Source organism: Tenrec ecaudatus, chromosome 16, assembly GCF_050624435.1.
Source record: "Tenrec ecaudatus isolate mTenEca1 chromosome 16, mTenEca1.hap1, whole genome shotgun sequence".
Taxonomy (NCBI): domain Eukaryota; kingdom Metazoa; phylum Chordata; class Mammalia; order Afrosoricida; family Tenrecidae; genus Tenrec; species Tenrec ecaudatus.
The window spans coordinates 9193118-9476628 of NC_134545.1; the positions used below are offsets into that span (position 1 = coordinate 9193118).

A 283511-nucleotide genomic window follows, 5' to 3' on the forward strand; every position below is an offset into this window, starting at 1 on the left:
TTTGCCTCTCCTGGTCGTGGGGTATCCTTGGGCGTGGGTAGTGGGGTATCCTTGCAGCCCCTCTCCTGGTAGTGGGGTATCCTTGGGCATGGGTGGCTGCCCCCTTCTCCTCACTCTTGCCCTGTCACACATGGCCACTCAGTCAAAAGGTGACAGTGAGATGAGGCCCTCCATCTCATCCACTCCTTGCTCCACCCCCAGGGGCCACTTAGTAGGGGCTGGATGACACCCCTGGCCATTTCCTTCCTAAATCCTACCCACTGCCTGCGCACATCCCAACGGAAAGTTTTCTTGCCTCCCAACTCCTCCTGCTCCTTGCCCCCAATGCAAGCCAGTGGTCGGCCCTCTGGGCCGGGATGGCTAGATTCTGGTCGACTTTCTGGACTGGTAATGAGGGGGTTTGGGTTCACTCACTAGACTGGGGTTGATGGTGTCTGGTGGGCAGCTGGGAGACAGGGGGGCAGTGGAGTGAGGCATGTGGGTAGGAGAGGGAGGCATGTGGCTGTGGAGTGAGGCAGGTAGGCAGGAGAGAGAGACTGAGGCACTGGAGGGAGGCAGGCAGGCAGTTGTGAGAGGCAGGCTGACAGTGGAAGGAGGCAGGTGGCAGTGGGAGGAGACAGGCAGGCAGATTAGGGAGGCAGGAGGGCAGTGGTCAGAGGGAGGAAGGAGGGCAGTGGTCAGAGGGAGGGAGGCAGTTGAAGGAGGCGAACATGCAGTAAAAAGGCTTCTGGTGAACTTTCTGGAAGGTGACTGACAGGATTTTCATTGACTTTCTGCACTGGGATTGAACGGGTTCTATTCTAACCTCTGGGCTTGGACTGACCGGGTTCTGGTGAGCTTTCTGGGCTGGCCCTGACTGTATTCTGCATGGCTCTCTGGGCTGGGACTGCTGGGCTTCTTGTGGGCACTCTGGGAGGGGACTGACCGGGATCTGGTAGTCTCTCTAAACTTGGCTTGACCAGATCCGGTCAGCTTTCTGGACTGGGACGGACAAGTTCTGCACAACCCTCTGAGCCAGCCCTTATTGGGATCTAGTTAACTCTCTGCGAGGAGATTGGCCAGATGGATTTCCGTCGACTCTGCACTGGGATTGAATGGGTGTTGTTCTAAACTCTGGGCTGCAACTGACCTTGCTCTGGGTTGGGACGGACACAGTGCTGGTAAGTTTATGGCAGCGGTTCTCAGCCTGTGGGTCGAGACCCCTTTGGGGGTTGAAGGACCCTTTCACAGGGGTCACCTAAGACCATTGGAAAACACATATTTCCGATGGTCTTAGGAACCGAGGCGGGCCTGCCCACATGCAGATGTGCTGATCTGGTGAGAAAGAAGCTATCTCAACCTTCCCACTGACGCTGGCTTTTTATGGATACTGTCGCAAAATGTAGCAATGTCATTTACTGCTGTTATATTAAGACTGCTCCCCATGTTACACCATGCTGCATGACAAAATTTCATTTATCTGTCATTAGAAATATATATTTCATAATATCTAATTACATATTGTTTTTTGTGATTCATCACTATGCTTTAGTTATGTTCAATTTGTAACAAAGAAAACATCCCACATATCAGATATTTATGTTACGATTCATAACAGTAGCAACATTACAGTGATGAAGTAGCAACGAAAATAATTTTATGGTTGGGGGTCCCCACAACATGAGGAACTGTATAAAGGGTCACGGCCTTAGGAAGGTTGAGAACCACTGCTTTGTGGGCTGGCCCTGACTGTGTTCTGGTTGTCTCTGGGCTGGGACTGACTGGGTTCTAGTCTACACTCTAGGCTGGGACTGACCTGATCCTCGTCAGTTCTCTGGGCTGCCTGTGGTGAGGTCCTGGTTAACACTCTGGGCTGGGACTGACCAGTTTCTGGTCGGCTCTCTGGGTTGAGACTCATCGGGCCACCGGAGATCTCCCACTGCAAACTGTACAATTGCTACAAAGATAGTCATCGAAGCTCCCCTTGCCGTGTGCCCCATGCACCTGTTACACCCCACACCCTCACACCACTCTCCGTGGTTTCTATCTGCCTGGCGATCGCACAGTGTGTGTCTGTTTTCTATGTCAGCAAATAGTTCTCTTTTTCAGCAGCACTGGATCGATTGACAGCTTTTTTAAAAATCAAAATCAATATTTATGATCTTTTGTTCTCACCATATATATAATACATGTTGATGGTATGTTGAAATACAAAGACGTAAACAGTATATAAATTGGTTATATTTCCGGTATTAAAGATAAACATGTTTAAACTTTTTAAAAAACAAAATAGAGTGATGATTCCAGGGGCTTAGGTGGAGAGCAAATGTCTTGAGAATGATGAGGACAATGAATGTACAAATGTGCTTTACACAATTGATGTATGTATGGATTATGATAAGAGTTGTATGAGGCCCCAATAAAATGATAAAAAATAGGGATGTTACTGTACAAAATGATTAAGTAAATGTAATTTTTTAAAAATTTAAATACTTTTATTAGGGGCTCTTACATCTCTTATCACAATCCAAACATTCCACGAATGTGTCAAGCACATTTGTACATATGCCGCCATATTATCGTTTCCAAAACATTCTCTTCCCACTTGCACCCCTGATATCAGCTCCCATTTCTTCCCTCTCCCTCCTCTGCCTGCCTCCCTCACGGACCTTTGATAAGTTATAGATTATTTTTTCCATATCTTACATCCTCCTCCTTGCCCCTCGCCCACTGTTCTGTTATTCCTGCCCCTGGGAGGGGGTTCTATGTGATCCTTCTCTTGTCTTCCTTAGGAATACACCTGGCAAGCTCTAACTAATTCCCTGCTGGTGGACCCTCAGGGTGCCCAGCTGGGGTGCATTCTGACGCATGGAAACCCTCCAGGACAGTGTGGAACTGCATGATTCCTAGGGCTTCTGGGACTGTAAACCTTGGTGGGAGCAGCTGGTGGGTATGAACCACAGGCCCTGTGGTTAGCAACCAAGAACCCAACTCCAGTATCACCCAAACTACTTGCACTTTATGAGGGACCCCCAAATGGCACCTCTGAGACGGTACCCGTGCGTTCACCCACGGAGCCACACTTGGGGGCCTGTCAAAACTGTCTAATGCACATGTTCGACCGCACACAGATGAGTCTGCACCCCCATTCCGGAAGGAAGCCTGGTGTCCTCCAGCCCTTGGCAGGCAAAAAGCAGGGAGGAGGGGCCGTTTTGAGGACAGATCATCCCAGTCTCTGAGTCTGAGGATTCTTGCCCATCCCCCACTGGCCCCTCTCCCACTCCCACCATGTGTCCATGTGTGGAATTCCTCCTGGAAGCAACCAGCCCCCAGTGGAGACAGCTCTGCACTGCCCCCCAGGCTTAGCAGGGAAGCCAAGCTGATGCTGGAGACCCATTTGGGGGGGCCCTGGGCCCTCCAAACAATCTGCTCAGTGTCCAAGTCACTGCAGGCTGTCTCAAAGAGCCGCCAGTTTCTCCCGGTTAAAAATACCCCTTGCCTGAGGGGAACCTCAGTCCTGTCTCAGAACAGAGCAGGGCTTACAACTCCTTGCCTCCCCGTTGCTATTGAAAGAATTGAGGCCAACAGCGTTCTTTCTTTCTTGTTTGGTGAAGTCTTGCTGCCCTGCTGGCTGCCCTAGTCATGAAGCTGGGTTGCCTTGGACCACGTTCTTAACCTCTCTGGACCCCAGCTTCCCCGGCTGAGGCTGACTCGAAGTGCTGGTTCTTCAGCCCTTAGCACCACCTTGATAAGTCTTGCTAAGTCTCCTAGCTCCCAGGCACTCTCCAGAGGGCGCTGGTGTCCCCAGAATTGCCCTAAGCAAGTACCACAGCATGGGAGGCTCACGGCTCTGCCACCCCCACCCCTGTTCCCCAGGTCTGTAGGAGAAGGCTCCCCTCCCTTCCAGCAGCCCCCCCATCCCCCAGGGTTCGTTGCTCAGCCTATAGCTGAGTCTTCACCTGGCCTCATCTCTGCAGGTCTCTTCCCTTTGTAAGGAAAGCACACGGGATTGGAGCCACTCCAGCAAAAGGAGCTTTGGTGGTGCTGTGAGATTATCACCTGGCCATGGTTCAAACCCACCGGCTGCTCCAACTCACCCAGGGGCTCCTGAGAGAAAGACCTGGAGGTGTCCTCCCCTGAAGATGACAGAGGCGTTTTTTCTGCCACCTGGGATCCTGGAGCTCAAAGATGATGACTTGGCCCAAGAGCCTCTTTGCAAACAAGATCATGTTCACAGGCACCAGGGTTAGGAATTCAGCACATTGTTTGAGAGACACCATTCAATCCACATCACAGACTAACGAATGTAGAGTGTCTGAGGGTGGTGCTGTGGACCCATCAGGAAAAGGACATCATGACTGGCAGAGGGTCAGTGAGCAGGGTAGACCTTCAAGGAGAGGTGTGGGGTACCAGCCCCCACAATGAAATGGGTCCATGGGGGCGGTTGTGTCATTGAGGGGTAAAATTAAAGAGACATCAGACAAGGCACATCATGCGAGTGTTCACCTCCGGGATTGCCGTCACTTCCGGAGATGTGCAGAGAGAGTGAATATATTTCAAGCCAAGGCTTGTGTACACTCCAGGGGCCTGTTGCTCTCCCTAATTACAGGTAACCACATGTGTAACGGGAAGGGGGTGTACAATGGGCAGACACGTAACAGAAAGGGGGTGAGCTAGGGGTGTGCACATCCGAAACAGGAGGGGAGGCACCAGGAAGGCACACATGTAACAAAACAGGCAGACTTTCAGGCAAGATGGTAGCCTAACCTTGGCTGTCTGAATTGACTTGATCTTAGACAATCCATTATCCTTATTAGAAGGGAGTGGGCTCTACTTAGGGTGGGACAAACTCTAGGGTCTTTTTTTTTTAACTCAAGATGATTTTTTTCTAATCCTTATAACCACCCATGTTCTTCGTGTTCATCCTCACACTCAGTGTATCATTTTCTGAGTCCCAAGACAAGTCAGCTTCCGTGAGGCAGGAGAGAAATACCCAAACTCTAGGGTCTTATTGCTCTAGATGGTTGACCTCCAAGTGTACAGTCAGTGATCATGCGTTTGCAAACAGCATCTTAGAGTTGGCATGATTATGGGGAAGGGGTACCGTGAAGAATAACTTTTATTTAGGAGAACGTGAGTGCGACGGACACATCTCCATCCACGGAAGGTTCCCTCCACGCGAGCCTTGGCCTCCCAGAATCCTTAGCGTGTGAGTGCTGAGAGTTTGTGCGCATGCACTCTCTTCCTGGTTTTCATTTTCCCACAGAGGTGGATTGACACAGCGGCTCCCACGGTGAGCTCCCACATAGCCGTGGCCGTATTTCATTCTGTAGCATCTAGACAGGTTCTCTGTGGCTCAGGCAGGCAGCACCAAGACACTGAACAGTAAGAACAATGCAAAGCAGGTGCTTGGGGCCCACTAGGGGACTGGACAGCTTTCTGAGGACACAGTGAGGTAGGTGTATGGAGTCTCTGGTGGGGACTGCTATGTGTCGATTTAGGTGGTGCTGGTGTAACACTGTCTCTGTTTTGTGATGTGTTGTGAATCCCAGCGTCTCTGCCCTCTCTCTGCTCTGTACTGTAAGGTCACGATGAGTCAGCATGGGCAGGATGCGCGTGGGTTTGGTGTTTTTTCTGTTGCCTGTGGCTGTGGTCCCCTTCCAAAGTGAGCTGTCCATTTGCTAACGAGGCAGGAATAGGGTGAGCTGTATTGTGAGTCACTGCCCTTACCCCAGTCATCACCCTACTTCCAGTTCCCATCTGTGGGACTTACAGAATCATTTGCCATTTTGAGGATTAAGAGTGAAGGGGTGGAGTCTAGCCTGCCAAATCAGGTCATAGCCAATGAGGCCGCTGCGTGGGCACGACCTTCTGAGGATTCTGGGAACTCCTGTCTTCCTCCTTGGAGGCGGGAGACTCTCTCTCTCTCTCTCTCTCTCTCTCTCTCTCTCTCTCTCTCCCCTCACTCCATTGGAGACTCTCTACTGACAAGGCTGACTCCCTGAGAGACATTATGGACAATGAGCCTGAGGAACCATGTGGAGACCCCTTGCCAACGCTGAGATACTCACACCGCCACTGGATCCACAAGACTTCCCACCCACTGGCCTGTGATCTTCCTGCATTCGGCGTCATTTCATGTGTTTCATGAGTCTGAAGAGGACGCTATAGAATTTTTCCCGCATCCCGTGGCATTTTAAAACAGTCCTGATTTTTTGAAAGAAGGCACAAGCTAGGGTATACGGTTTCCGGCTGCCATGTGGCTATTTCGCCAGGATATGAGTTTTATCAATGGTGTCCCGCTTTACCAATGTTAAAATCGGGTCACCTTACATAGATTGGTATCAGACATACAGGCTAATATCCGACCGATGGACTTGATCTGAACTGGGCTCATAATCCAACAATCTCAATAATCCATTGCTCTTGTATATAAAGCACTTTTTTTTATACACACTTGTTTCTCTAGTCTACCCAGACTAACACACCATCGCTCACTGCCTTGCTGAAGCCATACTCTTGCATGAGGGTACTTTGCAAAAGATGAAGGGAAAGAGAAGGGAGCAGAGGAGGGTGACCTGGGGAGCCAGGATCAGGGCACACCTTCTAGACCTGGGGTCCCTGTGCTGAGAACCTCCTACACCCAGGAGAGACAGGGAGAGAGAGCCTTGTACCGTTGGATAGGTAGCTTGCTGGCAAAGTGGAGTGTCTCCAGGCCCTTTATGGATCTAAAGAGCTTTATCACACTTGCCTGAGCAGGGCAGAGGCCAGACAGGCCTATGGACTTCAGAGCCCAGTGAGAGGCCTGCGTTTGGATCTGGATGAGAAGAGGTTGGCCTGATCAAAGAACTGTGTTCTGAGTAGTGACTGCTCCTGAACTGTAACCTGTTACTTCCTTGATACACCATTTAATTGTGAGTCCATCATATGGAGGCTGCAGAAACAGCAAGTCCCCTGGGAGGGAAGGCAATTATGGAAACTGGTAACAAGGTTGGAGGGAGGAGGCACCTCTGACTTCCCCTCCCTCCCCCCACAGGAATCGGGAGGGTTGGTTGTTGGTCTTGATTCTCCCCCTCCCTGCCCACCAGGAAGTTAGAGTAGGTCAGATACTCCCCCTGGGCCATTTTTACTGGCCAGCTGTCTGGGGATTCCTGGGTGGAAGCTGGGGTCAGAAGTTAGGCCCCACCCTCTGAGCCACATGGCTTCTCCCTGAAATAACCCCAGCGGGGTGGCTGGCTGGCACTGGCAGACTCTCTGCCCCTGTCCTGGGGCCCTGGCTGAGCTGGATCCTGCCTGCATACTTCTTTGCATACCAGCCCTCCTTCAGGAATGTTCTACTTTTCTTGGCCAACCTCAGCCTCCTGAGTCCTTGCCTTGCTTGGAGCTGATTCTGACTCACAACAAACCTGTGGAGGCTGAGAAGAACTTCCCAGTGGGGTCTCCAAGGCTGTCAATCTTCATGGAAGCAGACAGCCTCGCCTCGGCTTTCTCCGGAGGAGCAGCTGGTGCATTAGAACTGCTGACCTTTTGGTGAGCGGAGAAGTACTTTCACCACTGCTCCACTAAGGCTTTCACAGCCCCTTAGTCTCCACAGATCAGGTCCAGGTCCGTTCTTTTGCAGGACAAAGTTGCCCCGTCTCATTGGAATCCCTCAGAAGCAGCTGAAGGATTTAAAAAAAATTATTCTATTGGGAGCTTGTATAACTCTATCTTTTTTAATTTTTAAAGTTGCTGCAAATAGATATGTGTAACATTTCCCAGTTCAACATATTTCACGTGTACCATCAATGGCAGAAATCATGTCCATGGTTGTCAGTCTTGGCAGAATTCTACTGCTTTGTCTGTCTCCCACAGAGAACGCTGGGTGGGTTTGAACCACTCACCTTTTGGTTTCCAGCTGAGCTGTTCTAACCCCCAGGCTCCTTCACCCACAGCCCTTGCTAGTTTTCCATCACTAGAAACAGAACTGCTCCCTAAACAGACTCCCCTGTCCCTCTCCTCCGCCGGCCTTGTCCTTGCGTTGATGGAGACCAAACCCCAACAATGTTTTGCTGGGTAAGGTTGAGAACAACACGCAGCAGGAGGGTCACCATCTCCACCTGGAGAGTTCAGTGGCATCAGTGGCATTCCTCAACCACTTTCAGCCCCCTCCACTCCCGGAGGTGCCCCTCCCCCACAAACATGAACTCAATGGCCCCGACTTTTCCGACCGAATCTTGGTGTTTAAAAAAAGTCTCTCTCACTCGATGGGATTGAACCGCTGAATTGACTGTGAGTGTATGTACTGGATCGTGTAAGATAAATCAATACAACTATTATATAATAAAATAATAATTTAAAAATTTAATAATAATTTTTAAAAAGAGTCTCTCACTGCATTTTTTGGCAGAAGTGTACCCAGGAAAACAGGTTCCCATCCAACAGCTTCTAATATACATTTGCATCTGCTGCTCAGTGACTTCCTACAGCAGTGGTCCTCAACCTTCCTAATGCCGCCACCCTTTCATACAGTTCCTCGTGTGGTGGGGACCCCCCCCAACCATACATTATGTTCATTGTTACTTCATCACTGTCATTTTGCTACTGTGATGAATCGGGTGACCCCTGTGAAAGGGTTGTTTGACCCCCAAAGGGGTCGCGCCCCACAGATTGAGAACTGCATCCAGACTCACAGTCTCTGCTCCAGCGGGTGATACCCTAGCCTCCTATCTTGGGGCCCCCCAGGGTCCACTGCCCTTTGGTGCTGGGGGGCTTTTCTGGGTAGTGATCGTTTCAAGGGAAGATCACCAGGCCTTTCTTCTGTGGAGAGGACTGAGAGGCTTCCCACCACCAACCTCTCTGTTCACAGTGGAGCAAGCACTTAAGCATCATGCTACCAGGGCTCAAGACCACTTGGACTGTGACTTAAAAAACAGCAACCGTGATGGCCTTGACTTTTGGTTTATTGATTTATTCTTAAAAAAGATATTTTTCAACAAAACCCACATGGAAGAAGCATAAAGTGTCGAAGGGATCAGATATCAGGCATAAAAGAACAAAAAATCATATCATTGTACATGAGGGGGAGTGCAGAGTGGGGACCCAAAGCCCATCTGTAGGCAACTGGACATCCCCTTACAGAAGGGTCTCGGGAAGGAGAGAGCCAGTCAGGGTGCAGTGTAGCAACAATGAAACATACAACTTTCCTCTGCTTCTTTAATGCTTCCTCCCCGCCTCCCCATCATGATCCCAATTCTACCTTACAAGTCTGGCTAGACCAGAGGATGTACACTGCTACAGATAGGAACTGGAAACACAGGGAATCCAGGGCGAATGATTTCTTCAGGACCAGTGGTGTGAGTGGTGATACTGGGAGGGTGGGTTGGAAAGGGGGAACCGATTACAAGGATTTACATATAACCTCCTCCCTGGGAGACAGACAACAGAAAAGTGGATGAAGGGAGATGTCAGACAGTGTAAGACATGACAAAATAATAATAATTTATAAATTATCAAGGGTTCATGAGGGAGGGGGAGGAGGGAAGGAGGGGTAAAATGAGCTGGTACCAAGGGCTCAAGTAGAAAGCAAATGTTTTGAGAATGATGAAGGCAACAAATGTACAAATGTGCTTGACACAATGGATGGATTGTGATAAGAGTTGTACGAGCCCCCAGTAAAATGATTTTTTAAAGGTATTTTTAATTCAAAAATAAAAAATTTCAAAACGATAGACAACTAGAATGAAGAAAATAAATTAATTCCATTTTGTCTGTCTTGTCTAAGGGTACGTACACATCTATGATACATCGTGTCACATGCAGTCATCTTTTTATTTTTTTATTAAAAGATCATTTTATTGGGGGCTCTTGCAGCTCATAACAATGCATACATCAATTGTATCAAGCATATGTGTACATATGTTGCCATCATTATTCTTTAAACATCCACTTTCTATTGAGCCCTTGGTATCAGCTCCTCTTTTTACCCTCCCTCTGCTACCCTCGTGACTCCTTGATAAATTATAAATAATTATTATTTTCATATCTTAAACCAACCACTGTCTCCCCCCATGGCTTCTGTAGGTTGTCCCCCTGGGGAGTGGGGGGTTATGTATTGATCATTGGGATCAGTTCTCCCTCCCTCCCCTCCTGCCCCACCTTCCTCCTACCCTCCTGGTATTGCTTCTCCCATTCCTGTTCCTGGATTCTGTGTGCCATGAGCTCCCATCTCTTATCTGTCCCTGTGCACCTGCTCCTGTCTACTTTGCAGTGAAAGGCAGGATTGGGGTCGTGCTAGTGGTGGGTGAGGAAGACTCAAGGTGCCCGAGGAACAGTGTGTGCTTCATCGGTGCTATACTGCATCCTGGTTGACTCATCCCTTCCCTGGGATCCTTCTGTGAGGGCATGTCCTGTTGTCTACAGGTGGGTTTTAGGTCTCTGTTCCAAATCTCCACACACCCCCCATTTGTTTTATTTTTTAAAAAATATTCATCCATTTGGGGAAGAGTTAAAACTGCATATGTGATTCCACATTGAAAAGACCATAAAATAAAACCTTTTCTACCCGTAATGAAGCGTTTAGGGCCTTTTTACACAAATAATACACCTGGGCCGACGCCCAGGGGGGTGAGGGTGGGGCTATCTCGAAGGATAGTTCTGGTGGTGCGAACAGGTAAATGTAGGACTACTAACTGAAAGGGCAGCGGTTCGAAGCCACTCCTCTGGAGAAAGGAAAGGCCTTTTGAGGCTGTAAGGATTCACAGTCTGGGAATCCCACAGGGGCGGGTCTACCCCATCCTATAGGACCATCCTGAGCTGGAATCAGCTTGATGGCAGTGAGTTTGGTTTGGGTTGTGGTTTATTCTTCTCAAGCTTTTGTCTCCTCAAGCTCTTGCTTCTTCCTCGTATGGCCTGACCTGTCTTCTGGCTGACGTCCTAGCCCCTGGCACCTGTGAGCAGGGAGCCCTGATCCCATCTGAGAGGCGTCCTCTACAGGAGGAGAACGGACACACACAGAGGTAGTGGTGGAAAGGTACATGCTGGGAGACACAGGGGAGGAGGCGGGGTACTGCCAGCCCCTGGATGCGCCCCCTCCCAGCCTCCAGAAGGAGACAATGACTTTCTGCTCCCACTAGGCCTGGAATCCACCTCAGTCAATGAGTGCAGGGCCAAGTTGAATTCCTTACCGAAAAAACAAACCCACCGGCCTCCAGTCGAGACTCTCTTTATGGAACAACAGCCGCCTCTTTTTCCCGTGGAGCCCCTGGTGGGTTTCGAATCACTGACTTTTCAGTTAGCAGTCCACCCCTCATCTGACAATGCTGCCAAAGGGTAAAAGAAATACTAGCTCCCACTGAGTCATTGCCCACTCAGAGACCCCCTAAGACTGGGTAGCACTGGCCCTGTGAGCTTCCCAGACTGTGTCAGACATTTATAAGAAGAGTAGAAAGCCCTGGTCTTCCTCCTGATATAGGAACCCCGGTGGTGTATGCTTATGTGTTGGGCCGGATCCCTCATGGTCAGCAGTTCGAAACCACCAGCAGAGAGACCGACTCAGCTTTTTACTCCCGTAAGCAGTTACAGTCTCAGAAACTTACAGGGGGTCACTATGAGTCAGCATTGACTTGATGGCAGTGAGTTTTTTTGTTTTTTGTTGGTTCTCCAAAGGAACTGGTGAGGTTTTGAACTACCGACCTTGCAGATTGCAGCCCAAGGCCACACTATGCCACCAGGGGTCTTGACAGGGCTGCCACGGGACCTCAATTGGTTAAGTGGGTGCTGAATAAATATTGCTCACATCACATCACTTCTACTTATTGAGCACCTACTTTGTGCAGGGCCCTGCGTCTGGAATTGGGGTGGAAGCAGTGAGCCAGGCAGACAGACTTGCCGCCTTCCCAAACCCAGGTATGACTGAACCGCAGTGACGGTGTTACCAGGATCCCCAGAACAGATCTCAGTCCATCAGGTCAAGGGACGGTTTTCTGAGGAAATGGTTTTTAGGTTGAAACCCCCAAAAGAATGATGTCAGTTAACATCCCGAGCCAGGCTCTCGATGACATGGTCACCAGGAGCCCCGTGTGGCAAATGTGCACTTGAAATGCAGCTAGTCAGTCTGAGGCGGGTCTCTCAGTACTATTTTTATTTTGATTACATCCCGCAGTGAAGGCACAGGATTAAGGAAAAGGTGTCCTTCAGATTCGTGTCACCTGCATTTTTTGTGACCTTTGTAAAAATTCTGGCTGCTAATGAGTTGCCTTCAAGCCGGTGGAGAGATGGCAGCGTCCTGTGCGTCAGCGTGAAAACGAGCTCCATCAGGTTTTTTCCAGTGGCTACTTTTGTTGGCCAGTAGATTGCCAGGCCTTTCTTCCAAGTCACCTCTGGGGAGACTTGAACCACCAACCTCTAAGTTAGCAGCTGAGGGCATTAGGTGTTTGCACCACCAGGGACTCCTGTGTCACTGAAGTCTTGATGGGAGCAGAAGGTCTCCTTTGTCTTCTGAGGAATGGCTACTGGATTTGAACCTCTGACCTTGTGGTTAGCAGCCCAATGCTTAATCCATTCTGCCATCAGGGCTCCCTAACTCAATTGCTCCAAGCTCACTGGCATCGAGTTGATGGTGATTCAGAGCGACCCCATAAGACAGGGTAGAACTGTTCCCAGGAGTTTCTGAGGTTGTAACTCTGTGGGAGTAGAAGCCGCTTTGTTATCAGGGCTCTGAACTCAAGTACTCGCAGGTTCTCCATTACATAGGCAGTTTGCATCCCATTTCTACGAGACAGTGACACTGCTGAGTTAGAAGGGTTACTGAGGGACAAGGATCTTTAATTTTTCCACTGGTAAAAGGTCCAATAGTTCCATAAAAGTAATAATTTTTTAACAGCTTGCATATTTTATTTTAAAATTTTATAGTATTTATTTATTTATTTCTCTTTGTCAAGAACTTAATTTAATTCCCCCCCCAAACCATTTTATTAGGAGCTAATTGAGACATCGTACCACTACCATTCCATAGTTCAATCAGATCAGTGTTGTACAATCACTATCACAGTCAATTTCAAGACATTTCATTTTTCTTTAACTCCTTATGTACTTTTTTATGGGCTATAGTATTAAAGTTGGTTTTTTAAAAATCATTTTATTAGGGACTCGTACAACTCTTATCACAATCCATACATGCATCCATTCATTGTATGTCAAGCACATTTGAACATTTGTTGCTTTCTTTTTTTAAAAACGTTTTATTAGGGGCTCATAAAACTCTTATCACAATTCATACATACATCAATTGTGTAAAGCACATCTGTACATTCATTGCCCTCATCATTTTCAAAGCATTTGCTCTCCACTTAAGCCCTTGGCATCAGGTCCTCTTTTTTCCACCTCCCTCCCCACTACCCCCTCCCTCATGAGCCCTTGATAATTTATAAAATATTATTTGTCATATCTTGCATTTGTTGCTTTCATCATTCCAGTTTGCATATTTTAATCAGGATCCAGAGAGAATCCATTGATTACGATTCGTTTATTTAAAATTAAAAAAACACTTTTATTGGCCTAGGATTCACACACCCTACATTTATTTCAGTGGTCGAAACACATTTTAAAAAGGTGTGTAAACATCACCACAATATATTTTAGAACATGTTCCTCATTCCTTATTTTTATCGAGCTCCCCATTTCCCTCCAGTCTTCCCTGACAAGGACCGTTCTGTGTACTTCATGTGCAATGTCTTGTTTCATCCTTCCAGGGATAACCATGAACACGGCTATGATGAAACTTCACTCTACAGAAGAGGCGACAGGCACCCGGAGTGAACAGTCAGAGAGTCACCATCCAGAAGCACAGCGAGGATTAGGAGATGAGCGGAGCCAGCCAGCCCAGGGGCTGCACACCGACTCCCTCCCGTGCCCCCCACCCCGCAGAGCAGAGAGGGTTGAGTGATCTGGGGCTGAACAAAGCATCCACTGCAGCCCAAATGAGGAGCCCTGGTGGAGGTATGGGCTAGGCATCGGACTAACCTCAGTGTCAGAGGTTCCAACCCCCTAGCTGCTTTGAGAGAGGTAGATGAGGCTGTCTGTCTCATCCTGTAAAGATTACCTTCTCAGAAGTCCTCTATAAGGTGTGGCGATGAGTTGCAATCGACTTGACGGCAGTGCGTTTTGAGTTTTGAGGTGGAAATGAACGGATGGCAGTGGGCCTTTGTTTTGTTTTGTGTGGGGTACCGGCTCCCACAATCTAATGGTTCCAAGAGGCGGTTAAGTGATTGAGGGGTAAAATTAAAGAGACATCAGACAAGGTACAGCATGCAAGTGCTCACCTCTGGGACTGCCATGACTTCAGGAGCCAGGTTGGCACAGAGAGAGAAAAAAAGATTTCCAATCAAGGCTTATATACACTCTAGGGGTATGCAAGCCCCCTTAATTATAGGTAACCACATACATAACAAAGTGGGCTGTATCCTAACCCTAAAAGGTCCCTGAGTACATTGGAGGAGTAATCCAACATCAGTGCCCAGCGCCCGGGACAGGTAAGGGGGAGTGGCTGCTGTCCTCAGAGCCTAGAGAGCAATAGCACATGTCTGCTCCCACAGTTAAAGCTGCCGGCTAGACAGCAGTCAGCCATGTCCTTGTAAGATGTAACTTTAAGGTAGCCCTATTAGGACATAGTGGGGAATAATATTGACTATGAGAATGTGATTGGGACTTGGGTTTCTTAACAGATGAAAATAAAGGCTTCATCCGTATGTACTCTCTTCCCGCTCTCTGCTTCCCACAGTTTTGTGATGTTTGGTTTTTGCAGCCCAGGGTGAAGGTGAAAGGAAATTTGGAAGACAAGGTAGGTGGTCTGGGTCCATCTGGCCATGGCGTGACCTCGGGAGCATCTGCTTTCTCAGGGGCCACCATTACCTCACCGTGGGGACCCTGGAGTCAGTTTTGGCAGGGCCAGCAGCCTGCCTTGTCCAAGCCAGTTAATCGCCAGTCCTTTCCTCTGAGGGGCCACTGGATGGTGAGTAGCCAAATGCTTAATCATATGCAACACACGGGGATGCCAATCCAGGTAGACCAGAACCACAAAGGGCTGTCGGAGTCCCTGCTTTTGGCTTTTGACTCTTCGCTGAAAGGTTGGCAGTTTGAACTCACCTAAAGCACCTGCCATCCGTCTGCTTCTGAAAGGCCACGCCCTCGAAATCTAGTCTGCACACGTGGGGTCACTCACCCTGAGTCCATCTGAATCCCAATGGCATCTAAGAGCTCTCTGTCTGGAGGACATGGGTGTGGGGGGGGGCAGGGGGGCGGTGAATTCCCAGGAGGTGGTGGACAGACAGGCAGGTGGGCGGGACATCTCCGGCCTTCCAGTGGACAAGTGATGATCGAGTCGTGAGGTTACGAAGACAGGACTGTAGACCGGTCAGGCACGTGGCTTGGAGGGACAGAAAGACTGTCCTGAGGGCTTGAAGGCCCGCTCAGCCGCAAGGGGGCGCCGCCGCCCCGCCCAGCCTCGCCCACCGCTTGCTGGCCGCGCGCTCGCGGGACGGCGCCGGGGGCGGGGCCAGCGTGTGCGCGGGGTGGGGCCAGCCGGGTGGCGGGGCGGAGGGGGCGGGGCCAGCGCGCGCGGGGCGGGGCCAGCCGGGGGGCGGGGGCGGGGCGCGCGCGCCCGCGGCGGCCGGGGGCGGGGCGGCGGCGAGGCGGGTGCGCGCGGCGGCGGCGGCGGCGCGTTCTGTTCCGGGCCGAGGCTCGCGGCGGAAAAGTTGCGGGGTGGAGAGGAACGTCCCCTGGACGCGCGGCGAGGACGACGCCGAGCCGGCTCCCGGCGCCCACGGCCCGGCCATGGACGACCTCGGTGAGTGAGCCGGAGGCTGGGGGAGCAGCCGCGAGGAGCGCGCGGCCCCGGAACGGGCGGGCGCGAGCGGGCGGCGGGGGCCGCGGAGCCCACCCTCTGCAGCTCGGGTCCCCGCGCCTGTCCGGCCGCCCCACGCACCGCGGGGCCAGGAGTCCGTCCTGCTGGGCCTGAGTCCCGAGCCAGGCCGGCCTCACAGCCGCCACCCCTCCGCCTCAGGGACGACCCCCAGCTCCAGACCCTCTTACCTCAGGGACCCACCCCCACTTCCGAGACCGGCTTCAGAGATGGGCCCGACCGCCACCGGGGCGGGACCCCCCACTTCCTGGACCAGACCAGCTTCTCAGCAGTGGGACCTTCACTTCCCTGACTGAACCCCACCCGACAGATTTACCACCCAACTTGGGGAGCAGCTGCCAGTCTTCCTGCCTTGCCCCTAATTTCCAGTCCCCTGAAGGGCCACCCGTGTTTTCCAGACAGCACTCTTGACTTCAGGGATCAATCCTCTACCCCAGCCCACCCTTTGATTTCACAAGTCAGACTCACAAGTTAGGGATGTGCCAACAACCACACCCCCATTTCAGGGACAAGTCTCCCCATCTGCCAGACTAACGCCCAACTTAAGAGCTGGTCACCCCTGTTCATTTCACGGATGAAGCAGTGCAGGATCAGAGCCCTGCAAGGTCCCTGCGCCCCCTCCGCTCCCTCTCCAATCGGCCCCTCCATTCTCAGAAGAGCCCCAACCCAGCCCCTTCATATCACAAACTTGCCCCAGCCTGGAAGGGTTAGTGGGGGAGCTAGGACTCTCCTCATGGCCCCAGACCCTGATGAAATGCCAGGGGAATGAAGTGGAAAGAGGGCCCCAAGGAATGGCCCTGAACTTGTCCTAACTGGCAAGACCCCGGCCCCTCCCGCCCCTTCCAACCAGGGCCTGCTGGAAGCCATACAGGTGAGGAGGGCAGGGTGCCCAGAACACACTTCCTGTTTTCTGGCTGTCAGAGCCCCCTCCCCAGACCTGATCTGGTGTGAGGGCCGGAGGGAGCTTCTCCAAGGGGCTTGGTGCCAGGGTTCTAGGAATGCCTGAAGTGGCAGAGCTCTGAGCTAAGGCTGTGAGGAGGGGAAAAAAGAAGTTGTTTCTTCTCTGTGGGAGCCTTGTCTGCTCTCTTTGGACTGTGGTGGCTTCCTCTGTCCCAGGCTCTGAGGACTGGATTCATCCTGGCCCCAAGCACAGGGCGCTCTAAGTTAAGACTGGATGTTTGTGGGCGTGGAGATTCCAAGAAAGGAGTTCTGGTGGTTATGCCCTCAGCTGCTCACAAGGCTAGCTGTTCGAAACCTGCTCTTGGCCACCCCGCTCAGAGAAAGACAAGGTTGTCTGCTTCTGTAAAGTGCTTCTCTGTCCTGTAGGGTCACTGTGGGGCTCAGGCATGACTGCTCCCCAACAGCTTCCTTTGTGGGTCAGGGGTGCTTTGGGGAGATCTTGGAGGTGGTGGAGGGTCCCTGCCTGCTTTGCAGAGCATCGTGGCTGCCATGCATAGTTCTGCCTTTGGGTCAGGCTTGGCACCCACTTTTCTAATGCACTCAAGGTTGGCATAGCTTCTGGGCAGGTATTTATTTTCCATATAAAATAACAAAGCTGAACAGAGGCTGGGGGGTTTCCTTTTGAGCTTGGATCGGACAGCCCAGTGGGGGCTGGGAGTGGATTGAGGCCTTCTGACCTGCTGGTGTGGTTGTCTCATTTCTAGACAGCCCAGTGCTGTTCAGAGGACTGAGAGAGTCTTTGTACAGTACAGTCGAAGTCCGGAATTCCTGTGTTCTGATAAACCCAGAAAAAAAACAACAACAAAAAAAGAAAACCACTGCCATCGAGTGGATTCTGACTCATGGTCACCCTGTTACAGGGTTTCTGAGACTTTGCAAATGTTTACGGGAGCAGGCTGCTCCCGAGGAGCACCTGACAGGTTTGAACTGCCTTCTGATGGGCTTCTGTCTAGAGCCCGGAAATGGAGTTTAATCTCTGAAAGGAAGGAGAGTAGAGTGGCAGAAGAGATTGTGGAAACTTAAATTTACTGCCTGCCAACTTCTGTTGCCTCTAGATGCCCATCCTCGTAAGAGTCCTTTAATGGAGCCCTGGGGCTGTAGTGGTTACGATGGGCAGCTCACTGCAAATCAGCAGTTCGAAACCACCAGCCACTCTGTGGGAGAAAGATGAGGCTCTGTGCTGAAGAAAAGAGTTGCAGTCTGGGAAACTCACAGGGGGCAGTTCTACCCTGTCCTTTAGGGTCACTAAGAGTTGAAATGGACTTGACTGCAGTGAGTTTGGCTTGGTGTTTGAAGGCTGCTGGGAGACACTTCAGTTGCAACCTTGGGAAGACAAGCGTGGCGAACTGCTTCCAAAGGGTGTCCCCACCCTGGAAACCCTGTGCAGAGGTTCACTTGTCTGAGGCTGTATAGTGTAAAGGGGACAGAGAGCCCAACAGCTATCTCTGAGACCTACAGCTCTTGTGAACCCAGAGGAACACTGGTGGGGGTTGGGGGGAGGGGTGGCTGCCACCTGTAACGAGAGTGTGTGTGTGTGTGTGTGTGTGTGTGTGTGTGTGTGTGTGTGTAGGCAGAGCTCCATTTCTGCCTGGTGGACTGCTGGACCAATTGGGGGGCGGGGGAGGGGAGAGGGGAGGAATTCGCCTCAAGACACGCTCAGCTGTCTGCATGGCTGCCCACATCACCCATCCGTCAGTCAGCTGTTTTTTTTCCTTAGGCTGGACACAAAAGGCCAAGCCTCCTGTTTTTATTTTCCTCCTGAGCTGTGGGCCTCTTGGCCCCTGACAGAGAGGGAGAGGTTACTGGCTGGCCTGTGACAGGGCCAGAGGGGGCAGAGCCTCCTCTGTGACTTTGATTTTGTTTGGATCTTTTCACAAAAATCTGGCGTGGGGACTCTCCCCTGTCTGGAGCTGCCAGTGGCAACGTTGCCATGTGTGGTTTTAATGAGCTACAAATTTATGGCTCTTTGGGCAGAAAATCCCAAGGGCTGCCTGTGTGCCCTCGTGCCCCCGTGGTGCTGTGGGGTGGCCGCTGGTGGCTTTGCTCATGACCGTGCAGAGGCTGGAGCTGTTCAAGTTCTGGCTGGAGTTTCCTGGACAGAGTTTCCACAACACTGAGCGCACCCTCTGTTGACGCCCTCCCCAGAGCAACTTGTCCTGCTCCCAGGGCTTCCTGTGGTTGGGGGGCGGGAGCTCCGACCACAGCTGTGCTCCCTCCTGTCTGGGAGACAGTGCTGTTCTCAGGCGGGCGTCCCCCAGAGCAGCGCCTTGTCGTGGGGGGTGGGGGTGGGTGTGTGTGTCCTCACCCCCTCTCTGAGAGGGAAGTGAGGAAGTCCTGAATGCACCGCCCAACCAGTTGGCGTAGAGACTCCAGGTGGGGTCTGTGCAGCGCGTGTGCGTGTGTGTGTGTATGTGTTGGGGGTGGGGTGGGGGGCCGTGCTTCACAGGGTTTTCAGTGGAGTGGCTGCCTTTTTTTGAGAGCAGATAGATTGGTCAAGCCTTCTGAGATGCCTCTGTGTGGACTGGAACCAGTCAAGCTCCTTAAGCGTCTGCATCGCCCTGGGTGCCTCCAGCCCCTGCAATTCGCTTTGCTGGCGTATATATGAGGGAGCTTCCGAGAGTTTGTGGACGCATTCTGCTATCTTTTCATACCGGTCTCCACCCAGTTTTTGAAACTCTATCCTTTGACAGGAAGTAAAACAGTGTTACTCCTAGTTCCAGTTCACTTTTCAAAATACTCAGACACCCTGCCAAGGAGAACTGCCCCTGAGGGTTTGACTCTTTATGGGAGAGAAAGCCTGGCCTTTCTCCCTCGGAGCAGTTGGTGGCTTCGAACCGCCAACTTCAAGGCTAGTCATCTAATGCATAACCACTGCGCCACCTGGGCTCCTCAGTGCACAGGTTTATTCCAGACGAAACGTGTTGACACAGGCCTCTGAGCGGTGGGTGCTACAGACAGGTTTTCTCTGGCGCAGACTTCCCTTGGTCTCCGTAGGGGGCCTTCAACGAAGATGGTCCGGTTTAACAGTGTCTTCCGAGGGGATCGGCTGGGCCGGTTCCGTTCAAGGCAGAGAAGTCGGAAGGTTGTCGGACTGTTGTTTGGAATCCAGTCAGCTCAGCAGGTTTTCCTGAAAGACACAGGACAATCAGGGAGGCTCTAGTGTGAAGACATTTTTAGAGAGTTGTTCAAGCTTCATTGGTAAAAAGGACAGAAAAGTTGCCCCAGGAATTTTTTTCCCCGTCACGACACTGCACCTGTTCATCCTTTGTCATTGTCAAGGCTGTCCTATGAGGACTTCTCGGAGAAACTACAACCCCACACCTTAGGACTACAGAGTTTTTGTTTCCCAAAGCCATTTAAAAAGAACATAATTTAAGGCCCCGGAGGAAGCCCAACTTGTCTGATAAGTCAAAGAACTGAGACTTCTTTAGGAAAGGGTCACCAGAAGCCACACCCGCTGCCATCGGGTTGATTCATACTCAGAGTGACTCTAGGACAGGGTAGACGGTCCTTGTGGGGTTCTGAGACGGTAACTCCTTATAGGAGCTCAAGAGCCTCATCTTTCTCCTATGGTGCAGATGGCGGTTTTGAACTGCTAACCTTCCCGTTAACAGCCCAATCCGTAACCACTATGCCACCCATGCTCCTTTCAGGGAAAGGTTAGAAGATAAGGGAGCACCGCCTTCAGAAGTGTATGCACTGAGATGGAGAATATGTTGAGAAATAACAGCTTCACGTTTTGATCTTTTTAATAAAGGTACCTGTGATTTCGCAGCAATACTTTAATAAGATACATATATTTTAAATTTTGGGTTAGGTGGAGGGTTGACATTTCAGAGAGTGTGTGGAAAAGCGGAGGTAAAAGATAAAGGCATTCTTCAGAAGCTTTATGAAGCCTCTGGGCCCTGAGCTTTCTGTGTGTGTGTAATCCTGGGTGGCAGGGTCAAGTCCTCAAGGACTAGCTGACAGGTTGATGGGCTGGACTCCCCTGAGGCATGATGGGCGACAAGTCTGCGAAGGGCGCGACCTTGAAGGAGACCCCTCCATGGTGAGCAGCCCCAGCCTTCTGTGTAGAGCAGCAGAGGTTTGAGACCAGGCCCCAGTTCCGGCCAGTGACCTCCTGCGAGGCTGGTGTCTAGCCCAGGGCATGTGTGTATCTGTCCTGCCTGGGCTCTACTGAGTAATTGGCAACTGAGCCCGTTCCTGTGTGTGGCTATACAGAAGTGAGTGTAACCTTTAGCATTTCCATCCTGGGGCTGTCCCCGTCCCCAGGAAATGGACTGTATGGCCACGGGAGGGTCCAGGCAAACCTTGGTGGCTCTGCCTTCCATGGCCCACCAAGGGGGCTGCCAGCTGTTGGCAATGTCCAGTTGCTGCTGGAGTCTGGACATGGCTCCTTTCAGCTTCTCTGCCGGCCTGACCCTTCGGAAAACAGTACCTCATTGTCCCTGGGGGTGATGCCGGGGGAGGGGCAGGGGACTTGCCTGGGGCATTCCAGGCAGTGGAGCCTCCCAGTTTCCATGGAAAGTCTGGATCTGCGCTGGTCCGACTGTGGTGCCTCTGTGTGTTAGGCCAGGGTCAGGGCACCCAGCTGCGGGGCCTGAGGGAGAGGCCGATTTAGTCTGGACGGTCAGTGCCTGCCTAGTTGCCCTACCATCTTGCCAAGTCTCCTCTGGACCATGGGCTCAGACCCGTGCCAGTGGGCCTGACTCTGCAGCAGGTGCAGTGTCTGCTGGGCTGAGCCGTCTGCCTCTGGGGTCCTTCTCCGAGCATCCCCCATGGCCACATTGACGAGTTGAGCAGCCAAGCACCCTCTTTCCTCCTGTGGTCACTGCACATGATCGTGTGGACCCTCCCGAACTTCCCTCGGGCCTCAGCTGTGGAAGAATCTTCCAAGCCCCTCCAGCCCCCTCCGTTGCCCTGCTCCAATCTCTTCATTAATAGTAGCAAACACCTGTCAATCCAAAACTCACTGCCATTAGGTCGATTCCGACTCATAGGGACCCTACATAGCAGCAGTTCTCAACCTGTGGGGTGTGACCCCTGGGGAATCAAACGACCCTTGCACAGGGGTCGCCTGATTCATCACAGTAGCAAAATGACCGTGATGAAGTAGCAATGAAAATAATTTTATGATTAGGGGTCACCACCACATGAGGAACTGTATGAAAGGGTCACGGCATGAGGAAGGTTGCGAATCACTGCTATCAAGCGTCTCTGAGGCTTTAAATGTTGGTTTTTAACCAGTTTAGTTGGCACATAATCCGCACATCATTCAGTAGTCTACTCGTACTCGGCTGTAAAAGTTTCTGGGAGCAGACAGCCTCATCTTTCTCCTGAGGAGCGGCCGGTGGGTTTGAACTGAGTCAAAGTCACCGCCACAGTGACAGAAAGGTGGCCTCATTCAGGAGTCCCAGCGACCTCTCCTTCCGCTTCGGACTGAGATGCTGAAGCTGCTCTGGTCGCCCTGGCTGGGGTGCTGTTCCTTTGTAGGGTGCTCCAGCTCCTCACTGCCCTGCCGAGCCCTCCCGCTCCCCCTCCTGCTCGGCCTCCCGCTTCTCTTCCTGTTCTTCCTTCTTTTTTCTTGCTTGAGAATCCAGGCTCAGGACAGGGTCACCTCGGCAGTGACCACGTGTCCAGCTTACGTCATCAGCTGCAGTGGAGAACCCTGGATGGGTCGTCTGAGGCCCCTTGTCCACCTCGTCTGGCTGCAGACAAGCCCTCCTGCACCCTCTGTCACCTCTCCAGTGTGGCTGTACATGTGCACTGGCGTGGGCGTGCGTGTCCGCATGCACATCCACGCACGCAATCTCTCTCTTTCCCCTCTTCCCTCCTTGTCTCCCCTTCCCTTTGCTCAGAGCTCTGTCCCTTGCCATTTGAAGGATCCCATTTCCAGAGAAGGAAGCTTTGGAAACATTTTAGGGTGGCGAATAGAGAGTTGAGGGTGTCTTATTGTATGGGGTGAAGGGGGAGGAGTCGGAGCTGGAGCTAGAAACAGAGATAGAGAGAAGCAAGAAGTAAATTTCTAAGAAATGGCATCTCAGCAATGAATAATGGCTGGTGCCACCTCCCCTGGGACAACCCAGGGCCTCCAGAACCTCACGGGGTCCACTCTAGGCCTCACTTTAGGCTGGTTCCGAGTCTCACCCCTGGCTTTTCCTGTTCTGTGAGGTCATTCAGCTAACGAATGGATTGCCTGCCCAGGGGGGCTCCCCCGGGCTGGCAGAGCATGGGCATGGTGAGGGCGACCACCTTCCGGCCAGGCCCAGCAACGCGTGGTGACCACCAAGTCTCTGAGGAAGTGTCTTTTGATGGTTGCCTCTTGTGTGGTTGTGGTTTTACGGGAGGATGCCCTTGCTGGGGGGTGTGTGCTAACATCTTTGGGCGTGAAGTGCTACTGGATGCTTGCAAGTTAGTCTTCCATGATACAGTAAAAATTAAACAGTGCGAGTGTATCTAATACCAGGAGCCGCTCTGGCGGCACAGTGGTTCAGCTCCTTGTTGCTAACGGGGAAGCCCACCGGCTACTCGACTTCTGTACAGCTGAGAGCATTAAGGAACCCAAGGGGCTAGATTTCTGTCCTTAGGTTGCTATGAGCTGGAATTGACAGCGACGGTATCAGGTTTACAAATGTAACCAAACCCTTTACCCTCGAGTCATTTCTAACTCCTGAAGACCCCGCATGTGACAGAGAACCACTCCATCGGGGTTCTTGGTGGTGCCCTTTATGGAGACAGATGGCCTGGTCTGTCTCTTTCCTTATTACTATTGTCATTATTATCCTGACATGTTATTATGGTTTGGACGAAAGTTTACAGAGCAGATCAATTTCCTATGCAATAATTCAGATGCTGTTTTTGGGGTTACCTTAGGAGGAATCCACCAAGCTCTTCTTTCCCATTGCCTCTGGGCAGGTTCGAACCGCCAACCTTTAGGTTAGTAGTCAAGTGCAAACCATTTGTGCCTGCTTGTGCATGCACACACAGGTGTGCACTCACATACCGGCTGGTGTGCATGCAAAATGGGAAACCGTTCAACAAGTAGCGAATCTAAGTGGAGGGTAGGTGGGCGTTTATTATTTTAGTCTTTCTCCTTCTCTGCCCTCTAGACATTGGGGGGGGGGGATTAGAAACCAGGAAAACATAAAACCTTCTCAAGGTCGTATCAAGAACCCTGCCCTCAGGGGGTGCTGGGGAGTGTATCAGTCATTGACCTGAGTGACCTCCTGTGGCTCTCTGGGCAGGTGCTGGAGCAGAGACTGGCTGAACCATCAGGAGCTCAGGCCCTGGGACCCACTGTCGGCTGGGGGCAGGGTGCAGAGCCACACATGACCTGTGCCAAAAGAGACCAGGTCAGCTGTCCTCAGCTCACATGTGTGGAGGCAGCGGGGCATTGCTAGTTTGTGGTGACATTAGCTGGACATCGGGGCCAGGCCAGTGAAGGTCTGAGGGCTGTCTGGAGGGGGAAGGGATGGCTGGGGCTGGCCGGGGCAGCTCCAGCTCTGGGGGGGGGGGCGGGGGCGGGGATGCCATTTGCTTCACATCATAAACTTCTTATCTGTGGCCAAAGGAATACCAACCTCCTGTGGGCAGTGTGGGCTGGGGCAACCCAGGCCCTTTGCTTGCCTCTCTAGCTAGCTCCCCAGCCCTCCTGACTTCAGCCTTCCCCTCCTGGAATCCCCACTCCCGGGTCCCCAAGGGCCTTGTTTGTGCTGACTCAAAGCTGGACCGCTGGACCCTCCCATCTGTTTTTGGGAATTCGCTGGAATTGGGCCGTGGCCCCTTTGGCCCCAAGGCAGGGGTGATGGCTCCGGAGCCTCCCTGAAACGCCCTGGGCCGGCAGTAGCACCCCCCCCCACGCCCTCTAAGGGAGGGCGTTCCTCTTCGGGGCTCCTTTCACAGCTTCAGGGTCACAGAGCTGCCCACTGTGTAGGGTCGAGAGCCCTTCCCAGTAAGGTCCCTGAGTGGTATGTCAAGGCCTCACTCTGCCTGTGTGTGAGCAGCATGGTGTGTGTGAGTGTGTGTTTTGCTTGGGGGAGGGGATGGGGGAGGGGGTGGTACTGGGAGGAAGCTGTATGTAATTCTTGGCTGGGACTCAGGTAATTGTTTTAATGAAATGGAATGCAACTTACTCAGAGCCCGGCTTGGCAGAAACAGCCTTGTTCTGTTCTGTTTTCTGTTTTCTCCTTGGGGGGCAGGAGGGGGGAGGGGGCGCACACATCTCCAGCTGTTTGGAATAGAAAACTCTGGGTGAGCTGGACCCCACCAGGTGGGTGGGACCCGCCAAGGAGCTCAGGGTGCTTGAAGGCCCTAGGTCCCATCTGGACATCTATCTCTCCAGTGTGTCTCTACGGAAGAGCCTTGGGGCCTAGCCTCTTCTTGTAACAGAAAACTGTTACTGAAAACAGGTGATAAAATGGGTGATAAAGCACTTCCCCTGCCTCCCTGGGTGGTGGTGGTGGTGGGGTGCTGAGCACTCAGTGGCTCCACCCACCATGTCTTCCTTCCCCCTCAACATCATTTCTCATTTATACCTGGCCTCCACCCCCAGTTCCTGGGTTGACACACAGTCCGAGTCTACCCAGAAGTGCCTCAGAAGAAAGCCCTGGTGAAGTATTGGTCATGGAAATAGCTGTGGAGCCCTGCTCTTCCCGGACATGTGGAGCGCCATGACTTGGGATTAACGTCATAGTGTTATTTTTGTAAAACCCCTGAAGCAGAAGGGTTTCTTTCATGATACTTGGTTCCTCGACCACACCATCAAGAGTTACAGTCTCGGAAAATCACAGGGACAGTTTTACCCTCCCCTGTAGGGTCGCTATCGGGTTGGCATCGACTCGCTGGCAGTGAGTTTGGTCTTCTGGTGCTTTGCCGAGTCATTGGGAAGACCTAGGAGAGATTTTCTAGCCTAAATGTCTAGGGATTACGCTGGAAATGTCTTGCTGGGTTCCTGGGGAACCCTCAGGGACCACACCATTGAGTCCCTGCACCTGTAACTGGAGAAACTTGATTTTTCAGCCCCAGATGTTGGGGCGCCGGGTTTTGCATTCCCCCCCTCCCGTAATCTCCCATGAGGAGAGATGCGGCAGTCAGCTCCTGTGATGACTGACCATCTCAGAAGCTCGAAGGGGCACTTGTATTCTGCCCTAGTGAGTCACTATAAGTCGGGATCCACTGGAGGTGTGGTTTTTGTTTTTTTTTACTTTCCCCCATCAGTGTAGAATCTGTGGCGTCACAGACCTCGGACCCTCCCCACTTCCTTTCCCTGTGGTTTCCTCATTTTACTCCCCTTCCCGCCCGCCCTCCTGCGCTTTGCTCCTTTCTCTGTTTCCAGCCGGCATGAGCCACACTGGCATACCCTTCTCTCCCTGGGCCCTCCACGGCACCCTGGCTGCCATGTTTTCCCTCCCTCCCTCCACAGAACCTCCCATGTCAGGCCTCCTCTCCCACTTCCTTCTCCGAGCCCTTCCTGTGCCTGTGTGTTTTTCCAGAGGCTTCTCTCCGGCCTCCCCGGGTCGGTTCATCTGCTTGTGTGACCTCTTCTGTCACTGAGCTGGTGACTCCTAAATTTATCTTTTCCCCCCTGACGTGGGTCCCATTGTCCCAAGTCTTCCGGTTTGCCCGCCAGCAGTGAGCCCATTCATTTCCTCTGTACTGGCTCCCTCTTGGTGGCCCTATTGTCTGATTTCTCTGTCCTTGTCCCCTCTGCTCTCTTGGCCTGTGTTCACTCATGGACAGTTGAGCAACACTCTTTGGAGGCTTCATCCGTTCTGGGATGGTTCCCACAACAATGAGGGCAGGCAGCGGCTGTCCCTTTGTCCCCGGATGAGGAAGCTGAACTTCGGGAGGCTCCAACGGGTCAGGACACACCCCTGCGTCTCCACTGATCATTCCCGCTCTGGCCCCATTTGCTCTTGGCTGCTTGCTGCTGAAAACCTGCGGGGTCCAAGAAGCAACTCTCAGGTCGATGGGGGCATGGTTACCCCGATGTTGGGTTTTCCTAGTCTTTGAAAATGCTTCAGAATCAGAGGCGAGCATTTAAAGCATCAGGAGACGACACGGAGCAATCGGCATGCCTGGTTTCTCCTGGAAAGTTGGATTGAACTGCTCAGGACCGTCATTCCTACGTGGCACCCAGCGGCTTCCGTCCTCTTGTTTGGCCCTCTGTGTCCCCACGGGATGGAGCCATGAGGGTGCCGCCGCCGCCTGCGGGAAGGTTAGGGGCTCGAGCCCACCAGCTGCCCACCGGAGGAAGATGGTGACAGTCTGCTTCCATAAATAATGGGTGTGTGGATCGCTGTAACAGCTGTGAGAACCCCCATAAAGTGATTTATATGTGTATATATATATATGTATGTATATACATATATATATACACACATATATAAACAAAAAAACAATGCTCAACAGAAAACCAAAACCCAATTCTTAGATCACTTCCTTTGAAACCAGATGGCGGCAGTTCTGCTCTGCACTGGCCGAAGAGAGGCCTAGCGTCCGGTGAAGTCAGTCACAGAAAGCGCTGCAGAATACAGTCCAGCATCCACGCGCAAGCTGCTAGCCACAAGTCGCACTTGGCCGCAGTGGGCTTGCTTTATTCCGCTGTCATCTGCATTGCGTCTCACCTTCTGTCAAGGTGAAACTCAACTCCTGAGCACTCCCGGCACTTAGCTCTGCCTCCAGTCGGATCGCTTTCCAAGTGGCAGAAAGAATCTGCCTCCCCCTCCTGCATCTGCCCACACCCTCTGCCTTTGAGATTCCTGAGAAACCACCTGTCTGAAGAGGCTTTTTTTTTTTTCTTCCATGATTTAAACCAGCCAACCTCTAACTTAATCTGGACCTTGAACCTTCTACTTTAGTGTGATCGTGCAGATGAGGGTAAATTGGGCTCCTTCTGCCTGCCCTACAGACCCCCCGGTGGCACTGTCAGGTAAGTGTTAGACTGCTCACCGCAGGGTCGGTGGTTCAGACCCACCAGCTGCACCACAGGAGACTAATGAGGCTGTCTGTCCCTATAAAGATGGACAGCCTTGGAAACTGCATGTAGAGGGGTTCTGTGAGTCAGAACAGGGCGCAGGGGCAATGGTTCTCCTCCTCTGTGCCCTATAAGCTGTCTGAAGGCAGTGGTGTGTCTGGCTGCCCTGCAAGTCTGACCGTCAGGACTGCTCCCTCCTTGCGGTGGTTGCTTAATACACATTTGATGGTGGTTACTGATTACATGGGGCTGAGCTGCTGACACCCACTCCGGTGCCTCTAGCAAACCACTTCCTCCACAGGCAGCTCCGCGAGTGAAGCCCTCTGGGTTCGGGCCGGGCAGGCAGCAGAGGGCCACAGGCAGAGCACAGGCCACAGCCGTGGGCCAGGTAGCCTCAGCAAGTCCCTCCGGAGCCTCCTCGTTTGTGAAATTCCCATCAAAGGACGGTAGCAGTGGTCCCAGGTCCCTGAAATAGCCAGGCATTGGGCTGGGGCTGGGTGTCCTGTGTCACCTTCTGGTGCCTGCCAGCTACACTCTCTACTCTCGGAAGTGGACACTTAGTTCCCAGGTGCCTGGCTGGCTGACCAGACCCTGCAGCGCCTGGAGGAAAGTGACCTGGGACTGTTTGTGGCCTGAAAGTGAAGTGGCGGTAGCCCGTGCTGATGGGGAAGTTGAGTTTTGACTTTTTGACATCCCATTTCCTCCGGGCCTCTTTGGTGGCTTTGGCTTGATTTGTACCGTGGGATCCTCTTGCACTAACCTTTGCAAGCTGCTTTCCGGGGCCACTCTGGGTGGTGACATCCAGATCAGTGTTGGGCTTCTCTCAGCGTGACAGCATCCCTCCCGCTCCAGGCAGGCCATGAAGGGTGCTGGGCAGCACTGTGCCCCCTCCCCTCCCTTAGGTAGTGCTGCCATAGAGGCTCCTGGAGGTTGTCAGCTCTGACCTTGCAGCCACCTGACCTATAATGGTTCACTCGCTGGGCTGCTAACTCTAGTCCACCCAGAGGTGCCTTGGAAGAAAGATCTAGCGGTCTGCTTTGTGAAAACCTCAGTGGAGCACCATTCCGGTGTCACAGTGTTGACTCAGTCTGTGTCTCTGTCGCCTGAGCCAGGTTGATAACCAGGCTTCTCCAGCTCTGCACTCTTGGCGTCCAGGCGCACTGCAGTGGTGGAGAAGGGGAGATGGGTGTTAGAACAGCAAGCAGAGGAGGCATAGCCATCAGGCAGCAGCAGGCCAGGGACTGGGAGGTCCTGAGCGCCTCTGGTCCTTTTGGGGCCCCTTGAAGGGTTGGGCCTGCCCTGGGCTTGAAGTGCCTGCAAGAATCCTGGGCCAGGCTTCCCTGCTGCCTCAGCCCTACCAGAAATGGTCAGGGCCTTAGGTGTGGATGGGAGCTGCCTGTCCCTGCACTTTGCTTTCTCTGGATTGGCCACATCCCCTGGTCTCTGAGCTGGACCAGCCATGGTGGGCAGGCGGGTGGCTAGGGAATAGGCTTCCATCACGGAATAGCTCAGGCATGTTGAGTGGGGCTGGTCCCTCTAGGGTGGGTAAACAGGCCAGCGACAGCCTTGTGGACACTGCCCTGTGCGTTTGGCTGCCCTCCTGCGCTCACATGGTCACAGCCACACCCCGGGGAGTGTACTTTGGGTCCTCTGTCCCCTTTTAGTGTCACCTTGGCTGCATCTGTGGGGTGAGGTAGCTGTTGGGGTGGCTGGGTGGCCTCCAGTTGCACCATCTCAGGTGGTCTCTTTATCTGCCGTGCCCTCATCTTTCCAAGAATTCCTGACCCCACCTTCTTGGGGAGGGAGCCCTGGTGGCACAGAGGGTTAAGCTCCAGGCTGTTAATGGCAAGTGTCTCCCACCAGCAATTCCGAGAAAGAAAGACGAGGCTGTCGGTCACGGTAAAGATTTATAGTCCTAGAAACCGAAAGGAGCAGTTCTCCTCTATCCTCTGGGGTCGGAATTGATTCATGGGTGGGAAGCTGGATTTCCTTTTGGTCTTTCTTGGGAAATGAACACTTGGCGGCTTGTTGCCTGCTCGGCTGTTCAGAGGCTGCCTAGCCTGAAACAAGCTAGGGAAGAAGAGCCGTGTCACCTGGAGGTGGTGGCTGTGGTTTCCGATGGTCACGAGTGATCATCTGCTTCCAAGCATCCTGTTTGTACTCCGAGATCCTCTGGGACACTGACCTGCAGTCAGCTGTTGCCTGCCTGGCCATGGGGCCAGGGGTGTCACAGTCCATCTGCCCGTAGGTCCCTCCAGGTCCCTGTGTACTGATGACATTGCTGGTAGCATTGCCTTTGGGCTTGGTCCTGCCTCTCCTCTCCTCCTGCCCCTTACAGCCTATGAGGCCCACCCTCCTGACTTTCTGCTTGAGTGTCCTCTGGGCTCTGTGCTGATGGACTGCCACAGAGGCCCACCCTTCCAGGGATGGTGCCCTGGGCATCCTTTCTTCCTGGGGTTAGGGGTCCCCAGCCTTCCCCTTCCCTTGGAGCTGCTTGTTTCTCATCTGTGTCACCCAGTGAGTCTCCGTCCTAGATTGACATCGCAAAGGGCGTTTCCTGGCCTTTTAAAAAAACAAATGCAAAAACCGTTGAAACTCGCCGCCCCCTCTGTGTTTTATAGATGGACAGACACATAGAGGCCCTCAGTGGAGAAAGGACTTGTCCAGGTGACTTAGTCACCAAGCGCGTCCTAGCCCCTTTGTTGGGATTTCTGGTGCCCTCGTCTTCCTCATCTCCAGAATCAAATGTCCTCCAGTAAGGCAACAAGCCCTGTTTCTTAGGCACCAGGTTTACACTCAGCTGCGACCTAAGGGCTGTGAGTTAACCATCCCAGTGGTGCCACAGAAGAAAGGCCTGGTGATCAGTATCCCTAAAAGTTCCCCTGAGACAACCGATTACAAGACTACGTATAGCCTCCTCCCTGGGGGGTGGACAGCAGAGAAGAGGGCGGGGCGGGGGGAGACATTGGACAGTGTAACACGTGACAAAATAATAACAATTTGTGAATTATGAAGGGTTCATGAGGGAGGGGGAGGATGAGGAACCCATATTACGGTCTCAAATAGAAGGCGAATGTTTTGAGAATGATGATGGCAACAAATGTACATATGTGCTTGACACGATGGATGTATGGATTGTGATAAGAATTGTATGAGCCCCCAATAAAATGATTTAAAAAAATAAGTTCCTCTAAGACAACTGTACTGTGTGGAGCAGCTCTGCCCTGTAACACACGGGCCGGCTATGAATTGGAATTGACTTGAAGGCCACCCCTCTGTTTTATCGCTCCCCATTGTCATTTGGTTCCCAGTATTGTTACTTAGTTGCATAAAAGTTTTTATATCAAAGGAGATATATGTTTTCCAAGAAGAAAGGTAGGAAAGGGAAAGTCCCTCCTTCCGCTCTCCCACCAGGATTCATTGTTACCAACCGTCTAGTGCATGTCTTTCCACGCCCTTTCCAAAGCCTACTTAATACTATACCTGCCTTCCATTTGAAAAAAATGCGTATTATGAAGATCAGTTATGTCCCTCGCTCCCTTTAATACATGACTGGTGTGGTTGTTTTTTCTCGATTATCCATCTTATACATATTCTGTGTGGAACATTTCAGTACAACAGAGAGACACAGAATTCCATGAACCATTAAGACAAAACCAAACCTGTTGCCATCCAGCTGATTCTAACAGAGCCTTTTAGGACAGAGACTCCCCTGGAGGGTGCCCAAGGCTGTAGTTTTCACAGGGGCAGTCTGCTACCTCTTTCTCCTCGGGTGCAGCTGGTGGCTTCTAGCCGCCGCCCTTCCAGTGAGCTTTAACCCCTGGGCCATCAGGACTCCTCTCCATCCAGCAACCACCACCATTAATATCCGAATGCGTTTCTGTAAAATGTGTACATGTTCTCGCCGTGGGATAATTGCTAACACGAATGCTCCGTTCATTTTCTGCGCTATGCATGGGTCAGCTGCTTTGCATATCTTGCATTGTTCGGTGTCCTTGAGTCTGTTCCAACTCGTCATGTACAACACAGGCAAACACCGCTGAGCCCCGCCACCTTCTTCATTCAGTGCCCTGCTTTCCCACGCCCAGGAGGCCAGTGACGATACCATTCATGGCTTGGCTCAGGCACACCTTAGTCCTCCAAGTGATCTATTTGCCCTAGTTTAGAGTGTTTGTTGTTGTTTGCTTTTAAGATTTGCCAAACGCAATGCTCGCTTTCTTGACTGCTGCTTCCCTGAGGGTTGATTATGGACCCAGGTAAAATGAAATCCTCGGCATCTGTATTATTTCCTGCATTGATCATGATGTTGCTTATTGGTCCATTTCTGAGGATCTCGGTTTTCTTGTAATCCATGCTCAAGACGGTAGTCTTAGCGCTTCACCCGTAAATCTTAAAAGTCCTCCTCACTTTCCACGAGCGAGGTGTGTCCTCTGCACATCACAGGCTGGTCAGGGGCCTTCCTCCGGCCCTGAGGCTGAGTTCCTCGTGCAGTCCAGCTTCTTGGAGTATTGGCCCAGCATGCAGAGTGAAGACGGATGGTGCACGGGTGCAGCCCTGGCCATTGGTCAATCCAGACAGGCTCATCACTCTTCCATGTAATCTTTTCTGCCTGGAGTGCAGGAGGAGCACCCAACACCACCTTTCCTCATTGAGAACCATTGTACTGGTCTATGCACAGATTTGGCCTGAGCACAGAGAGATATTCTGTACTTCTTACTCTATGCAATCAGATCCATAATTCGTTATGAGCAACGCAGTTGAAGGCCTTTGAATAGTCCCGTGGTTCTCCACCTTCCTCATGCCGTGGCCCTTTCATACAGTTCCTTGTGTGGTGGCGACCCCCCAACCATAACATGATTTTCGTTGCTGGTTCATCACTGTCATGTTGCTGCTGTGAGGAATCTCAATGTAAATATCTGGTATGCAGGATGTATTTTCGTTGTTACAAATTGAACATCATGAAAGCGTAGTGATGAATCACAAAGCAATATGTAATTCTCTATTGTGGAGTATTTATTTCTAATGACAAATAAATGAAATTTTGTCTTGAAGCATGGTATAGCATGCATAACAGTCTTCACGCTGAGTACTTGTAGGTGGGCGTATCTGCGCGTACGTGGATCTGCTTGTGGGCGGATCTGCCTCAGATGGCTAGAGGAGTGGTGCCTTGGTTCTTAAGATCATAAGAAAAATACGTGTTTTCCAATGGTTTTAGGCGACCCCTGTGAAAGGGTCCTTCAACCCTCAAAGGGGTCGCGACCCACAGGTTGAGAACCACTGGCATAGTCTGTGAGCCACAACGAAAGCGCTTTCTGGCAGTCTCTCCGTGTGTTACCCTGTTTTTCTCCTCCCAGCTGAAGTCGGCATCACAGCTGAGCACACGGAGGCACAGAGAGATTAAGTGGCTTTTCTAGTGCGAAGCGCTGGTCGTTGGCAGAGCCGGGTGGGGGACTCAGGATCCAGAGACTGCTTTAGAGCACGCACCCCACAGTCCCTGCAGTCACACTGTCCTCTGCTCCGATTCCTGCTTCTCTACGAGAGCAGAGCCACCGAGGAAGAGCAGGAAAGAGGGAGAAGGCTGGTGTGTGTACATGGGTGTGAGAGCCCCGGTGCATCATGTATAGTGGACTTCGGGGGGACAGATGGTTCTGTGATCCACCAGATTGACGAGGGGGACACAGACTGTTCCCAGATTTGTCAGTGACAAGCGGTTGGGAAATATGTGCTTCAAGAGGAAGGGAGTGTTTTGTGACCCCCCCGTCATCCCTTCACGCCCCCTCTGTTTCAGTGCCCAAAGGCCTGGGGCCCCTTGTGCTCCACGCCTAGGCATTCTGTCCACCATTTGGCTGCTTTTCAGATTTCAGGGTGTTTGTTTGCACCTTCTTCCCACCCCTTTGCAGAGGCTCTGACTCGACTGTGGGCGCTTACCGATATGCCCCTTCTTTTCGCCCTGTCCATTTTTGCTTCATCTGTTTCGAAGCTATGGTGCTGGGTGTGCGCGCATTTAAGATGATTATGTCTTCATGATGAGTTGACCCTCTTCTATTTCTGAAAAGGTCCTCTTTGCCCCTGCCTGGCTGTCCGACTTGTCTGAGACTAATAGAGCTACTCTAGTTTACTTGACATCACTGTTGGTATAATATATATATATATATATATATATATATATATATATAATTTTTTTCTCTCACTGTTTTACTTTTAAGCACTTTGCCTTTGAGGATAGTGTGCTTGTAGACCACAGGAATTGAGTCTTGTGGTTTTTACGTAGCGTAACATTCTCTGCCTTTTAATTGGAGTGCCTAGACCATTTAGATTTAACACAGGTATCAGCCTGACGGGTTGGAAGCTTTTATCTTGCTGTTTGTTTTCTGTTGGCGACATGCATTCTTTATTCTCCAGCTTTCTTTTGGATTGAGTCTTTTTTCTCTTGTGAGCATCATTTTTATCTCTACTTTTTGTGTGTATACCCCTTTGGTTTCATGTTTTCAGTGGTTTCTCTACAGTTTATAAGTTTACTTTGCCCCAGTCTGTCTTCAAAACACATCAGAAATGGCCTAGGGCAGCGGTTCTCAACCTGTGGGCCGTGACCCCTTTAGGGGGGGTTGAGCGACCCTTTCACAGGGGTCGTCCGATTCATCACAGTAGCAAAATGACAGTGATGAAGTAGCAACGAAAATAATTTTATGGTTGGGGGGGGGTTCCCCACAACATGAGGAACTGTATGAAAGGGTGGCAGCATTAGGAAGGTGGAGAACCACTGGTCTAGGGGTTTTCAAGAAATTTGTGGGAAGATGGAATTAAGAGATCATGATCTTTATAGAACTTCCTTGTCCTGTGAGAGCCCACAGCGTAGTATTTCCACTTTCCCCTCCTCACCCTTCTGTGTTACTGTCTTTAAATTGCACTTCTACATATATCATAAAACCCACAGTACGGTGTTCGCTTTTTCTATTTGCCCACACATTGACTAGTCCTGGCGCTCCCTGTTCCTTGGGCGAAAACGGCTCCAGAGTCTAAGAAAATGGACAAAACTCCTGGCAAAACATTACGCTCTCTTCCTCTGCCTTTCATCTTCACTTCCAAAACCTTGTGGTCTTCTTGCCCCAGCTTCTTTCCTGGCCCTCGCGCTCCCCTCAGCCACGCTAATCCTTTGAGCTTGCTCTGTGGTTTGCCTCATCTGGGGCAGCCCACAGTCACCATGGGTCACCGAGATGCTCCCAGCCCTGGGCTGCTGTGGCCCACACGGTCCAGGGGCATGGCTCCTAGAAGCCTCCCGTTCTAGCTCCCGTCTCCCGACTCCCCTGCTGCCCTAGCAGAGGTGCAGCGAAGCTGGAGAGCCTGTGACTGACTGCTGCCACTCTCTCTGGGCTCCTCACCCTGCCACTTGCCCATGCCACCCCACCCCCCACCTCCTTGTCCTTCCCCAGCACTGAGCAGAAGTGGGCCAGGTCCGGAATCTCTCTATCTGTCTCCTCTACCCGACTACCTCTCAGCAGCCCACCTCGCTGTCAGCCCCTCCCCTGCCCACAGGAAACGAGGCAGACCACACGGTGAGTTTAAACCTGTGAACCCGGGGGCTGAGTTCTGGCCACACAGTCTCGTGGACCTTTTCTGATTTAAGAATAGGCCTGGTGCCAGGCTGGGAAGGCCGCAGCAGGTGGTGGTGGTGGTAAGTACATCACTAGATCCCCTAAACAAACCAACAAAACACAGTTAAGCCCAGTGATGCAGACCCATCTGGCTCTGATTTGTGGTGACCTGGGTGTCTCAGAGTGGAACTGCTCTGTAGGTTTTCCCCAGGCCTTTCCTCCAAGGCTCCTCTTGGGTGCGTTGGGACCGCCAGCTATTGAGCCGGTAGTTGGGAGCTTAACCCTGTGTGCCGTCCAGGGAACCTACTCGCCCGCCACCCCAAATTCACAGCGATGGGGTCACGCTGACTCCTAGCGACCCTGTAGGACAGAATAGAATGGCTCTGAGGAGGGTGTCATCTCGAGACTCTAGATCTTCAGGGAAGCAGACAACTTCGTCGTTCTCCCACAATGCTGCTGGGGGATCCCAATGGCCAACCCTGCAGTTAGCAGCCCAGCTGGTACGTCATTGTCCCCTGAGGGGGCCTTGCATGGAGCACCGTCTCAGCAAAGGGAGTGACAAGTGGCATCTAACCCTGTGATTGGGACGAAGTCTGCAGAAACGGACCTGTAAGGCACCCCTTAGTCCCTGCTTCACTCCTCATCTTTTTGTCTGCTTGGCTCTGCTCCATGCTGGGGAGATGTAGATAGAGAGTAGCCCCACCCCCACCCTTGTTCCTAGGTTCCTTGGCCCTTCAGCAGGCAATTCCTGACAGTTTACTGTGGTCTGACAAGGAGAAGGTCCTGGCACCCAGTGAGGGCAATGGGACCCAGGAGGGCTTCCCGGAGGAGGTGGCACACCAAGTAGAATCCTTGGTGTGTAGTGCTTTTCACTGGGATCCCGGCATGTAGGAAAGTCCCACGCCTTGCTTGGTCTGTTCCTTTTCATAAGAGGTGACAATCTCACAGGAAGAGGCTCCCAGTACACAAACAACACGTTGCTTGTATTGGAACACTCTGAAAGTTTCCATCTGCCTTGTGTGATCTTCACCTTGACCCTGTGAACACCACAACCACCCCGTGCCATTGAGCTGCTTCTGACTCAGGATGACCCTGTTAGGAGAGTAGAACTGCCCCTTTGGGTTTCACGCCTGTAAACCTCATGTTCTTCCCTCGGAACAGCTGGTGGATTTGAACTGCCAGCCCTGAAGTTTGTAGCCCAGTGCTTAACCCAGTGGTTCTCAACCTGTGGGTCACGACCCCTTTAGGGGTCAAACGACCCTTACATAGGGATCGTCCAATTCATAGCAGTAGCAAAATGACAGTGATGAAGTAGCAACGAAAATAGTTTTATGGTTGGGGTGGGTTACCACAACATGAGGAAGTGTGTAAAAGGGTCACGGCATTAGTAAGGTTGAGAACCACTGGTTTAACCCATGATACCAATAAGGGTACCTGTTAGGTAGGGGGGGAAAAAAATCACGCATAAAACCACCAGAGCTCCTGCCAGCAAGACCCACTGCCAGCTCCAATTCGTTGCGACCCCAAGTAGGGTTTCTGAGGCTGTTACTCTTTCCGGGAGCAGACAGCCGCATCTTTCTCCTGTTAGCTAGGCAAGGTACTGCATCTCATTATCCCTGGGCTGCAGTCAGAAAACCGCCGTGAGGAGTCTGTGGCCAAGTGTGGGCTGAAGCAGAGTAAGAAGACAGGGTGGTTTGGACAGAAGCAGCAGCTTTTGCAGAGGCCCGGCGGAGAGGGGTGCATGTGTCCTCAGTTCCGGGGCCATGATTTGATGCCCTGGTGCCTCCCAATAAGGTCCCTGGGTAGTGCCGTTGACATATGATAAGCAACTTACAGGCACCCCACCCCCGGGCACTGCCCCCCAAAGTCCCGGAGCTCTACTTCTGTAATTGCCACAACCAAGAAACCCCCATGGAGTGGTTCCCTCTAGGTTCAGGCTTGGGTTTGGGTCTGGACAAGAGACTCTGGCTCAGGCCGAGCCACAGGCGGCGGGCAGGGCAGGTCCGACCTCTACTTCCTCCATGGAATGACCCGTCCTCTTGGATGAGATGTGGAGTTGTGTGGGTGAAACTCTCTCTGGGCTCAGCAGGGACCAGGGTCCTCGGTGCCCATCCCCTGGGGCTTTTCCACGAGATTGGGGCCCCAGAGCTCCTGTGGTGGGAAGGACCCAGTTCCTCTTGATAGCAAGCTTGGGGTGGCCCTCCACTGGTGGGGGGTGCAGAGAATGGAGGAGGGGTGAGCGCCGGGCTTGAAGTTGGCTTTTGTACCTGGGATTTAGAAGCAGACTTTGCTGCAGATGGGGTTGGCCGGAGGGACCACAGTGACCTGAGAGGCTGGCAGGGCTGCTGAGTGCTTCCAGGGCCGGCCATGCGGGAAGAGCAGCCTGGAGTGACAGTACCCTTCCATCTCTTTCCCAGACTGCCACCGCTTGGGCCCTGCATGGATTTTAGACTCCTGGCCAGGCCTGAGAGCCCTGCAGCTCTGCCTGGGCTGAGTCGGGCTCCTGCTCACAGCCCACACAACCCCACCCCTTCCCCTGCACCTTCTTCCCTCTTGGCCCTGAGTCCTCCTGTTCCTTTCCATCCCGCTTACCAAAAACGCCCCATGGGAGGCAGCCTGCCCTCCCCTCCAAACCTCCCTTACTTAGGTGTATTGGGGAGAGAGCCCCGCTGTTGGTCTGCCTCCAGTCTCCCGCTCCACAAGTGGCCGGGACCAGCCAGCGTGCAAGCCTGGTTCTGCAGGCCAGCTGCCGGCTCTGTGGAAGTCCAGACTCTTGAGTGGGCCCTGGTGCTGGGCAGCCTCTTCTAGCAAGCTGGGACCTGCTGGGCACCCAGCCCCCTGCCAGGCCCTTTCCCAGGCTGATTCTCACCTCTGCCACTTCTGCTGTTCAGAAAGCCCTTCCCTGGTGGAGGAAGTCTCCTGGCTGTTGGGCCTCCCCGGCAGACCCCTTGCCCAGCACAATGCCTGTGGACGGTGGTCAGGCCATTGCTGCCGTGGAGGAGGAGGACACGGAGGGTTATGCTAAGCGAGATCCCTTGAAGCATTGCCGGAGATCCTGAAGTGAGACCGAGTCTTCATGGGTGCTGAGCTGGGGTGCCTTCACCTGGGCCAAGCTCCTGGCAGACTCGCTCTGGGAGTCCTTGAGGAGGCCTCCTGGCCGAGCAGCCCTGCAGGTGCCTAGACACGCCCTCGCTGGGTGGACGGGTTCCCAGCGCCAGAGCAGTGCCGCAGGGCCAGCAAAGCCTGCACTTCCAGGGCCCAGAACCACCTGAAAGGCTGCTCTTGGGCTTGAGCAGAGCTGGGGAAGGCGGCTGTGATGTGCGCAGCTGTCCAGGCCATTCTTACTTGTGTGGCCCCCCAGCTGTACAGAGTGACACTGCTCCAGAGACTAAGTCACACCCCTGCCCCACTGTTGGTGAGTCACGCCCACTTAGGAGACCTTGTAGGACAGAGCAGAACTGCTCCTGTGGGTTTCTGAGACTGTCGTTCGTTATTGAGAGCAAACAGCCTCATCATGGTCCCGAGGAGCAGCTGGTGGGTTTGAACAGTTGCCCTTGAGGTTAGCAGGCCAATGATGAACCAACCCACAGTGCTACCAGGACTCCTTAATGAGTCCATCACACAGATAACCAAAATAGCACCATCAAGTTGATTCTGACTCATGGTGGCCTGTCTCCGAGAAGCACTGTGCTCATAGGACTTAAAAGGCTGTGGCCTTCCAGAAGCAGATGGCCAGGCCTGCCTTCGTAGGTGCCGGCCTTTTATCCAGGAGTGGAGCGTTTGCCCGACGCCTTGCTGAGGGCCCGCTGAGGACATGGTGAGCCCTATTGTTGTTCCATCCTGGGATCAAATGAGGAGCTCTTTGCTGAGCCGAGCAGCAGTGAGAGAGAGAGAATTGTGGAGCCTGGGCAGAGCACAGTGACCATGTCCTGGCCAGTGCTCAGGGCCTTGGGGGAACCCAAGTCAGGCAGGCATGGTCACAATGCTCCAGTGACTAAAGCCCTCAGGCAGAGTGAGGGGCAGAGACCTCAGCGGGGCATGTGCATTGCAGCAAGAGTGGCTGGCAAGCCCTGGCTGCCTTCTCGGAGCTCGGTCTGCCAGGAGCAGATGATGGCCCCTAGGTTCCTAGGGGGCTCAATAGATCCTTTTCTTTGGCCTTGTGCACCAGCTTCCCGCCTCAAGACCCTCTGAATTTGGGCATGGCCTTGAAGCCAGGGGGAGAGCAGGGTTCTGCTGGGACCTGCATGCGCCTCCATCTCCTCTTAGAGACGAAGGAGCCCACACTACCTGTATTAGCAGGTAGGCCTGGGGACAGTGTGGCTGTGTCAGGACTTGCCTGTGGCTGGTGGTGCGGGCTGTTCCCTCCCACCTGCTCAGGTGTGAGGCCATCAAGGATGTCAGCTTTGTGGGTGGGACCAGTCCTCAACCCTGCCTGTCACCTGGCATCCCCCGGCAGGTGGGAGTTAATGATACATGAGGATTGTGTGTTTATGGCATGCCCTGCTCTCCACTCATTATCTTATTCTTCCAAACAGCCTGTGTGACGACTGGGTGTCTGCCTCCCGTAACCCCCACAATGTGGTCCTGCTGCGTGGGGCCACCGAGAGCAACCCTAGCCGTAACTGTCAGAGAGGTTGCTGAAGGGTGCGGCCTTCTGCCCCGTCCCGTCAGGTCGCTGTCCGTTGGGATTTGATGCTTTAAAAGGCTGTTTAAACAGTTACAAAGGCAGATCACCAGGCCTTGAGGCGGGTTCGAACGGCCCGCCTTTCGGTTAGAGTCAAGCAGAAAAAGCCACCTCCTGTGGAGTCAGTTCCCACTCCTGGCATCTGTCCGAGTTCCCTAGGACTACTGTAAGAGATACTACGAGTGGATGGCTTTGATACACGTGGACTCACCCTCACGCAGTGTGAGAAGCTGGAAGTTCGAATTCTGCGTGCTGTCTCTAGGGGGAGGCTTTCTCTTCCTGTTGGCTCTGTGGGGGTAGATCATGTCTCAGCATGTGCAGGCCCAGCTTCCCTTGGAGAATGACATGTAAGTGCCTCGGTTTCAGTCTTCCCCTGGGTCTGGGAGGTTTTCAGCACCAGGACCCTGGGTCCTTTGGTTGTCTCTGTTCATTGATTCCACTCCTCCCACCCCAGCTCCCTCCTCCAGCAGGTAGCAGGAAAAGAAGGCAGAGGGGGCCCAACACCTTCTCCCTGTGCAGGCAGCCCCCTCCAGACAGGGTGCCTGTGGTGGCAGCCCTGCAATTAGCAGCTCTGCGGGAAGGGGTGGGGCGGGGAGCTCTGTAAAGAGGAGGAACAAGTGGTACCAGAAAGGACAGTAGTGGGTGACCAGCTTTAGGGTGTCTATGGCAACCCTTGCCTGTCTAGACAGACAGACATGAATGGAAACACAGCCCCAGTGGACAGCTGCATTTAGGTCAGCAGTGCGACTCCTGCTGAGCACAGTTGTTGGGGACAGAGTCCCGGGAAGTGGAGGGTTGGGACAGTGGCTGTCAGCTGTAACCCGGGCACACAGCAGGTGCGGCATGAGCAGGAGCTGTGGGGTTCAGGGTGGCTGATGTGCTGACCTCTGCCCACCCAAGGGTTGGGGGCACCTTCTTGGCTCTGTAGTGAGAGCACAAGGTGAGGGACCCCCATTCCTGGTGTCTTTGCTCTCACTGCCCGAGGGCTATCCCAAGCCATGGCCTTTGGGAAGCAGATGACTGGCCAGGACTGTCCTCTGGGTGGGTTTGAACTGCCAACCCTGCAGTAAGCCCTTGGGCACCGGTAACACCCTGAAGACATTCTCCAGGGCTCCTTGCCACTATTTAGAACAGGTCGTGTGTGTGTGTGTTCAGGTTGGGGGGCAGGCAGGTAAGGTTCCTGAGTGATGTTTTGGGGTGCTGTGGGGACACTGACATGGACTCTAGTACACTGGCTTGGGTAACTAGAGCTTCAGAGCGACTCCCCCACATAAGTGCAGGAGAATGAGGTGGCAGCCCCCTACCCCCAGGATCCTTGGTAGAACTCCCCGGGCCTCAAAAGCGAGGCGCCCATGGCCCCAGGTGCTTGGCCACAGCTGTCCAGCTGTCCCCCTGCCAGGCTTGGCATCTGCTTGGCTCACTGCCTCAGTTCTGGGCAGTGTGGTTGCTCACAGGCCCACTTGGAGGCTGGTCTTGGTTGAGTCCGAGGCTCCCTCGTCCCTCTGCACCTCAGTGACCCTTGAGCGTGCCCTGCTCCTTGCCCAGGGCTCCCCTGGTCGGGGAGGCTGGGTGTTCCTCCTCTTGTGGTTTCCCAGTATGCCTCTGGTTAGCCAAGGCCGCCAGAGCTGTGGCTTCCAGAGACACCCCCACCCCTGGCCGGGAAGAGGCAGACCTCCCAAGGCCTTGTGGCGGCAAGCATTGGGCACAGGGGAATGTGGGCTTGCCCTCCCTCCCCCAAGCCAGGTCAGGCCTCAGGTCAGCGCTGGGAGCCAGCTGGGGCCCACGTGGAGAGCAGGTCCCTCTGGAGGAACTGAGACTTGATGAGGCTGGGCAGTGTGCGGGGGAGCCTCCCAGACCGCCTGATTCAGGAGGTGCTGACAGTCTGTGGTGGCCCTCAGCTCTGCTGACGGCTCCCAACAGGGGCCCACGCCATCTGGGGAAGTGGAGTGCCACGGAGGGGCGGCGGCGGTGGCGGAGGACTGTGAGTAGAGCTGGCCGGATCTACCCCGTTCCCCCCACCCCACCCCCCTTCTTCTCAAAGTTCCTGCCCTTCTAGGATGGTGGCCCCACCTGCCTTGCCATTGCCCGGGTGGCAGCAGGGACCAGGGCATCCCCAGGGTCTGCTGCCAGCTCCTTCCCTCATTCAGGAAAACAGGTGGTGCATCGCCGTGAGGGAGTTGAGAATTACCAGGTCATCTTGAGCACCCCCATTCCAGTCACACTGCTGTGTTGTCAGTTCCATCTCACAGAGACCCTGTAGGGCAGAACAGGCGCCTCCTCGGGGTTCCTGAGACTGAACCTTCACAGGAGCAGCCAGCCTCTCCTTTCTCCTGCAGAGCGACTGATGGGCTTGAACCACTGATCTGGCTGTTAACAGCCCAACACTTAACCCACTGTGCCAGCTGGGCGCCTTCATCTTGCACCCACTTCAGTTTTCTAAAAGTGAAAGCAAACTCATTCCAAGTGGCACCGTGTTATCAACATGCCCTCGGTGCTCCTGGTGTACCAGAGTATGGCCTGCTATGGGGGGGGGGGGGACAGCTGGCCGGTGGGGCCGCAGGGTCAGTGCTGTGTCACCTACGGTATGTGCTGTGAAGCCCGTACGCTGGTGTGATGGGAAGAGCATTTATAGACTTCTAGGAGCAGAAACCCAGGCCTGCCCCCGGCTTTCTGCCCATGGAGGCTGTGCCGGGGTGAGACAGGATGCTGCCTAGTCAAAGACCAGGCCTGAGTCTGGGGGGCCAGCGTGTCAGGCTACCTGTCTCCACACCCTGTTCTCAGTAGATCCCGTCTGCCTGTCTGTCTGTCTGTCTCTGAATGGCTCCTAAAAGGCTTGTTTCTACCTCCAATCTGTCTGTATCCTGAGATAAACAGCTCAGCCCCCTCTCCCGTGATCCTGATAAGAAGGCTATGTGGTCTGAGCAAGGCCAGAGTGGCCGAAATGCCCTGTGGTGAGGCCCTGGCTAGCACGTGGGCAATATGGCTGGAGCCTGCCTCTGAGGGCTGGTGTTCTCCTGTTACTCCCCAGCACCCCATGAGGCAGAGGATGGGGAGGAGCAGGAGGGGCTGAAAACAAGGCCCTGGGCAGCTACTCTGGCTCTTCCTAGAGCTCCAGGGGCTGCTGGCTATGGGGCCAGGAGAGGGGTCTCCAGACAGAATGAGAGGGGCCACCCATGTGAACTTGGTGCATGGCAGAGCCGTGTGGGTGCACAGCCCTTGCTGGCTCTGAGTCTCAGTGTCCGTCTCTGTAAACTGGGGTGGTGGGAGGCCCAGCCCTCAGCAGGAGCTCAGAATCATTTGACACCCCTCTCCTCATCCCGAGCTCCGGTCTCTGGGCCCCCTCTTGGCAGAAGCTGAGGGACTCGGCTGGCCCAGGGCTTGCTGGGCACAGTGAGGGACCACAGTGGGGGGTCCTGGGAGGTATCGGAACCTACAGGGTCTCTGGGCTCCATCCATGCTGTCTGAGCTGGACCTGGAATGGATCCAGTGCCCAGAGTGAGGTCAGTGGGTTACTCAGCAGGAAGGCCAGTTTGGTGACAGACCTGTCACAGCTCCAGGATTCCTGGCCCCAGTCCCTGACTCCAGCCACCTCCCCTTCCCATTCTTTTTTTTTTTAAAACATTTTATTAGGGGTTCATACAACTCTTATCACAATCCATGCATATACATACATCAATTGTATAAAGCGCATCTGTACATTCTTTGCCCTGATCATTTTCTTTTTTTACATTTTATTAGGGACTCATACAACTCTTATCACAATCCACACATATACATACATCAATTGTATAAAGCACATCTGTACATTCTTTGCCCTAATCACTCTCAAAGCATTTTCTCTCCACTTAAGCCCTCTGCATCAGGTCCTCTTTTTTTTTCCCCTCCCTCCCTGCTCCCCCCTCCCTCCCCGCTCCCCTCTCCCTCTCCGCTCCCCCCTCCTTTCCTGCTCCCCCTCCCTCATGAGCCCTTGATAATCCACAGATTGTTATTTTGTCATATCTTGCCCTATCCGGAGTTTCCCTTCCCCCCCTTCTCTGCCGTCCATCTCCCTGGGAGGAGGTCATGTGGATCCTTGTAATCAGTTCCCCCTTTCCAACCCACTCACCCTCCACTCTCCCAGCATCACCCCTCACACCCCTGGTCCTGAAGGTATCATCCACCCTGGATTCCCTGTGCCTCCAGCTCCCATATGCACCAATATACAACCTCTGCCCTATCCAGTCCTGCAAGGTAGAATTCAGATCATGGTAGTTGGCGGGAGGAAGCATCCAGGATCTGGGGGAAAGCTGTGTTCTTCATCGGTACTACATCGCACCCTGACTGACCCATCTCCTCTCCTAAACCCCTCTATGAAGGGATCTCCAGTGGTCGACACTTGGGCCTCGGGTCTCCACTCTGCACTTCCCCCTTCATTCACTATGGTGTGTGTATGTATGTGTATATATATATATATACACATACATACACACACACACACACACATATATATATATATACTTTTTTTTTGCATGATGCCTTATACCTGGTCCCTTTGGTACCTCGTGATCGCACCGGCTGGTGTGCTTCTTCCATATGGGCTTTATTGCTTCTGAGCTAGATGGCCGCTTGTTCACCTTCAAGCCTTTAAGACCCCAGACACTATCTCTTTTGATAGCCGGGCACCATCAGCTTTCTTCGCCACATTTGCTTATGTACCCGTTTGTCTTCGGTAATCCTATCACGGAGGTGTGCAGCCAATGATATGATTTTTTGTTCTTTGATGCCTGATAACTGATCCCTTTGGGACCACGCGATCACACAGGTTCCCCTTCCCACTCTTAAGGGAGGTGGCAGTCACGATGGATTGACTTCTTGAGCGCCCCCTCCGGGTCAGAGTGGGAGCAGACACAGGCCAGCACTGTCCTCAGCCTCCGTCAGAGTCTGCATAAACCAAAGCCCAATGCGGTCACTTCAGTGCTCAGTGTAGCCCAGGTGGCTGTTCCCTCCACTGTACCTCACTGCCACACCAGGTGGGACCTGGCCCTACTCCCAGCCGCACCCCACTTGAAAAGCGCACATTACCTTCCATGAGTCAATGCTGACTCAGAGTGACCCTATAGGACAGGAGAGAACTGCCCTGTGGGTTTCTGAGACTGTCACTCATTACGGGAGTAGGTAGCCATGTGTCCCTTGGAGCACCTGGTGGTTTTGAACTACTGACCTTGTAGTTAGCAGTCCAACTTGTAACCACTATGGCACCAGCCGCCCCAGCGCAGCCATATCAGTGATCTGGACCCAACTCACCAAGCCCAGTGCCATCAAGTCGATGCTGGCTCATAGCAGCTGTGTCTGACACAGAATTAATTGCCCTTGTGGATTTGGGGACTGTAAATCTCTATGGGAGCAAACAGCCTCCCTTTCCTTCCAAGAGGGAGTTGAGGAGTTCGAACTGCGGACCTTGCGATTAGCCGTCCAACTCATAAACCACCACGTCACCGGGCTCCTTGTGGTATGGACAGGGGTGACGCAATTTATGTGCAGACAGAGGAGGCCGTGTGCTGCTGACAGTTGTTTACCGAGCGCCTGGGGCAGGTGGCGGGAATGCACATCCTGGCTTGTTGGAACGTAAACAATGATGTCACCTCTTCCTCTTGAGTACACTGGAAGATTCAAGGACAGTGTTCCCCGTGTGTCCTGAGGGGGCTTCCTAGGCCCCAGTCCTCCATCTGTCCTCTAGGGGATCAGGAGAGCTCAGTGAAGACCACACTGGGGTCAGGTACTTTCTACCTGGGACTGGAAGCCCCACCTTGACCTCCCTCAGGGTAATGGCGCTCCTCCCACTTCCTCCCTGTGCTTCCTTATTCTGGTCTGAGCTCTGGGCTCTGAAGGGTTGGTCATGAGCCAGAGGACTTTCAGGGGCTGGTTTCCCCAAAGTGGATGGCCAGGCCTTTCTTCTGGGTGCCACTGGGTGCACTTGAACGGCGGATCTTCGGGCCCTGCCCGAATGCCACTGGGGACACCGACCTGGACAGCCTGGCACTCAGGGTGACCTCAGGCATTACATTTCAGCTTTTATTCTCCTAGGTCTCCAGTTATCTGTGCCTTGAGGCGTAAGCCAGGGACCCAGTCCAGTCCAGCCAGGGGACCCCACCTGCTGCCACACCCGGGATGTGTCAGGCTTTGCAAGGGAAGGGCCTGTCAGCAAACAGGAAATCTCTGTCCAAGGCACAGGAAGAAAAAATGTAGCCAAAGGACACCTCCCACCTACCCCCAGGCTGCTTGGCCCTCTCCCAGGCTTCCGGGGTGTTGTCCCCAGCCCACACTTCCCTGGGACTGCTGTCAGGTTGCGGTTCCTGTGAGGGAGGCATGAGTCAGCGAAGGAGCCCGTGGTGTCTTCAGAGCCTCCAGGCCGAGCTATGAAATATTTAAATGACACTGTGGTATTGATCGATCGGGGCTCAGGCTTCCCCTGTGGGAGCAGTTCCTGTCTGGGACCGGGATGGCAGCGATAGCTCGGATTGAGACAAACTCAGAAACACTCCTCGGCTCTCTGTAAATCCCCCCTGGAATCACAGAGTCTGGGTCTTGGAGCTGGTAACTTAGTCTCGCTCATGTACCCTAGAGGGCCCAGCAAGGTCTTGGTTAGTCGAGTGGATGGAGACCCTGCAGGCCTAGGAGTGGAGCATTCAGGCCCCCACCTGGCCCTGCTCACTGCTCCTTCCTCTCCCCTGCCTCACAGCCCCTCTGCCATTCACCAGGTCGGTCTAATAGGGGAGGGGGGCATTTGAGCTGCGGACATGGCATCCCACAAGAGACACAAGGCAGAATTCTTGGAGAGGGCTGGCAGGTTGACAGGGACCTAAGTTGTCAGGGCAGCCCCTCCAGGAGCCCCAGGGTTCTGGGCCCCACAGGAGCAGAGCTGCCCTTCCCCCCAGGCAGGCCTTTATCTGGATAAATATACCCAGCTCTCCATTCCTGGGGCGTTACTCACCCAGGAAAGGCACCCTGCTGCCCCGCCACCTTCTCGGATTAGATTACCTCTGCTCTCACTGGGTTGGGGGGTGGGGAGGGATGGACAGACGCAGGTCCTGTGCTCAGAGTTTCCTAATCTGGAAGTCTTGCCCAGGACCCAGATGAGACTGGCCAGCCGGCTGCCTGTATTTACACAGCTCCTTGCTTGGGAAGGGCCTTGCCCTGCCTTCCACTGACTCTCCCTGAGCTCCAGGGACACAGTCACTGCTGCTCTGTCGCCTGAACCCACCCAGGCCACCAGGTGGTCAGCAGAGGGGCCGTACCTCCCCCTGCAGCCAGGCTTGACTTGTGCAGATTCTGGGGAATGGATCGCAGGGCCTTGCTCTCTTGGGAACTGGCCTCAGGGTAAATGACAGGGACAGGGACGGACAGCTGGCCCTGGGCTGTCAGGAAGGGCCCCAGCAACGTGGCTGAGCCTGGCGGTGATGCTGGCTCATCACCTCTGCTGTCAGCTCCGAGGGCGACTGTGCCAGCCCCTGCCAGGGCAAGGAGGCCAGAGGGACTTCCCTGTCAGGAAGAAGTTAAGTCCGCCCGAGGGCGAGCTGACTCTCTGTCCTTGCTGTGGGCCAGGAGAGCGATCCCCGGTGCTGGTGGCTGACATGTTGGGTTGCTAACAGGAAGGCCAGCTGTTTAAACCACCGGTTGCTCCGAGGAAGAAAGATGATCCTTTTACCGTAGCCTCCGAACCCACAGAGAGTAATCCTAGTCCATCCTAGAGGGTGAGTGGGAGTAGGTTTGGTGCTTTGGTTGGTGGTCTAACCCAGTCCATGGGTTATGTGCCCAGCTTCCAGAACCAAGGGTGCGTGCGCCATGCCACCCAGAGGTGCCCAAAGAAAGGCCTGGCGATCACAGCCTTGGAACAGACCCGTTCTGCACACATGGCGTCCGTCGCCAGGGCTGCCAATGGGCTCTCAGGCCCAGGCTTGGAGATGATCCAACCAGCAGGTGGCGAGCGGCTGGCTGCCAGATGTGCCCTCTGTGGCTGGGAGCTGTAAGCCTCAGGGAAAGGGGCTTCTGCCCCCGGCTTAACGTGGCTATGGGGGCAGGAGTGGTGGGATGGGCCTAGGGGGTGGAAACCTGGTAGAGGGGGCGTCTCTGGGTTCCTTCCTTTGGTCATAAGGACTCCTCTTCCTGTTGGCCTGGGACTAGGCTGTTGCCTCCGGAGTGAGCTCTCAAAGAGCGGAGGGGCCGCATCTCTCTCTGGAAGCCCAGCTGCCCATCTGTTTAGCTCCAGGCCAGGCATTTCCTGAGGTGGGGGGCTGTATTCCGGGAAGGTGTGCAAAGTAAGCATTTTACGTCCATTTATTGGCTCCAGGAGAAAAAGCGGAGACCGCCTGCTCTCGTAAAGATCGACAGTCTTGGAAACCCACAAGGGGCAGCTCTACTCTGTCCTGCAGGGCCTCAGAGTCGGCAGCCTGCCGGCTTGGGGCAGTTTGTTGTTTGTTTCCTGGAAGTAAGACGGTGGCATTCCCATTTGACAAAAACTCACGCACGAGACTGGAGCAGCAGTCTGCTGAGGCAGCTGGCGGCCTCAGCCCGAGTCCCCCTAGCCTGGATGGATGTAGTTGGCCCTGGCCGCCTTGCCTGCTCCCCAGCACTCACACACACTCTTGGAGGTCAGTGGGGTCACCCTGGACAGGGACTGTTTTCTCTGGCTTGGTGCCTGCCCAGCTCTGCCCCTGTGGTCCCTACCCATTAAGTCTAACCCTAAGCCGAAGAAGTGTCTTCCCCCCACCCCAAACCCCCTGCTCTGGAAAGACCCCTGTCTTATTTCTGTGGTGCAGGACTGGGGCCACGGCAGATCCTTGCTTTAACCTGTGAGTGGGTGGGGTCCCACAGGGCCAGTGCTTTTGGGGCCATTGCCCTGGGACTGGACTGTTCTCTCCTGACATTTTAAGGGTGTAGGGGGGTTTGGAGGATCCCAGACTCTACCTGGCCCATTAGTGACATCCTGCAGAGCTGAGTACAGGCTCCAAGGGCAGCTGAGGGCAGCTGGAATGCGGGCCAACCGGCCCTTCAACCCCTCTTTGCTGGGCTGGACAGTGAGCTGGGGAAGGGGCTGTGAATTAACCCGCTCAGGGCCTCAGACCAGTCAGTCTCCTGCAGCCCCCAGGGATTCCACCCAACTGAGGAAGAGGCCTTGATGTATCTGGGTCCCTGAAGCAGTCCCCATTTGCTCCCCCCCCCCATTTCTTGTGTTCTAGTTGCCCTGTGACTTTGGCACCTGAGCGTGCGCCTCTTCGTGGCTGCAGTACCACTGGTCCTCTGGCTCCACCAGCTCTCGGTGTGGGCACTTCTGTGCCCCCCTAGTCCGGGACTCCCTGGGCTTCCCCCAAAGAAGAGGTTTACCTTTGGTTATTCCCCCGAGGCTGCCGGCGGGCCAATGGTGCCGCCTGGTGGCCAGCAGTGGCCACTCCACACTCCTTCCTGCTATGGGCTATTTGGCCTTTGCCCCCTGGCCCGGTAGAGCTTACTTTATACCCTGCCACCCCACCCCCATCCATGTGGGCTGGTCCTGTCTGGTGACCCAGCCTTCTCCGATGTGATGGGGCAGCTAGGGCCTGGGCCACCCCTGTGCCCCCTAAAAGAGGGGGTGAGTAGGGGAATCCCCTTGGGGCTGTAACTCTGGCAGCTCTGGAGGTCTTGAGGGGCCCAGACCTGGACCCAGAGTCTCAGTGGCTTTGGGGGCCCTCCCAAGCCTGTTTGAGGGAGCCCTTTTCAGGCAGCTGTCTGGGCTGGTTCACTATCAGAAGGGTGGGCGTGTCTGTGATCTTATAGTGCCCCCTGAGCACCATCTTCTCGGAGGGCTGGGCCGCCTGATGCTGGCCCCGAGAGGACACAGAGCTGGGTGCTAGGGGGTAGCTGGAGTGGAAAACAAACGGTGGGGGCTGGGAACTGGGGGCAGGACACCCAACCTCCACCGCTGTTGGCGAGGGCTCTGCGTACTCAGCTCCAAGGAGACTTTGGCCTGTAATCATTTTGCAACCTGCCAGGAGACAGCAGGCGTTTGCACCCACGGGTATCCACGTGGGGTTCGGAGTCACTCCTTGGCTGCCTCCCACATTCCTGGCTCTCTTCCCAGAGGGCTCTGTGGGGGACCTGAGGGATAATGGCCTGACCCCCAAGTCTGTCCAGACCATTAGACAGAGGGGGAAGCTGTACTAAACAGACGCTGTGGCTTGTGTGTGTACCTGTTGCAGTTCCCTTCCTTCACTCGGACCAAGGTTTGCCAAAAAATAAAAACAACAGCAGAAAAATGCAGGACCTCTTCCTGACAAGGAGGGGGACCAAAAAAATGTCTGTGAAAAGATTCCATTATCTTCCCATTTGGGTTTTCCAGGACCTTTCCGAAGCCCCCTTGTACTTCACTCTGAATGCTCCTGCGTTACTTCCCGAGGCCTACCCTGATTCTCCGGGGCTTAGGGGGCGGGTCAGTAGTCAGAGGTTTGCATTGTACTCTCGTCTTCAGAGGAGGATCTGTTTTTCTTATTTCAGAGTGCGGTGCAAGCACGTTTGCAGTCACCAATGTGTTTTTGCACCTTCTACCCTATCCAGGGTCGGAGCCCAGGTGGCGTAGTGGTTACGTTTTGGTGTGTGATCCACAAGGTTAGCAGTTCGAAACCACCACCAGCTCTTTGGGGAAAAAAGACAGGGCTTTCCACTCCCATAAGCAGTCACAGTCTCGGAAACTCACAGGGCCAGTTCTAACCTGCCCTATGGGGTTACCGTGAGTCACTATTGACTCAGTGGCAGTGGGTTTGGTTTTTTGGGATCCTCTACCAGTCATCCCAGAGAGAAGAAGCAGTCTGTGCTTGTCTTTGAAGCAAAAAGTTGATGGTGTGAAGCCAGTGGCATGGCAGAAGAAAGGCCTGGCAACCTTCCATAAAGATGACAGTTAGAGACACCATGAGGAGCAGTTCTCCCTAACATCGGATAGGGGTGCGTTACAAATGACGAGTCAAAAGTGACTCAGCAGTGACAGGTCTTTTTTTTTTCAATCCTGCATGAACCTGTCACTCCAGTGCTTCCAGGGAGTTCTTTTCATCCCAGTTTACCAAGGACACTGAGGCTTAGCATCCGGGAGTTTGCTTTGTGGCCTTGGGACAGTGGCTGGAGGAGCTAAGACTTGGACTGGTGTCTGACTCCACTCCAGGGCACACCCTCTTGGCAAGCAGTCTAACCGGCATGCTTATCAGTGTTGACAAGAGCCTGTTGAATGAATAAATGAGCCGGCCGGCCCTTAGAATTAGGTCGGCTGGGGGTGAGGGGCAGTGGAGTCTGGGGCTCAGATGTGGAACAGGGACAGTTTGCCCATCTGGCTTCCCATGAGTGCTTGGAGCTCCCCCATGTGGTCCCCCAAATGGGCTCTGGTGCTATGGGCCGTGACTTGGCCTCTCAGAGCTTCTGTTTCCCCAGCGGCTGTAAGGGTACAGGGGGACCAGAGGGGGAACTCTATGCCCCTTGAGATGACTCAGGACACGACTCAGGACCTGCTTGACTGGAGAACCCCCTGCGCCCCGCCCTGGAAGACTGACCCAGAGGAAGTGGGGACAGTGTGGAACCACAGCAGCAGGTGTGGCTATGCAAGGGACACTGGGATTGGCTGTGGACACAGTTCCTTTTCCGCCCTTACCTACTCCCTCTAGTTCCTGTTCTCTGGAGAGGAAGGAAGCCAGGCCTCCTCAGGGGAGCTGGGGGCTGCAGGAACTGACCCCTCAGACCCTGCTGTCTTTTCTGGGGTCCCGGGCCTTGGGACGCATATCGCCTCTGACGCTCTGGGTAGGAGCCTTCGGTAGGTGTGACCTGTGTCGCGGGCTATGAAGTCAGGGCGGCTGGGAGAAGGGGTGAGCCCGGAGTCCAAGGCCTTCCTGTAAGTGGGGGTGTGGTAGGGACAGAGCCACGGGAAGGCTCAGGCTGGTGTCCCTCAGTGCCATTTCAGTACAGCATCATCTTGGGGCACAACATCACCTATAGGCCATTTTGGGGGGTGAGGGTGCTCTGAGGCTGCTGGAGGAGTCCCTGCAGTCCTGGCGCTCACTAGCTGTGCTCCCTGGGGAAGGAACCCTGGTGGCACATCAGGTAAGCCTAGGACTGCTAACCACAAGGTTGCTGGTTCAAACCCACGAGCCACTGCAGGAGGTAGTTGAGGCTGTCTTCCCATAGAGAATTGCCACATCTGAAACCCGATACAGGGTGGTTAGGAGCCAGGTGGACTCCAGGGCAGTGAGTCTGGCTTTTCGGTGTTGTGGATGATCGGGGTCGCTGTGAGTTGGGATTGACTCAGCGGTTGGTTGTGAGCTGGATGTTTTGGTTTTTGGTCATGGTCTCGGTTATGGGACTGCGGTCAGTCGGGATGGACGCACAGGGAGTAAGCGTGGCGTTTGTGTTATGGTTGTGGGGTCGCCGTGAGCCGATGGGACTCTGTGGTGGTGAACATTGGGTTCACGCCTGGAAGCCCATTGCTCCCTTTTCAAGGGGGGCATTCACACCCTCACAGGACCTGTTTCTCATGAACGGGACCAAGGCCCCGGTGACTGTGACCCAGCCTGGACTCACAGGAGCCAGGCTGCAAGCGTGCCTTCGGCCTGAGTTGTCTGGACTGCGGGCTGTTGAACATCTCAAGTGGGGAGGGCGGGGTAGGGGTCACGGGCCTCTCCAGCTGCACCCTCCTGGTCTGGCGCTCGGGCCGCCCTGTCAGCGGAGAGGCCGTGCGCTCCCGTGTTGCCTCTAAAAGCTGATCCTGGGGCCTTGGAGCCTCTGGGGCTGGGCTGCTTGCCAGACTTCCGCAGAAACAGCCGACTGAGCAGTCCTGCCCCTCCACCCGGCTCGACCGAGGGGGTGGGGACCACTGCAAGGCCTCCTTCCAGCCCCCTCCCCACAGCCAGAACCTGGGGAGGAGCCCAGAGGTAAAGAGGTAGGGGTCAGAAGGGCAGCTGCACTCCAGGGCCTTCTCAGTCAGGATGAAGGGCAAGCCTCAGGCCCGGTGTGTGTGGGGTGGGGATGCCTCCCCATGACGTGGGGCCCCGCCCGCCCTCAGAGCTGCCCTGCGGTGTTGGTGTGTCAGAGCAGTGAGTTGCAGGCGGGTGTGCCGGTCTTTCCTAGGTGCTGGGCTCCATGAGGTCGCCTGCTCCAAGGGGTGGTGCCGGAGCCTCTGGGGTTGGTGCTGAAGAGCTCGTTCCGCTCCCAGACAGTGTCTGCTTGGCCCAGGCAGGGGCTCCAGGGGTGCGGGCCCTGGTTCTTACCTGCCTCTCTCTGTAGATGCCCTGCTGGCCGACTTGGAGTCTACCACCTCCCACATCTCCAAGCGGCCCGTCTTCTTGACCGAGGAGACCCCCTACGCGTACCCAACTGGAAACCACACCTACCAGGAGATCGCCGTGCCACCCCCGGTGCCCCCACCCCCATCCAGCGAGGCCCTCAACGGCACCATCCTCGACCCCCTGGACCAGTGGCAGCCTAGCGGCTCCCGATTCATCCACCAGCAGGTACAGCGGGCGGGGACTGGCTAGGGAGGCCCTGGAGCAGTCAGCCAGAGAAGCCTGTCGGCAGGCTGTGGAGAGTCACTAAAGGACGGAAGGAGTGAGGCGTGGGGAGGCTCCACCGCCCCCACCGTCCTAGTCTTCCACCCACCCCCTGCTGGTGGAGTGGGGGTGGGGGCAGTGAACCACAGCTTAATCACCGTCTCCCAGTCGGGACTTGGAAATTCCCTGGTGAGACAGGCTGTGAGCAGGTGACTGGGGGCCCCTGTTCTCTGCCCCCCCCCCCCACCTCAGTCCACCCCCATCTCAGCACTGTCCTTTCTGCAGCCTCCGTCCCCTGTGCCTGGCTCCAGCGCCCCCACTCCACAGGGCAGCCTCGGCTCTGCGTGCTCCCGAGCCGGCGAAGAGGAACACGTCTACAGGTACTTCCCCTCCCCCCAACACACACACAGACACACACACACATACATGCCCACCTTTTCCACCTGCCTGCCCTGGGGACCTGGGTGCTGTTGGGCAGGGCCGGGGCCACTGCCTCGGGGGCCACTGGAAACAAACTTCATGCAGAGGCTCCTGGAAGCTAGCTCCACGCTGGGGAGGACGGACCGAGGCAAGACTTCCTTCCTGCCCTGGATCTTGACACCTGCCCGCCTTGGAGCAGACTCGGCATCCCCCTCGGCCTTGGCCTCCTCCTGGGAGGTGCCCTCCACTACTGTCTTTTTCCCTTGGGCCCCTTGCAGTTTCCCCAACAAGCAGAAGTCAGCCGAGCCCTCGCCCACCATGATGAGCTCCTCCTTGGGCAGCAACCTCTCGGAACTGGACCGCCTGCTGCTGGAGCTCAATGCTGTGCAGCACAGCCCCCCCGGCTTCCTGGCAGGTGAGTCTCCGTCCCCCTACCCCTGTTCTCGGGCCCCAGTGGGCCCTTGGGCTTAGCCATCCCTCTCTTCTCTGTCTCCCCTCAAGATGAGGCCAACTCTAGCCCCCCGCTACCTGCAGCCCTGAGCCCGCACTACGGGATCCCAGAGAACAGCAGCCCCCTGGGCACCAAAGCCGGGCCCTCGACCAAAGAGAAGCCCACGCGAAACGGTGGGGGCCGGGGTCTGGAAGACGTGAGGCCCAGCGTGGAGAGCCTCCTGGATGAGCTGGAGAGCTCCGTGCCCAGCCCCGTGTGAGTGCCCCAGGCCAGCCCACCTGCCTTCCCCTCACACAGCTACCCTACAGGACAGGGCAGAACTGCCCCTCTGGGTTCCAAGACGGTCACTTTTTCTTGCTCCCGATGAGTTGCTAGGGGTTTGGCGCTGCTGACCGTTTGGCTGGCAGCTCAGGGTGTTGTGCGCCCCACAGTGAGGTGGAGTCAACCCTGGCAGCGCATCTGGGGGTCTCTGGCGGAAGAAAGACCGGGCTGTGTGCGCAGTGAAGATTTCTAGCCTCAGGAACCCCAGAGAGCAGTCTGTTAGCTTACAAGGTGGCTTTGAGTCTGTTGGGTGGTTACCGGATGCCAAACCACTGTGCTGGCTGAGCATGCCCGGAGCCCTGCAGTTAGGGGCATGGGCTTTGGGGGCATGGAAAGCCCCCTCGGTTTGCAGTGTCGGCTCTGATCTTCTCTGAATTTCTCCAAAGGGAAAATGGGGGAAAGACCGCCTACCTGTGAGGGTTAAGCCTGCAGGACAGAATGCGAACCTTGGGGTGCCCCTCCTCTCCCAGCTCCGATGGTCACCTCAGAAAGCCGTCCCTCGGGCTGGCGGCCCCTCCAGTGATGAGTCCCCAGGAGAGTGTGGGAGCTGGTGGGCCCCCATGGGGAGGGTCTCTCCGAAATGGAGACCCTTGCTGACGCCCGCCTGCCCTGCAGCCCCGCCATCACTGTGAGCCAGGGTGAGGTGAGCAGCCCGCAGCGAGTGACTGCCAGCCAGCAGCAGACCCGCATCTCGGCCTCCTCAGCCACCCGGGAGCTGGACGAGCTGATGGCCTCCCTTTCGGACTTCAAGGTGCCCTGTGTTCCTGGCCCCCTTGTTGTGTCCCTCCTCCCGTGCCCAGCCTGCTCCTCCCTTGCCTCAGTCAGGGCCCAGCGTGCCCAGGGCATGGGGAAGGAGGCCGGCCTGCATGTGTGGGGGTCGAGCTGCCCCAGCGTCCTCCTGGGAAGACCAAGCTGCACTCAGCAAGGACATTCCTGCCACCCAGGGCTCCCAGAGGCTCAGACAAAGGACCCTGTGTCCAGGCTGCCCTTGGAGGGGGAGGGCATCCCTTCTGGGGCCTGGGATCCCGTGCCTCAGAGGTCATTTGCTCCAAAGTCCCGTCTCCCACGCTGGCTGCCCTCAGTGCGTCTTTTTCTTTCTGCTGCCTCAGCCACCTCTGCCCCTGCCTGCCTGCCATCCCTGCTCCCTCCGGGGCTTGTGTGAGCCCTAACCTTCAGGCTCTCAAGCCTGCCCTGCCTGTGCCACACACACCCTTCTGCTTCCTGCTGCCCCCGGCCTGCCAGGCGGGCTGTTTTCTTCCGAGGGGCTCAGTTCCCACGGACCTCTCAGTTGTTGCTGATGTCAGCCTTCCACTGGAAACCCCGGGCCCCGAAGGGCCTGATGTGGGGCAGAGGCGGGAAGCCAGTGGTCTGAGTGCTCCTGGCCCTGCAGTCATGTCATCATGGTGGAGCAAGAGCCTGTGGCTGGGGGAGGGGCTGAACCTAGCACTTGGGACCCGTGGATGCTGGGAACAGCCACTGTCAGGAGCCAGTTGGTTGGACGGCGATGTTGGCCTCTGGGTGCCCTTCCCTGGTGCCTGCAGGTCTGTGCTTGCTTCCTGAGGTGACCGGTGTCAGGAGCTGCTCCTGGCTACGTCTCGAGCAAGGGCCCGGGGAGGGGATGTGGGAAGCTGGAAGCCAGAGTGTCTACAGGGCTGCCTCTGTCAGTTTGTGTCCTAGACTGGCCTCCCTGGTCACTGGACTCCCCACCTGTAGCCCCTCACCTGCCCACCTCACCTGTAGCCTCTCTCTCTGGTCCTCCTCCTGGCGGGGGCTTGGGTGGTGGGACTCAGGGCGCGCTGTCTTTAGGGCTGGGTCATCTTCAAGTGTCAGTCTCCACCCTCAGCTCTGCAGCCCCTTCAGCCAACATAGATGCCAGTTGTCTTGGTGTCCCTCCATCAAGCCCACCCTGTAGTGAGCATCCTGCCTCACCTGGTCCTTCTCTCTCTTCCTCTCTCCTCCACCTTTGTCTCTCTCCTCTTCCAGACCAGCTCCTCAGCAGTGGCGCTGAGCCCCCCCGGGTTGCTGGCCCACCCCGCTGCTTCCCCACCCAGCACACTTCCTCCTTCTCATCCTCCTGAGGTCCAGTGCATTGAGGACAGTGGCAGTGGCCAGGGCCTCCTAGCTCCTGTGTTCTCCAGTGATTTTGGGGGTACTCTGGGCACTCTTAACTCCAGGGCTCCCTCTGCAGAGGGTTTCCGGGGGGCCCTAGATTCCAAGAGAGGAGGCTGCACTGCAGACACTTGGAACCCAGAGGGGGAGCCCTCCAGGGAGCCCCCCAGCCATCCCCTGTGCCGAGCTGGGTACGCAGGCCACCAGGAGACTGGAGACGGGGCTGTAGGCTTGGGGGCTTTGGAGACGGTCCAGCTGGAGACCCAAGATGATGCTGCACGCAGCGTCCAGGACGTGGCCGAGCCCGCTGTTGTGGCCGTGGACCGCCAGGCTATCTGCCCGGATGTGTGGAGACTCGAGACGGTGTGTGGACAGTGGAGAGACAAGGCCAGGGCAGACCCGGCAGGACCAGAAGGGGCCTGCCCTGCCCCTGCTGCTAAGAAGGAGAAGCTAGATGGAGAGACAGCCCGGAACGGCAGAGGCCAGTGGGGGCCAGACCAGGGACTGCAGAACCCGGGGAAGCCAGTGGCTGCTGCAGAGGCCGGGCAGGCACCTGTGGAGCTTCCACAAGCCTCTGCCGAGGACACGCACCAGCCCACTGAGAGAATTTCCACCTCCGGACAGGCAGGCGCCAACTCGCATGGCTGCCCGCTGCACTTGGCCCTCTCAGGCCTGCCGATGGCTGAGCACGCCTCCCAGCCGCATGCCACCCACCCCTCGTGCACGTGCACAGCTACCAGGCAGAGACCTGCCTGCACCCCTAACCACCAGGCCTGCACAGGGGCGGCCCCACCCCAGGGTGGCTCTTAGTGACCACCCACCTCCTGTATATTCAAAACAATGAAGAAGCCACCTCTGACCCTGCTCTGTGTGTGGGGGGGTGGTGTGGGGGGAGGCGTGGCTACATGCATGAGCTTTTGGAATCAGAGACTTGGATGCAGGCACTGTGTGTCCCCCACCCGGCCTCAGTTTTCTCGTTTTTGAAATGGGGGTAACCATAGAAGGTTCTCCGCCAAGGTTGTCCCAAGGATGAAACTAGGCCAGACCCCCGAGCCCCTCAGGAATCCATGTTCTTATTTGTGGCTTGCTCGATGACCGCGACTGTCGGCAGGCCAGTGGACAGCGGAAGACGGGAGGCTTAAAGCCGCCCCGCCAGGAAAGGCTACGCTTCCTGTTGCCAAAGAAAGAAGGAAGGAAGGAAAGAAAGAAGCTACTTCCCTTTTAAGAGCTTCCACGTCTGTCTCACGGATAACCCTTGTGGCAGGCCTGGGATGGAGGCTGCGAAGACAGCGTGGCCCCATTTCCAGGATGGAGAAGCTGAGGCCCTGGATGCCGAGTGCCGATCTCAAGGGAGGCTGCTCTACCCTAGCCTTCGCCCCAGGCCCTCCTGCTGCCACCTTGCCTCTGCTTGGCTCTTCTGTGGCCTGTGTGTGTGCCCACTGCAAGGGCAGCAGGGTGGGCCTGTGACAGCGTCCCCTCCCCACCCCTCAGATTCGCTCTGTGATCAGGAGGAGCCGTGAGACGGGCCACGCGCACCCCATGTCCCGAGAGGCCTCCCCCCGCCGCCGGCCGGACCCCGCCACCCTGAGCAGGACGCCCTCCCAGGAGCAGCTCCTTTCCGAGCTGCAGGCCCGGCTGGGCGTCCAGCCTGAGGCGGCCTCGGTGGCGGCGGGGCCCTCTGCGGAGGACTGGCTGACAGAGGGAGTGGTCATCACCGTGCGGCCTCGAGGGAGGCGGGCTGGGGGGCAGCTGGTGGAGAAGGTAGCAGAGAGGAGGGCACAGCCTGGACCTGGGGTGGGGGGGGCAGGGTCTACCTGTCTCTGAGCTCCGTGCTGGCTGCCTGTCTCACTTCTCTTCTTGCTCCGCCTCTTTTCTCTCCAGGTTGTCTTCTCTCCCAGCTCTCCCGTCCCCCTGAGACGGACTGCCTCTGTGCTGGCCTCCCCTCCTCCTGCCCCTCTGCCCCAGCATCGCAGAGACGCCTCAGCCAGTGACCCCCCTCCCTTGTCCAGCCTGCCCACCCCCGCTGTCACGGGACCCTCCGCTCGTTCCCGGGGCTCCCCTGGGCTGCCCTTGGAGGCAGCTGCTGGGCGGGCCCCTGCCTCTCCCGTCCACACAGCGGTCACTCTGAGGTCTGTGGGCTGCCAGACAGACGAGGACTCGCTCTTCCCCTCTGAGCAGGCAGGCCTCTCAGCACCGCCCTGCCCTGCCCTGTCCCAGCACGCATATGCACGGCCACAGCCCGCAACCCCAACACAGAGCCTGTGTCATCCCTCCCCACCCCCCAGGGCTGGCTCCCTGTAGAGGCTCCTCTGTCCCTGATCCCTGCTCTTGGCCTCGACCTTGGCTGGCCCCGCTCCTTCTCCTCCATCTCTGCTGGGCCTCCCTCCCTCTCCCTCTCTCTTGGTAAGGGACACGCTCTCTTGAGTACAGTGTTGCCAGAGAGACAAGCCTTCTTCGCTCATTCTAAGTTCCCGTGGTGGATGAAGTCCCCCTATTCCCTCTTCCTTGGTTCTGAAAAACTTTCCCTCCTCTTTTCTGTCCGCGTTGAAGATCCAGGGCCTGGAGCAGAATGTGGACGGAGAGCTGTGCTGGGCGGCAGACTGGGCTCCGGACGGCAGGCAGAGCAGTCAAGGGCGAGGCGAGGGAGGGGTCAGTGCCTAGACTGGGGGCCCAGAGTCCCCCGGGTTCTCCAGCCAGCTGGGCACCACGAGTTCTCCCCCCAGCAGACAGGCAGAGCCGACCTCTCAGCATCTGGCTGCCTCACGTCCCACTGAGTTGACTCTTTAGGGCCCTGGAGTGGGCTGATCCCACCACCACCATCTTACTTTGCCAGCTAGCAGGGAGAAAGGCCCTGAGCTGTGAGACAACCTAGTCCCTAAAACCTGACCTGTGGCCTTCTGTCTCCATAGTTCATGTCCCAGGGGAAGGCGGGGAGCAGCTCTCCCCCCGGGGGCCCTTCGAAGCCTGGGAGCCAGCTGGACAGCATGCTGGGGAGCCTGCAGTCCGACCTGAACAAGCTGGGCGTGGCCACAGTGGCCAAAGGTGTCTGCGGGGCCTGCAAGAAGCCCATCGCCGGGCAGGTGACTGGGGGCGGGCAGGGCCATGCAGGCGGGCAGACCCGGAGCTCCACTCCCCGGCCGACTGCACCCACAGCCCATCTCCCGCGCAGGTGGTGACCGCCATGGGGAAGACGTGGCACCCGGAACACTTTGTGTGCACCCACTGCCAAGAGGAGATCGGCTCCCGCAACTTCTTCGAGCGGGACGGCCAGCCCTACTGTGAAAAAGACTATCACAACCTCTTCTCCCCGCGCTGCTGCTACTGCAACGGGCCCATCCTGGACGTGAGTGCCGGCTGCCCACGGGGGGGGGCGGGGGGGGCAGCGGCTGTCTGATGGGCCAGGAGGCTCCCTGCACCCCGCTCCCGCTGTGTGACCTTGGGGCCAGGCTCACCCTCCCTGAACCTTCCTTATAAAGGGAGCCCACAGCAGAAGCTGTGATCCAGGCCGGAGGGGATTGCAGGAGCCTGGTGGTCCTGCAGGCCCGTGCACAGATCCAAACGTCAACAGCAGGCTGGACCACAGTCAGGAAGGCTAAGACCTAGGACCCTATCCTGGGAGCCCCCCCCCCCACTCCGCCGTCTGGGTACTCGCTTTGACGCCACGCTGCCCCTTCACAGAAAGTGGTGACGGCCCTGGATCGGACGTGGCACCCCGAGCACTTCTTCTGTGCCCAGTGCGGGGCCTTCTTCGGCCCTGAAGGTACTGACTGACTCCTCGGGGAGGTGACCTGGCTGGTTTCGGGGTCGGGTGCCCCGAGGGAGGGGGCATTATGCTGGAGGCCCTAACTGGACCCGCTGCCCCCCTCCCCAGGGTTCCACGAGAAAGATGGCAAAGCCTACTGCCGGAAGGATTACTTCGACATGTTCGCGCCCAAGTGTGGCGGCTGTGCCCGGGCCATCCTGGAAAACTACATCTCGGCCCTCAACACGCTGTGGCACCCCGAGTGTTTCGTGTGCCGGGTAAGGCACCCCGGGCTGGGCTGGGCCGTCCCCTGGGGGCTTGCTGAGTGTCCCAGCGGGCACACGTGGAGTGAGCGGGCAGGGTGAGGCCCTCCACCCCCACCGCCGTCCAGTCCAGTCCACCCGACTCAAGCGACCCTGTGGGAGAGGGCGGAACTGCTCCCCGGGTTTCTGCGGCCGGAATCTCCACAGAAGCAGACAGTGTTTTCTTTCTCCAGCGGGTTTGAACCGCTGACCTTTCTGTTAAGCAGCCCGATGCTTGCTTAACACACTGCACCACTGACCAGGGCTTAGACCAGGGTGGGGCAATGCGGACAGTGTCCCCTGTGAGGCATGTGAGGCAGCCCTGGGGGGGGGGGTGGGCAAATGTGGAAATGAAGTCAGTGAACACAGGCAGGAAGTGGTTTCCACATTGTGTTCTGGGGCGGGGGGCGGGGCCGCCCTGGGGTCCCACAAGAGGCTATTTGGGATGCAGCCTGACTTCTCTGCATGACTCCTGGGAGCCTCTCTCCCCAAGTGTGCATGTGCCTCTGTACATCGCATCTGGGGTGCAGTGGCTGCCCACTGCCCATGGTCCAGCCCCCGGGTTGCCTGCCTGGATACAGAGGCCGGTGACAACGGCCACTGTAGTCATTGGTTTCTGTGAGCCCACGGCCGGGCACACCGTGGGCCTCAGTGCTGGTGACGAGGAGGCTCCAGTCCTGCACCTTGCAGCTGGGAGCGGCCCTGGCCCTGCTGCCCACCCAGCCCCTGAGCCCTTTCCCTTTGCCGCCCCAGGAGTGCTTCACGCCCTTCATCAACGGCAGCTTCTTCGAGCACGACGGGCAGCCCTACTGCGAGGTGCACTACCACGAGCGGCGCGGCTCCCTCTGCTCCGGCTGCCAGAAGCCCATCACCGGCCGCTGCATCACGGCCATGGCCAAGAAGTTCCACCCCGAGCACTTCGTCTGCGCCTTCTGCCTCAAGCAGCTCAACAAGGGCACCTTCAAGGAGCAGAATGACAAGCCTTACTGTCAGAACTGCTTCCTCAAGCTCTTCTGCTAGGCCCTCCTCCTTCTCCCGGTCCGGCCCCACCCCCCCACCCCACCCCGGCTGCTACTGTGACCCAGAGACCTGCTGGGGTGAAGGGCCAACCTCCAGGAACTGGAACCCAGTCCTCAGTGGGTGTCCAAGGGGACAGGCCGGTCTGCCTGCCTTCACCACGGCCTCTCTGGCCCCTCCCTCCGCCCGCAGCTCTGTCGGCCTACTGACCATCCTCCCCTGGAGGCAGGATGGCGGAGGGCCTCCCCAAGACCTGGCCTGCAAGCCAGCCCCCCACACTGGAGTCATCTCTCACTCATATGGTTGCAGTGGAGCTGGGGAGGGCAGCGGTGTCAGATGGGGGGTGTCTTTTTATCCTCCCCTCACCCCTAACCTAACCATCCTTGTTCTGAAAGTCCTGGGGGACACACAGCGCCCTCCAGATGATGCCAGCATCCATCCATCTGTCCACGGGCGGAGCAGCCAAGGGACCACGGCAGGTCCCTTGTCCTCCACCTGTGCCCCAGTCTCCTGGACCTGGGTGACTGTCTCCTCCCCTCCCTTTTTTAACTGCTCTGGTCCTACTGAGAAAGGCCTGCCCAGCAATAACATTTTGTAGTCACTCTGTCCCCGGGGACAGTGTGGTGGGGAGCCCTCCCCCACACACCAACTGCTCCCCTCTCCCCCCACTGTGCCCGGACACTGGACCGACTTTGCTAGGTTTCTACACTGAGGTTTGAATTCATAGCGTCCGCGTTGCTTTTACTTCTCTATACAGACTGATTTTGCAGAGATTTTAAAGACATCCCCCTTTTATACTCCTCCGTGCCCGCCACTACGGGCCGCGCTTTGTACTGAGAGCCTGGGGCGGGCGAGCCGTTTGTATTGGGTTTATTTTTTCTTAGCACAAAGCTGGTGGGAGCGCGCCGAGCCTCCCCATCTCTCCCCTCACATCTCCCCGGGGCTGTTTTCTAAACTGCTGTGTCCGAAACCTCCTCTTCCCTGCACTCTGGCCAGCAAGCTCCTCAGGCCAACTGGCCTCCGAATCCAGAACCCTGCCTGTCCTGTTCCTGGGGGGCACAAAAAGGGGCACGACGTGACCTTTGGGGTGCTGTGCCCTACTTAAGCCATTAGGAGATGCCACGCCCCTGGTGGGAGCTCCCTGGAAACACGTCCCCCTCACCATTCCTCTGCGGCCCACTCTTCAGGAAAGCTGGGCTCTAGGTTTGACTACAAAGCCCTCCCGTTCTTGTTGAGTCTGCTGGGAGGCATTGCTTGTCAGTGTCTGGCCCGTTTCCAGGTGGTCTCGTCGCAGGGGGACCTGAGGCAGAGGGACAGGGTCCTGGGCTGACAACTCTTCCCAAGGACGCAACAGGAGCAGGCTGGCCCTGGGGTTGCTGGTCAGCAGAAAGGGGCCTTAGAGGGGCCTGAAGAGATGAAGCGTCACCCCATGGCCTCACAGTAGGGGCCAAGCACCCCGGGGTCCGAGAATCTCTAAAGACGGCCCTCCCCGGAAGCTGGGCTGGAGCTTAGCCCACAGCCTCCATCTCCACCGCCACCCATAGGCCTTACTGATCTGTTTACAGTGACTCCCACCCCACAAACCCCCTCCCCAGAGGGACTGAGGCTTCTCGGGGAGGGGGGTCAGTTGATTTTTTTTCCCCCCTCCTTTCCTATCAACTTCTAACCTGGCTTTCTGCCATTTCAATTCTGTGATTTCTGCCAATAAAATTTGCCATTTTCACCTGGGCTCCTGCCTCTTCTGTGTGATCCAAGGTGACTGTCCTTTCCAAGGGTCGTCCCTTAGTCCCCAGGGTCACAGATTAGGGGGAGCATGGAAATGACAAGCCTGAGGCATGGGGTAGCTGAGGCCTTGGTTCTTGGGCCGTGGGTCACACCTGAGCTTTGCATGTTCTTCAGCATTTGGGGCTGAGCTGGGAGCAGCCTTTGGGGGAGCTCCTGGAGGTCAGTGCATTTAGGGTGTCGTCTGCCTCTCCCCACCCTACCCCCTCCCCATTGCACAAGGTAATCCCCACCATGACCACGTTTTTTCTGGGTTGAACCAGACCACCACCCTGAGGCTGACACCAGCGAGGTGGGCGTGCCCAGGCCTTCCCCGCTGAAGGAATCGGACTGTAGAGGGCCAGGCTCGACCGCCCCCACGTGGTCACGTCCATATTTGCATTCTGGCGGTTTTGCTCTCCAGAAGAACCGGGACCCGCGGGGCCTGGGAGCTGCTTTCTTCCCATTCAGCTTTGTCCCCCTGGGCTGTGGCATCAGTTTGCCTGTTTGCCTTGGCCCTGAACAAGCAGATGGTGGAGTTCCAGTCTAAATCTTGCCCATTTCCCAGTGAGCCTGGACTGGAAAGTTTACCTTCAGTTCTTTTCTGAGAGAATATCCCGACCCACCCACGGTGGATTCATCCTATCTAGATTCTACGCGTATGGGTGTGCTGCATCGTAATTTACCTTTTTTCTTTTTCTCTTAACTGTGCTTTGTGGATAATTGTCCTTGCCAATCAATAAATAAGTAGATAGCTGCATTGGTGTTTTAATGGCTTCATGGTATTCCACCATATTGATGTACCGTAATGAGAGGATATTTATATCCCCAGAGCCAGGGCGTCCTTGGGAGCACACCCTGTGAGTGTTTATATACCTGGGTGAGGGAGCCTCGAGGGAGATTTCCACAGGGCTGGAAGGCCAGGGACAATCTTATAGGTACAGTGAGGCCCACAGGCTTTGAATTTGCTTCTGCATTTCAATTCTGAAACCATCTGTAACCTCTGTAACCACCCATGGAGTGGGGGGCTCGACTTGGGTAATAGTTTCACTTCCTGGATGAATTTTTACAGCGGGAGTACTTGCCTCCTCCTGTAGAGGGACGTTGCAAAGATGAACGTCACACAACATTGAGCACGCCGAAACGTGCTGTCAGCAACCAGGAATCTGAGTATTCACCCGCCTACTTCTCAGTCACAGCTGGAGTGCATCTGGTTCTGGTTGTTGTCACCGGCTGTCTGGACAGCATGAAGTGTTTTTTTGGCACTGCCCCCACAATGTGTTGGAGATCGGACTGTTTTGGTCCATCGTGTTTTGTTTTTAATTGAAGTGGGTCTCCGGATCTTTCTTTGTAGTCCATCTGAGTCTGGAAGCTCCCCTGAGACCTGTGCAACACCCTAGCAACATGTCAGGCCTCCTCTGACAGACAGGTGTGGGCCGAGCTGTCCCTGAGGAGCATCGGCTGGGGCTCCAACCTAGGTCTCCCATCTAGAAGGGAAGCATTCTACCTTCGCATCACCACCAGCCCTCAGAGCCACTCTTGTTAGTTGCTGCCCAGTTGAATGGATTCCAACTCAAGGTGACCCGGTGTCTGCAGAGCAGACCTGTTTCAAGACTGTGGCCTTACAGAAAGATCTCCCACGGTGCCTGGGGGGCGGGGGTGAGTTTGAACAGCCAGCCTTTTGAGACGCTCCTGTAGATTCTGATCCTCTGAGCCTGGAATAGGACGTGGAAATCTGTATATTTACCAAGCTCCTAGGGTGCTTTTGAGGTGTCACTGGGTCTGAGAACCCTTCCTCCATACAGAGGCCGCAAAGGATGACATCATGAGTGCAGAGCCTTTGAATGGAGCTGTTCTGGCTCACGGCTTTCTCAGGTGTGTCAGCGTGGAACCGTGTGCCACAGGGTTTTCAGTGACTTTTTTGGTTGTTTTTTTAGGAGTAGATTACCAGGATTTTTGTATTATTCTGGGAAGACTAGAGAAACAAATCCAGGGACACTCATATGTATAGGAAATAACTTTATATAAAGGAGTAATTAGACATAAAAAGAACATTCCAGCCCAATCCAGGCCAAATTCCTAAGTCCCAATATTAACCCATATGTCCAGTACTAGTCTATAAATTCCTCTTCAGACTCTGGCAACACATTCAATGAGGCCAAATGCAGGAAGATCGCAGGTCAGTGGGTGGAAAGTCTTGTGGATGCAGTGGCAGTGGAAGCATCTCTGACTGGCGTGGGTTTCCACGTGGCTCCTCCAGCTCCAAGATCCTGGCTGCCATCAGCATAGCTCCACATAGCTTGTCAACAGGAATATCTGCTTGCTGGGAGACAAAGCAGAAAGTGTATCTCCCGCCTCCAGGGAGGAAGAAGAATTCCCAGTATCCTCAGGAGAAGGCCATACTCACACAGAGGCCTGATTGATAGGTTAGACTCCACCCCTCCTCAAGTTGACTGGAGATTATGTAACTGCCCACTTTTCTTCTGGGGCACCTCTAGATGGGATTTGAATTCAGCCAATCTAAGTTTTCGTGCTAAATTTTAACACAAAGATAGCTCATTTAATCCTTATAACACCTCTAGAATGGGTGAATACTATTACAATCTTTATATTGCAGACAGGGGGAGGGAAACCGATTTAGCAAGGTGAAAGCATTTCCTAAAATGACACAGTCAACAAGTGGCAGAGCAAGGGCATGGGCTTGTGTTTCCTGACTGCAGACCCTGTGTTCATTCATGCGACAAACATTCTCTACTTACTACCTCCTCTCTGCCAAGTCTCCTGTGCAAACAGTTTGCACTCAGCTATTAACCTAAAGGTAGAGTGGCACAGTGGAGGAAAGGCCTGGCAATCTGCTTCCAAAAAGTCTACAGTTAAGGAAACCCTATGGTGCAGTTCTACTCGAATGCTGTGTCTCCTCCATGAGTTAGCTATGACCCTCCCCTCCCTCCCTCCCTCCCTCCCTCCCTCCCTCCCTCCCTTCCTTCCTTCCTTCCTTCCTTCCTTCCTTCCTTCCTTCCTTCCTTCCTTCCTTCTTTCCTAGTGGGTGCCAGGCATAGAATCTTCTGCCTTTGTGTAGCTTGCATTGTTTCAGGAAGAAAGCTATTATGTAAGACAATAATAATAAGACATCATGCTCTAGTGTGTTGGGAGGTGGCAAGTGCTAGTGAGAAAAATAGAGCAGGATAATGGAGGCTGTCTTGAGGGTTTTGTAATTTCGGATGGGCTCAGGACAGGTCTCTGCTAATGGAATGGAAGCACCTAACCGGCCTCACTGAGCAGGTAGGTGATGGTTGATCCTAGTTGACACAGGTGAGTCAGGATAGCAGCAGAGGGTTACGGGAGGGGTTAATAGCTCGTGGGAAAATCCTAAAGTGGAAACATGCAGAGGGTCGTCGTTACCCAGAAACGTGGGAGGTGAGACTGAGAGGGTGGTGGGAACAGATTACGTAGAGCCTTTTTTTCCCTTTCTTTTAAAATTTATTCTTCATTGGGTATGTAAAGCCTTTGAAAGGCGCTTTAAATTTTGGGTTTTTATTGAGGGAAAGGGGAAGCTTTGAACAGATGAAAGCAGGCTCCGCTTGTTTTTTTAAAACCAAACTGTAGAGTAGATAAAGTAGACGTTTCTGTTCTAAACTATTATAGTAGTTATACATGATTTCTAACAGCCCTGTTTTAGCAACTACTCCAGGCGAACACGTGTACACTGAACCCAGGTCCAGGCCAGCAGAGGGAAGCAACGTTCAGAAAGAGGCTGCAAACTTCTGCAGTACCTTCTTTACCGACTTTATAAAAGGCGGCTTCCCATTGGCTAGAATGGCAGCACTGTCACCTAATGGCTGTCTATATTACTTCCATGTCTAAGACGGATGGCGCCAACCAATAGGCGTGGGGAACACTGTCTTCGGCTTCTGATTGGCTGCTTGGCTCGCATATAAAATGAGCACGCCGGCGCGCGGGCCTTCTCTCGCCAGGCGTCCTCTTAGGGGTTAGTGTGATCGGGAGCCTCGCGCTTGTGTTGCCTGCGGGACTTACGGGTGTTTTTTGGGGGTCAAATGCGAGCCTTGGGTGCGGGAGTTGTCCGACCCGAGCTCGTCTGCTCCCCGAGCGATGGCGGCAGCCGCTTTTTGCGGGTCCGGCGAGCGATCGCGCGGGGCCAGCCACGTACAGGCCTCGGGCCTGAGCCGGGCCGGGCCGGGCCTTGGTGGCGGGTGCGGGCGTGCCCGTGAGCACGATCCGAGTCTGAGCTTCCTCTCTTCCCTCAGTGACAACGTCTTTAAACCCCGCGTGGCAATCCCTGACGCACCGCCGTGATGCCCAGGGAAGACAGGGCGACCTGGAAGTCCAACTACTTCCTTAAAATAATCGTAAGTGCGGGCGGGGCGGACCCCTCACCGTGCTGCCTCAAGCCCCGGCGCTAATGGGGACTGGGTGTGCCGAGAGCCTGCTGGTGCCAACTGTACAAATCAGCCGTTTCGGCAGACCTCGTTAATGTGCACATTTTGCTCTGGCTTGGCCCCTATTCTAGACCCATAGGTTCTGGCGGGTGAGGTGATTTATAAAGAGCGACTGCCCTCAGGTGCATCAGGCTTCCTAATGGGATCGTGCCCCAATTTCTTTAAAGTTGTGCAGGGCAGCGCATGACTCATTTCCCTTGGCTTATACTGGAGTGTAATTTTATAAAGGGCAAGTTGGCACCTGTTTCAAGTCCCACCAATTCAAGGATTGTTGAATGGATGAGTTCTGTTGGGTGGTCGGAGACATGGACCCTGCTGCTGTTGTCGACATTTCAGAGTTTATTGTGGGCTCCTTTTCCTGTTTTTAGGTGGGGCGATTTTCAGATAACACAAACTTCTAACACATGTGAAGAGTGAATAACGAAATGCCTACCACCTAAGTGTTAGGGTTCTATTTCGAAGTCTTTGCATTCTGTTGCACCTTTGCGTGTTGTAAGCCTAACTCTGCTTGCTGTATTTGGGCCATTTGGCCCCCTGTTAAAGTCAGACGTTTTAGCGTGTCATTTGTGCCTCACGATTGGAAAAAAAAAGATAAAACTAATAAATCTACTCAAGGTTAAGTCTTCTGGTCCCCTTGGTGGAATGTGGAGATCTAGTTTCCATCATTCAGACTCAGTAACTTAGTTCAATACTCAAAGCAAAAAAAATAAATTCAAAGCAAAACCCACTGCTGTTGGTTAAATTAGGACTTTGACAACCCGTGCCTGGTTTCTGGGGCTTTGTAAATCTTCATGGGAGCCTAAAGCCTCACCTGGCTCTTTGAACAGCTGGTAGGTTTGGACCTCAGTCCAACATACTGTTAATGAATCTAGTAGCTCTGGTGGGGCGGAGTTGTCCCAGGTCAGTCCCCTTAACAAGATGAAAGGGATTGAGATGGAAAGAATCATGAATGCATAGGTTTATTTTCTCCTGACATTGTCCCCACCCCTTTTTTCCTCCTGAACGTGGTTTTGACCTTGTTCTTGTAGCAACTTTTGGATGACTATCCAAAATGCTTCATCGTGGGAGCAGACAATGTGGGCTCCAAGCAGATGCAGCAGATCCGCATGTCCCTCCGCGGGAAGGCCGTGGTCCTGATGGGCAAGAACACCATGATGCGCAAGGCCATCCGAGGGCACCTGGAGAACAACCCGGCCCTGGAGAAGTCAGTCCCTTCCCCCACAAGCTGCACCGGTCCCTCCCCACCCAGCCCGGAGGGCCCAGTGTGCAGAAAGGTCATTTACGAAATTCTCTTTGCAGACTGCTGCCTCATATCCGAGGGAATGTGGGGTTTGTGTTCACCAAGGAGGACCTCACTGAGATCAGGGACATGCTGCTGGCCAACAAGGTATGGGGATGACAGAAGGGACCCAACTGCTTTGCCTCTTAAAATAAAATTGATCCTGACATTCTGTTGTCCTGGCTTGTTGCCTTTGTCCAGGTGCCAGCTGCTGCCCGTGCCGGTGCCATCGCTCCGTGTGAGGTGACTGTGCCGGCTCAGAACACAGGTCTGGGTCCCGAGAAGACCTCCTTCTTCCAGGCTTTGGGCATCACCACGAAGATCTCCAGAGGCACCATTGAAATCCTGGTGAGTAGATCTGGCTCACGAGTGTCAGACAGGTGGGGGTAGGCTTGTCTCTTGTTGTCTGAGACCTTGCTGGGTACCCAGTGCTGACTGCCATTGCCTTTTCTCTGCAGAGTGATGTGCAGCTGATCAAGACTGGAGACAAAGTGGGTGCCAGCGAAGCCACCCTGCTGAACATGCTGAACATCTCCCCCTTCTCCTTTGGGCTGATCATCCAGCAGGTGTTTGACAACGGTAGCATCTACAACCCGGAAGTGCTTGACATCACAGAGGAAGCTCTGCACACCCGCTTCCTGGAGGTAAAGTGCTACACTCCCCAGCCCTATCGCTGGGTACTTGAAGCCCCCTTGCTCGTCCCTCCTACCTAGAGGTTGAGAGCACAGCTGTCAGAGTAAAGGCCCATCTGTTGTGTAACCCAAGCAAGCATCATACTCAATCAGCCTATTGCATCAGTTAAGTCGTGATGTGGGAGCTGAGGAGTTGAATGCTGTTGGACACATTGGAAGGAAGGCTTTATTCTTGGGGCAGCCATAACACCGCCTAAGATTTGATTAGTGGCAGGATCAGAGATGAAATAATGGATATGTAAATGTCTTCTGAACATGAGTGAAATATGATCCGTCGTCATATGGTTAAGGAATGTATCTGTTGGGTGTGGATGAAAAGAGCAGTATAATATGGTCAGGTGGTTTGAGTCACTTTGGCGGCAGGATTTGGTCAGAGCTTCAGTGCCTCCCGTCCTCATTGAGCTTCCTTCAGATCTCACTGCCTTTAGTCTGGGTCTGCGCACCTCAAATGACGTTTCTTTCCCTCAGGGTGTCCGCAATGTTGCCAGCGTGTGCCTGCAGATTGGCTACCCAACTGTTGCCTCTGTGCCCCATTCCATCATCAATGGGTACAAGCGGGTCTTGGCTTTGTCTGTGGAGACTGAGTACAGCTTCCCACTGGCTGAAAAGGTAAAACACTCCCGCGAGGACCACAGTGGGTAGGCCCACTGACTATATTTTTGGTTAAGGTCCTCTTTTATAGTGTGGATACTGGGCGGTGGTGTTGGGAATGGAGACGTGTCCTTGAGAAGCAGTGATTCTAATGGGTCAGGGTGTGAACTGCCCTGTGAGCACTTGGATCTCCAGAGTGCTGCAGGTTGTGGGCAGTAGCTTGGAAGGTGGTGTGGCTGAATGATGTTGACCACTAACTTCTCCCCTTGGCTTTCTTCAGGTCAAGGCTTTCTTGGCTGATCCATCTGCATTTGTGGCCGCTGCCCCTGTGGCTGCCGCTGCCACCACTGCTGCTCCTGCTGCTTCGGCCCCGGCCAAGCAAGAAGCAAAGGAGGAATCGGAAGAGTCGGACGAGGACATGGGATTTGGTCTCTTTGACTAGACACCAAAAAGCAACCAAAGCAGCCAGCTTTATTTGTGAAACAAGGAAATTAAAAGGCTTAATTCTCTCAGATGCTGGATGCCTTATTTTTTGCACATCTTAAGATGAATGATGCTGGTTGATCTTAGCATCTCACCTGTTGCTGTAGATCAACTTTCTCTCATTAATTTTACCAGGATTCTTGCACCCCTGGCCATAAGAACCGGTTTGGGTTCCTTATCTAAGTAAGTTAGAGAGGTCTGGGAGTGAAATGGTGTGTGTGTGCTAAAGGAAAGGTTGCCAGTGGAAACCCAGGCTGAAAAGACCTGGCTATCTCCCATCCTGATTGCAGCCTAGGAAACTGCTGGGTACCTTTGTCCTATAGGATCAGTGTGAATTAACCAAGGTTTGGATCCTTGCTAGACAATCAAACATGAAGTAGATGGATGATAAGTGACAAGACTGCCACATCTTTTCCCCTACAGTTGTCCTTCACCCACTTCCATCAAGTCAACCTCAGTGGCTTATGGGTTTAACCACTAACCCTTTAGCATTGCACTCTTGAACTGCCACCAGGATGGCTGGGGTATTCTGCAGAAAAGTTCTTAATGAGAAGCCAGTGACCAGTATTAAGATTATTAAGAAAGTATAGGCTTTTAAGTTGTTTCACATACATGTACTGGGTCCTATTTTTTGGGAGGCAAAAGTCAATCCAGAGCGTAAGAGTCGATGGTACTCCCGAGGTTGTGGGGAATGAAGCGGGGAGTCCACACTAGAAGTAGGCATTGGCTCTGAAATTTGAGCAGCTTGCCCTGAAGCTTTTCCCTGCACTTGGCTTGAGTATGTTTTCAAAGGCAGGTCCTCTCAGTTCCTGCACCCTTACTGCATTGCCATATCCCCTGGCAGCTACTCCACAAGTCCTTGCATCAAGCTACCCAGTTTCTGACTGCCAACCCACAGGGTGGTAGAACTGAGTTTCCAAGACTACAAAGCCTCTTGCAACTCTGCGGGTAATTTTTCAAATTGCCGAACTTAGGGTCAGTCTAAAGCAGTTCTCAACCTCCCTAATGCCGTGACCTTTTACATGTGACCCCAAACCATAAAATTTCAATGCTACTGTTAATGAATTGGGCAACCCCTGTGAAAGGGTTGTTTGACCCCCAAAGGGGTCGAGACCCACAAAGTTGATCTTTAGACTACAAAGAATTGCCCCTGCCACCAGAACTCCCTTGAAGGGCGGAATCCAAGCCAAACTCAGTTTATAGGATTGGCTAGAATTGCCGGGTGGGCTTTTGATAACAAATTCTGGGAATAGAAAGCCTCTGGGGGGGGGGGGGGTTCTAACTGCTGACCTTGTAGTTAGCAGCCCAACAAGGTAACCACTATGCTACCGGGACATCACCTTCTCTGAAGACCGGCTGTCTTCAGTAGGAAGCACACATTAACGATGGACCACTTGGCCAGAGTGGTTCAAAAGTGCCACAAAAGATACAATTGTCCAAAAGTTGACACAAAGTGTTTGGTCGAGTTTGGTTACATAGTAACCCTGTAAGGAGCTGCCGCCTGGCCCTGTGCCATGCTCCCAATCCTTTAGAGTCCGTTGTTGCCACTGCATCAATCGTCTCCTGGAGGCTCGCTTGTGAGCGGCATTCTGGCCAGGCGACCCTTCCTAATGACGGCACGGCCATTCCCCACAGACGTCTCGAGCCCGAGTGGCTGGCGGGCTCCCTTTCGCTGGCCCGGTCGCGAGCGCAGCCGGATACATCCACTCCGAGAAAGCCCGCACGGGGGCGTTCCGGCCGGGCCCGCAGGGTCGAGAAGAATCCGGCCGGGGCCGTAGGCGGTTACAACGCTCCCAAGGCTCGTTTCCCGCCACGAGGCCAGGTCGAGGGGGGTGGTCATCTCCGGCCAGCACCCATCCGGCTCCCCGACTCGAAACTCGGGCTTCCCTGCGACCCAGGAGCGGCCGCCGCCTGCCCCGTCCGGCGCCGGGCCGACAGACGCGCCGACCGCGGCCAGCAGCCGGCCTCGCCCTGCCGCGTGGGGGCCCGCGCGGTGACCCGGAAGTGCTCCGGAAGCGGTTCCGGGGTCAGCGCCGGCAGGATGGCGGCCGACACGCAGGTGAGGCAGGCGGCTGCGGGGCCGACGGGGCGCGGGCGGCAGCCGCTGGGCCGGGCCGCCTCCGAGGCTTGGCCGCCGGGTGAGGGGCCCCGAGGTGAGGCGGCGGCGGCGGGCGCGGCCCGGGGCGGACTCCCCGTGGCGCCCAGCGCGCCCCGGCGGGGCCCCGGCTCGGGCGGCGCCGACCCGCCCCGGCTTAGAGCCGCCGGAGGCTCGGGCCTCGAGGGCGGCAGCTGGAGGCCGGCGGGACCCTCTCCCGCCCCCGGAGTTACAGAAGTTCGCCATTTTCTCCAAACCCACCGGCCGTTAGCCTCGCGCCACGCGGGACTCTCTTTTTAAACTTTAAATTCAGCCCATGTATTCTGCAGCACCTACTGTGTGCAGAACTTGGAGCGCAGCTTTCGCATTCATAGACGCTAGATGGAGGTTTGAGACCCACTCCGCGCCCCAGCCAGTTCTCCGTCTAGTCGAGGGGGGTGAAACGAATACAATCTAACAGGCTTGTGGAGGTTCCATGAGATGAAGGTGGACTTGATACATGTTGATGGCTAACAGGTTTGGGGTTAGCTATAAGAACTGTTGCTACTCAGGAAGAGCTATTGTTACCCAGGAGTGATGACAATTTGTGGGCTCCTTGGAGTACAGGGAGTAATTTGGAAAAACTTTTCCTGCACCCCAAACTTGTTAAGGAGCAGTGAGTATTTTTAAAGTAAGGTAATAGAAGAGGCAAAGAAACCTCGGGTGTCTAAAGGACAACTGCGTGGTTGCATAGTGGGTCACCTTAACTTCAAGGTCAGTGGTTCGAACCCACCAGCTGCTCTTTGAGAGGAAGACGAGGCAATCGGCTTCCCTAATGATGTGAGGGTCTCTATGAGTGGGTATTGACTGGATAGCAGTGAGTTTGTTCTTTTAAAGGACAAAGCTTGGCTCACTTGTGGCTCCAGTTTGCTGCCGTGATAAATTGATTTTCATATATGGGCTGAATGTAGTGGTGGGTCAGTGGTAGATTTCTCACCGCGCATGTTGAACACCTGGGTCCGATCCCCAGCCAGTGCTTTTCATGTGATGCCGCCACTGCCTATGTTGTCAGTGAGAGCTTGCGTGATGCTGAACAGGTTTCGCCACCGCTTCCAGACTGAGACTAGGAAGAAAGGCCTGGTGATACACATCTCAAAATCAGCCCGTGAAAACCCTTTGGGATCACAGCAGGCCAGTCCTGGGGCATGGACTTCATCCAACAGCAGCACCAACATTATATAGGCCAGGTCGCCAGAGTGTGAACAAGTACTTAGACTTTCAAGATATTTGTTGTGCAAACGGCTGGTAACTTGTTGCCAGTTGGTCATATGCAGTCTTAGAAAAGCGCCTTCGTCTGTTGAGCGGTTCCCTAAGCGTGGGGAGACCCACACTGCATGTTGCTCCATTATACTCATGTTATACTCCCCCCTAGTAGTAATATGCTGTCCAGTGGTAGCCACTAGCCATACAGCTATTTCATGTCTGTATATACTCGAGTCTAAGCCAACCTGACTATCGGCCAGGGCACCTAATTTTACCACATTAAAATTGTGCTGAAAAACCTGGCTTATACATGAGTATATACGGTAATACCCCCTCTCGATACTTAATGTATTAAATTCAAATGGCATTACAAATGTGGTTCTTCATTTGTACCTTTCAGTGCACAGTAGCCACGGGTGGCTAGTGGCTGCAGTATTGAAGGTTGCAGAACATTTATGTCATTGCAGAAAGCTAAATTGGGTAGCTGCTACTTTGAACTCTGAGCCCGTGGTCTTACCCACAGATACTGTCTCTGAAAAGTCTCGGTGGACCCCTACCTCAGCTTTGCCCCAACATAGTCTCAACTGAGTAATATTCTCTTTCCAGTCACGGAAAAAAAGAACATTGCCCCTAAGAACTCTGAGACTAGCCAGACATTCAGTGTTTTGTCACACGGAGCCACAGCTACATGGGAATTCTGGGTAGAGGGCGGGTTGTATCCCGGCATCTGTTCTCTCTGTCTCTCAAACCTGAATAAAAGTAGCATAACCCACAGCTGTTGAGTCAGCTCTGACTCACAGACACCCTAATGTGACGTGGTGTTTCCGAAGCTGCCGTCTTTGTGAAAGCAGGCTGTCCTGCAGAGTGGTCAGTGGGTTAAAAAATCGCTGACCTTTTATTGCCACAAAGGTCATAAAACTGAAAAATAACCAGACTGAATGGTGACCCGGGGTGTCCCTGGAAGTGGTTTCGTAGGTGAGCCTCACAGCGTCCTTGGACTTCACTCACATACTGGGTGCAGGTAGGAGGGGATGTCCAAAAACGTTTTGTTCCTGACGGTCCAGTTTATCCAAGCACAGGGTTTTCCAGACAAAACGTATGTTCAGTGGCAACACGCATCTTCCACCTCCTTATGGGGCCCGCTCAAAAAAAAGATGCAATCAGAACAGTAGCTGCCTGCAGGGTCTGCTGGGCCAGCTTAGCTCAGGAGGTTATGGTAATTGTCCTTTGGGATTCTTATTCCACGTGGGTTATTTTCCCCGGAGGACACTGGAGGATCATGGGGACTCACTAGGAAGACATTTCAGGAAAGCGGAACGACCAAGGCCAGGAAGGTTGTGCCGAGGCACTGTTTCTCCCTGCCCCCACGTTCTCTGAGAGCTGTCCTGCAAGAATTTCAGAAGAAAACCACCCTACCCACCGCAGAATCCTGATCTTAGCCCCTTCGGAATTTTTTCTATCCCAAATGCGAACATTTGAAAGGAGCTTGATCGCGACCCCTGGAGGAGGCCATTTTGCCAGGCTGGCCAGTGGAGAGGGTAGAGTTTTTTGAGGGAAGGTTGGAGAGATGGAAACTCTGCCTTCCAAAGGGTAACACCCTTATTGGGGGGGGGGGGTTCGTGGCAAAATAATACGAGGGGGGCTCCTTCATTACCTCTTCTATTTCTCCATGTTTTGAAGCCCCCTCGCCACTTGACACTTTGATATTTTTGTTTTATTTATAAGGATTCCTATGATTCTGTAGCAGTGCCATTGGACTTGACCCTTGTATAACTATAAAACCAAAAAAAAAAGAAAGGGCATTTTAAAGTGAAAACATACTCTTAAAACAAAGTGGTGGACAGCAGTCCTTCCTTGCCAGGAAGCCAGGCGTTAAGAAAAGCTGGGTGTTCTTGTCTTCCTGCCCCCTCGAATCTGAGCTTCACAATCAGGGCTGCCTCTGCCTTATCTCAGAAGAAAGCGATGCCCACAGCCCTCTGATAACGGGAGCCTTCCGCTGCTCCTGTGTCCGCGACCTGCCCGCTTTGTAGCTGTTGCCTGGCTCTGGAGCAGCCTCGCAGGCGTGTTGAGGCTTCTGCAGATGTCATTGCTCTGTGCAGTGGCCACGACTGCGGGGGCTTGACACCAAGGATGTGCGCACGTCGGTTTTGAGACCCAGGTAGTTTCAGGGTTAGTTTCAAACCTGCAGGTGCTGTGCTTCTTGGTGCCACTCTTGGAATGGCCTGCACTTCGTGGGGTCTGTTACATGGGGGAGGCTGCTTAGAGCTCTTGGTGAGCGCATCTGCCCTGGGCGACCAATCTGGTTGACGTTGAGTCACATTCATGTGAGGGTGATGCTGGGTGGCAGCCACATGGACTGGATGCAGACACCTGACGCAGCCCCCAGAGGTGCAGGAGTGTCACCTGAGTGCCTGTTCCCGTGCCGCCGCCGCCCCCTCCCCCAGTGATCTACCAGGATGCGGATCTTCCCCTTTGGGAGTTTAATGTGAGACAGTATCAAGGGTGATTCAGAAAAGGGATTTTTCTATTCTGAGGTGGTTGCCTTTTGTCTACCCAAGCTTCGTAGAGTTGGGTTAAAGTAAGCTGTTCTCAACCAGAGGCAGTCTTTGTCCCTCTCACCTCCCCCCAAAAAATCAGGCAATGTCTGTAGTGACAGTTTTGGTCGTGACAGCCAGGTAGGTGGGCAGGGTAGGGAGGTGTTTGCAGTGGAGCTACTGGCCTCTGGTGGGTAGAATTCATAGAGCAGCCCCAGAACTACTAAGAACCATCTTCTGGCCCCAAGTGGCACCCGGGGGAAGCCCTCGGTCTGAGGTCATCCCTGAATTCTACCAAGTTCCCCTTGCCCCCGTTTGTGGTCCGAGTGGTGACGTTTCCTCTGGGCTTGCCTCTGACAGGTCTCGGAGACACTGAAGCGTTTCGCAGGGAAGGTGACGACAGCCAGCGTGAAGGAGCGGAGAGAAATCCTCAGTGAGCTGGGGAAATGCGTGGCCAGGAAAGGTACTTCTTTGTTCCGGCCTCCAGGGACCCTGCCCAGTGCCTCGGTCCTGTGTTTGGCAGGTGCTGCCTGTCCCTGTGGGTGTGGTTTGCTGCTTGCACGTGCACTTATGTCGTCTTGCTCAAGGTTACTTGGGTTCTTGGAGAATTTACCCATCTAGATACCAAAGTGATTTTTTTTAAAGAATCATTTTATGGGGGGCTCGTACAACTCTCACCACAATCCATGCATCCATCCATTGTGTCAAGCACATTTGTACATTGGTTGCCCTCATCATTCTCAAAACATTTTCTTAATACTTGAGCCCTTGGTATCAGTTCCTCATCCCCTCGTCTCTCCATGAATCCTTGATAATTTATAAATTATTATTTTTTCATGTCATGTCTTACGTGGACCAATGTCTCCCTTCACCCACTTTTCTGTTGCCTATCCCCCAGGGAGGGAGGTTATAGGTAGATGACTGTGATCGGTTCCCCCCTTCTCCCCCACCTTCCCCTTCCCTTCCTGGTATCGCTACTCTCATTGTTGGTCCTGAGGGGTTCATCTGTCCTGGATTCCCTGTGTTTCCAGTTCTTCTGTATCTGTACATCCTCTGGTCTAGCTGGATTTGTAAGGTAGAATTGGGGTCACGATAGTGGCGGGGAGGAAGCATTCAGGAACTAGAGGAAAGTTGTATGTTTAATTGGCGCTATACTGCACCCTGACTGGCTCGACTCCTCCCCATGAGGATAAGGACATCCTGTAAGAGGATGTCCGGTTGCCTACAGATGGGCTTTGAGTCTCCACTCAGCCCTTCTCCTCATTCACAATGATATGATTTTTTTGTTCCTTTATGCCTGATATCTGATCCCTTTGATACCTTATGATCACACAGGCTGGTGTGCTTCTTCCATGTGGGCTTTGTTGCTTCCTTGCTAGATGACTGCTTGTTTAACTACAAGCCTTTAAGACCTCAGAGACTATAATGTAGCTTAACTATTTTGATGGGAAAGATGCCAACAACTTTTGCTTTTTACTTTTTAGTGTATGGTCGGTGAGGGTTGGCAGGGCAGTCTATCAGTCATCCGGTCTCAGGTTCAGCACATTTTGTTTCAGTGCCTCCGTTTCCCTCTCCTCAGGGTGCCTACCCCACTTCCCGCCTGGGTTGGTTGTGTGCAAGGCCCTCTGCCCCCAGCCTTCTGAACTTTGTCCTTAGCTACAAGCTGCCCTCCTGATCTTAGAGTTGAGTATTCTACCATGGCGCAGGGGGGCGGTGGGGGGGAGTTTCAGATCTGCAGGGTAACCAAGGAGGTCCGACTAGCCTTTTTCTGACTGGGAAGCCTGGTCTCTTTCATGATTCTGAGTTCTTTTCCACATTCTTCTTCTGCTCAGCCCAAGGTCTTGTAAGGCGGCAGTGGTTCTCAACCTTCCTCATGCCGCGACCCTCGCATATAGTTCTTCATGTGGTGGTGACCCCCAACCATCACATGATTGTGGTTGCTACTTCATCACTGTCATTTTACTACTGTGATGAATCGGGCGACTCCTGTGAAAGGAAAGGGGTCGCGACCCCAGGTTTGAGAACAGTTGCTCTAGGGACTGCATGTGTAGTTACCTTGTTTCCTCATCCAGGTGTGACCTTAACCCTGTAAATCCTAGTGAGTTTCTCCAGGGTTCTACTTTCTTTAGGGTTCTGTAACGCATTGGTTTGGGCTACACAGCACTGCGCTCATCTCCTGGGAGACGGCAGATCCTCAGGTTTGCTCCCAGAATCCTCTGGGTGGAGCCCAGCCTCTGTGTCTTCAACAAGCCCCTCAGAGGCCTAGGCAACCCTTTGAGCACTGTGGCCGGGGATTGACTGGGACCCCCACCTCTCAACGGTCGAGTCCCGCCCGCCTTCCCCACTTCTAACGGAGTCTCCTGGGCGGCTTGCTGCTGGCCCAAGCCTGTCAGAGTGGTGTGTCAGTGACGTTGATTACCGCCTGCGAGCTTCTGAGAGGTTCTCCTGCATGTTCCTCAAGGTCTTTCTGGTTGCTTGTTACCACACGGTGGCCTTCAGGTGGCCACGTTCCAGAGACACAGAGCTGGGCTGTTCACACCCTCTGACCCATCATGTGGGGCTCTCTCTGCTAAGTGGTTGCTGCAGACCATACTGGTTCCTGCCCCCTCTCCCCGCAGCCCATTATTTGGAGAGAGGAGTTGGATCTGTGAGTGGGCAGAGTTGCTGAGGATGCTGTCCGAGTCAGCTAAGCTGGGGTATTGGCGGGCAGCAGCACGGCTCCTCCCAGTCTGGCCTTGAGAGTCTCCCCAGTGCTCTACTTAGCCCTGCCTCCAGACACCTGAACTGGCTGCAGAGACCCCGATGGAGCATTGCCTGTGTCTGACCCTTCAGTCAGCGCCACCCCCCACCCCCCGCCCCAGTGCATCAGGTAGTGAGGAAGGACCTGTGGTCAGAAGAGTGACCCGCTTCAAGGGCCTGAACCTGGTGGCTCCCATCACCTTGCTTTGAGCCACTCTGCAAGGACTGGGCTGAGGAGTGGGAGGGCCGGCGTGGCTGGAGCTTCCCCAGAGCCATGCTGGGGGAAGCTCGCTGGGCCCATCGCTCTTCTTGGCCCTTCTCCCTGGCCACTTTTCCTTTCCCAGGTGGATGGATTGTGTCCAGGGCCCTCTGCCATCCGGGTGCCTGATGTGTGGGCAGCCCTGGGTGGGCCCCCTGTTCCTGGTGCTCCTCACTTGTCTCTCTGGGCCGGCAAGTGACGTTTCCCCCGTCTCAGCAGCTCCTGCCTTCCTACGTCATGCTCTGCGCTGGTTGTCCAGCCTCACTGAGCATTGCTGCCCAGTCCGCTTCTCATTCTCTCCGGCCAGCCTGCTTTGTCATCTTTGTCTGCAAGTCAGGTCACAACAGGCCACCCCCTCTCTCTCCCCCCTCCCCCTCCCCCACGAGGGCTTATTGGCGTACCCGTGTATTAAGTGCGTAGAGCAGGGCTGGCCAACACTTGAGTTTTAGCGCAGCGTTGGGTGTGGGCTCAGTTTTCCGGTGCTGCTGTCACCAGTGCTCCAAGTGGTGGCTGTAAGTGAGAGAAACCACGGGCTGGAGGGTGGCAGTGGATGCACAGTGCCACTTGAGGCGGACACAGGCATTTTCTCCACTGTGTGGCACTCGCTGCCATCACACCCACTTAGTCTCGACGCGACCCTGTCGGATAGGTCAGCTGCCCCTGTGGATTTCCGCGGTGCACTCTTCACAGGAGCAGCCAGTCTCATCTTTCTCCAGCAGAGCTCCTGGTGGATTCGAACCGCTGACCTCGTCATTAGCAGCCCAGGCACATAACCCACTAGACCACCAGGGCTCGCTTCAGCTCTGCAGCAAGGGCTGTTTCTCAACTGCTACCTGCTCCCATTAGATCACCGCGAGGGGCTTTGTTCAGACACACCCTGATCATGTGCTCTTGGACAACCCATTCCCAAATGCGATTGTAACCACAAGTGTAGGGATTGGGAGTGAGCAGACCTATTTTTTGCGGGGAGGACACAGTTCAGTTCTCCACAGGCGCTGCTTCTCCCGTTCTTCCTTCTCTTCTGCCTTGAGCAGGCCGAGGCACTTGTTAGCCCTGCTCTCTGCTTCATGCTGGTGAGCACCCGTGCTCTCGCCCCATTCTTTCCCAGCCGAAGCAAACAGCTTGCCGAAATGCTGCCAACTACAGCCTTCCCGAGTGTATAAGACGGAGCCTCAGAGCCACCCAGCCCCCAGCAGTTGCCCTGCTAGGTGCTTGACTCTCCAGGGCGTGCGTGTTGCCTTGGTCTCAGCACATGCTTGGTTCCTGTCCCCCATGTTTTCCCAGTCTTGTGGGCGTGGGCCCAGGAAGCGGTTTCAGCGACTCTCTCTGTGTGACCCTTGCTTTCAGAGCTGCCGGAGGGAGCCGTGAAGGGCCTCTGCAAGTTGTTCTGCCTGACTCTGCACCGTTACAGGTGAGCCTCTGCCGCTGGCCCGGGGTGTGGCGAGCCGAGCGGCGTCCCTCTCAGCAGGGAGTGCCCAGGCCCCACAGCTAGCTGACCTGCTCCCACCGTCCCTTGCTCCTCCCCACCCCCCAGGTCTGGGCTGTGTTGTATCTTGGCTGTTGGAAGCTGAGCGCCTCACTTAACCTTTTTGCACCTCCTTGTGCTCATCTGCAGAGTGGGCATGACATGGGCGGCTGCCCGAGGGTGGTGGCTCGTCCAGGGCAGTTCCAGGAGCGGTGCCTTCTTGCCTGAGTGCTGTGTGTGTGTTGGCTGGCGCGCCTTGCACACGCAAACGTGAGGGACCTGGTAGCTGCCTTTAGACTTTCCCGACCCTGATCAGCTGCTTTCAGGAGGAGATGTGTCAGGGACATGGAATACCAGGCCCTAAGTGTCCCCGAGAACAGCTTCCCCGAGTCAATGTCCACTGTCTCCTTCACCCCCCCAACTAGAGACGCAGCCTCCCGCAGGGCCCTGCAGGCCGCCATCCAGCAGCTGGCAGAGGCCCAGCCGGAAGCCACCGCCAAGAACCTCCTGCAGTCGCTGCAGTCTTCAGGCATTGGCTCCAAATCAGGTGTTCCCAGGTAAGGAAGAGGCAGTGAGTGGCGTTCTGGGGAGCAGCCCTGGGAGTAAAGGATTGCAGGGAGTAAGCTGGCAAGCTCAGTGGAGGGGACTGCCTTGCTGAGGAGTAGGGCTGAGGGCCATGGGGTCAGGGGGAGCCCTCTTTTTGTTTCAAGGCTACTCAGGGTGGGAAGAAGGCCCCGCGCTCAGCTGCTGACTGAAAGGCCGTGAAGATGCCGGGCGTGGGGGCCCGAGGGGCAGTTCGACCCTGTCCTGTAGGCTTGCGATGACTTGGAACTTGCCACAGGAGCAGTGCATTTGGCGTGGAATAGTGCTGAGGGGAATGTGACCGAACTCCATGTCCTGACTTGTGGGGAGCCGGCCCCCAGTTCTCCCCAGCCGTCGTCCAGGGCTGGTGGTGCGGCTCACGCCCGCTCTCCCCCCTCCCCCCCCACACAGTAAGAGCAGCGGCTCTGCTGCCCTGCTGGCACTGTCCTGGACCTGCCTTCTGGTGCGCATCGTCTTCCCCTCAAGAGCCAAGAGGCAAGGCGACGTCTGGAACAAGCTGGTAGGTTCCCAGGGCTGCTCTCAGCACCATCAACACGTGCGGATGAAGCCCCGCCGGCCCCGGGGCTCTTTGGGTGGCAGGTCCCGAGGCGCTGTGAGTGCGAGTCGTTGCGGAGCATGTGGACAGCCGAGAGTGCAGCCTCATGGTGTCCTAACGCCTTGGACAGCCCTCTACGTGCCAGCCTGGGCCTGAGCTGGGGACCGAGTGATGACCAAGAGCCATGTGGCCCTGCCTGCCTGGGCAATGCCGTAACCATGGCGAGCCAGCAAGCCAGGCAGTGCAGTCACCTCAGTCAGTGGCTGATTGCTTTCTTTCCCTGTGACTTGGAGTTCAGTCTTGACCTGGCTGCTGCTTAGTCCCCGCTGACCAGGAACTGCCCAGCTCCCTCTGTCCTCACACGGGTGAGCCCCCTGGCTGCAGTCACCGTGTCAGCCCAACTCCTCAATGGGCTTCGTGTTTTTCACTGACCCTAGGGATGGGCCCCTTCTGGTAGCGTGACAAAAATACGTGAAATGAAGTCCTGCCCTCCTTGCTTCCAGGAAGCATCCCGGCTGTAGTTTTTTCCAATCTGTATTTGTTCCCTTTGCCGGCGGGCCAAGGTGTGTTCAGAATCCTGGCCCTGTTTGTAGCCAGCACCTCAGTGTAGCTTGTGCTTTCTCCTTTAGTACCATCAGTTCTTGAGCATCCGCTGCCTCCTGCAATGATGACCGTGTCCAATTCCTCTGCGTGTAGTGGGTTCCCTCCATCTTTCTGCCCCTTCCATGGGCTCTTGATGCTTCCTGAGTCGTTCAATGAATTTGCCCATGGATACTTTGCCGAGACCAAGTTCTGTACTTGTTTCCGTTTGGGAAATGCCCCCAGTGTGTGTTTGCATTTTGGTTTTCTGACTCCAGCTCCTTGCACGTTTCCTTACATGACTGCCTTCTGAGCCCCTCTTGGATGGTTTTGTTCGGCATTTCCCCCTCATTGTTTCTTCCAGGCCCTTGGCCTTCTCTGTGTTCAAGAGCGAGTTTCAGAGTCTTTCCTGACATCCGCCTTTGTCTTTCCTCCTCTCCTGTCTCTTTATAACCTTCACACACGATGCCCCTGAGGCCGTCCACAACTCATTTGGTCTTCGATCATTAGACCGTCCCGGTTGCTGTATTGACTAGTGGGATGGGGAGCCCGATAGGCGACGCCGTGGGTAACACTTTGGGCCGCCAACCACAAGGTCGGCCGTTCTCAATCACTGACCACAAGGTCGGCCGTTCTCAATCACCGGTTGCTCCACAGGAGAAAGAAGAAGCTTTCTACTCCCAAAAAGATTTTCAGCCTCATAAACCCACAAGAGCAGTTGTCTACTGTCCTGTCAGGTCACTTTGTGTCGGAATGATGGCACTGAGTTGAGGGGATGGAATTCCTGCCATGAGTTCTTCAGTTATCTATACATGCCCTCCACATTCTTTGTGTTCTCTTTCCATGTGCCTGCTCACCGGAGATGGCCTTCTTTGGCCAGGTGCGGCGGAGGTTGGTTTATTTTACAGATGTTTATTTATGTGTTGGGGATATACAGTGCAAAACCACACACCCCTTCAGCACGAACAGCCCAGGGACACTGATGACATACTTGGAGTGGAGCCCCGTTCTCACCTCCTTTTATAAGCCCTTCCTCCCCCATGTACCCCAACGCACCGCTCCAAGGTTTGGCTCTTCTTTCAAGTTTCCCTTGTTAGCTGGATTCCATGGACTTAGATCTTAAAAGAGCTCAAGGCTGGCCTTTTTAATAGTTCAGCTCAGCTGTTGGTTGGGTTCCGGGAAGCCTTGAGGGTTCAAGGGGATCTCAGCAGTGGTTCCAGGCAGCCACCCAACCTGTTCTGCCCTGGTGGTGCGGAACGTGAACTTGAATTGGAACTGAATTATCCCAGGAAAGTTACGGTCTTCCAGGCAACCTCATGGGCTTTTCTGATGACGGTTGCTTGAGCCACGCCTCCTGCGTACTGGTATGTAGTAAAGATGTGCATGGCTTAGTGAATGGGAGGAGGGCTCAAGTGGTCAGAGGGAGGCTGTGCTCGGTGCTGTGTCCTGAAACTTCCCCCCCCCCTTATTCTGTGCTGATACAGTGACCCTTCACCAAGCCTGAGAAGGGGCCTCCTGTCTGCTGGGCACTGCCTGGAAGCTGAGGAGAAAGCAGTGGGCTGCTTTTCCTAAAAACTCAAACCAAACTCATTGCCACTGAGTCAGCTCCGACAGAGTGGGTCTGGCCCTATGGGTTTTCTGAGACTGTAAATCTTCATGGGATTAAACAGCCTCTTCTTTTCCCCAAGGAGCAGCGGGTGCTTTTGAACTGGTGACCTTGTAGTTAGCAACCCAGCTTTTAACCCACGACCGATAGCAGGGCTCCTGCGTCCTTTCTGTGGAATAGATAAGAAATAAGTCAGCTAACAGGCCCCGACTGTGTAACAGAGCCCTGAAGAATAGCCAGGCAGGAAGGTGGGGGTGGGTGGCAAGGCCTGAGAGCAGAGTGGAACAAGCTGTGCCCAGAGGAGGGCTGCGAACCTTCCTGAAGGAGGGCACAGCCAGGCCACTTGGAATGTGGTACCAGCGAAAAGCTTAAAGATGACTGATTTATATTTATTTTTTAATTCAACATGTCTGGAGGCATATGCTTGTTTTCTTCCCCACCCCTACCCATAGCCTCCCACCTCGTCTCTGGTTCTGGTTTCCTGTGTGTCTTTCCTGATCCAGTCTCTGTATGCATGTTCACATTTTCCACTTCCGTAGTTTTTCCTCATCTAAGGGGAAGGTTTATACATCCCATTCCATTGCCATCGAACAACTTGTCCGGTGCCCTCCTCAGACGCACAGATGCGGTCCCGTGCGCTTGTCTGTGTTTGAGGCCACTGTGTCCAGTGGTTTCAGACGTACTGGCTACAGTTTTCACTCTGTGTCAAAAAAAGAAACTTAAAAAAAATTTTTTTTAAAGAGACACAATTGCATCTAGCACATACTTTGTCGCTTTTTTGTTTTTAACCAATTTTGGGACTTGGTGCCAGAACTGCTCCGAGTCTCTCGTCCCTGACGCCTGTTTCTGTGTCCTCCGAGCGGAGCGGATGGATAGCCCAGCGGGTGTGGGCGACTGGCCCCCCCCGTTGATGGCATTTCCGTCCTTGTCACAGAGGCATCAACTGGAGACCTGGCCGCTGGGGCAGGCCTCTTCCTCCATGATGGCTGTCCGCGCAGCTCCCCAGTGTCCTTGGCCATTGGCGGCACACAAAGCTGGGCACGCTTTCCATTTCACACCTCCCCCTGCTCCACAGTGGCTGGGGTTCCCTTGCCGGCCTTCCCGTCCTCCATGACGTGTAGCCCAGGGCCTGCTGTGTAGTTGGTGTGCAGTGGACATCAGTGGGATGAACGAAGACAAAACCACAGAGGCTGGAGAAGGCCTTGAGGCAGGGCCCTGCTCTTTCCCTGAGCAGCCCTTCCCTGAAGGAAGCTGTACAGCCCCCTGGCTCTTCATTCTCTGTGCTCTGACTTCATGGGGAGTCTGCTGACTCCCACGTGGCTTCATTGACTCGCTAAGTTGAATTTAACTAAGGAATAAGTGTGTGATGGAAAGATTCTAAGGACAGGGCAGGGCTGGCCAGTGTCGGGCAGAGTGGGAGAGGCCCAGTGGCGGCAGATGCCTGGTCCTGTTTCAAATTTGGCCACCTGGCCTGTTCCTGGCAGGTGGAGGTGCAGTGTCTGCTTCTGCTGGAGGTGCTCGGCGGCTCCCACAGGCACGCCGTGGATGGCGCCGTGAAGAAGCTCACCAAGCTGTGGAAAGAGGTGACAGGAGCAAGCGGGGCTGGTGGGCTTCGCTGTGTCTGCCCCGGCTCCCCACTGCCCTCTGAGCTAGCGGCCCCACCCTCTGCTCTCCAGAACGCCGGCCTGGTGGAGCAGTACGTGGTGGCCATCCTCAGCTTGGAGCCCAACCAGAGCTATGCAGGCATGCTGGGGCTGCTGGTGCGTTTCTGCACGAACCACAAGGAGATGGACGTGGTCAGCCGACATAAGGCAAGTGCAGAGCCGGGCGGCCGAGCTGTGTCCGTCCTTCACCCACCGTGGCCTGAGGGGAGTGAGAGAGTGGGGCTGGCATTCCCCAGGGCCTCACCCCACCTGAACATTTCTCCCATGAGCTTCGGATGCCCCAGCCCTTTACCGTGATGCGTGAGGTCAGGAAGTTGTTCAGTTTACCCTCCCGCTCTGACTTGGGGCGGAGCCTGATGGAGGGTTTGGGGTGAAGGTTGGGTTTGCTCATCCCGCAGCCATCCATGCCTTCACCCCAGGTGAGCAGCTACCATGTGCCCAGTACTGCTGGGTGATAGAGGTGCTGCAGTGAGCAGGGGTGATTCGAACCTATTCCTCTGGAACCTGCATGCAAGGAGAGTCTAAGACCTGTTTAATTATGCTCGGCTAGGGCCGGCATCGACTCGATGGCAGTGAGGGAGTGGGTGAGCGAATGAGTCCTACAGAGGAGCCCTGGTGGAGTAGTCGTTACACATTGGGCTGCTAACCGCAAGGTCAGCAGTTCGAAACCACCAGCAGCTCTTTGGGAGAAAGAGGAGGCCTTCTACTCCCCAAAAGAATGGCAGTCTCGGGAGCCCACAGGGGCAGTTCCACCCTGCCCCATAGGGTCGCCCCCTTGGCAATGGGTTTTCTTTGGCAGTAGATGCTGCTGTAACGAGGGCACCCGAGCAGACCCAGGTCTGGGTTGAGTCTCAAACGAAGGGGACTTCGGGGTGGGCAGGAGTCCCTGGGTGGCGTGAGTGGGTATGCACATGACAGCTAACTGGAAGGCTGGCAGTTGGAACCTGTGTAGAGGCACCTGGGCAGAAAGGCCACACGCAGCCTTGGGAACTGGGTGAGCAGCCTCACTGTGCACATGGGGGTGCCCTTGAGGGGGACTGGATGGTCAGGGTGGGTGGGAGTCAACAAGGTCAAAGCGACAGAGGAGCATTTTAGGCCAAGGAAGCCGTGTGTGGAAGGAGCGTGGAGGAGACGCGTGGGGCTGCGGTTGTGGGAGTGGGTAAGAGAGGTGTTGGCCACAGCTGGCCAGGTAGCAGGCGAGGCCTTTTACTAAGCCAGGCCGAGGAGTTTCGGCATTCCCCTCGGAGCAGTGGAAAGCCATGGAAGCCTTTGAGCGGGGTACAGGAAGACCCGTGGGCAGTGTGCCAGGTGCCGGGAAATGTGGGGCCTCGGTGGGTTTCATGTCGTGAGGCAGTCACACACGTGGGATCTGGGAGGCCAGTGTCCAGAGACGTAGAAATGGCAGCCTCCAACCAGGGCCTTGTGTTCTCTAGAGTGCCCTGCTGGATTTTTACATGAAGAACGTTCTGATGAGCAAAGTCAAGCCTCAGAAGTACCTGCTGGTGAGTGCGAGGTAGACCGGACGCGGCTGCTCAGGCCAAGCCCCAGTGAACATGCTCTGCTTCCGGGCGGCCCTTTGATCTGGGGTGGGTTGCGCGATTGGGCGCTGGGGCCTGACTCCTTTCTCTCTGCAGGATAGCTGTGCCCCTCTGCTCCGGTACCTGTCACACTCGGAGTTTAAGGACCTCATCCTGCCCACCATACAGAAGTCTTTGCTGCGGAGCCCAGAGAATGTTGTGGAAAGTGGGTTGCTGCCCAGCGGGAGCTGGGGAGGGAGACACGTTGCTGGGTGACCTGCACCCCTTGGTGCTGGGTAGTAGGAAGTGCTGGTTAAAGATGTTTTTCCCTCAGACCTTGGGGAGGGAGGTTGGAGACCCTTTAGAGACTGAGGGGGCTTCAAAAACTGTATGTGGGGAAAATAGGTAGAATATTTCCATGAGCTTTTGGAAACAACTTTGTAATGTTTAAGTTCCTGTGCTAGACACACACAAAAGTGTATCCACTCAGCACCGGTGTCAGCAAACTGTGGCTCTCGGTGCCGACGGTGACTGAAGTCAAACTGAAAATGAAAATAAAACTTTCATAGTTTCATTTATAATATTACTTTAAATTTTCCTTATTTGTAAACAGGTACTCAGGGCTCTCAAAGAATTTTTAAATTGTGGTGAGGAACAAGATTGGCTTTTCTGTCTCAAAAGTTTGCTGACCTCTGACTTAGAATATTGTCGACAAAGTGTGGGATCTAACAGCCGTCTAGAGACTCATACACTTCTCTAGACCATTTGAGCTTGGGGTGGAAGTGGCCTTTGAGCCCACAGGACATGTGGGTTGGTCTGTTTCTCGTGGGGGAAAAGTGGGATGTTGAGGGGCAGTTTTGGTTGATTGGGAAGGAGCAGGGTGGCTCTTCAGCAAAATTTTGGGACAAAGACATGACCACTCTTGTGGCCCTCTAGACTAAGGAGTAGAGCAGTCAAGGTTCCAAGCCAGGCTGGACATAATGCTACATGGCATTTGTCAAGGACCGAGGGAAAATGGGCATTTGTGCTCGATACTGACTGGTCAGTGCTTCCTCCCCTGTAGCTATCTCTTGTCTGCTGGCCTCAGTGACCCTGGATCTCAGCCAGTATGCCCTGGACATCGTGAAAGGACTGGCCAGTGAGTACCCTACCCCGCTATAGGCTCTATGGCCATGCCATGGACTGTGGTTATTCTGGTTCCAATTCTTGTGGAAAGGGGGACAGCGCCCATTAGATGTAGAGCAGCAGTTCTCAACCTTAGGGTCGCGACCCCTTTGGGCATCGGATGACCCTTTCCACAGGGGTTGCCTAATACCACATATTTCTGATGGTCTTAGGAACTGAGACACCGCTCCTTTATCCGGCTCCAGGTGGGTCCGCCCACATGTAGAACCCCCCACGGAGGAGTATCTGGCATGGAGTGAAGACTATTAACTCATGCTACACCATGCTTCAAGACAGAATTTCATTTATTTGTCTTAGAAGTAAATGTTTCACATTATAGAGTCACATACTGTTTGTGATAAATCACTATGCTTTAATGACGTTCAATTTGCAACAATAAAAATACATCCTGCTTATCATATTTTACGTGATGATTCCAACCAACAGTAGCAAACTTACTGTTATGAAGTAGCAACGAAAATAATTTTATGGTTTTTTTGGGGGGGTCACCACCACACGAGGCTCTGTATGTAAGGGCCTAGGCAGGAAGAAGGTCGAGAACCACTGAGATAGGGCTTCACTCAGGACACCATTTGCATAGTGTGTGCCTTGAGGCTTTTTGCAGTGAGGACGTAGGGTCTGGGATTAGAACATTGGGGCCAGAGAAGATGAAGTTGATGACGATGTAGACACTCCGTGGCCGAGCTGCCCTGAGCAGGGTCTCTCTGTGTCCAGGTCAGCTGAAATCCAACAGCCCCCAGCTGATGGACGAGGCCGTGCTGGCGCTGCGGAACCTGGCCCGCCAGTGCAGTGACTCTTCGGCGATGGAAGCCCTGAGCAAGCACCTGTTTGCCATCCTCGGAGGTGAGCCCACCTTCCTGTAGATGCCAAGATCTGGACTGGCGCTTGGCACTGCGGTCTGTTCAGGGGTGGGGACCTGTGTGCGTCAGGGTTGTGAGATGGGGTGCACATCGCCGGGTGGGCAGCATGGCCTGAGATGTTCCTTTTCCAGCAGAGGAACTAGGGGGAGGTGCCCCCCAAACCAAAACCACGCCAAACTCACTGCCATCAAGTTGGTGCTGACTCAGCGACTGTAGGACAGGGTAGCGCCGCCCCACTGAGTTTCTCAGACTGTAGTTCTCTATGGGAATAGAAGGCCGGTCTTCCTCCCGAGGAGCGGCTGGTGGTTTCGAACTGTTGACCTTGTAGTTAGCAACTTTTAATAGCGAATAACATTTTAAGTAGTAGGCATTACATTAGTACTAATAGTAATTCAAAATTCATAATATTAAAACATTTAATAAATCATTTTATTGGGGGCTCTTACAGCTCTTATAGCAATCTATACATCCGTTGTATCGAGCACATTTGTACATATGTCGCCGTCAACATTTCCAAAACAATTTCTTTCTGCTTGAGCCCTTGGTATCAGCTCCTCATTTTTCCCCTTCCTGCACCACCCTCCCAACCCTGTGAACCCTTGATAATTTATCTAATTTCCGTATTTTACCCGGTCCCACGTTTCTGTTGCTTATCCGCCTGCATTCATAACATCTTGGTGCAATGAGTTTTCGCAGCTATGTCTGTGTACATATATTTTTCACTCCCTCAGTTTTCTCGGAGAGCGGAACTGTTTCTTTTGTTTGGCAGCCACAGGCTCACCAATATTGTGTCAGCCCACTTTTACACCCGAAGATCCATCCCCGGGGTCCTGTCCACAAATCCATCACCCACCCTTTGGGGAAATGTGAATTTCTTACTAAAAAATAAGAATCCTCAGAGCAGCTCCCCTGCCTGAAGCCACCAAAATGTCCCGTCACAGGGAAATGGTTAGATTGTGATAAAATCACGCAGAGAACTCTTGTGCAACATTGACAACACCACGCACGTGTGCGTCTCCGAGCCGCCCAACACATTTGGCTTGGGAGATAGAAGTGAGGCAGCAGGAAGGGCTGTGCTCGGTCTGCAGGAAGCCCCATGAGCTAGAGGGAGCCCCGTGCTGGGAGGCAGGGCAGCAGCTGGTGGGCACGAGGAGAGAAGGGCCTGTGTGACACCGCCGGTTGGTGGGCGGTTTCTCTGGCAGGCGTGACTCTCACTCGTTTCTCTTTCAGGCTCAGAGGGAAAACTGACGGTTGTGACCCAAAAGATAAGCGTCCTCTCAGGTAGACCCTTGGCCCTGGGTACGGGGTCTGGTCTGGGAAAGTGGAGTGTGAAACTAGGCAAGACGAGCCCGCCTTTGGGCCGGGGATCGCTTGAAGGATGCCCTTGGACTTCCATCTCGCCCTGGCAGCAGGGCTGGCAGGTCTAGTGGGAGGCCTGCCTGGCTTTCTTCGAGGGCAGAAAGCTTGGAGGGAGGGTTTGTAATGGGCAGGTTGTGAAGAGGCAGCACTGCTGGGCAGCCTGACGAGCTGTGAGGCTGGACAGAGGACTTGGTGGGTGAGGTGGGCCTCGGCAGGGCCTGAGCAGGGAGGCATCTTCTGGCTTTCAGGGATCGGGAGTGTCAGCCACCACGTGGTGTCCGGGCCTTCCAGTCAAGTCCTGAATGGGGCTGTGGCCGAACTGTTCATCCCATTCCTCCAGCAAGAAGGTAATCCGTCCCATGCACCTACCGAGCATGCAGTTTGAATTCCCCACCCTCCTTCTGGAGAAAGGCCTCCCAGCCGGAGCCCGCTCTGCAGAGCGGGTGCTCTCGTGACTGCTCTCGCCCCACGGTGGTCCGCTGGCTTGCCTGAGCTTGCCGTGGCCTGGGCTGACCCGGGGTCTGCTTGTCGCTCTAGTTCACGAGGGCACCTTAGTCCATGCCGTCTCGATCCTGGCTCTCTGGTGCAACCGGTTCACCACGGAAGTACCCAAGAAGCTCATGGAGTGGTTCAAGAAAGCTTTCAGCCTTAAAACCTCCACCTCACCAGTGAGGCACGCCTACTTGCAGTGCATGCTGACTTCCTTCCGAGGTAAGAGGCTTCTTGTGGGCCATGCTCAGGCCTTCCCTGTAAGAGCATGACCGAGCCTTCTAGCCATTCTCACGGTGTCCAGCGCTCCTCTTTCCGGGGAATGTCTAGTGTTTCTTCTTGAACCTCTTTATTCGTCATGGTCACCCTGCACGTGGAGCAGAAGCAGACCAAACCTGCTGTTAGGGACTTGGAGTGCGCTGGGAGGACTGAGGAGAATGGCCCCAGGCTTCCCAAGGCCGAACGTTCATGGATGAAGGGTGCCCCAATTTTCTCCCACCTGGTGGCTGGTGGGTGTGAGCCACTACCCCTTCTGTTAGTATGGTCCCCCCAGGGCTACCTAGAGTCAGCTGCCAGTGAAGCCCAGAATAGGACCCTGCTTTCATCCGACTCTGTTTCTCCCCTGATCAGACCTTCGAGGCTTGAATCTTAATTGAAGGAGGACCCACTCAGACCAACCCCCCTTGCTGCATTGCCTGAATGCCTGGGGACACACTGCGGTCACATAGTTCACATAGTACAGGCCCGACCCTCTTAGTCTTTGTTCCAGACCGGAGCTGGGAGCCTTCCACGTTAGGGTGGTTGGTCTCCACGGCAGATTCTCTGGCCATCTCGGCCCTAAGCCGTGTTTCTTTTGAAAAGGATTTAGACGCCTAACGGTGTGCTTTTGAAAGTCACCCCTGAGGCTTCATGGTGAGCGCTGGAAGCCTGCTCAGGAGAATGAAAGTGGTGGGCATGATGCTGAGGGTGGGCAGTACGGCAGTCACAAAAGGACGGATAGGGTGTGATTCTCCTCTTAGGAGAAGACGGGATTAGGTCTTCAACAGAAACCAGTGCTCCCAGGTGGTTTTGAGGGGTGGGAGCGCTTGTCCTTTTGGGAGCTGGGACCGGGGACGCTGGATGTGGTCGATTGTGCACAGCAGGACCAAGGGCAGTGCTGCCACTGAGCAATACAGAAATAACCTCCACAGGATTCCAGACCCGCCCTCCCCACCCCCCAAGGGTCATCCTTCTGTGTGAAGTGTGTCATAGATGATGAACTTTGCACCTGCGCATTTCTTCAGAAGATTACCAGGGGGTGGGGGAGGGGCACTAAACAGAAGAGGGTCTCATACTGAGTGGGGGAGAGTAAGGGATCTTTTGTGAACCCCATCTCAGGTGCCCCCCCCCCCAGGTCTGCGCACAGCCACAGGCACCGCGGCTTGACCGCACGGTGAAGCAGTGTCAGCTCTCTGAGGGACAGAGGTACCTCCTCATAGCCCTCCTTACATCCCTGATTGTCCAGCGGCGTGTACCTACGTCGTACTGTCCTTATGCTGTCGACCAGCTTCAGGCTGAGCTCCTAGACGACCCAGGCGTGGCTGGACTTTGTCACTTCAGCTCGTGGTACGAGTGGCTTTGGAATAAACATTAAGCTTTTCTCAGATTTCAATGCCTGATGGCCTCTGAGGGAGGTCGGGAGTGTCATCGTGGAAAGGTTTTGCTGTTCCTGTTGGTGAAGTTAAGAAAACATAGAGGCCCAGCTGTGGTTTTAGCCTTTTTCTGTGTTTTTCTGCGTTTTCTCCATGGGTTAGTTCCCAGGCTTGCAGGTGGGCTCTGCTTTTGGCATGTGGACAGTTGGGTAGACCTCGGGAGCCTTACTGGGGGCTGCTGGGCGCGGTGATGAGGAGCAGCTCACATCCCATTGCCTTGTCCATCTGGTGGCTGGCTGGACGGTTGGATTTGTATGGATCCTTCGCGCTCTGGTCTCGCAGTTGCAGGTTGGCGCTCCGCTCCGACACCAGACCTGCTTCTTTGCAGGTGACACCTGCAAAGGGAGCAGGGTTCGGGCCGGCAGCTCAGACCCGGGCAGGTCAAGTGTCTCGCAGGTGCTCCTGTCACCCCATAGCTCCAGCCTGTCTGAGCTGCTTGTCCTCTGTCCTCAGGTGACACGCTGTTCCAGGCCCTGGACTTCCTGCCCTTGCTCATCCAGACAGTGGAGAAGGCAGCCTCCCAAAGCACGCAGGTGCCCATGGTCACGGAGGGGGCCGCCGCGGCCCTGCTGCTCACCAAGCTGTCAGTGACTGACGCGCAGGCTGGTAAGACCCTGGGATGTGCAGGTGGATGGGGACTGGTGTCTGATGTCCAGGAAACTCAAAGATGTATTTGGCTACCTACTGCATGGGGTCCCACAGGGCTGCTTGCCAGGTCTGCAGGGAAGCGCCTGAAGACCAGCCTGTCCTCCAATGTCCTGTTGCTGCCATGCTCTGGGGACGTGGCTGGGGGAGAACTCCCAGGCTGACCTTCAGTCAGCTTTCTGTTCAGCATACAGAACACAGCAGACACAAAGGAGTACCAGCGCCCTTTGAAGAGTTTAGGGGAGATCACACTATCTTTTCACCCAGTTTGAAGTACCCCCTCGTGGAAGATGAGAGGAAGCCTCCTTCCAGCCCCACCTTCCTGCCAGGGCATTCAGGTCCCTTCGCCTGACAGTAGGACAGGGCTGCTGTCCAGAAAAGTTGTTGTTGTTGTTTTTAAACATTTTATTGAGGGCTCTTACAACTCTTGTAACAATCCGTATATCCATTGTATCAAGCACATTTGTACGTATGTTGCCATCATCAGACATGTTTGATGACTTGGCCATCGAGTGGGCAGGGGCTCCCGAGAGCTCTCGGAACATAATGACAAGAAAATGGCACGTGCCAGGGCTTTCTAAAGCTCCTTCCTGGAAATGAACCCAAGACAGCAGAGCAGAGCCTTCTTGCTGCTCCATGGCCTGCCTTTGGATTCGTGGTTCCAGCCCCATCACGTCGCGCAGACAGATCAGAGCTCATGCTGTGATTAGAAAGGGAGCCGGGCGCCTTCTGCCCAGGCCCGCGGTTGACCTGACGGATGAGAGCAGTTTGCAGCCGTTTCCTAGAACTTGTCCCAGGGCGCGGGGGGTAAGAAGGCACGGTGTTGCTGCAGCACGTGCCGCGTGAGCAGCTTTGGAGGATAGATGGCAGCTAGGTCGAGGGCTAGAAAGGGTTTCGGTGGCTGTGTGAGGGTCGAGTGGCAGCAGCCTGGTGGTGGGAAGAGCAGGGACAGCCGTGGTGTGTGTGAAGGAGCACATCACACAGGTCCCTGGGTCTGTGCACGCGCCAAGGGGGAAGCTGCTTGCCTAGGCTCCTGTGGGCAACAGAGGACTTGGAAGGCTTTCCTACAGGCTGTGTCGCTGGACACGGGTGTGAAGCCAGCAGGAGTGGCCAGGGGAGGAGGTGGGCAGGGCCTGCTCGGTAGGCTGACCGGCCAAGGGCGCCTTTGTGTCCCGCAGAGGCCAAGCTGAGCAGCTTCTGGCAGCTGATTGTGGATGAGAAAAAACAGATTTTCACGTCCGAGAAGTTCCTGCTCCTGGCTTCCGAGGATGGTGAGTGACTGCCCATAGAGCCAACTCAACATGGGGCCTTGCCAGCCACCCGGCCAGGGGCACCCTTCCTAGTCAGCTCTGGAAATCCGGTCAGCAGCTGGGCTGTCGGGGAGCAGCTGTTCCTGCCGGGGAGATGGGGCACGGGAAGGGGGGTGGCTTGGAGATTCCTGGAGAACGGCAGTAATGGTTGTGGGCTTGAGCCTGACCTGAGCTGTAATTATAGCCGATTTGTTAATTGTGTTGAAGAGGAGGCTGCGAAGCAGCTCTGGGGGCTCCACGGCCGGCGGCGCCACTCCCCCAGCAGGAAGCACACAAACTGCTGCTTTCTCTCCCGGCTGCAGAGGAACGGTTGATCACTGAGTGTTTAAAAAAAAAATCCAGATTGCCTTTAGGGTGTCTGCCGCTAATTGGCGGTTTGAAAAGGCTTTTGACTCAAAAATCACAACATCGTATTAATGCACTACAACTGTTAGCCGTGTCCCCGAGCTTTAGAAAATTTCGCTAGTTCTAAAATAGGGAATAGAGTCGCATAATTATAAAAAATTAAAATAGGTGAGGGGGCGTGAGACACTTTGTGGAAAAATGGAATTCAGAGATGATGAAAGTTGGTCATGTACATTTTGGAATCCCTCTTGTACCAGAGGGTCTACCCTGAAAATCCTGCCCCTGCTTCAAGCCTTACCCACCCAAGTTTCCCCTTCATGCTCGTCAAAATCAAAGCTGTGTCCGCGAGTCCCTTCCAACGTGTAGCCACTCTCCGGAGCAGAGTAGAGCTGCCCTGGAGGTTTCTCCTTCATCATTGCACTGTTTCCTTTGGGGCTTTTCTGGCTCAGAGAGGACCCATTAAAAAACAAGATCTGGATATTTTATGATGACACCAGTATGTAAGGTTATCGGTTTGTTACCCTTTGACACATAGGGCCAGGCGGCTGCATACAGACTGCCTGTCCTTGGAGCTCCTTCCCTAAGACCGGTTTCCTTTTTCCGAGTTGTGTGCTACTTCCAAATGATTCCAAAATGTGTATACTATTCCTTACCAAAATACATGTATCTAGAATAAGCAGGGGAATAAGAGGGGGCGGGGGAACTACAAAGGCCCTATGATTTCCTCTTCATTGATCGTCGCGTTGATGACGTGCTGCTATTTTGGCGTGAAGTTTCCCTTGGTGCGCAGGTGTGCGCGTGCACGTCGCATTTGAAAAGCACCTCTGTCTGCCCTCAGCCCTGTGCACAGTGCTGCATCTGACGGAGAGGCTGCTCCTGGACCAGCCGCCGAGGCTCACAGGAAGCAGAGTTGCGCGGTATGTGAGGCTGGCCTGTCTCGGGGGAGGGCGTGGGGCAAATGAGGCTGTTCCTGATGGGAGCCTTGAGAAGCGGGACTATAAGGGGGAGGGTGGGAGGGTGGTGGGGAGGCAGGTTGAGGGTTATCTCTGAGGAGGGACGTGGGACAAGTTCTGTGCCCCAGCCTCCCCCCGCCGCTGCCCCTGTGCTCGCAGGCAATACCACCGGGCTCTAGTGGCCGTACTCCTGAGCCGGACCTGGCACGTCCGCAGGCAAGCCCAGCAGACGGTTCGCAAGCTGCTCTCCTCCGTGGGGGGCTTTAAGCTGGCGTGTGGGCTCCTGGAGGAGCTGAAGACTGTCCTCAGTTCTCACAAGGTGGGGGCATCTGGGCTTTGGACCTGCCCCTCTGTCCTGCCCGTGCTTTCAAAGTCCTGCTGGGGCCGCTTCTGGCTCCTCTTGCTCACTCAGACTGAGTGATGCCAGAAGCTTCCCTCGTCTCACGCTCGCTCCGGTAGCAGCTCCATTCTCATTCCCAGAGCCTTTGTCTTCTCTTGCCTTGTGACTTGTAGCTCAGCCCTTTTTCCTCCCCTAGTAACTAAGTAACACCGTCTCCGTTAGGGCTCTTTAATTGTTAGGCCTGTCCTCCTCGTACTTCCTGATTTCCCACAGTGCTTGTAACAGCAGGCAGCAGGACTTTCGTAAGCCTGGGAGTGTTGGGATGGCCTCAGCGTCTCCATCCACAGGCCTCGTTCCCCTTTCCACTCCCACCCGCACACCACATGTGGCTGTTGGCCCATCTTGGGCTGGCTCTCCTTTGCCCTTTCAGGCCGGTCTCAGCATGAAGCTAAGTGCCAGTCCCCCTCTAGCAGGTACCCCTGAGAAACCAGGGAGTGGGAGGCATCTTCTCCCAGTGTCTCTGCCCCTGATGTGCCCAGGCTGTGCAGATCTCCTGCCTCAAGTATTGTTTCCACACAGGTGCTGCCCTCTGAGACTCTGGTGACTGATACTGGGGAGGGGGCCGAGGTGGGCAAGGCTGCCGTGCCCCCCCGGGTCCTGCAGGAGGCACTGTGCATCATTTCTGGGGTGCCAGGGCTAGCGGGGGATGCTGCTAGCCTGGAGCAGCTGGCCCAGGAGATGCTGATTGTCTCCCACCACCCCTCCTTAGGTTCGGGCCTGGGACGGGTTTGAGGGGGTGGGGTGGGAGCGGCGGGGCCAGGGTGAATGCGGGGCAGAGGCCTCAAGCACCTCCCTCCCTCAGTGGCCGTGCAGTCTGGGCTCTGGCCGGCGCTTCTCACCAGGATGAAGATTGACCCGGAAGCCTTTATCAGCAGACACCTGGATCACATCATCCCCCGGATCACCACACAGAGCCCGCTGAGCCAGGCGAGTGCAGGAGCAAGGAGGGCCGCCCAGGCTGGGACCCTTGGCTTGTAATGGACAGTTTAAACACAAAAGGAAACCTGCTGCCATCTAACTCCCTAGTCCAAGAGTGAGGCTGGTCACGGGCCCCGGTGTGCTCCGTCCTACCCTCTGTTCATCTGTCTCTTGCCTCTGCTTGACATCAGGTGGTCTCCTTTCTCAGGCCATCTTTCCCTGTCTGATAGCAGAATTGAGCCCCAGGCTTCCCTGTCATCCCTGCTCGGTGCCACTGGTTTCCGGCAAGGTCACCTGGCTTGGGGTCTTATTGCCCCTGCCAGCTGGGGTCGCACTTGCTCTTCTGGAAGGGGCAGGGCAGCTCCATCCATTCCTGGGTTGGATGCTAGGCACAGCAGCCGAGTGGCTGCCCACAGTGACGGGTCTGTTTGTCCGGCAGTCCTCCATGAACGCCGTGGGCTCCCTCTCCCTCCTGTCCCCGGACCGGGTCCTCCCGCAAATCATCAGCACCATCACGGCCTCTGTGCAGAACCCTGCTCTGTGCCAGGTCACGCGGGAGGAGGTTGCCATCATGCAGACCCCCGCCGGGGAGCTGTTTGACAAGACCATCATCCAGAGGTGAGGCCCCTCATGCGCGCACCCACCCACGGCTCGCTCTGTGGGTGGGCGTCAGGACCATGGTGCTAACTAAGGTCCTGGGCATGAGGGCCCCATCTGCCCGAGCGCAGGCCAGCACCTTTCTGGTGTCCGGAGACATTGCCGGCTCGGGGGAACTGTGCGTCCTCCATTGGGCTCTGGGCGGGGGGTGGGGGGGTGTGGTGCGGTTTAGAAGGAGCTCTCCTGGCCTTTCTCCCAAGGTGCCGTTAGGTGGGCTCAAGCCTCTGACCTTTCAACTAGCCACAAGGGTGCTTGTTCACTCAGACTGGCTGGGATATCAGGGTTGCAGTGAACTGGTCAGAAGCCAGGCCTGGTGGCCCTGTACCCACCTGGCTGACCGGGTTTCTGGTGTCTCAGTGCCCAGCAAGACAGCGTCAAAAAGGCCAACATGAAGCGGGAGAACAAGGCCTACTCCTTCAAGGAGCAGATCATCGAGCTGGAGCTCAAGGAGGTAAGTGCCCGGGTCACCTGCTTCCTCTGATCCCCCGTCCTTCAGCCACACTCCGCCCTTCCACCGCGCGAGCACGTTTCTCGCTCCTTCCTATGTGGGCAGCAGTGCTGTGAGGAGCAGTAAGCGTGGGCCCATAGTCCGGATCGACTCGATGGCAGTGGGCGTTTCTGTGCTCTTGCTGTCGTCTGCACCAGGAGTCCTGGTTACGCGCAGTGGGTATTGCTCAGCTGCCAACTGCACAGCAGGGGTGGTTTGAACCCCCAGCGGCTGTGGGGAGAAAAGACCCCGAAGTCTGCTTCTGAGTAGATGGCAGTCCAGAAACCCCTCTGGGCAGCCGTGCCCAGCTCTGCCCCTCGGTGGCTCCATGGGTCAGAATTGGACTCGACGACAGCGGGTTTCGGTGTATTGACCGTGTGAGACGCCCTGGTGGCTTCTCAGTGCGCCATCTCAGCCTGCAGGCATCTTTCAGGTTTCAGCTTGTGTTTGGGCTCGCTTCCTGGAGGAGCTGCCAGGACACCCTGCTCGGAATACTGCAGGCCCCTGGCTTCTATAACGGGGCCAGGGGTCTCCTTGGCCCTCCTTGCCATCATCTGTAGGGCTCTCATTTCTCTGTGGGGACGAGGCAATTGTGGGCTCTGTGGGAGGTGCTGGAGGCCCGTGCGGGTAGGGTGCCGTTGAGGGACCTTAGCTCGCCTTCTCTGGGTTCAGAGTGAGACCAGGTCCCTGGAAATGAAATTGGGTTGCCCTTCCCCCCCAGGAAATAAAGAAGAAGAAAGGCATCAAAGAGGAGGTGCCGCTGACCAGCAAGCAGAAGGAGATGCTGCAGGCCCAGTTGGACAGGGAGGCCCAAATCCGAAGGCGGCTGCAGGAGGTAAGTGGGCGCTGCCACCCTCCTTAGGTCGAGCCTTCTGAGCTGCGAGGCCATGCTGACGTGCTGGGGTACCTGTGCTTGCAGCTGGACAGTGGGCTGGAGGCAGCTCTAGGACTGCTGGACACCGTGCTGGCCAAGAACCCGTCGGGCCTGACGCAGTATGTCCCGGTGCTGGTCGACGCCTTCCTGCCCCTGCTGAAGTCTCCCCTGGCTGCCCCCAGGATCAAGAACCCTTTCCTGTCCTTGGCTGCTTGTGTCCTGCCCCCTCGACTCAAGGCTGTGGGTTAGTGCTTGGCCGCTGGCTGCACGGAGATGGGCATGGGGTTGATGAGGGGAGGCCGGTGGAAATCTGGCAGCCTCCCTTTCCTCCTCCCTGTGGCGGCAGCCCCGGTGGCCAAAGGCCACATGTCGGCAGGAGCAGTGTGTGTGTCCCTTCTCTGCCATAATGTCTGCTGGGCCCGCCTGCCAAGGACCAGGCTTGAGACTTAGAAGTCAGGCATTTGGTGCAATGAGGACAGTTCTGGTGTCACAGGGCCCTTTCGGGCAGCCCAGGGCTCCTGAGCAGCCGTCACAGAGCCAGTGAGACATCTGGGACCATTGGCTTTCTGTTAACTGGGGGATAAAACAAAAGCCAGCTAGCATGGCTGGTGGGCCACTTAGGGTAGTCTTCAGATTGTGGGTGGTTTCATGATCAGAAGCAGTTCCTTCCCGGCTGAGGACAAGACTGGCATCCAGTACCCGGGCTAAGTGGGGCAGTCAGCCTGGGTCGTGGAAGCTGTTTGCCCGGCTGACTGAGGCACCCTGTGGATGGAGCTCTCCTCGGCTGAATAACCTTTGGGTGGGCCGTGCCTTCTTGGGTCACCCAAGGGCAGCCCCTTGCCTGCGCACCCTCGGGGCAACATCTTGATCTCGTGAGGAATTGTGACAAGCCTGTTTTGGCCGAGCATCCAGGGTTTCTAAGTCCAGGATGAGGCCCCGAGACTGGGCCCCGTGTCTGTGTGGGGTGGGGTCAGATCTGCACCTCGGCAGGGCCCTTCTCTTGGTTGCAGGCACTCTGGTGAGCCACGTGACCCTGCGTCTGTTGAAGCCAGAGTGTGCCCTGGACACGTCGTGGTGCCAGGAGGAGCTGACGGTGGCCGTGAAGAGGGCCGTGAGCCTGCTACATTCCCACACCATCACCAGGCTGGGCAAGAGCGAGCCGGGTAAGGGACGCCGCCCATGGAAGTGGGAAGGCTGTGTGGGTGCGGGGCATCCCCAGGCATCCTGAGCCTGCCGCCTCCCTGCTCTGTTGACTCAACCAAGTGGCAGTGAGCGAGGTGGACCCGGTGGAGGTTTCTGAGCCCAGCCCAGGTGTTGTGAGCCGCCAATGACTGCCGACGAAGGGGGTCCAGCGGCGCCGTATCCGCTTCTTGCCCTCACAGATGCTGCGCCGCTGTCTGCACCAGCCTTCTCCTTAGTCTTCCCGTTTCTGAAGATGGTGCTGACCGAGATGCCCCACCACAGCGAGGAGGAGGAGGAGCAGATGGCCCAGGTCCTGCGGATCCTCACCGTCCACGCCCAGCTGAGGGCCTCGCCCAGCACCCCACCCGGGCGAGTGGATGAGGTTGGCGGGAGCTCTCCTCTCCCCTTGGCTGGTGGGCTCAGGGAGGCAGGCGCTTCCTGGTGGGGACGTAGATAAGTTGTTCTACCTACAACGGCTGCTGTGGCCATGGACAGCCAGGGTCCTCTCTTCCAGCAGCTCCTGGGCCTCAAGGAAGCTTACAGATCTCTTGGGTTTGAGCTTCTGGCCTCAGACTGTTGATGGATTTTGCATTTACCTGATGTCTTAGCTGTCCAATGCTGCTCTAACAGAAATGCCTTTTAACAAACAGACACGTCTTCTCTTGGCAGTTTAGGAGTCCAGAAGTTCAAATTGAGCACCAGCTCCGGAGGCCTTCTCTGTCAGCTCCAGGGGAAGGAGCTTGTCTCTCCAGCTTCTGCTGCTTGGTTCCTGGGAGATCTCTGAGTGTCTTGGCATCTGTCTTCCCTCATCTCTCACTGCTGGCTGGTTTCAGCTCTTTTATGTCAGAGGAGAGTGAGTCAAGATACATACACTCTCCACTAATCCTGGCTCAGTAGCGTCAGAGTCAGCCCCTTCCCAACTGGGATTCCAACCACAAGTCTGGAGGGTTAGGATTTACAACACTTTTTATTTTGGGCGGGGGGTGGGGAAGAGGCATGATGTAGTATGATGTCGCATACTACCCTTTGGCTCCCCCAGAATCCTGACCTTGCCGCATGCCAAACAGAGCCACCCTGTCTCATTATTCCAAAAGTCTTAAATCAACTGCAAGTCCAAAATCTCATCTTCTGAATCAAATGTCAGTTGAACTTTAGGTAAATTCCATCTTGGAATACAGAACTGCTCTCCATCCGTGAACCTGTAAAATCTACACCACTCCCAGAGTCATGTGGGGACTAGAAGCAAGATGGACATTTCCATTTCACACGGGAGAAGTTGGAGGGAAAGAAGGCCCCAGGGGCATGGAGCCAGTTCAAAACTCAGCAGCACACATCCCATTAGCTCTCAAGGCTTGAAAATCATGCTCTTCCTTAGGCCATCTGTATGAGGCCCTGCCCTGCAGGTTGAGGGTGGGCCAGGTCCTCTGGATTCTGGGTGGGGGTCCCTCATTCTTGGGCTTCAGCCTCCACTTCTGGACCTCCTGGGGTGGCAACTCGGGTTCCCACGCATTCTAGAACTCACTGCCCTCAAATTGACTCCAACGCATTGCCAGTAGAACTGGCCCCGTGGGTTTCCAAGAATGTGACTCTTTCCGGGAGTAGAGAGCCTCATCTTTCTTCCTGTGGAGCAGCTGGCGGTTTTGAACTGCTGACCTTGCATTTAGGAGCCCAGACCAACTGAGTGGTCACCCTTGGCTCTGGAAGCCCTTGCTGTGCCACTCGGGCATGTTAGCCTCACCCCTTCAGCTTTGGGCATTGACCTCGTCACCTGGTACACCTTCAGGGCAGCCCTACGTTTGGAACATACTGACAAAGGCCCTGCTCTCTGAATCCAAGAGACTGGTTCAACTCTTGCTGCTTCCCGATTTCCTCCTGGCAGTGGTACTCATCTCTCAGCTGCTCCACGGGTGAGCTAGTGTTTGTTTGTTTGTTTGTTTCCGTCTTGGAGGACAACACCTGCAGCTCCATTGGCCTTTGTACTGCCTGTAGACTTGCGGGCTGCAGACAGCTTGTTTCCTTTCGCTGTCTCTGGCCCTTCCAGTCTGCACTGACGGACTTTGTGCTGGGGTTGCTGCTTGGGTCCATCACTCACCACCTTGCGCTCTCACAGAACATGGTGTAGCCACACCCTCAGGGAAGATCCCGGGACACTTCCCCTGGGGCGATGCCACAGAGGCTTCTCCATCACTCTGCTCGGCTCCTGAGCGGATTCATCTCTTTACCCTCCTGCTGTCACAGAAGAGGCGAGAAGCCACGCAGCTCTTTTAGCATCTAACTGAGAATTCTCATCAGCCCGATGTCCACGCTCACCACTTGCAAGTTCTCCTTTCCGCCACACACTTGACCGTGACTCGGGCAGGTGCTTTGCCACTGGATGAAAAGCACCACCTTTCCTCTGTGGTCCAGGCCCAGGCTCGTCACTTCCCTGGGCGGCCTCATCACAGCACACACGACATCGCACGTCAGCACCATATTGTTTCCAGGCGATAGTGAGCTGCTCTGTCGCCTTCCTCCCTCCCTCCTCAGCCCTCGCCAGCCTTGCCTGCCGAGGCCATCGGTGCTTGTCTGCTCAGGTACTTAGTACTCTTCCAGCGTCTGCTCAGAGGCCAACTCCAAAACCACTTCTGCACTCGAGGCTTATGTGAGAGGAGCGCCTCACTCTCAGCACCACGGTCTGCTCTAGCAGGAATGCCACGCGGAGGCTTGAGCAGACAGACAGACAGACTCTCACGGTTCAGGAGGCGAGGCATTTGAGTTCAGAGCGCCAGCTCTCCAGGAATACATTCCCGCTTGTCGGCTCCTTGGCGATCCCCATGTGTCTTGGCAACTCTTTCCCCCATCTCTCTCTCCAGCTGCCGGTGTGCGGCTTCTCCGTCATAGCTCCTAAGAGAGTATGTCCAGTCACCACCCCACGCTCATCCTTGTCGCTCACAGCGTCAATGAGGCTGGCGCCACAGTGCCCCAGGCATCGAGGCAAGGGTTGTCAGCACACGCTTCCTGGGTGGGGGGGGGATGGGGGTGGGGGGATGGAGAACACACACATCAGTCTGTCACCCTTGAACTCTGGCTCAAGATCTGAGAGGCAGTCTCCCTTGGACTCTCTCAGGTCTGTGAGAATGGACCTCCCTCAGTTAACTGTCCAACACACGAGGTCGTAACAACGGGTCAAGTGAAGGCACGAGCATTTAAAAATTGCCAGCCTTGGAGAAGCTAACTAGGAAATGCCGGGCCCTGGAGCTGACCGCTACAGACTCTCTGGTGTACGCCCTTGTGAAATGTTTGTAAGCACGTGTGGACAGCACGGTATCACTGTTTGCCCTATGAGTGCGTCCTGCAAGGACAGGTGTCCTGGGTTTGACATTGGGCTGCTAGCCACAAGGTCAGAGTTCAAACCCACCAGCTGCCGCAGGGAGGAAGCTGCTGCTGTCTGCTCCCACAGTGGTTTACTGTCTCCGACAAGCTGAGGGAGCAGTGAATTCTTCTCTGGCCTTAGGCTGCTGCGGCAGCAGAGGGTGTGCCTTGGACCGTTGTCCACGCCAGGGCGGAGGGACGGGACTCACACTGGCCACATGTGTGGGATTTCTTGCTGCCTTCGCCAACATGAATTGGTGGCTGTTGGCTGCTTTAACTTTCCGGGCCCCTCCCTGTTGTGCACAATGAGTGTGGGTGTGGGCCGCCCTGGGGGCCCCCCCTTTCTTCTCCAGGCCAACTTCACCCTCACACAGTGCTCAGCTCCACCCCGCCGGTTTCGCTTTGTCTCTGCTCACAATGTCCCAGGAGAGCGGAGTATCTTTGTGCTTCCGGGTCTCCTGCCCGCCATGGGCTTTGAATCGCAAGCCAGCGGTGGTGGTTTTTACGGCTGACTGGTTGTAGAGCCGAGGAGTGTGGCGAGTGTCCCCGGCGGCCGCCTGCCTTGGTTTCAAGCCTGTTCTGGTTTCTCCTAGAACGGGCCGGAGCTGCTCCCTCGTGTGGCCATGCTGCGCCTGCTGACGTGGGTGATCGGGACGGGCTCTCCCCGCCTTCAGGTGATGTGGCTTCCCCGCTACACTGCCGCTGTCACTGTCTGGGAGCCAATCTGAGGACTCGGGGCTGGGCACGCTCGGTGCTCCACTCAACCCCACGGGTCTGCTCTGCAGGTCCTGGCGTCAGACACGCTGACCACACTGTGTGGCAGCAGCAGCGGCAAGGCGGGCTGCGCCTTCGCTGAACAGGAGGAGGTGGGCGTGCTGCTCAGTGCCTTGCAGTCCCCGTGCGCCAGCGTGCGGGACACCGCGCTCCGGGTATGTGCCAACCTCCCTTGTCGCTCTGTGCGAGAGTCTGCCCCTCACGGGAGCCACCTCGTGCCCGCCCCTCATGCCTGTGTGCTCTGGATCCCTGGGGAGACTGGCGGTTTACCTGAGGATCAGGACACCTGCGCAGGTGGCGGGAAGGCCTACTGCCCACTCTTCTCATCCCTTTTGAAGATGCATTGTGGGTGGTGGGCACGTCTGTGGACTGGTCTGGCCCTCGGGATCGGTGCCTTCTCTCAGCCCACCACCTGGCACCTGCTTTGCCTTGTTGTTGCCTTTGGGGCCTAACACTGAAAGAATGCCCTCAGAGTGGTGAGGCGATGGTGAGCTTTTCACCATTGGCTGAGGTTTCCCTGACAGTTGTATTTTGCTGGTCTTTGGTTAAAAATGAGGAACGTGGGGCAAGGTGTAATTATTGGTTGAAGCTGAGTTCATTCCCATCGGGGTCTCTCCTCTTTGGAAAGTCTTTCGTCTCCGTTAGAGTCGACCCTTTCAAAAGGCCTGTCCCTGTCATACGGTGCCATGGAGCGGGTTCTGACTCAGAGACCCTGTCTGCGCCACAACAGAGCACGGTGGTCCCGGCATCCTCCTCACCCTTGCTGTGCTGCAGCCCACTGTTGCAGCTGCGCTGTCGGCTCGTCTTGGGGTGGGGTGGGGGTGAGGGTGGGGGGGTGGGGGTGTCTTTCTTCCTCTTGCCCTTTGACTTCCCTGCTTGACCGAGCACGATGTCCTTCCCCAGGGACTGGTCCCTCGTGAACACGGGTCCTAGGGACGGGAGACTGAGTCTCGCCAGCCTTGCTTCTGGCCGAACCTCTGAAGGAACAGCCGTGGTAGCACCCCACCATTGTTCACCAGAGCAGAGCTGTCTAGGATACCCTGGGCAGCCAGTGGGCTGAGCTGCTGCCCGGCACTCAGGACACCCCTGCTGCAGCGAGGGAAGTGTCCGCTCTGGGAGCCCGTGGCCACGTGGTCACGCGATGTGTGTGCGGCCGGAGGGGTGGAGGCGCTGCGCGAGTGATCGTTTCTGGGCTGGTTGTACTTTTAAGTAGCCGCCTGTGGCTAATGGCTACATCTTGGGGATCACAGCCCCAGAGGAAGGCCAGGGGCACCTCACACAGTTGTTTCACACGCCCCTCCTTCCAGGGGCTGATGGAGCTCCACATGGTGCTGCCAGTGCCCGACACCGACGAGAAGAACGGCCTGGACCTCCTGCGGCGGCTCTGGGTGGTCAAGTTCGACAAGGAGGAGGAGATCCAGAAGCTGGCCGGGAGGTGAGGATGGCTGGAGGGCTCCATCTCCCTGTGCTACCCCCCGCTCCCCACCCCATCCCCCACCCCACCTCCCTCCCTACCCCTGAAAGAGGGGCCTGCTCATGGTGGAGAAGAGGCCTGGGCCCTTGGGGATCCCAGGATGGTGGGGTACGGCCACAGGGCTCCCTTGGCTCGGCCGCTGCGCATGGTCTGACCCACCCCCGGCTGGGTTCTGCACAGGCTCTGGTCGTTGATGGCTCTGGACTTGCAGCCTGACCTCTGCTCCTTGCTGATTGATGACGTGATTTACCACGAGGCGGCCGTGCGGCAGGCTGGGGCCGAGGCCCTGGCGCAGGCGGTGGCACGCTACCAGTGGCGGGCGGCAGAAGTCCTGGGCAAGCTGATGGAGCTGTACCAGGAAAAGCTCTATGTGAGTGCTGGTGGGCGCGGGCCAGGGTGGGGTGTGTCGGGGGTGGGCTGGGATCCTGCCGGCCCAGGCCCAGGCCCAGGCCTGGCTGGAGTGTTGGCCCACCGTGACTGCTCGGAGAGCAACAGCACCAGGCATGTGTTCTCTGTCTTTTGCAGCGGCCCCCCCCAGTTCTGGATGCCTTGGGACGCGTTATTTCAGAATCACCTCCAGATCAGTGGGAAGCCAGGTAGACCAACTGCCGTCCCATGCAGAGCCCAGTATAAAATTTAGCTGGTGGCCGGGGTGGGTTTGGGAGAAGGTGGGTGGGGGGGAGTGGCAGGAAAGAGTGTGACCTGGGTATCGGCAGTTTTGCTTCCAGAGCCGGCGGCCCCTCTGTGGGCTATGTGCCCGTGGGCTTGCCCCCTCCTATGGAGATGGGCGTCACCACAGGCCCCCCTCAGGGTGGTTGGGTCAGCCACTAAGCAGCATGTGAGGCGCTCTGTGGGTGCTCGCCCCTCCACTGAGCCCAGGAGCCCCAGCTGGAGGGTGAGGGAACAAGTGCCTGCCCAGGGGGGCGTGGAAGCGGCACTCAGCCGAGCTTCGCTCTCCTAATCCAGCTCATTCGAGCGAGTTAGTCTGCTTTCCTGCCAGCCCCGCAGTTGCAAACACCACAGGTCTCGGTCCCCAGGGATCCATCCTCCTGGCCTGTCTCCTGGAAGAACAGCGTCACTCTTCCTGGGTGGGCGAGGCTCCTAGTGGGGCACATCCTTGTCCTAAATTACCCTAGAGGTCGGGAGGGCAGGTATTGCACTCACATGGGGACACACGCAGAATTGGCCCCCTGTCCAGGGCCACCTGTAGGCGGTAAAACGCCAGGCGGAAGGTGGGCTTGTGTGTGGCATGTCCAGGCGGTCTGTCCATACCGATGGGTTGGCATCAGCCGGCCGTGGTCTCTGCTGCACGCCACTCCCCTGGGGCCAGATGGGGTGGCTCTCAACACCAGCCAGGACCCCTCAACACTGCCCACTCCCTCTTCTTCCCTAGGTGTGGCCTGGCGCTGGCCCTGAACAAGCTCTCCCAGGGTCTGGACAACTCTCAGGTGAAGCCCCTCTTCCAGTTCTTCGTCCCCGATGCCCTCAATGACCGCAACCCTGATGTCCGGAAGTGCATGTTAGACGCAGCCCTGGAGACGCTCAACACACACGGGAAGGTAGGAGGGCTATAGTCTGCCGGGGTGGGGTCGGAAGGCAGGGAGACAGAAATGGTGGCCTTTGCTCCCCGAGCTGCTCCCACCACCCCAGCGGAAGACTGCCACGGCACCCCCTTTGGATCATGGTGAAGTCCTCGTGGGCCTGCTGCCTGCCTGCAGAGTGGTTTGGGGACCAGGCTGCCCAGGCTCAGCCTGAGATCCCGGGGGCTCTGTTTCCTAGGAGAACGTCAACTCGCTGCTGCCGGTCTTCGAGGGCTTCCTGAAGGACGCGCCCACCGATGCCAGCTACGACGCTGTGCGGCAGAGCGTGGTGGTCCTCATGGGCTCCCTGGCCAAGCACCTGGACAAGAGCGACCCCAAAGTGAAGCCCATTGTGGCCAAGCTCATCGCTGCCCTCTCCACCCCGTCCCAGCAGGTACTTGCCACTTGGCCTGGGACCCCTGGGCCCTGTTGAAGAATTGGAGTCCAGGGTTGGGGTGGGCAGTAGGACGGGCAGAGTTGGGTGAGTGACTCAGCTAGCCTGTCTCCCATGGGAGGAGCCAGGTTTGTGGCCGGGAGCCCTGAGGAGCAGGGTGGCTGGCCTTCTCTGTGGTCTTGCTCAGTATGCTTGGGCTCCTTCGTGAGTGTGTGTGTGTGTGTGTGTACCCCCCATCACCCGTCACAGCACCCACCTGTGTCCTCGTTGGGTCCTGCTGGCTCGTGATGCTATTGACACACTTCAGCGTCAGGGTTGCAGAGCACAGCTCAGGAAAGGCAGTTCCCAGGCTTCTCTTTGCCGCTCAATGACTCATGGCCACCTTTTTAGGCCTTCGATCTAAACCATGCACCGGGGCCCCGAGACTCAGATAGAGAAAGGCGGGGGCCCTTCTGCGTCAGGCCTATCCCTCGTCCTCGCCATGGTGGCTGCCACCTGGCAAGTGCCTTTCTCTGCAGCCTCCAAGCCCCAGTGCAAAGGATTTTTCCCCTTCCTTTGTTTGGTAAAACACACTTCTCAGGAAACACTCCGCTGAGGAGCCAACGGCCTCAGAGCTGGGCCCTGGTGCTCCCTCAGAGAAAGCAGCCTGCTGCGGGGTCCCCTCGGCACCAGGAAGCATGTGCTCTGCTATGCTGGGGGGCTGCAGCTGGCTCTCCACTGTGGCTGGCAGGGGACTCCTGGTTCTATATTACCCCTTCCTGACTGAGTCCAAAAGTCTGAAACACCGAGTCACAGGCTGAGCTGAAGGGGGAGCAGTAATAGCATGCTCTCTGGCCTAGCTTCTCCAGTCGGTTCGTGGCAGATTATCGCGAGGGCCGCGATGAAGGCGTGGTGTCCGTGGCACCGGAATGGCTGGGACGGTGTGGGTTTGGGGGGGACACTTTGAGGTGAGGTCTGACTCGGAGGTACCCTCTGCAGGTCCAGGAGTCGGTGGCCAGCTGCCTGCCGCCACTTGTCCCGGCCATCAAGGAGGATGCCGGGGGGATGACCCAGAGGCTGATGCAGCAGCTGCTGGAGTCAGACAAGTACGCCGAGCGCAGGGGTGCCGCCTATGGGCTGGCCGGCCTGGTGAAGGGCCTGGGCATCCTCTCCCTCAAGCAGCAGGAGATGATGGCCACACTGACCGACGCCATCCAGGACAAGAAGAACTTCCGCCGGCGAGAAGGTGCGTGGCTCTGAGTGTGTGAAGCCGTCCCTGCAGCAGCCAGGGAGGGCCTCTTGGCCTCTTCCCCTCCATATCAGCCCACCTTTGTGGTGGCGGGGGGTGGGGCGGGGCGGTGTGTGTGTCTCCGATTCTCCCTGGGCCCGTGATCACGGGGTCCACGGTGTTCTGTCCTAACTCAACAATAGGCTGGGGTACTGCCTTTCTAACGGCCAGGCTAGAAAACTCTCTCTGCTCCTTTTAGCCGCAGCTGTGCGCTGTGGCTTCCCGACTGCTGCCCCGGGGCCAGGCAGTCCCAAGTGCTGCGTGGGTAACAGGAGGTGGCAGGGACCTCTTCAGCCCCTTGGGTTTTCAGCGCCCCCCTCCCTCCCTCCCCCCCGTCAGGGGCCCTGTTTGCCTTCGAGATGCTGTGTACCATGCTGGGGAAGCTCTTTGAGCCCTACGTGGTCCATGTGCTGCCCCACCTGCTGCTCTGCTTTGGCGACGGGAACCAGTACGTGCGTGAGGTAGGTCCCGAGGCGACTGCAGGTGGGAGAGAGCCAGAGGCCCACCTGTGGCGTGTGAGAAGCAGGCAGCCTAGCCTCTGGAGGGGGCTAAGGCCCCTGCTGCTCCTCCCCTCAGAGTACCCCTCTGCTTACATCTCGGCACTGAGGCAGGATGAGAACCATCTCTTGTCGTATAGGACCTGCCTTAGAACCTTGTGAGTGCTGACGGAGACCCCCAGGAGCGCTGACGGAGACGCCCTCCCTTCACCCCCCACATGAGCGCTGACTGAGACCCTCCCATGGGTGATGACAGAGACAGCCCCCCCAGGAGTTCAGACAGAGACACCCTCCCCCCAAGAAAGGCTGACCGAGACTCTTCTGAGTATAGACAGAGACACCCCCCCGCCCATGACAGGAGTGCTGGGTACGGCACTGGCCCTGGGGCCTGATCCGTGCTGGGGCGGGGAGACCCTGAATGCATCTTCTCCTCCTTGAGGCTGCAGATGACTGTGCCAAGGCTGTGATGAGCAACCTGAGTGCTCACGGAGTGAAGCTGGTGCTCCCCTCCCTGCTGGCTGCCCTGGAGGAGGAGTCCTGGAGGACTAAAGCCGGTAACCACTGGGCCCCACCCTGCCTTCAGCAGGGACCCAGCTCCCACAGCATGCGTCCTATGTGTGGCCCTTAGTCCCCAGTCCAGGGGGGCCCAACTCTGCACCCTGGGCAGTTTGAGCGCAGGGCTGGCGGAGCCCCAGCCTCATGGCTGTCAGCCCCGGCCTGTGAAAACCTCTCTGAGAAGATCCCTTGGCTCTGTGCCCCCTTCCCCCCATACACACACTGAAATGCCTAGAAAGTACCATCTCATCTGGAACTTTAAGCTGCCCAGCAGATAGGGCAGCTGCCCTGGTTTGGGGCAGAGTCAGGGCTGGGAGCTTTTTCATTGGGCATCTGTCCCCCTGGGTCCCTCTTGGTTTGGAAAATCACAAATCTAGCTAGGTCTGTTTCCTTGATTGTTGATGGGGAAACTGAGGCCAGACCCAAAAAAGGGAATTGGCCTGGTCCCCATCACACCTGGACCTGGTCCGTGTCCCCCCCCCCCAAAAAAAAAAAACCAAAACAGCCCAACAATCCCATCTCTCAGTGTAACCCCCAGGCCTCAGGCCTCAGGAGCTGTGTCCGCAGAGGAGCCACCAGGTGACTGGGCAGTGTCTGTCCACAGGGTCCGTGGAGCTGCTCGGGGCCATGGCCTACTGTGCACCCAAGCAGCTGTCCTCCTGCCTGCCCAGCATCGTGCCCAAGCTCACGGAGGTGCTGACGGACTCCCACGTCAAAGTGCAGAAGGCCGGCCAGCAGGCGCTGCGGCAGATCGGCTCCGTCATCAGGAACCCGGAGATCCTGGGTAAGCAGTGCGTTCGTTAGTTGGCGCCTCAGTCCCAGTGATCCTTCTCCTGGAAATGGTGTGGAAGTTGTCTGTTGGCCCCTTGGTCCTTGTCTGTACTTGCTGTGGTCAGTCATGTTGAATGGAGTCGTCCCAGTGGGTGGGAGAGGAGCGCTGGCAGCCCAGTGGTTACAGCGCTCACGCTGAGAACCCGAAGCCTCTTCTCTGAACTCAACCAGTGGTGTTGTGGAAGAAAGGCCTGGCCAGTTGCTTCTGTCAAGATGATTGTTGTGTGGGCCAGTGGTTAAAGTGCTCAGCTTCGAACCAAGGGGCTAGTGGTTTGAACCCATGAGCTGTTCCGGGGAAGAAAGATGTGACTGTTTGCTTCCATGAAGATTATAGCCTAGGAGACCCTGGGGAGGCAGTTCTGCTCTCTCCTAGGACTGCCCTGAGTGGGAATCCACACGACAGCACACAGCAGCAACTGTTTCCTTTATGTGACGCTCCTCCCCACAAGCGGAAAAGCAAACTCAGACCCATGGCTGTCCGGTTGACTCCGGCTCACCGCGACCCTGTGGGACAGAGGAGAGCTGCCCTGCAGGGTTGCCATGGAAGCAGGCGGCCTCATCTTACTCCCGTGGAGCCGCTGGTGGGATCCGGCCCCTGACCTTGCAGTCAGCAGCTGAGCGCTTCAGCACTGCGCCACCAGGGCTCCTTGTCTGAGAGATGGCAGCCTAGACGTTTCACAGGGTGCACAGGCTCCCCAGGAGTCTGAAGCATCTCAAAGCAACGGGCCTGGTGTGGTGCCGCTGGTGTGGCTCAGGGTTGATGTTGATCGGCCCTTGGTGTGCTTGTTGGCCATTGGCATATCTTCTGTACGGATGGGGGAGTTTCTGTTAAAACCATACCCTTTGGGGGCGTGTTTGTTACCTTAGTGGTGCAGTTCCCCGGGCTTGTGGCAGACAGGTATTCCCTCGGCTTCACTCCTTTGTGCTGCCGGCTTGGTGGTGCTTTAAGGTCCTTGTTCTTCACCTCGTCGTGGTTCAGGGGCCTTTGATGTCTCAAAGGAGTTGCTTCACAAAGCCACACTGTGACTGCTTCCAGAATTGAGGCCCTAGTACCTGTGGGGCTGGACAGGGTCGCGGGACCTCACCCCCCCTGGAACAGTCCACAGGGCCCTCCAGTCACAACTCCACAGGGCAGAGGGATGCAGCGACCTGCACTTCCTGCTGGTGGAGCGAGCAGACAGGCTGGCCCCCTGCTGGCAACTCGTGGGGCTTCAGGGAGGCCTTGGGTTCCAGTGCTTCCTCCTCTGTGCTTCTGGGGCCTCTGACCTGTCTCAGTCCACCCACTCCCACTGAGTTGATTCTGACTCAGGTGGACCCGACATAAGGTTTCTGAGAGTGTCAGTCTTTAATAGAAACAGACAGCCTCTTCTTTCTCCCTCTGAGGGGCTGATGGCTTTGAACCACTGACCTTCCAGTTAGCAGCCCACATGACTAACCCACACGACCATGAACCTCTTTCTCCTATTGGGACCTGCAGCCATTGCCCCGGTCCTGCTGGATGCCCTGACAGACCCATCCAGAAAGACCCAGAAATGCTTGCAGACCCTACTGGACACCAAGTTCGTCCACTTCATCGACGCCCCATCCCTGGCCCTCATCATGCCCATCGTCCAGAGAGCCTTCCAGGACCGCTCTACGGACACGCGCAAGATGGCAGCGCAGATCATTGGCAATATGTACTCCTTGACAGACCAGAAGGTAATGGCCGGCTGGCCGCCCAGGACGGACTAGCTGGTGTGGGCATGGAGGTGTAGACATCTGGACACCTTGGGCATCTTGCTGACCACAGTGGTCCAAGTCAGCCTTTGCTTTGCTTTGCTTTCCTCTTGGGAGGCCGACCCCACTGAGGGAGGGAGTGGCTGCTCCTCGGACGACTTGCTAGGTTTTCTGACCACTCAGAGGACACAGGCCCCGATTGGATGTGCTGGGTTTGTGTGTATATTTGTTCCCGTGAGCCTGGGTTATGTGAGATCCCAGTGCGCATCTCTGGAAGCTCTAAAGAACAAAGTATTGTATCCAGGGGCTTCTGATACCCAAACAGTTACTGTTACTTTTTTAAAAATTACATTCCCAAAGATAAACTTACTTCCAGGAATAGCATGATGTTTATCACATGCTTGCAATAGCTGTAATTTATACCGACAAGTTTATATATCGTATCTTCTAACTTGATCGTGGGCCGTGTAGTTTCCAAAGTTCTCTGCCATGTTGAACAGTGCTGCAGAGAACATGAAAAGCGGCTTCCCCAAAGTCGAATCCAGAGATGCCAGCATTTAAGATGAAGAAAATGGAAGTGATAATCAAATTCCGAAAGTGTTTAACATAACCGGCTCCTAAAGATTCCGGAGGCCGAGCAGGTCCTGGTTCAAAGGAGCCTGAACCACTGTGGCAGCTCTGCTTGCCCGGCTGAGGGTGGGCCTGGGGTTTCCTTCTTGGGTCCCTCATAAGTCTGACCCCCCAAGTGATTGCACAGGGCCTGGAAGGAAGGAGCACCCTCAGTGTGGCGAGCTGACTCGGCGACCTGTCCTCGCCTCTCCTGTGAGCCAGCTGGTCTCCGTTCCTGCTGGGGCGCCTTGTCAGCGGAGGGTCCCTGCAGAACGGAGGCACCAGAGGCAGCGCCTGAGTCCCTCTCGTGTTGTTGCAGGACTTGGCTCCTTACCTGCCAAGCGTGACCCCGGGCCTGAAAACCTCCCTTTTGGACCCTGTGCCTGAGGTGAGCGTAGTGGGAGGAGGGGAGCGCCTTCCCTCGGCCCAGTCCCCAGAAAATGGGCTCCCGAGATCTCCCCGACAGCGGGCCGCACTGTGGCTGTGTGGTGGGGGCCTGGCTGTGTGGCGTCTCATCATCGTGCGTGTCTGCCTGACAGGTGCGGACAGTGTCTGCAAAGGCCCTGGGGGCCATGGTGAAGGGCATGGGGGAGTCCTGCTTTGAGGACTTGCTGCCATGGCTGATGGAGACGCTGACCTACGAGCAGAGTTCCGTGGACCGCTCTGGAGCAGCGCAAGGTGAGACCCACATGGGCTGAGGCCGGGCCAGGAGAGCCCTCATGGGCCCCTGCCTCTGGGCCCTTCATGCTGTCCACTTCTTACAGGATTGGCTGAGGTCATGGCTGGCCTGGGGGTCGAGAAGCTGGAGAAGCTGATGCCGGAAATTGTGGCTACGGCCAGCAAAGTAGACATTGCCCCTCATGTCCGAGATGGCTACATCATGATGTTCAACTACCTGCCCATCACCTTTGGGGACAAATTTACCCCCTACGTGGGACCAATCATCCCCTGCATCCTCAAAGTGGGTTCTGGGGGGTGTGCTGAGGATGGTGGGCTGGGGGCTCCCCTTCCTGGGGCTCCCACTCTGGCAGTCTCACCTCCTTCAGGCCTCGGTGCCTGCCCGGGGAGCGGGCTGCCCTGGCTGAGCCGCCCTCTTGGTACACAGGCTCTTGCTGATGAGAATGAGTTTGTGCGGGACACGGCGCTGCGAGCGGGGCAGCGGGTCATCTCCATGTACGCCGAGACAGCCATCGCCCTGCTGCTGCCCCAGCTGGAGCAGGGCCTGTTCGACGACCTCTGGAGGATCAGGTGAGGGTGGGCCCTGCGGTGCCGTTGGCACTCGGCGGGCAAAGGGAGAGCAGAGCGTGGTTTTCCCGCCCTGGTGGCACTCGCTCTGGGGCAGCCTCGCCTCGCAGTCTTCGGTCTGCCCGCCGTGCCAGATCAGCAGAGCTCGGGCCTGGGAATTGCACCTCTAGGACTTTGATCAAGTGCGACAAACGCGCCAAGAAGGGTGCTTGCGGCAGCATTGTGTATCCTGGAGCCCTGGTGGTGTAGTGGTTCAAGCGCTTCCAGTGGAAGGATCACGGGTTTGAGGCTGTCTGCTCCTGTACAGATTTTCAGCCTGGGAAACTCCACAAGGCAGGCCTGCTCTGCCTTGTTGGATTCCTGTGAGCCGGAATCGACTTGACGGCCTGGGTTTGTTTGGGAGTTACTGTTTCTCATTTGGACAAATGGGAGACGGCTCTCAAATGGTCACAGCCTGTCCGTGCAGTGGGCGTGGTAAGAGTTGTTGAGTAAGATCAAGCCGAGGCCGGGAGGCCGGGGTGTGTGGTGGCCTGAGCCGTGGAGGTGGGGCTGGCCTGTGTGGCAGGCAGGGATGGTTGGGTATCTCTTTGTGAAGCGAGAGGTGTGTGACAAGGTTGTCACCAGAGTCCCAGGTCACCTGAGAAAGGGGCGTTTTGGCGATGGCTTAAACTCTGCGTCTGTTTTTCTTGCATTTCTCTGTATGCCTTCAAGGTTTCAGCATGGCTATGACTGTAATTATTACAGCCTGAGAGACGAAGTCTAATTGGACCAGCACTAGAGTGCACCCTCCTTTTCTGATCAGGAGCCCTGGCTCCCTTTTCGCCTGCTTTTATATTTAGCGGCTTTAAAGTGAGACCAAATTTACTGAGAAGTAAGGTTTCTCCTTTTGGCCTTTCTGCCAGTGGTGATCAGGGTGTCTGGTTCCCGGGCATATTCCCCGGTGGTCAGTAGCTCCGTGTTAGCCACCAGGCAGGCCCCTTCTGTCATGCACATCTTTCCCCCCAATGGCCTCTATTCAAGACATCGCCAGGCCATCCCGAAGCAGACAGACTTGCCGTGATCTGGTCATTCATGTGCTTCCTGGCGGGCAGCTGTTCTCTTTCCCGACTGTCTGTCAGTGTGACTCGGTTGTGAGTCTGTCCCTCGAAGCTGTGTGACTGTTCCGGACGTCCTCCTCAGGTTCAGCTCGGTCCAGCTCCTTGGGGACCTCTTGTTCCACATCTCGGGAGTCACGGGGAAAATGACCACGGAGACGGCCTCCGAAGATGACAACTTTGGAACCGCCCAGTCCAACAAGGTGCCCAACTGCCCGCCCGGCTGGACCCTCCTCATGCTGTGGGTGGTGGGGCCAGGTGTGTGCCCCCCAGGCCTCGGGCTCCACTCACACCGCTGTGCTCTGTTCCCTTGTGCCGTCCCTGCCGCCACCACAGGCAATCATCACGGCCCTGGGCGTGGAGCGGCGGAACCGCGTGTTGGCGGGGCTCTACATGGGCCGCTCGGACACGCAGTTGGTCGTGCGGCAGGCGTCCCTGCACGTCTGGAAGATCGTGGTCTCCAACACGCCCCGTACCTTACGCGAGATCCTGCCCACTCTCTTTGGGCTCTTGCTGGGCTTCCTGGCCAGCACCTGTGCAGACAAGAGAACGGTGAGTTTCCAGAGCCGGGTCTGCAGTAGCCAAAGGAGGAGGGGCCAGAACAGAGGCCAGTGCTGGGACCAGTCTCTCATGTACTTGTTTAGTCCACCGTCCTCTCACTTGGGCTCGGACAGAAGCTAAGCCAGCCTGGCTTCTCCCCACATCCTTGGGGGCCACCATCTGGGAGTGCAGGGGATGGGCATTTGCCATGCTGTCACACCACCTGGCAAGAGCCACTGCGGCCAGGCCCCCAGCTGGGGCAGTACGTACAGTCGGGCCAGGGAAGGCTTCCGAGCAGACGTGTTTTGCTGAAGGTGTGTAAGTCCTTGCACACATCTGAGTCATACAGAAGGATCCTATTGCTCTTGCCTGAAGACCAGGATGTGCAAAGGTCCTGTGGTGGGCGGGATCACGGTGGCTGAGAAGCAGGGAGGAGAAGCCTGTGTGGTGTGAGATGACACTGGCCGTGGTCAGTGTTGGGAGGTCCCGCCTGTGCTGTGGACCACTTCTGCCAGGCCCTTTGGCCCTCCTCTGTTCTGTTCCCGTCCTGGGAAAGCAGCTTGTGTCGTTGGCTCTCGGGGGAGGGGGGCTCATGACACTGTGAGGAGATGGTTTTTCCCCCTCGAGCATTTGTCCCACGTGCTGCTCTGCTTGAGTGAGAGTGCAGTAAGCTTCAGTGACTTTGCGGCTGCAGGAGAAGCACAGGGGCCCTCATGCCCCCATAGCGGATGCTGGCATTGTGCTAGGCCAGGAAGGGGTGTGTGGGTGTCTCCCGTACCCCCGGGGACGTTTGGGGAAGTAAAGGCCATGGCACAGACTCAGCCCAGGCGCTGACTATCTCTGTGGGCACAGATCGCCGCAAGGACGCTGGGAGACCTGGTCCGGAAGCTGGGGGAGAAGATCCTCCCAGAGATCATCCCCATCCTGGAGGAAGGTCTGCGCTCGCCCAAGAGCGACGAGCGGCAGGGTGTGTGCATTGGCCTGAGCGAGATCATGAAGTCCACCAGCCGTGACGCCGTGAGTGACTGGGGATGCTTCACCCTGAGGGACCCACACCCTGGGGCACTGCTGGCAGTACCTGCTGCCTGGGCCCCACTCGATGCCAGTGCCCCTCCTCGCTGCTTCCCCACCGGTGTTCCAGGCCAGGAGAGGAGGCCTCTGGGGGCGTGCCCGTGCTCCCAGTCCTCGAAGGATCGGCCTAGACCCGAGTGCCAGTGCCCTGGGGTGGGACGGCATGGTCTCCCGTGTTCCTGGGCTTTGGAGCACTCGAGACTGGCCATGTTTTCGGAGGTGACTGATCCACAGACATCCCTGGGGAGCAGGTTGAGGAGGCGGTCTCCCGATTAGGGAAAAGCGCTGAAGCGATTCAGCAGAGGGCTGGGGAGACACACGAGCAAGACCAGGCACCCCGGTCCAATGGACTGTCCGCGTGAGGTCCAGCTTCTGCCTGTCTTTGTACCTGGCACCTGGCAAGTGGAGAGTGGTGACTCATTAAATAGGGACGGAGTCTCGTGGGGGGCCCTGGGTCCTGTGGCTAGCTGCCTGGTAGCTCCAATCTCCAGTGAGCTCGACTGGGAACAAGGACCCTCACTGCCCCCACTGCCCACCAGCCTGGAAGGACTTGAGATTTCCAGGAGGATCAAGCAGGGGGAGGCGGCTGGGGGAGAAGAAGGGGTGTCACAGTTCACGTAAAATCCTCCCCTGCTGATTCCCCACTCATGAGGCCTGCCTCGTGGCTCGTCTCTGCTCCTTAACGCTGGAGCGATTGTATCAAGTGGGAAACAGTCTGATCCTGGAGGCTGTGCTGGCCAGGCCTGGGTTTCCCCACGGCCCCTGGCTTGCTTGGCCCTCTGCCCGTCCCTCCTCGGCACAGCGGAGCCTTGGTTCTCGTAGGTACTGTATTTCTCCGAGTCCCTGGTGCCCACAGCCAGGAAGGCGCTGTGTGACCCCCTGGAGGAGGTCCGGGAGGCGGCGGCCAAGACATTCGAGCAACTGCACTCCACCATTGGCCACCAGGCGCTGGAGGACATCCTCCCGTTCCTGCTGAAGCAGCTCGTGAGTGCCGTGCACCCCCGTGCCCCCACACACACCTCCCCACCCCTTCCTGGCCCCCATCTCTCACTGGTCCTGTGGAAGGACGCTCAGCGGGGGGTGGGGGGGCGGGTGCCTGTCCTGTTGGGTCAACTTTGTCTTGGCACATGGCCTCCGATGGCCCGTGCAGCCGGGTGCAGTGGGAGGGAGGAGCCAGCCCCTCAGGTGCCTCTCTCCCTTGTGCAGGAGGACGAGAAGGTGTCCGAGTTTGCCTTGGATGGGCTGAAGCAGGTCATGGCCATCAAGAGTCGTGTGGTGCTGCCCTACCTTGTGCCCAAGGTAAAGCCCGAGGCGGGGCTCATGCCCTCTGCCTGGTTGTCGGAGCCTCCATGGGAGGGGGTGGGAGGGACTGCCAGGAAGGCCAGCCAGCTCTGAGGAGGGACTGGTGATGGGGGACGCTGTGCAGGCAGGAGGTTCTGGGCTGACGACGCTCGTTCTCCTAGCTGACAACGCCCCCTGTCAATACCCGGGTGCTGGCCTTCCTCACCTCCGTGGCCGGCGAGTCGCTGGCCCGCCATCTCAGCGTGATCCTCCCTGCGGTCATGCTGGCCCTGAAGGAGAAGCTTGGCACCGCAGGCGAGCAGCTGGTAAGAGCCGTGGAGGTCGTGCCCGGGCGCTTCGGGTGCCCCTGGCCCTTCTGTGATGGTGCTCAGCATCCCACGGTGCCCCGTGCTTGCAGGAGATGGCCAACTGCCAGGCTGTGATCCTGTCCGTGGAGGACGAAGCCGGGCAGCGGGTGGTCATCGAGGACCTGCTGGAAGCCACCCGCAGCCCCGACGTGGGCGTGCGGCAGGCCGCCACTGTCATGCTCAACATCTACTGCTCCCGCACGAGGGCTGACTACTCCAACCACCTGCGGAGCCTGGTCTCCGGCCTGATCCGCCTCTTCAACGACTCTGACCCCATGGTCCTAGAGGAGAGCTGGGATGCCCTGAGTGCCATCACGAAGGTGAGGGGGGTGAGGGGGAGGAGGCGGCGCTGCCAGAGCCAGCCTTTGTGTCCAGTGCCCGACACTCAGCGTTGACTCCTGACCCTGAGTCCACTAGGCTAGTACTTGGGGCCTCCACCCATCTGCTGTTGGTCAGACTGCAGCGGTTGTCGCCTTGTGGATTGTTGGGATGCACGCAGCTGCGCACCCCAATGTTAAGCAGCCGCAGGGTCACCAGCGGGGGCAGGTTTGAGTGGAGCATCTAGACTGAAAGTAGGAAGAAGGAACTGGGCCCCTGTTTGTAAACATCAGCCAGTGGGAACCCTGTGGCTTGTGGGAAGGATGCACGCTGACGGCTAAGCCTTCCCATACCCAGCAGCCCTGAGTGGTGGGTTTGAATGAAGATGGGGGGCGGGCAGCACTCTGGAACCACTCTGCCGCCTCGCTTAATCCCCAGGACCTGTTTCCTTGCTCCAGCACCTCCCAGCCCAGTGTTAGGAGGGCTGTCAGACTCAACTCCGCTCCCCCCCTACCCCCCCCCCCCATCCCCTGAATCTCCACAGAAGCTGGATGCTCCCAGCCAGCTGGCACTCATTGACGAGCTGCACAGAGAAATCCGGCTCGCGGGCAATGAGAGCCTAGGCGAGCACGTGCCGGGCTTCTGCCTCCCTCGGAAGGTAAGCCAGGGCGCAGCATGGCATGGTGGGGCACCAGGGTGGCTGCTGGCCCCATCGTGCTCTAGGGCTGTGTTCTGACGCATGTCAGGACCTTCCTAGACGGCTTGGGCACTGTTTTGGGGGCATGGGCCTTGCTGCCTTTAGTGTCAGCTGTGGAGACCATGGGCCCATGGGGCCACTGCCAGTTCCCTGTGTCTGAGAGGCCTGCTGTGACAGGAGGGTGGACTTGACCTCAGGTGTGATTTTCTTGTCAGGGGGTAACCTCCATCCTTCCAGTGCTGCGGGAGGGAGTGCTGACTGGCAGCCCAGACCAGAAGGAAGAAGCAGCCAAAGCCCTGGGCCTGGTGATCAGGCTGACCTCAGCAGAAGCCCTGCGGCCCTCCGTGGTCAGCATCACCGGCCCTCTGATTCGCATCCTGGGAGACCGGTTCAACTGGAACGTGAAGGCGGCTCTGCTGGAGACACTCAGCCTCTTGCTGGCCAAGGTGAGTCACGCCCAGAAAGAGCCGTTCGCCGCCATCAGGGGCTGGCTCAGATGCCCACTGCATTGTGGGAAAATGGTGTGGTACAGACTCTGGATGCAGACTGCTTGCTCAGCCAGTGCTGCCCGGCCAGTTCCGCCGTGGCGACCCTGTGGGACAGGTAGGAGTGCTCCCTAGGCCTTGGGCGGCTGTCCATTGTTTGTGTTTGAGGCTGTAAGCTTTTACGGGAGTAACAGCCTCGTCTTTCTCCTAAGGAACAGCTGGTGGTTTAGAACCGCCAGCCTTGTGGTTCGTGCACCAGTGCTTGGCCTGCTGCAGCACCAGGGCTCTTCCACATGGCATGACCGTAGTCACCTTAGAAAGCCATAGAATGCCTGAGCCCATTAGCTCCTCTGCCAGCTGAGGGGGAGGTCAGTGCCCAACATGGGATTCGGCACAGGAGAATGGCTTTCATTGAAGGGCTACTGGTTCCAAAGGGGGAAAACAGAGCGACCAAAGTACGAGGGAACACGGCTCAAGGATGCTTCAGCTTCCCCCACAGCCACGTGAGAGCCGTGAAGCGGCGCCACCCTAGAGAACAAAGGGAGGCCCTGGAGGGACCAAACTGGCTTTGGTTTTTGCTCGTGTGCTCGAGACAAAGGTCCCACCCCGGAGTCATGCCTGACGGTCCGTGGGGTCGAGGGAAACCCTTCAGGATTAGTCTGCACAGCCAGCAACACCGAGCGTGGCAGGTGAGGAGAACGAACTTAAACCCGGCAAAACCTCCTGAGACCCTGTAGCTTTGTCCTCGGAGCCCAGTCTTTGTCTCTAGTTTTAAGGCAAGCGTCTGCCAGGGATCGGCCGGCTTTCGAGACGGAAGAGCCGGTCCTCTCCTCACAGCGATGTAAAAAGCGTTCAGGGGCCACAAGTATGTTTTATAAACCGAGGAAATCACCGCTGTTTGAACAATATCCTCGGGAAATTTCCAGTGTTACTTCAGTGCGTGGCACGCACGCACCAGGAGAGCTCCGTAGGAGCCCGGGGTCTCTGGACACAAGGGGAGTTGCCTCGGGGCACTTGCCCACCCCAGGTTACCATCCTTATTCCGGGGTATGGCTCCAGCGGCCGGCCCCTGCCCCCCTCCCCCCCAATTCCAGCCCTTCTAAATGTAGGCGGCTTGGTCTCTCCTTACAGTTACTCGGCTTTGCCCCTCGACAGTCAGTACCTTCCTCGTTAGGCCAACTTTGTCTCATCCCGAGTGGGGCTCTTGCTCCCCGAGCTGTGTTTTTGATTGGTCGGGGGGTGCATGCTGCCCGGGGCATCCAGGGCATCGGGCATGGAGCAGAGCAGCCAGATCTCGACCCAGGTAGGAAACAGGCCGCGCTGCCCTGCGTCCAACCAGGCCCCCGTGAAGGTGCATCACTTGCCACAGTCCAAACCGGTCAGCAGCCCTGGATGACCCGTTGTCACTCATTGCTCTGCAGGGCTCAGTGGGCTGTTGTTACTCACGTGGTCTTGGTGCCCCAGCTGTCCCCTGGCCCATTGCCTGCCACCCCCGCCCTTTAACACATCTGGGGCAGGAGGTACTCAGTCATTTGTCTGTACAGATAAGGTCTGCGGGGGTCACAGCTGTACCATAGCTTCCCGGGAGGATAGCTGCGTGCAGATGGATGTGAGGAGGCCGACCAGGGCGGTCCCATCTGGCTCCTGCCACGTGGGATGGCCATACCTAGCCTCTGCCTGCCAGGTCGCTTGGTCATGGCCTTGGGCCTCACGGCAGCTGTATCTTGAGTATGGGTCTCCTGTAGGTGGGGATTGCCCTGAAGCCCTTCCTGCCCCAGCTGCAGACCACGTTCACCAAAGCCCTCCAGGACGCCAACCGGGGCGTGCGCCTGAAGGCCGCCGAGGCCCTGGGGAAGCTCATCTCCATCCACGTCAAGGTGGACCCGCTCTTCTCCGAGCTGCTCGGTGGGATCCGGGTCGCGGAGGATTCGGGCATCAGGTGCATGCCAGGGGCCGCAGGGGCCCAGGCCGTGTCCATCTGGGGGGTTGGGGGGAGGGCACTGTGTGAGGGGAGCGCCAGGTCTAAGGAGGGGGCCGGGTGCTGCACTGCCTCTGCAGGGACACCATGCTGCAGGCCCTGCGGTTTGTGATTCAGGGAGCCGGCTCCAAAGTGGACGCGGCCATCCGGAAGAACGTCGTCTCCCTCCTGCTGAGCATGCTGGGACACGATGAGGTAAGCCCTGGCTGTGGGTTCTTGATTGGACACATAGGTAGCTTCACAGTGAGCCCTCAGTCTCTGGTGTTGGCTAGTCTGCTTTGCCAGTGAGGACCAGGGGCTGTGGAGGGTTCCAGCTCTCCCATCGTGTGTCCTCTGGTCCCAAATAAGCCACATGCCCTCACTGCCCTTGGTTTCCCCCTTTGTAAACTGAGCGTGCGCACTTGCTTGTTCAGGAAACACTGGCCCTCCTGGTGGGTGAGTCAGGCACGGCCGTCAGGTCAGGAAGTGCTGGGTCAGTGATCTCTAGTGTTGAGGGTGGGAAGTCTCAGGTTGGAGGGCAGGACCTGTCTGGGGTCACACTCGAGACAGAAGCTGGGCCCTGTGGCCCCTGCATGTCCTGCCTACCTGTCCTCACAGGTGCCCCTTCCATACCCAGTGGGGAAACACGAACCATAGCGGGCCCAGAGGCTGTGGGCCCTCCCAGACAGCCCTCTGTGTGGTGGCCTGGTTGACAGACGTGGAGCTAGCCTCTGGAGAGAGGGCTGTGGGGCCCATTGTGGTTTGCATGGTGGGTGGGTGGGGGTTGTCCTGGCTCTCACAGGCCCCCGTGATGCTGCTGGCAGATCCAGGTCCCGTGAGCCGGCTTCTAATCCCTGCCCCTGCTCCCTAATGATGGCCTCGGGCCTCCTCTGCGGGAAGCCCTGGCTCTCGCCTCTCTCAGGCGCAGCCTGGTAGGGCTGTTCAGGGCAGTGCCCAGTTTAAGCACTAGCTAGTCCTACACATTTTCATCTCACCACACTGGAGCCTAAAATAGATCTGGTTGGAGAGGGGGTGTCAGGGAGCCCGCCTTAGCCTTGTTTGGCACTTGGGGTTCTGCTGAGAGGCCAGAGAGGCCTGAGCGGTTGGCAAGCCACACCCTCCTCCCCCTCAGAACTTACAGGGGAAATGGCAGTTCAGGCTGTGGACCTGGCACCAGCTTCTCCACAGGACCCCCGTTGTTGGTGTTTTGTTTTGTGTGGCTGCAGAGGGGTGGGGGGAGTGGCATGTCAAACGGACAGCTGTTAACCTGGCACACAGCAAAGCCGACTCCCCACCTCCAGGTACCGGGTGGGGCGGTGCCGCATGGGGCAGCTGTGTATATGACGGTGCTTCTCAAAGAGAAGACTTGGCCTTGTCTGTCATCTTCGGGGCGATGGGGGTGGGCTTCAGTTTGACCTCTGTGGACCAATAGAATTACTGAGGTGGTAGTGGGACACCACTGCCCAGTAAGGAGATACCTAAGGGAGCCGTCTGACATCGGGACACCAACCTGCTTGACTGGGTGCCCTTCTGATGGTAACTGAGCCAATAAAGGTGAAGCCTTCAGACTTCCTCCAAAGAAAGGTGCTGTGTAAAGACTGTCATTAAGATGCTGCTGCTGATTACCATATGCACACACGCAGGCGTTTGCTATGATTAAGTGCTGGGTGTGTAATTCTTCACTCCACTCCACATGGCAGTCTCAGTGAGTGGCAGTCCCTGCCTGGCACGAGGCGCTGGAGTAAGGACTGGGGCAGCGCTCCTTTCTTCCTGCCCCTCCATGCTGGGCTCCGGGGTTGCCCTGCCTGGATGCCTGCACCTTTTCATGCCTGCCCGACTCCCGCAGGACAACACCCGGATATCCTCGGCCGGCTGCCTCGGCGAGCTGTGTGCCTTTCTGACGGAGGAGGAGCTTAGCAGTGTTCTCCACCAGTACCTGCTCGGTAGGCCTCTCCCCTGGAAGCTGCCCTTGCGGTGGATTGTGGGCCCCTTGGACCTGGGGGAAGACCACGTGGCCCCACCTTAAACCCCAGAGTTTGTGATAGGGGGCCAAGTGCTCACAACAAAATGGAGGGGTTGGGATAATCTGGAAGAATGCCCTCGCTGCCATGGGAATTGTCAAGCCGGGAGCAGGGCTTTCACTGGGGCCAGGCTCTGGGGCCTCTGTTCCATGCACAGCTCCACTCCGAGGGGACACACCCCCTCCGGGTCTGTGCCAGAGGAGAGGGGGCCTGGGGACAGGGTGGCACACTCCGGCTTGGCCCGTGGTGTCACGGGAAGTTAGTTGATTTCATCTTGCATGCTCCCCCAGCGGACGTGTCTGGCATCGACTGGATGGTCCGGCACGGGCGGAGCCTAGCACTCTCCGTGGCAGTGCGTGTGGCTCCCGGCAGGCTCTGTGCTGGCAAGTACGGCAGCGACATCCAGGATATGATCCTCAGCAGTGCCGTGGCCGACAGGGTAAGGCTTGGGACGGTCAGACCTCATCATCTCCCTCCCCCCCCCCACCCCATCCCAAGGCCTGGCTGCCACAGCAGAGAGGGAGGGAACCCCAGATCGGTCGACTCTTTGTTATCCATTGCGGTAACCTTAGATAAGTACTCTATCTCCCAAAAGATGGGTTCAGGTGACAGGTGGCCCCTTCTAAATTTATAACTGCTCAGAATTCATCTGCCCTGCCCGTTGCCAGGGCAGCTGGTGGGAGGGGAGCTATTGGAGAGTTTTCAGTGTAAAGGAATCAGGAGGGAGACAGGTGGTGGGGAGCCAACACCAAGGCCTACTGGGAAGGGGTCTCAGCTTGGCCCTGCTGCTCTGAGGACGGAGCTGGAAGCTGTCTTCCCATCGAGCCTCTTCCCGTTTCCCTGTCCCCTTCCACAGATCCCCATTGCGGTGAGCGGAGTCCGGGGCATGGGTTTTCTGATGAGATATCACATCGAGACTGGAGGGGGCCAGCTGCCAGCCAAACTCTCCACTCTGCTCATTAAGGTGAGTGGGGCAGGGACCAGGTTTGAGCCTCTACACCTGGGCTGTGAGCAGGATGTGGAGCCTTGGAACACTGGAAGGTCAACGGTCAGACTTGTTGGATCCAGCGCTGTCCCCCATGCGCCCTCGCCTGTGGAGTGGCTAGCTCAGATTCCCAGAGCTCTCGGGTCAAACCAAGCGGAGAATGGCTGTTTGCAGCATCTTTCTTAGGAGTTCTGGTCACCCTGCCATACAGCATGAGGGACCAGATGGTGTAACACTTCTCCTGCCTTCCATCTTCAGCTGGCACGGCCTCCTTCTTGTGGGGCTTGTAGGGTAAAACCTTAAAATCCGAACCCCTGGCCTGAGTCCAACTCAGATGGCCCTGCATCAGGTTTTTGGTACTAAATCTTCCACCTGAACGTTCTTTGAAGGGACTGGTGGGTTTGAACCACTGACCTAGTTGAGTCACAAGGTCCTCCCTAGGGAAGCTGCAGACTAGTGACGGTGGGACTCCCTCCAGCTGCAACCCAGCGGGTCTGCACACAGAGAATGAGAGTGTGCTTTATTCCTGGCCTCTGCTTTTCCAGCTAGCTCCCAGTACTCACTGCGTACATACGTCTTACATCTGCCCCTGTAGACACCAGGGTACCCTGGGGAGCTGTGAGGGGCCTTTAATATACTGGCCCCCATGTGAGCATCAGCTGGCACTGGTTTATACTGCGTAGTCTCTTGAGTACCCACTGTGTGCCCAGCAGGGCCAGACCCTGCAGAGAGAGATGAGCAGGACCCTGGGGTCAAGGGCACCCATGACACCGTGCTCGGAGGACCCCAGTCTGGACAGGGCTGTCTGGGAAGGGCCTGCAGAAATGACTTTGAAGCAGAGAACTAAGGAATGAGAGAGAACCAGCCAGGCGAAGTGCCGGGATGAGCACATCAGGCAGTGGGGGCAGCGGGCTGAGGCGGCAGGAAAGCGCGGGCACGTTTGAGGAAGTGAGAGCCGCGGGTGGGTGCAGAGGAGTGCTACTGGGTGTGCAGTGCCCCTCTGAGGGAGGAGGCACTGGAGGGAGCGGCTGCAGCCATTTGTCAGAGGTGAGCAGGGGCTTCCGTGTTCACGGGACAGGCTGGCCGCGCCTGACAGGAGGCTGCTCTGCTCCTTCCCAGTGTCTGCAGAACCCGTCCAGTGACATCAGGCTGGTGGCGGAGAAGATGATCTGGTGGGCAAATAAGGACCCGCTGCCCCCCCTGGAGCCTCAGGCCATCAAGCCCATTCTGAAGGCGCTCCTGGACAACACCAAGGACAAAAACACCAGTGTCAGAGCCTACAGCGACCAGGCGATTGTCAACCTCCTCAAGATGAGGCAGGGCGAGGAGGTATTCCAGGTGAGCGCCCGGTCCCCTGCTGCGCCGCACTGCGGAGGTGCCAGCTCTTGAGCAGCAGGCTGTGACTTGCATGTCTGCTGTGGTGCCTACTACCCTCATCCCCCCACCACCCCCTCCCCCTCTGGTGGCTCCTAAGTGCCTTTGGCTGGCAGAGCTCTTTCTGCCAGTGGAATCCCCCTCGGCTCCAGAGCTACCAAACAGATGAAGGAGCGCTGCCCCGTGGAAACCCAGAAACCGTCCCCTCCATCCCCCCCCCCCCCCGCCCCCCGGGCCGTAACTACCTGCCGCTCACAGCCTGAAATGCATCTTGCACAGGCGAGTTTCCTCAGCTGCCCCTGGTCCATCTCATTTCCTCATTTTGCCAGATTCCTCCTTCATCCGACCCTCCATTTTTGCCGTCCTTTGATTCCAGGCAAAGGCTGAAGCGCTGGGTCAGCGGTTCTCAACCTGTGGGTCGTGACCCATTTGGGGGTTGAACAACCCTTTCACAGGGGCCACCCGATTCATAACAGTTGCAAAATGAGTGATGAAATAGCAACGAAAATAATTTTATGGTTGGGGGGGGTCACCACAACATGAGCTGTGTGAAAGGGTGGTGGCATTAGGGAAGTTGAGAACCACTGCTGTGAGTCCTAACTACGTTATCTCTCTCTCTCTCACTCTCCCTCCCTGTCCCTCTGCCCATAGTCTCTCTCCAAGATCCTGGACGTGGCCAGTTTGGAGGTGCTCAGTGAGTGCCACCGCAGGTCCCTGAGGAAGCTGGCCAGCCAGGTCGACTCCACGGAGCAGGTGGACGATACCATCCTGACCTGATGGCCAGCCCCGCCCACCCACCCGCCCACCCACTGAGCTCTGTGCCGGCATCAGCTCCACATCTCCGCTCGATGTTTTCATTTTTGAAAATGCGTTTGTTCTGATGGGGAGCTCAGGAGGCGGCGTTCACAGAACGCATTTTAATGCATCAGCAGACCACAGCCAAAGCCTTAAGCCCAACCCCCACACAACCGCAGGTCGCCGCCTCCACCTCCCACCCTTTCTGTGGCGGAGAACAAGCACACAGGGACACCCACCACCGGGCGGCCGTGGCCTGGGCACCCCGCTTCGTGTGGCCAGCTCTGGAGCGAGGAGGGCCAGACCTCTGGTACCTCAGCTCCTGTGTGTGACCTTTTTGCCCAGGTCCTGAGCAAGCCCAGAACCACCGTAGGCCGCCTCACAGGGTGGTCTCAGCTTGGCTTTTCCCAAGTGTGCAGCCTGATAGGATCAGCTCGTCAGATGAGAGCAAAGCCCACGGCAGCCCAGGCCGTCCCCACTGCTGGGGCGTCCACAGGTGTGGCTACGGGCTGCCGGAGGGAGCAGAGTTTAATAAAGGCTTTGATTGAATCTGGATAGAAAGCAGACTTTTTCTCCCCAAATTCCCGAGTGCCTGTTAGATCTGAAGCTTCACGCATCAAGGAGTAGGGCAGGTGTGCTGCTGTTTCTGTGTTACCAGAACACAGGCGGGATTTCTTGTGAGCCAGGTGGCATGGTGGTTAAAGTACTCAGTTGCTACCCAAAATGTTGGCAGTTTGAACACACCAGCCCTTCCACAGAGGAAAGATGAGGCTGCCTGCTTCTAAAGACTCCCAACCATGGCCACCGTACGTGTTAGTTCCTGTCTGTTGCATGGCTGCTGGGAGCCAAAATGGTGTCCTTTGCCTGTTCTGTGGCGTCTCGCAGGGACCACTGACCCATGCATTCCGCACTCGGGTCCTGGGAGGTAGGCCCGTGGCCTGCCCTGCGCTGCTTGATGCCGGCAGCTGCTGGGTGTCAGGTTTGATGAGAACTCACAAGAGGAAGCCAGGATTGCTGTTCTGCTTCCTTCGTGAACAACTTCCTTCCTCCCGATTCTTAGAAGGCCCGTGATGCACGTGTCCTGGCTAGGGGAGCATGCCCCTGCCGGGCTCAGTGGTGCAGGACTTCCTGGGCTTTCTCCATGGCCACATGTGGGACAAGTCTCTCCCCAAGTGACTGGCCGGAGCCGCAATAGGAAGGGGACCCAGAAGCGGCGGCAGCAGCCTGCGCTTGATGTGCCAAAGGTATTAAGATCCTGGATGCTAACAAAAGCAAGGCCGTGCTGCTTCGAAAGTGCCGCAGCGGTAGGAAGGTGGCTTGTGACTCAACACTGTGATGCCTGAGACAAGGTGACCTCAGGCACTGGTGTTGTGCCGGCTTCTCTCCCGGAGCTGCCTGTGTCGCAGGACTTGCTAGTGCCTTGCCCCAGACACGGACAGGCTCAGCTGGCTCATGGAACTGTAGAATCCCCAGGGAAGTCAGCTGAGTGGCTCCCCCCCATAGCCACAGCAGCCCATGGCTGCAGCTTCTGGTAGCCATGGTAACTGCCCCGGCCCTTTCTGGGATTCAGATGGCCATCAGACTCTTCGCAGCTGCCTGGAGGCGTATGTCCAGCATGCTATATGCCGTGTGTGTACCTGTGCACAAAAGCCAGGGTCGGGCCCCCTGGTCTCTCTACCTTCAGGGTCTTCAGATACCTGTGTCCACTGCCGCCGGTGTGCCAGCCACCCCAGTCTGAGACTGGGAGAGGGCCGCTTGTCAAGCACAATCCCAGGGAAAAACACTCGGTTCCCGTTCCAGAAAGTGGAGGAGGGCGAGTTCTCTCTGTTCGGAATAGAAGGATGAGGTTGATTCACAGACGGAGATGACTCAAAGGCTCCCCAGCATGTTGAGCTGCAGTCTCTGTGCCCAGGGGGAGGGTGCCAGCACCCAGGAAGTGAGCGGTGAAAGGGGATGGCAATCCGGGGAGCAGCAGCCTGGACCAAACACCCCAGAGGGAGGAAGCGAGTTCTGACGCCAGAGAAGCGAAGGGGAAACGGCCCTTATGGGTGGGGTAGCTGTGTGGTCTTGGCCAAGTCACTTCGCCTCTCTGGGCCAGTATCATTTTCTCATCTGAAAATTGGGGAGTTTTGGAATGGAAGCTACCTTTAAAGTCCTCCTTCGGAGTAACTGGTGACAATTCCACTGACTGGATGTATGGTGTGCCAGGCATCATCTCCTGGGTTTCCACTCCAAAAAGCCTCTCGTTACTGCCATTTTACAGCGGCCAGAGCCACAGAGATGAGTGGCAGCCTGCCCCCAGAGCCCACCCTTCTTGCCACTCTGATCTCCACAGTGCCCACCCCCCACCCGCTTTCTATAGAAAAGCCACTAAAAATTGCCCTCCAAGACTCTATCCTGCCAAGAGTAAATGGTCTCGGCTTTCTCTTCAGTGTCTGAAAGTTGTGGCAAAGTGAAGCCCCTTAGCTGGTGCCAAGAAAAGCCCTTCAAGAAAGCGTGGGGGCCTCTGGGAGCAAGGTGATTTTCAAAAGGTGGGATGGGACCACATCCCCTAGAAATACTGCTCATTCCCCTGCCAGCAAGCCAGAGGGTGGGGGTGGGGGGAGGGGTGTTGATGCTGAAACAAGATGGGCAGTTTCCTTGTGAGGTCTGGCTCGGCGTGGATGTCTTACATTGCTTCAAGATTTTGAAATCCGAGACGGAGCCAAAAGTATGGCTCCTACAGAATCTTCATGGACTCGTGGGTGTGTCTTCAGGCTCTAGCATAGCATGGGGCGTGGGGCCATGTGAACTGGGAAGGGCAGACTTGAACCATCCCTGCAAGTACAGTTTTGTGACAGAGCATGGTCCCTAGCCTTTTGAGCCCGTGTCCTCACCCGTGTACAGTGCACAGGGTGGTTGCCTGAACTGAATGAGGCAGTGGGTTCCACGGGGCCAGGTACCCAGGAGGCCCTAGGGACCTGAGATGGGGAGCCAACGAGGGAAGTCGAAGAAGCTGAACAATGGACACCTCATTGCGTAAGAGGGGTCAAGTGCAGTGCTTCTTTTAGAGTTCATTGCTGGACCTAGAATTCACAGATTACTCCTAACCCCGCACCCCACCCCCAGCCCTTCGTGTGGAAAGCTTCAAAACAAAATGAAAACGCTCAAACTCATTGCTACCTAGTCGATGCAGACTCAGCAGATTAGAATCCCCCCTCAAGTTTCCTCCAGGGAGTCAGAAAGCCAAATCCTTTTTTTCCACGAAGCTGCCAGTAGTTTCGAACTGCTGACCTTGCAGTTAGTAGCCTCGAGGCATAACCACTATGTGACCAGGGATCGAGTCGAAAACACCGTGCTTTTCAACGTCTAAAAAACACATTCAGAGGAAGGTTTGTAGAGAATCATGCTGGCTGTGCTTGGGCAGCTAACAGACCGATGAGAGGTGGACAGGTGGAGTGAGGGAGGGCCGGAGAGCCTCATCCTTTGATGGGACTGGAAACCAGGCAGCAGAGCTGGTATAGCCCCACCTTTGATGTGTCTGGTTACCCAGCCCCAGAGGGCATTCTATGAAAACAACAGCGGGGAATAGAAACTGGGCAAGTTCTCGGCTGGGTTTCACTTTCCTGAAGAGGTGGAGGCAGGCCTTTTCCCAGTGGTTCAGAGTTGCCTCTCAGCCGCTGCTGCTCTAGTAGAATGAATGGTCCAGGTTGGGTAGGTGCTGACGTCACAGCTTATGGAACTGGAAAAGCTGGTCCAAGGATTAACTACGGTCTTGGGATTTCTGGGTGAGACAGTTTCCCGAGTCCGAGTTGTCTGGTGAGACGGCAGGCTGGCCACCGAGCCTGGGGTGTGTGTGACGATCCAGACAGCAGGGACACAGGCTTCATCAGGTGCTACTTACGATTGAGTTGCACACAAGCAAGGCTGGGGTGCAGCAGTCTCTCTCGCAACTCCTTCAGGATGAGGGCTCTGTTCCGTGCCTATCCCGTGCCCAGCAGTGCCTGGTCCACAACACAGCACAGGCCACACTCACACTGTACGCTGGGTGAACGAATCCTGTTTGCCATCTTTCGAGAGGCAGCCTCTAGGTCTAGTTCACATGCTGCCTTTGGCATCTTGCCCCCCTACCTGCTGTGACCTCAAAGCTTTGTTGCTGTTTCCTAAATGAACATTTCAATGTTTCTCCTGAGTCCACAACTTCCAATCCCCCCACCCCATGTATGAAGCTAATGTGCAAACAGGCGGTGCAGCAAAAGCCCGCCTGTAAATTGTTTGCAGCGGAGAAGCGGTACAAAGTTGCCCATCTCTGGAACGTTCTGCTACTCACCCCCCAACATGTATACATTTGTCTACATTGTATATGCCCCCTTGCACATTTCCTGTCCTTAAGCTGTAACACATGCTCCTGAGAGAAAATGCGCTCAGGCGCTATTCTCTCCACATCCCAATGGACGGTTCTCAAAAGGCTTTCTCAAGACCCCTGTCCTTCCTTCAAGGCTCTCTGGAGTTGCAGGGAGGTTCCAAGAGGTCGCGGGGCTGGGGTCTTATTTCGACCCTGAGCTGCCTTTAAAGGCTGCAGTGCTGAGATGCTACATACACTGTAGCAGGTGACAGCCAGGTACTGCCGCGCGACGCAGCCTTTCCATCCGAGTCCCCGGGCTGGGCTGCTCGCATCCCGCACCGCTATCGCGCCCCGCAGTTCCTCTCCGCCGCGACGAGGGAACGATTCAGTCCAGGGTCACGTCCGGGTGACGCAGCACTCTCGGAATCTTTCAACGAAGCGGGAGATCGGCTGGCTGCCCGAATCCGTGGCGTGAAGGCGGCGGCGGCGGCCGAGAGATCCACCAGAGACCGCGGCGGAGCAGTCGGGCCGGCCCGCTCCCGCCGGGCGCTGCCAGGGCGCGTGCGCAGTACGCGAGCGCGGAGAGGGCGCGGCTGGCCCGGACTGCGGCTGCGCGGAGGCGGTGCCGGGCGCCGCGCGTGCGCACTGGCGGGGCGGGGCGGGAAGGAGGCCGGCGGCGGCAGCGGCGGCGGCTGCTGTGGAGGAGGAGGGGGAGCGGAGGGAGGTGTTTCTGTCAGTTCCGGCTGTTTGTTCGGGAAGTGGATCCGCCGCTGCCGGAGCAGCCCGGAGGGAGCTGCGGATCCCGAGGCCAGCGCCAGCACCGACCCCGCCCGCCGCCCGCGCGCGCCGCCTCCGCCCGCCATGGCCCGGGACTACGACCACCTCTTCAAGCTGCTCATCATCGGCGACAGCGGTGAGGGCCGCGGCGGCCGGGGGCGGAGCGGGCCTGCCGGGCGCGGCCGCGGGGGCCCGGGCGAGCGGGAGGCGGCGGCCGCGTGGGGCGGGCGGGGCCGGGGGGCGCGCCGAGGGGCGGCGGGCGGGGCCGGGGCGCCGGGGGCGCGCGCCGCGCGGGACCGGCCTCACGTGTGACCTTGGTCAAGTCGCGCGAGCTCTGGGGGGGGCGGGCGCGACCCGGGTTCAAGCCCCGGGACTCCAGGCTTCTTCCCACCGTGACCTTGGGCCAGTGGCTTCACCTCTGGGAGCCTCAGTCCCCGCCGAGAAGTGGGGAGCTCCCAGGCTGGGGGGGTGGGGTGGGAGTTCGCACCTGCCCCGACGCAAAGTGCGCCAGAAGTCCCTGCTAACTATTGTTCGTGGGGTCGAAGTACCCTTTGTGCGCCTCTGTTCTGTTTCCTGTAAAATCAGGATATCCCCAGGACCTGCCCCCAAGTGGGTCCTCGAGGGTTGAATCAGGTACTTGACCCCCGGCCGGGCCCGCCCGGAGGAGGCAGCCTTGCACGCCTTTCTCCTGAGGCTCGCTTTCCTCCTCTGTGAAATGGGTTCGTAGTGTGGCCGCCTGGCGGGCTGTTCAGCCAGGGGATGCACCCAGGATCGCTCACAGGCCGGGCTGTGTTGCCTGGCACACCCCCAAGTGCCCAGCAAGTGGCTGCAGTGCATGCCTCTGTGATAGAGGGGTCTGGGGGTGGGGTGGGGTGATGTGAGGGACAGGAGCGCCAGTATTGCAGAGGGCTTTGGCCGGGTGCAAGTTGCAGAACCAGAAGCCCTGCTGCCCTGCACCCTATGGGTGCCTAGTAAGTCGTGTCCAGAGTGTTGTTGAATGAATGGGTAGTAAGTATCTTTGGAAGAGCTAAGCTAGCTTTTGCTGTGTGTGTAGTGGTAATGGGGGAGGGGTTGCTTAGAAGTGATTGGAGTGTTGTAGGTGAGCAGGTTTATGGGGTGACCAAGAGGTCAGGGAGGCAGTCCCCCGAAGGTTTATGGGAACATAGCTGAGGTGCTGGGATGCTGTGGTGGTGGGGAAGGGGGATGCGGCTTGAGAGCTCCTTGTGTGTAGCCAGACCTGAGCGTGTGGAAGGGGCTGCACACCAGGCCTTGTTAAGTGGGGCCAACTCAAGTGGGCGGTGAGACCCAGGAAGTAGGAGAGTTGGGGTGATGGTGTGGTGGCAGGGTCGGGGAAGTGGGTGGTTTGGTGTCCTAGGAAGCTGGGTGATAAGGTGGCCATTGGTGGCTTGGACAAGGTGAGGGAAGGCTGAGATTCCGTGCCTGCTGGTAGAGGGAGGGGAGAGGCGAGGGGAAGAGTTGGGGGCTGACCGGGAAGATGGAGGGAGCCAGAAGATGATTTGAAGGAAAGCGCCCCCAGACAAGCTGTGTAGTTACTCGGGGACAAGGCCTCTGACTTAGGCCCTCACAGGACCTGATTTCTGGTGTTGGCACTGGTGGTGGAGGGGTGTGTTTCTCTCCTGTTGGAGTTAAAGCTGTGTGCAGTGACCAGGGGTCTCTATCCCCATGCACCTTCTAGAATCTAGACCCTGTGTGTGGCGATCCTAGAAGGAAACAGCAAAATCCCCAACCCAGTAGGAAGATGCAGCTGGGTGGTTTTGGTGTCCCCTCTCAGCCCATCCTGGGGAGGGGGCCTGGACTTCTCACTCCACATCAGGCTTGGGAGCAGGTCGCCCTGAGTCTCCATCTCCTGATCTGTGGTCTGGACCCAGCTGTCCAAGCGCAGCAGCGTGTGTGTCAGAGGAGGAAGATTCTTTGTGGTTGAATTTCTCCCGAACTGAGCTGATGCTCAAAGCTCAGTGTTTCTGAGGCTGGGGAATGAGAGCTTTGGAGACTGAGCTCGAGGAGACTGGTGGGGGCTCTGCTCTGACCTGTGAGCCTGTGGGGGTGCTTCTGTGAGACCGCTCTGTGAGCCCCCATCTCACAGGCCCCTCTCCTCTGAGGCTCACTTGTTGCCTGTGTGATTGGGCAACAAAGGGAACCAAGACCCAGGGGGGTGACCGACCTGTCCAAAGTCACACAGCCCCCCAGGGGCTGGGCCAGGAGATACTTCGGAGCTCCTCTACTCTGGGAGCAGCTGGTGGCAGGCCTGGCAAATGGTGGGCCCTGCCCGCACACTCGTTTCTCCCCGTGAGTCTAGAGCTCTTCCCACTCGGCCACATTGCACCAGCGTCGGGAACGGATGCTTGGCGGCCGCTGCTGCTCTTCCTTCTTCCCGAGGCTCCGTGCTTCACCCACACCCACTGCGCTCTGAGGGGCTGGACTGCTTGTCGGAGGCCTAGCTCCAATGCCTTCCGTTGTACAGATGAGTAAACCGAGGCTCCGGGAGAGGAGGTCATCATCGAAGTCATTGCAGAGGCAGGGTTCCGTTGAGAATGGATCCCGCCCAGCTGGAAGTGTGTGTGAGCGGACTGGCTCAAGGGAGGAGCCGAGCCGAGCCGGGAGATGGCTCCTGGGCAGTTAGCCTGATGCGCACCAGAGGCCCGCCCGGCAGCAGGAGCAGTGAGGAGCAAGGGCGCTGGGTCCTCGCTGCCGCCTAACTGAGGGCCACATTGTGGTCCTTTTAGAGTCCCCGGGTGTGAGTTTTTGCCAGAAGTGGTCAGGGGGTGCTGTTGTGAGGTGCCGCTGAGAGCAGACCTGCTCCCTATGGGGTTCTTGACCGTCACCTTTCCAGAAGCAGTTCACCGCCTCTTTTCTCCTGTGGAGCCAGTGGGTGGTGGGTTCGAACCTTCGACCTTTCAGTTACAGTCACGTCCTTCCCCAGGGTGCTGCCCGACTCACTTCCTTCCCACTGTGCAGGTAGAAGGCACAAAGCCCCTCTGCGTGGGGCCTGAGGGGAGCTTCAGGAGGATGAGCTTCTCTGGGGGCCCTGCCTGCAGGAAAGGTTGGGCCGGAGGGGCCGCTCCATGGCCTTGTGGCCGTTCACAGAATCCTGGGATTTAAGGACAGCTTTGCGTTAGGGAAGACCCTGTCAGTGTGCATCCAGCTGGTTGGGCGCCTGGTGGTGTCATCCTACTGGATTGGATGCCATGCCACTTGGGGGGACCGTCCTTTGTTGAGTCATGAGTGCACGAGGGCTGGCACCTACTAGTTGCTGGGCCCAGGCACCATGAATGCATAGGCGGAGCGAGCCAAGGTCGCTGTCTGGAGCAGCTCACCGCCCAGTGGCCCAGGCACCAGCTTTCAGCTGAGTAAGCTGGACCCAGAAGGCTCTGGGAGGAAGCTGAGGAGCCAGCAGGGCTGTTGGGGTGTTGGCCTTGGGCAGAGCCTCTGGAGGACCCAGCCCAGACTCTCCTTGGCTCAGCAGGAAGCAGGCAATGAGGAAGTGGCTCTGAGCAAGAGACCTACAGGTCCAGGGCTGAGCAACAGAACAGGTACCACGGGTGCAGCACCTGTCTGCCTGGGAGAGCCTCGCCTCCAGGTCGCTGGGGGGAGGGAAGACCCAGGTGGCCTTGGTGAAACAAGTTCTTCTGCGAAGGCTGCCCCACGAGGATGTTGGGGTCCGCTTAGAGGCAGACAGTGGTCATGTCGTGTCTACAGTAGCGGGTTTTCCCGGGGCCTTGGAATCAAGGCCTTCTCTGTGACTCTGGTCCAAGCTGCCCTGGTCACTGTTGGAGGGCTTCACGAGGCCCCAGGTCAAGAGCTCAACAGGCATGTGGCGAGCAGCCTTGTCGGGTCATTCACTTCTGCTCCAGGAAGTGGACTCAAAAAGACCCCACACTGTGTCTGGGGAGAGTTCTCAAATTCACCACATCCTGCCGGGGCTCCTCAGGCCCAGCTTCTCAGAGCCTCAGTTTCCTCCTCCTGGTGGAGCGCCACAATACCCACCCCACAGAAGGTGTTCTCTGTGTTAGGCATCTCTTTCTGTGGTTGGTTGGCCTTTGCAGTGGCGGGGCAGGAGGGCGAGGGACAGGCCACCAGGCAGGCTGACATGCTGTGTGCTGAAGGAAAGGGAGCCAGGGAGCCAGGAGGGGTGGTGGTGGTGGTGAGCAGTGTCTTGGTCACAGTGCAAGGGAGCTGTTGGCCTGAGAGGTGGTGTAGTGCAGACCCTCCAGGCAGGGGAGAAGGTACGGTGAGCCGGTCAACCTCCCTGAAACTCAGTTTCCCCACCCGTCCAATAGCCCTGGGGGACCCAGGGCCTTCCAGTGCTGTGCTCCCTCGATTCCAGGGGTGCCCCAGTCAAAGCTGTGGTTTCCGAGGGCCTGGTATCATTTGAATGACCTTCCTCCTGCTTTATCTCTGTCACCTGTGGTCCTCAGGACAGGCCCACCTCAATCAAGGCCTTTTCTCACTGCGTTCTAGGAGGTGGGACGGCTTGCTTGTCTTCACACTGGGAGGGAGGAAGGGGAAGACAAAAAGGGGCGTTGAGAGCAGAAGTGGGTCCCGTCCCAGTGAGCTCTCTGAGTGAGGCCCGTCTCCTGCCCGCTCCCTGGGGAAGGCGCTCCCCAGGGTCCCTCATTTCGCCGGTTTCTGTCTTGCAGGTGTGGGCAAGAGCAGTCTATTGTTGCGCTTTGCAGACAACACTTTCTCAGGTGAGTTCCCCAGGGCTGCTGCTGGGAGGGTGGCGTTGTCAGGGCTTACATCTGCTTCCCTGGCCCCAGACCACCTGGCTCTGACCACCCTGGAAATGCAGCATTCGGTGGTCAGGCTGAGGGGAAGAGGGGGCGGTGGAAGTGAGAAAGCCACCACCCCTGGGTCCCTTGTCACTGGCCCCGAGCAGCCTGTCCCAGCAAGCCCATTGTTTTCTCACTCGGGTCAGCTTGTTCCCTGACACCCAGCAGCAGCAGCAAAAAGAATGTGAAAAAATGCAGGATGCTACATGTGTGTGTAACACTGTGGACAGTGAGATGTCTAGGTGAAATAACAAACGACTCCTTTTGTCCCTGGTCTCCGTCGGTGGGGCATGTGTCTTCTCAGGCAGCTTCTGAAGTCCACGTGCTGCCCAGCAGCTGGCCTTCCCTCAGGCGCAGGGGATAGCCTTCCCCTTTTTATATATAGAGCGCTCAGGCCCTTCGGACTGGCTCTGCCGTTGCCCTAGAGCAGGGACGGATGAAGCCAGACTCAGGAGTGCACTGCTGTCACGCCAATCCAACTCAGTGACCCTGTAGTGCAGAGTAGAACTGTCCCTGTGGGTTTCCGAGGCTGTCGGGCTTGATGGGAGCGGCAAGCCTCCTGTTTCTCTCATGGGGTGGCTGGTGGTTTCGAACTGTTGACCCTGAAGTCAGCAACCCACCACTTACTGACTGTGCTTCACTTACTGACTGTGCTTCTGCGGCGTGCCTCTGTTGTTGAGTGGGACGGGCCCGACCTGTGGGGGACTGGAAGGCTTCCCTGCTGTACTTGTGAAGCTCGTGTCTACCGAGTGCTGCGAGCTTAGGTGCATTTGAAATTTGCCTGCAAGGCTGTGGTCTGTGTGGGAGCAGACGGCCACATCACCCTCCCGCAGAGCACCTGGTGGGCTCAGACCGCTGACCTGCCAGCTAGCTGCCCAGTGCTTCGCCATGTGCCACTCCCATGCCCTTGGCTTCCCAGAAGCTGTGCTACTGACGAATCAGTGCTAAGTCTCCACGCCGTCCTCTTCGCTTTGACAGTAGGCAGGAGATGACCTCTGCTTACATTTGCACTTCCCTCCTCAGTGATGCAGCAGGTTCCTCATGGTGGCTTCGGTGGGCTTGGTAGCGTCCCCCGTCATGTGACGGAGGGTAAGCCCGAAATGACGGAGCCACTTGTGGTTACGGGTAGAAGGCTGGTGCTCCAAGTGACCCTGAGCCCGTGGTCAGGTCTCCGCCCCTAAAGTGGGCGTGGTGCTAGCCCTGCTTCCACAAGCTGAGGCCCACTCACACTCAGAGGTGCAGGCTGTGGGGTGCTGTGAGCTGCTAAGCCACCCTCCTCCTCCTCTGCGCCCCTGCAGCTCCCTATCCACGCGGCTTCGGGCCCCTGGAGGGCGCTGACAGTCTCGCTTCTCAGTTCTCTTTCTCTGACCTCCGTACAGACCAGGTGGGCTTGGTCTGAAGGATGACAGCGGTTCCTGGGGTGAGGTGCTGGACTGGGTGCCAGAAGGTTGGCAGTTCAAGTTTGCCCCACGCAGAACTTCTGCGACAGCCACTATTGAAAACTGGATGGAACACCTCTCTGCCCTGCAACCATGAGGCCACCATGAGTCAGAGTGGATGGCCAGGGGTTGGCTTCTGGGTTTCTGGCCGTGCCTCACCTCTGGGTCCCTCTCACCTGAGCCAAGCATGGGCAGGGCGTCCCCACCACCAGGGTGCTGCTCACACTTGGCGTGAGGCTTCTCCTTTTGTGCCTGCAAGGATGGTTAGGACCCTGGCTCCTCCCCCCCCCACTAGGCTACCTCATTAGTTCTTAGAACCATAAATACCTCCAGACATAACTCATGTCCCCTAGGGGGCAAAATGGCCCTGTGGGGCATAGTCTGAGGCCGACATGCAGAGGCTGCTTCTCAGCTTCCTTCGCTGTCTCTCCATTCTAGGGCTCTCTCACTGGCTTTGCACACTCGCTGCTCGGCGATTAGCACCACCTGTCTGTCAGTTGGTCAGATTGTGGTGGCTTGTGTGTTGGTTGCTGTGATGCCGGAAGCGATGTCACCGGTGTCTCAAAGAGCAGCAGAGTCGCTCAGAGTGAGTAGGTTTCAGCAGAGCCTCCAGACTGAGAACAGACCACGAAGAAGGAATCAGCCCAGCTACTGGGAGGCCTTTGTTGTCAGAGACTAGCCCTCAGGAGTGCCGGCAGAAGGCGAGCTAGTGGGTGCCCCACAGAGCGTCTGTGAGGGTGCGCCGGACCGGTGCTCCTCGCCCTGTTGGGCACGGGTTGCTGTGAGTCGGCACCGACTTGGCGGCAGCTAACAGCAATGGTGAGCTCTGTGCCGGGCCACACCCCTTGACGTTACCGGGGCTTCCAGACTGGCCTGCTGCCTGGTTTCTGAATGCCCTCCCTCCTGGGTGTGCTTTTGTGGGGCCCGGTTTCTGAGGGGCCTGCAGTGCGCCTCCCCCAGCTCAGCCTTGGACATCTCCACTGGTCTTCAGCCGGGCCCCAGTGGGAAGCCTTCCTCCATGTTTCCCTCCCATAGCCCACCCTAGGCACTGCTGCTTGTTAGGACTGCTCGCCTCAAGGTCTATGGTTCAAATCCACCAGCTGTTCTGGGAGGGAAAGATGAGGTGGCTGGCTGGCTGGCTGCTCCCCTAAAGATTGACAATCTTAGAAAACCTGCGGAGCAGCCCTGCCTTGCACAGGCTTAGAGTGGACTCGGTGGCAGTAGGGTTTGTCTCCTACAAGTAGCACACAGGCTAAAGCACTCGGCTGCTACCAGTAGTTTGGGGGTTCAGACCTACTTGCTGCTTTGGCAGAGAAAGATGAGACAGACCACTTCCTTTGAGACTCAATGCCTTGGAGACCTCACGGGGCAGGTCCTCCCTGTCCTATAGCAAGTAGGTTTGGGTTTGGCTTTTTTCTTCCAACACCTTACAGAGCCTGTTCTTGGCCTGCAGAAGTGGTCGTTCCATGGGGAGCAGTCACACTAGTGTGGAATTTCCTAAAGCTGTGAGGGCCTTTGTGGCCTGGACTTAGGGTGCACCAGGCCAGCCTGCAGCGTGCTTTGGCCCCACAAGAGCTGCTGAGAACGCAGCCTGTGCCCGCCTGTTCCCTGGGCACGCCCACACATGCACACACATGCAGGGTGAAAACTGAGGCTGGAGAGCAGGCCCCGCCTCCCTCCGCCTGCCTGTTGTGCCTCGCACATGACCCCAGCACTCCGCGGACATGCGCACGTGGACGTGCTGCGGTTCCCTTCCTAAGGGGCTTTCCAACTGCCCATCATAGCGTGTTCATTTTGACTGAAGAGAAGACGTGGTCTTGCCTCCCAGCCCCTTCTCTAAGCTCCAGTGGGCAGGCACCCTCTGTCGCCTCTCCTTCGCAGCCCTTGTCACCTCGCTGGGATCTCCCCACCACTTTGCTGTTGATTGTTGTCCCGGCCTGGCCGGTGGTCCAGGGGCTGGGACTGTAGGAGGCCCGCTGCTCCCTGGGGTGCTGACCGTGTGCCTTGTGTGTGCAGGCAGCTACATCACCACAATCGGCGTGGATTTCAAGATCCGCACAGTGGAGATCAACGGGGAGAAGGTGAAGCTGCAGATCTGGGACACAGCCGGGCAGGAGCGCTTCCGCACCATCACCTCCACGTGAGCCACCTTGCCTGCCCCAGCGCTGCCCTAACCAGGGTCCCTGGACCTGCGGAAGGGAGCTCGTTGCTGGCCACCTGTGGGCCATGTTTGGCTGTACCTGCCCGTGTCCGTGTCCGTGTGTGTGTGCGCGTGCGCGCCTCTGTCCAAGGTGGCAGTGACTGATGGTGGCCTGGTTCTGGAGTCTTAGGCAGCTTCCCTCTGACCCTTTCTTTACAGTGAGGGCAGCAGTGGGGTTTGCCTCACCAGGGCTCAGTGAAACTAGCCCCAGACTCATTGCTGACAGACGGAAGCCCTGTGGAGGGACTCTGGGCCCTAGGAAGGTACAGGCTCTGCAGGTGGCCTGGAGTTGAAATGGGCTGGTCCCCAGAGTTGTGGTCTCTATGGGCACTGTCCCCCTGAGCTCCCTGGTGAGGGGGGGGTTTGTCACATTGTGGGGGCCTGCCTGCTACAGAGCTGGCTGAGGGGTCCTTCCCGCCTGCTTGTGGCTCAGCAGCTTCCAGGGGCCCCATGGAGGACGAGGCCTGTCACTCAGGCCTTCCCCTACTTCATGTCACTGAATCCTGGGACAGTGGTCTGTGAGGCATCCATCTTGGCTTAGCAAACCGACACTCAGAGAGGCTGAAGTGACTGACATGGCTTGGTTGGCAGGTGGAGGTTTACCACTTGAGCAAGGTCTGTCTGCCGCTCCAGGACACTGCTGGTGAGACAAGCCACCTGTGCACCGAGGGGCAGTGGCTGTGAGGACAGTGGCCAGAGCTACTTTGTGTTGTGGGTTCTTGGAGGTGTTCATCAGCCACCTGAGGGCAGCACGGGCGTTCTCAGGTGCTCCAGGGTGATCCTACGACACCCAGTGGCCGGGGCCAGCTCCCTCCTGGATCTCCTGCCTGCCTGTGGGGGTGCTGGAGAGTGGGCTCTGTACGGCATTGCCCAAAGACTCTGGGGCACAGGTGGGACAGGACCAGGAAGTGGGTCTTCTGTCCAGCAGGTGGGCTGGCAGGGTGCAGTTGCATGACCTTTGAGTCAGGGCATCGAAAGAGAAACTAAACCACATCCTGTTAGCCCTGCCCCATCCCCTCAGCCCCTTGTCTCTTGCCAGGAAGGCAGGCCAGGGCAGAAGAGAGCAGGGTGCCGTGTGGAGTCAGACCCCATGTCTACTCCCCTCTCAGCTTCATGTTTCCCTGTGAAAATGGCTGAAGGGATTGGAGATGGTGGGGGCGGGCGGGGGCTTGCTCCAAGGAGATCTCAGTGGGAGCCACACCACAGCTCTGAGCGTGAGCAGGCTGGGGCCCTGGGGGCGGTGGTCATAAGCCTCAGTCCTCAGTGGGGACGCCTTCCATGCTGCCACTTCCTCCGCTGGCTCGGGATGGCACTGGGTTCCCACGGTGCCAGCATGCGCCACTCGGGTGACGTTGGCCACTGACCTGGGAGGAACAAGGGTCCTCGGAGCCCAGGAGCCTGTGCCCCTGGGAAGGCAAGCAAGCCAGCGGGTGGGCCAAAAGGGAAGGTCACAGCTAGACGAGCCTGTCCTGGGGACGCATTTCGTTTCTCCTTGCAGCCAGAGGCCATTGCTAGTGTCCCCAGTGGACCCTGGAGGAATCTGCCACACAGAGCGGTCCCGAGGCCCCCCGCCCGTCCCCCCCAGCGTTCAGCGCTGACTGTGACGGGCCACGTGTGACTGGCTGTAGGGTGTAGACACGTTGTCTTCTGTTAGCGCAGTTTGGGTTGAGGGCCGAGTGACCCTCCCTGCAGGGGCAGGTGTGGGGGCTGGGTGAACCCTCTGGACCTGGGAACGAACGGTCTCCGCGTGGTGTCCCCGCTGCTTTCAGGACCCTTTCAGAGGGCGGGCCAGCTTAGGTGCTCAGTGTTGGGTGCCTTGGACACAGTGCCAGTGGCATACCAGAAGCCGAGCGGAGCCCTCCAGCCAAGAGGTCCGCACATGGGGCTACTGAGAGTCTGGGCTTCCCTCTCCCTCAGGCCCCCGGGGGAGCAGAGATGCTGCTCCCAAATAGTGCCTCTTTTGTGAACGGCGTTTTACCTAACATCCTGTCAAAATAAACTGAGCTTCACAGAAATCCCCTCCAACCCCCGGGCCAGCCTCTAGGCCTCCTGGCTCAGTGCTCGGGCTTGGCCCCAAGACCCCAGTGTGAGGGCCCGGGGCGCAAGGTCGAGGGTGCTTGCCCAGCCTAAAGATCTGACACAGAGCCTGGCCCTCCAGGTATTACCGGGGGACCCATGGGGTCATCGTGGTTTACGATGTCACCAGCGCCGAGTCCTTCGTCAATGTCAAGCGGTGGCTTCATGAGATCAACCAGAACTGTGATGACGTCTGTCGAATATTAGGTGAGGCCCCGGCGGGCAGGTGGAGGGGCAGTGGGGGAGCCCCACCAGGCTGGGCTTACACCACTCCGTCTCCTAGTGGGGAACAAGAATGACGACCCTGAGCGGAAGGTGGTGGAGACAGACGACGCCTACAAATTTGCTGGGCAGATGGGGATCCAGCTGTTTGAGACCAGCGCCAAGGACAACATCAACGTGGAGGAGGTGAGGCCGGGTGGGGAGACGCGCCTGCAGGACAGCCAGGCCACCCTGGCTGAGAACAGCCCTGAGTGGAGCATGCCGAGTGACCCTGTCCTCGGTGAAAGTGTGCGCAGCAAGTTAGGCTCCCATATATTATTGAGTGACCTTTCACCCCATCAGTTCTTCGTGTGCCTGGGAGACTGGATGTCCCCGCACCCCGACGGTGGGAATTAAATGAAACCTGTTAGATCATCAGTCAAACCAGCTACCCTCACAGTCCAGCGGTTCTCAACCTGCAGGTCGCTACCCCTTTGGGGATGAACGACCCTTTCACGGGGGTCGCCCGATTCATCACAGTAGCAAAATGACAGTGATGAAGTAGCAATGAAAATAATGTGATGGTTGGGGAGGGTCACCACCACATGAGGAACTGTACGAAAGGGTCGTGGCGTGAGGAAGGTTGAGCACCGCTGGTCTAGTCAGTGGCAACTTGTGGTGGTGACCCCTCAGGGTGGGAGGGTTTTCGTGGGTGGTTTTTAGGAGACCCACCACCAGGTGCCTCTGTCTGGGTGGCCTGGAGCCTCCAGCCTTGCTGTGAGCGGCCAATTGCTCACTATTTTGATGGCTACTAGGTGATGCCAAAGGAAGGCTTTATGGTGGTTGCCCCAGCACTTTGGTTCCTCTGCTGCTCCACCCCGAGACGGTTTCTCCCCTGGCTGAGGGGTGACGAGGCGGGGTGTGGACTGGCACAAGGAGCTTTCTGGGTTCTGACAGTGGGAGGCCCCAGGGACCTGGGAACAGCTCCCGGCAGGACCTCACGCCCCACTCACATGGGTGCCAGTGATGCGAGCAGGCAGGCAGTGGGCTCTCTGTCCACAGAGCAGGTGGACCATCATCTGATGTCTTGAAAGGTTTTAGACGTTTCTCTCCCTAGAGAGACAGAGACTGGACAACCTGAGATGAAATGACTTCCCCAAGACTCACATGGTTTGTGGGTCTTTGGTGTTGGTCTTTTTTGATCTTGAATTGAAGCGAACCAGTTCACGTCTTTCTAGAAAGGGTTTGAAGATGCTGGCATGGCAGAGAAGCTGGCGGTGCGTGGGTGCGACGGGCCTCGCTGCTCTGTGACCATGTGCGTCCTCTCCTTCCCACAGATGTTCAACTGCATCACAGAGCTGGTCCTCCGAGCCAAGAAGGACAACCTAGCGAAGCAGCAGCAGCAGCAACAGAACGACGTGGTGAAGCTCACGAAGAACAGTAAACGAAAGAAACGCTGCTGTTAGTGGCCCAGCAACACCGCAGGGACTGCACTGCGGCCGCTCCTCGGGGGACAGTCTCAGTTCCGTGCCGTTATTTAAAGAATTCTCCACGTTTTTGTATCTGAAGGCGCCATCGGCACTTCCTCCCTTCCTCCCCCCTCGAGTGCCAAGAAGGTGTTGGACAAACCTGCCCTTCCCTGCTGGTGCCCTACCCGGCCAAGGAGCTGGGCCCTGGCTCGGACGCTGCCAGCGCGGGGAGGAGTCTCCAGTGTCTGTACATAATGTCTATTGCGTGAACCAGCCGTCCCCCCACCCTCCGCCCCTCCCTCGTCCTGCTCTGGCTTTTGCCTCCTTAATTCCAGCCAGCCTGCTGCAGCAGACCCTCACCCACCCCACCGGCTCCTGGCCGCAGCTTCGTGGAGACAGGACCCCGCTGGCCTCCTCTGCTGCAAGCCGGGCTGGGGGCCTGGGTGCCCTGCTGCTCTCGTCTCTCCCTAGGCCGCTGACCTTTGTCTGCTGCTGCCTTTGAGCCCGACCTGTAAGCACCTGGCACCTGGGAAGCCAGGTCTCCAGGTGGTCTCCTGCAGGCCCTTGCTTCTCATCCCAGAGGCCTCCAGCTCAGCCTCCGAGTCTCCAGCCCAGGGAAGAGTAGGTGTCGACTCCGCTGCAAACCGTCTCAGGCCGTGGGAAGGTAGGGGGATGTGAGTGCAGAGGTGTGGCCAGCGGAGCGTAGAGGAGCACTCAGCACAGAACTAAAGCCAAATCAGACGAACCGAGTTCCTCACGCATCTCCTCTCCCCCCCCCCCCCCCCCCGCTTGGACCCGGACCCCCACTGCAAGGCCTGTTAGGAAACCTGGGTGGCTGCTTGTTCTGTGGGACTGGGCTCTTGGCAGAGCAGCCCCTGCCCTCCGTCTGTCTCTTGGTGGGGACAGGTCCCTGTGGTCAGTCCAGGTTCTCCACTGGAGTTCCTGGGACTACAGTGTAGCACCAAGCACCTCAGAATATGGGTGGGGACTGGGGAGCTGCTGGGCTGACAGGCAGCTGTGGATACTGACGGAGTACGAAGTTGAAAGGAGGGTTTCCCAGCCACCAGGGAGGACCGGGCAGGGGCCTCGCCCTGATGACTGCTGCCTGCACCTGAGAGGATCATGGGCTGGGCTTTCCCACCGCAGGGTTGTCTTTGCTCCATTCTCTTTCCGAGACCATTTCTTGGCGAGGCCTAATGGGGACAATCACTCCCAGCTCATACCTCCGGCTCTGGACAAGACTATCTAGTTGGATTTTATTCAAAGCCGAGCCATTCTTCCGAATATTCTCTCCACTTGTCCAGGCCACCAAAAGCCCCTGGCTGTCCGTGGAGCTGCAGTGGGGTGGGGAGCTCTGGGCCAGAGTGGCTGTCCCCCCCAGTGGCTGGCAGCCCCAGCCCATTTGGACTAGGCCTCCATGCAGGCCAGTCCTGGCAAACGGGTGCTGTGGGGATAAGAGCTGGGGGCTCTAGGGAGGGCGGGCAGGTGGGTGAGGAGCCCTAGGGCTTCTCTGGCCACTGGGTGTCCAGTCCCAGTGGTATGTGGTTTGGGGACTACAGGATGTAGTCTGAGTGTCACCGTGACAGATGGGTGGGGGGCGGGGGGGCTCAGGGCTGGGCCGGTGTCCTGGTGGACCGGAGGGAAGCTTCCTGTCCAACAGCACTGCTCAATGGTTTGCTAGGACGATTTCTGTACGGAAAATTTCTAATTATGCTTTTTAAAAAAATTACTAAAAATAAAGGTTCAAGCTGCCAATTTTTCGTCTGGGGTCCGTCTCCTCGCCTCCAGCTGTTGTGTGGGTGGGTAGGATTTGCTTGCCCTGGTGGCAGCCCTACCCAGGTGCCCCAAGGCTATCTTCTCTGGGGCACCAGCTCAAAACTTCTCCAGGCTTGGGATCTCTGCTGGGCGAGGGAAGCAGGCCCGACAGTTCCTGCGTGTGGGCACCCTATCACTGCAGCCTGGGGTCTGTGACCTCCCAAAGCAGCTGTCATCAACAGGCCAGGACACCAGTATCGCCACCTGCCAGTCGGTGCTTCCAAATACCCAATGACTGAAGCCAAAAGCTCTGTAGAAATTAATTTTATTCTTATTCAGACTATTTTCAAAAGAAGCAGTGGTGCGCTGGTTTTCTAAAAATATGCCTTTATAGATTTATATATAATATGTATATTATAAAATCCATACATGTATTTACAGGGTTGCTACATACAAAAGGTACAGCACTGTGGTATGTACACATCTATAGTACATTCTTGCCACGGCCCTGCTGGGCTGGCCCGGGGAGGGAGGTGGCCCTGGACTTGGGCCTCGGCAGACGGTGGCCGGAGCAGCAGGGGTGGCCGTTCCTTTTGTGCTCCTGTCCCCCTGGTACCAATGTTGCCCTGTGGCCGACTACAGGCCCCCCGGGGGCTAGTCTGTCCTGAGCCTGCTGGGCTGGGCTAAGAAGTATCTGAGGGACAGGAGACAGGTGTGGTCCGAGGGAGGGTCCCGAGGAGCCCTCCCTAGGGTCCCACTACAGGCTGGGGAGGAAGAACAGGGGTGTCAGGAACAGGGCCCTTCTTCCTGGGGCTCAGCCACCACAGCCAGGGAACACCTGTGGCCTTGCCTCCTCCCCTGAGAGCCGCCTCTCTCGGTGAGGGCCCCGTCCTCACCCCTCTGCCAGGGCGGGGAGGTTGGGCCGGGCCGGCGGGGTGGGTGGCCCCCTGCGGCATGCAGAGAAGGGCCTCCACTTGTTGCTCCCCAGTTTTCAGAAGCAGTGCTGGGGGCTGGGCACTGACCACTGGGTGGGCTGGGTGTGACCTGCCGTCAGCTCTACTCAGTAACAGGCCGGGGGCGCCCAGGCTTGAGCTGGCCCTGTGGTGGAGGCAGGTTTCTACTGTCCTTGTGGACAGTGAGGTGGCCCTGAAGCCCCCCACCCTCCCAACCTAAATCCTCCTGAAGAATGAGAAGAGTCGTTTGCCTTCAGGGGTGCTGGGCCCATCACCCCGGCCTGTGCTGCTGCCCCCCCGGAAGAAGGACGAGGCTGGCCGACTCCGCTCCCTCAGGTGCTTGTCCATCAGCTGCCGGTCAATGACCCTGTGCATGTCGTCCTGTGGGGGGAGAATTGGGTTAATGGGTGGGGGAGGGTACACTGGGAGGACACTGCATGAGGGCACGATGAGAGGTGATGAGATGGGTGAGGATCACCAGGGTAGAAAGCAAGGTGTGGGTGAGACAAGATGGATGTGGGCCCACGGGGGCTGGTTCTCTTGGCTGGAGTCATTCTCCCCAAGCCCCTCAGTGGACATTCACACCATCTGTCCCTCACCTCCATGGCTAGCTGGTCTGCCTGCCTGGCTTCCTCCTGGACCTAAGGGGACCTTAGCCGGCCAGTTCCGCAAAGGGTCTGGCTTCACGGGGGCTGCCCTTTCCTGCCTTTAAGAGTACCCCCAGTCCCCAGGAGACCACGCCCCCACCCTCCCTGAACTCATCTATGCCAGTAGTTGTGCTCAGGACCAGCCGCCCTTGCTCCCTGGACAGGCTGAGCAGCCCCTTCTCTACATCCTAGTGGCTCAGTTCTTACTCTGGAAGATTCCATCTGATAGAGGATCCTGCACTGGCAAAGCTGCCCCGATTCAGCCCGCCTGCCTCCGGCTAGGTGGTTCTGGGCCTGCTGGTGCCAACACCCCAAGGCTTTGGCACCACCTGTCCTGCCAGCTGTTTCATCCATGCTCAGATGAGGGCTGAATCGGGCAGAGGACCCCAGGGCCTCCACTGAACCCCCCCACCCCACCACCCCCCCGCCTGAGGGCATCTGCGTGGTTCCTGCACAGACAGGGCGGATATGGTTCTCCGCCTCCCCTCCAGTCTCTTCACACACACCTTCCCTGTGGCTACCCTTCTCCTAGCCTGGCATCCTTTCTCTTCCCTTTCCCTAGTCCCCACTGATGTGACATAAGCCCCAGTGTCTGCACGGGCCGGGCTCGCTCAATAGATTGCTGTCCACCTCGGCCAGAGGGTACTGAGGACCCGTTCGAAAAGAGATCTTTCCAGAGCTGCCAGTCTTTCCTCAGCACCTTGCAAACACATTTTCTACCCTTTAAGCAATCGCACTCGTTAAGTGAAACTGAAAGACAGACAGACACACACACACACACACAGCTCATGACGCTGCATCTGCCAATCCTGTGGGCAAAGGTGCACGTCTGGGTGCGGGTCAGGACAGCGGCGGGCCATGTGCTGCCCGGGCGCCCACTGGACATGGCGGTGATGGGGGAAGCTGAGGCTCGATGGCATGTCACACTGCACAGATGGTGGCCACGAGGGGAGGCAGCACGGCAGGAGGCAATGGCAGCGGGGGAGGCAGGCAGGGCTCAGTCTCACCTCAAAGGCAGGAGGGGTGAACAACTAAAGCTGTTGAGACGGGAACTGAGAAAGGCCACTAGATCAGAAACCAAAGGAGCCAGATAGTAAAGAGCCCTGAGGAAGCAAACTGCAGCCAGGAGAGAAGAGAGAAGAACAGGGCGGTGAGCGGTGTGGTGGCCAGGACAGCACGCGGGCAGTGGCCGGCCTCCCGAAAGGCCACCTGTACCATCCAGCTGGCTGGGTTGGTGTCCTCAGGGAGAAGCATTCCTGGTTACACTCAGGGTCAAAATTGTCCCGCTGCCACCTCATCGAGCAGAGGCCAGTCCCAGCCCCAAGGAGATCTGCAGGCCCCTGACCACAGTCCCTGTGGACACACTGACTCACTGTCCCCAGGGCCTGGACTGAGCTCTCAGAAGAGGGAAGCTGGCCTTTGGGGAGGGCAGGGCAGCTGCGTCCAATGTCACTGCCTGAGGGTACGGGCGACTCTTTCCCCCTGGCTGAGCCAGCAACAGGGAGCCCGCACTTGGCCTTGCTGCTTGGTGGCAGTGGCCCCCGAGGCTGGTCTGGCACTGACCAGGTGAAGTAACCACCTCTCTTTACACGGCCTGAGGCTCAGCGACCTCTGGGCTGGCCCCTCTCCCACTCAGGCCTTGGCCCTCGGTTACCTGCCAAGCCTCCAGCTGCTGCGAGAGGTTCAGTTTCTGCTGAATGGCGTCCAGCAGCTGGCCATTGAGAGCCATCATGTCCATCCGGCACTTGGCCAGCTCCAGCTCCACAGCATTCTTCCTGAAAACAGACAAGCCAGGCAGCATGGAGACTGGGTTTCAGAGCTCCGGGGCAGAAGCAGTGACTGCGAGGGTGCTCCTCCGTCTCCTCTCACCAGGTCTTCTCCCAATTCTCACGAGCACCCTGAGGGCGGAGGGGCAGTTTGCCATGGGACGAAACCGTTTCAACAGGCTTGGATGAAGACAGTGTTCCCAAACTGCCTGTGGGGACGGCTGTGTGGCTCCTCTTGATGTGACCCAACTACCACATGGTAGGATGCGTGACTTCTACGCCAGTCAAACCGTTCATTCACCAACAGTGGGGAATACTCTGGAAGGGCTGCCCCGTGGAGACGAGCCCCAAAGGGGGCCCAGGAGGACCGCACTGGGCATGCCTGGGCTGGGCTGGGGTGGGGGCTGTCTCTCACACGCTTACATTTTTGTCCCTGCATGTCTTGAACATGTGACCTGTATTACGTGTTTGTTTTCCCCAACACTGCTAACCCACCGTTGTGAATGACTCAATGAGTGTTCCCAGGATGACTGCTGGCTTGTGTGCTAGCAGAGGTGCTGGGTCCTTGGGGACGCTGACTGCACTGAGGGCAGGTGGCCCTTTGAGAATCACTCAGGCCACTTGCTCTTTGGCCTTTTCCAACGGATAGTCACACACACCTGGCAGTGCTCGCCTCGTGGGAGGGCGCCCGCGCTCCCGGCAGCGCATAGCGCCCTCGTCCACCCCGCCCCCGCACTGCGGCTGCAGCGGCGGCGGCACCCGCCTCTCCAATCAGCGTCCGGGACTCGGGTGCTGCAGGCTGCCTCCGTCAGGCCGGCTACTATTGGCTGGCGGGGAACTGCGGAAGCCGCCGCGCGCGCCGGTTGCCATGGACGCACGTCCGGGCCGCCGCCTCGGCACCAGAACACGCGCCCAACTCGCGGGCGCCGCGCAGTGGCTGCGGCCCGAGCACTTCCGCCGTCTGCCCGCAGGCGGCGCCCGAGCAGGGTGGAGCCGCGGGAATGTGCTGACTAATGCCCGGGCTAGCCGGGCCCAGGGACCCGGGGGCGCGGGCGGCGTGGGGACCCTGCCTTCCCTTTGCCCCCTGAGGGGCCTCGGTGCCTGTCACTCATGAGAAATGACGGGGGCCGTCCGCAGAGCTGCAGAAGCGGATTCACCCGTTAATCGTTTTCCACGCGTAAGCCGCAGCCCTTGCTCAACAGAAGCACGTTGGCGGTGCGTGCAGTGACGCTGCCCCTGCCCGGGGGCTCGGGGCTTTCTCCTCCAGGGCCCAACCCAGCCTCGGGGCTCGCAATAAGGCTGGCCCAGATGGCTGAATGTGAAGCAAGGCTTCACGTTCCCCAGTCAGCAAGGTGAGCACGAGCTGACCTGTGCTCGCTTACTAACCTCTAAGGAACAGTGTCCCTAGTTGTTCACCACATCTGAGCCTACTTGTAGGGCCGGCTGGCACCTCCCTTTCCCCACCCCACAGCACCTTCCCACACCATGGAACCAGGCCCGGGACAGGGAGGGAGCGCCCAGTGAGCCAGGTAAGCACAAGCAAGCCCGTGCTTATCTTTTTTTTAGTGGGCGAATCACCCCTGAGCCCGGACTAAGGAGCAGCCATGATGGATATAAGTCCCATACAAGTGCGGGCATGGTTCCCTCTCAAGGACAACGTCCACTGCTCTCCCTTCCGGTGCACCATGCTCCCGTCATTGCTAAGGAGTTCTTCTGGAGTGATCTGGCCCCCTCAGCTGCTCCCCACAGGGCTACCAAGGTTCCTAAAGTTCTTCTTACGGGGGCGCCTTCTCCCACCCCGTCAGCCGCCTCCACAAGTGCCGAACAACGAAACTCACTGCCACCCAGTCACATCCTCCTGGACAGAAGACTGCTCCTTGGTTTCTGTGTCTAGGACATGCACCGGGAGGCTTCAGGTCCATTTGGTCCCACTTTTTGTCCAGGGTTGGGGACTGGACAGCATATTCTTTCTCCCTTGCCCCCAACAACCTCCCTGGCTCTAGCTGCCACTTCCTGTCTGGATTCCAAAATAAGGTCTGACAGTGACCTTCAGTGCTGGCCACGAGTTCTTCTCATCTACCAGACCTAGCCCTCCTGCCCCACACTCTAGCAGGCGGAGGGTGAGGTTGGTCTCCAGCTGCAGCCCCTTCTGAGTCTGTAGGGGGAGGTTTGGGACGTGTTGCAATCCCCGCTGGTCCTGTCGCCATGGCTGCCTCCAATCTCAACCTCTCTTTGCTTCCAGAGCTGGTGGGAAGTGACCCACCAATTTCCAATAGGGTTCAGTCCTTACTGCCTCTTGTTATCACTTTATTACCAATTGTAACACACATACCCCTCCTTGTCATGCATAAAGGTATGCTCCCTGCACCTCCCTCTTCTATCACACTGCTGTTCAAGAGTTCACCAAATGAAACCGCTCAGAAAGCACTCTAAAATACATACTACATGGAAAAATGCCAGACACTCAGACTTCCATCCCCCTGCTGCTACAACACCACACAAAACCCAACACACAAGGAGTTCTGGTCGGGCATAGGGTTGAGCAGTTGGCTGATAGCCAAAAGGTTATTGGTGTTTACGCACCAGCAGCAGCTCCACAGCAGTCAGCCCTGGAAATCTGTACCCATAAAGATGCCAGTCCAGGAACCCTAACGGGCAGTTCTACGCGGGGTAGTGTGGTACCCAACGACAGTGTCACACATATGTTGCCATGTATGTACGACAAGGACCTGCAAAATGGGTGCCCCCAATGGTGGAGTGTCTGCAGAGAAGGCTGGGGCTGCAGGGGGCTTCTTTCCCTTGCATTCTTTTGTCGGACTGAACTGTACAGTTGCACGTCTGCACATATTACTGATGTAACTGAAATAGAAAATCCAGGGGCCGGTGCACTCACTTTGCAATGGCCTCGTCCCGGTCCCTGATGGCCTTCTGAAGCTGCTCCTTTGGCTCCTTGTCCTCCGATGTCACTCGGAGCCGGTCTCTCTCTTCCTTCAGCGCAGTCATCTCCATACTCAGCAGTGTCACCTAACGGAGGCCCAAGGAGAAGGGATGTGATCCTGTCACTGCTGACAGGACACTGTCACTGCTAGTGGGGGTGGGGTGGCAGGAGGGGGGCGCTTCCTGTGCCGGAAGTCTCTGAACTTCAGGAAGTCTCTCCAGAGGCATGAATGTCCTGTGCTGGGCCTGGGTACAGTCAAGGGGACAGTGGGGGGGTCCCTGGCATGCTGGGTAAACTATGGGCTAGGAAACACACCCCTTGGACTAAAGCCTCAGGTGTGGTGTCCAGTCACCATCCTCGCAGCATGCATCGCTGCCGTCACCAAGGGCATGACGGCCTGGCTCCTGCCCCTCACCCCTGACCCAGCGGGCCACATCTTCACCACCCCACCCCTCTCCCAGTCAAAGCCATCTTTTACTTCAAATCAGCCCTTGCTGTGGCCTGTGCTTTAGTGACTGAACCACAGCCGCCTCAGGTCCTCGTCCTAACCCTGGGTCATCTTCTGGTGATCACCTGCCCTTCCCAGGGGCTCCCCGGGTGGCCCAGCTGATCCCTCCTGCACACTCTGGGCCCTGCTGGAGCCAGGCCATAGGCAGTGTCCCATCAGCACATTTGCTGTGGACGCCTGTCACTTTGACTACATAGCACCCGGACACCTCTCTCCCAGGGCATTCCTGCTTGTGCTCAGAAAGGAAGCCCGGGATGGGGAGACCCTGCCTCCCTGCTCACTTTGAGCATATTCCTGCGGCTGATGGGAAACCCGCCACAGAGCTCTCGGAATGTCTGCTGAATGGCTGGCGGGGTGGGGGTGGGGGTGGGGGGCCTGCCTCTTATGGCTGCTTGAGTTCAGAGAGGAGTCCTGGGGCCTGGTCCTGTCCTCTTATTAAGTGTCACACACACAGTGACAGCTCTTTGGCAGGGGGATCTGTCCACACCGCCTGCCTTCCTCTCTCCCACAGCGCACACAGGCCACCCTGCAGTCAGTCCCCTCCTCCGTTCTGTGAGTCCCAGGTCTAACCGAGCATGGGCCTACAACTCAGGCTGAGGACCAAGCTTCCTGGAGACTCGAGTGCCCCTGGGCGTCACCAGCCCCTGGGGACCAGCCCTCACCAGAATTCAGTGGGCACCCCACACTGCAGGCTTCTGCTCACAGGACTTGGGCAGGGACACAGTCCTGGCTGTGCTCTGTACTGGGGGTGAGAACCCCTCGGCAGGGACAGTGGGCACACTGGTGTCTAGCCTGAGGCAGACAGCCACCTCTGCTGCGTTCAGGGCAGCTTCTGGGGTCCTGGCAGGGACAGCCTGTCTAGGTGGGAATGAGCCCTGGGTGTGGCCTCCGGGCAGCCAAGGACCAGGCAGGTGCTCATCAGCCAGCTGAGAAGAGAGCAGGTGAGCCTATGGTGAGTTGGGAACGCCAATACGTAATGCGCTCCAGCTGAAACCTTGGGAGAACCCAGTAGAGGCAGAGCTTCTCTCCAGTCTGCTGTGGACAAGGGATGAGATTTTAAACTTTCTCTGAAAGAGGAAACTAAAAGGTTACTCTTCTCCTTCCTCAGATGGCTGAGAGCCTTAAATGAGTTACACAGTATCCAGGGCCTGTCTTTCTGAGGATGAGCCTGCTGGTTCATACATCAAGTGAGGCTACTTCCACGAGTCCCTTTTCCCAAACACAGTGGGCGTCTCCTGGAGACCTGAGGCCCCTTGCCCATTGCCCCAGACCAGAGCAAGATGAAATATGAATGAGGGTCACAATGGCAGGGGAAGGGGGTGCTCCCCAGGGTGCCGAGGGGCACTTGAGGGCTAATGGAGTTGAGCTGCATGCAGCTGGGAGGGGAGGGTCTTGCAGGCAGAGAGCGCGGGAGACCAGCCCCAGGTGTGGAAACACTCGGGCAGGTGTGCCACACCCCTCCAGAGGCCTATGTTCTCACTGCTAACACGGGGAGGGGGGTGGTGGAGGGAGGGAAGAACAGAGACCAGGCGGCCATGTAGGCCCAAGGCTTCCCATTTCTTGATAATAGGGAGCCAGCTGAGAAGTCACTAGATTCTAGGTGACTAGAAGGATATGCCAATTTCAAGTCCTGCTTCAGGAGGATCAATTCCAATCAGTCGGAGTAAGGCAGGGGCAAGGACAAAGGGCAGCGACCCCCAAAGGCTGTGTGAGAGTAGGGAGGCCAGAGCGGGCACTGGCTGCGTGCGGCAGGAAGGGAGCGTGCCGGGGTGTGCAAGTTGTTCTAGTGAGGCCTGGAGTGCACCCCAGAAGGTTCTCTTGTGTTTCCGAGTCCAGTTCTGGAGTCGCTGGCGTGCAGGCTCGTAAAGGATTCCAACACCAGGCCTAGGCTTTCCCACCGAGCCTCCTGCAGCTGTCACCAGGGGCCCTGAACAGACAGGTGAGCTGTGGGGGAGCGGAGGCCCATGCTGGCCACACAAGGGCACGGAGCTGGGACTTGGGTGCTAAGGCGGCCGGAGAATGGCACAGGCTGGCTTCCGGGTCAGGCTGTGGTCTCCCCTCGGCCAGCCTGTTACATTACACTGATGCTTTCTCGTTAAACGTGTGATTAAGCTTCTGGCAGTTTTGCGATGTCCCAGGCCCTATACCTTTTGCCTCTGGGAGAAGAGTGTTTACTCAGGTGGGGAAGCAGTGGGCTCTGAGCAGGGACCCTTTGGGCGGTGAGGTGTTGTTGGGTGGAACCTTGGTCCCCCTCACCATGTCCCACCAGGGTTCAGAGCAGTTCTGCCTGCCCCCATCCTGAGAGTCCCGCTGGCCGGTGCCTCTCAGCCAAGCCATGCTCTGCGGCTGCTAACCTGGGTCGTGTGACCGCTGCGGTGAAGGCAGCCACCTCAAGCTCACTCTGATCTGCACCCCATCCCCGGGGGCCTCTCTGGGGGAAGGTCTCCTGCATTGAGCATTAGGGGAGAGATGACCACCAGTGGGCCCTGTGTCCATCTGCTCTGTGGATTATTTGAAAGGAGGTCCATGGAACTTGGCTGAAACCAGTAAGGAGGGGAATTTTGAAGGCGCCCTGGTGGCGCAGTGGTTACAATGGGCTGTTAACCGTGAGGTCAGCAGTTCAAAATCAGTAGTCGCTCCTAGGGATAAAGATGAGGCTTTATACTTCTGCAGAGTGATGGTCTTGACTCTGCCCTATCGGGTCACTATGAGTTTGAACTGACTCACGGGCAGCGGGTTTGGTTTTTGGTTCCTGGTGGAGGCAGCTTCCTAAGGAGTTCCGGCACCAGGCTGACTCTCACCAACCACCGTTTTCTTTTGTTTACAAATGGGAGGCTCTCCTCTGAGGAGCAGAGGTGAAGGAACAAACAGCAGCCAGCAGCAAGAGCTTGAGGAGGAGGAGGAGGAGGAGGAGGAGGAGAGCAGAAGTCCCTTCTAATATAAAATCTGAGCACATGGGAATCCAGCCTTCTTAATTCTTCCCAAGATAGGGGGATCTGACCCTGAGTTAGAACCACTCCCACCTAGAATCACAAGTTCTAGCACGGCCTCCCCCTGCCCAGCTCCAGCCTAACCTCCCAGGGTATGGCCAGGACCAGCCCCGGCTCTAAACAGCATCTGTCCTCACAGAAAGAAGAGCAGTCCTGGTGGTGGGTGGGCCTCCCCCTGTTTTCTGAGAGGATGGATATGAACAGGACAAAACCGGGAACTTATTTCTAGAAGTCTGGTAACTGTAAGACCTGACTGAAGCAGAGGCCTAGCTTTAGTCCAGGCTCAGAAACCTTGTGTCGCAAGAAGAGATGAAGCGCTGTGGACAGGGAAAGAGAGGGACAGGCTGGGTAGGGGCGGGGTCTCAAAGGACCCATGGGCAGGGTGCCCACAGGAGGAGGGACTTGCACATGGCCCTAGCCAGAAGGAGGAGGCTTCATGTCCTAGAAAATTCTAGAAGCCCCTTTCTGAGTGGGGCTGCTCCTCGGCCCTCTACATCTTTCCAGAGCTGACTGCAGTCACATCTCTCCAGCACTCCAAACAAGGAGAGGACAGGGGCAGCTGTCTGGAGTTCTTTCACAGGCAAACAGCAGGCCTCTGTGGGGAGGGAGGTATAAGGTGGGGGCATGCCTGCCCAGCAGCTCTTGGAAGGAGCACCCCATTGTGTTTGGGGAACCGGGGCTTTTCACTGGCCAGCCCGCGCTGCCGGCCTCTGGCTCTGGGGGCAGGAAGGAGTGTGTTCTAGAGGAGAGGAGGGCAGGCTAGCTGCACCTCTGCCAACTTTACTTTGGGGTCACCCCGAGGGCTGGTTGGTTCCCTTTCCTGCAGACACCAGCTCACCTCGATTTTAGGTCGCAGTCCTGAGGTCTTTTGGAGGGAAGCCCCCTCTCCAATGCAAGTGGGGAGGAGCAGGTCCAGGGAGAGTCCCAGCCCCGTGCACATTCCCTGCCCTGGACTGCACATTGGGGAGCTCACCTGGCTGTGGAGTTGCTGCAGCTCTTCTAGGCTTTGCCTCAGTTTACCCCTCTCTCCCTCCATGAGCTCCCTGAGGGCTCTTGAGTCCTCACTGGTCTGCCTTATCTGTTCTTCTAAGGAGTCATCCTCAATCCTCCGGGAACTCTGAGGGCAGAGTGTGAGGTGAGAGAAGGGGCGGGGGTGTGAGGTGAGAGAAGGGGTGGGGGGGGAGGGATGGTGACGGGAACAGGGAGGGCAGGAAGGAGAGGAGAGGGGGTGCAGAAAGAAAGTTAGGGCGGAAAGCTGCTCTTGCAAACAACAGCTGGAGATGTCCCATTTCCGGGGCTGTGTGAGATGTTCCTTCTTGTCGGAGCTCGTGGGAAGGGACTGGTCTGCGTGGAATGGCACAGACTCACTCTCCCTCACCGAGGCTGGCCTCCCTAGGCCTTGGCAACTGCCCCATCAGTCAAATCCCCAGAGCACCCTACCGCCCAGGTTCACCTCCGAGAGACACAACTGCTGTGTCAGAAAATGAAACCCCGGTAGTCTGGAGCCCTGGCACATGGCAGGAGGGTGAAGCTGCAGCCAGCGGCCCTCTGTGCCGGGGGAACCACCCTCTGGGAGGGCCCCAGGATCTGGAATTCTAAAAGGCCTGTGCACTTGAGCTCAGCTGTCTCAACTCACGTAATTCAGCTCTTCGGGCTCTGAAGGGTAACCAGCCACTGGCACCAGCACACTGTGTCTCGTGGCGGCAGGGGGAGCATCTGGAGCCTTCTCCCTGGGACCCCTGGCCCTAGGACCCAGTACTCTCAGACCAGTAACGGGGGCATCAGCAGGGCCCACCTCTGCTCCTGCTCTGGGTCTCAGCACCCCGGCTGAGGCACCTACCGTGGGCTCCATGCCATCGACGGTGCTCTGTATCAGTCGCTTGAGCTCGCTGAGGGCAGTGCGCAAGCTGCCAGCTGGCACGTCCTTGGCGGATGAGGTTTCGGAGGACTCGTCCATGGAGGAGTCCGTGGAGACGGCCGAGTCAGCGCTGTCGTTTCCACGAAGGTGGGAGCAGAGGTAGCGCACCTGGCAGTAGGCTTCCCAGAGCTGCAGCCTCAGCTGCAAAGGACAGAGACAACTCTTGCCTATGGGTTCCCGAGAGGACGGAACCCAGTGCACCGGTTCTGGGAAAGGGAGCTTTCTCTCTCTTTGTCTTAGGCCACCCGCCTGTCCCAAGAAGCACTGATACTTCTTTTGGGCAAAATATGTATCTGCACAACTAGCTGCCATCGAGTCAATTCTAACTCACGGCAACCGTCTGAGACATAGTGGAGCTGCTCCACAGGGTCTCTGAGTGGCTAGTGGGTTTGAACTGCCGACCTTGCAGTTAGCTGCCCAACAGTGAACCTCCTGTGCCACCAGGGAACCTCCAGTATGTCGTCCATATGGACACACGGTTCTTTCTCTTCCTGTCTGTTGGTCACTGCCACCGGCCATCTACAGGACTGCCTTATGGAAGCAGTCTTTCTGGCAGAATGAGACAGTGCTTCGGGGATGAATAGTTACGGGTGGCATGAAAAGCCGAGTGGGTGGAGTGGATGGATCACCAACGTTCTAGAGCGTGGTCAGTCCACACAGGAGGCTGATGCACATGGCTGAGCCTATGACACTGTCCTCTGGCCGTTCTGCTCTTAACGCCTCAGTGGACATGGGTGTGGAGAGGGAGGGCCAGGAACCTGCTGCTTCCTGACAGCTGGCATCACAGGCCCTGAGCAGGAGGGCGGGTAGGCCTCTGGAGTCCAGGGCTCGACCCGGGTCTCCCTTGGGAAGGGGTGAGGGATGCTGATGGGCACCTGCTCCCTCTCCTGCTCCAGCTCCTCAGCCTCCATGCTCTGCTCTATCTCTGACAGGAGGGAGGTGCTGGTGGCGGCAGAACTCTGCAGACTCCTCTCTTCCGTCAGTTCTTCCACCTTCACCTGCAGCTGCCGGTAGGAGAGGCGCACCTCCTGGAGCTCCACTTGGCTCTGATGCAGCTTTCAACGACAAGGAAATGATGGTGGTCAGGTAGGCCAAGCATCAGCACTTATGTGTGTGCACACCTACACACACACATACGTACATACATACATCCCAACCCTAACTGGCTGCTTCTCTCAATCCTATAGGAGAGAGGCCTCTCAGATGCTATCAGGGTGTTAGGAGACTCTAGACTGGGGGACCCTGAGGGGCAGCAACTGTTTCCTCTTTTTTGCAACTGTTTCTTTGCTAACAGATTCCAGGAGGAATGAGGGGGGAACAGATTTACGGATGAAATGCAAACTCAAAAGCTTATCAACCAACTGCAATATGTGGGCCTATTTTCATTTGTTTCTTGACTCAGCAAAAATGGTTGGAAATTTCATGACACGGTGATTTGAAATCCTGAGCACTGAGTACTCGATGGTGTTGGTGCAGTCATGTTCATTTTGTAGGGATCACAGTAGCCAGCGGGTAGCCTTTGAAGGCCCTGGAGCCCTGGGGGAGGAGTGGCTATGGTAGGCTGCTGACCACAGGGCCACCAGCCATTGGAAGCCACAGCCGCTCCCCGGGGGCTTAGTACAGTCGCGGACACCCTCAGGGGCAGATGCGTTCTGTCGTGGGGTTGCTATGAGTTGGAATGGACTTGATGGCAGTGAGGTTAAATCTTTTAGCCCCACACCGTCATCCAGTTGATTGACTCAGAAAGATCCTGTGAGACAGGACAGGGACTCACAGGGCTTTCCAACGTGTCATCTTCATGGAAGCGGACGGCTGCATCTTGCTCTTTCTCTCACAGAGGGGCTGGCGTGCACGTCACAGACCTTTCTGCCAGCAGCCAAGCCCTTAGTCACTGTCCTTGCATCTCTTAGGTGTGGACCCAACAGAAACGACTGCCCACGTGGCCAAGTGTTCAGACAGGATCCTCAGAGCATTCGGCATCATGCCTTTGAATGGGAAACAGTTCAAATGCCGATATGGACAGGATGAGTACGTAACCGGTGGCAGATTCCTGTGAGAATGCTACACCGCAGCAACAAAGGACCCAATGGCACAACATGGATGGCTCTCACAGGCACAGGCTCACCAGAAGTCGGACAGAGAGTGTGCACGTGACTGCCAGCGGAGGAATTGGCCAGGTGTTGGCAGGGAGGGTTGGTGTCTGAGGTATGGACGATGTTGTGTCTGGATCCGACTGGTGGTGGTTAGATGCCAGCAAGTCAACTGCGACTCACAGCGACCCTATCTTTGTACAACAGAACGAAGCACCGGCAAATCCCGGGCCGTCTTCACAACTGCTGTTTACGTTCCAGCCCGTTGTTACAGCCACTGTATCAATCCATCTTGTTGAGAGTCTTCCTCTTTTTCACTGTCCCTCGACTTTACCAAGCATGGTGCCCTTTTCCAGGGACTGGTCTCTCCAAATAACATGTCCAAAATACATCCCGCCTTCCTTGCCTCTAAGGAGCATTCTGGCTGTACTTCTTCCAAGAAAGATTTGTTGTTCTCCTGGCACTCCATGGTAAAGTCACTGGTCTCCATCCAAACCGCAATTGAAATGCCCTCCTGGGGCATATTTACCCTCTTCAGATCTCTGCACTTTAATATACGAGGGGATACCCCCAAAAAATCCCCATAATTTTTCCCCCAAAGCTATGTATTAAATTTTTTTATTTTAGAAAACAACCTTATCACCTTCAAAGTACTCTCCACAATGCTTAATACATTTGTCAAATCTGCAGTTCCATTCTTCGAAATGATTTTCAAACTCATCTGTTTGAATGGCTGACAGACCTCCCTCTTTCGTCGTCCCCCCACCTCTTCTATGTCATCAAATTGCTGTCCTTTCATGTTTCTTGTCATTCGAGGAAGGTGCATGAAGCAAGAGAGGCATGCTGGTTTGTTTCCCCCAAAACTGGTGCACTGAGATGGCTGTGTGAGCAGGTGTGCTGTTGTGGTGGCAAAACCAGTCCCCCATCTTCCACATATCAGGCCTTTTTTGTCATACAATTTAACACAAATATTTCAGAACCTCTAAATAGAAAGCTTGATTAACAGTCTGACCTGGTGGAATGAATTCCAAATGCACTACAAGTTGACATTTTTGTCCAGAATGACGTTTGTCATGAATCAACATTTTCTCCTCTTTTGAAATGAGAAAGCCACTTATACACTGGACTTTTTCCCATAGCGTTGTCCGTGTAAGCTGTGCTCAACATTTCAACAATTTCTGTGGCAATTTTCCCAAGCAGGACACAAAATTTCACAGCCACACACGGTTCTCTTAAATCGAACCTCACAAAATACAAAGTTAGAGTGAAGCTGCTTTTACAAAAAAAATAACTGTGAGCAGAGAGAACCTTCCCAGGTGATGCCACGGGGTGTACTAACTCATAGCAACTTATTGGATGCTCTCCTAGCAGGAACACCACAAAAGCTCTGCTCCACCCAACTTAATTCCATTTGGGGGGGGGGGGAAACCCTAGTATATATGCTATATTTTAATGATAAAAAATGAGGGGAAATGGGTATTTAGAAAGAAGCTAGGATTGGGTTTGGAACAACTCCAAACTCTTCGTAATACCAGTTTTTTAACTCAAGGGGGTAAGAACAAGATCTGTGTCATTTGTCACATTGTAAAGATAAGTTTCAGGCTCAGGGCATCCCATCCCTAGGTGTCACCTGATCCCTTGTTGCCCAGACCAAGGAGTTGAGCTGCAGGTAAAATGTGACTTTCACCAGACCCTTGTGAAGCAGAGCTGGACCCATGACTCATGGTCCAGTACTGTGTCCACTTCTCCACCCTTTGTTCACCACAGGCTGAGGAGATGCTAATCTGTTCTCCCGAGTTCTGCAGAAGTCCCAGAGTTCTACCACTCGCTCTCATATCTCCCCTTGCCTAACCTGAGTCCTTCTTCCTGCCTAGGCAGCCACTTGTTCTTTGGCAGTCCTTCCTGAAGGCCAGAAAGAGGGAATTACATAGAGAAATTCCTTCCAGATATCGTCCATCCTGCAAGCTGATTCCTTACATATAAGAGGGCTTCAAAAATTTATGGATAAGGGGGATTTAAGTGGGTAAGATGGGTGGTTTTCCATATGAACTTTCTGAAGCTCCCTCATACATTATACATCCTTTACACTTTGCCAAATCTTTCTCCATTAAAAAAAAATGCTGTTTGGTTGAGAATGCACACAGCCAAACATACACCAATCGAGTCATATGTACAAGTGAGTGCCAAGATCACCTACTTTGAATGGTGCAACTAGTCTCACCTTTTCCTGACTTGTTCCTCATTAAATCGCTACCTCTCCTAGATTATCTTTTGATTGGCTGTTTGATCCCATACAGAGAGTTCTTCAAAAAACAGCATGTTTTCCCCTATGGAAGGGCCGCGGGAGGACACGAGCCAGTCAGGGTGCAGTGTAGCAGTGATGAAACGTACAACTTTCCTCTAGCTCCTAAATGCTTCACCCCTTCCCCACTATCATGATCCCAATTCTACCTTACAAATCTGAGGAGGTACACTGGTACAGACAGGAACTGGAAACACAGGGAATCCAGGACAGATGATCCCCTCAGGACCAGTGCTGAGAGTGGTGATACCGGGAGGGTGGTGGGAGGGTGGGGTAGAGAGGGGGAACCGATTACAAGGATCTACATATAACCTCCTCCCTGGGAGACAGACAACAGATAAGTGGGTGAAGGGAGATGTCAGACAGTGTAAGATATGACAAAATAGTAATTTCTAAATTATCAAGGGTTCATGAGGGAAGAAGAAGGGGGAAAAATGAGGATCTGATGCCAGGGGCTTACATGGAGAGCAACTGTTTTGAGAATGATGAGGGTAACGAATGCACTAATGTGCTTTACACATTTGATTTATGTATAGGTTGTGATAAGAGCTGTACGAGCCCTAATAAAATGATTTAAAAAAACGAACATGTTTAAGGCAGACATTTTCCCCAGGTAAGCGAAGCTACTGTTGAGATAAGAGCTGGAGCAGAAGTACTAACCACATTGTTAGGCCAAGAACTGGCCTGGCTCATGAAAACATCCCCTAAACCTACAAAGCCAGGACCGCAAACCATGGTGTTTGATTGTACGTAAGCACAGCCTCGGTAGCTTCTCTCCCCCCGCCCCCAACTGTTGCTGGAAATGGAACACATAATATTTGCCAAATCAATGATTTAAAGGTTTGCAACTCAGTGACCTACAATGAGCAGCTGTGTAACCTTGCCCTTAATTCATGGACAGCACCCCACGCCTGCCCTAATCGTCATTAACCGTTTCTCTGCTCTTTCCTTTCCTTGGTAAGCACTAATAAACTCTGGCATATATCTCTAGGTCTTCTAAAAAATCCTCTGTATATATGGGAGGTTGGATGATGTTTTTCTCCCCCCGCCGGATAATATTTTTCTTCTTGTGTTTGACTCATTTCACTCAGCATAATGTCTTCGATTGCCACTCATGCTGGGCAGGCCTCAGGGCGTCATTTCTTCTCCTGGCCGAGGAGCGCGCCATTGTACACACGCTGCATTCTGCTTGCCCATCCATCCGGGCACTGAGGCGGCTTCCACCCTTTGGCTGTTGGGAACAGTGCTGCAATGAACGCTGGTGTCGCCGTCTCTTGCAGAGTCTCTGCTTTCCAGCCTCTTGAGTTTCTCTTGTTTTGTAAATGATTCCCAGAATCTGGCATTCTAGAGCTGGCAGGGCCAGAGATGAACCAGCTACCATCTTAGGTTCCCGATGATACAACTGAGTGAGGCCCCGAGAAGGGGGTGATTGATACTAGTGGTGCAGAGGGCACAGCAGCCCAGGATGACTGCCTATGGACAGATACGCCGCCCCTCTCTCCATGAGCCCTTCAGGGTGGTGCCGGCAGCTGGGCCCCTCCACCCGGTGAGGCCGTCACTGCTGAGTGTAACGAGAGGACTGCACGTGGCCGCTGGAAGCCAGGCATTTGTGCGCCCCTCACTACGACAGCCCTGCTTTTCACAGACAGACCTCGCCACAGACATTCCAGGCAGCGTACTCACCATAGCACTATGACTAGGCCTGTATCCGAGTGCGAGACCCTGTCCTGTATTTGGGGACCGCCCCGTCGTACCCCTATCGGACCAGTATTAGAAGATTGGATGGAGGAAGGCCTGCCTGAGATTTAAATGGAATGAATTTGTCTTTTATAAGTTGGCCTTTCTAGGCTTGACCCTGTATTGGTCTTTGCCAGGTTCTTGGCCAAGTGGCCTTGGGCTGTCAACAGAGCTGGAGAGACCAGGAGGCAGTGGCAGCTCCTCAGAGCTAAGTTCTCCTAAATGGAATAATCTCACCGGCAAGGCCTTCAGCCAATCCGCTAGGCGCCCTGGAAGTCTCACCTTTGCCAGTCGGTATCAGGACACGGGTGACTAATGGCCTCAGTGGGCGGAATGAGTCCTAACTAGCAAGGGCTTGGAGCTCAGCTGCTCAGAAAGAGAAAAAGGCATTGGCAGGCCTGCTTTGCATGCTTCCCGTGGATCAGCAGTACCTGCTGGTCTGGCGGGAACTTCTCCAACCCCAGGTCAGAGGAAATTCAGAGAGGAGAAATCAGGGCTTTAAAAAGGCAGAAAAGGCATTCCCAGGAAGCATTTGGCACAGAGTTGCAAGCAGTAAATTAAACTGGCAAAATGTTTGACGATTATTTTCTAGACAACTCCACATCTCAGCAGGAGAAGTTCAGCTCAGACAAGTACAAATACTTCGGCCCTGGACAAAATTAGTTCAATTACTCATGCACATTCAAAGGTGCTTAATTAAGTGTAACAGTATGATCAGGTCAGGTCTGCACTCTCGGGTCAGGAGCCAATCTACTAAGTGGGCAGATGCGGAAAAGCAAATCAGAGGAGAGGCTAGCTGTCTGTATGCGAGCGCCCTAGGATAAAGAATGCCGCACTTTGTAGGACAGACAGAGATGACACTGTGCTTCCACAAATGCCTGTGTCTGAGTCCCTGGCCAAGTGTAAGAACTCACAACACTCAAGCTCTTCGGAGTCAGCGGAGGTGGGGACATCCCCTTCACCTGACACGCGTGGGAACCGAGTCAGAGCTAGCTTGGACGCCACATCCTGCTCTCTGGGCTGGCCCACAGTGCGTCTCATCTGTGCCCCCAGCTGATGAGCTCTGCCCACTGCTCATGGACCCATGGACTAGGTATTACATGTTTAGCAAATGCTAGCTATGGGCAGGGTGCTCAGAAATGAATAATTCTTAATACCTGTTATCAGAATAAAATAAGAGTGGCATGTGATTAGTGACTTTAGAAGACATCCTTCTGACAGCAGAACTTGTGAGCAGCAGACCCACATACAGCACTGCAGATACAGCGGAATGACCCTGGTTGTGGCATGGGTCACGGGAGGGCGCAGGCCTGTCGCCCCACCTGCTCAGCCTCTCTCTCACCACTTGTCTGAGGAAAAGAGTTGACAGCCATGGGTTCCTATACCATTTAGGGTCACTCGGTCTATGTTTTACAAGTCAGATTTAGAGCCAGGAGGCTATCACATGAGCAGAGTCTCTGAGTCGTGGAATAGTTAAGCACTGACTACTCACTACGAACCCACCCAGAGGTGCCTTGGAAGAAAGTTCTGGGGGGGTCTACTTTTGAAAGGTCTCATCCCTGAAAATCCTACGGAGTTGAGTCCTACTCAACACACGTAAGGCCCCCAGAAATCAACCCTGACAGCAGCAGGCTTGGTTTGGTTGACTTGAGTGTGCTGGAATTAGTTCCGTATCAATTCTGACCATGTCAACAACAGACAGGGCTTTCTGGAAGGCACTGGGCTCCATTAACAGCTTAAGGAGGTTTTCACACAAACAGAAGGACCCAAACTACAAATGACGGGGAAACTACGCGTCCACCTACATGAAGTACCTAGAATGGGCCAACACTGAGAGGCAAGGTTGGCTGGTGGTTTCCAGAGGCAGGTGGGAAGGGGAGGGAGGAGCTATTGCTTACAGAATCCTGAGTTTCTGTTCAAAGTGATGAATAAAATTGGAAATGGACAGCAGTGATGGTTGCATGACACGCAAAATGCCATTAGTGTCAGTGAAGTGGACACGGACAAACGGCAACTTCTTTGTTCCATACACACCACCACCACCAGCCCTGAAATGAAAAGAACTCTTTCCCCTCTTGAAAACTGAGGTTTCAGTCAACCCCACTTTCTTTTAAACATCTTCTAAGTCCTTCTCAGAGCTCAGGGAGGACATAGAAAACATGGAGGGCGTGAGGAGGAGAGCTGCCAATAGTCCTCAAATAGGTTAATCACTCAGATGATAGCTTAGCTAACAAATCTTAATCTGAGATGCCCTTTCTTTACCCAGAGCCCTGGCTTTCCTGAACAACATACACTTGAACTCAGCGGGCACCCTCAGTGGCCAATGCTTTGGACAGGAACCACCTGGTACACCGTGGCCCAGCTCTGTGTGGGTGATGCTGGTCCCACATTCTCAGGGAAGGGGTGTCCCGCTGGCCGCTGGTCTCAGTTGCTCGAGGCTGGCCCGGCACAGCTTCCTTGGCTGCAACTGCTACTCTTGGTTCTGGGGAAGCTGAGGGTGTTTTAATCTTTTTATTTTGAGGGGTGGCTGCTTGTCAAGTGAGGGCTTGGGGACTCAGTGGAGGCCTAATGGCAGTTCTCAAGTAAGTACAAATATGGTCGCTGAGCACTTCCCTTGAGAGAGAGAACAAAGGGATATAATTAGGCACACAGAGGGGTCAGCCTGTGCCTCCTGTGGCAGTCACCAGAGCAGAAACAGCGTCTTGCTGTGTTCAGTGGGCGATTTCTTGGTTCTCTCTGTGCCCACCAGAGCAGGAGCACAGGGTACTGCCAGGTGAGCACAGAAAGCCCCAGGTTCCCTGAGATCTTCTGGCAGGAGCCTCCCAGGCCCCCGGCCATGTCCAACAGCCAAAAAGAACCCCACAGCGCTGCTCCACCCGCCAGGGGACAGGACGGAAACAAGCTGGAGGGAAGACCTAGGGGTACACTTTCCTGGGGTAGGGCCAGAGGGCCCTTGGGGACCTCAGTGCCACCTACCCCGGACCTGGGGGGAGGGGTGCTGGCCTTCCAGCCAGGGCCTGTCTCTGCACATACCTGTAGGTCTTTGTCGTGGCTCTGCCGCTCCAGGATCAGCACCCGGTCCTGCAACTCCTCCACGGTCCCCTGGAGCAGGTCGTTCTCCTCCAAGGTGCTACTTAGGCGATGCTCCAGCTCCCGCTTCCGATCCGACAGCATCTTTATCTGAAAGGGTGGAGAGCCACAGGGGTGGTGTGGGGTAACTCTGGGCTGACTTGCTTCGCTCCACCACTGACCATCACCCCCACTCCCACCTCCAGGCGCGTGTGCTGTCCTGGGGTTCTGTGCCCTGACTCCGTGAAAATGCTGTGCAATCCTAGGCTCAAGAGAAAACTCCTCCCCTCTAGAAACCTGTCGGGGAAGGGGTGGGAGCCAGCTTTCGGGAAACTGGAATGTCCGATGCCAGGCAGAGGAAGGAAGGCCAGGGCTCTGGAAATTCCAGAGATAACCACCAGGGCCCCACCTTTCCAGTCTGCCCCCAGCTTTACCCCGAGAGCCCACAGTCCTACTCTTTCCTTTCCCTTGTCCTATACCCGGGATTCCCACTCTCCTTCCCCACTGCTGTTCTGGCTGCCTCGGAGCTCAGCCCTGAGTCAGTGTAGGAATGGACAAAGTTGTCCCCGAGTCTGCCTGCCTGAGTCCCGGGCAGTGACCTGTCAGAGACACAAGTGACTGATTGCCTGCCCATTGTTCATTGCACTTGTGAATCAAAGCCAATCCTTTGCTCTTATTATCTGGGATAGTCTGTGGAGTACCTAGCCAGCCTCCAGAGAGACACGTTTGTGTAGGAAGGTCTAGTCTCTCCAGTGTCAGTGAGAAAACGGAGATTAGTCCCCCTGGCTTCCCAGGGGTGCAAGGCAGCGAGGCATTTGGTCGGCTTTCTCCCAGGCTCAGGCGACAGAGTGCCTCGCTAGGTCTGCCACTGCTTTCTGGCTTCTCAGCCCTGCAGGTCTCCTGGCTCCTCCCATGCATTTACCAGTCCCCTACTGGAACAATTTCTCAGCCAGCTTCTGGTTGTAAACAGTCTCTTCCCCGTGGTTAATTAGGATGTTCCCATGTGCTCTGGGCCGGCCTGGATTTCAATTCCTGAGGCTTTGATTTGGTGACGTTCTGTGCGTCAGCCTCAGAGTTCTTCCGGGAGAGAGAGACTCTAATTGAGTGAGCCCCGCCCACTCGTCCCCTGGGCATTTGGGCGATTTTCACTCTGTGGTCGCATTCTGTGTGCTGGGCATAGATCTCCCCTGGCCACCCTTCAATCAGATAGGATGCCATCCTAGGGAAGCGAAGTATGTGGTCTTTGTCCAGAGAGATTGGGTATCTGGCTGGACAAAGAGACTGTCTCTCAAGTGTGCACCTGGGTGAGGGACCAAAGGCAGCAGGTGCCTTTGGTGAATGTGCCCACTCTTCCTGACGCGGAAGCAAAGTTATTCCCGGGAAGGGAGTTCATACTCTAGTTAATTTACACGTAACTACCCTCTGACCTTGACTTCTCTTCCCCGGGGATCATCTTTGTCCTCCCAAGTGCCACTCGGTGAAGTCATGAGGCAATGCAGGTCTGACCTTGCTTTTAAAAACAGTGGTGATACCGAAATGAAGCAAGGAATTGGCAATAGGCCGCCAACTCCCTCACCTCTCCCAACACACCCTGAAACTCATCACCAATGCTGTCAGTGAGCGTTCGTAGGAATGCCCCGGAGTCGAGAAGAAAGATGGAGGAGGAGGGGGGAAGAGGAAGACGGGCAGTGGAAGGACTCAAAGCCTGGCCAACCGAGGCACCTGACGGGCAAATCATGCACACAAGCGGTCACAGACACGCATGCTAAACCAACCCCACGCGAGCAAGCGAGCGAGCGAGTGAGCAGTCTCTACTTACTTCAAGAACCTGCTGCTCAGTGCCAGGGGGAATTCCAAGGGAAGGGAAGAGGGCAGAGGGTGGGAGGCAGGAGAAAAGAGAAGATATTGATAGGTTGTAGGAAAAAACTGTCTTCAGGCGATTGATGGATCAGGGAAGCAGCCTAGCCAGGGTGGGCTTCTGGAGCCCACGCCACAGCACAGTGGGGTGAGCATTCAGAGGGAGCCTGGCTGCCCTTCAATGCTCTACTTGGCTGCTGTTGGAACACTTAGCCCGGGGATCTGAGGAGGTGAGTAGGCGGAAGCCTCCCCAGGGAGGGCCAGTTTGGGGTAGTGAGAAGGCCCTCCTGCTCTCCGTACCTCCCACAACTGGATTCTCACTGGTTTAACCCTTGGGTGCTACTTCCTCCCTCCCTCCCCTCTTCCCTCCTGTCTACTTGGTGCCTCAGACCCTGGCTGACATTTTTTCTGGCCTCTCTGAGTCACCACACCATGTGCGTCCCACATATGAACTCTCAACGACCCTCTGAGGCAAGTACTTCCAGGGCCCGCCCTTCAAGACGAGCAGCTTAGAAATCTAAGCCATGTGTGGCTGAGTCCATGCTGCCCCCTGGCCAGCCCATGGTCAAGTGGGCTAAACTGGGCAAGGCTTTGGAGGGGCCAACATACTCAGCAAAAGGCAGGTCACTCATGATTTCAATCCCCTCGGCAGGAAATGGAAGCAGTCCCTCCACAACTTGATTTCCCAGGTAACAAACAGGCCCCCCAGAGGGGCATGGGCCACATGTTCCCCATTTAGCACTTCATAGCCCTGTCTATGGTGATTGTAGTCACACTTCTATGGAGGCGGCTTTGTTCCCTGGTTCAGAGCACCCCCGCCCCAGTCAGAAAACTCCAGTGCAGGCCCTCCAATGAGAAAAGCACTTTCATCCCCCAGCATTGCCACGTGGGAGATTCACCTCAGCCTGCAGACTCTCCAGCCGAATGATGTGCTGGTTGGTGGACGAGTTTTTCTCCCGGAAGTCTTCTCTCAGAGCGTGGACTTGCATGGAGAGCTGTCTCTCAACTTCTGATGCCTGTGAACAGAGGAACCCTCCTGAGTGAATTTCGGAAGTTGTGCAGAGGAAATCTGTGAAGATGTTTGCCTTTCCTTTCTCACGCATCTCTTTGCATTGCTCCACTCTAGGAGTAAGGACTAGATGGGGTGCTGGTCTAACCCAGCCCTGGTCCACGTGTTCTCAAGGCCAAAATAGGACCAGTCCCCATGCCCACCGCTACCATATGATGACCAGGTTTAAGGCCACTGTACTGATATGGGGTGGGGGAGAACCCCAAAACAGAAGAGTAAGCTCTCAATGCTAAATATTGTTTTTATCATTACTCTGCATGAAATAGAGGCCAGCCAGCCTCGAGGCTGTTGATGGCACAGAACTGCCCCCATCTGGTTTCTAGGCTGCAATCTTTTTGACATTTTATTAGGGACTCATACAACTCTTACCACAATCCATACATACATCAATTTCTAGGCTGCAATCTTTACAAGAGTAAATCGCTTGGTCTTTCTCCTGCAGAGCTGCTGGTGGGGTCAAACGATCAAGCTTTCGGTTGGCAGCTGCGTTACTTAACTTAAGCCACCAGGGCTCCTTGTTGAAACCAGCGAACGTTAACGCGCCACTCGGTGCACCAGCACCTTCTCTTGATGCTGCGGAGAATGCTCACTGGGTGACCCATGGACTCCTGCCCACCGCTGGGGGCAAAACCAGACCCTGGACCCTTAGTGCTGCCGAGCCACACCACAAGTGAAAGAGGCACCTTGATGTCTTGCTTTCAAAGGCCAACTGGGGTCGGAAAGCTTTATGGGGTCCTGGGAGAGTTCACTGTGTAAGTGTGAACGGCTAGGAAAGGCATTTATGAGGAAGGAGGGAACGTGAGAATCCTGAAAGAGCAGGCATGCTGTTCACTAAGGCTCGCGCAGTAACGGCTACACACTCAGTCGTTCTTTCAGCTTCAAGTGCTGAGTAATCATCTGCCCATCTTTTTTGGGGGTTCCCACAATCCAACACATTGCCTCACCACACCACAGAGCCACAAACGAACCTTATCCTAGTGTAACTTTCAAACGATACTCACGGAGCATTCAACAAAGTATCATGTTTCCCTCTATGTTCCAGATTGAATTTTAGGCGCTACCAACTTTTCCAGACTCTCAGTCATTCACTTAATAACAGGTTGTTATGCAGTCACCTTGTTTAATAATGATATTAGCGATATTCTAAATACTACGTGCAAGAACGGAAGTAAATGTCTTAAATACATCATCCCATTGTCACAAGGCAGGTTCTGCCCTCCCAGTTTACTAGTGAGGGAACTTACCAATCAGGCTCTCAACCTACAACTTTCAACACGCTCACACACCTTTCAAAGTCAACTGCTTTCTTATTTTACAGAAGGGGACTCTTGTTCAGCTTTTTAGACTTGGCTAACGGAATGAATATTAGTTAATGATTTCTGCACATAAACAAAATAATCATCTTGTTTGTATGCAATTATAGTGTTCTAAATGCCTTCCAGTTGCCACCAGAAGCGCTAAAAGCCTCCAGGGCCAGCCTTAGTGCCATAAAGAGCCCCAGAACTTCTAGAAAGGTCTCCACGGAGCAGAGTGAGGCAGGACATGGAGGATCTCTTTGGAGGGTCCCACTCCACTCCTGAGATGGAGTGACGGGCGGTTTAGTGGAAACCAATTTTAAGAAGTTAAGAGTCAAATGATGAGAGTTCTTGTCATCGATGTATCACAGCTGTTAGATGGCTCCCCTGACCGAGTCTCCCTCCTTCACCCATCGCCACACAAAGCCGCGTTCTAGAGAAATGCCCACTTCTCGAGTTCTAACGTTGAGTTCTGCCACTGTACACTCACACTGAGGAACTTTGGGCAGTTGTGGGAAACAGTGAAAGATTAAAGGGCCATCTTCTGTGAAACCAGGGGCGGAGGGCACCATGGGTCTACCAGAAGGAGGGCTCGGTCACGTACATAGTTCTGCAATAGCCCCTTGTGAAGGCGATGGGCCAAATTAAAATACATATGGAGAGACACAGAGATAGTGAGCAGTCATTATCTCTTAGTTTTCTCTCACAGGGACCCTTCAAAGCAATTCAATAACAAGCCATCATCTATGAGTCACCTCTTTAAGGGAGCGACCAATTCTCCTGTTTCTAGGTTTGAGGCAATTGTCATGGCTCTGGGACATTTTTGTGTGTGGTGGCGGTGCAGGGAGTGATGTTAGGACAGTTCATTCTTATAGGTAGACAATGGCAGGCACAAGCCTCAGATTTACTTCTAAATAAGATGAATTCTACCAAGTCTGCCTGGCCAAGCAGCTATTAATAGGTGTAGTACAACTGTGGCAAAGACGGGCATTGGTAATCATACATAAATACAAAACAGTGTAATTTTAGTTCCGTGTTGGCTCTTTCAAAAATTTTTTCTAATAAAAGCAATAAACATACAGAGCAAAGGGGAAAAAAGCACTTAAGTATAAAGTGAAAAATAAAAGCTACCATTTATCCCTACCTAATGCTCATACCACACTTACAAATCCTTCTAAAATTCTCTATTCACATGACCATCAAAACTTGCTTTTAAAAGATACATAATTGGCTTAAAAAAAAGAGACATAGTCATAAGAGCCCCAAATAAAATGCTTTGATAATAAAATAAAATTTAATTTAATTAAAAAATAAAAGATACACAGTCAACAGTCTTCCATGTCATTCTCTTAAACCAGCGGTTCTCAACCTTCCTAATACTGCAACCCTCATGTGGTGGTGACCCCCCCAACCATAAAATTATTTTTGTTGCTACTTCATCACTGTAATTTTGCTGTTATTATGAATCAGGTGACCCCTGTGAAAGGTTCGTTCAACCCCCGAAGGGGTTGTGACCCACAGGTTGAGAACCGCTGTGTTAAACAATTGGTATTTTGTCCTGTGAAATTATCTATGTTAATTAGGTTTTTTAATGCCAACATGGCACCCATAAGAGGGTATTGGTGGAGTTTAGCCTGTCAATCGGGTCACAGCTTGATGGCCTCATTTGGAGGTGCCACCAAGGTAAATGGCTCACTGGAGGCAGGCCACTCTCTCTGCCTTCACCTTCCTGCTGATGAGCCACAGTGAGACCTGCGAGAACCCTGTGACGCTTCCACTGCCACTGGATCCACAAGACTTTTCACCCACAGCCCTGTGATCTCCCTACATTTTGCATCACTTCATGTGGCTGCAGGAGCCTGAAAAGGTACTGATGGGCTAGTATCAGACTTGTGGACTTGACCTGGACTGGGCTGGGCTGTTTCTTTGATGTGTAATTACTTCTTGATATAACGCTCTTTCTCACACATATATAAGCGTCACTGGATTTGTTCCACTAATCAACCTGGCCTAACACAATATCATAACTTGTCCTGCTGATGAGCACTGAGTGTTTCCAAAAAGAAAAAATAGTTTTTCCAAACACTACTGCAGTGTTTTTCACCCATAATTGTGCTTATGGGAATCTTTTCTTTTAGTGAATAAATTCCTGTAAGTGGAATTTGTTAACTTGAAAACAAAAACCTATACTCTTTGATAGGAATTGCAAAAGTGTCCTCCAAAACAGGTGCAGCCAATGAAGGACACACCCATAATATAGTAATACACCTCCTTCTTGGCACCTTGCTAACTATGGGATGTACCAAACATTTTCGTAAGTCTAAGGCTTGTTTATTTCACTGAATTCAGAGTAGGTGATACGAAAAAAAAAAATAACTACCATATATACTCAAATATAAGCCGACCGGAGTATAAGCCGAGGTGCCTAATTATTACCTGGGAAACCAGAAAAACTGATTGACTCATGCATAAGCCTAGGGTGGAAAATGCAGATGCTATTGGTGAGTTTCAATAATCAAAACAAATGAAAATAAAATTACTAAAAATTGAGACATCAGTGGGCTAATGTATTGAAATATTTATTTTAAATAAAAACATAAATAAAAGGACAAGTCATTTAACATTAGTAAACCAGCACAGTAAGTGGAAAATAGGTTCAACAAAAACAATAAGGTATCAACAATGATACCTTAAGAGTACTATTCCGTGAGCTCAATCAGCAACCAAGCTAAAATGTAAAGAGTTAAAATCCTTCAAAACTGGGTTCCTCATCATCATCCGTATCCCAATGCAGAGCTTCAGCTGGTGTGAGGTCATTGTAGACGCTGTCCTCACTGAGATCGCCGTCATCACCATCACTGCTGTCATTTTCATACAAAGCGCAGTCGTCACTGCCATCCATAGCATTACTAATACTACATTTCTGGAAGGCACGTCGCACCATGTCTTCTGGAATGTCTGCCCATGCATCTCGAACCCACTTTGCTATGAACTCTATGTCAGGCTGCATGAGATTTCCTCCTGTTACTCAGGCTTGACCAGATGACATCCAGTCATGCCACACCCTCCCCACACGGTCTTTAAAAGGCTTATTCAGCAATACACATCATAGGACGGCTCTGATTGGTTAGAGGTGAGTAAACAAACATTCAAAGCCCTGCAGTGTCAGCAGGGCTTTGAATGAACAGCAGAGAAATGACAATCACCTGCGAGATAACAGGAGGGCGCTCTTCCCGTTACCTAGGGGTGAAGGGCAGCGAGATGTTACACCTCGCTGCGGTACCACTGACTCGTGTATAAGCCGTATATACACGAGTATATATGGTGGTTCTGAGGCGAAAGGCTGCCAGGTTTTAACAGTTACACAGCCCCTGACTGTGTGCGAAAGAGGAAGCCCTGGATGCCATGGAGGGACCCGGGGGCGACCACAGTGGGCTCTTGCATAGCCATGACTGTGGGCTTGGTGACAGTATGCGGTCACCGTGAGGGGTGCCGAATGCATGGTTCCTAACAATGACAACACCGTCCTGTAGCTGACATGAACTCCTGATAACCCGAGTGGTGCAGTGACTGTGCATGAATCCTCGACCTGATGAAACCCACACACGGTGAGCCTCTTCTGAAGTGCCTGAGAGCTCAGAGCGCTATCGGGGCAGTCTTTCCTCCCAGCCAGCAGAGCGACTTGATGACTTTTATTATTGTCGTGATGAACAAGAGCATTTCTCTACACCGGGCTATTTAAAGTTGTTTAAACTGGCCAAAAAGAATGGTAACATCAACATCAACATCATTCTTGATGAACGAGGGATAAGGAGTTGCATAGTTGTTGTTTTTTTAATTTCTTTTTCACTTAAGGATTATATCAAACATAATTTCAAGTTAAATCTTCTAACTTGTCAAAAGAGAAAAAACAATTAGACATTTCATATAGAAGATCCACTGGGTCCAATTTACTGAGTTCTACTTTGAGAGATTCTTTATCTTCTTGTACCAGGATGTGGTGGAGAATGAGAATCTGTCGGAAAATGAGCTCGGGGTGGAGTGAGAGTGAGAATGAGGAAGGTGATGATGACTCCCAACAGAGGACCCCATGCTGAGTAACCCACCCGGTTCTAAACAGGTGCTCTCAAGTAGGTCCCCCCACAGCGACCTCCTAGCACAACAGATGGAAGCACTGCTCACCCTGCCCCACCCTCACAATCGTTACGCTTGAGCCCACAGTTGCAGCCACTGTTGTCAATCCACCTCACTGAGAGCCTTCCTCTTTGCTGCTGCCCTTCTACTTGACCAAGCATGGTGCTGTTCTCCAGGGACTGGATCGTCCGGCAAAAATTTACAAAGTCTGTGATAGGAAGTCTAGGACTCCTCAATTCTAAGAAACGGCTTTGGTTGTACTTATTCCAAGACAGATTTCTTTGGTCTTGTGGTAGTCCCTGGTATTTACACTATTGTTCACTCTTCTTTTTCTCTGGTTTCTCTTATTCATTGTCCAACTTTCACTTGATCTTAGCCAAAAGGCCAAGAAGCCATCACTGTCCACCTTTCACATGCATGTGAGGTCACTGAAAATGCCATGTTTGGGATGGATGCACCTTAGTCCTCACAGTAACATCCTTGCCCTTCAACACTCTAAGAGGTCGTCTGCAGCAGATTTCCCCACTGCAACGTTTCATTTGATTTCATGACTGCTGCTTCCATTGCTTATGGATCCAAGCAAGAGGAAAGCCTTGCCAACTTTAATCTTTTCTCCATTTATCATGATGTTACATATTAGTTGAGTTGTGGTTTTTTTTTCATTAAGTTGCAAGCCATACTGAAAGTCTTTGATCTTCATTCTAAGTACTGCATATTTATCATCTCATTTAATCTTCACTATAAGACACAGGTAACCTGATTTCCTCCATTTGAAGATAAGAATCTTGAGGTTAAGTAATCTCCCAAGGTCATACTGATAGTAGTAGATGATGGAACTGGAATTTCACTCAGATTGTCTGCCTCTATGGTTTGAACTTAGCTTCAACACCGTGTTATCTCTCAGCTATACTCTTTCTTGTTTTCAAAAATGTCTACTTAAATGAAAGTTATATTAGAGCAACCTTGAATTTACTCAGATTTAGGATAAAGGGTGAATTACTGAAGCAGTTTGGTAATTTGCTGTGGGCTACAACTGCTTCATTAGTGCACTTCGTAAAAAAAAAAAAAAGAAAAAAGAGTAAGACCTAACAGCTTTTTAATTTAACTCCACTAAAGAATATGGGCAATTTCAAAAGCAAAACATTGTTTGAATTTTGTTGATTTCCCCCCTTTCTACATATGTCTATATGTATAATTACACATGACCAGGCTGTTCATACAGATTTCTTTGTTAGTTAGGATTCTATCAAAAGCATTTTCAAGTTACTTGCTACCGCTTTTCCTGATCATCACTTTATATGACTGTGTAATATTCCATATGTAGTGTAATTTCCTTTACCACTCCCTCATTACTAGGCACCTGGGATTTCCCCATATTTTGAAATTATAATGTGAGACTTTGACCCACAGAGTTTGGACATGCTACCAGGAGAGACCAGTCCCTGGTAAAGGACACCCAGATTTGGTAAAGGGGCAGCAAAAGCGACGAAGACCCTCAACAAGATGAAGTGACACAGTGGCTGCACCAATGGGCTCCAACATAACAAACTGTGAGGATGGGGCGGGGCAGGGCGGTGATTGAGGTCGCCTAACCTCAATGCATTGATGAATATGTTGCTAGGAGGGTGACAGAACTTCCTATACAAGAGATCTATATTTTGAAGTAAAAAACTTTTAAACTAAGCAGTAGGCACTCTGTACCGATCAAGAAAAAGCAAAACAAAACTATAGAGCAAGTCCCCCTTTTTACTCTTGATTATTTATAGAGAGTCATCTACTAGGTAATGAACAAATGCAAAAAATGGCCTTTGTCTTCTCACTGGGATTGTGTAATCTCCCAATTTCCACTGTAGGCTTTCAAAACTGAAGCTCAAAAGTGAAGTTTGCCAAGTATTTGTATTCCATAATGTTTGAAGGACTTTTACTATTGTCTTCCCAAAGAAAAGGCTTTCTCTTCTAGTAATATGGTAGACTAGGATATTTTTTTCTACTAGAATAGCTAAAATGTTGGATAAAATAGAAATGACTTTTAAAAACTGTCAAAGAACTGGTAAGGTAGTCACAGAACCACGGTAATGTTTCACATACCTAAATAATTATATAAAAAAAAACCACAACAAAAAACAGTTGCTCAAGCCCTGGCTTCACTTGTGCTCGGGAGAACTGTACTCCCTGAGCTTAAATGAACTGTCTTTTGGGCATGTCTTAGGAGTCACCTCTGGATGAACGCAAACCTCTAACCTTTCAGTTACAGTACTACTGTGGTAATCATTTATACAACCCCGGATTCCAGAAATATCAAATAAACCTGACTGCATTAAACATTAAAAATGTAACCACACTGAAGGGTGTGTACAAGAGCATAATTAACCTATGCAACGCTAGAAAATCGTTTTGATGATATGCTATAAGATTAAAAACAACAACAAACAATATGCAGATATTGGAGTATAGTTAACAAACATGGTTTTCACAAGTTTAGTCATTTGGGAGTTAATATACATGTTTATTAGGTGCAGAACACCAATATGCATGCTTAATTTACATGCTGAACAAACAAGTAAATATATTATAGATACTGAAAAAAAGGTACCTTTCAGAAAAATAAGTTATATATAAGTAAAGAGGGAAGATTAGAATGGACCTGTTGATTGATTTGAGCTGGAGAAAGCCATATATTAACTAACATATATTAATATATTAACTAACATATATTAATAAACATATAATCAGAAAGAGAAATAAACCTAGAAGTGTGCTTACATGTTAGTCTTCAAATACATATATCCCAGCTCTGTCCTTTGAGGGATCCAGAAGCAATGGCACCCTACCAACAATAAGCACACCTAGGCCCAGATCTTGGTTTCTAATTAGCATTGTATAAAAAAGGAAGTAAGTTTGCTTGTAGAAATTTCTGAGATTTCCCAGCTTAAACTACTTCATGTGTAACATAGGAAAAGATTTAACTTTAAAGTTAGGCCAGCATTAAAATACAAAAATGTATATAAAATGTCTAGCACAGATTATGTAATATATTACAGCTATTTTTATTTTTTATGATAAAAAATGTAACTAAATGCTGGCATTCCTTTAGAGCAAGTGATTTGGAAATTGTTATCTCAGAGACAATCTGGTTTAAGTCCAAAATTTTGTAGGTGATAAGCGGAGGCATGGGTCAACAAAGAAAGGCCCGCCAAGATATATGAATTCAGTCAACGAAGGTAAGGGCCCTCCTGCCCAAGGTCACAGCATTAGGTGCTTCTTGAATCCCATTTTCAATTTCCAATTTTTTGAAATTTTTTTAAAAGGCACAAAACAAATAGCCACACATTAGGCAAATTTCAGGGATGTTAAAAACCCATTTCCTGAAATGAGCAAGTCTGATGCCACCGATGACACTCATGAGTCAAATGATGGAAAGCCCAGTGGGGCCGGTGTACCACTCAGGTCTTGCTTATACTACTCCATGCAAAAGGTGCTCTTTGGCATTCAGTAAGTGCATGTCCACTAAAAAGGGGGCACGCCTCATTTTATGTTGCATATGAACTGGCTTTAAAATTAGAGCAAATAACCATTTTGGTATCAACCTTTTAAACATTACAACACATGTAATTTCTCAGCATCAAAGATCAACAACACAGACAGTACTGGTTTTAACTGAAAAGAAACAGAATAAATTTAAGCTGCTTTTATTTCTGAAAAAGGGCCAGTCATTGTCAAATACCTACTGCTAGGTAATGAGTAGGATTTTTGAAGTCAGCAAGAATAAGCAAATTTATTTTAAAATGTTATAGTAGGCTTCTTAAGAAAACCCAAACTCATGACCATTGCGTTGATTCCAATCAGTGACCCTAATTAAGAAGGTGATCTGAGGCTAGGAATTGGGAGCATCTTTTGACCACAAGAGTGGCTTGTGGGTTTGAACCAGTCATCTTGTGGTTAGCAATCCAACACTTACCGGCAGTGCCCCAAGGCCTTCTTCCTAATAAAACAGACCTTAGCTAGTCCCAGAGCTCTGTAACCACAATGAAAGCTTTTGATTCACACCCAAGTCTTTTTTTTAAACCAAAAAGGAAACAATCCTCAGAGCGAACTCAATGCTGAGCTATTTATACTAATTACACCGTAGATTGAACACTTACTGTGCTTTGAATTCAAGGCTCAGAGGTGAATAAGACACAGTCTCTGTGGGAAAACCACCTCCCCAATTCAAGGTCTGAAGAGAACATCGTATTTCTTCTCTACCATTTACTGTACTGGGTAACCTCAGACAAACCACTCAACCCTCTGTGCCTTTGTTTCCTCCTTTGTAAGATGAGGGGATGCAGTATCTGTCTCCTTAACGCCATGAGGATAACATAAGCACGTGGTAGAGAAAGGACCGTCTGTGTTACTTGTTGCCACTGCTGTTACTGTCATCACTGCTGTCCGGCAACTCTACAGAGCTCAGAGATGGGGCCTGGTCTCTCTCTCCCTTTCCTGTGGGGACATCAGCAATACCCTCCCCGTGGGTGTTTTTGTTTTTTAGTTTTTCTGTTTTTCCCCCCAGAGCGGCAAGCCTTGAGGGCAATACACTGGCATGGAGCAGGGAACTAACAGAGAGGACAATGGGCCCTGGCCCAAACCAGGCTATGTTGACCCCTTCCCCGGAAGGCAATACAGAGGACAGAACTGAAGATGTAGCCTGGGGAGATAGGTGGGTCTGTACAGACCACATGGGAGCAAGCTAAGAGGGGGGTGATAGAGACAGAGAGAGAGAGAGAGAGAACCTTACCATGGCCCACCAAGCCCAGGGATGGCAGCCCTCCTCAGAGCAGCCAATGCACAGAGAGGACCGTAGGGCCAGGTCCACCGTGAGACATGGCATTCCCTCACTGGCCCATATAGTGCTACGAGGTACAGCACTGGAGACACTGTGCAGAAAGTGTGCCCTGTCTGCCCCCACCACCACCCCCACACACACACGGGGGTGAATGAATCAGGAAGGAGTGCAACAGGGCAGCAAAGTAACCAAGTCCCTGAGGAATCCTGAAAATAAACTTCTGACCCGGTGACAGGGCTTTGCACCTCATCAGACCCGATTGGAAAACACTCATAAGGGTCAGCAGGCAGACCTAGAACTATGTATTGATTTTTTGTTTGTTTACTTGTTTTCCGTTTTCTTTCGCCCTATGTCTATCTATATAAGATAGACAGGTCAAATAATCCCAAGGAGAAAACACAGTTCCAGGGGGAACTTGGGAGAGGAGGGCGTGGGGAGTGGGATGGGGAGCCAACAAACTCAGGGATAAGGGAATAACATGAGATCTAAAACTGGTGGCGAGGATGGTGTATAATGTCTGGTGGGGTTTAATCAAGTGCTGTATCTGAGAGGAATTACTCAGAGCCAAGTGGAGGGTGAGCATGGTAATGGGATAGGAGGAAGTTGAAAGGAAATAGAGGAAAGAACTAGGAGGCAAAAGCTATTTATAGAGGTCTAGCTATAGGCATGTATACTTTAAAATACCATATACACTCGAGTATAAGCCCACTTGAATATCAACCGAAGCACTTAATTTTGCCACAAAAACTGCATTAAAATGTGCTGAAAAACTCAGGTTATACACAAGTATATATGGTATCTTAATTTCTAATGAAAGGAATGGAGGCCAATGTAGATATATTTATATGTTAAGTATCAAGATAGCAGACAGACTTTGGGCCTCTACCCAAGGCCTCCCTTATTAACGCAAGAACACTTTGTTCTGATAACCTGGCACCAAACACCAAAACCCCTTGTTGTCATTTTGATTCCAATGCATAACTACCCTAGAGGGCAGAGCAGAACTGCCCCCATTGGGTATCCAAGATTGTAGTATTTATAGAAGCAAACTTCCAGGACAAAGCAGGTTAAGTTCAAACCACGACTCTGCGATTCGCAGTTGAGTGCTGGAGAACTTAACCAGCCCATCACCCGGGGTCCTTCTTTACGGCTTACCTAGGGTATGTTTCTAGACCCAGAAAAGATCAGAAGGTTAAAATGTTCTTGTTTGAAGCTGGGGAAGGGTTAGGAAGAAATTACTTTCCAAACCAGTGGTCACTTTCTTCTTCCCCCAGCCATGAAAAGAAATCTAATCAGATTACAACCTTTCCTCCTAAGTGCCTTGTTCCCTGGGTCATGGTGTTCTCCCTTTCTGCTGTGGCTTTTATCTGAAAAATTTCACCTGGTAAATTCTCCTTCGACCTCAGCAGCCCAGGTAGAGGTGATCTCTGGACTGCATAACTTCTCAGGGTAAAACTACATTACTTGTCCTGTTATAAATGCACAAGGCTCACTGTTTTGTTTACTTGTTTTTGTCTGTTTTTTAGTTTCTGATGGGCTTATAGCTCCTATTCATCTTTGTTTCCTTAAGGAAAGTCACAGAAATGGACAAGCAAGTACCCAACAGATAAAGGGACTGGTGAAATGTGGAATACAATGGAGGTACTGCTCAGTAAGAGAAATGAAGTCTTGCTATAGGCTATAATAATATAGATGGGACTAGACGACATGGTTAGTGAACTCAGTCAATCACTAAAAGACAAACAGCACATGACCTCACGTCGTTAGTGGCTATCAGAGGTGAGAGGGAAGGGGGATTACTGCTTTTGCAGAGCTGAGTTTTGGTTTATAGCAATGGAAAAATCGCATTAATTAAGGGACTTTGAGTAAGAAGGCATTCAAATACAGTATGCCACTGTATGAGATAAAATCAGAACACTGTATGAGAGTAATTTTTGAGAGATAAGCTATAATTGTAGAAGATAGAAATGGATTATGTTAAATCATAAGAATGCCTTTTAGCAAAATTCCACCAGGGTTATTAGAGAATTAATGAGATAATTTCCTTTGATTTAAATAGCCTGTCCCCAGCAAAGGGTACAATTTCCTTCTGTAGGTCATCACCTTGGCTCAGTTAGATTTACTTAGGTTTTGATGTAAATGAACCATGACTGATCCATGGATTTTCTGCCTGGTACATGCTTCTACCTAAATCTTTACCTTGCTTTTGCACGAGACATCTTTTAATACTCAGAGCTCACAACATCTTTGTCTGTGCCCTCTTTAAACCTCATGACAGTCCTTCCATTTAAAAGTCATTTTGAAAATTCATTATATTTATTTGTTGAGAAAACACAGCAAAATATAGATCTTTGTCAACTGTCCCACATGCACAATTCCGTGATCCAGATTGCATCCTCTGCATTGTGCAACCATTCTCCCATGAGCCCTCTGCCCCTAATGTCCCTACCCCTTCTCAGGTTGACCCCAACTGAGGAATTCCTTAAACAGCACAATGCTCAAGGCAGACATTCTTTACTGGGCAGGTGAGCTATTGTTTGGTTTTAAAAAGACTTCAGGGGGTACTTCTAGTTGAAGGTTTCACGGCATTCTTTGGGCAATTGTTTCAGGAGTTCATCTGCCGCTGTGGCTCCAGAAAAATCTGCAGTCCATTAGAATTTGAAATCCTGTTCAGTATTTCCCCCTTTTTGAGTAGGACTCTTTTATAGAATCTTGGATTAAAAAAAATTCAATAATGTAGCCAGGTACCACCCAGTTCTTTAGGTTTCATGGCAAGGGAGGCAGTTGTTGATGGAGACAGTTAGCTATACACACTCCATATCCTCCTCCTGTTTATGACTCTCCCCCTTCCTCTGTAGTTCCTGATAAGTTAGTTCCATGAACCCAGGCCCCTACACTTCCAAATCAAGGAGCAAATCCATGAGATATTCGTTACATAAGTAGCCTTAAGCAGCTACGCTATTTTTTGCATTGTTGTAAATACATCACGTGATTTTTGCTAGTTCAACTTTTTGCAGATTTTACAACTTATTGAATTCACTATAGCTCAGGGAGAAGGACATGTCTGATCAGAGAGTGGAACACGTCCTGGCCCACCACGTCTTAAAGACGATATCCCTGCTCAGAGCAGAGGACCGTATGGCCGGCCCCACTACAAGACGTGACGTCCCTCACTGACCCATAGTGCTCCAGTTGACAACACTGGAGGCACAGTGTGGGAATTGCACCTGACCTGACCCCACCACACCGAGGCGAAACACTAAGGGCGTGCAACAGAACAGCAAGGGGAGCAGAGCAAGGAAGTCCCCCAGGGAATACCAAAAATGGACTTTGGGGGCAGGGTTTGGCGACCCAACAGACTTGACCAGAAAACACGCCTAAAGGTCAACAAACAGATCTTGAACTATTTGCAGGCTTAAAACAATCACCAAAAGAAACCAAAAACCTATTGCTGCCAAACCAACTTGGACTCATCGCCACCCTGAATCACAGAGTAGAATTGCCGTATAGAGGTTCCACAGCTCTAAGTCTCTGTGGAAGCAGATTGCCACCTCTTTCTTTTAACTACTAGAGCTCCTCTGCGCCATCCTAGAAGGAATGACATTGTCATTGTGGCTTTGATTTGCATCTCTCTGATCTTTGGTGGGCATGTGTCTGCCCTCTTTGAAGAAATGTCTATTCAAGTCTTTTGCCTATTTTATTATTAGTTTTTTTAAGCTATTCAAGTCTTGATCTTAGCCAAAAGGCAGAGACGCGATCAAGTTATTCAAGTCTTATGCACATTTTGTGGATTTTTAAAAGATTCTTATTGGGACTAGATATTATTCTAGTCAGTAGCTTCTCTTTTTCACCTTTTGGGTTATCTTTTGATGACCAAAAAGCTTTTAATTTTTACAAGGTCCTGTAGTGGTAGCAGATTACTTAATATGGCTCTTCTAGAGATTGTCTTTGTGACTCCCAACACAATAACTGGATGGGACTAGGAAATACAACACTGTGGCTCACCAGTGGGATTGGACAGCTTGATGCGAATGTAAATAAGGTGTACAGAGCCTGTGATGGTTAAAGTTATATGCCAACTTGGCTGGGCCATGGATTTTAGTGGCTCGACAGTTACGTGATGACAGAATTTGGAGGTTGTGCCATGATGTAGTCATCTTTTTGTGATCCGATATAGCTGTCCTATATTTGTGATGTGTTATAAATCCTAATGTCTATGTCTGTGGTTATAATTCCATTTGCAGTGAGTTGTCTGTAATGTTAATGAGGCTGGATTAGGGTGGGGTGTTTTCTTAAGTCACCACCCTAATAGAGGGAAGGTATAATCCCGTAACCACCCTTACCCTAGTCACACACCTTACCAAGGTTTATCGGAGTCACCCACTTTCCACTTGGCGCAAGGAAGAGGAACTGCTTTGTCATATGAATGTGCTGAATCCTGCACCCGGTTCATTATCCTCTGACCTCGAGAGTTTGAGTCAGCTACTGCCTGGCCTGACTGGGCCACTTCCACAGCCTTGTGAGCCATCTGCCCTGACACTTTGGGTTTGCCAGCCCCTGAAGCCATGTGCATTAGAAGAAGCCTCTGGTGTGAAATCTGACCAATAGATTTGGGACTTACCCACCTCCATTACTGCCTGAGACAGTTCCTTGATGGTCTGTGAGTTCTGTGAGATGTTGTAGTGAATTATGGAACCCAAAGATGGGAGAGAAAGTAGTGAGGGAAGGAGGAGTAGATGGTGTACAGCAGTCTGGAAAAGCTGGACACCTGGGACATCTTTAACCTCGACCTCAGAGGAAACAGATTTTTGCTGATCCTTATAAATCATTTATTAAATTGGTGTCAGAATGATGGGATTTGCTGCAGTAGCCCAGAATTGCTGGACTATGTAATTTTGGGGAAAGGGATGGTGGTGGAGGGGATGAGAGAATAAAAGAAACACCACACTTTGGTTTCTGTATGGAATTTAAAAAATAACACTCCCCCACCAAAACAAACAAACAAACAAACCTACACAAGTATTTGAAAAGCTGTTATGTTGTAATCTTTTACTCAAGGCAAAAGCTATTTACGATTAGTCAGAGTTGTGGATCTAACTCTTTAGGAATTGGCTAATTGGATGCACAAGGAAACAGTGATAAGGGAAAGGTGAGACATAATCCCTTGGTTGCTGTTATCAGCAATAGCTGTAATGGCAAGGAAAGAATGTAGAGGATTGTAGCTCTGAACCAAGTCTGGTTAGAGCTACAACCACTAGTTTCTGGGCCAACCTGGAAAGGAAAGATCATGTTGGAATAATAGCAAGTACCCCTACAACCACTGGTCACTGCAGAGGCAGTCTGGGAGAGTAACGGGTGTGTGGTGGGAAGGAGTTGCTTCAATTTGCAGATTGGTATCGTCACTTTCCTGAGAGCCCATCAATAAGCTGGGTTTTGAGAAGAACAGATGGATGAGGCAGTGTCTTCAGATTTGAATGAAGGCTGCAGACCGGGAGAGTATGTCTGGGCCGAGGAAGACCCTCACGTCACTATGCAACCGTCAAGAATGATGATACAAAGTCCAGCCTTGCAGCTGGTTACCCAGAGGGGATACATTTCAGTGAGATCTACTCATGTTAATGAGGGATACTGCCCCCCTTTACCCATCTAAATACCCAACAGAACGCTCCAGTTGAAGCTGCTAATATGCTGCTGCTTAGGCAAGCCATACTGAAATGCCCTTATGGTGATTAGGATATTCGTCCCATGCCTCCTACATAGGTCATGGTAGATATGGTGATCAAAGGATCCCCTTCTACATGCATACCCCGCATTACCTTGCAACTGTGGAATAAAGCAACAATTCCAAAAGCCTCGTCAGATTTGCTGGCACAGTTTCCCCACATGGGTCTTACAGATGCAAGAAACTTAGGAGTCATTCAGAGGAGAGGCCACAGGGAAAAAACTTAAACCCATTGGACAGAGATCTTTAAAGGTTTCCTTAGAAATACGATGAATAGAGTGAACGTTGATGGAGTTGAGACAAAAAATATATAATGCAGCACTACAGGAAGTTACAGAAATTCCTGCAAACTTCCCAACATTGAAGACACGTCCATTTTATTCACCCCGGTTGGGGAGAACTTAATAATAGGAAGTCCCACCTGGGGTCATCTAAAGCAGGGGCTCAGCTAGTAAATCAAGGACTGATGAGACGACCAAGGTTTTCCGGTCCAGCAGCCAAAGCGGATGTGGAACCACATGCACATGTGTGGGTGAAATGACCCAGTGGTGAGAAAGAGCTGCTCTTGGGGCTTTTGGACAAAGGCCTAAGGTTAGACCAGGGGGGTTGAAGATACAGTGACTGCTGAGACTGAGGTGAAAAGGTGAATGAGAATGGGAAGATTTAAACAGACCTTGTATATAAAGAAGTTTCATCTCCTTTACCTTGATGCATTGTGGCTATGAATGTCATGTTTAATGGGGAACATTCCCTCTACCTAACTGTATAAAACTGTAGGTGTGTAAGTTAGCCTTTTGCAAGTATTGATTGGACATGCTAAATGAGAACTATTAGACTTGCCTAAACCCACTCAGACTTTTAAGTTAAAACAGTGTAAGCTACCTGCTGAACAAAAGGAGATTCCAATGGCCCTTGAGCAACCATGAAGTTAGGAATGCTGATCTCCCATACAGCAGAAAATTCACATATAACTTTGACTCCTCCAAATGCAACTACTAAGAGTCTTACCAATAACAGTTGATTAGCTCATATTTTGTCTGTTATCTGTACGATATATTGGACCCACATAAAAGCTGTTTTCAATACAAGATATAAAGGTCACAGGGTTTGCAAGCTTCCTGGTGTAGTAACGACAGCTTCACAAATTCCCTTTTTTCTTTTTTATACAACGGTCTTTATGCTAAAATTGTTTATCTTGAAATGGAAGGCAATCTCAGGTGCAGATCTCAATCCCCAGAACAGATCAAGCATTTCGTTGAAATGTCATGAATTTTCTCTGTTTCTCGGGAGTACTTCCTGTATCGTTAGTGGCATTTCATGTAGTTCCCATGACGTTATTTAAGATTTATGGTGCTGAGCTAAATGCAAGCACTGCAAGAAGTAACGTTTTATTGTGATAAACAATTTATTGGCGATATGAACTACTTATGCAGAAATGGTTAGCATTGCACAGTGTTAAAAATACAACAGAAGTTGGAGAGCAAATGCTTAGAGTGTGATTAGGGCAAAGAATGTACGGATGTGCTTTATACAATTGTTGTATATATATGTGTGGATTGAGATAAGAGTTGTATGAGCCCCTAATAAAATGTAAAAAAAGAAAAGAAAAAAAAAGAAAGAAAATGATCAGGGCAAGGAAATGTACAGATGTGCTTTATACAATTGATGTATGTATATGCATGGATTGTGATAAGAGTTGTATGAGCCTCTAATAAAATGTTTAAAAAAAATACAACCGAAGCAATCCTGCATATAGGTGGACTTCACAGTTCCAATCTGTGTAGTTCAAGGGTCAACTAAACTGCTTTGATTGAAGACATTCTATAGGCTTGAGTGTTGGTGCCAACAAGTTCTCTGTAGAACAAGCTTCCCTGTAATAAAGCACGTAGCTCATGGAGACTGATAGTGGATCATTGGGGTCTAAATAAAGCAATGCCACCTGTGGCTTCAGCTGTCGCAGACATAGTATCCGTGCAGGAAGATACAGTAGGCTGAAGGAGACTCCTGCTCAGTATTTGACTTTGCAAATGCTTGATCCCAATCTCAGAACAGCACCAATGGCTAGAAAAGCCAGGGAGTGGTCTGAGGAGCAGTGAAGGACTTAACGTGGCCTTTCTAGCCACGGTCTTTGCGACTCCCACACAATGATCCTTATACAAGGCTTGATCAGGTCCCACGTATTTGTTTAGCCTTTTGCTGTTTACACATCTGGCATGACCTACTCCGTTGTTAAAAGCTAGGCCTGACTATGTGGCCTCTACATGTTCTTCTACGAATTGTATGGTTTTAGTTTGCACATCTACGTCCTGAATCTGTTTTTAATTTGTTTTTGTGTTTTCTGAGGTATCGATCCTATTTTATTTCTCTCTGGAAATCCAAATTTTCAAGCACTATTGATTAAAAAGTTTATTTTTTCTTTATCAAGTGGATTTAGCACCTCTGTCAAAAATCATTTGACCATAGGTGTGTGAGTTTATTTCTGGATTTTCAATTTTATTCTACTCATCTAGATGTTCTGATTATTGCAGCTGTTCATTATGTTTTACAATCAGGATGTGTGGGGGCTCCTCCTCCTTTTTTTTCCTTTCAGCATTACTTTAGCTACTTGGGGTCTTGTAATTCCATATAAAGTTTAGGGTTGCTTTTTCCATTTACTTAAAGCAAGATGTTGGCATTTTGATTGGGATTGCCTTGAATCTATAAATTACTTTGGGTAGTATTGACATCTTAATATTTATTGTCTTCCAATCCATGAACATGAAACATCTTTCCATTTATTTAAGTCCTTTATGTCTTTGGTTAGATTTAATGTTACTGTTTTAGATAATATTGTACATTGAATTGCTTCTCTAATTTCCCATTCATATTTCTCACTGCTGGTGTATAAAAACTCAACTAATTTTGTTTGTTGGTTTACAAAGGTCATTGTCAATTGATAGGAGACTGATATGAAGTCTGTTTTGGACCTTGTCATTAAATACTCACTTTCCCCCAAAATACAGGCTATGAGCTTAGGCTATACATTTATTATTTTTTTCATAACTATCCTATGGCATAAGCACTGTTAACACTAATTTAATATGTCTAAAAAGTCAACTTTTGACTCCAGTACCTCCACCTAAACATGCTTCTTCTTGACGCCTCCCTTTCTCAGGAGATGGTAACTTAAAAAAAAAAATCATTCTGTTGGGCTCATACAACTTTTATCAACAATCCATCCATTTATCAAGAACATTTGTGCATTTGTTGGTATCATCATTTTCAAAATGTTTTTTTCTACTTGAGCCTTAGTATCAGCTCATTTCCCTCCTCCTTCCCCCTGAACCTTTGATAATTTATAAATTGCTATTATTTCATGTCTTATACTGACCGATGTCTCCCTTATCCTACTTTTCTGTTATTTGTCTCCCAGGGAAGGAGATATATGTAGATAATTGTGATCAGTTCCCCGTTTTCCCCCCTATCTTTCCGTTACTCTTCTGGTATCACTACTCTCATTATTGGTCCTGAGAGGTTTATCTGTCCTGGATTCCCTGTGTTTCCAGTTCTTATCTGTACCCGTGTACATGCTTTGGCTCTATCTGGATTTGTAAGGTAGAATTGGGATCATGATGGGGGGAAGGAAGCATTAAAGAACTAGAGGAAAATTGTATGTTTCATCATTGCTACATTGCACCCTGACTGGCTGGCTCATCTCCTCCCAGAGACCCTTCTGTAAGAGGATGTCCAGTTGCCTACAGATGGGCTTTGGGTTTCCAGTCTGTACTCCCTCTCATTCAGTAATATGATTTTTTTTTGTTCTTTGATGCCTGATACCTGATTCTATCAACACCTCGTGATCGCACAGGCTGGTGTGCTTCTTCCATGTGGGCTTTGTTGCTTCTGAGCTAGATGGCAGCTTATTTACCTTCAAGCCTTAAGACCCCAGACGCTATCTCTTTTGATAGTTGGGCACCATCAGCTTTCTTTACCACATTTGCTTATGCACCTACTTTGTCTTCAACGATCGTGTTGGGAAAGTGAGCACCATGGAATGCCAGGTTAATAGAACAAAGTGTTCTTGTGTTGAGGAAGTACTTGAATAGAGACCCAATGTCTATCTGTTACCTTAATACTAATCCTATAAATATATGTACATAGATCTATTTCCCTGTCATATATAAATATTTACATATGTACATGCCTGTATTTAGACCTCTATAAATGCCCAGTTGCCTCTAAGTTCTTTCCTCTATTTCCTTTTACTTTCCTCTTGTTCAGCTTTCATTTGGGTTTCAGTAATTCCTCTCAGTTACATTGCTCTTGATCAAGCCCTACCAGGCCTCCTACGCCCTCCCTGCCATCAATTTTAGATCACTTGTTGTTCCCTTGTCCCTTGGTTTGTTAACACACACTTCCTTCCCCCCTCCCCCACCTCTCCCTCTCCCATGTCCCCCAGAACCGTTGGTCTTGTTGTTTTCCCCTCCAGATTGTTTATCCTGCCTGTCTTATCTAGATAGACCTGTAGAGATAATGATAGGCACAAAAAACACGACAGAGCAAAGCAACGCAACAAAAGAAAACAAAACAACAACAAAAACCAATGACGATAAAAGAAAAACCTATAAATAGTTCAAGCTCTGTTTGTTGCCCTTTAGGAGTGTTTTCTGGTCAGGTTTGATGGGGTGCCACGCCATGGCTGCAAAGTCTAATTTTGGTATTCCCTGGGGCCTTCCTTGCTCTGCTCCCCTTGCTGTTCTGTTGCACACCCTTAGTGTTTCGCCTTAGTGTGGTAAGGTCAGGTCAGGTGCAAATCCCACACTGTGTCTCCAGTGTTGTCCCCCATAGCACTATGGGTCAGTGAGGAACGCCATGTCTTGTAGTGGAACCAGCCCTATGGTCCTTTCTGTGCATTGGCTGCTCTGAGCAGGGAGATCATCCTCAAGGCACGGTGGGCCAGGATGTGCTCCACTCTCTTCTGTCCCCTTCATTTGCTCCTGTGTGCTCTGATCAGACATGTCCCTCTCCTTGAGCTATAGCTTCAGTGTTGTTCTCTGAAGTGAATTCTTCTGCTGGGGGGAGGGGGCATGTCCACGTAGTTAGGATTGGGGCCAGCCCCTTAGACCCCCCTATTTGTTCCCTGGGTAACTTCTTTTATATTGTTGCTTTAGGCCCAGCATAGGAATTACTCTTGACTTTTTTTCTCTCATTCCCCAAATCCATCCCATCTGTAAATCCTGTGGCGTTATATATTTGAAAGTGATCTCAAAGGGTTGTTATGAGCATGAAATGACCTGAGAGTTATAAAGCTGTTAGAATAGTACCTGGTACATAATCTTTACATGAATATTTACTGACTAAACGAAACACCAGAAATTCTACCATTTCTCATTGCCTCCACTGCTACCAGCTTGGTTCCAGCCACCAATATCTCTCACCTAAACTACTGATAACAATAATCACCTAACCGGTGCCTCTGATTCCACCCTGTGGCCCCCTACAGTCTCTTCTTCACAGAGCAGGGCAATCCTTTATCCACCCATCTGATCATGTCACACCTCTCCAAAAACTTTCTGTCTTACTAAGAATAAAATATAGTAAATCCTTAACATGGATTTTTAGACTACAAGATTCATTCTCTCACTGTAACCTCATCTCTGGTCACCTTTCTTCTCTAGCACATTTGTTCTATTCCACTCTCTTGGCTGGATTCAAACCAATGGAACATACTCTTCCATTAAGAGTTTCACATATGCTCTACTCTCTTTCCAAATGGCATCTTAACTGAAGTAGACACCAAGTCAGTCTTTTCCCCTGGGTGTGGTCATATAGTAGCATGATGTGCCCCTGTCCCACATAAATCTGTAGTCCCAGCCTTTTAAAATTTTTTTCTTTATAACATTTTTACACCTGACATAAAATTCACTATTTATGGAGCTATGATCTATCTCTCTGCCCTTGAGTATAAGTTGCAAAGGGCAAGGACTTCTATAACCCCAGCGATCACAGTATAGACAAGTCTACTGAATACAAGAGGATATATATATCTATATATTCCCCTTAAAGTTGGCTATACAATAGTTCTCTATATGTCACAGGAACAAAACAAACTACATAAAATACTCATGTTATATAATGAGTTCAGGTTTTGGAAGGAAATATTTTAGAAACCCTTTTCCTCACAGCTCTACCTTACCTGGTATGTCCATTTTGAACAAACTATCCAGACAGGACTAAAGCAAAATGTGATTTCTATTTTTTTAAATCATTTTATTGGGGCTCTTATAGCTCTTATCACAATCCATGCATCCATCCATGGTGGCAAGCACATTTGTTGCCATCATCCTTTTCAAAACATTTTCTACTTGAGCCCTTGGTATCAGCTCATTTCCCTTTCTCCCCCACTGTCCCTCCCTCATGAACCCTTGTTAATTTATAAAAAAAAATTTTTCATGTCTTACACTGACCATTGTCTCCCTTCGCCCATTTTTCTGTTGTTCATTCCCCTGAGAAGAGGTTATAGGTCAATCATTGTGATCAGTTCACACTTTCTCCCCCAAAACCGTCTCCTTATCCTCCTGATATCGCTACTCTCATTATTGGTCCTGAGGGGAGGTAGCTATCCTGAATTCCCTGTTAAGTTTTTTAAAAAAATAATTTTATTGGTGGCTCATACGACTCTTATCACGATCCATACATACATCAATTATATAAATCACAGTTGTATATTTGTTACCCTCATCATTCTCAAAACCTTTGTTTTCCACATAAGCCCCTGGCATCAGCTCATTTTCCCCCTCCCTCCCCACTCCCCCCTCCTTCATGAACCCTTGATAATTTAGAAATTATTACTATTTTGTCATATCTTACACTGTCTTGACGTCTCCCTTCACCCACTTTTCTGTTGTCTGTCCCCAAGGGAGGAGGTTATATGTAGGATCCCTGTAATCGGTTCCCCCTCTCTACCCCACCCTCCCTTCACCCTCCCAGTATGGCCACTCTCACCACTGGTCCTGAAGGGATCATCCATCCTGGATTCCCTTTGTTTCCAGTTCCTATCTGTACCAGTGTACATCCTCTGGTCTAGCCAGATTTGTAAGGTTTTTTGTTCTTTGATGCCTGATACCTCATCCTTTTGACACCTCGTGGTCGGTCACACAGGCTGGTGTGCTTCTTCCATGTGGGCTTTGTTGCTTCTGAGCTAGATGGCCGCTTGTTTACCTTCAAGCCTTTAAGACCCCAGAGTGTTGCACGCTCTTATCTGTATCAGTGTACATGCTCTGGTCTAGCCAGATTTGTAAGGTAGAATTGGGGTCATGATAGTGGGGGGTAGGGTGGGGAAGCATTAAAGAACTAGAGGAAAGTTATATGTTTCGTTGGTTGGTGCTATACTATACCCTGACTGGCTTGTCTCTTCCTTGTGACCCCTCCGTGACGGGATGTCCAGTTGTCTACAGATGGGCTTTGGAGGGCAAAATTTAGTAACAGTATTTCCTAATGCCTGCTGAAACTTAAACATGGACAGGTAGTTTAAATTTTAGAGATGGTGCCTGAGGATTCTGATAGTCTCTTCGCTGTATGTTCTACCAGGAAAACAGCGTTTTTCTATGAAAATACTTCTCATATCTTGCCTCACTAAGATTATGCTGCATCTGATGGTTGTCATAGAAACAGTAGTAATGCTTACACGGCTTAACTCCGTGGGGTTTTACCACTGGGTGCATAATTATTCTCTGTGAAGTCACAGGGAAGCAGCACAGATATTAAAATCCATCCACTGCCATCAAACCAATTCCAATTCATAACAACCCTATACTGGGTTCTGGAGGTTGTAAATCTAGGGAAGCAGAGCCTCATCTTTCTCCTCTGTGGGTCAGAATCAGCTCGATGACACTGGGTTTGGTTTGGGTTTTGGCCTAGTGTCCTGCGTTGGCTTCTACTCTTCATTTTGGTTTCTCTAAGCTTGGTCAGGAAGCAAGAGAAGCTTGCTACTCCTGGAAGCTGTGTGGTCGGTTGGCTTTGTGACTAGCTGGTTCACTAGTCTCCCACTGAAAGAAATTGGAATGATGAAAGACCATCTGATTTTAAATTTCTGATTTAAAAACAACAGAAACAGGTTAAGTAAACCAGGCTGCAAAAGAGTATCTTTATGGCCTTAAACAAATGACATTGTTCCCAGATGAACATCAATCAAAGAAATAGTCATTAATTTTAAAACCACATCTTATTTTCTTTGCTATTAAATACATTAATAAAAACCCATTCTCTACTTCACCAAGGTGCTGGAAAGTTGATCAGTTGATACCTGTGAAGGCTTTCAAGTAAAAATTACTCTCTCACTGCCAAGTCCTAGTCTATTTAAACATACCTCTCCTTTGCTTCTGTCAGTCAACCTCCATGTCAACCAGGGACACTGAGGTGGAGATTACTAATTAGCTGCAGTCAGAAAATTCTCAGGAGCAGGGGAGTTTGAAAAAATAGAAGTGAGCATTTGGGGCACATCTAGACAGAGGCTCATTCAAATGCCGGAATAAGAAGCCAACGAAAACAGGTTCCAGATGCTCCGACAACTCAGAGCCCCCAGGTGAGGAGCAGTGCTCTGTACATCACTGTCTCTTTCATTAACAAACCAAAATACTGCAGGTGAGCTCCCCCGCCCCCCAAAGTAACGATGCTGTTCTGGGCCTTTTCAATATACTGAACAGCTATCATAGGCAAGGCATTGCGTTAGGCACTGAATAAAATGCAGCAGTGCATTCAAGGAAGGACACGAACCCTGTGAACAAATGAGGAGTCACATTTTCTGATTAAAGTAAAAGCAATAATACAGGAGCACATATAATATATTAATATACTGGATTGACAGAATTCGAGTATTTCTATGCAGTGGATGTGTTGTCAGGAGAGACCAGTCTCTGGAGAAGGACACCAAGCTTGGGAAAGTGGAGGGCAGTGAAAAAGAGGCAGGTCCTCAATGAGATGTATTGACCGTGTGGTTGCAGCAATGAGCTCCAACCTAAGAACAACTGTGAGGGGTGAGGATGGCGCAGGACCAGGCATGGCGTGCTTCATTCTGTTGTGCTCAGGGTGGCTAGGAGTGGGAATTTACTCAGGGGGCACCTAACAACAACACACAGCAAGCTCCACAAGCACTTTTAAACTTCGCAGCCACTCAGTCATACATATTACATAACCCCCAAAGAAGGAATTATAGACAGTATCAAAGAAATAGGAGTACATTTTCAAGCAAACGTTAGAGAAAAAACCATGTTTTACTCTAAATGCAATTTCCAGTACCAGGAAATTGTTCACTGATGCTATAGCTAGGCCAGGTTACCATACAATGAAAAACAACACTGACAGTTTTTACACGGCAGCAAAAAGAATTAAATGACAATAAGGCCTGCTACCTATTATAGAGTTAATTCACAGGAGAAGTACTGAAATAACCTTCTACAGTTGTGCTTTCTGATCCATTAATTCTACTGCTAAGAACCTATGCTCAGGAAATAACCAGAGAAGCAATCCAGGATTTATGGACCTAGAGATTTCCTAGGCATACTGCCTACAGAAACCTGTGCCTTGTGCATCAGGATGTGTGTCCGGGATTGTCCTAAGCAGCACTGCCTGTTAACAGCTATGCCTATAAACAACCCAACTATCACCCACCTAGTTATTAAAGATCCATACAATGGAACACAGCACATCAAAGTAAATTAATGAATTAAGCTACGTGGTACAATGTGGATGAATTGTAAAACTGAAATGTTAAGTAAATGAAGCCAGACACTATGGTTCCATTTACATAAAATTCCCAAAACAGGCAAAATCAAACCAGTATTATTATGGATACATACTTAGGAGGTAAAACTCAGCAAAATAATGGAATGGTTACCATAAAAAATAAGACAGAGGTTCCTCGGGAGGTGGGGGCGGCACACAGGGGCTGTAGTTAAGGCAGGGCTTCTGAGGCGCTGACAGACACAGGTGTTTATTACACTCTGTTGATGTGGGTTCCAGTTCAACTGCTTGTCCTTCCATATCTGAGTTCCGTTTTCTTCATTTAAGAAAGAATCAGGCTATGTATCACATAGGGTGGTCATAGATCAAACAGAGAAAAAGCACCTCGCCTCGAGTTCCACACTGTGTGCGCACAGTGGTGCACAGTAGGTACACACTAAACTCAACCTAACCCCCTGCCCTCAAGTCGATCCCCACTGATTCTGAACTGCTCCTTGCGGTTCATGAGACAGGAGCAGACAGCCTCATCTTTCTCCTGCGGAGGGGCTGGTGGGTTTGAATCACCAACCTTGTGGTTAGCCGTCCCGGACCTATCCTGTGCCCACCATACCAACAGTGGAACACACAAACAGGAAGAGAGCTGCAAAAAAATGCTGAACTTCAGTTTGTGATGCACACTCTGTTGAGGGGCGCACTGAACTGATGTCTTCTTCATTGATCTGATCAGAAATGCCTAACAAATAAGATGGCACGATGGGCAGATGGGTAAATTATTTTTAAACAAGTAAAATGTTAACTGTTAACAATCTTTATAGATTCCCTTATTTTTAATAATTCTTAAAACACAGGTTCTCAAACTTACTTGAGAACCCTCTTTTTAGAAAAAATTACTCAGCACCCTCCCCACCTGGCAATTAAAAACATTTGTATGATCGCCCATAATCCAGGACAAAGTGTAGCTATCTGCTTTTCCAACCCCCTGGACTGTTCCAGCGCTGGCCCCCAGGAGGGTGTAGTTCCCACTTTGAGAACCAGTGGAATAAGATATTGAGGGGTGGATAGGATCTGTGTAGCTTGTCTGTAGCTGATAATCAGTTCTCGATAAATGTCCAATTTATCAAAACACAAAAGGCGTAACATAGTACATTCTAAATGTATACCTGCAAACAGATCCTATTAAGAGAAGTTTTAAATTAGGTCAAGTCCAAGGCTTTTGAGCCTGGAGATGTGGGCAGCCTAGAGATAAGCCGTGCCATCTGTTACGTCTGTACTGTGCTCACCCCTCAACTGCTGTGGGAAGTAGCTGAGACAGAACAGAACGGAGACACATAAATGAAGTTAGTAATACTTACAGGGGAGAAACATTAGGTGAATAAGAGAAACCAAACATAGATGTGGGCGTGGCACAGGAATTAAGAGACTACCACCCTGCATTCTAGACATACTAGTTTGACTACACGTGCAATATAGTCATGTGACTTTGGGCAAATCATTTCATCTGTGGCTTCTCTTTTGGCAAAAGGAGACAATAGTTACTTTCTAAGGCACAGGCTTATGAACAGAGAAATGAAGACTTTTGCAACTTTTAAAGAATGATACTTAAACAAGGCATACCATCATCATCGTATTACCTCTAAGGGACACATGTCTGTCCAAAATGCTCCAAATGCACCCATCTCTTCACGAAAATAGGGCAGATCATCATTACTAGATCCTTTCTTGGAGCGATCTATTCCCTTAATGAAGATTTGAACTTTCCTTTGAATCATGGAGCTGCGTGAAGGATAATCTTGGCCTTTTCTCCTACTCATTTCCATCTCAATTCACTGGGCATCTAGCTGTATTTTCCAAGATAATGTTCTGTCCCTGACGCTATTTAAGAAATACCAGTTCATCCCTTAAGGTTAATAGATCTTACTTCTCATGTCCCCTCTAAAAGATGCTGGGCTCAGAAATGTCTGCTCAAGGAATTTCTTCACAGTGAGACTTTCAAAAGCCTTCTGGTATACTACCCAGAAGGGGACATCATCTTAATGGCTTCCTAGATTTACTTGAACAAGCAACTTTTCATTTAAATTCTGAGATGCATTTCTTGGGTCGGATGCTATAAGGGGCCGACTTTGAAGAACGCTGCTGTAACATGTTAGAAAATTCTGAATAGATCTATATTTCACTTCAGGGTTTTATGAATGGCAACCAGGATTAAAATAAACTTAAAAAACAGAGTTATAATAAACACAATGTCCAAGACTGTTCTACAGAACACAGCTGAGGGATCTTTGTCCTACCTGATGAGGGGAAACATACTGCTAACCTCTAAGTAAAATTTCAGGTAAAATTCAGGGCACTGAGCAAAACATTGCTCTGGGAGTGACACAGTACATTCTGTCTGTGGCTGTTGGATCTTAACATGTTTATCGCTGTATTACTTGGGGCAGGGGCATTTTGGACATCTGGCTACAAGCAACTAAGAACCATGGTTTTAAGGCTACCCCACTTTCACATTAAGGTCTACCTTTCTGGTCATCCAGGTGGTCCCTTTTGCTATCCTGCTTGTCAACCTCTAAGTTTGCTATCCTCCTGGTCAACCTCTCATTATGGAGAGTACTCCTAGAGAGCGAGTTCCTAGGCCTGCATCACACAGTAATACCTTTGTTTATTTTTCAATATTTGGCTGTTATGGGGAACCAGTTCTTGGATAGGTGGCTGACAATGGGCCTTAATAAACGTAAATGAAATAGAATGGTCTAAAGGTACAGAGGAAAACACAAAATTAGAGGCCTCTTATTAATTAAAATGCTAGTGATAATGAAGCTTGAAAAGGACCTACTGAACCAGTCTTCCTAATAAAGCCTTCGGTCACAGAAAATGCTAGAACTACATTCTAATTCCAGACCCTTGACTAAACTGATTGTCAGGACCCCCCTGATCAAACAGGAAGAGAAAAACAAAGCCATTTCACAGCTAGTCTCCCATATAGCCAATTTCCTTGGTGGAATTCTGAGTCATTAGCAGCTCAGGGGTAAGGCAAGGCAGAGTGAGATTAATACCCCCCATGTCCTCATTTAAAACTTTGTTTTAAACACACTCATTTAAGAACATGACTATCAGCATTTTTAATGCCTCGGAACCTGAATCTTTTTTGCTACTCGCCTATGTTACACTATAATTGCAAATTAAGAGTAAACAGATCTGTTAATTAGGAATAATGCTATTAAGAAATGCTAGCTTCTGTCTTAGATGAAAATAGCTACCTTAATCCTATGACTGGGCCTATGGGAACCAAAGATATTTTGGATGCCTACTGCATTATACTCAAGAGAAAATTCTAGGGCATACATGGTTCTGCAAGGAAGGTCGTGTTTTCAACACCTGGGGAGTGCAAATTAAATTGTAAATGTTCTAAGAACTCTGAGAAAAACAGCCACGATAGAACATAAGCGTGTGACAGCACTGTGACAGATAGGCAGAGCAACCCTGTGTCTCTGGGCACAGTAGTGCATGCTTGTGGCCTGTAACATCTACAGATGAGACCATGTGCTTTTTTGACGTCTGACCTCATTGCTCCAACCATTGTGCCGATCTGTCTCATTGAGGGCCGTCCTCTGTTTCTCTGGCCATCTACACCAAGTATGATGTCCTTCTCCAGGGACTGGTACGTCACTTGATTTTTAAACTAGTTTGTGTGTCATGAAAGAATTTAAGTGTGTTTTAATTTTACTTTTCCTGCACATATCATCACTCAAACTAATGTTTAAGTCTGATGGATAAGAATGTTGAGGGCTACCATATATATATATAAAAAATCATTTTTACCCAATTTTTTTTTAATCTCACTCCAATTTCTTTATGGAATTTCCATTTGGCACCCAACTCTAACTCAGTTAGATGTAAGAGAGGGGAATCATAATCCCCAATCTTGGTTATCCATAACAATATGTGTATGGGTTTGTCTGCAAACTCTCTGTTGTGTTCCACTGATCTACAAGGGACCTTCAAAAAATCTATTATCTTTTTAAAAACAGAATTCTTTATTGTGAATTGGGGAGAGGGGGCTTACATTTCAGATCATCTGCTCTGTTCCACTACCTTTTTTCACAAAAAAAATTTAAAGCCCCGAGCTGTGTGGCTGTTTTGATTACAATAAATTCGGAGTAATTCTTGAAATTAAGTAGTCTTAACCTTGCCACTGTTCTTTTTCAAAGTTTCTCTGTCTAATCTAGGTCTGAGGATTCCCTTATGAATTTTAAAATGAATTAGTCAATATCTTTTTTTTTAAAAAAGCCTGCTAGGATTTTGATTGATGATTGGTGTTGTGTTGAATCTATAAATCAATATAAGGAAAAAATTGAGTATTCCAACCCATGAACAAGAAATTTAGGTCTTTAAGTTCATCAGTATTTTATAGTCTTTGGTATACAGATCTTCCATATGCTTTTTCAGATTATGTAAGTTATTTAAATAATTTTTGATGCCAGTGTAAATGGTTTTATACATTTCAATTTCTGACTGCTCCTTGCTAATATATAAAAATACAATTGCTATTTGTATTTTGCAATCTTCCTAAGCTACCTTCTTGTCAACTTTCTACATAGGCAATCATATCATAACAAAGACAACTTCCCAAAAAAGAAAAAGACAACTTCCTTCCTTTCTGTTCCAGATGCCTTTGATTTCTTTTTGTTGTATGATAGCTAGTACTAGCTAAAACTTTCAGACCACTCTTAAAGTAATTCCATGATCACAGAGCATATTTAAGGAGTACATCTGTAGCTGAGGCATACTAAACTGATAACACAGTGCAGTTGGCTTCATGTTTCTTATGTTGATGGGTCACTGAGTTTCTTGGATTTATGCTTCTTATCAAGTTTGGATAATTTTTGGCCATTCTTTCTTTAATTAGCTGTTCTGTATCCTGCTCATTTGGGAATCCAATTATACACATATTAGACCACTTTGAAATTGTTCTACAGCTCACTGATGCTTTTTCAATCAAGTTTTCTTTTTTCCATTTGTACTTCATTTTGGCTAATTTCTTTTGCCATCCCTTTAAATTCTTGAGAATTTTCTGCTGAAATGTCCATTCTGCAATAATTTCACTGAGGCTATTTTTTCATCTCAGTTTTCACTACAAGAACCTAAAAGTTCAATTTGGTTCTTTTTATACCTTACATAGGACAGCTTTTTGAGTACATGAAATATAGTTAACACAACTTTCTTAATGTTCTTTTCTGCTAAGTGCAACATCTGTGTCAGCTTTGGGCTAGTTTTCAATTGTTGATTATTCTCCTCAGTATGGATTATATTTTCCTGTCTCTTTGCATGCCTGATTAAGTGTTAAGACTGCTAACTGCAAGATTGGCCACTCAAATTTACCATTTGTTCCTCAGGAGAAAGGTGTAGAGTCACTAGGAGTTGAAATCAACCCAGCGGCTTTGGATTTATTACATGCCTGGCAATCTTTGATTGGATGCCACTCATTGTGAATTTTACCTTGTTTGGTGCTGAATATTTGTATTCCTATGAACTTTGTTCTGGGATACAGTTTAGTTACTTGAAAACTATTTGGTCCTTTGAGTCTTGCTTTTATAATTTGCTAGGCTGGGCCAGAGCAGTATTCAGTCTAGAACTGTTATCTACTACTAAATTAAGATCTTCCTGAGTACTCTTTTCTATGCTGTCAATTATGAGATTTTCCTACATGACTGCTAGCAGTCAGCACTGTTGCCACTTCTGTGGACACCATTCCCTCTAATCCAGTGGTTCTCAACCTTCTAATGCTGCGACCCTTTAATACAGTTCCTCATGTTGTGGTGACTCCCCAACCATAAAATAATTTTCGTTGCTACTTCCTAACTGTAATTTTGCTGTTATAAATTGGGCGACCCCTGTGAAAGGGTTGTCGCAACCCACAGGTTGGGAACCAGTGTCTAACCCCTTTGAATGGTTCATTCTTCAGGCCCAAGCAGCTTGTTCATGTACTTATGTTGAATAATTTCTGATGACTACTCCAGGGAGTCCCTGCAGCTCTCTGGGGTCCCTTCTCTCTCTTCTTCCTGATACTCTGTCTGATTAATTCCAGTTGCATTGATCTCCCTGGACATTAAGCTCCATGTCACCTCAGGAGTACACTGGATTCCACTTCAGTCTCCATTCCCAGTGCCGCAGCCTGGAAACTCAACGGCAGGATGGGGCAATTGCTGCCTTTACTTTCGTCTTTCATCATTCAAGGATCACTACTTTTCATTGTCTTGGCCCAGTGTCTTAGACGCAACTGTTCCATACAGTTTCTATGTTTCCTGTGACTGTGGATTGGCTGAGAGCATTAGTCCTCAGTAGTCAAGAGGACTTCAAAAAGATATTGGAAACGTGAACTGAAGATAATATAATTTTCCCATGAACGTTTTTTGAAGCCCACTCATTATGTACAGGTAACTAGTTCAAACCAAGATCTAATCTAAAGCTAACTTCGTCAAACTAGGATCTATACACTGTATTTAGTCTCTAAAATCTCAAAAACAATTTCCACTCCATATTTTTCCATGTTTCCCATACTAGATAGATACAAGCAATTTTCTTACAAATTGCTAACCACCTGCAGATAAAATACATATCAATAAATGTTCTTTTGATTATAGAATATGAATCCTTCTTAAATGTACTGTTTAATCCCTAATCATATATCATTTTTATACTTCTTATAAATCTAGATACTAAAGCAACATCTATTATCAAGTCATAATCTATAATTTGTTTATTAAAAAGATATCCTCTTGTAAAAAATCTGAAACATACTGCTGTAAAATGGTACAGTAATTTTGTAAGCCAAGTTGGCAGTTACTTAAAAAGCTGAATAAATCCAGCTAGACCAGAGGATGTACACTGGTACAGATAGGAACTGGAAACACAGGGAATCCAGGGCAGATGAACCCCTCAGGACCAGTGGTGAGAGTGGTGATACCAGGAGAGTGGAGGGAAGGTGGGGTAAAAAGGAGGAACTGATTACAAGGATCTACATATAACCCCCTCCCTGGGGGATGGACAACAGAAAAGTGGGTGAAGGTAGACATTGGACAGTGTAAGATGAGACAAAATAATAATAATTTATAAACTATCAAGGGTTCATGAGGGAGGAGGGCGGGGAAAAAATAAGGAGCTGATACCAAGGGCTCAAGTAGAAAGAAATTGTTTTGAGAATGATGATGGCAACAAATGTACAAACATGCTTGACACAATGGATGGATGTATGGATTGTGGTAAGAGTTGTATGAGCCCCCAATAAAATGATTTAAAAAGAAATAAAAAGCTGAACAAAAATGTTTATATTACTCTGTAATTCAGAGGTATCTAACAAGGTATAAAACAAGTCCAAACACAGAATCAGTCAGTGAATCTCACTAACATGCTGACACTATGCTAAGTGAAAGAAGTCAAACAGATGCACCCAAAAACTACGTACTGATTCTATTTATATGAAATACTCAGCAAAAGCCAATCAATATAGACAGAAAATGGACCAGTATTTGCCTAAGGCAGTGGAGGTGGTAGCAGAAAGGCCTGACTTGCACATGAACTTGAGGGAAGTTTCTGAGGTGAGAGAAATTTCCTAGAACAGGAAAACTCTAAGCTGACTACAAACCAATGAACTGTACACTCACAACAGGTAAATTTTATAAAGGATGTTATATCTGTATACAACTATTTAAAACTATTATAAAAGGTAGTTGGACTACATGTAGGTAACATCATTAGCTGACACTCAGATTTGCTTTCCACTTGGACTCCAAAGCTAGTGACAAGTTTACTTGACTCTTGAATCTAGCTCTAATATTTACAAAGTAAATATGTAGGAGGTGCCCTGATTGCAGGTCAAGCCAGGTGCATAAATTAACCACACTTATGACAGGAGGTGAATGAGAGGAGAGAAGAAAGGCATGAAAGTGCTCTTGGTGGTCAGCAGAAAAACGATCCAATTGGATGAAGAATGGGGGAAACCCTCATGAAGGAAGTGGCAAGTGAGCTCAGCTGTTAGGACTGAAGGAAATTTCCAACAGGTAGTAATGGGAGAACATGAAGAGAGGTAGGAAGGCACAGGGCATTCTTAGAAAATAGGTTACTGTATATACTCGTGTATCAGCACATTTTTAAATGCAGTTTTTGTGGTAAAATTGGGTGCCCTGGCTGATATTTGGGTCATCTTATGTTCAAGTATATACAGTGAGTTGATTGAGGCACAGGGCACTGACAGAGAAGTGATGGGGAGACAAGGCTGAAAATCCAAGTTAAGTCCGGATGGTAGAGGGCTATGAATGCCATGCCCAGGAGTGTGACCTGTATTTGGTAGACAAAGGGGACTTTCCTGAAGGTTACAGTTGTTCAGAACTGCCTTGGAGGAACGGAACCTGACAATGGGAAAGACTAGAGGGCAGGGTTTAAAGGCAGGCTGATCACATTAAGTTAAGAGTGCTTTGACAAGGAATGTGGTGTAGACAAGCAAAGGAGGGGGCGGGCTCTTGGATTCTTTGGTCCTGGGAGGAAGCAGAGGAGGCTCATCTGGAATAACGTGTTGCCTCTTGAGAGCTTCTGCTCTGTCGTTTTCCTCTACACGCGTGGGGATCTGTCCGTCTTTCCCACTGACAGGCAACGTCCCCCACGGACACTAGTAGCAGACTCTTCTGCAGAAGAAGCATTTTCAGTGATTTTGTTTTTCAAACAACAGTTTGTCTTTGGTAAAGGAATTCCTTTCACTTTCGGGAAGTGCAATCTCGTGTACAGGATGCTTTTTTGTTTTTTAAGTCAAGTCCTGTTTGTGTTTGTTTTAATAGGATGTTAACTTTGGAAGACTGGCCTCAATGTTTGATAGGCTTAATTTCAATTTGATTTCTGAAGACCAAGACAAACCTTTTAAGTAGATGTCAAAGCTTTAACTTAACTTGGAATTGAAATTGGTATGCTCATGACCCAGCTCTTATTCGGTGCTGAAGGTCCTCTTTAATAATACTATCTGTCTGCCAACTTTTTTAGTAAAGGGTGGAGAGCAAAACACTAAAATGAAATGTTTTAGTGTTTGTTGCAAGGATTTTAGCCCCCTGTTTTTTTTTCTAAGATGTATTTTTAAAAACCACAGCTTCACTTGTTCTGTGACCTTAGATGAGTCACATCCTCTTGAGGCCATAGTTGTTCCTTCAACTGTGAGATGAAAGGGTCAGACTAGATGGGAAGTAAGTAGCGTGAGATACCTTGTCCTTCAGCAGCTTCATGCAAACAGCCCTTCACCATCTTAAAGCATTATGCTAGAAATTAGTAGCCACCTACTTTTTCAGTCTTCAAAAGAAATCAAAAAGACATTTCTGGAGCTCTGAGGTATATGGCACTATACCAGGGGGTACCCCAAAAAAACCTGCTAGGAAAACATTGAGCAACTCACTCTGAGTTAGTGCACCCAGTGGCATTGTCTGGGAAGGTTCTTTCTGGTCACAGTCAATTTTTTTTCTAAGAGCAGTTTCGCTCAAACCTCGTTTTTTTTGTGATGGCTGGTTTAAAAGAACAACTGTGCAGCTTTGAAATTTTGTTTCCTGCTCGGGGGGAAAAATTCTGCAGAAACTGTTATGATGTTGAACACAGCTTACAAGACAGCGCTATGAGAAAAACTCAAGTGTATGAGTGGTTTTCTTGTTTCAAAAAAAGTGAAATGCCGATTGATGACAAACCTCATTCTGGAAGGCCACCAGCTTCTAAATGGCCGAAAATGTTGACTCATACTGATGACTTTCAGTGCATTTGGAGTTTGTTCCACTAGTCCAGGCTGTTAATCGAGCTTTCTATGTAGAGGTTTCTGAAATGATTGCGTAAGAGTGTGTGACAAAAAAGGCCTGATTTGTGGCAGATAGGGGACTGGTTTTGCCACAAAACAATGCACCTGCTCACGCAGCCACCTCAGTGTGCCAGTTTTTGGCAAAAAACCAGCATACCTCTCTTGCCCTTTGCTGACTCACCTGACCTTGCTCCCTGCCACTTTTTGTTCCTGTGAATGAAGAGGGACATGAAAGTGAAGGAAAAAAAATGAGGGAGGTGCTGTCAGCCATCCAAACAGATGAGTTTGTAAAACGTTTCCAAGAATGGAATCGCAGATTTGCCAAATATTTTAAGCGTCATGGAGAGTACTTGGAAGGTGATAAAGTTGTTTTGTAAAAAAAAACAAACAACTTAAATACATAGCTTTGGGGGGGAAAAATCCAGTTTTTTTTTTCACAGAAATGTCTCACAGGCAGCGGAACTGCAAAATCCAGTTTTTTTTTTTGGGGGGTACCCCCAAATGTTGCTGGTGGTACATACCCATTAAAGCTAGTTCCTAAACAATACCTAGCAGGAAAAATAAGCAAAAACATGTGTGATAATAAATGGTACCAACATTTAGGTTTTATCATTTAAGCAAATTAGAGTTTGACAAAAAGCATCTCTAACTGTCCCTAACCTTTGAGGATAACATCAAGGACAATGATTGATCCTGTTCCACGCAGAGCCGTATCAGAGGCAGGATGCTGATCTGCATGAAGCATGACCTGGCATTCTATGGCAGATCTCATATTCATATTTTACACAGTTTTTTCCCTGTAGAATAGAAGTTTAATTATAGATCATGTCCAGAGTTCAGCTATACCTTATTTCCTAGACTTCAATTAGAAAAATGGAATGGATAGAACTATAGAATGATTTGACATACATATTAATCGCAATTAATTTTTAAAAACATGGAATGTATATCTATTTCTCAGATCTAACTTTATATTAGAAAACATAGAATGGACATCTGTTTCTTAGATCTTATTACCAATATAGAAAAGATATATGTTAAACCAACTCTGACATCACAGTGGCGTCTTGTCTGTTCACTGAGCCTGACCAGACAGTGTCATAAGGAGAGGAGTAACTGGTATCCATAGCAACATCGCCAGTCTGGGACCATGTAAAAAGCTGTAACCCAGCAACGAATGATGAGAGGTGTGTGCCGAGGGGATTCTTCCAGTTGTACAAATGACAAACACGCCATCCTAACTGTGACCAGTTGTGTGACGGCAGCGTGGAAAATCTGACTTCAGAACTGGGGAATGTCAGCCTCATAAAACCTAAATGCCACGATGCATAATTTCAAACAGGCAAAGCACGGAAACACTCTCCACTCCCACACCGTGAGCTGGCTGCAGGGAAAGTACCTCGAGTGTTCTGACTGGAACGGAAAATAAATTTTGTTTTGGCACCAGTCACCTCAATCTCCATTTCTAATTTACAGAGGCAGTGAAATCGGATGAGAGGTGAAGTCACCCCTAACCCCAGAGAATAAGGACTATGCTCTGCATGTAAACAAAGGTAGCATCACAAAGCTACTATATTTACAATGTATTGCATAAAGTGAGACTTTTCCCTCTTGAGAATTTTCTTTCTAATAGATCACATACGTACAAGAGGACGCCTCCATGGAGCACCACTCTTCTCACGCTCTCTCTGGGTCCCCCACCTGCACTTGTCCATCTTCCCTGCCCCGTCCTGTCTTCTGAACTTGGTTTTTGGGCAATTGCCGTCCCTTTGGTCTCATACTGAGGCACAGGTTCCTCTCTGGTGTAACCGTTCAGTTTGAAGGCCTGTTTGGTTCAAAGGAGACCTCTGGGTGTGGATTTAGTTCCAGGTTTCAAGTATATCTCAGAGCCATAAGTCTGGCCTTTTTTATGATTTTGTACTTTGCATTACATTTTCCTCCCACTCTGTCCAGGGATTTTTTTTCTCCCTCATTTCCCCCCCTCCCTCCCTGCTTCTCCCTGCCTCATGAACCCTTGATAATTTAGAAATTATTACTATTTTGTCACATTTTACACTGTCTGACATCTCCCTTCACCTACTTTTCTGTTGTCTGTCCCCAGGGAAGAGGTTATATGTAGGTCCTTGTTACCGGTTCCCCCTTTCCACCCCACCACCCTCCCAGTATCGCCACTCCTACTACTGGTCCTGAAGAGTTTATCTGTCCTGGATTCCCTGTATTTCCAGTTCTTACCTGTACCAGTGTACATCATCCCCTGGTCCAACCGGACTTGTCCAGGGTTTCTATCGTGATCCTAATCAGAATGGGGGGTAGTGACAGCCAGACATTGTTCTCAGGCTAGTGAAGCCTGGATGTGATTCATGTGGTCCTGCAGTCCTTTGTTTTCTTGAGTGCTTGTTTTCCTTCACTCTTCTTAGCTCCCAACAGGAACACAGGCCAATAGTTGTATCTTAAATGGCCACTCACAAACTTTTTAAAAAATGATGAAAATTATACATTTATTTGGCAAAGTGATCTAGGCTCCAAGTTAAAATAAAATTCTGAATAAAGTATACTAAGTATTTTCTAAGTGTGATATTATATTAGATGTATTCTAACCAATGCAGAATAGCATGCTTACTAGGCCAATAACAATTGAGCAAATGCAATCTTAATAATTCCACAGGAAACTGCAATGTGCTTTTTGCAGGCAACCATTTTTATGATTAACACAACTGCAAGAGAACTGGCTGCTCACGAGCTTCGAAAGCCGCAGTTGCTAATTACCAAAGTAGGATATAGAACATTGTCTTGATGGACTATATGGCATGTCAATTGAGCTAGATGTCCCTTGAGACAAGAGTTTTCTCTGCTACATACCTGGATATATTTGCAGCACATAAAAATAAGTATGTAGACATACCTTCAGCCACGCCTATTTTTGTTTGTGGGCATACCTCCACATGCCACCCCACACCTATTCAGCTTACACATTTACCTATTAATCCACTCCTGAATTACTGTTTGTATTACTGTTAGCACAGGATTGTGTATACAACAGTATTTACTGTTACGTTTTAGTCTTTTGCACCTTCCAGTGTTTTCCTTTGTCTTGGCCATGTTGTGTGTGCCTCTCTTCGTGTATTGTGTTTTCCTACACCCAATTCAACACTTGTCTCTGATCTAGTCTGTGAATTCACCTCTTCCTCGTCCCACCCCTGGTAACTACCAAAGTTCCTTTAGCTTTGAGTAAACTTTTCTGGACTTTTTATAATAGTGGTCTCATTAGACTTTTGTCCTTTTGTGATTGGCTTATTTTACTCAGCAGTTATGTGTGATGTCCACATTCATCCATATTGTGTGATGTCTCTTTAGTGTTATTCTTTATTGTTGCCCAGTAGTCCTGTGTGTGTCAGGACCGTGGTTGGTTTATCTATGCATCTGTTGATGGGTCTTTAGGTTGTTTCCGTCACTTTGCTATTGTGAATAATGCTGTGGTGAACATGGGTGTGCATGGATATATTCATGCCGTGCTCTTATTTCTACATGAGCTATATCTAGCAGTGGCATTGCTGGACCATATGGTATATCTGTTTCCAACTTTTAAAGGATGCACCACATTGTTTTCCACAGGGGTGTGCCATTTTACAATCCCATGATCCGTGTAGGAGACTTCCAATTTCCCCACAGCCTATCCAGCATTTGTTTTTTCTGTTTTTATGATTTTTATTATTGCCAGGTGAAGCAGTACCTCATTGTTTTTCTTTCTATCTGTCTAATGGCTCAGGAGGCCTAGTGAGACATGAATTGAGCTGCAAACCACAAGAGCCCCAGTTTGCAACAACTAGCCACTCCACAGGTAAATACGAACCTTCTTGGTCCTGTAAAGATTTACGGCTTTGGAAACCCAGAGGCAGTTCTACTGTGTCCTATAGCGTCACTGTGAGTTGGAATCAACTACCTAGCAGTGAGTTTTTAGCATCTCTTCGTGTAGTTGTTGGTTGCCTGAACATCTTCTTTGGTGAAGTCTTTGCTCTTGTCCTTTGCCCATTTAAAAATTTGATTGTTGATCTTTTCGTTGTTGACATTTGGAGTTTTCTATACATTTTAGAAATCAGTCCCCTGTCTGATATGCTGTTGCTAAAAAAGCTTCACTAATGTTTAGGTTCTCTTTGTACTCCTTTGGCAAAGTCTTTTGAGGCATGCAGGAGTTTAATTTTTAGAATGCCTCAGTCATCTAGTTTATCTTTTACTGTTGGTGACCTGTTAGTAATGTTTGGCATGCTGTTTATGCCGTATCGTTTTACAGTCAGGTGTCTAATCCTTTCTTGAATTAATTTTGTTAGTTACCTATTTTTCTGAAAATGGATATCCAGTTTTGTCAGTACCACTTGTTAAAGATGCTATCTCTTTCCCACTTAATGAATTTCAACTGTTTGTTGGAAATACATATTCATATGTACAAGGGGGCTTTTGAAGAGTGAAAGAACCATCTGGTATAATCCCTTTGTTTAACTGACAAAGAACCTGAGACCCAGAATGAGGATTTATTCAAGGTCAAGTTACTGATTGAACATGGGGAAGAATCCAGGCATATATCTTTCCATTAAAATACCACACTAATTTTCTTCTCTCATTTAAATCTAATCTCATTTGGACTCTTAAAAGGTTAAGAAATAAGCATATTATGAAGAGGCTTAAAATTTTGTGGGAAAAAATTCTACGATCTTTTAATTCAGTTTTTTATGACCTTTTTGAAACCCCCTCATATGTAAAGCCACTGAAATTTTAGAGCGCATTTGTTACAATGGTTAGTGTTACTCTACCTAAAATAGCCATGACTGGGTGGGCCTATCTTATCCCAAAGCAATCAGATAAAGATTCCCATTTTTATTATTTTGGGGATCATGAATCCCCAAAACCTCAAAGGAACCTATAACTTCAAAGGAATTTATCCAAATCTAAGATATGCAAAGATATTACCTGAATACAAAACGAACACAGCATTTCTATTTGGAAGAGAATGGTCTGTGTGTGCCAGAAGGGTGGGGGTGGGGGGTGGGAAGGTAGTTATTGTTGAGTTCTGACAGGTGACAGAGTGGAAGTAATGTGTAACAACATTTCTAGGTGTGGAGATTTAGAAGCCACCACTGAAGACGGCAGGAGTTGGTTTGGTAACTGAATCTCTACTTGATGAGAGAGCCACTCACTAACCAACGAAGCCGTTGTTAACTCCTCTGTTAAACCACCAAGGGTTGGGGGTTTGCCTGTTAAACAGCAGCTCCATCATTAACCAACAGAAGTATCGTTATCGTCATTCCTGAATACCACCCTTTGTTTTAAGTCTTACCATGTTCATTTCTAAAGGAATGCCTTGTTTCACTTGTGAGCCAGTGAAAGCCACATGGCAGAGGGCAGTGGTTTTCCATCTTCTTAATGCTGCGTCTTCATACAGTTCCTCGTGTTGTGGTGACCCCCAACCATAAAATTATTTTCACTGCTTCTTCATCACTGTCGTTTTGCTACTGTGATGAATCGGGTGACCCCTGTGAAAGAGTTGTTCGACCCCCAAAGGGAGGTTGAGAACCGCCGGCATAGTGGAAGCAGCAGCAAAGAAGGAAGAAGCTGTAGATTTGGGCAAGCCACTTCTCAAGCTTCAGTTTTCTTAGCTATTGACAGATTAGTGATAAGCAAATATTTTAAAATATCTTTTTGACTATTAAATGTGACTTCAAGTATAAAACATAAAAATGATCAGGTTGCAGTGGAACTGAGAAGGTGACAGAAATCCTCCCATTTCCTGTCCCCTTCGGCTCTTCCTTACATGGATCCCTGAGGCATCTCTTGGAGACCCGTGGCTCGCTCTCAGGTCATAGTTTGAGAACTATCATCTAAAGCATAGTATTCCAAATTTATGTGACACCCCCTTTTCCTTTGCTATATGAACTCTCATGAGAAATCTCAATAATAAAACAGATAAAGTAATCTTTTATGAATAATAGTTCATATATTTAAAATTTTAAATGTATTTCTTTATTGTTCAGTAACACCAATGAGCTTTGTCATGAAAACAATCTGATGCCGGGGGACAGGAGGATAGTGGCAGTCGTGCATCTCCTTTGGTTTTGACATATTTGTGGACACAGTCTTGATTTAAAAGTACTGGAGAAAACTTTTGTTATTGACCTTGTGGAGTAGTTACTACTGCTGATAGCTCTCTTGCACAGCTCACTTTACAATCACTTAATACTCGTGAGTTGACAGAAGTGGCAGGAAAAGTCTTAGGCCAATGTCTCCACAAGGCAAGTAAATCTGACAGCACACCTTAAAGCACCGATGGTCTTCACCTGTTAAATGTGGCATCTATCACAAGGCAGTGCGAGATGTCTAGATTGGTAATGCTTTTTAAAAGCGTTACAACGTTAAAAAGGGAATCAGTTTTTGCAGACTCTCTGAAAAGCAAACCGTTAACAAACTGCTGGTCTAGATGGACCACAAGTGCTTTTAGCTCTGCAATATGATCTGATAGCCCTGCATTACTGTCATGAATGTCAGCAAACAGCAATAAAGATGACACTGTCGGAGTCAAAACATTACTCACTTCTCATGATTGTTGACTCACTAAATATTTGCATTTTTCTTTTCAAAGCAATAATGTTTAGAAACCATGACTGTGGTTAGCCAGCATATGCAACAAAGTGCATAGTTTGATGCCAATTTTATTTTATTTTTTCTTTGCCAGCGAACTCCAACATTTCCACCATCTACAACCCTTTCTGCCAAGTACCACATTTGGCAGCCCCATCTCACTCACACCAGGAAAGGGCCAGCTGGTTGACCATTCCAATGCGATACACTAAACTGTCTGCAGACGGCAAGGGAGCCCAGGTGTCAATGCCAAAGAAGACTGACTACCCTTGTGTGAGACTAAGAGATTAAGAAGATTACTCTCAAAGCTCTCGTGATATACAGATAAGGCGTGTTTGGTGGCAAATTAAAATGTTGGAGGCTGGAACCTACCCAGCAGCTCTGATGGGGAGTGGGCAGTAAGGGGAAGTCCAGGAAGCCTTGGAAATCTGCTCCCAAGAAAACACTAGGGGTCACTGAGTCAGAATCTACTCAATCACACTTAGCCGCAACCCTTATGGAAATTCATCTGAATCCAGAGTCTTTCAACTCTACCTAGTCCGTCATAGCATGCCAGAAGCCCTAGACTCTCTTTTGAAAACAAAAGACAGTCCTAGATAACACTTGTATCCAACAAAACCAACCTGAAGATTCCTGAGTCAGGCATGGCTCTCTGGGTAACTAATTAAGAGCAGGCTCAAATAATCAAGACACAAATCTACCAACAAAAGCACACATATGCTGAAAGAATAAGTAATTACCACCCTAATGTGTTTAACCTACTAATTAGCAATCGTACCAATCTGGAGAAAGACTGGAAATGCTGTCTTCATAGAGGGGAGCTGCTGTTTGCAGAAGCCCCTTTTCTGCTTGAGCTCATTTCTAACCCTTCCATATACGCTTGATATAAACAGACAAATTGCTAGAAATGAATTTCAAACCTTTGTTGATTTCATCTTACCCAGTGACTCTTAGGTTCAGGGGCATCCAAAACGGCAAACCAACTAAGAACACAGACCAAGGAAGAGTGCCTATCTGTGAGGAGGTTTTTAATTTCCAATTACATTCTTGAAAATGTACAAAAACTGATACTCAAGCCAGTGGGTATCCTGAAACCAACGAAAGGCCTTGGGCAAGTGTCACTAGGTTGCTAATAAGATTAGAGGTCACACTACATATAAGCTCCTCCCTGGGGGACAGACAACAGAAAGGGGGTGAAGGGAGACATCCGACAGTGTAAGCTATGACAAAATAATTATTTATAAATTATATCAAGGGCTCATGAGGGAGGGGGGAACAGGGAGGGAGGGAGAAAATGAGGAGCTGATGCCAAGGGCTTCTGTGGAGAGCAAATGTTTTGAGAATGATGAGGGCAATGAATGTACAAATGGGCTTGACACAATGGATGAATATATGGATTGTGATAAGAGTTGTATGAGCCCCCAATAAAATGATTAAAAAAAACTATAATGGAAAATTTCCCACAAACTTCTTGAAATGCTCATGTATGTGAATGTTCTTTATACATATAAATAACTATTATTTTTTATGGGAAATGCTTGTTTTTCTAATACTTTTCAAGAATAGGCTGAGTAAAAATGGTTGTGCCTTTTTTCTACAACACAATCCCTGTAGATAAAGTAGACTTTTAAGAGGAAAACAAATAATAGGTCCCTCTAACCCCCCCCCCTAAATAAAAAGGGGTATAAAAGCCGATCCAGCAATGACAGTAACTTTTGGTGAGCAGCTGCTTTGCACAGTGAACTGTCCTCAGCACAAGGATGGCTGTGCTTCACCCTCCAGAGAGATGCTGTGCCGCTTGGGGCCATGGCTTCAGAGCCTCTTACCCAGAGAAAGGAACCCGGGCGAAAAAATATCATCAGGAAAAATTTGCTTCAAGAGCTGATGCAGATTCAGCTGTTAATTCAAAACAAGCTGCTCAAAGAACGGGGATCTGTTTACTTTTCAGAGGAAAATTAGCCTTTTCAGGGAAAATTAGCATCAGCTAGTATGTATGTGCTGCAGTCTTTGTGTGAGAATCCTACCTTAGGGACTGACTAGCAACACAGTTCCAAGCAGGCAGGAAGCAAATCGCCCTGTTTGCATCAAACTCCTCCTACACATTTCACCTCACACTTGCTTCAGAAGAGGAGTGACTGTCTATAGGCTCAGGGTGTGGGGGCGGAAAGCAAGCGGGGTGGAGTGGGGGGAGGGGGTGAGGGCCTTGAGAAGGGGAAACCAGCATTCTTGTCTTCAGGCACTCTAAATGAGTAAATTCTTGGGTGACAACCTTACAGGAAGTACCAGAACAACAGTCTCCGTCGTGAGAGAGCTTGGATCACTGGGAAATGGAACTCAAAATTTATCTCAGGGTAATGGAATCCTTATGGGAAACCACCATGGAGGTTCACAAGGCAGTGCAGGGATTCCAAAGAAAATTCCTCCTCTGGCTTTTTTTCTCCCAGGATGCCACTGTGTCTCCAGTGGCTTCTGACAAAAAAACCGAGGAGTCGTTTTGATGATTCTTGCCTTTTCGCCTCATCTCACACCGATCCATACCTTGGATCTGCCTTCAGGAGGGATGCACAACCTAATCCCTCTCATCACCTCTACAATCAAAACCAAAAGCAGACTCACTGCTATCAAGTTGAATCGCTCCATAGGGTTTCTGAGACTTTAAATCGTGACATAAGCAGATCATCTCTCGCCCTTCGAGAGGATCATCTGGTAAGCAGTCCAACGCTTAACCCACTGTGCCACTAGGGCTCCATTCCATAATCAAACCTCTACTTGGGGAGCTGCTTCTTCATGGGTCTCTTTGCTATGGGATGCTCTCCCCACAGTAACTGGAGTAATCTTTATAAAAACAGCTATTAATCAAGGCACGATGCTCCTCTGAAATACATCACTAGCTTCCCAGAATGCTAAATAAACTCCTGGTTGGTATCAAGGCCTGCCAGGCCCTACATTATGTGGCTTCTGACTCCCCTTTGATCTCATTGCCTGTGCACTTTCCAGACTGACTACACCTCAGCCACCTTGTTCTCTTTCCTCCAGTTCTGAGGCTTTCAGTCACTGAACATAACCTCTGGGGAAGTAGACAAGAATGAGTTAGCAGCTTCAAATGTATTAGTAATATTTTACTTTTTTAAAAGCAAATATGGCAAAATGTTAAAACTTGGGGAAAAAAACTTGCAAACCCTGTTTTGTATTATTCTCTGCAATTTTCTGTCTGACTTTTAAAAGTGGACAATCTTGTTTTCGAGCCATCTAGCTTTTTAGTTTCCTCAGCAGGCGTTCCAGTCTGACCCCTGCATTTGCAAGCGAGTGTGAACGGTATCCTATTTACTTCTTATTTGGTGTTTCTACCACGACTGAAACACAGTTGGAAAATCATCTCTCACTTCAGCTGCTTCTCAAGATTGGAAAGGCTAAGTGAGATACTTGTGGTCACTGACATTACTGCGCGAGCAGGAGTGTCCCCACTGTTCCCCTCACTGCTCGGGCTTGCTGCTGTGCAAGCAGACAGAGAGGATCTTCCAAGTCTTCTAGGCGGGGCGAGCCAGCTGTGGCAGGTGAAGCAGGTGACAAATCACCTCAGGACTCTTTGGTACTGGGCAGAAGAACTGATAGCTTTGATGCTGCAGTTCGGGGAGAAAACCAGCTGGGGCTCTAGAAGTTTCCTTTGGAGAGCCGGTGAGAAGCACTGTGTTCTCGATGAGGGTTTCTGGAATGGTCTCTATTTACCTGTGGGGGTCTTCATCTCAGGACCTCTCCTCTTCCCCAGAGCAGGCACCATGGCATCCTCTTCACGTTGACATTTTCAAGATGACTGGTGTCTAACGAGTCTTATTAAACCCCACTGTCAATGCTATCCTGGTGCTGCTTTCTAATTTAGACAGTGGAGTACACGTTCTCCGGTGACGTCAGCCTGAGTCTCACGAACATGAAATTCACAGTACCTTCAGAGCTAGAAGAACATTTAGAGGGCATCTTGCAAGAATGAGCAGATTCCCTGGAATAAAGGTATCCCCAGGGAATGCACGGCAGTATTCCGGGGACTCTTAGGTGCCATCAAATAAACCTGAACCGATTCTTAACATAGGAATGGTAAAAAACAGACATTGGCGAATATACATTTAACTACCAAATACTTTCACACACTGATCAGTTAAGCCAGTCTGCTCTGTTGTGGATAAAAATGCAAAGCTCACATGACTTTCTGGAATAAAAGAATTTTTTTTTCCTTGCAAGAGGCTCACTCGGTGTTGCTATGAGTTGAAATCTACTCGAAGGCCCCTACCACCTAACAATATCACTTCTGATTCTCCTCCTACCTAACTACAGGACCAATGCTGGACCACATGCAGAATCATGCCTATAAGATGACGACATGAGCATTATGGTGTCTACCACCTATGAAGCATGTACTGTTTGCCCGACTTCGCGGTTGAGCGCGGCACATGGACTACTGCTTTTAGTCCTCAGTGTTACCAGGAAATAGCAGCAACAGGCTTGTTTCCATTACACAGAGGAGGAAGCAGAGACTTAAAAAGGTAAGGTGACTTCCCCAGGTCTGCCCAGTTAGTAAAAGGCAGAGTAGGTGTCTGATCTCAGAGCCATCTGGCTGCGGGGCCTGTGATCTTAATTACTATCTCAGAAGTTTAAAATGGAGGCACAGAACCTCAAATTGGTTTTGAATTGGAAGATGCGTAATCAAGTTACGTATCTTTCTGTTGCGTGAATTTCCCTACTCACAAAGTAAGAATATCTATCCCTACTTCACCACAATGAGGATACAGAATTCATCGCTTCCATGTGCTCATTTCCTATTTTCGAGCTGCAACTGTCTTGACCACACAACGTGTACATAAATCTTCCCGCAATCAGCAGCAGTCATAGAAAGAACCTATGTGTCCATCCACTGATGGATGGGTACACAAGATGTAGGATATCTACACCAGGTAATATTCTTCAGCCATGAAAAGGAAGGACTGATGCACCCGCTACCACATGGACGGATCTTAAGTGAAAGAAGCCAGGCACAAAAGACCACACATCGATGATTCCATTTATATGAGATGTCCAGAATAAATCCATAGAGAATGAGAGTAGATTAGTGATTGCCAAGGGCTCAGGGTCAGTGGAACTGGGGTGTGACTGCTAATGGGATACAGTTTATTTTTTTTTGGTGGGGGAAGAAATGTCTAAAATCAGGGAATGGTAACAGTTGGTCAACTCTGAATACACCAAAAACCACTGAATTGTACGATTTTAACTTCAGAAGGCTGTGTTTTGTGGAATGTGAATTAGAATTTCAATTAAGGTTTGTTGAAAAAAGAATGAAGAACCTTGGAGTCTATCTCAGTCAAAGAAAATAGTATATGTAAAAATATTCTGGATAGAAGCATTCCAGAAATATTGTACTACAGCGGTTTAGCTATTACACATGTCTTCTCCCTCTGCCGGCTGCCATCTTGTCCTAGGAGAATCTTAATTCACTTCAAAGTATTCAGCTCCTCTAGTTCCTGAACACTCAGCTCATAGACTGATAATAAAATGCAATCTAAACTGGCTGCTCATGGAAACCCCAGGGGCTTGTCCTGTTTAAAAAGAGGAAAGGAAAAGGGCCAGGAAACTCACCCAGGCTCATATTCAAGGCCAATGAGGGTAACAAGAATCTAGATCCTGGGGAAACGTTGTCCTCCTATGTTCTTTTGGGAGCAGCTATCAGCATGTTTTTGAGAGAGGAATCTGGCAAAAGAACCTCCACTACACAGATATTACTTTAGTAAAATGACTAGCAATACTGGGACAAACCCTGACCTTCGTACACTGCAGGACCTAACATGTTATCTCATTTCTATCTCATTAGTACTGATGTGATGGGGAAAGTGAGGCACAGACCAGGCCACCCAGGGAATAAGAAACACAGTAAAGAGTCAAAACAAAACAAACCAAACCCATTGCCACTGAGTCAACTCCAACTCACAGTGACCCTCCAGGGCAGAGTAGACCTGTTCCTTAGAAGGCATTCGGGGAGAAGAATGCCTCCTGTTTCTCCCCGGGAGTGGCTGGTAGACTCAAACTGCTGACCTTGCAGCCATGCCACCACTCTGCCACTAGGAAAGTCTATCCCCAACACCTTGATCTCTGGCCGTCATTCTCTCTCCCCAGCTCACAGGGCAGGGCCTGCTCTGCTCACAGTACCTGGCATCATAGACTTCATACTCAGAAATCTTAACTTTCCCTTTAATTGTTCTGGTTTGTTGTGCTCATTCCCTACATTTCCATAAGAAACTCTGGGCCAGAGTATCTGCAAAATGTTTGTTTGTTTGTTTGTTTTTTTAACAAGTAAAGCAATCTGGCCATGCTTAGCTGATTCCTTTAATCTTTCATGAATAATGAATGATATAAATCAACAACCTCGTGAAGACCCCAAACCCACCTGTAAGATAACTGGACAGTCCCTCTCAGAAGGGCCACACAGAAAGGATGAAAAATCCAGGGTGTGGTACAGCACCGATGATCCAAATAACTATCCTTTAGTTCTTTAATATTTCCTTCCCTTACTGTTATGGTTTCCGCTTGTTTTACCTCATTAATCATGTTAGACTTGCGTGTGTTCATTTGTATATTTAAGATAGCCCGGTACATGAGAGCCAAGAGAGAGAACCCGTCAGAAACAGTAGCAGGAGAAATGGTTCCCTGGGGGTGTGGAAGATGGGACAGGATGCCGATAGCACTCATGACTGTGTAACCCCACTAGATGGGATTGAACAACAGAATTGTATGGGAATGGATATATCAGACTGTGTAAGGTATGGCAAAGAAAACAGAACTATTACAGGGGAATAAACAATAAGGGTTCCTGGGGGATGGGGTGGGGGAGGAAGGGGATAAAGGAGTTCAAGAAGAAAGAAAATGTATTGAAACTGATTGTGGTAGCAATTGTACAATACTGATTCATGTGATTGAACTATGGATTGTTATGACATCTGTAAAAGCTCCCAGTGAAATGATTTAAAAAAAGGGCTCAACAATCTATAAAAAACAACTTTCCAAGGACAGATAGTTCCTTCTCAATTATTGACAAAGGGTTTGAACTGAGTCTGAAATGTGGCTACTGAGTTGGCCTCATGAAATGACTTCTTGGAAAATTGTCCAACTCCTCTTTCCCAAAGAGGTTCTGGTGCTTTGAGGACCTTGATGAATATCTTGTAAATAAGTTCTTTAGCTCCCCCGGCAACTGGAACCTTACCTTTCACATATGAGGGGGTTTCAAAAAGTGTGTGGAAAAAACTAATGAAAAGAGAATGGCTTATTTCCCATGAACTTGTTGAAGACCTCTTGTATGTTTTGATATTTCCTAGCAACTGGCTAGTTTCCAAGACTCAGTGTTGTTTCTTTCCTCTCTCCCTTCTCCCAAGGTCAACGTTCACTTCACACTTATAGACAGGCATGCAGGTTGTCACCAGTCTCAGAGTACCCAAAGGAAACTTACTGTGGCACCAACGTCATACGAGGCTACGCATCAAAGGAGTGGAGAGCCAGGAGGTTAGCCCTGGGCAGCTCTAGCTCAACTTCCCCAAAGACCGACACGCTAAGCATGCCCGTGCGGACAAGGCTGTTCTCTCCTGAGAACATTGGCTCTCAGGGATGAGATCGGAGTGGGAGTTCTTTTTCTCTGGTAACCAAATAGTTAGCAGTTCTATTTTTAGTACATGGGAAGGCTTGAGGTGCAAGGGTAAATCTAGCTTTTCATTTCCAATGGTTGATTTAGAGACCATGGTTAACAACATTCCTGCATTTCTTAAAAAGGTATGTTGCACAAAAAAAAAAAAGCATGTTGTGTACTTTGATTAAATTTCCACCGATTTGGCTCTCAACCTCCTCCTCTGCCATGATTTTACATTCTCGACCTTGGTTAATTAATACTTTCATGAAACCACTCTATACCGGCGTAAGTAGGAATTCTTAGTGTCGAAATTAAAAACCAAAGCATTTGTAAAGGTACAGAGGCACACATCTCTTTTCTCAACCTTAAGTAACATTAACGAATGTACAATCGCAAATGCAATATCAAACGAGAAAACGCCAAACATGATTTGTCAAAGTCTAATAGCTAGTTAATGACAAGGACTGGTCTTGGCTCCAGACTTCTAGTTCAGCAAAGTCCAAAGTCTTTCTCTTAGAAGATACTGAGCTTGCCAATAGCAAGTCCAAAGGCAACCAAAATCAGAATTGCTGTTACTGCCTGCCTGACTGGCATTTTAATAGGAGCCGTTTCAACTCTCAGAAATTTCCCTTCTAAGTTCTTAACTCGCGACTCACCCTGCTGAGTTGATCCAGTAACCTTTGGTTCTGTTCAGACAGCTCTTGCACCGCCCGGGTTTTTTCTCGATCTGCTTCCCGCAGGTGGACTTGCTGCCTCTCCAACTCGTCCTGGAGCTGCTTCACATCGCTCTCCAGCTCGGAAACTCGCCCTTCCCATTCTCCTTCTCGGTTCTCAAATCGTCGTCTTAGTTCGTGCTTTTCTTGTTCTAAGTGCTGGATGGAGGAGGGAAAAAAATTTTTTTTTCTTAAGTTGGCAAAAGTTCTACTGCCTTTCTTTCCGTACACTTCCAACTTTTCTTTCCCTCAGTCAACCAGCCATGGAGGACAATCTGCCACCTAGGACAGATGGAAGTTGCCCAATTCTTCATTCTAAATGTCTTCCCTTTAGACCAGAAAGTCAATTTTCTCTGTAAACTTTCACCCAAACTATAAGTTAGTTTTGATTTTTTTCCTCCCAAAATTTCCTTCACCCACAGCAGGGGAGAATTTGTTTCTTGGATACTATCCCCACTGAAAACACTTAATGATGTTGTGTTTATGCCTATACTGAGTATGCAGTTCTAGCCTTAGACATTCCCTTGAAATTTAGCGAGTCATGGACCAGTGGATGACTTGTGTATTTAAACAGCTGAAAATACATCCCATAACCAAAAAGTTCATTGTTTTAAGGAGGTTTCTTTTGGTAAAGGAGCCCTGGTGGTGTAATGGGTGACGTGGGACTGCTAACTGCAAGGTTGGCTGTTTAAACTCACCAGCTGTGATTGGGAGAACAATTAGGCTTCTGGAAAGATCGACAGTGTTGGAAACCCACAGGGGCAGTTTTACTCTGTCCCACAGGGTTTCTGTGACTCAGAATTGACTCAAGTGGCAGTGGGTTTGATTTTCTGCGTTTTCCTTTGGAGCCATCTTACTCCTGGCAGAGTACCAGGCACTTAGAACCATGGGGTTTTCAGAGCTGGAAAGAACTTCAGTGATCCTTTAGACAAACCATATCTTCTTACAAATGAGGCAACAGAGAGAGGATGAGAGATTAAGTTCAAGGTCAATACTTGGAAATGGCAGAGTTGAGATTTGTAGCCAAGTTCCTGGCCTCTGTTTAGAACTCGGTGGAACACTGTATTTCAAAACCATTTAATAAGCTGAAGTTCAGACCTACTGTAAATCCTGACCCATTAAGTTTTATACTTCAATTTCTGATCCATTCATTTGTTCTTCACTGTGTACTGTGGGCCGGGTACTATTCCTGGGGACATAGTGATGACCCAAACAGACAAGGCCATTGTCTTCATAAAGCTTTCCTTCTAGTGGTAGACACTGATAAAAGTGCAGAGGCTTTAAACTTTTGTAGGAAACTGGAATCAAAAGATATTGGGGGGGGGCGGGAAGAAATGCAGGCAATCACTAGCCATTTGAGAAACACAGATCAAAACAAAGGAGATACCACCTCCAACAAGCATTGATAACACAGTTCAAAAAAGCAGAAAACAGAGACACTGAAATCCTCATAACACAGCAGGTAGGACTGTAAGTCAGTACAACCTCTGTGGAAAGGGATACGGTACTGCCTTAAACAATTGGGAGTAGAAGTACCTATGACACAGCAATGACACTGCGAGGTAAATACCCTACAGAAATAAGAACACAGCACAAAGAGATATAGGCACACCATGTTTTTCACACCATTATTCATAAAAGCAAGAAGAAACAACCTGAACACCCATGGGTGGAAGAACGGGAAAATAAACATTGGTACATACATACAGTGGAATATAATGCACCATTAAAGATTATGATAAAAACCAAACCAGTTAAAAAAATTAAAAAAAAACTGAACCAGTTCATGAGATGAACAGACGCTGGGTCTGCACAGCCTGACGATGTTTCAGAGTCCAATGTACCCCTCTTAAAAGCTTGTGAACAGCCATGTAAGGTGCGACTATTGGTCTCTCTCATGCAGAGGAAAGATCAATGAAAACTCAAAGACATGGAAGCACAGAAGACTGATGAAGTCGAAACATACACGGAAAACAATTAGTACAATGGACTAATACGTCATGCAAACATCAGTCTCAACAATCCTGAAACAAGAAGAACTAGATGGTGCCCAGCTACCACTACCAATGACTCTGAAAGGGACTACATTAGAAGGTTCTGGATAAAGTGGGAGAAAAATGTGGAAAACCCCAAATTATAAAAGATTCAATGTTGCTGGTGGGACCCCCTCCCCTACCAAGACTATGGCCCTCTGTCATCCTTCAGATCTAGATTTGAACTCACCCCATTTTAGAATAATTAACCATTTACAAACAAAAGGGTAGCATTTACCCAAGGACCGAGTTCAGAGGGCTGGAAAGGAGGAGGAAAGGAAACAGGAAACACAGGAAGGCAGTGGGATCGGTGAAGGTACCTTGTGGGGGGTTGCAGTGGATGAGGTAAAACAATGTGCATGAATTGTTGAATGTGAAGCTCTGATCTGCTCTGCAAACTGTCACCTAATTCACAATAAAAATATTAAACACGTAAGCACACCAAGTGTAACCCAAATGATCAGAATTTACTATGACGGAGCAGAGTCAAAAGAAATGTGCCCAGAGGTCGAGAAGCTGACCCGAAGTAAAAACGGAGCATATTAGCAAAGACTAATGAAAATAACGTGCAGCCTCCCAAGCAGACCACTTTCCAGAGGCTAAATCATTTGGTTTTAACCCCTGTGGCACATTACTTTCGAGTTATACATTTTACAGCCTCGGTGTTGAGCATGTGGGAAAGTGAGGAGGCCGAGGAGGGGTTGCTAAGCCTCAGTGGAGGATCTCCTGCTCTCTGCTTCCATCACACTGTGGAACCTCCCCAGAGGACACTGTAGCCACTGCAGACACTTCAGAAGATGGGCTACAGAAATAAATGCTAATTGCTATCCTAAAATTATGATCCTTTGGTTTTACTGAGTTTTCCCAGAACGAAAAAAGACTGAGCAGAAGGCGACAGCAGAGCTGGGTAATCACAGTGTTACTGAGAGGCCAGATAAATTAGGCTTGTGTTCTAAAAGAACAGAGAGGCTTCAAAATATTCCGCAAACAGCTGTTAGGGAACAGCCCAACCAAGCAACTAAAACAATCCAACACACTTAGGGGGAGCAGTGTGATGAGGGGGACAGGTGGTGCCGATCAGTCTATTCTGTCCTTCCAGTTCTCTGGACAGGAGACAAACTTCCTACTTCAGGCTTCCCAGCCATTTGGGGGGAAAACAAACAAAAAAATTAGACCTTCCTGTTAACAGAGGTACAGAATTTGGCCTTTTGTCTATTCTGGGGAAGCAAGGTCCCTCCTACAGTTGTTTTGTTCAACTAATATGCTCAGTTATCCAGCAAACACTAGGCAGAATGCCAGAAAGTGTGCACGCCAGTCTCTGTGCACGCCTTCCCTCACTTTATGTTCTGTGGTCTTCTAATGTCAAAATGAGTGAGGCCTTTGAAAACAAGCAACTTCTAAGAAACTGTCATGGTCAAGAGGAGCCTCAGAAACATGACAACTAAGGGGTGATGTGGGGATACCCTATAGGGCAGTACTACTCTATCCTCTACCAAATAATTATAAGTGTGATTTGGAATTGTAGGTGAGATTCCTAGAACAGAAAGGCAGGTAAAGGTTAAGGCAGTCTGCACACAATAAGAGTATATATATGGGGGAAAAAAAGAGTATATATATGAACAGGTGCCTTGGAAGAAAACCTGGCAACCTACTGAAGAAAAAAGTGAGCCCGTGAAAACTGCACTCTACCTGTGGAGCACACATTTACCCTGGCACTCAAGGGGTTTCCAGGAGTCTGGAGTTGATTCACCAGCAACTGGTTTAGTTTTAGTTCACCGTAATGCAGTGATAGTAGCTCATTTACGAACTGTGGCAAATGCACCATTCTAACCAACGTCATATGTTAATAACAGGAAAAACGTTTTTCATAAAACAAAACAAAAAAGTATTTAAAACCCCAAAAGACAAAAGTCAGTATCATTAGTCTATATAAGTATATATAGAAATGTTTTTCTGCAAAGGACCAAGAAAACAATATGGTAGTTGAAAAAAATACAAACCAAAAGTACTGTTATTTAAGCAGACCAAGCATTGAATGCAAATCAGCACCCAGAGTTAGCTTGCTGAGATCCACCAGTGACTCCCATTAGGTAATCATTTTCATCCTGATTTTGGGCCCTCTTAAAAAATGGGGTGCGGTAACTAGAATCATGAGAATTGGCCCAGGAACCAAACCAACCAAACCCATGGCCAGTGGTTCTCAACCTTCCTAATGCCGCAACCCTTTAATACAATTCCTCATGTTATGGTGATCCCCCAACCATAAAGTTATTTATTTTTATTTATTTTAAAATTTATTTTTATTGCTACTTCATCACTGTAATTTCGCTACTGTGATGAACTGAGCGACCCCTGTGAAAGGGTCATTTGTCCCACAAAGGGGTCACGACCCACAGGTTGAGAATCGCTGCCCATGGCCATTTTGTGGATTCCACTCATAGGGGCCTTATAAGACAGAACAGATGATGAGGGCAACAAATGTACAAATGGGCTTGACACAATGGATGGATGTATGGATTGGGATAAGAATTGTAATGACCCCCCCCCCAATAAAATGATTTAAAAAAAAAAAGAACAGAAGGGCTCCTTAGGGTTGTCTTAATGTTGAGCTTAATGCTCAATCCACTGTATTTCCAAGACTCCTTGGCTTACGAAAGGGGGAAGAAAATACAAGTGAGGAAAGAGACTCTCTACTGTAGATACTTCCGATGAAAATATAATACAATTATTTATTTTTAAAGATTCGCTATAGTAAGAGATAATTCACTCACAGCTGCAAAGGGAAAAAATGGGGATCTTGAGGAATAACAACTATAAAAAAGAAATATTTGACCCGGAAGAAAAAAATTATATAAATCTAAATTTCCATCTTACATATTAAAGGAATAAATGAACACCCTGGTTGAATGTAAATTTTAAAAGTTAAATGCCCCCCCCAGAGGGGGTGGAACAGACACCGTGGGGGAAGGGAGTCAGCAGTTGGTGTAAGATATGAAAATAATAAGAGGGTGGGAGGGGGAAGGGAAAGAAGAGGAGCTGATACCAAGGGTTCAAATAGAAAGTAAATGTTTAGAAAATAATGATGGCAGCAATATGTACAAATATGCTTGATACAATTGATGTAGGGATTGTTTTAAGAGCTTTAAGAGCCCCAATAAAAATTTTTAAGTTAATATAGACATGAAAGAAAAATATCTCCCCCAAATGCCTTTAGAAATTTAAGAAAACAAAAGAAATTTAAGAAAATGAAAATCTGCTTAGCACATTAATCAGATAATAGTATAGTGAATTCAAAGGTTATAAAAAATGGCCCAATGCATCCAGTTTTTAAAATGAAATAAACATTTTAACCCTGAAATAAACTCATGTTAACCCTGGGATGTACAGCTAAACATTTAAAAACAGAATCTTGTACAACATTCAAATCTGATAGAGTATGAAAAAAAAAGAAAAAAAGTCTAATAAACTATGCTATTGAAGTATAAAAAAAAATCTGATAGAGTATGTCTTTAGTGAGACAGTAGCATAGGGTCAATTATTTTACGTTTTAAACGACAAAACAAAATCTTGGATTTGACATGTGGATCTGGAGATGTTCGATATTGACAGATGAATAGGTAGAAAAGATTTTGAAAATGCTTTCTGACCCTGAAGTTAGAAAGGGGCTAATTTCAAAACAAAGTAAAAGAACAGATAAAATGAAAATAAGACACTTCTCGTGATTTACGAGTCCTCGTCCATGTTTACGTTTTAGGTTGACCTGTGGAAAATATCTTTGACCCTGCTGACAGTCTCTGGGAAATCACAGATACCTCTTAAAGGGCTGGTTCTCTACTCCAAAATGTGCAGTTGGAACTTTGACTAGGTGACATGCTAAAATCTGGATGGTTCAAGAAATAAATTATGAGGAGAACTCATTCATCAAAAGAAGTAGATCCTGTTAGTCAGGTTTGTCACAACCATAGCAACACTAAAAAAATTCATAAACAGCCGGCAGCAATATCTTTATATTTTAAAATGTACATTTTAAAAAGGTAATGAGAATTTGCAAACGTGTCCTGTCGGGCATAGTATCACTGAAACTCCATGCATCATGGTTTATTTAAACAACGAGTGATTTTTGACTGTTAAGTAAACATTTCGTTTAAATCATTAGAGTTTGTAAGCTGACCTGCAGAGGATTAAAAAAAAAAAGAAAGCTTAAGAGTTTTAAGCTATTTTGTTCGTGTCTGCTAACTCAATCACCAAATGCCAAAGGTAATTTATTCTTTTACTACAGAACGTTTCTTGTTATGGAGGAATTTTGAAATCTTTCCCCCTTTGTTGAGGGAACGTATAAAGGTTCCAAATGGAACCCAGGATGTGTGTAACTGCACACTCGGGATTACTATGCAATCTCTCGCTCATCAAACTGACTGATAAGGATGTCCCTTTCAAGTTCGCTGTCTCTTGAATCAAGTTCCTCACTGAAAGAATTTGGAATCACAAGTGTAAATCTCTCCTGTAGTACTTCTTTGTAAAGTCGGGTAATTGAATCTCTTAAAAAAAATTTTTTTAAGACACCCTTTTCTTTCTGGACCTCTACTTCAAGTGGAAATGAAACAATTCAATTCACCGGGATGCTTGTTGGCAGTCTACCCATAGGTTTCACAAACTACTTTTCAGAGGCTGTATCTCAGGAGTTCATCAATGGGCAGACCTAGTTAGCAGGCCAAGTGAACTAACTGCAGGCCACTCACGGCTTTCTTTCCCCCGTCTGATTTACTTTTGATAGGCCGTGGGAGTACACACACAGACACACTTAAATGCTATTTTTGAAAAGTTTCTGTACGATAGAAAAGAAGAAGTGCGACAGAACCAGACGAGGATCGATTTCAGACCTTTTATTCAGAGTTTACTACTGTACTCTTGTTCTAACTAAGAATGAAAAGAGCTGGTCACAACCTGACAGGGCATTCTGTACAGGTGCAAATGGAGACTTGTGTCTCCACTGCCAGTGATGTCCTACCACTAGCATGGATGTGTGCAAGTCTCTCTCATTTTCAGAAATGTTGGCAGTTCAGGGCCTTTTTCGAATTACAGGCAGCGAGAGCTCAGGATTTAGCCCGGGTCCCAAGAATTAGCAGGAAGATTACAGATACTGGAAGGGGGGCTTATGGGCGTAGTGAATGCAATACGGTTCTCATTTGCATTTGACCATCCCACTGCAGGCAGGGACCCAGAACGCCAAGAAGCAGGGTTAAATAGAGCCTGACACCCAGTCCTAAAGGAAATCCACCACTAGCGGTCACATGTTGAGCCCCGGCCTGTAGGGTCGCCTGCTTTCTGCCCTGGAACCACATTTCCTAATCGTGGAATTATTTGAAGGCGATCTAAAGCTCCCCGAGGGGCACCTGCTCCCCACAACTATGAGCTGCCAGCAAGTTCAAACAAGGGCAGGTGGAGGCCCCAGATCCCACACCGGAGATCTCTCCCGCTCCCACCCTGGTGTGAGATTAACTGCTTCGGGGCCGCCGTGAGCAGGTTGCCTCGGTTCTGGGAGCTGTATAAATTAGTCATACTGTAAGCTCTATTTTAGACACTCTGTACAGTACAGATATAGAACGGCCCACAGCGGCGGGACAGTCGGGGGTGCCGTGGAGGCCCTAATCTGACCATGCACTGCCCCCCCTCCCCGCCTCTTTCACCTGTTTCCTGCTAGATGGGATGGGCCAGGCTGGGCTCCCCCTGCCGCCCACCCCTCCCAGACAAGGTCTTCACCTCCAACTTGTCGGTCAGCTCCTTGTGCATTTGCTCGTACTGCCGGCTCATGTCCTGGTTCCTCTCCAGCAGCGCCTTGCCCAGCCGGGCCGCCAGCACCAGGTCCTTTTCCTTCTGCCGGATCACCGACAGCAGCTCGGGGTCCTGAGCGGGTGGCACCCGCGGCCCGGCCCCCTCGGACGGCGAGCCCGGTTCGGTCGGAGGCTGCTCCCCAGGGTCGCACGGCCGCTCCCCGGCCGCCAGCAGCGCCAGCTCCTCCTCTAGCGCCAGTTCCAGGTCCCCCGGGGCCCCGGCGAAGGAGACCAGGGCGGCGGCGGCGGGGCTCGCGAGGGCGTCCCCGGCCGCGGCGGGCAGCTCCATGCAGCAGGCGCTGTCCGGCTCGGCGGGTGCTGAAGCGCGGCCGGCCAAGCCCAGGCAGAAGGCGGACATGGCCCCCGCGCGGCGCCCGCAGCGGTGCGGCCCGGCCGGCGCGCGCCAGGCTGCAGGGGAGGGGCCGCCGCGCCGCCCCGCGCCCCGCGCCGCCGCCGCCGCACGCGCCCCCCGGCCCGCGAGCCCTGGGTGCGGCGCGCGCCGGCCGCCCCTCCCCCGCCCGCGGCACGCGCCCCGCGCCCGGCCCCGGCCCCGGCCCCGGCTGGCGGCGGGGAGGGAGGGAAGGAGGGTTCGGAGAGCAGGGAGGCCTCGGGGCCTCGGAGCGAGAGGTGAGGGGTGAGGGGTGAGGGGTGAGGAGGGACGCCGCCGCCCGGCTCTCAGCCGCCCTGTTGCTGCCGCTGCTGCTGCTGCTGCCGCCGCCGGCCGGGCAGCGCCTCACGGGGCGGGCTGCGCTCGGCTGTGACGCTCGCTGCTGCTGCTGCTGCTGCCGGCGGTCGCCCGCTGCGGCCGCGCTCCATGTCCCTCGGCTCGGCGGCAGCCCCAGCGGCGGCGGCGGCGGCGGCTGCTGCAGGGGCCGAGGCGGCGGCACCACATCGCGCACCGCGCAGCCCGCGAGCTCCTTCCTGCCGGCCCCCGCTCGCCGGCTCCGGGCCGGCCGCACCCGCCCCGGGCTTCCGGCCGCGCCCCTCGCCCCGCCCCTCGCCGGCGCCTGACGCGCGCGGGCACCTGTCGCCGAGCCCGCCCGGGATTCGCCGGCTCGCGGGTCTCCTCAGCGGCGCCCAGGTGGCGCCGGCCGCCTTAACCCCTGCGCTGCCTCACACCCGCGGCGGCGGCGCGCGCCGCCTGAGGAGGCGGGCGGCGCAGCCCTCACCGTCCCACCGGCTCGGGAGGCGTGGCCACGCCCATAGCCCCGCCCCCAACCGGCTTGCTCCCACCTCGGGCTGCGGCCCCGCCTTCGGCCTCGTTCTCACCGCGGGCGGTGGCCACACCCCTCGCGCTGTCACCTCGGCTGGGGGCCCCGCCCTCTGCCGAGCTGTCCCCACGAGGTACCGCGCCGCCCCCAGGCCCTGGGTGGGTGGCACGTCTTCAAGTCCCGCGGGGCTCCGCCTGGTCATGGGCGCTGCCTGCTGGCCCAAGGGGGCTGAGGACCTTCCTTCAGCTCAGGTGGTTTGCAGTCTGGAATTTAGGGCTGCGTCCCCAGCACAGCTAAGCCATCAGGAGAGGGAGCCCTGGAGAGCAGGAGGGGAAGGGATGACTCAGGGATATCAGGCACTAGATAATTCTGCACATCACCCTGAGAAGTAGGGGTGATGTGCAGCTATAACGGAGGAGGGGGGTGACGACCGCTCACGGATGAAAATACGAAGCAAAGAATCTCCTTCGCAGTAACTCCCTCACTGCGTGGAGTCAGTAGTGACCCCGGAGCTGGCAGGTAGTAAAGCAATCAATATGCGCCCGCCATGTCCTGCATGTGGTGCAACCTGTGTAAGCGGGAACTCAAGGGGCCTGCCTTGGTTTTTTTCCAGGTCTCCCAAGTTTTCCACATGCAGTCTTAGCATGGTTTTCTTCCTTGCTTTAGTGGGAAATGGTCAAGCTTTCCTCCTCTGACAGGTTTCCCACTCACACAGGTTCTGACTTTATTATATTGTCCTGACTAATCCAAAGGGAACCTTAGTATATTCACTGTCACTCTTCCCACTTTAGAGGAAGAAATTGAGGCCTGGAGACCTTGGAGGCATTACACCTGGTAGAATCCTGGCAAACTGCAGAGTTCAGGTAAATGATTCATCTTTCTTCACCTAGAAGGCTGGAGAAAAATAAATGGCAATTTGTTGGTGACCAAGTTGGACGAGGTGCATGTAGACAGTAATTATGGGGAACGATTTTTGCCATGATAAAAAGACAGATTGAATTGCTTACTGGGTGAAATCCAGATATTGCTTGCTTTGACTGGTGTTGCTTCTTGTCTCTGATTTTCCCTCGTGGATGGCAGTCTATTTTTGAGTTGGACTATCCTTTGATTCTTTTCCATTGACATTTCAGGATACCAAGATGCCAAGTCAGTTTCACATGACTTGTGCCATTGAGTTGCTTTGAACTCATAGTGACCCTGTGCTTAATAGAAGGCAACATTGAACCCAGTCAGGCCATGTTCTGTTGTGATCCAGAGGATTTTCATGGGCTGATTTCCTGAAATCGATCCCTAGGCCTTTTCTTCTGTCTTAGTTTGGATGCTCTGTTGAAACCTGTCCATCATGGGTGTCCCTGCTGGTATTTGGAGAGCTAGTGGCATGGCTTTCAGTATCATAGTAATAAGCAAGCCACCGCAGTATCACAAACTCACGTGCCTTTTATTCCTCACTAAATTCAGAACCTGAGCAACATGCACATATGCACATTGCTTTCTTCTCTCAGATTGAAGGTCAGCATCCAAAGGTCCTAATCCTTAAGGATGGCTGTGCCCACTCTTGAATGGAAAAGCGGCAGATGATAGAAGGGGTTCCATCACCTGTCTTAAAGCTAAACCGTGGTGCCGTGCCAGCAGTGGAATGTCCTGAGAGTGTTTAAGATGTTTACCTTCAGCAGAAATCATGGACCCGGGTGAAATCCAGTATCAGTTCCTATTTATTTATTTCACAAAAGGACAAGTTTCTCCCTGATCTATAGAGACATGCATATGAAGAGGGCCCAGGATTTCTAACCTACAGAAGTTCCAGCTGTTTCATTTTCCTCGATGCAGACACGCACAAGGGACTTTTGCTTGCTTTTCTTCAGCGTATCCGTTACTGTGAGACTGAACCATTACATTGCTAAGTCTAGCTCTGGGGATCCTCCTCAACACGGTTCCACTGTCTAACCTTGGCGGTTAGATGCCATCGTTCGGCTCACAGTGACCTAGATCCAGCACAAGGAGACACTGCCCAGGCCTGTGCCATCTCACAGTTGTTCTTCTGTTTGAGTTTATTATTGCAGCCAGAGTCCATTGACCTTGCAGAGTCTTCTTTTTTTTTTTTTTGCTGCCTTGATGCTTTACTAAGCATGATGACCTTGTCCAAGGACTGGTCTCTCCTGACAACATGTCCAAAGTATGGGAAATGAAATCTCTCTGTCCTTGCCTCTAAGGAGCATCTGGCTGTACTTCTTCCAAGACAGATTGGTTGGTTCTTTGAGCAGTCTGTGGTACTTTCAGTAGTCTCCCCCAGCACTATAATTCAAAGACACCCGTTTTTCTTTAGCGTTCCGTGTTCATCGCCCAACTTCCACATGCATATGAGGTGATTGAAGATACCAAATAACATCCTTGCTTTTTGACGCTTTAAAGAGCTCTTGTGCTTCAGGTTTGCCCAAATGCAATGTGTCCGTTGTTATCTTGACTGCTCCCTCCGTCATCATTGTGGTGGGTCCAAACAAGATGAAATCCTGGGCAACTTCCGTCTTTCCTCCATGGATCATGATGCTACCCGCTGGTCTAGGTGGGAGGATTTGGGTTTTCGATACATTGAGTTTGTCATCCAGACTGAAAGCGACCAATCCTTGATCTTCATAAACAAATGTTCAAGTTCTCTTCATTTTCAACAAGCAAGGTTATGTCATCTGCATATGGCAGCTCGCTATGAAGGCTTCCTCTGATTTTTTCGCTGCCTCCTTAGGCAATGATCATTTTCTGCTTGTGGACTAAGCCCTACGTACTATCTCCCTGTGAGGAGTAAGAAGAGAGCAGACTGTGTAGAGCAGTGATTCTTAACATATTTTAGTCTTAGCAGTTCTTTACTCTCTTGAAAACTACCCAAGATTTCAAAAACTTTTAGGCAGGCAGGCTATTGACATTGTATTAAAAAATTAAAACATATCTAAAATTACTATAACAAACCATTTACACATTAACATAGCAAATTTACTTTTGTGAAAATACACATATATTTCCACTCCACCCCACAAAATGAGTGAGACTAGAACACCAACTAAAGTAAAACTATGAAAAATATTAGTGAGAAGTATAGCACTGTTGTTTTGGAAAACTTTTTTAATATCTGGCTTAATAGAAAAAAGATGGATATTGATATCTGTTCCTCTAGTCAATCTTTGGTGGTGCAGTCTTGATTGGGAGATATGAAGGAAACAGAACCTCTTAAAGACAGGTGGTCTGGAAAAGGAGGAGTATTTTAATAGCCTTTGGGATAATTTAATTTTCTTTGTTAAGAAACCAGTTCTGGACAAGTGAGAGCTTCGTAAAGGTTAATGGATATGCAATTTGAAACTCTGTCAAGGAAATTCATGATCACTTTTCCCTTTGAATGGATCCTTGACTCACCCATGTCTAATACTGTAAAATCATGCACTGGTCATATGGAAAATGTTGGTTCATGTACTTTTTACACATCTTCCACATTAGATCACCTAGCCCTATAGAACACATTTTTAAAAACCATTTTATTGGGGGCTCATACAATTCTTATCACTATCCATACATACATCCAAGAACACATTTTTAAAAATCACATTCATGGATATCCCCCCTGATCTTCTCAGAAAAGTTCTTTTTTTAAAAAATACATTTTATTGGGGGCTCATACAACTCTTATTACATATCACACATCCATCCATTGTGTCAAGCATATTTGTTGCCATCATCATTCTCAAAACATTTGCTTTCTGCTCGAGCCCTTGGCGAAACGTTCTTAAATATTGAGAAGTTATCTTGATTACTAAGATGCATACAAGATTCCCAAAATCCTTAGCTTCAATCAAAACTTGCTTTTCATCATTGGTAATGAATATTATGAGCTGTTTTTCTTGATGCCAGGAATATTGTGAGCTGTGTACTTTATCTGCTCTTGAAAAAGATGTCTGCCAAATCCAAACAGCACAGTTTGTTAGTCATTCTTTCCAGTAAAATGCGTGTTCCATGAAAAACACGGCTCATGCAGCATCATGCAGGTACACGTGTTTTTCCCCAAGGCAGCCACTGTCTTTCATTCACCACGCAGCAGAAGTGCTTATGGATACACCTTATTTCTTCACGTGGAATTTTTTAAAAAGTGTTTTCAGAGTCAGTATTGAATAAAAATAGGATTGTTCACCGCTTCTTGATAAACTAAAAAAACAAATTCCCTCCCATCACGTTGATTCTGACTCATGTGACCCTATGATCAGAGAAGATCTCCATGGGCTTCCCAGACTATCTATCTTTATAGATGGAAAAGCCTCATCTTTCTCTCCCTTGGAGTGGCAGGTGGTTTCGAACTGCTAACTGTGAGGGTGGCAGCCCAGCATGTAGCCCACTACAATACCAGTGCTCCAGATTTAGTAAAAACAGTTATTTTTACTGTTAAAAAAAAAAGAAATGAAACTGGCTTTCCCTTACCCTTATCCCCTGTGAGGTAATGAGAATATCACGTAATGAGAATATCACGTGGCCAACCTAGAATGCTTGGTGCTTTACACTCAGTAACCAGTACGTTTAACCACCATTGCTTTTGCACGGATTTCTCACAGCAGTCAGAACTGATAATAGGATTAGACAATTCGTATTGTAACGAATAAAGTTTCACTATTGTTAATAAAAACAGAAGTTTTATCACTGGTAGGACTGTGAAATAATTTTTGCCTTCATAGCCCTCCTGAAGGGGTGTCAGGGACCCCCCGGGAGCTGGTTAAACAATTTCTGATTTAGAACTATTCAAGACCAGTAGATCTGCCTTGAACGGAGCAGAATGAACAGGGACATGCCTGTATAGGACTTGGGGTCAAGATTTAAACCTTACCATTGTCAAATGACGAAATAACTCAACATACTACTCTAATAAATTACTTTATTTTGATAAGCTTATTTTGTTTATGCTGCTGAGATTATGCCAGAATCACAACAGCTAAAGCATATTTGGCATTGTGTTCCTTACATCCTTTCTATAAATTTATCCTAGTTAATTCCCATGATAACCCTATAATGCAAGTACCAATATCTACCTAGTACGTGACACAATGATGCTGTCCTTCGAGGTCTACCTGACTCTGACATGTTTCTCTGAGTTACTCTGCCTTCACATTTTTTTTAATTAATTAATTTATTTATTTTAACAATTTATTGGGGCTGATACAATTCTTTTCACAGTTCACACATATACATACATCAATTGTATAAAGCACATCTGTACAGTCTTTGCCCTAATCATTTTTTTCTCTTTTCTTCTTTTACATTTTATTAGGGACTCAAACAATTCTTACCACAATCCATACATATACATACATCAATTGTATAAAGCACATCCATACATTCCCTGCCCCAATCATTCTCAAGGCATTTGCTCTCCACTTAAGCCCCTTGCATCAGGTCAGCCTTCACATTTTTTAAATCATTATATACTCCACTAAGAAGGAGCCCTGGTGATGCAGTGGGTGATACACTGGGCTGCTAACCACAAGGTTAACAGTTCGAGCCCATCAGCCACTCCTTAGGAGAAAGGTGAGGCTTTCTGCTCCCGTACAGATGTACAACAGCCTTGAGAACCCAAGGAGCAGTTCTATCTGCCCCATAGGGTAAATATGAGTCAGAATCAGCTCCATGACAGTGGGATGAGATTCCTATGAGAGGGCTGTCAAAGAGTTGGGGGAAATTTTCGTTTATCTTTAAATTCCACTTTTCCACATGCTTTCTGAAGCCCACTTGCATTAACACTGGTGTCGACACCTGGATCTTCCAATAGATTTGCATGTAACCCATTTTAATGCATCATGGATGCATTTCTACTTATACACATTATACCACAGTGGCAGTTAGATTTTATGTCAACTTGAACTTGCGTGAAAGTGTAAGGGTAGAGTCCAACCTATTATTCAGGTCACAGACTGGTTTACCTCCTCGGGAGTTTGGCCTTTTTATAAGAGAAGAACTGGGGATCGCTCTCTCTTGCCTTCACCTGCTTGCTTAGATTCTGCCTCCAGGAGGGGCCCCTTGATCACACCACGAAGCACCAAACCTGGACTTTTCCTTCTTTGAAATCTTAGTGACATGACGGCACTTGGAGTTTTTCCCAAGTTGATTATTTTTATTAACATCTTGATCTGTTAAACACTGGAAAGTGTAAAAGACAAAACATTGCCGAGAAAGTTTGTTTTGGAAAAGTCAAGTGTTGAAGAAACACGAGAAACTGGCAAAACATGTGATAAAGCAGCCCTATGTTTGATATTTTCATGTGGCAGTGACAAGTATGTGCTTAAAAAAACTGTGTATTTTTTTTTTTTTTACGAACGGCTGGCAGAAACATAAAAGTCTAAAAATCCACTCTTCAGGAAGAAAAATATTATCCAAAAGCTTTCAGTATTTTTCAGAGGTGAGCATTTTGATTGCTGACTACCACATTCGTGGAGGAGGGAGCCCATGCTACAGGCCAACCAAACCCACGGCTGCCGAGTTGATTCTGATTCATAAAGACCCGAAAGGCAGGACAGCCCTGCCCTGCAGGGGTTCCAAGGTTGCAAATCCTCACAGGAGCAGACAGGATCATCTTCCTTAGCACGGCTGGTGGGTTTGAACCACCGACCTTGCAGTTAGCAGCATAGTGCTTAACCCTCTGTGGCACCCGGTTCCCTCTCCTGGGAGGAATGGCCAAACACACAGTACCCAATTCTGGATAGATGAGATCAGGAGCCATTTATTAGGCATGCATACTAGTAGCCAGGGAGGAGGGCATGCCGCCCAGGGCCACTGGAGGCTTCACCTGGAAACAGAGTCAACAACCAAGGCCTGAGGAAGGCAGACTAGTGTCAAGAGTGTGAGCTGTCACTCGCTTGCCAATGGTGACCGTGATTGACTTGAGTATTTCTGCGGGCCAGCAGGAAACTGAAACCTGTTAACTGGAGGATGAAGCAGGAACTGCCACTTAGTGCCTTTGACACTAAGGCACTAAACAAGAGGACTGCTTAGCTAACAGGAGCCTGATGGCATAGGGTGAGGGGCTGAGTTGCTAACTCCAAAGCCAGCAGTTGGAAATCATCAGCCACTTCTTGGAAGAAAGGTGAGGCTTTCAGCTCGCACGAAGAATTACACAGGGTCGCTCTAAGTCAGCATCAACTCTGTGCCATTGGGTTTGGTTCTTAATTTTGGTTCGGCTCAAGGACCTATCTCCTAGGTTCAGAGTGGGGAGGGGAAATGGCGATTAGGCCATTGGAAGTCCTCTTGATTTTACAAGAAGTCAAAGCAGCACATAATATTGAACCTTAATATAAAATTTTCAGATATTGATATTGGCTCAGAGTTTGTTTTTTAAAGCATTGTGCTTTAGGCAAAAATTCACATAGTTTTCCAATCAATAGTCTATATATATATTCTCTGCTCCAGAGGGGAAGAAACCAATGGTTTCTTCTTAGATGGTTACTTCTTAGCTTTTACAACCTCATACATTGCTCACCACACTAGGATGTGGAACATTATCTGTATGAATTGTGTTTTTCCAATTAACCCAGATCCCCCTGGGATTATGACTGTGACCCTCAGCATTCAAGTCCAGCGAGTCAGTCCTGATAGCTAAGCAGTTTTGGCTGTGCCATCTATGTGTTCTATTGTAACTACATATGTGCGTATAACATTTATAAATATGCATGTAGAAATATACCTTTATATGTATATGAGTGTACTCCCATCTAACCTCCCTCACTTATGTAGCACCTATATTGACCTCTGTATCTACTCACATATAATTGTTAGTTATTCTTGATATTGCAGGATTTTACATGTTGCAGCATCTACGATCACAGGTGTTGTTTATTCTTTTTTACCTCTGTCTCGTAGTGTGCTGACTTCTCCCATATTATGCATTACTTTTTCCTTCTGAATTAACTAGTTAGTGCCCAGCTAGTTAGTGCCTCCCCGCCCCCAACTTCCCTCTCTCCCTTGATCAAAGAATGTTTCTTTCTGTACATAAACTGTTCTTGGCCTTTTAGAATAGTGCTCTCATGTGATATTTGCCCTTTTGTGTCTGACATCTTACACACTCCGCACGATGTCTTCCAGATTCATCTGCGTTGTAAGAGGCTTTGCCAATTCATCGTTATCTTTGTGCCGTGTTCTGGCGTACGCATCACCGTTTGTTTATCCGTGTACCCGTTCGTTGACGTGCACTCGGGTTGTTTTCATCATTTTGCTGTTGCGAGTCATGCTGCAGTGAACATGGGTGGGCAGATGTCTGTTCTTGTCACCATTCTTATTTCTCTAGGATGCGTGCCTGGGAGTGGGCTTGATGGATTACATGGTATTTCTGTTTCTAGCTTTTTAAGGGAGTGGTTCTACCCCTTTGCATTCCCGCCAGTAGTGCGTAACAGTTCTGCTCTTCCCACAGCCTTGCCAGCACTTGGTTTATCTCTCTCTCTTATTAATCACTGTGTCAGTGTCAGGGTAAGATGATCTCTCATGTCGATTTGATTTGTTTCTCTCTAGGGGCTGATGAGCACAAGCTTCTCTTTATGTGTTTGTTGGCTGCCTGAATGGCTTTCTTGGTGTTTTAGACTGGGTAGACTCGCGAAACCAATCCAGAGACGCTCATATGTGTCTAATAGAGAACTTATATCAAAGAGTAATTGTATATTAAGACAGCCCAGCTCAGTCCAGTCCAGATCAGATCCATAAGTCCGATATCAGCCCATGTTTTCCAACACCAATCTACAAATTCCTCTTCAGACTCACACAACGCATGCAATGAACACCGAATGCAGGAAGATCACAGGCCAGTGTGTAGTCTTGTGGATTCAGTGGCTATAGAAGCAAATCAGTGCTGACATGGGTCTCCTCGTGGCTCCTCCAGCTCCAGGGCTCTGGCTCTGTCAGCTTAACTCCATGTGGCTTGTCAACAGGAAAGTCGTGCATGGAGACAAGCAGAGAGTGTATCTGCCTCCATTGAGCTATTTATCTCCTTTGCGCCTCCAAATGAGGTCTTTTGAGCTGCAACCAGATTGACAGGCCAGACTCCACCCCTTTGCAAGTTGACAGGAGATTATGGAACTGTCACACTTGGCGAAGTGTCTGTTTATGTCCTTTGTCCATTTCAAAAATTTTAAATAAGATGACTTGTTCTAGCAGTATCAACATTTTCTATAAATTTTAGAGGTTGGACCCCTGTTGCCATGTTTCCCCGAAAATAAGACATACCCACAAAATAAGCCATAGCAGGATTTTTAAGCATTTGTGCAATATAAGCCATCTCCTGAAAATAAGGCACAGGGATAGGGGTGGCTCTGCAGCCCATCCAGCCTATGAAGATGGGCAGCCCTTCTCATCTGCCCCATCGTGACAGCTGTTATCTCAGACGGGACCAGAGACGTGCAGGCAGCCCCATCCACAAGGTCTGCTCCCGCTGTCAGGTCCCGGTCATTCTGTGTGTGCTTCAAGCCGAGGCAGAGAGGGAGACACAGACGGTGAAAGTCAAAGTCTCCTCAGTGCAGTGAGGAGCAGGACACTCTGCTCCAGGTATTGTGTGTCCTCAGGGGGAAGAAGGAAAGCTGGGGCTGCCGTGTGACTCAGCTCTGTGGGTCGATGGTCCAGAAGATGACTTAACTATACTTGAATCAATGTAGATTGTTGCACCATACTTAATAAAAATAAGACATCCCCCGAAAATAAGCCCTAGTGTGTCTTCTTAAGGAAAAATAGATATAAGACAGTGTCCTATTTTCGGGGCAACACGGTAGATAGGTCATAGCCACATATTTTCCCCCAGTCTGTAGGTTCTTGCTTTACTCTTTTAGATAAGTCTTTTGATGAGCATCCAGTGTTTAAGAGGTCTTTGTTTTTGAACCTTAACTTTAGATCTCACTTCGCAGTGAGTGCACCATTTTCCAAAATGTGATATGTTTACCTCTTCTGTTTTTTACCTTGATTTTCAGGAGATAAAACTTGCAGTTTAGTGAGTTTCCAGGAGACCCCTGCTCTGCCTAATGCAGGAGTGCCCCTCTGCTACCCATCATATACCATGTGCGTGGACCTCAGTTTCTTCATCTGTGTAAGAGGTTGGCCTGGGTGACCAGCCCTTCATCCTTTAAGCCAATGGTTTTCAACTAAGCCAGGGTGTGATTTTTGCCTTCTGGAGGTGTTGGCAATACTTGGAGACAGCATTTGGTTATTACACTTGGGAAGGAACAAAGACCAAGCTGCTGCTGACATCTAGCAGTGCACAGGACAGTGCCCCACCACACAGTTACCCATCCCCAAATGCCCATCGTACTGAGATGGAGAAACCCCGGTCTATGATTAGACAACGTGATCATGAGGTTTTACTGCCAGGAGAGGCAATGATGCGAGCCAAAGGGTGTTTTGGGATGCTTTCAGGAATTCCTTTCTGGGAAACCAGCCCATAATAGAACCATACCAAATAGGCAAATAAACAACAACAAACAGCAACACACAAAAAAAACTTTCTGTTTTTTGACTGAATTGCACCCAACATTGGCAAAACTTCCCTTCTTCTGCTAATGATTTAGCTGTGTCCTTTGTCCAAGCCCATCAGAAAATGACTGCTTTATGCTCAAGTGTTGGCTACTTTTGGTTCTTCCAATGCCCACAGCTAGAAATATTTGTGATTTAATTTTCTCTGTGTTCATATTTCCCTGCTTCTTTTCAATGATCTTGGCCCTAAACAGGCTGTTGATGTGTTTTGTGACATATATCATTCATCTGAAGCTATTTTAAAACATTTCCTAGTTTTATTTTGTTCCAAGAATTTGACAAACATTTGTTAAATCATGTTCTTTCTGCGTCACATTCTGGTTTAATTTGTTGGCAGACAAATTATTTATGTCTATTGATGGTGTTCATACTAACGTTGTTTCTTAAGTGAATTTTCACCTCCCTCCTTTTCCCCCTTTATTTTTCTTTGTTAACTTCAGAACAGGACTAAACTGATTATAGAAATTGTATTTGTCCTGTTACCAGGGCAACTGAAAGCGTGTGCTAGGGGATAGGTAAAATGCCTTTAGTTTGCTTTTTGTAATATGTATTATCATTGCTGCAACTTTCCTTCCCACTCTTAGTAAAGAGTCTTTATGGGCTTTTTGTTGACTTGCTGTTATCAAAGAAATTGTCATATTCTGTAGGGCCAAGGATTAATCACCTAGCTACATTCTTGTGTGGAGTGTATATGTGGATGTGAGATCTATGCAGTGAATTGTTCTCAGAAAAAAGTTGACATAATGCACTGGCAAATATTAGTAATTTAATTTATACTTGACACTAATTGGGAGAAATAAGTTTTTATTGGATGTTAAACATTTTATACAAAAAGAAAAAAACAAGCCAAATTAATTGCCATCAAGTCAATTCCAACTCATAGGGTGCCGGAAACTATACATCTTTATGGGAGCAGGTAACCTTACTTCTGTCCCTCGGGGAAGCTAGTGGGTTTAAACCACTGACCTTTTGCTTAGTAGCCCAATGCCTAATCCCCAGTGCTACCTGTTTCTAACTATTGATGCTGTTCATACTAATGCTGGTTCTTAAGTGAACTTCCCTCTCCCCGCTGTAAGGACTTGTTACATTTTTATGGGCAAATTACATTTTCAAAGTCCCCAACTTATAAGGAAATCATATATAAACTGTACATTTATCAAGGTGTTTGGACAATAGGTCTTTATTAAGTTGTCATTGAAGGTTGATACTGGTGTCAATGTAGCATCCTAGGAGACTTTTACAATGGATAACATGATCCCTGACCGTAAGGAGGTACATAAGGGCTTGTGTGAGAGGCAGTGGTCAAATAGGACATTAGCCCTTCTCTTCATGACTTGTCCATAACAGGCGCCAGAGGCAGTAAAATATAATGGTTAAAAAGAGGGGTTTCAGAGTTAGCTCGATTTCAAGCCAAGGTTTCCCTGGAAAGTTAGCTAAATTTTCTGACCCTTAGGCATTGTATAAGTGAACAGTTTTGTCTACTAATGTGTTTGTTCTGATGTCCTAGAATAGTTCCTATCATCTAGTAGGCACTTGGTATTTAAAAAAAAATCCTTAATGATGTATGTAAAGCACTTAGTGCATTGCCTAGTGGATCATTAGTGTCCACTCAGCAATTAGAAGGGTTTTTTTGTGCTTTAAAATAAACCCTTAAAACATTTAAAAATAAGTAAATAAATAAACCTTGACCTCAGAATGCAGGTTTGTTACATATTGAATCGCTTTGTATGGCCTGTATTAATCTCTTCATTTGCTGAACATTTGTTGCAGAGAAGCTGCTATGTTGGATACTTTGTGAGTGAAACAAAAAATGTACATACTGTGGCCCTTGCAAGGAAACCTGGTGGTGCTGTCAGGTAAGCTGTGGACTGCTAACCCCAGGGCTGCTGGTTCAAAACCACTAGCCGCACTGAAGTGGAAAAATGAGACTATCTGCTTCCATGAAGGTTTACAACCTTGGAAACTGCATAGAATTGCTATGAGTTGGAATCAACTAATGGCAGTGGGTTTGTTTTTGGGGGCATGATTGTTGCCCTCAGGTTTACTTTAGTACAGGATAGAAAACATGCACAGAAAGAACCGTAATTCCAAGCAATATTAGAATTATAATAGGCAGTATATTAAACATCTTATAACTAAATTATGTGGCATATATTGCCACATAATTATATATTAAAAATCATTTTATTGGGGGCTCATACAGCTCTTATCACAATCCATACACACATCCATTATGTCAAGCACATTTGAATATTTGTTGCCATCATCATTCTCAAAACATTTTCTTTCTACCTGAGCCCTTGGTATTGGCTCCTCATTTTCCCCTCCCTCCTCGCCCCCTTCCTTCATGAACCCTTGATAATTTATAAATTATTATTATTTTGTCATGTTTTATACTGTCTGACATCTCCCTCCACCCACTGTTCTGTTGTCTGTCGCCCAGGATGGGGGTTATATGTAGATCACATGTGTTCAGTTGCCTCTTTCTCCCCCCACCTTCCTCGTACCCTTCTGGTATCGATACACTCATTATTGGTCCTGAGGGGTTTATCTGTCCTGGACTCCCTGTGTTTCCAGTTCTTATCTGTACCAATGTACATGCTCTGGTCTAGCCGGATTTGTAAGGTAGAATTGGGATCATGATAGTCCGGGGGAGGAAGCATTAAAGAACTAGAGGAAATTTGTACATTTCATCGGTGCTATACTACACCCTAACTGGCTTATCTCTTCCTTGTGACCCTTCTATGAGAGGATGTCCAATTGTCTACAGATAGACTTTGGGTCTCCACTCCACACTCCCCCTCATTCACATTGATACGATTTTTTTTCTAGTTCTTTGATGCCTGATACCTGATCCCATGACACCTCATGATCACACAGGCTGATGTGCTTCTTCCATGTGCTTCTTCCATGACTTTGTTGCTTCTCTGCTAGATGGCTGCTTGTTTGTCTTCAAGCCTTTAAGACCCCAGATGCTATATCTTTTGAAAAGCAGGCCTCATCAGCTTCTTTCACCACTCTTGCTTATGCACCTATTTTGTCTTCAGCAATCATGTCGGGAAGGTGAGCATCATGGAATGCCAGGTTATTAGAACAAAGTGTTCTTGTGTTGAGGGAGTTGAGTAATGGCCCACTGTCCATCTGCTACCTTAATACTTAACATAAATATGTGTACATAGATCTATTTACCTATTGTTATATATAAAACTATTTCCATATGTACATGCCTGTATTTAGATCTCTATAAGTGCCTTTTGCCTCCTACTTCGTCCCTCTATTTCCTTTTACTTTCCTCTTGTCCCACTATCATGTTCGGCCTTCATTCAGATTTCAGTAATTCCTCTTGGTTACGTTGCCCTTGATCAAGCCCCACCAGGCATCCTACGCCCTCCTTGCCATCGATTGTAGATCGCTTGTTGTTCCTGTGTCCTTAGGTTTGTGTTTGTTAACACCCACTTCCTTCTCCCATCTCCCAACCTCCCGGGTCCTCCTCCCCCTAGAACCATCATCCCTATTGTTTTCTAACCCAGAGTATTTATCCGGCCTATTTTATCTAGATGTAGAAATGATAATAAGCACAAAAGCAAGATAGCCATATAAAACAACAAAATAAAATAAAAACAAAACAACAACAAAATAAATAAAAAGGAAAGCCTATAAATAGTTCCAGGTTTGTTTGTTGACCTTTAGGAGTGTTTTCTGATGGGGTGCCACACCCTGGCCCCAAAGTCTAATTTTGTTTCTCCCCAGGGACTTCAATTGCTTTGCTCCCCTTGCTGCTCTGTTGCACACCCTTAGCGTTTCAATACACTGTATATACTCGCGTTTAAGCCGACCCGAATATCCGCCAAGCCACCTAATTTTACCACAAAAACTTAATTAAAAATGTGTCAAAACACTCAGCTTATACTCAAGTGTATACGGTACATTGTTTTTTTACTCAGAGAAAAAAAAGATATTATTAGATACAGTGACATAAGATTAACTAAAGATCAGTCTGCTTTTTATTACTACCATATAAGCTGTCAATTCTAAGCCAGGTAGGTGACAACATACTTTCACACACTCCCTTAGTGTGCCAGGGACTGCAAATGACATACTTGATCAAGGAATGCTTCATGAAGTGGGACTATTAGGGACAGCAGAATGTCCAGGGGCAAAACGGGGAGGCAAGTAGAACAGAGGGACCACAGGGCCCGGAAAGTTGTATTTGGAGAACAGCAAAGGAGGCAGAGTGTAAAGTTATAAAGAGAAGTTCGCAATGACTTGTAGAAAAAAGAGCGATGCCATGAGAAAAGCAGTACCGTGAGCTCCTGATGCCCTTTCCCCCAGCCTCCCCCGATGATAACGTGGTCCATAGAAACAGAACAGTATCCAAGCAAGGGGTGGTGTCGCTGAAGAAGATTAAACACACCATGGACTTCCCCAGGAACAAACACATCAGTCTTAGGAGAAATACAACCGGAATGTTCCTTGGAAGTGAGGATGGCGAGACTTCAACACACTGACTTTGGAAATGTTATCCAGAAGGACCAATTGCTAGGAAACCACATCATGTATGGTAGAGAGGCCGTGCAATCAAGGGAAACCACCTTCAACGACGTAAGTTGACCCAGCAGTCACAGTGGTGGACTCAGTGACCCAGAGGGTCATGAAGATGGCACAGGACCAGCCAGTGTTTTGTTCTGTTTGCATAAGGCCACCAATAGATAACTCAATGACAACTAACAGCAACAGCACTACAGACAGAGGAGGGACATATTTTATCTTGTTTAAACTTGCAATAGCCCTTCCAGATGGGTACCACTGAGGTTCTGAAAGGTAAAGGGCCTTTGCCCGAGACCCTGCAGTTAATAATGGTTTAGACTTGGGATTGGAGTGGGGGTCAGGTTGCTGTTAATCCTGTAGCCTTGCCGCCTATCTAGTCTTGAATGCTAAGCAAATGATAATGCTAAGCCAAGGAGATTTTGAGGTTTCAAAATGATCTGAATAAAGTTGTTGTTTAAACTGGTGTTAAGGATGAACTCAAGGTAGCAATTGGAGTCTAGGAGACCAGTTATAATATTGTCAAAAGAATCTAGATAAAAGGTACACGGAAATAGGGGTGAAGTCAGAGAAACTGAAGAAAGAACTGCTAGGATTTAAAGCAGCGGTTCTCAATCTGTGGGTCGTGACCCCTTGGGGGTGTTGAACGACCCTTTCACAGGGGTCACCCGATTCATCGCAGTAGCAAAATTACAGTTAATAAGTAACAACGAAAATAATTTTATGGTTTGGGGGTCCCCACAACATGAGGAACTGTATTAAAGGGTTGCGGCATTAGGAAGGTTAAGAACCACTGATTTAGGGGCTGAAGGAGCGGGAGGGAGGAAAAAGGAGGATGCAGAGAGCTCTGAGATGCTAACCTGGGCTACAAAATGAGAATGCTACTGTCAGAAAGAGGAGAGCCAGGAAAATCGAGATAATCAGACAACTAGGCCTTCCTGGATTTGGCTGTCGCCGAGGCCATCTGACCTATATGGGGAAATAAGACAAGCATGTACTTAGTATAAATATACCAATCACAAGAGTGATTGCTGATGAAACAGTGGTCAGCAGTGGTCCCGTTGAGCTTGGAAATAGAAAGTGTTTTCCTTATCTGGAAGAGAGCTTCCTAAAGAAAATAAGTTATCAAGGAGAAATCAACAGAAGGAGTGATTATTTTCTGTATTTGGATGGGTATTAATGGAGGCCTGGTGGTGGGAAATAAAGTTACACAGTATTTCACACCTGTGGGAATGGAAGCAACTCTCCTCCATTGGCTACAGGTGAGCAACATCTCACTCCCCGCCCCCCCAACTCCCCTGCAGCAAATTGCATTGGCTCTCTCCACAACAGCCCCCTCCTCCTGCCCACCCATCCACCCACCTATCATCTAATATGGGAAGATATTTTAAAAAATCATTTTATTGGGGGCTCTTACAACTCTTGTTACAATCCGTACATCAATTGTATCCAACATATTAGTACATGGATTCCATTGTTCTTTTCTAGACACTTTCCATTGAGCCCTTGGGATCAGCTCCTCTCCCCCCATTCCCAACCCTTGTGGCCCCTTGATAGGTTGTAGATTGTCAATTATTTTCAAATCTCACACGGACCACTGTCTCCCTTCTCCTCTGGTTTCTGTTGTTTTTCCCCCCTGGATGGGGGTGTGTGGTTAGGTACCATTCATTGAAATTGGTGCCTCCTCCCTCCCCACCTCTCCCCCCACGTCCTCCTACCCTTTTGGTATCTCTATTCCCATTCCTGTGCCTGGGTTCCATGTGTTGTGAGTTGTATCTCTTGCCTATACCTATGTACATGCTCCTTTATAGTCTAGATTGGGAAGCGGCATTGGGGTCATGATAGCAGGGGGGGATAAACAGACCATTCTAATGAGTTTGGAAAATGACTGCAAGCAAGAGAGCTGTATATTTGTTTATCATATGTTTGCTTTTACGAAAGCCAAGAGTTTGCAAAGGTTTATATTCAAGAAGATACACGAAACCACCCAATTAAAAAAAGAGGCAATGGTAGGACTCAAAAGCTGGCTCTGTAGAATTTAATCAACGAAAATGAAGCAACACGTCAGCGGTATAAATCTGCATTTCCCTGGGGTCTCTATTGAGTGAGTCAGCTTTTTTTAGTAAGTGGGTCAGAAAACTGCTAATTCTGTAATGATTTTGTTTAATTGCACTGCTGGTAAATTTGGGTTTGTATTTTTTTCTGATCTCAAAACAAAAGCCCAAGTATATTAAGATTTTCTGAGTCTATGTCAACCTGATATCAAATTACTTTACCAACCACAAATACTGTATATATTTTCCTGATCAAAGTCTATCTATTTTATTTGTCTAGTACTAACAAAATTCTTTGCAGTTTCATTTGGAAATTCTGTGCTATATATGGTATAGATTGTGTTAGTCTGGGTAAACTAGGGAAACAAATCCACAGAAACTCATATATGTATAAGAGAGATTTTTTGAGAGTTTTTTTTAACACTTTATTAGGGACTCATACAACTCTTATCACAATCCATACATATACATATATCAATTGTATAAAGCACATCTGTACATTCTTTGCCCTAATCATTTTCAAAGCATTTGCTCTCCACTTAAGCCCTTTGCATCAGGTCCTCTTTTTACCCCTCCCTCCCCACTTCCCCCTCCCTTATGAGCCCTTGATAATTTATAAATTATTATTTTGTCATATCTTGCTCTATCCAGCATCTCCCTTCACCCCCTTTTCTGTTGTCTGCCCCCCAGGGAGGAGATCACATGTAGATCCTTGTAATTGGTTCCCCCTTTCCACCCCACTCTCCCTCTACCCTCCCAGTATCGCCCTTCACACCCCTGGTCCTGAAGGTATCATCCCCCCTGGGTTCCCTGTGCCTCCAGCTTCTATATGCACCAGTGTACAACCTCTGCTCTATTCAGACTTGCAAGGTAGAATTCGAATCATGGTAGTGGGGTGTGTGTGTGTGTGTGCTATAGTTTATTGTGCCAGCCTGGCCGATAAACACAAGTAGGATTAACTGAAGGGCAGAGGGATAAATGACTTGCTTGTTCTGTGCCTCAGTTTAAAGGGGTACACTACCTGTGGGATGCCTAGCATGTGGACTGTGTCGCTGTAAGTTGAGGTCCTTTAAGCCCACACGATTGGAATGTTCATCTCTGGAGCTGGGGACTGACAGTTGATGACAGTTGGGGACCTGCCCTGCAGTTTGCTGCCTGGGTATATGTAGCCCAGCTCTCTCTACAGAAGGGGACTAGTAACTGGCAGCTCTCAAAAACTTGAAGGACTGCTAGTGTCTCACTGCTTTATAACTTAACTGTTACTTTCTTGTATTATCTATCTGTATATTATTTAACGGTTTATTTCTTGAATTATATATCTATCTTTATAAATATATTTATATATAATTACTAGCAATCTGGTTTGTCTCTCTAGAGAACCCTATCCAATACAGGGGAGGGGAGGGAGGAGGAAGCATTTAGGAACTGGTGGAAAGCTGTATTCTTCATCGGTGCTACATTGCACCCTGACTGACTCATCTCCTCCTCTAGACCCCTCTGTGAGGGGATCTCCAGTGGCCGTCAAATGGGCTTTGGGTCTCCACTCTGCACTTCCCCCTTCATTCACTATGGTAGGATTTTTTTTTATAATGCCTGATCGCACAGGCTGGTGTGCTTCTTCCATGTGGGCTTTGTTGCTTCTGAGCTAGATGGCCGCTTGTTGACCTTCAAGCCTTTAAGACTCCAGACACTATCTCTTTTGATAGCCGGGCACCATCAGCTTTCTTCACCACATTTGCTTATGCACCCGTTTGTCCTCAGCGATCGTATCATGGAGGTGTGCACCCAATGATATGATTTTTAGTTCTTTGATGCCTGATCCCTTCAGAACCATGTGATCACACAGGCTGGTGTGTTCTTCCCTGTGGGCTTTGTTGCTTCTGAGCTAGATGGCCGCTTGTTTATCTTCAAGCCTTTAAGACCCCAGATGCTGTCTCTTTTGATAGCCGGGCACCATCAGCTTTCTTCACCACATTTGCTTGTTCGCCTGCTTTGACTTCAGCAGTTGTGTCGGGAGGGTGAGCATCATAGAATGCCAATTTAATAGAAGGAAGTATTCATGAATTGAGGAAGTGCTTGAGTAGAGGCCCAAGGTCCTTTCGCCACCTTAATACTAAATCTATAAATATAGGCACATAGATCTATTTCCCCATCCTCATTTATATTTGCATGTACATGTCTTTGTCTAGACATCTATAAATGCCCTTTGCCTCCTAGCTCTTTCCTCTATTTCCCTTGACCTTCCTCCTGCCCCACTAGCATGCTCCGTCCCCACCTGGGTTACAGGTATACCTCTTTATTACGTTACCTTACCCTTGATCATTCACTACCAGGCCTGCCACTCCCCTCTCACCACCAATTTGGATCCCATGTTGTTCCCTTGTCCCTGGGTTTGTTAAAACCACTTCCTTACCCCCCACCTCCCCCTATCCCAAGTCCCCTCGGAACTGTCGGTCCCATTGTTTTTCCTCCAGATAGTTCATCCAGCCTATCTTATTTAGACAGACCTGTGGAAATAATAACATGCACAAAAACAAGACAGAGGAAAACAAAGCAACAGTATACAACAATACAACAACAACAAACCACTGACAAAGAACAAAACAAGACACATCAAGAAAGAAAAGCTTGTCGTCAGTTCAAGGATCGTTCGTTGGCCCTTAGGAGTGTTTTCCAGTCCAGTCTGTTGGGGCAGCATGCCTTGGCTCCAAAGTCCACCCCACCGCCCCATTCCCCCCCGCTGTTCTGCTGCACTCCCCAGCGCTTTGCCTCGGTGTGGTGGGATCAGGTCAGGTGCAATTCCCACATTGTCTCCAGTGCTGTCCCCTGTAGTGCCAGGGGTCATCGAGGGTCATCATGTACCATAGTGGGGCCAGCTATGTTGTCCTCTCTGTGGACTGACTGCTCCAATCAGGAACATCATCCCCACTCTCCTCCTCCCCCTTCATCTGCTCCCGTGTGCTCCGATCAGACATGTCCCTCTCCCAGAGCTGCAGAATCAATGTCGTCCTTTGAAAAAAATTCTTCTGGGGGGAGGGAGAGAGTTTTATATAAAGGGTAAGTGTACATTAAGAAAGTATCCAACCCTGTGCTGTCCAATCCTATAAGTCCAACATTAGCCCATATGTCCTACACTGATCTACAAAGTCCTCCTCAGTCTCACAAAGCATACACAATGATGCCGGCTGCAGAAGGAAAGCTGAATCAGAGAGCATGTAAGCATCTCAGCACTGGCCGGGGTCTCCACACAGCTGCTCCAGCACCCAGGGCTGTATCAGGGGAAGTCCATGTGGCTTCTCCTCAGGGATGTCTCGCAGGAAGTGAGCCTTTCAAGTTGAAGCAGGGAAGTGGCTAAGGCACCCGCGCACTGGTCCGACCATCAGAAAGCAAGAGACCCAAGAACTAGGAAGGTGAGGCTCACTGAGCCATTTATCTCTCTGCGCTTCAATTAATCCCACATGTGTTTTTGGGCCAGGTTGGCACAATAAACCTTATCTAGCTCATAGATGATACAGGGACTTCATATGATGGTGTTTTTGGCTGGGTTCTCTACAGAAGCAAAATCAGTGAAGCTTATATATGTATATGTATATATATGTGTGTGTATATGTATATATATGTGTGTATATATGTATATATATAACTTTATATCAAGAAAAGGTTCACACAGTTGTAGAAGCAGGCAAGTTCCAAGTTGAGGTCAGATGTTAGTTGGAATCTTCTCTTGATTCACATAGCTCTGGGGGCTGATGAACCCAAGATTGGAAGGAAGATGACAGGCTTGTGGCTATAGAGGTGAGTGAATCAAGATTGGCAAGTTAGGTGCCAGGCTAATGATGACTCCCAGGATTTGCAGCCAAGGAGCAGACTGTTGGCTCAAATTCTTTGGATTTAATGAGCCACCTGCAGGAACCAGACCTCGTGAGAAGCAAGTTAGCCTTTCCTTAACATCCACTAATATTGGAAGCAGGCCACACCTCTGAGGAGACTTCTTTTCAGTTGATTGGCTGCTCAGAACACATTCAATTACAGAGTCGATTACATTGTGAGATTTTTGTCTTGGGGGATTACTAGTTCTTAACTGCCAACCCACTGAGAATCCTGGCTCAGTGATACAAAGTTTCAAACGATGGGAAGTTTCAAACAATGACGTTCAACAAGACAAACCATTTACCCTGAAATATGAGAGCAAACATGAAAGCTGACCATTGGTTTTGATAGAGCTCAGGTTTAAAAACACAAGTCATGAGTCAGCGTGGACAATGACCTTGAAAATATCTGACATTGAGATGCATTTATTCATTGACTTGTTCACTCATTTATTCTTTCAATAAGCCTTACGAAGGACTTGTCTTCAACATTGTACTGCACTCTCTGGATGCTTATCAATAAGACTGATTAGGTGGCACAGAAGGAAAATAAGTATGTAATACATCAGAATAGAGACAGTCACCCCTAAGGCAGGGCAAAGGCTTGATTTCAGGTGTTCAACACCGTTACAATTTTTGCGTGTCTCCAGGGGGAGTTGGGCTATTTTGGAAGCACGCGCACATACACACAAAGTACTTTAGAAATAAATATCAGGAGCCCTATTAAAACAGTTCAATGATAGATGTCTGGTTTCACTCACTCCTGGGTGAGGCCGCCTCAAGAAGCACAGAGTGTATCTAAAGAGCTGAGCTGTGGGGCGCCTTTGTAAGCTCATTTATCTAATTCTTTGTTCTAATTACATGCTCCTTAAGTCGTGTTGTGATCACAATTGCTTCTCAGCCTCCAAAGAGAAATGGCTTTTCAGTTATGCCAACATCAGCGTTGTGGGCTTCAAGAGTTTAGAATTATCATTAGACATCAGTAATTTGGCATTCCACTCTTAAACATCGGCTGTAGAAAGTTAAATCCAACGTAGTGTTAAATTCTACTACATGTAGCCATTCCTGATGTTGCTCAGGATGGAATTTCTTAGTTTTTCAGACTATAAATCAAGCCCAGACCAGTCTCCTTACTTGCAAAATGGAGATTAAAAAGAGTACCCTCTTTTTTTTTTTAACAATTTATTAGGGGCTCATACAACTCTTATCACAGTTCATACATATACATACATCAATTGTATAAAGCACATCTGTACATTCTTTGCCCTAATCATTTTTTTCTCTTTTCTTTTTTTACATTTTATTAGGGACTCATACAACTCTTATCACAATCCATACATATACATACATCAATTGTATATAGCACATCCATACATTCCCTGCCCCAATCATTCTCAAAGCATTTGCTCTCCACTTAAGCCCTTTGCATCAGGTCCTCTTTTTTTTTCCCCTCCCTCTCCTCTCCCCCCTCCCTCATGTGCCCTTGGTAATTTATACATCGTTATTTTGAGTTGTTGCGATGATTGAATGAATCCATTTCAGGTAGCTTTTAGAACAGTTGTTGTTAGGTGTCATTAAGTTGGTTCTGACCCATAGCGACCCTGAGCAGAATAGAACGAAACACATGATACACCGCATGGTGTTGTGCCAGCCTTGCAATTATTCCTGTGCCTGAGCCAGTGTCCACTCATGTCCTTGAGGGCCTTCCTCTTTTTCGCTTCCCCTCCACGTTTACCAGGCATGAAGTCCTTCTGCAGAGGCTGGTCTCTCTTGACATGTCCAAACTATGTAAGACGAAGTCTTGCCATCCTTGCCTCTAAGGAGCACTGTGGCCTTACTTCTTCCAATACAGGTCACTTTGTCCTTTTAGCAGGCCATGGTACTTTCAGTATTCTTCTCCTGCACCACAATTCACATGCATCGATTCTTTCTTCGGTCTTTCTTATTCAGTGTCCAACTTTCACATGCATATGAGGCCATGAAAAACACCATGCTTGGGTCAGGGGAACCTTACTCCTCAAAGTAACATCCTTGCTTTTCAAGACTCTTAAGTGGTCTGCAGCAGATTTACCTAACACAATGCATCACTTGATCTCTTGACAGCTGCTTCCATGAGCATTAATTGTGGATCCTCAACCTTTTCTCCATTTATCAGGATCAGTGCTCTAGATCCATGTCCTCTGCTCCAGTGACTGGTGGCTGCTGTGCTTCAGGTGGTGACAGTGGAAGGATTTATCTTGCTTTTCTCTCAGACTAAAAAGAACAAAATTCAGTCTGGCTCCTCTTTAGCAAGCACTCCTGTTCTCTGGGCGAAAACCACAAACAATTCACACGTTGCAATTCTTACTGCTAAGGAAACGAAAACAAGTCATACTAAAATGATAAAATGCTTAATAATTTATAACCCACTCTTTATCATGAATCTTTATTTAAGTCATTTCAATAGAAATGACATTAATCTCTAACTTCTAAAGGGAGACAGCAAAGGCAAGTTAATTCATCATAAACCAAACTATAAAGGCAAGCACAATGCCTGGGACCCCAGCAGTTCACGGATGCGGAATGTGTCTTCCTTAGCACAATAGCTGGACTCAAACACACTAATAATTTTGAAAATGGCTCAGTACCAAGCAGCATTTTTTTCTGTTGCACCTAATATTGCAGTCATCTGTCTGCCTACCTGCCCACCTATTCACCTACCTTCCCTATCACCTGCTCTATCATGTTCCCTCCCACGTACTCTTTCCCTCCCTCCATCCCTCTCACTCAATCACTCACCCACTCACCTATCTTTCTCCTTCCCCTCTTTCTTCCCTCCTTCCCTCTTTCCATTAAGTTCACTGCCAACATCTAAAGGGGTGCTCTCAAATATTAGAATTAATTGCCTGAGAGAGCTTAGTAAAACAAAACAACACATACATACACGCAAAAAAAGCACACAATACTTTTGGGTCATATGAGGCTAGTTTAGTGTTCTTTCTCAAACAGATTGTTTTCCACCAGCCCTTTAAAGAACTCTGGTTCCATTAATACAAAGATATAAAATTCTAACCCTGCATGACCTTAAAGGGTTTTATGAAATATACCAGGCTTTGGGAGAAACTGGGAAAATGATGAAGCTAAATTACCGGTTTGGCTATGGGTTAGGCACTGAATAGAAAAATTAGGACAGAAGCATAAGATGAAAGAGAACGGATCTGGGCCTAGAACAGACTGTTTCTTTCAGCGCACAACTCCGCTTGGCTCAAGGGAGATGGAGGAGCTGTCATTCATTTTCTTACATTCTAATTAACGTCAAGGTTTTTCCTTATTCCAGGGAAATACACATGATTAATATACAATGCCCAAACTATCCGTCTTTGCTAAATGGCTGCTATAACAAATCCCGCAAGTGGGTGACTTTAATAACCAAATTTATCTTTGCACAGTTGAGGGTGCTAGATGTCTGAATTCTTGGTTTCTTGGTGATCTCCTGTGCCATCGCATCTATCTTCTCCCATCTCTACTTGCTTCATTGCTTATTCAGCCTGCTTTTTCCATTTATCTCAAGAGAGAGATTGACTTAAGACACACCCTATAGAAATAGATCACCGAGCCTCTCCCCCACCTTCTCCCCCGCATGCCTCTGGGTGGCTTTGAACAGCTAACCTTTAGGTGAATAGTTCAGTACTTGACTGCTTATGCCACATAGGGACTCCCAGTGCACATAAGAAATATGTCATAAATTTCAGTTATTATTTTCTTCTGGCATTATTAAGAAACAGTAGTTACAAAGCTGATGTTTAAACTATTTTCTTAACTGACCTAAATTCTAGTAAGTGGAAAGAGCTGGAAACCCCATCCCTGCTTATCTGACCCTCAAAACCCTAGTTTATCATCATAGTTGCTGATCTCTGCTTTGATGTGCGTGTTAATATTGCCTGTCTCCTTATCAAAACCCTACATTATACTTTAGGGTAGCCCCCAGTGCTTCTGGGGATCCAGGAGTACATTCTAAAGAGGTATTAATGGATCCGTTAGGTAGCACACCCCTGCTCACTATTCTACTGAACAATTCTTTAAAAAAAAATCATTTTATTAGGGACTCACAACTTTTTTTTTTTCACAACTTTTTTTTAAGGTAATTTTTTAATCGTTTCATTAGGGACTCATACAACTCTTATCACGATCCATATATACATCAATTGTGTAAAGCACATTTGTACATTCATTGCCCTCATCGTTCTCAAAACATATGCTCTCCACTTGAGCTCCTGGCATCAGCTCCTCATTTTGTTCCCTCCTTCCCCGCCCCCTTCTCCCTCATGAACCCTTGATAATTTATAAATGATTATTATTTTGTCAGATCTTGCACAGTCTGACATCTCCCTCACCCACTTTTCTGTTGTCTGTCCCCAAGGGAGGAGGTTATATGTAGATCCTTGTAATTGATTCCCCCTTTCCAACTCACCTTTCCTCCACCCTCCCGGTATCGCCACTCTCACCACTGGTCCTGAAGCCTGGATTCCCTGTGTTTCCAGTTCCTATCTGTACCAGTGTACATCCTCTGGTCTAGCCAGATTTGTAAGGTAGATTTGGGATCATGATAGTGGGAGTGGAGGGGGAGGAAGCATTTAGGAACTAGAGGAAAGTTGTATGTTTCATCGTTGCTACATTGCACCCTGACTGGCTCCTCTCCTCCCTGCGACCCTTCCATAAGGGGATGTCCAGTTGCCTACAGACGGGCTTTGGTTCTCCACTCTGCACTCCCCCTCATTCACAATGATATGATTTTTTGTTCTGATGATTCCTGATACCTTACCCCTTCAATACCTCGTGATCACACAGGCTGGTGTGCTTCTTCCATGTGGGTTTTGTTGTTTCTGAGCTAGATGACCGCTTGTTTACCTTCAAGCCTTTAAGACCCCAGACACTATCTCTTTTGATAGTCGGGCACCATCAGCTTTCTTCGTCACATTTGCTTATGCAACCGTTTGTCTTCAGCGATTGTATCAGGGAGGTGAGCACACAATGATATGATTTTTGGTTCTTTGATGCCTGATAACTGATCCCTTTGGCACCTCGTGATCACACAGGCTGGTGTGCTTCTTCCATGTGGGATTTGTTGCTTCTGAGCTAGATGGCCGCTCGTTTACCTTCAAGTCTTTAAGACCCAGTTGCAAGATCTTTTGATAGACGGGCACCATCAGCTTTCTTCACCATATTTGCTTATGCATCCTCTTTGTCTTCAGCAATTGTGTCGGGAAGGTGAGCATCATGGAATGCCAGTTTAATTGAACAAAGTATTCTTGCATTGAGGGAGTACTAAATGTACACATATATGCACATGGATCTATTTCCACATCCTCATATAAATGTATTTACATATGTACATGTCTTTATTTAGACCTCTATAAATGCCCTTTGCCTCCTAGCTCTTTCCTATTTCCTTTTACTTTCCTCTTGTCCCACTATCATGTTCAGCCTCATTAGGCTTTCAGTAATTCCTCTTGGTTACATTACCCTTGGTCACACCCTACCGGGCTTCCTACACCCTCCTCACCACCGATTTGGATCACTTGTTCCCTTGTCCCTGGGTTTGTTAACACCACCTCCTTTCCCCTCACCTCCCCACCTCCCATGTCCCCCTGGAACTGTCAATCCCACTGTTTTCTCCTCCAGATTGTTCTTCCAACCAATCTTATTTAGACAGACCTGTGGAGATAATAACATGCACAAAAACAAGACAGACCAAGCAATAAAATAAAACAAAACAAGCCAACGACAAAACAAAACACAACAACAAGAAAGAAAAGTGTGTAATTAGTTCAAGGACTGTTTGTAGGCCTTTAGGAGTGTTTTCCAGTTGAGTCTGTTGGTGTGCCAAACCCTGGCCCCAAAGGCTAATTTTGATATTCCCTGGGGACTTCGTTGCTCTGTTCCCCTTGCTGTTCTGTTCCACACCCTTAGTGTTTTGCTTTGGTGTTGTGGGATCAGATCGAACACAATTCCCACACTGTGTCTCCAGTGTTGTCCCCTGTAGGGCTATGGGTCAGTGAGGGATGTCCTGTCGCATAGTGGGGCCGGCCATGTGGGCTTCTTTGTGGACTGGCTGCTCTGAGTGGGAATGTGGTCCTCAAGACTTGGTGGGCCAGCATGTGCTCCACTTTCTTCTTCACCTTTCATTTGCTCCTGTGTGCTCTGATCAGACATGTTCCTCTCCGGGAGCTGCAGATTCAATGCTGTCCTCTGAAATAAATTGTTCTGAGGGGAAGGGTAGCTGTCCACATAGTTGGGATTGGGGCTAGCCCTTCAGACCTTACCACTGGTTCTCTACTCCATGCCGGCATGTTGCATTCACATCTTGGAGCACTGGTTTGGAGTCTGGTCTCTCTTTCCCTGTGGAGATATATAAACAATACCCTCCCCTTGGGTGGGTTAGTGCCCTGTGCTCCTGCTACCCATTTCTTTTTTATTTTTTACTTTTATTTTTTTCCCCTTTCTCCCCCTCCTTTTTACTTGGCTACTATAAGTATCTCTGGATATGATCTGGCCCCTGCCATATGACCTAGTCCTGTCCCCAGGAATGTTTGTGTACAGTAACTTTTTCCCTATGCCCCTTTTGCTTTTTTTTTTTAAAGCTTATCTCAGTGGACTCATATTGTATTTGTCCTTTTGTGCTTGGCTTAACATGATTTTCTCCAGTTCTTCCCATGCAGCAATGTGCTTCATACATTCATCACCGCTTTTTAGTGATGCATATTACTCCATTGTATGTATGTACCACAGTTTTTTAATCCACTTGTCAGTTGATGGAAATTTGGGTTGTTTCCAACTCCTTGCAATTGTGAACTATGCTGCAATGAACACTGGAGCACAGATGTCTGGCCGTAGCTCGTTTCTTTCCTCTTCTGGGTATATGTCCAGTAGGAGGATTGCTGGATTGTATGGTAATTCGATTTCCATCTGTTTTAGATATCACCAGATTGATTTCCATAGTGGCTGTACCTACTTACAGATCCACCAGCAGTGGATGAGAGTTCCTGTCTCCCCACAGCCCCTCCACTTGTTGCTTTCTGATTTTTTTGAATTGGGCTACCTTTGAGGGTTGTTTTAATTTGTATTTTTCTTATGGTTAAAGATCAAGAACATTTCCTTATATGTTTATTGGCCATTCGGATTTCTGCCCCTGTAAAACTTCTGTTCAGGTCCTTTGCCCACCTCAGTGGGCAATTAGTTTTTTTCTTTTTGGAAGCTAGCAGAGTATTGTAGATTTTAATAATAAGGCCTTTGTCTGATGTGTCATTGCTAAAGATGTTTTCCCAGTCCGTAGACTCTCTTATTACTCTCTTGGTGAATTCTTTCGATGTACACAGGTGTTTTATCTTCAGTATATTCCATTTGTCAATTTGTGCCTCCTCTGTGTTTGTGTCCTTACCTATTTCTCATAGCCTATGTATTTCCTGTGCCAAAGTTCTCAAGTTGGTCCCAATTCCCTCATTGATGGCCCTAACAGTTTGGGGTTTAACTTCAAGGTCTGTGATCCACCTTAAGTTTATTCTTGTGTATGGAGTGAGATAAGGGTCTTGCTTAATTTTTCTGCAGGTAGATATCCATTTTTTCCAGCACCACTTGCTAAAGAGGGCATCTGTTTCCCATTGGATATTTTTTGGGCCCTTATCAAAGATCAGTTGTCTGTATGCTGATGATTTTATTGCTGAGTTTTCAGTTCTTTTCCATTGGTCTGAGTATCTGTCATTGTACCAATACCACGTGGTTTTGACAACTGTGACTGTATAGTATGTGCTTAAGTCAGATAAAGCAAGCCCTCCCATGCTGTCCTTCTTGTGGAATCTTCTGTTAATTCTGGGCTTCTTCCCTCTCCATATGAAGTTGGTAATCAGTTTTTCCATTTCTTTGAAGAAAGATGAGGGTAATTGTATCAGGATTGCATTAAACTTACATAGTGCCTTAGGCAGAACTGACATCTTTACTAGATTGAGTCTTCCAATCCACGAGCATGGGATATTCTTCCATTTGTTGAGGTCACTCTTGGTTTCTTGTAAGAGTGTTCTGTAGTTTTCCTCATGTAGATCTTTTGTTCTTTTAGTCAGGTATATCCCTAGACATTTCAATTTGTGTTTGGCTATTGTGAAGGGTACCACCTTTTTTATCTCCTCTTCTGCGGTCTTATCTGATGTGTATAGCAGTCTGATAGACTTCTGTTTGTTGATCTTATATCCTGCTACTCTGCCAAACTCCTCTATTGCTTCCAGTATGTCCCTTGTGGCGATTTTGGGATTTTCCATATATAAAATCACATCATCTGCAAATAATGATAGTTTCACCTCTTCCTTCCCCAGACAAAAACTTTGATGTTTTTTTTCCTTTGCCATATGCTGTTAGTTAAAACCTCCAGTACAATATTACGTAAAATTGGGGACAAGAGGCATCCTTGTCAAGTCCCCTTTTTCAGTGGGATTGTGTTAGTCTTTTCTCCATTGACTACCACCTTGCCTGTTGGTTTTTCATATATAGCTTATATTGTCTTGAGGAATTTTCTTTCCATTCCTATCTTCTCAAGTATCTTAAAAGGAATTGGTGTTGGATGTTGTCGAATGATCTTTCTGCATCTATCAATATTGACATGTGGTTCTTAGAGTTTTTCATGTCAGTGTGACGAGTAATACTAATGGTCTTTTGTATATTGAACCATCCCTGCATCCCTGGTATGAATCCCACTTGGTCACGATGAATTATGTATTTTATATACTTTTGTATTCTACTGGCCAGTATTTTGTTAAGGAATTGTGTATTGATGTTCATCAGGGATATTGGTTTGTAGTTCTTGATTCTTGTGGGATCCTTTCCTGGTTTTAGTATCAGAGTTATACTAACTTCATAGAAGGAGTTCGGGAGTTTGCCGTCTTTTTCTATGTTCTGGAAGAGTTTGTGTAGGATTGGTGTTAGTTCTTCCCTAAATGCTTGGTAGAATTCACCTGTGAAGTCAGAGGATTTTTTTTGTTGGTAATCCCTTGATAACCTTGTCTATTTCTTCTATTGATATGGGTCTGTTGAGATTCTTGATGTCCTTTGTGGGTAGTCTAGGGAGGGATTGTTTTTCCAAGAATTTGTCCTCATCTTCCAAGTTGTTGAATTCATTGGAGTACAATCCTTCGTAGTACTCTGTTAATTATCCTTTTGATTTCATTAGGGTCTGTTGTAATGTCCCCTCTTTCATCTCTCATTCTTGCTATTGAAATTTGTTCCCTCCTTTCCAGCAGTCTGTCGATTCTGTTTATCCTTTCAAAGAATGAACTTTTAGCAGCATTTAATTTTTTTCCATAGTTTTCTTATTTTCCCTCTCCTGAATCTCAGCCCTGGTTTTTATTATAGCTTTTCTTTTGTTATTAGTGGAATTGTCCTCCTGACTCTGCTCTAGTTGTTGTAAATTTTGTGCCAGCCTATCAATCACGAGTCTCTCTTCCTTTCTCAGGTGTGCATGTATTGCTATGAAACTTCCTCTGATAATCGCATTTGCTGTGTCCCATGAGTTTTTGTACGTCGTGTTTTCATTCTCCTTGGTTTCTAGAAATTTCCTAATTTCATCTCTGATCTGCTCCAGTACGCACTCCTTTTGCAGTAGTTATTCATCCTCCAATTGTTTGCTCTTATTTTCTTCATCTTCATTTAGTTGATTTCCAGCCTTATGGCACAGTGGTCTTCTTTATTCTTTGAAACCATAGATATAGAGGTTAGAATTTAAGACGGGGCTTCAAAAAATTCGTGGAACAACCCCAGTATCTTAAAAAAAATCACTTTATTGTTGATTTAGTGAAGGTTAGAAGAGCAGATCATCAGCTTTACATTTCAATAATTCATCAAACCTTCCATTATCGTGCCCTGTTTCCGTCGTTTTTTGCCCATCTCTCTCATTGGCTGTTATCTTCCTTTTCGCCCAAGATGACACCTGCCCACCCATTAATCTGCGACGTCCCCTTCTCTCTTTCCCCTCCAATCCCTGGTCACCCTCAAACAATGTTTCTTTTAGTGTGTGAATTATTTCTTGAACTCTTTCGTAACAGTACTCTCATATGATATTTGCCCTTCTGTGATTGACATTTCACTCAGCATAATATCCTCCAGCTTCATCTGTGTCATGACATGATTCAGAGACTCGTCGTGATTCTTTAAGGTGGGCAAGTACCAACGTTTAATTATTCATTCTCCCACTGATGTGCTGCTTCCATCTCGTTGCTGTTTTCAACAGTGCTGTGATCAACATGGATGTGCATATATCTTTTTGCGCTATGACTGTTATTTCTTTAGGACATCGACCAAGAAGAGGGGTTGCTGGGCCATGGAGTATATCTCTTCCTATTTCTTCAGGAAGCACCATCCCACTTTCCACAATGGTTGTGCAGTTTGACACTCCCACCAGCAGACCTTAAGTGTTCTAGTGTTTACTCTCTCCAACATTTGTTGTTAGCTGTATGGGGTTTTCTGTTTTTGTTTTTTTGACCTCTACTATTTATGTTGGGGAGAGATGGTAGTTCATCATTGTTTTAATTTGCATTTTGCAAGTGGTTAAAGATCTTAAGCATTTCTTCGTGTATCTGTTGGTTGCCTGAATGTCTTCTTTGGTGAGCTATCTGTTCCTATCCTCTGCTCATTTCTTTATCTGATATATCGTTGCCTAAACATTTCCCCAGCTTATAGGTTCTCTTTGTACTGTTTTGGTAAGATCTTTTGATGTGCATGAAGGTTTTATTTTTCAGAGGCCCTAGTTTTAATCTGTGTGTTGAGCACAGAATTAGAGAAGCGGGATTATCTGAAGAAGAAAGCGGCCCTAGGGCTAGAGGAAGTCTAATTAACAACATTCGATATGCAGTGACACAACTTGCTTCTGAAAGTGAGGGGGATTTGAAGCACTTGCTGATGAAGATCAAGGATTATATGAGGGGTGCCCCCCCCCAAAAAAAACAAAATTTTTTTTCAAAGCTATGTATTTAAATAAAAAAAAAAAACAACATCAACTGTATCACCTTTAAAGTACTCTCCATTACACTGAATCCATTTGTCAAATCTGTGATTCCATTCTTGGAAACATTTTTCAAACTCATCTGTTTGGATGGCTGACAGCACCTCTGTGGTAGTTGCATGATCTGTTGTCAATTTGAGACTTAAGAGGGAAAGGATGGAGTTTAGCTTGCAGCTTGATGACCTCATTTGGAGGTGCTAAGGAGATAAATAGCTCGTTGGAGGTGGGACACACTCTCTGTGAGACATTCCTGTTGAGAAGACACATGGAGCTACACTCGAGCCCTGGAGGTGAAGGACCTATGTGGAGACCCCTGCCAGCGCTGAGATGCTTCCACTGCCATTGGATCCACAAGACTCTCTACCCACTGGCCTATGATCTTCCTGCACGCAACAACATTGCATGTGTTGCATGAGTCCAAAGAGGAATTTATAGATTGATATCAGACATATGGGCTAATGTCAGATGTATGGACTTGATCTGGACTGGGCTGGGATGTTTCCTCAATATTCAATTGCTCTTGTATATAAAGCTCTTTAAAAAATATTTTATTGGGGGTTCATACAACTGTTATCACAATCCATACATATGTCAAAATATTTGCTCTCTACTTAAGCCCTTGATATCAGCTCCTCATTTCCCCCCTCCCTCCCTGCTCCCCTCTATCTCATGAACCCTTAATAATTTATAAATTATTATTAATTTATCATGTCTTACACTATACTATGTCTCCCTTCACCCACTTTTCTGTTGTCTGTCCCCCAGAGAGGAGGTTATATGTAGATCCTTATAATCGGTTCCCTCTTTCTACCCCACCCTCCCTCCACCCTCCGGTATCGCCACTCTCACCACTGGTCCTGAAGGGATCAACTGTCCTGGATTCTCTGTGTTTCTAGTTCCTATCTGTACTAGTGTATATCCTCTGGGCTAGCCGAATTTCTAAGGTAGAATTGGAATCATGATAGCGACGCTGAGGACTAAAGCTCTTTCTTATAAATTTGTTTCTTTACTCAACCCTAACTGACAAAACCTCCCTAGTTTTTTACTTCACTTCTTCTACGTAGTCAAATCACTGTCCTTTCTTGTCCCTCTTCATTTGTGAAAACAAAAAGAAGTGGCAGGGAACAAGGTCAGCTGAGTAAGGTGCATGGGGCAAAAGAGGCATGCTGTTTTTGGCACACTGAGACAGCTGTGTGAGCAGGTACATTGTCGTGGTAGCCAAACCAGTCCCCCTTCTGCCACAAATCAGGCCTTTTTGTCCCACACTATTACACAATCTTTTAGAACCTCTAAGTAGAAAGTTTGATTAACAGTTTGACCTGGTCGAACAAACTACAAAGTCGGCATTTTCATACTTCTGGGAAGTTGACAGACGTCCAGAGTGAGGTTTGTCATCAATTGACATTTCACCTTTTTTAAAAGGAGAAAACCACTCATACACTTGAGTTTGTCCCACAGTGATGCTCTTGTACGCTGTGTTCAACACTCCAACAGTTTCTACGGCATTTCCCCAGAACAGGAAACAAAATTTCACAGCCACACGCTATTCTCTTAAATCGACCATCACAAAAAACGAGGTTCAAGTAAAACTGCTTTTAGGAAAAAATTCCCTGTGACCAGAGAGAACCTTCCCAGGCAATGCCTCTGGGTGCGCTAAATCAGAACAAGTTGCTCAACACTGATCTGGCTGGAAAAATGTGTTCTATGAAAGTTCCGCTCCGCGTAGCACAATTCCAGTTTTGGGGGAGTGACCCATTGTAGTCTTCATTATGGATCACAACTCAATGTAAGGAAGACCGAAATCCTCACAACCGGACAAGTAGGTAATATGATAAACAGAAAAGATTGAAGTTGTCAGGGATTTTTTTTCTTGCTCGGGTCCACAATCAATACTAATGAAACCACAGTCAAGAGATCAAATAACACACTGCAATGGATAAATCTGTTGCACGAGACCTCTTTAAATGTGTTGAAAATCAGGGGTGATACTTTGAGGACTAAAATGCGCCTGACCCCAGTCATGGTAGTTTCCATCGCATCAAGTCCATGTAAACGTTGACCATTAATAAGGAAGACTGAAGAAGAATCGAGGCATTTGAATTATGGTGCTGACAAAGAATATTGAAAGTGGGAAACTTGCAAAAAAAGCAGCCAATCTGTCTTGGAACAAGTACAACCAGAATGCTCCTTACAGCAAGGATGGCAGGACTTTGTCTCATGTATTTTGGACATGTTATCAGGAGAGACTGCTTTCTGGAGATGAACATCATGCTTGGTCAAGTAGAAGGGCAGCAAAAGGAGGACGGCACTTGGCGAGATGGTTCGACACAGTGGCCGCAGTAATTAGGCTCAAACATAAGAATAAGTGCAGGGATGTTTGGGATTGTTCTCTTGAAATAGGGTCGCTGTGAGTTGAACTGACTCGATAGCACCTGACAGCAATAGTCTTCTGTGTGTGTGTGTGTTTTCTTAGGTCTATAGAGTGTTTATGAATGTATTAGGACCCCTAATTTTGCCCTTAGGTTTTCATGGATTATTTTTATAGTTCTAAGTTTTATATTTTGTTATTTCATCCATCTTGAGGTCATTTTTAAATATGGAGTGAGGTATGGGTCCTGTTTCATTCTGCAAGTGGAAATCTAGTGTTACTAGCGCTACTTATTGAAGAGACTATATCTTCCCCATTTTTTCTTTCTTTTCTTTAAAAAAATCATTTTATTGGGGGCTCATATAACTCTTATCACAATCCATACATACATCCACTGTGTTAAGCATATTTGTACATTTGTTGCCATCATCATTCTCAAAACATTTGCTTTCTACATGAGCCCTTAGTCTCAGCCCCTCATTTTTTACATCTTCCCCATTTAATGTGCTTTGGTCCTTTGTCAAAAAACAGTTGTCTGTAGGTCGATGCGTCTACTTCTGGGCTCTCAATTCTTTTCTGTTAGTCTATGTCTCTTATCTTGTACCACACCAGCTCATTTGTCTACCATGATGGTAAGTATGTTTGAGATCAGGAAGTAGTCTACCACAACAAATAGTATAGTATGTTTGAGATCAGGAAGTGAGAAGCCTTTTACTTGGTTCTTTAGTAGTGCTTCGATTCTCCTGAATCTCCTTTTCCTTGCAAAGTTGGTGATTAATTTTTGCATTTCTTTAAAGGATGATGCTGGGATCTGGTTGGAGATTTCCTTATATTTATAGATTGCTTTGAGTAGCATGGATATTTTCACAATGTTAAGCCTTCCTATTCATGAACATGGTATATAGCTTTCTATTTAGATATCTTTTGGCTTCTTTAGTATTGTTTAGGTTTATTCCCCATGATTTCATTTCTTTATCTTTTAATTTCATTTCCATGAACTTTTTGAAGACATATTTTGTTGTACATAGTTTTTGAGACACAATTTAATTCATAACACAGCACAATGGTTCAGAGAATAAAAAACATGATGAAGTGATTACCGACTGAAAAGAAGTTACAAAGAAAATTTGAGCAAATAGAATAATTTAATCTGAGATAAATAATGATCTACTCTTAATGTAGGTGATAATCAACTAATCTGTAATCAATTATACTGAAAGATCTTATTTAATATCCAATAAAATTTTATGAAAATACTATTTTCTAGATTCTGTAAGTTTATCAACTCTGAAGACAAAATGGGTGCATAAGCAAATATGATGAAGAAAGCTGATGGATCCCAGCTATCAAAAGATATAGCGTCGGGCTCTTAAAAGTCTTGGATATAAACAAGCAGCCCTCTAGCTGAGAAGCAACAAAGTCCACACAAACCTGTGTGATCATGAGGTGTCAATGGGATCAGGTATCAAGCATTAAAGATCCAGATCAGAAAATCTTATCAATGTGAATGAAAGGGAGTGTGGAGTGGATATCCAAAGCCCATCTGTAGACAATTGAACATCCCCTCACAGAAGGGTCACAAAGAAACGATGAACCAGTCAGAGTGCAGTACAGCACCAATGAAATATACAACTTTCCTCTAGTTCTTTAATGCTTCTTACCCCCCACTATCATGACTCCAATTCTACCTTATAAATCTGGCTAGACCAGATAGGACCCGGAAACAGAGAATCCAGGACAGATAAACCCCTCGGACCAATAATGAAAGTAGTGATACCAGAAGGGGAAGGTGGGGTAGAAAGGGGGAATTGACCATAATGATCTACATATAACTCCCCTCCGTGGGGGGTGGACAACAGAAAAGTGGGTGATGGACAACAGAAGTGGGTGAACAGAAAAGTGGGTGAAGTGGGTGTAAGACATAAAAAAATAATAATTTATAAATTATCAAGCGTTTATGAGGGCAGGAAGAAAAATAAGGGAGGAGCTGATACCAAAGGCTCAAGTAGAAAGAAAATGTTTTGAAAATGATGATGGCAACAAATGTACAAATGTGCTTGACACAATGGATGTCTGTATGGATTGTGATAAGAGCTACAGGAGCCCCCAATAAAATGATTTTAAAAAAAAGTTTATCAGCTCAGGACAGCTTTAAAAAGTTAGAGTGGTCAGCTAGGGTGTAGTTTGTGTGGAATAGCTTAGGTGTGATCTTGGTGAACATCTGAAGAAGATAGAATTATGTTTAAATGAGCTTTTCATGAATCTCCTGTTTTATCACTCTGTGGTAATTAACCATTTTAAAAATAGCACACTAGCTGGTGCTAACCTGTTTATTCACTATGTTGGTCACTATGACAAACGGTAGTAGTGCCATTCTCCAGAAGTCCCTGACTTTACCATTAGGTTGTTTTGGCAGCTGTACTACATGAAGGCTTCTAGAAGCAGCGCTGGTGGTTTGTTTGGTGTGTCTGCCCAGCGGGCATAGTTTCAGCATGAAATGTGAAGGATACAATTTTATTTCCAGGATAGCTGTAATTTTCATAATAAAAATTACCTTTCTTCTCACACGAAAGGAACTTGATTTTAAGGCTACGATAGCATCTCCAGGACAAGTTGGTTTATGTAAACTTAGTAGACGATTGTATAACAGATACTCTAGACTAGGTAGGGCAACAGGCTGTTACTGTACGCTGCAACCCTGGGCCAAAACCCATGTTGGAGTTTAACGGAGAAGTATGAAAGGTTCATTGTTTCCGCCACTAACCTCACTGGACTTTCATTCAATTATTCCCTTGAAGTTCTAGGTGACTAGAGCCCTGTTCCTGAAGGGAAGGTGAAAAGATGAGAGTCAATGGGGAAAGAGTAAAGCACTGAAATGAGGGAAATGAGCAAGGTGAGGGAGCAAGACTAGCTAGCTCAGGAAACTAGCAAGCTTTTATCGGATCAGAAATCTGTATTTTTTCTGTTTACCCTTTTTCTTTTACGGCTTTCGGCTCTTCCTTAGCTTATTTTGAAAACTATGAATGATCTCATTTTTGTGAAAGGGAACAAGGTGAGGTTGATTAGATTTACACACATTGAGACCACTGTTTATATGGAGAACTATTAAGAAAATCCCTGGTGACATAGTAGGTCATGCTTGGGCTGCTAACTACAAGGTCAGCAGTTTGAGACTACTAAGAGCTCTGTGGTTTTAGTTAGCACAAGTAAAACCTGTAAATGGGCCATCTATTCATTTTCCGTGCTGTGACAGCTGGCACTGGGGTTGGTGACACTGATGGCCAGCTGGGATGCTCTCTTCATGACAGCTTTGCAGTTCTTGGAGGAAACTTTGTGAGCAAGCTCTGCACATTAAGATTTGTTGCACCTTAGCAGCAGCTCCAGTTCCTTGACATTGTGGACCAGGAAGTTTCGGAAGCCCCTAGGCAGCATGTGCTTAGTGTTCTTGTTCCGTAACCAATGTTGGACGTCAAGATCTGATCTTCTCCATAGGTAGCCTCGCATGAAGAGTTATAGTCTTGGAAAGTTCTACTCTGCCTTATAGATTGGCTCTGCGTCAGAATGGACTCAATGGCAGTGGGCTTGGTTTTGTTGTTATTCACTGAGAAAGTGAAAAAAATGTACTGAGTTATTATGTTTTTTATAATTTCTGTTGGTAATGTTCAGCCAGTGAACATCTGTCTGTATACCAGAGGGTATACTTTATGTTGCATATACTATAAGCCTGGGGGCATGTACAGCCTCAAATACAACTGTTCTCACAAAAATGGGTGTCCCAATGGGACAAAGTTACCTACACTGAAAATGTGTACAACACAATGCAATCTTGAGGGCTGATTGATCTTCTTAGAACACATTCTTGGAAGTGGTCAGCGTCTGTGACAACCGATGTTGAAAACTGAGTCTTTACAAGATGAAATTCCTTCTCTTACTGTTTTTTAGCTTTCTTCCTGATCACGTGTGGAACAGTTCTGCTGATTTCAGGTCGCAGCCACACAAGTTTGTGATAAATATATTCAGGATCAGCTTGCCCACCACTCTACCTGAGCAAATTCCAGCATTGAGAGTTTTCTCAAGAAAACGAATTCTGTTTACGTTGATCACTTTCTCTGTTTACTTGGCTACCAAGGGTACAGTGAAGCTCAAAAGACACGCATCGCTGCTTTTAACTTTCTATCTGAGTCACTTTCTTTTGGTTTAACCTTAATTAAAAAACAAAAACAGAAGAAACAGAGACACCCTAAAATGATGTGTCCCTCCTAATTTATTGGCCCTAGACAAGAAGTTTGAGTTGTTTTTCAAAAATTCTTAAAGAAAACACTTTCAATTAAAGCCATGTGAAGTCTCAGGTGTTGATTTGCCGAAGTTCGAGCCCAGTTCAAGAAGATGATATATTAGTAGTTGCTTGGTAAAAGTATTTCCCCACTCTTCCTAGTTCTGCCGCCCTCCGCATATCAGCCCTGTTTCACTTTCTCTTCCCACCACCATGAAGATAGCCAGCATCCTATAGGGAGGTGGCCCCCTACCTGCTTCTCAGGCATATTTTCTCACATTGTAGAGGCGGTTTCTCAAAGCCTAGCTTGTGATTAACTAGCCTTGAAGGTTGGGATAACACAAGGTCCGGAGGCATTTGGGAAATTTCCTTTATAGATGGTCGCCTTCCCGTGGATGGAAAAAACAGCAACTATTGGATAACATGAGTTGGCTCAAAATTAATCATGAACCAGGTCTGATATCCATCAACCAGACACCCAACCAGAGTGTTCTGGTTTCTTAGCCTTGTCTCCCTAGGGTGACAGTAGGTAAATCACCCTCATCTCCCTTTGAATCTGAAGGGAATCAAGCCCGTGAGAGATGAACCTACCTTAGACAAATCTGGAGTCTGACACAGAGTTGTAGCTATTTTGTTTGCCATTATAGCTGCCCGTCCTCTACAACACCAGCAGAGGATCCTATACTATTCCACCAGATTCCCCTTTGGAACTGCAAGACACTCGCTCCTGCTGCTAGAAGTGCTGCCAGCTGCCAGCCCACATGGTCAGTCCTTTCTGGAAACTGTCTTTAGGTGAAGAAAGCCATCTCACTCAGTGTCAACCCCCCTGCACCCCGCCTCCCCGCGGGGGCGGGGGGGGGGACAGCTTGAATTCAGTGACCGGTTAATGTAATTGTCTCTGAAGGAAGGGTGATCCCAACTTCTAGGTCCCTATGGAGTCAGCTGGGATCTAAGAATGACAGTGTTGCAGGGTCTCCCACTGTATAATTCCTTTTCCTTTACTTGCCCTACACATGCCGATCCTGCGTCCTTGCCAATAACCCCCTGAAAGGTCAGAGAGGAGGGTCTGGCCATATCACTAGCTAAGATGAAAAACCCACCAAAGGGAACACGTACCTGCAGAGCAACCTGCCATGGCTGATTGAGACCATCGGCCAGTGCGGTGATGGATCAGGTTGTTCTGTATCTTTCTCTGCTTCCTTTTCCATTCTTCCTCTCCATAGGTTCTTTAAAAAATAACATTGCGTTGAGTTTTCAGTGAGGATTTACAAAGCACTTTGGATTCTCATGCTACAATTCCTTCACTAGTTGCTTAGGGACATTGGTTACATTCTTCACCATACAAAAACATTCTCATAATTTCCATTCTGGTAGGTCTGGCCCTCCAACAGTCTGGGGGACAGTGAACTGGTCCCTGTTTAAAAAGTTTGAGGACCCCTGATCTATTGCAATTCCCTCAATGCACTATCACGTATCCCACTTTTCCCCCTGTGTTTCCTGCTTCCATTCTACTTCTTTCCCTCCTCTCTGCTTCGTCCTTGGATAAACGCTGCCCTTTGGATCTCAAATGGTTGATAACTCAGAGGTTTGTGTACCTCTCTAGCGTTCCCCTTGTAGACTTGTCTATTGTTCGGCTGAAAATTGAGTCCTAAGAATGAGTTTGGTTACAGACCTGAAAGGTAACTAAGGGCTGCAGTCTCAGCATTCCACCAGTCTCTAACTGACCAACAATCATGATCTCTTTAAGGATTTTGAGTTATGTTGCACGTTTTCCTCCCACTCTATCCAGAACCTTTTAATGTGACCCCTTTGCAGGCAGTTGGTAGTGGTAGCTGGGCATCATCTAGTTCTTCCGTGTCAAGGTCATTGAGATTGATATTCATGTGGTCTATTAGTTCATTTGACAAACTGTTTCTATGTGTCTTTGATTTATCTCATTTTTCTTCTGAACAAAGAGAAACTTTAAATAGCTGCTTATGAACATTTAAGACTTCAGTCACTACGCTGGCTTTGTGGACTGCGTTATGCCAATTGACCTGGGTGTTCTCCAAGACTGTGACCCTGAGCCCTTAGGCCCTGTGACTCAGTCCTTCAAGGTCTTTAGTTATATCTAAGACGTTCTTATAACTCTCCCCTGTTTATGCTCCAGCACATTGGTGGATATATTTGAAGCTGGGAATGTTTGGTGGAGTGTGCACAAGTCTTACATACTTTGGAAGTAGCAGGAGGGACCAGTCCCTGGAGAAGGGCACTATACTGGTAAAGTGGAAGGGCAGTGAAAAAGAAGAAGGCTGTCAATAAGATGGATGGACACAGTGGCCGGAAGAATGGGCTCAGGCATGGGAACAGTTGTGGGGCTGACGCAGGACCGGGCAGTGCTTCATTCTGTCGTGCGTAGGGCCTCTGGGAGCCAGAACCAACCGATGGCACCTAGCACCTCACTCAGAACAGCAGCAGCAGTCATCTAGTTTGTCTTTTGCTGTTGTGTGTCTTCAGTTCTGTCTAATAGTATGTTTATGCCATGTATTATCCCTAATTTTCATGGTGATCTTTATCATTCTAGGCTTTACATTTAGGCCTTTGCTCTATCTTTAGTTCATTTTAAAACATGATTTGAGATATTGGTCCTGTTTCTTTCTGTTTTCTTTTTAAACAAATGGATATTCCATTTTGTCAGCCCTATTTGATAAAGAGATGATCTCTTTCTCATCTAATGCATGTCAGCTCTCTGAAAAAGATCACCAATCTATAGGTGGATGGATTCATTTCTGTGTTCTTGGCCTGTGGGTCTGCCATCATACTAGTTCCAGGCTGTTTTGACTAGCATGGCGGTGCTGTGGGTGTTAAGTTCAGGAAGTGTTAAGTTTCTATTTTGTTCGTTATTAGTCCTTTGCTTACCTTGGGTCTCTCTCTCTCTCTTTTTTTATCCCACATAAAGCTGGGGGTTCGTTTTTCTATCTCTTTAAAGAGTGATTTTGGAACTCTAGATTGGTTTTGCAGAGTATCTGTAGTTTGCTTTGGGTAGTATTGATGTTTTCATAATGTTAAGTCTTCCCATGAACACCTTCATAGAATATATATATATATTTCTAAGTCCTTCTTCATTGATTTACTTATTTTAGCTTTTTATTATGAATGAGGTGGGTTGCTATAGGTTTTCACCTCTCGCAGAGAAAGTGCTCGTGTTTTAATCCTTGTCTCAGGCTGTTTTCAAGAGGATCCAGGGAAGGAATTGCTCAGTTAGTGTGAAGAAAATGTCTAATGTATCAAGGCTATAGATACTTAGGAAGAAGGCTGTAAGATTGTGATGGATCTTTAGAAGGAAGATACTAAAGACCATCCCTTGGGAGAGAAGGCATCGTCAAATGCAGCAGTGACACAGAGCAGGTCAGGATAGTAGGGACTCAGAAGTGGGAGGGGCCGAGAAGAGGTTGCTGTACATGCGGTCTTCCTTTCTATAAGCTAAAACCTATTTTTAATTCTGTTCATCTTTTCATACATCCATCATCTATTTACTGAGCACCTCCTGTGTGCTGGACATCATATTCAGCGGTAAAGGTACAGGAGGGGAGAGGAAGTTCGGGGAGATAGGAAATGAATAAATGGGAATATGAGTGAATGATAGTGGTCCTCACGTAGCTTACTGTTTAGTAGAGAAGACAGAAAGGGTAAGTGTGGTAGTTACATAATTTCATGTCCACTTGCTAAATAAGTGTAGGGGTGGAGTCTAGCTTATTAATCAGGTCACAGCCTGAGGATGCCTCCTTGTGGGTGTGGCCTACCCAGGAGGATTCTGGGAACTTCCTCTTTCTGTCTTTGTCTTCCTGCTGACAAGCCACACAGAGACTTACTGAGTCCTTCAAGAGCCTCTCTCTCTCTCTCTCTCTCTCTCTCTCTCTTTCTCTCTCTCTCTCTCTTTCTCTCTCTCTCTCTCTCTTGCTCTCTCTCTCGCTCTCTGCTTCAACTTCCTGTTGAAGAGACACACTGGAAAGCTGGCGGAGTCATGTGGAGACCTGCACCAATGCTGAGATGCCTCCACCGCCACTGATCCTCAAGACTTTGCACCCACAGGCCTGTGATCTTCCTCCATGTTGCATGATTGCATGTGCTGCATGAGTCTGAAGAAGAATTTTTGGACCAGTCTCATATTTATGGGCTAATATTGGACTTATACTTGATCTGGACTGGTTGGGATGGTTTTTAAAAATATAAAATTAATCTCTGATATAAAGCTCTCTCTTACACAGAGATGTGAGTGTCTCTGGATTTGTTTCTCTAGTCAATCGGGACTAACACATGAAGTCTAAATGATAAGTATTAGGTGTTAGGGAAGACTTTGTTTTAGGAGGTTTGATCAAGGAATAGTAATAATAAAAAGATCCTCTCCCATTAGTGCAAGGATCTCAAAAGGTTACCAAATGTCACAGGAACAGAGGTGAAAGTATAACTTAATCGCTTTGGACATCTCACACTGGAAGCTGCAGTTTCTGAATGATTGGGTCCAAGGCAGTAATTGTAACAGTTAACTCACTTATTTCACGAGTAGACCACTTTCACAAACCCATCCCCAAACACGGGGGGGGGGGGGGCTTCAACAAGTTAGGAATCTTTTTCTTTCTCATGTTCTAGTTCGTAGGTCCAATAAAATTAGACTGCTGTTAGTAAAGGGAGGAAAGAGAGAATGGATACTGAATAGAATTGCCAGATTTAGCAAATAAAAACACAAGACACCTGAATGTCACATAATCCACAGTTAAAAAAATAAACCATTTGATTTTTTAAAAGTGGTTTTAAAATAAAACAGAAAGTACAGAGCTTCAATATACTTCCCCATGCCCAGTTTCTTGCATTAATGTCCTACATTTATTATAATTGATGTATGGCTATTGGTACATTATTATTAGCTAAAGTCATAGTTTACTCTAGGCTTTACTCTTTGTGTTTTATAGTTCTATGGGTTTTGATAAGTGTATACTATGTTCCCACCATTACAGTATAATTTTGCTGCCTTAAAAATCCCCAGCTTGAAGTAAACAAGCAGCCATCTAGCTGAGAAGCAACAAAGCCCACATAAAAGAAGTCCACCAGCCTGTGTGATTACAAGGTGCCGAAGGGATCAATTATCATGCATCAAAGAGCAAAAAATCATATCATTGTGTACTCACCTCCCTGATACAATTGCTGGAGACAAATGGGGGCATAAACAAATGTGGTGAAGAAAGCTGATGGTGCCCAGCTATCAAAGGATATAGTGTCTGGGCTCTGAAAGGCTTGAGGGTAAACAAGTGGCCATCTAGCTCAGAAGCAACAAAGCCCACATGGAAGAAGCACACCAGCCTGTGCCATCACGAGGTGCCAAAGGGATCAGAGATAAGGCATTATTTTAAAAAATCTTACCATAGTGAATGAGGAGTGCGGAGTGGGGACCCAACGCCCATCTGTAGGCAACTGGACATCCCCTTTCAGAAGGGTCTTGGGGAGGAGACGAGCCAGTCAGGGTGCAGTGTAGCAACGATGAAACATACAACTTTCCTCTAGTACCTAAATGCTCCTCCCCACCCACTATCATGACCTTGCAAATCTGGCTAGACCAGAGGATGAACACTGGTACAGATAGGAACTGGAAACACAGGGAATCCAGGACAGATGAACCCTTCAGGACCAGTGGTGAGAGTGGTGATACCGGGAGGGTGGAGGGAGAGTGAGGTGGAAAGGGGGAACCAATTACAGGGATATACATATAACCTCCTCCCTAGGGGACGGACAACAGAAAAGTAGGTGAAGGGAGATGTCAGGCAGTGTAAGATATGACAAAATAATTTGTAAATTATCAAGGGTTCATGAGGGAGGAGGGAGGGGGGAAAATGAGCTGATGCCAGGGGCTTACGTGGAGAGCAAATGTCTTGAGAATGATGAGGGTAACGGATGTACAAATGTGCTGTATACAACTGATGTATGAATGGATTGTGATAAGAGTTGTATGAGCCTCCAATAAAATAATTAAAAAAAACAAACCCAGCTTGACCTTTTGTCCCTCGCTGCCTTCTTTTGTGCACCCCAGCCAACCACCCTTCGAACCTCTGACCAGCACTGATGTCTGAACTGTCTCTATAATTTTATCCCAGACTTTTTCAATCTGTGTGTTGAACAAATCATCTAAGAAGCTGGATTAGGTGAAGAAGAACTTGATATCAGGTTTGGAGGTAGGCTCATTAATAGCCTACGATATGCAGAGGACATAACCTTTCTTGCTGAAAGTATAGAAGACTTGAAGCACTTAATTTATAAGGATCAAGACCACAGCCCTCAGTATAGATTGCACCCTAGCGTAAAGAAAACAAAAATGCTTACAACGGGACCAATAAACCACATCATGATAAATGGAGAAAAGATACAAAGTTGTCAAGAATTTCATTTGACTTGTATCCACCATCACTGTGTATGGAAACAGCAGACAAGAAATCAAATGGCATATTGCATTGAGCAAAACTGTTGCAAAGACCTTTTTATTAATTTATTTTTAAATCATTTTATTGGGGCTCATACAACTCTTATCCATGCATACATCAATTGTGTAAAGTACACTTATACATTCGTTGCCCTCATCATTCTCAAAATTTGCTTTCCGCTTGGGTTCCTGGAATCAGCTCCTCATTTTCCTTACCCGCCCCCCTTCCCTCCTCACTTCCTCCTCCCTCATGAACCCTTAATAATTTATAAATTATTATTTTATCTTATCTTACACTGCTCAGCATCTTCCTTTACCCACTTTTCTGTTGCCTATCCCCCAGAGAGGAGCTTACATATAGATCCTTGTAATTGGTTCCCCCTTTCTTTTTTTTCTAATGTTTTATTAGGGGCTCATACAACTCTTATCACAATTCGTACATACATTAATTGTGTAAAGTACACCTGTACATTCATTGTCCTCATCATTTTCAAGGCATTTGCTCTCCACTTAAGCCCTTTGTATCAGGTCCTCTTTTTCCCCCCCTCCCTCCATGCTCCCCCCTTCCTCATGAGCCCTTGATAATTTATAAATTATTATTTTGTCATATCTTGCCCTGCCCAACGTCTCCCTTCACCCCCTTTTCTGTTGTCCATTCCCCAGGGAGGAGGTCACATGTAGATCCTTGTAATTGGTTCCCTCTTTCCAACCCACTCACCCTCTACCTTCCCAGTATCGCCACTCACACCCCTGGTCCTGAAGGTATCATCCACCCTGGATTCCCTGTGTCTCCAGCTTCTATCTGCACCAGTGTACATCCTCTGCTCTATCCAGACTTGCAAGGTAGAATTTGATAATGGGGGGGGGGGGAAGCATTTAGGAACTAGAAGAAAGCTGTATTCTTCATTGGTTCTGTATTACACCCTGTCTGACTCATCTCCTCCCCTAGACCCCTCTGCAAGGGGATCTCCAGTGGCCAACAAATGGGTTTTGGGTCTCCACTCTGCATTTCCCCCTTCATTCACTATGGTAAGATTTTTTTGTTCTGATGATGCCTTATATGTGATCCCTTCGACACCTCGTGATCGCACAGGCTGGTGTGCTTCTTCCATGTGGACTTTGTTGCTTCTGAGCTAGATAGCCGCTTATTTACCTTCAAGCCTTTAAGACCCCAGATGCTATCTCTTTTGATAGCCGGGCACCATCAGCTTTCTTTGCTACAATTGCTTATGCATTCGTTTGTCCTCAGCGATTGTATCATGGAGGTGTCTAACTCCTCCTCCACTTCCCTCCCAGTATCGCCACTGTTACTGCTGGTCCTGAGCGGTTCATCTGTCCTGGATTCCCTGTGTTTCCAGTTCCCATCTATACTGCTGTGGTCTCACCAGGTTTGCAAGGTAGAATTGGGACCATGATAGTTGGGGGGAGGAAGCGTTTAAGAACTAGAGGAAGGTTGTGAGTTTCCTTATTGCTACACTGAACCCTGAGTGACTCATCTCCTCCCCACTACCCCTCTGCAAGGGATGTCCAGTTGTCTATGGATGGACATTGGGTCCCCATCATGTGCTCCCCTCATTCATGATGATATGATTCTCCCCCCCTTTGATACTTGAAACCTGGTCCCCTTGGCCCTTCATGATCACACATGTTGGTGTGCTGCTTCCATGTGGGCTTTGTTGCTTCTGGGCTAGATGGCTGCCTGTTTACTTTCAAGCCTTTAAGACCCCAGATGTTATATATCTTGATAGCTGGGCACCATCAGCCTTCTTTACCACACCTGCTTATGGACACATTCGTCTTCAGTGTTTATGTGGGGAAGGTGATGACGAAATGATGTTTTTTGTTCTTTGGTGTCTACTACCTGATCCCTTCAACATCTTTTGTTTACATAGGCTTATGCGCTTCTGCAAAAGACCCTTTTAAAGTGTTAAAAAGCAAAGATGCAGCTTGGAGGATTTAAGTGCATCTGACTTAAGCCATGGTATTTTCTGCTAGGGAAAATTGGACAATAAATAAAGAAAACAAGAAGTAATGCCTTTGGGTTATGCTGTTGGTGAAGAATATTGAATATGCTATGGGCTGCCAGAAGGACCAACAAATCTGTCTTGGAAGGGAGTGTGACAAGATTTCATGTCATGAAATTTGGACACGTTATCAGGAGAGAAGGGGTTCCTGGAAAAGGACATCAAGCTTGGTAAACTCGTAGCTGTTTTTAGTGCCGTTGAGTTGGTGCCGACTCGGAGACCCTGTGCACAGCCGAACAGAACACGCGGACCTGTGCCATCATCCTCTCAAATTGGTCTTCCACTGCTGCCCTCCACCACAAGTAGTTTTTATGCTCCTGCCCAGTGTTGCAGCCGCTGTGTCAGTCTGTCTCTGTTTCGCTGCCCCTCTACTTTACCAAGCATGATGTCCTTCTCCAGGGACTGGTCTTTCCTGACAACATGTCCAAAGAACAGTAAAGTAGAGGGTAAAAAAAAGAAAAGAAAAGAAAGAGCGAGCGAGAGATTGAGAGGAAGCCCCACCATGAATTTGATTGACAGTGGCTGCAACAATAAACTCAGTCATCACAATTGTGAGGTGGGCTCAGGAGTGGATGAGGCTTTGCTGTGTTGTGCATAGGACTGCTATGAATCAGAACAGACTCAACAACACGTAACATAACAGCACAGTCTTCTCTTTTCCTGAATTTTATGTTATTGGAATCATACAGTATGTAGCCTTCTCAAATTGACTCATTCTGCTTAGTGCTTACATGTCTTCCAGGCATTTTCATGGCTTATTAATTCATTTATTTTTATTGTTGCGTTATATTTTTCCACTGTATGCTTGTGCCAGTTTGTTGACCCACATCGAAGGACATCTTGGATGCTTCCACGCTTTGATAATTATTTTATAAGCTTCTATAAATATTTGCGTGCAGGTTTCTATAGTGAATATTTTGTGTTATATAATATGCCCCATGCAATACTTAGAATGTACTTATACTAAAAAAAACGTGTTCATCTGAAATTCAAATTTAACCGAGCATCCTATCTTTGATCTGTGCACCTAAAACCGAGATACAAAGAGCGGGGTTGCTTTCATACTGTATTGTTTACAAGCGAGTCACCAAGGCAACCCAGATTTAAGAAGACATTAGGTTCCAGCTCTTGGTGAGGGTGTGGCGAGGTCACATTGCAGAAGAGCCTGTGAGATGGGAGGTAGGGTTATAGCCATCTTTGGAATATATAGCTTGTCACACATGTATTATCTCAATTACACATCCAAATATCACCTCTATTAAACCTTCATTTCATAATCTCAGTGTACAGGAAAATCTCTAAAGATCTCCTAAAGAAGAGGAAAATGTTACTGGATAAATTGGGTCTTTCTTTTCTAGAAACCTCTCCTTCATACAGGGCATTAACATGTTTCTGCCTCCTTTGGTCAGAGGCGACAGTTCTGGGACTTTCTGGGACAGCCGGAACTCTCTCCCAGGAAACTAAAATCAGAACTCGGAGGAGGAGAAGGCCTGGGACAGTCACACGACTGTCCCATTACTTCGGAGGAGAAGTTCATGAGTTTCATCTGAATTCTCAGAGAATTTATCTTGATTTCTTCCCTTTCTACATGTTAGGTGTTCACTGAGTATGCAAAATACCTCCATCACCCTGTCATTAACTTCCTTTCCCCCTTTCGCGCATTTCTGTTCTTTGCAGTGAAAAGTTTGTATACAACCAAGTTTAACCTTGAAAGAGGCATCAATAACAGCAACTCGTTCAAGAACGATGATCACTTTCCCTCCGAAAACGCTTAAAGTCATTGCTTTTGTCAGCAAGAAGATTAAAAAAAAAGAGTAGAAGATGAATGTGCTCTAATGGGTTATATTTTATTTTTTAAAAAAGCACTTGCTTCCTGTGTTACAAACAGACTAACAGTGAATGAGTGAATGAATAAGAGAGACACATTAGGTAAGGGTGGTAAGTTGTTAGTTGCCAGCAAATTGACCCCTTCTTCTTGGCGCCCTCATACACAATAATGACCGGATTTCTGTGACCTATCAGGTTTTCCTTGGGTGGTTTCCCGGAAGTAGATCATTAGACCTTTCTAGTTTCAGTCTGAAAACTCAACAGAAACCTGTTCAGCATCATAGCAACACAAGATCCTCCACTGAGGGAAGAGTCATGATTGTGTTTGAGGAATATTGACTTGGAATTGAACCTGGGCCTTCCAGGTGGACGGCAGGAATCCTACCACAGAACCACCTCTGTCCACTTCAGTATTGGAAGGTAGAGTGGACACATTTTCAGTATTGGATTGGCTAAGAAAAAACTGACCAATGGAGATTTCACTTATTTTTCTTCTTCGATCTAATAAAGGAGAAAAATGAATGGTAGCAAGGGACACCAAGAGAGAGAGACCGAAGGGGAAGGGGAAGGGGGGTGGAAAGGGGGCATCGATCACAACGATCTACATATAATCCCCTCTCAGGGGGATGGACAACAGAAAAGTGGGTGAATGGAGATATCAGTCCATATAAGACATGAAAAAGTAATGATTTATAAATTATCAAGGGTTCATGAGGGAGGGTGGGGGATGGAAAGGGGAAAATGAAAAACTGATACCATGGGCTCAAGTAGAAAGAAAATGTTTTGAAAATGATGATGGCAACAAATGTACAGATGTGCTTGACACAAAGGATGGTTGTATGGATTGTGATACAAGTTGTACAAACCCCCCATAAAATGATTTAAAAAAAAAATAAGAGCGAGGTCAGAAATAGTCTCCAAAAACTCCATGCTTACTATCATCAAGTTGATTCTGACTTAAAATGACCCTAGGGCAGGGTAGAAGGGCCCTGTGGTAGTTACATAATATGTCAACTTGTTAAATAGAATTTGGGGGAGGAGTCTAACCTGTCAATCAGTTACAAGGTTACACCCACCAGGAGGATCCTGGGAACTTTCTGTTGAAGAGCCATATGGAGTCACACTGATGCCAGCAGAGCCCTGGAGATGCTTCCACTGCCATTGGATCCACAAGACTTTCCACCCACCGGCCTGTGATCTCCCTGCATTCGGCATCATTGCATGTGCTGCGTGAGTCTGAAGAGGAATTTATAGACTGGTATCAGACATATGGGCTAATATTGGGCTTATGGACTTGATCTGGACTGGGCTGGGGTGTTTTCTTAGTATGCAACTACTCTAACATAAAGCTCTCTCTTACACATATGTGAACGTCCATGAATTTGTTTTTCTAGTCAACCTGGTCTAGCACAGGCCCCTATGAGTTTCTACTCCCTTAGGGAAGCAGAAAGCCTCACCTTTCTCCCTCAGATTGGCTGATGGTTTGAAACTGCTGGCCTTCCAGTTATCAACCCAACACATAACCCATATGCCACCAGGCCTCTTCCAGGCCGTCTACAAACAGAATAATTCTCTTGGGATATGGCGGTGGGAGTTGTGTGTGCTGTCAGCTCTAGTCCAACTCCAGCAACCTGACAGGACAAAGCAGAATTGCCTCATAGGGTTTCCTAGGCTGTAATCTGTATGGAGGCAGGTTGTTAGGTCTTCTGTGGAGTTGCTGGTGGACTTGAACCCAAGGCCTTTGGGCTAGTAGCTAATCCTTTACCACAGTGATGCATGGCTTCTTTATTGGGACATAGAACATTAAAACAGAAAATGCCCGAGAGCTATTTCTAGGTCAAGGGTCCCGATTCTGAGGTTCACTCATTGCATGCTCTCAAACTTAGGAGAGAGGTTTAAAAGATAAACTAATAAGAGAGGTTTAGAGAAGACTTGGAGCACTTCTGCACACCCGAGAGGTATGATTCACTGCAGAGTAAACAAGCATGGCTGTGGATCTTTATCCCTGGGGAGCTGAAAGAAAAGGGCAAATTGTTCTTATTCCTCTGGGATGAACCAGGTGAGCTCACCAGGCCCCTGCATGGTCTCATGAGTCATCCAGGAGATCTCTAAAGGTTTTACACCCTAGAGCATTTGAGCTGCTCGCATACGTGTTACTACCAGCACCGTGATCGCTTTGTGGGAGCTCGGCCGCCTGCTCCTCCTGCTGCGGAAGTTGCGTCCTGCTGGAAACCATCCAATGTCAGGTTTTACAGAGCAGACCTAGAGCTCCTGGATGCCCCACGCCCTTCAGAAAAACCATTAGCCAGTCACCACAGGCTCCAGAGCGTAGCAAACCCAACAATCTGTCACCCCCAACGTGCTAATCATGTGGAACACAGGCAATCAGCTTCATGACTACCCCTTGTGAAATAGAAACGTGACACTCCGGTGACTGCCAGGTGGTGCTGAAACAAACCGGGCCACTTCACCTTGAACAGCTTGCGGTGAGCGCCAGCAAGCTAGTGTTCCGTGGAAACAGAAGTGGCTGATCTAAAACGCCAGCGCCTCCCCCCCCCCCAACGCGGACAGCCCAATCGCTGTGACTCAGTGCCAGGGCCGGTCCTGCTGAGTGCTTCACTTGTAGATAATGTCACTGGGGGACCGAAGATGTAGTTTTTTTCCCCCGAAGATGCAATTTTATTTCGATCTGGGTGGTTTCAGTTTTTCCAATTGAGGTGAAGCTCACGGATGGTCAAATCAACCCTTTAAAGAGGGCAGTTTCATAGCAGCTAGTGCATTCACAGAGCCGTGCGACCATCGCCCATTTGCCGGTCTAAGGTAGTTTTCTCATGATGAAAGAAGGCCTTGTATTCACTGCTCCCGTGTTCTCTTGCCTGTCCATCAGTGTTCTGTCTCCTCTTATTGAGAACATCCATGAACCCAGAATCATGCGAGACCCACCTTTTTGGCACATGCAGTCGGTTCCAACTCATAGGGAGCCTACAGGGGGGAGTAGAATGGCTCCCTAGTTCCTGAGGCTGTGAGTCTTTACAGAGCAGACTGCCTCTTCTTTCTTCCTTGGGAAGGGCTGGGGGCTCAAGCTACTGATCTTTCAGATCACAGCCCAGCTCAGAGACCACTGGGCCAACAGGGCTCCTTTCTCCCCCTAAGCATCAGGCCATTAACTTCTTTTTTTTCCCTACATTGTAAACCTTTTTTATAAATTTTATTTAATGTTAATAAATTTTATTTAATGAGTTTTACGTGTCTTTGTCATCCATCTGTTGCTATTTAGTTGGCTCAAAATCTTGTAAAAGTTCATCTTCAAGGTAGCCCCTTTCAAGGCGCCACCGTCGTCGTCCAGTAGGCATTAATTACAGATCTGTCAATTCTTCTTGTTACACCACAC

The 283511-nt window shown here is 50.7% G+C and overlaps 5 protein-coding genes across 9 annotated transcripts; 4 read left to right on the plus strand and 1 right to left on the minus strand.

The window, feature by feature from the left end:
- Positions 1-15636: 15636 nt before the first annotated feature.
- PXN (paxillin) lies at positions 15637-63705 on the plus strand. Of its 3 annotated transcripts, XM_075533327.1 has the most exons (13): positions 15644-15802; positions 53358-53584; positions 53906-54000; positions 54319-54455; positions 54542-54746; positions 55428-55563; positions 58803-59099; positions 59472-59570; positions 59831-60001; positions 60091-60264; positions 60600-60681; positions 60793-60941; positions 61719-63705. In XM_075533327.1, exons 1-13 carry the CDS (start codon positions 15790-15792, stop codon positions 61983-61985), a joined length of 2052 nt encoding a protein of 683 aa, XP_075389442.1. In that variant the 5' UTR covers positions 15644-15789; the 3' UTR covers positions 61986-63705. The 3 variants fall into 3 exon arrangements, with proteins under 3 accessions (XP_075389440.1, XP_075389441.1, XP_075389442.1); XM_075533325.1 differs by lacking the exon at positions 58803-59099 and having other exon boundaries at positions 15637-15802; XM_075533326.1 differs by lacking the exons at positions 58803-59099; positions 59472-59570 and having other exon boundaries at positions 15637-15802.
- Positions 63706-67677: 3972 nt separating this feature from the next.
- RPLP0 (ribosomal protein lateral stalk subunit P0) lies at positions 67678-71274 on the plus strand. The gene is made up of 8 exons (XM_075534017.1): positions 67678-67731; positions 68009-68110; positions 69229-69404; positions 69500-69587; positions 69681-69827; positions 69938-70123; positions 70640-70780; positions 71043-71274. The coding sequence occupies exons 2-8, from the start codon at positions 68057-68059 to the stop codon at positions 71202-71204; spliced, it is 954 nt and encodes a 317-aa protein (XP_075390132.1). The 5' UTR covers positions 67678-67731; positions 68009-68056; the 3' UTR covers positions 71205-71274.
- Positions 71275-73149: 1875 nt separating this feature from the next.
- Positions 73150-129266, plus strand: GCN1 (GCN1 activator of EIF2AK4). Its single transcript, XM_075534016.1, has 58 exons — positions 73150-73304; positions 77477-77579; positions 81462-81525; positions 82005-82136; positions 82573-82681; positions 86387-86485; positions 86579-86713; positions 88000-88068; positions 88201-88309; positions 89147-89221; positions 89983-90111; positions 91359-91409; positions 91736-91834; positions 92025-92198; positions 94121-94273; positions 95491-95583; positions 96806-96884; positions 97080-97239; positions 97840-98029; positions 98123-98247; positions 98678-98856; positions 99253-99346; positions 100104-100217; positions 100302-100500; positions 101267-101419; positions 101639-101820; positions 105383-105463; positions 105575-105718; positions 106871-106998; positions 107218-107407; positions 107563-107633; positions 108431-108596; positions 108817-109011; positions 109990-110236; positions 110618-110739; positions 111215-111329; positions 111935-112114; positions 113639-113859; positions 114806-114874; positions 115026-115164; positions 115251-115447; positions 115592-115734; positions 116911-117028; positions 117162-117377; positions 118218-118382; positions 119259-119420; positions 119643-119735; positions 119900-120043; positions 120136-120405; positions 120948-121061; positions 121316-121546; positions 123331-123524; positions 123644-123758; positions 125389-125485; positions 125854-126002; positions 126420-126527; positions 127668-127886; positions 128574-129266. Exons 1-58 carry the CDS (start codon positions 73287-73289, stop codon positions 128697-128699), a joined length of 8016 nt encoding a protein of 2671 aa, XP_075390131.1. The 5' UTR covers positions 73150-73286; the 3' UTR covers positions 128700-129266.
- Positions 129267-133701: 4435 nt separating this feature from the next.
- On the plus strand, positions 133702-147740 carry RAB35 (RAB35, member RAS oncogene family). 2 transcript variants are annotated; one of them, XM_075533885.1, is made up of 6 exons: positions 133702-133954; positions 138477-138527; positions 142064-142187; positions 144406-144530; positions 144607-144731; positions 145862-147740. In XM_075533885.1, exons 1-6 carry the CDS (start codon positions 133903-133905, stop codon positions 145988-145990), a joined length of 606 nt encoding a protein of 201 aa, XP_075390000.1. In that variant the 5' UTR covers positions 133702-133902; the 3' UTR covers positions 145991-147740. The 2 variants fall into 2 exon arrangements, with proteins under 2 accessions (XP_075390000.1, XP_075390001.1); XM_075533886.1 differs by lacking the exon at positions 144607-144731.
- A 401-nt stretch (positions 147741-148141) lies between these two features.
- On the minus strand, positions 148142-230318 carry BICDL1 (BICD family like cargo adaptor 1). Of its 2 annotated transcripts, XM_075533899.1 has the most exons (10): positions 229890-230318; positions 222040-222255; positions 171423-171539; positions 168631-168777; positions 160344-160523; positions 159391-159609; positions 158524-158667; positions 154008-154138; positions 151003-151123; positions 148142-149082 (listed from the first exon to the last, which is right to left on the minus strand). In XM_075533899.1, exons 1-10 carry the CDS (start codon positions 230316-230318, stop codon positions 148918-148920), a joined length of 1869 nt encoding a protein of 622 aa, XP_075390014.1. In that variant the 3' UTR covers positions 148142-148917. The 2 variants fall into 2 exon arrangements, with proteins under 2 accessions (XP_075390014.1, XP_075390015.1); XM_075533900.1 differs by lacking the exon at positions 158524-158667.
- Between the last annotated feature and the right edge of the window lie 53193 nt (positions 230319-283511).

Bases quoted from the DNA above. Each gene is read 5' to 3' on its own strand.
- PXN (XM_075533327.1), top strand. The intron at 54,001-54,318 runs GTACTTCCCCTC...GGCCCCTTGCAG, and splicing joins GAAGAGGAACACGTCTACAG to TTTCCCCAACAAGCAGAAGT. The intron at 60,265-60,599 runs GTGAGTGCCGGC...GCCCCTTCACAG, and splicing joins GCAACGGGCCCATCCTGGAC to AAAGTGGTGACGGCCCTGGA.
- RPLP0 (XM_075534017.1), top strand. From the start codon at position 68,057: ATGCCCAGGGAAGACAGGGCGACCTGGAAGTCCAACTACTTCCTTAAA. The intron at 69,588-69,680 runs GTATGGGGATGA...GCCTTTGTCCAG, and splicing joins ACATGCTGCTGGCCAACAAG to GTGCCAGCTGCTGCCCGTGC. The intron at 70,124-70,639 runs GTAAAGTGCTAC...TCTTTCCCTCAG, and splicing joins TGCACACCCGCTTCCTGGAG to GGTGTCCGCAATGTTGCCAG.
- GCN1 (XM_075534016.1), top strand. The intron at 77,580-81,461 runs GTACTTCTTTGT...CCTTGCTTTCAG, and splicing joins GAAATGCGTGGCCAGGAAAG to AGCTGCCGGAGGGAGCCGTG. The intron at 101,420-101,638 runs GTAAGGGACGCC...TTGCCCTCACAG, and splicing joins GCTGGGCAAGAGCGAGCCGG to ATGCTGCGCCGCTGTCTGCA.
- RAB35 (XM_075533885.1), top strand. From the start codon at position 133,903: ATGGCCCGGGACTACGACCACCTCTTCAAGCTGCTCATCATCGGCGAC. The intron at 142,188-144,405 runs GTGAGCCACCTT...CTGGCCCTCCAG, and splicing joins TTCCGCACCATCACCTCCAC to GTATTACCGGGGGACCCATG. The intron at 144,531-144,606 runs GTGAGGCCCCGG...TCCGTCTCCTAG, and splicing joins TGACGTCTGTCGAATATTAG to TGGGGAACAAGAATGACGAC.
- BICDL1 (XM_075533899.1), bottom strand. From the start codon at position 230,318: ATGTCCGCCTTCTGCCTGGGCTTGGCCGGCCGCGCTTCAGCACCCGCC. The intron at 151,124-154,007 runs GTGAGTGCACCG...GTCTGTTTTCAG, and splicing joins CGGGACGAGGCCATTGCAAA to GAAGAATGCTGTGGAGCTGG. The intron at 149,083-151,002 runs GTAACCGAGGGC...CTCCCCCCACAG, and splicing joins AGCAGCTGGAGGCTTGGCAG to GACGACATGCACAGGGTCAT.